This window comes from Tauraco erythrolophus, chromosome 5 (genome assembly GCF_009769465.1).
Source record: "Tauraco erythrolophus isolate bTauEry1 chromosome 5, bTauEry1.pri, whole genome shotgun sequence".
Lineage (NCBI taxonomy): Eukaryota > Metazoa > Chordata > Aves > Musophagiformes > Musophagidae > Tauraco > Tauraco erythrolophus.
The window spans coordinates 1954264-2202597 of record NC_141469.1 but is presented as its reverse complement, the minus strand read 5'-3'; the positions used below and the strand labels follow the sequence as shown (position 1 = coordinate 2202597).

Here is a 248334-nt window from a genome sequence, read left to right as displayed (position 1 = left end):
AGAGAACCACATTGTTTCTCCCTATAGATTTTCTAGATGCTCAGTGTGAATTGTTTTCTTTTTTGGCAAATTATTTTACCTTTGGAAATCGAGAAACTGCTTACTAGCAATGATACATTTAAAACACACCCCTGAAGAGTGACTCCACCTCTGGAGTGCAGCATGGGAATGCAGTGGGTGCACTGCTGGCTCGAGGCACAATACTGTGTCATAATTACAAATCTGGGAAACAAGCAGAGGCATTATCTTCCCGTTCCAAAATCACGACGATACGACAAGAGGAAAAGGCAGATAATGCCTGTGTTCAGAATGATTTAAGAAGCCTTTTTACAAAACTAACCCATGGATCAAATAGTCCTGTGCCAAGCACTGGGAAAATCTTAAAGAAATAGAAAAAGCCATTACGTACTGAAGTTGTCAACACGGCTTCTTCAGTTTGTGTAACACCAGTTACTTGGCTCCTTGGGGTCTGTATAAGGAAGGAAAAGGCTCGTCAAGGAAGGAATCAGGAAATCATACAGCCCAGTATCAGCCTAATGAGAACAGATCCCAGAAATCCTTAATCCTACCCCTGCGACTTAGCAACTGTTAAACCTTTCTTTACTGAATGGTTTAAGTTGGCCACAATAGAGGGGTGGAAACAGCAGATAGGAGGGCTGCGATATTTTTTGCTGTCTTTTTGTGTGCATCCGTGTCACTTCATGGAGCTCTAGTCTTTGCCACCCCAGAAAGGAGTCGTGCTTGTCCTTACTGCAGACTTTGGTGCCATAATTGTCTGTCACTGTTGATAGACCTGTTCACGCCAGGTCTAACTGGATCCAAATCTTGCACTGCTTCCTTTGGCAGCTGTGACCTGAAGGCACTGAGAGACATGAAACAGCCTTTCCAGAACCAAGTGTAGATTCATCTCAACAGTGAGAATGCAATTGTAACTATAAAAGTGTTGTACTTAAATGCTCTACCAGTTTCTGTCTTATCTAAAATTTTGGTAGACTTGTCCACTTATCTCCTGCTGCATGATGTTCCCAGTGTGCTTTCATCTATGTATCTGTGGTGCTCTGTTTACTTCCATCTCCGTCACCCTGTTTCTGAACCCTACCTGTATTTTCCTCTGGGTTATACAACAGGAGAGTAAATATTACAGACTTCTTGTTATTAAGAACGGTGCTTTTATGAAGGTGGGGCATCTCTCTTTTGCATACTGTCAGGAATTTAACCCCCTAGCTGCCATTTAGCTCATCCCAGCTCACAGACAGATGAGAACTTGCAGGTCCGTAACATTTGGAGTTTCCTGACAGCTCACCACAAACAGCCTCTGCTGGCTGGATGATGGCCAAGGAGGACAGCAGAAGCAGCTTTACATGCAGCACACTCCCAGTCTTAGACCAGCAGCTCTTGGGAAACACCCAAGCACACCAGTAATACACGAGGAAAACGTTCTCAGAGACTTTGCTCTTCTGCCTTTCACGCGCAGCCAATACACATACTTGCCATCAATGGATTTACACATGCTACGTACGTGTCCAGTGCTGTATGCATAATTAATAAAATAATCTAATTACAAGATACTGATTTCAGCTGAGAGTTGAGAAAGTTCTGAAAGCCTTGCAAGTCAGCAGCCATCGAATTTCACTGTACTCAAGCTTTAGTTTATTCAGCCCACACACACAGTACGGATGAACTGCTGGCAGTGGTGAACACAGTTCACCACGGAGCAGAGCTACGCCACAATTCCGAGGTGGAACAGCGACCTCGGAAAGGTCTGCCAACCACGTTGCTGCTTGTGCAACAGCAGCCTGTGCTCTCTGTTTAGCTGCCTAGGGATGCACGCCGAGTCAGTGCATCGGCCCGGCCAGGCTGGGATGCAGAGCGCTGTTTGGCTTCTAGATTTTGGATGGTGACTTTTGAATAAGAGAGGAGAGATTTGTCTGCAGCACTTGTTTATGCTCCTGAGGAAATTAATACTTTTAACTGTTACAACAGCAGCAAAACTGTTCTGTCTGCTGGACTCTCGTGGTTTTGGCACTCGCCAGCAGAATAACCCCAGTCCTCCTGAATTGCAGCAACACGTACCTCTACACGCACGTGATAACTGAGATATGGCTCATGCACTACGTTTTAAAATTACACATCCACAACCATATTCCTGATAATCTGAGCTATACCAAAATTAGCAAGTACAGCCACTCACACCCATCAGCTACTTCTGGTTTGGTTTGCTGCTTCCCTGACTCATCAGCTGCTTCTGCACAGGGAGCCTCGTGAGGCAGAGGTGGCAAACTGTGCCACCTGGGTAGGAGGACAGGGCATTGCTTCATCACTTCAGGCCGTCTTTTCCTCCCTGTTCTTTTCACCCAGATTTTTCTCCTCACTCAGCTCTGCTCTCTTCCAAACTTCAGCTTGAACCTAACCAGCCCCCATCCTCTTCTCCCCACCGCACCAAACCACGCTATGTCCTCTTTACTCAGTTGCACATCCCGTTTTCACCACTGCCACAGAGTGATGCCAGAGCCCTCACTGCTGAGCTACGGCACTCTCAAGCTGAAGATGGCCAAGGAACCATGCTAGGGGATGGAGGAAATAGGTTATAGAATCATGGAAACACAGAATGGTTTGGGTTGGAAGGGACCTCCAAGAGCATCTCATTCCAACCCCCCTGCCAGGGGCAGGGACACCCTCCACTACACCAGGTTGCCCAAAGCCTCATCCAACCTCTGGCCTTGAAGACTTCCAGGGATGGGGCAGCCACAACTTCCCTGGGCAACCTGTTCCAGTGCCTCACCACTCTTAATGTAAAAAATTTCTCCCTTAGATGCAATCGAAATCTCCCCTCTTTCAGTTTAAAGCCATCACCCCTTGTCCTGTCACTACATGCCCTTGTCAAAAGCCCCTCTCCAGATTTCTTGTAGCCCCTTCAGGGTGGGACAATGTCACCAGTGGCTGTGTAAGACAGGCTACAAATTGCATGAAGCTGTGAAGCAGAGATCTTGCTAGGAAAGGAAGGAGAGGAAGCTGCAGGGCACGCACTGGATTGTGTGGGAGACTTTAGCATGTGGCACTGTCTGGATAACCTAAACAGCATAACAAGGTTGCTGAGGACTTGGCTTGCAGTGCCGAGTCCAGATAACCAGTAAATCTCCCCCTGTCCCAGTTTTACTACCTTAAATCAAGTTACAGCTGCCAGACTGCATATTCCTCCAATGCAGATTGCAACAGTCAACAACCAAGTGCTTGATCTTACATCCTTGCGCATTCAGCTCTGCTCTCCACCTGCTTTCTTCCCAGAGGACACCTCAGGTCATGGAAGGAGCTATTATGGGTTAGACAGCCAGAGCCCAGCTGACAGAACCTCTCCAAGCCCTCAGTTTTCCATACAGTCCTGAAGCAGCTGCAGGACCAACCGGGTTTGCTTGTTCTGTTGCTGATGAGCACTGCAAAGAGCCCTAGACTCCTGGGAAGACCCTCTGCCTGCCAAGAGACAAGCAACAGTGCAGCAGCACCCACAGAGGAGCCAGGGGCACAGACGAGATGTGCCCAGAGCCTCAGAACAACAGAGAGCCTGGCTGTGCTGACACAGTAAGAGGCTAGCCATAATTCAGCTCAGCTTTCTTATCAGCAACAGGAGTGAAGGCGACATGGCACCTGGTGGGGCTCCTGGTGAGCATGGGGACAGGCAAGAGGAGCGTGTGGGGCACATGTCCCAGGGACAGGGCAGACAAAACAGAGAGAGCCTGGGGATGCATTACATGACCAAGAGCCTTGCTTGTTCCTGCAGGAGGTTCTGGACACAGTGTCCTGGCAACACAGAGTCCACAAGCTCTGCCCTTCTGTGCCAGGCAGCCAGGGCCTTGTGGAGGGGAGCTGTCAGGATGAGTGCAGCCCTATGGTGAGCAGCAGCAAGAGACACAGGCAGGTCCTTGCACTGGTGAGGTCCTTGCACTCGCTCCTTCATCTGCCTCTCCTGGTGTTTCCACTGTTCCCTCCTAAAGCTCCAGCTGGAATAGACTCACACCCATCAGAATTAGCAGGGTTTGGACCAGAGTTATTCCCTCTTAAATGTGTTCCTGGGAAAACAGGCAAAACAAGCAAATTATTTTTCTCAGCCCCTGGCTTCTGAATGTCAGCATCTAACACAGCTCCTTTCTCTCACCACAAGTCCTCGGTGTTGCTCACCAGCCTGGGCTGCAGCCCCAAGGATGCTGTTGCATCTTCCACAGCCAGGAGGAAATGGCCTGCCTTTTGTAAGCAGGGTCTAAACCTTAGTTAATTAGTTAATTATATTCAATACATGCCAGCTGAGTAATAATAATAGGATGCCATAATTCCCCCTTTTTGTTTTATAGTTTTTAGTTTTCAAAGGTGTTTTCAAGAAGGCCTTGCAGTGAGCAGAGAGCCAGTCCATTCATTCCAACTCCAGCACACTTCCCTCCCACAAATATCACATTGGGGCTTGGAGCTTTACCTTCTTCAACAAAGGATTCTTGTTCCAGCTCTGGCTTTTTTGGCTCTGGCAAGGGAGTTGGGGTCCTCAGGGTCTCTTCAGATGTATCACACCAGGGTCACCAGTTGTCACTCACCAGCCTGGGCTGCAGGACCAAAGACACTATGACATGTTCCACAACCAGGAGGAAATGGCCTGCCTTTTGTAGGCAGGGTCTATACCTTAAGTTAATTAGTTAATTACATTCAGTTTCTTCAATTCATGCCAGCTGGGTAATAATAATAGGATGCCATACTCGCAGCCTGAGGGGTCCTGTGTGTTTGCTCCTCACCTTTGCAACCAGCAAACGTCCCTGCTGCGTGCCAGTTTCACACAGGGCAAACAGTGCAGCTAAACTGGCACGACACAGGCCAGATGCCGTGAGCCTTTTACTTCTGCGTTCTTAATACGAGCCAAGTAAGTCTTAAACCACACTGATTTATAAAGCCAGTAATTCCTGCACGAACTAGAGGGGTTTGGTTTCAGGTACAAGGAAAAGCTGTCACCAAGATGCTTGCCAGCATGCAGCAAAAAACAGATGTTCTCAGATTTGCTTAATGGCCGGTGCTGGTGACTCTTAAAAAGCAGTCTGGATGATTTCAGAAATGCCTTCCCTCCTCCATGTGATAACATCATCACCCGTAGCCCAAAGGGGCTTTCCCCCATCCTGCTACAGAGTAGATCCCACCTGGCTCAACAAAAGGCACCGAAAACAACTGCTAAACCCAACTGCAGGCTTAGGTCAAAGCAGGAAGCCAGGAAGGATTTCACGAAGCAGATGGACCACTAGCACCCTCAGCTACTTCACTTTCACTTGAAAGACAGCATCTTTCCAGAGGTAAAGACAATACAGTTGTTGCTATTCTTCGTTGAAGTGAGCATCCATCCAGCACTTGAAATGCAAAACCAGTCCAGGATTGTGTTCCCTCCTGCCTTATAAACCCCCTGCTCCTCCTTATTACTTACAATCGGTGAGCCAACAAAGCCTGAATCACCATAAAAATATATCTCTGATCTCATAATAGGGAAGGCTGTAAGGAGCTGGCAGGTTTCCGAGATACCTTGCTCACATGGGCACACAGGTCAGGTACTGAACCAGTGCCACACTTGCCCATCAATATGAGACAATGGAGAGTAGAGGCTTTGCCCTCCAGCCTTGAAAGCATCTGGTGATAACCCTGAGCATGCCAGAAATAGTAAAGAATCTCTCATTCAAACAGAATAAATGGTGATCATATGCTTTTTCTTATACTGAGACACATATGCCTCCTAAAAAAGTGAGGATTACAGTCTGCAACTGTCAGTGGGACTTCAGGGCCCAAATCCCACAGCAGTGGATGAAAAGTCCTGCTCCTGACCCAAGCTCTCTGCTTTGACAGGAGCTTTGTACGGAGAGTGCCAAAGTACAGAGCGAATCACGAATCAGTTTATTCTGTACTGCTGCCAAGTGCATCTGTTTACTTGGGCACTTGCTGGCGTGAAGGGGGGTACAGAGAGAGGGACCTGTTAGGTTTATTTGTCTCATTTTGACTGAGCACTGTTTCAACCATCCCTACCTAGTTTTAAGTGAACTGTACTACAGAGGGCACATTTAAAAGCAGCAAAGCAATGGCACACGTTTCCCTGACCTGCGAGTCCTACTCCACATGCATGCCGCTCCGGCATTGCAAAGGTGAAGGATGCTCCACTGGAATACCATAGGACAGACTCTGTGGAAGCACATTTCAAATGTGGTGTTGCTACATCCACGCTCAGCGCTCCACATCATTCTCCTTTTGAGGTCAAAGACAAACTCTCTATATCCTTCCCAGGGACCAGGTGGCTCGGTACTTTGGAAAATCCCACTGCCATACTCTAGGAGTCTTTTTTTTTCTTTTCTTAGCCTATGCTCAACTTCTCACTGACCCGAAAGAGTTCACGAGCAGATTCTGGAGCTTAAAATGTATGCTGCTGTATTAAAACCAAGATGCACACTACCTCCACGTCCTACTGCATTGTGGAAAAGCGAAGGTCTTGCATAGCAAGGAAGGGATTTTTACAGTCTCTGCTACCTGCAGTTGACTGTGCCTGTGCATTTGAGCGAGACTGCAGAACGACAATCAGTGTCTGCTTTGTTTTGAGCCTGTCATATGTCACAGGCTGGGATCCTCCCTTGCTCCCGAAATAAACATGGGTATTGAAGGCTGCAATCAGATGATTTTGCAGCAAAGCTGAGCGCTCTGGAGTCTTACCATGCACAAATCCTGCCGTCTCAGTCCTTAAGTGCACCAAACTTATTGGCACAGATGAGGGAAGAGACCAAAACGGCTCATGTTGGGAGTCTCTTCCCGATTCCCGATGTCTACTGCACTTAAATGCACACTTGGCAGGCCCAGAAATAAGGCCAGAATGAGGCATTCGTGTTCCTTAGCCTTACTCCTGGCTAGTCAGCGGCAGCTGTTGGCAAACAAAACGCTTTGTGTGTCAGCCTTGATACAAACAGCTCGTGTCTACCAGCTCGTACAAGGAGGCTGTGTGTGCCACGGCCCTCGGCTCGTCCCGGGACAGGGCAACACTAGCTAAAGGCATGACAGGCACGAGCTTCCCTGGAAATGTGCCAGGCAGCGGAGGTCTTAAGTGACCAGCGTAGGAGAAGGGTGGAGGAAATGATGTTCAAAGAACCCAGACCAGGGAGATAAAGAAACAATAAGTTCCTAAAGGCCTAATCCTGGTAGGAAGCCTATGGCATCTCCCTCCTTAGGGTCTGTGCACATCCACAGATCTGGAATGAACCGTTCCCTTCAGCGGATGTAGTCCATCTCCTGGCCCCACCTGAGACGTGTTGCGGAAGGTTGCAATGCTGCCTTCAGTTATTTGTACCGTTTTTTCACCATGAAAATGGTACCGAGAAAAAAACATTGAAGGGCAAAAAAATGCTGCCCAAGAACCTACTGCACTGCCTGTCCACCTCCCCCTTCCTCAGGAAGGCAAACAACCCAGCACACTTTTGCTATTTCTAGGCCCGTGCATCTCACAGCATCTAGCTCACCTGTCCCCACTCCTTGTCAGACCCTGGGCACTTTGTTGTGCCTGCCAGCCTCAATTTTGAGTATTTGGTATCTGGTGGCCAAAAGCACTGCTGGTCCCTAGGATGGGAACCATGAAGCTAGACCTTCAGCGCAGTCTGCGACACCTTGTATAGGTTAGCTGCGTCCCTTGACACTCCACTCAGGGCAAAGCAGGGAAAACTTTGGGGAAGCAAAAAAAAATCACACCCCTGGTTGGTTCTAGCATGTGACCTGAGTCTCAGGATGGAGTCACTGCATCAAGTGCTGGCTTACTAAGCACAAATTACTGCCTCATGCCTTGCCTTTTCCTCTGACATAACTGGGTGGGAAAGGGTTTTATGCTTTCTCCTATCACCAGACCAAAGCAGCACATGATTAAGTGACCAATGACATCCTCCTTCAAACATTTAACTCAAGAAAGAGGAACTTGTGGGAGCAGTTTCAGAATAGGGCGTGCAGATTTGACGTCGGCAAAACTGTATTTCGAGGCACATGAAAAATTCATGTTGCTGCCTTATTTATATCTCTGGCTTCTGATTTTGAGAAGGAGAAATAGTCAAGGAAGATACTTCCATGAAACCCTGTGATATCAGATCTGCAGTCAACCTTATTTGGGTCGTGAAGATAAACTACCACCAGAGCTCATAGACCATTTGGGAGAATCCTGTCCCAAGTTGTAAAGAGTCCTCGTACAGTAAGCAGCCAGGCAACACAGACAAAAAAAAGGCAAATTCAGAGAACTGAGAGCTTCATTCTGAATCCTATCGTGTCAGACTGTTATGCCTGGCACTGAATCCAAGGGAATATTTACGATTGTGTAAAAGCTGTATTTCTGTAAGCCTGGTGATGACACTGGTGACATGGCTCTACAGCCCCTTTCGATTATGACAAAAAGCTTCACTTCACAGTAAATAAACATCACAGCTAGGCTGAGAGAACACACGTGGGATGCTCCAGCTGGAAAAGGACAGTTGCCTGGAAAGCTTGCCGACACGGCTAACGTGCTGTAAGAAAGAATGTAAAATGATACCACACTCGACAGCAGCTCCCCACCGAGTCTCCTCTCAGAAGCTGTTCTTTCCCAGGAGCTAAAAAACACATTTCTGGTATTTTCTCAGAATTAAGTGTTTTCTCTCTTCTAGCCTAGAAGATTATACCTGTCAGCTACAAACACAGATGTCTTTTTTTTTTTTTTTTTTTTATCACAACACTCAAGCTTGTATTTGTTTTCTCAGTGCTCTTCAGACTTTGGACTTTGATAAATTTCTGTGTTAAAAGTTGTTTGAAAATAAATATTTGGATGTCTTTTAAGCTGCATTTTTCTATGGGCCTGACAACGTAAAGAATCTACATGGAAGTCAAAGCATAAAGTCTCTAGGATGTTAGACAACCATGAGAGTCTATCAGCAAGAATTTGCTGGCACGTTTTATTTATGAGTCAGTTTCTAAGAGCTACTGGGTACCACAACTTCAGTGAACCTGGAGATGAGCTTGAGACACTTAACATTTCACAGAATTTAGCCAAGTATGTTATACTATGTTGAAGTCTTTGAGGTCTCTGCTGCTCCTAGTCACTGGCAAAATAACGTACTACAGCAGAATAATGTCTTATTATTGTTTCAGTCTGTTCCTGTACCGTATACTGACCCTGCCACTCTGCTACATGCAGAGCTTCCACTGAAGAGCAAAGGATTTTTTTGGACATATCTCATTATGTCGCTAAAGAGCGCAGAGATTAAAATATTGTGCACAGGGAAATACTTATTTGAGCAATATCTATAGATCTGCAGCTTTGATCCCTTCCTACTGGGCTCCCAGAGGAAATGTTTCATTTTCTCTGCCTTGCAGTGTCCTGTATTTTCTCCCTCCTCCTTCATCGGTGCATCAGGCACCGATCATGAAATGCAACTGTGCCAGCTAGGGAAAAGGAGAATGACAAACAGAAAGCATGACTTGCAAAGAGAGGACTAATAAATGGAAAAAGCTGGCGTATAATGGCTGTTGGCAAACAAATCTATGAGGAAAAGGGATTTAGGGAAAGCTGTCATTCCTTGATACTACTGGCACAGCACACAAGTTCAGAGAAAGCACTGGAAAGGCAGTGAGAGACTGGTGTGGGCAATCAGTAAGCTCTACTGCAAACTCAAGAAGGAATTCCAAGTCAGATTACTATGGCTAAGTAGGAAAGAACGGTATTAGATCTGTTAGATGTTTTGAGTCTGCTAAGCGAGGATGAAATGCAGTATAATATTGAAAAATAATAGAACAAACTCAGAATCACAAGCTGTTTCCTTGAAAATTCATGCTAAAAAAAGCTATTCAGTTTGCAGATGAAAGCCAGTTATAAAACACTACGAAGATGTTGGAGGGTGTGAAACGGATTCAAAATGATCCCGACATGTTGGACAAAACCTGGAAAAGAAGGGAGTGCAAAACCAGGGCCGAGTGACTTTTCCCAAGCAGAACTCCTCAGCTGCACAAAAACTGAATAAGGAACAACTGGCTAGGCTGGAGTTCAGCAAGGGAAGGACGCAGGGATTGTGGTAGGTTGTGAATGTCAGCAGCGTCCTGGTTGTTCCAAAAAAAAAAAAAGGAAGCATCCTATTGTGAGAACAAAGATGAACATGAGACAAGCCTGGGTAAGACCACCTCTGGGGTGAGGTCCGTGCCCAGGTTGGGTTACTGCTCTTTAAGAAAGATGTAAAGAAATTCAACAGAAAAAGGGGAGAGCTCCAGGAATGATTACACACCTATGGCCAACATGCCAAGTTGGGAAAACTGAGTTTCTAATACAGGTAAGAGATAACTGAGGACATGCATAAGAAGCTCCAATTAAGTACAAGGATGATAAAAAGAAACTGGAGATACTTTGCTTCCCATGTTTCTTTGGGATAGGGTAAGTGAGCTCACAGGGAGTGGCCAGATTTAGGTTAAAAAGCAGCAACAGTTCTCTAACAGAAATGACAGTTAAATAATGAAATACCTCATCCTGAAGGTTCTGGTTCATCCCTCTTTCAAGATCAGCTTACATACCAGCAGGTTGATGTTGTCTCACGGCAGAAGGGTAAAACAGACCAGCAATTCTTGATTGTTAAGATAAAAAGTTTTTCTGAAGAGAATCCACCGACCCTCCTGTATTTTACAATTATTTTGGTGGCCATGAAGAACAAAGCCCTTAAGATACAGCTGCACTTTACTGTCTTACAACACTTTGATTTTACTACTGGAATTATTAACATTCGAAGCTGTAACTGGCAGTAGTTGGGAACCTGGGCCTGCTGACAGGCAGAAACATATTTGCCATCCATGTGTGTGTTGGAGGGTGGGAGGTTAAAAATAAATACACTCATGGACAACCTCCAGGCCACCAGCAGCCTGCAGACACCAGCCCTGAACTGGATTCCTGAGGTTCCTTCCAGCCTATTGCCTTTGATCCTTGGGACACAAGGAAAGGCTCTGATGGTGCCTGGCTTTCCTTCTCCGTGATTGTAAGCCACGTAGACACACATGCTGATTCAGTAAGAGAAACAGCTTTTTCCCCCTCTTCACTGGCTGCCTCCCAGATTTTACCAGCTGATGAAGTAAAGCAGGTATGGATCTGGGGTATCCTCATTACTATCCACTCTGAAGGCCAGTTCTGAGGATGGCACTCCCATCAGTTCTAATCCATGAGCTTCTCTGCTCTCCCTACATTCTTCAGTGTTTTACTGCAGAAAGCGTCTTCTTCAAGCTGGAGAGGGACTTTTTACAAGGGTGTGTAGTGACAGGACAAGGGGCAATGGCTTTAAACTGAAAGAGGGGAGATTTAGATTAGATATAAGGAAGAAATTTTTCACTCTGAGGGTGGTGAGGCACTGGAACAGGTTGCCCAGAGAAGATGTAGATGCCCCATCCCTGGAGGTGTTCAAGGCCAGGTTCGTTGAGGCTTTGGGCAACCTGGTGTAGTGGAGGATGTCCCTGCCCATGGCAGAGGAGTTGGAACTGGATGATCTTGGAGGTTCCTTCCAACCCAAACCGTTCTGTGATTCCATGATTCTTGGTCAGCCATCTAGGACAGAAGGTACGGAAAATATTGCTCTTCAAAAGCTAAGAGCAACCAAGAGAAACCGCCTCTTCACTATTTGGAAACGAAGAGCTCTTACTGCCAGACATACTCCTGAAGTGCCACCTGCTGACTGCTGTGAAATGTTGCACAGAGGAGAGCGTCCAGCGTTCCTGGCTGAGAGACTCGCGATTAATCCGGGAAAACGCCGGTACAGAAAGACAGTCAGGGTTACCTGACTTCCCGGACTGGGATGCACGTCCACAGTATATGAATACTTTGCCCTTCCCGTTTTTCTACCTGGTTAGGTGAGGACCCAACGCAGAAAGTGTCAAGAGGACTGCCAAGAAAACCTCCATGGCAGTAAAGTCTTGAATTTTAGATTTTAACCTGGCTTCTAGGGAAAGCTACTTTAGACTAATCTTTGTGAGCTATGGTTAAGATATCTGTGAGATGATGTTGTTCCTTTTCCCATCTCCTTTTAGCTCTGCCTTTGGGCACACCTTCTCACTGGGGACAGGAAAAAGAGATGAGCAAAATACCTTACTTCTGTACTTGCTTCCACAGCTCCAGCTGTGCTTCTCCCTTCTCACTATATCCCCTACTTGCCTTCCTCCACTCTATTGTGCATTCTCTTTTACTACAGAAGTATATTCCCAAGTGAATCTGACCATTTCCAGATAAACTGGATGTAGAAAGCTGCTACCTGCTTCCAACCTCCCCTCAAACCTGTTCTCCTTTGTCCCCTCAACAGAGCTTCCTAAAAGCACCACCGGCTTTTCTACGCACGCTGTCCTTATGCTCAGCAAGTGCTTTCTGCAAACCTCCCTCAAGCTTCCCCTGCCAAACTCTCATTCTCAAGTGGTCTGTAGACCACGTGGATGCCCCAATAGTGCAGCCAGAGGGAATAATTTGTATTTCTTTTGTACTTGTTCATGTTTCCATTTTGTTCTATTATAAAAGTAAAACTGGAAGAAGCACTGTACACACACAAGGCTTGTTTAAGAGGAGTGCTCTCCAACATCCTTAATACAGCAGCTGTGGATATCACGGGATCAGATGCTGGCCGGGATGAAAAGGGCTCCCTAAATAGCATCTCCCCTGTGCCACCGTCAGAGCTGGAATAGCGGGACGGATGCACCGCAGGTCCGATTCAGCAGGGCATGTCTCACTCGCTCTTAAGCTCCAGCTGAGATTTCCTGTCACCACACTAGATGGCACAGCTTGCAGAATAAAATTCAGAAAGTTCGTTTGAGACGCTTGCAGGTGGGCCAGGACTTCCACAGCTATGGCTGCAGAGGTGTTAACAGAACTGTAACAGTAAATATCCACCCATCTGTTTTGGTTTTGAAATGTGAAAAGGCGGCAGGTTTGGGGCCAGTCAGCTGGCTGGTAATCCTGCACAGTCACATGTAGCTTTTCAAAATACTGTCCAGCAACTGTTATCACATTTACTGAATAAACAATGGTGCAATGAAGCCTCAGCGTTCACAGAACACCAGCCTCCAAACTAATGCCACATCAGAAATGATTGCATGAACAAATTAAAATCTTGAATTAATTAGAAACAGAACTGGCAGTGTCCCTGACACTTCGAGAAATTGCTTCCTTGCTCCTTTATTGTCCTGTCGCTTTGTTTGGTTCCAACGAAAGCTTTAAGAAAATGCAAGATACATATTGGCTCATTGCTGTTCATCTGCTTTTGAAATTCTCACAGGCAGCAGGGCCTCCCATGATCTATGGGATGTGAGCATTTCAAGAATTGCTAGTGAGGAAAGGCCACCAAAAACCAGGGGTAAGTTACCGTCTGCGACGATCCGTGCACGTGCTTCCGAGCAGGAACCTCAGCCCTCAGCGTTCCGTGAGCTCCTGGGCCGTGACTCTTCCCACGTCTCGTCTGTCCAGCATCGCTGCTACTAACAGTAAGTGACCAGTGACTCGAGAATTTCAGCCTCAGTATTTGCCAAGAAGCCTGTTTTAAAAACCAGGAAATAGAAAATGAACTATAGACATCCTAAGAGGAGTTCCAAAGCACAAATTTGCTGCCACCTGGACAGAGTATCATTGTTACAGCCATGACCGAACCACTTAAAACTAGTTCTACCCAGCATAAATCCACATCCCTCTGAAAGGGAAAGGTCTGCCTTTCCTTTAGCCACCCATTCTTGTTTTCTCACCTCTGTGGGCATGTTTGTGTGAATGAAAAGACACATTTTTTTTAAATTTTCTGCGTTTGTTTTCAGTTAGATTAACTAACCTAATCTGACTCACTTCAGTGGTCATAGGAAAGCAAAGGCTTAGACAAAACAGGCAGTGAGGACAGGGGAGCAGAAGGGTCAGACAACTTTTCTGCAACAGTGCGGACCTATGCTGGGCTAAAGTGCAATCCCACCAGCAGGTTTGCAAATTATGAAGCCTTTTCAGGTCCAGCCACCGCAAGCAAGTGACCATCAATAAACTTGAACCCCTTGCTCACCAAAACCTCCCTCACCTCTGAGCTGTGGCTGTTCCACAGCAGATGACAAGGACAGCCTTGGTCTAGGAGCCCACAGCACTCCAAGTGCATTTGCATCAGTGGATGCTGATGGCACTGGGTAAAAATAGCAGCTGCCCTCTGGAGACTACGTAGGACTTGCACGGGAATTCGGGATCTGGGCTACTGAACTGTCCTTCCCTGCCTGGCTGTGTGGCAAGCTTGTCTCTGGTGGCACCTGGGTCCTTTGTGACTCCCTCTTTTTGTAATCACTCAAATGCCTTACCAGCAACAATTACTCTCTGAGCACTCAAAGCAATCTGTGTGCTTTGCCTTAGTTTCTTCTTCAGACAGTGGATGAAAAGGAGTCTGGCAACAGAAGAGACTTGTAGGAGCATGGAAGGTGAACAGAACCGGAGGAGACCTTTGCTCTTTTCTTTCTCATTAAAGCAGCACCCTGCCTTTCATCACGTGCGTTTTTGTGTCTTCAACATAAACCGTTCCTTAAGGTAGTGGAGGGTGTCCCTGCCCATGGCAGGAGGGATGGAACGAGATGATCTTTGAGGTCCCTTCCAACCCAAACCACTCTGTGATTCTGTGATTCTATGATTTCTGTAATAGTCACTTCTAAGCTGTGTTAGTTTGGTGTCACTTCCTTCCTAAGCTGTTTTATCAAATGTATTTAAGAAAAGAAACACTGGGGCTAGCAGCTCCAAACACTGCCTCCTCATCCGTGTTGACGGCTGGCAGCAAATGATACAATAATTAATGATTTTTGCCTGCTCTGCTTCAGGGAGATGACTAGGAATTTTAAATTGCAGTGCACACGTACTACCAGTAGTATGTAGGTGCCCTAACTGATAATGCCAGCTGAGCGAGGTGGTGTACAAATACAGAGCATGGCACTGTCTCTGTTTTGAAGGCTAGAAAAAAGGAATTTAAGCAAACTATGAAAACATCATCTACTACAGAAAGAGTTTCGATAGTGAGCACAACTCAGTACAGTCAAGGGTCCGTTTAAGTAGCAAGGCTAAGCTGCACCTGGAAGCATCAGCTGTGGTAAAAGAGAGTGCAACCAAAACCTCATTCACTGAGAAAGTGCCCCGGCAGGTCCTGGCTTCTCAGCTCTTTTCTTTCCCTGTGTTATTGAGCAGAAGATCTGAGCAGTGCATGTTTAGCACATGCCTGAACACATCCCACACATCCCAGTACCAAAATAGCTATTTTCACCGAAGCACGAGCTCAGCACTTTGGTGGAGGAGGGCTTCGGAGAAGGTGCCTCAGCTACTGCGGTGAGCAAAGAAAGGAAAAATATTTAGATCATGAATTCTGTCTATTCACACAGGCTGCCACACACCATATCAGCCAGGGAACTTCGCCACGAAGGCTGCACACTTGTGCTTCTATAAATTCGAATGACATTTACTGTCCTGTTAAGCTGAGGTAGCAGTGCTGCTCCAAATGACACTGAAAGATTAAGAAGTTCGCACACTGGAAATAGACTTATTGGGACATCCACTTAGCCATTCTCTTTTCTAATGAGATAGCGGAGAAAATCTCATCAGTGGGCTTTGGAAATCAGGTAACGACAACACCTTTGTTCAGATAAAGAGAATGGATTTAAAAAAAGACAGCAGTCAGAACTGAACGGAACCGCCTCCCCTAACTCCTTCTCTGGTGTTAACCTTTGATGTTCATAGTCTACAATGACAAACATTTTTACAGTTTGTCACTCTAGAATGACCAATTCAAAATACAAAGTCCTAAGTTGCATTTACTACATTTCTTGGGTCCCTAAGTAAGATTTAGCTGTATAACCTTTTTAATTTTGAAATAAAATTTGACATCATCACCTCAAGAGGAAAATTTGGTAGTAAAATGAAGGAAAATTGAAAAAAATATCAAATATCCTCTGCACTAATGGACTCTGAAATCCTGGTAGTCCAAAAAGGCTTCCTGAGCGTAACACGGAAGACAAGAAAGCGGGACAATGTGAAGAAATCCAATTGTAGTCATTCGAGTACGAGGCAGAAGTTACAAAATTAGTGGTGACCTCACTTCTCAGGGATAAATTTTCATCAGTCCAAGCGTTGAAAGTACAAAGCAAATCATTCACCCTCAGCACACCGCTGTTAGAGCATAAAAATTCAAGCCCACCGGTACTGCTAGAACTAAGATAAACTTCTGCAGTTGCCGCAGCTCCAACGCTTGCTTCCACGCCAAACTAGGAGAGAAACTCGAGCGTTCTGCCCTCAGCTTTTGCGTGTCGCCTCCCTTCGCTTTTGCGCTTTTGCGGTTTCAAACGCTCGCAGCGGGGACAGGACGAGGAAAGAGATGGGAATCAAAGGGAGAGGCGGCAGAAAAGGGGCGCGGGCGAGACAAAGCCATCCTTTCAACTTCTTCCCACCTCTTTTAGTCCCACTCGCCTTTCCCCTCCCTTCACTAGCCCCCCGGCGCCTGGCGGGGCCGTCGGGCCGCCCTATGGGCGGCCCGACGGCCCCGCCAGGCGCCGGGGGGAGTCACCTCCCGCTCCGGGGGCGGCTCCTCCGGGGTCCCCGGCTTAAAGCGGCGCCGGCGGCCCCGCTGCCAGCGCCCGGCCATGGCCCGCGACGGCGGCCCGCCCGTGCTGCGGCAACCGGCCGCCGCGCCGCGCTTCCCCCCCCCCGCCGCCGCCGCCGCCGCCTTCCCCGCCGAGGCCCGCGGCTGGGGCTGGCTGGGAGCGGGGCTGTGGCCGGCGCTGCTGGTGGGGCTACTGGCCGCCCTCGTCGCCTGGCTCTGGTACGGCAGCGGGGACGGGCCGGGCGAGGAGGGCGGCGAGCGGAGCCCGCGGGCGAGGGGCGAGGCGGCGGCCGCAGGTACCGGGGCTGGGGTGCGGCGGGGAGCGGGGCGGGGGGCAGCCGGCGGTCCGCGGGTCTCGGTGTGCCCGGGTTTGCCGCTGCTGGGCTTAACCGCGTCGCTTAACCCGTTCGTGTTTTCATGGAATGTCGTTTTTAGAGGATATTCTGGCGAGCGGTGAGCGAGTGCTGCTGGAGGCCAAGACTGCTGCCCTGACCAGCCCTCAGAAGCCAGGAGAGGATCTGGCAGCTCTGTCAAAGAGCGAGCTTAACCACGTTCAGAGTGATGGAATTGCAAGGGAACCTCTGGAGGTGGAGCAGCTGCTCCCCAAACAGGGTGCCACTGACTCCAGGGAGCATCCAGCCGATACGCCGGGCAGCCAGGCAGGTGATTTGAGACCCCAGGTGGGACAGGCAAGTGATGGATGGTGCGTGATGAACTTGGCAGGAGCTTCTGATGATGTTTGTAAGGATGGAAGCAAGGAGCAGCCAGGTCCGCCAGCTGAGAGTAGGGACTTAGACCATGAAGAGTGGGAAGTCGTTTCTGAGCACCTGGCCTGGGGGGAGGCTGGCAAGAATGGCAGCGCGGAAGACTCGGACAGCAAGGAATGGGAACAAGGAGACTGCCCTGATGGGGACTCAAAAGCCAAGAGAGTTGCAGCCGTTCCCCCAATGTTCCAGAATATCCATGTGACTTTCCGCGTGCACTACATCACGCACTCCGAGGCTCAGCTGATTGGTGTTACTGGTGACCACGAGTGTCTCGGCGAGTGGCACAGCTATGTTCCCCTCAAGCACGACAAGGATGGCTTCTGGTCCGAATCCGTTATTCTGCCAGTAGACACCAAAGTAGAGTGGAAGTTTATCTTGGTGGAGAATGGGAAGGTCAGACGCTGGGAAGAATGCGGTAACAGGACCCTAGTGACTGAACACGAAGATCAAACTGTTCATCAGTGGTGGGGATACCATTAATGGGATTTTGGAAGCTCCTTTTTGAATGGCAAACCTGCATAGATTACTCACAGAGCCCCTCAACTTCACCCCTTCTCCAGAAGAAGACCTCAAGCGCAGAGCTCTGTAAATCCCCTGTCAAACCTGGTTCGACTGCGTGAGCCGCCGATCTCTGCCATCCCCCTTAGGAGATCGTTTGGCACCCTGAAAAATCCACTTCGAACGCGTTCGCGAGATGTGCAAGGTAGGCTATGAAGGCATGAGCAGCATTCCCAACAGCTGCCTGTCCAGGTAAATCTGGACCCTGGACTTGAGTTTGTGCTGCTTTAGGCAGGGTTATGGGATGCATCTTTGTACCGACTGCTTAGGGCTTTTGATGCGTACTAGGAAGTGTGGTTACCTATGCTGTAGTAGTAACTTAAGTGTTTTAACTTATGTAATGTATTGAGTAAGAAATAAACACTTTCAGACTGACAGTCCTTTACAACTTGACCAGTGAACTGACTCTCAATACTTTGATGGAAGCGAGTTACTTGGCCTGAAATCTTAGCGCGGAAGGATGAGCGCTGGGAAGTGGCTGGTACTCATAGGAGTACCAAAGGCTTAACCCCCAAGTGCTTCGTTCCGTACTCCCCGCTGCCCAGGAAGCACCTCGGTGCAAACGAAGGCTTGGCAGGTGCGTGACTTTTCGTCAGATCATCCTGCTGAGAGAGGAGCAAAGGTCAGAAAGGACTGTCTGGGCTTAATGAATTACTTGGTCAGGGTGGAAGCGGGCTTTAAAACCTGGACTGCTGTGATGGCAAGGGAATAGGATTCTTCCTGAAATAGTTCGGTGGCACATCCTGCCTACCCGGAAGCAATACCACACTATTGTTAGCAGCTACTTAGCTTAAGCTCGTATGTTTTTTTTCCCCCAAGACTGGGCTTTTCAACACAAATTTGTGTAAAGTTGTGGCCTTCTGGTAAGCCAGATAAAGTAGAATACTTGCAGCTTCAACCAGTTGACGTTTTTTCTATGACAGAAGCGGAAAGCTGCTCTGCTTGCCTGCTTTTTGTATTTTTGATTGCAAATACACGATGCCACTTGAGCAAGCTCTTCTTTCCATAATGAGGAACCTCGCTCTAGCTTGCAAATATCACTTCCCTAGAGTGAACTTGGTCTGAAGAGCATCGTTTTTGTAGGGGATCTGGAAGCGCATAAATTAGCACTTTGGTTTGGAACATTTACTTCAAAAGCACATTGCTGATCTAATTGCCTCTGCTAATTCTTTCCTGCTTTGCATTGTGGAGCAGTCTGAATAGGTGAAATGGACTGGGGTTTGGTGACAGACTGGAACATGAGCTTCAGAGTCATACCTCTTTCATCTAACCCAGGTGGTGGGACAAAATACTAGAGCTGCTGTGAGGAACAAGTGTCTGAAAGGTTGTTACTGGGACTTCCCTACCAGCTGTTTTCAGGAAACAAATCCATTGAGAGTGGCCTGGGCTTCCTACTCATGCAGGCATAGCCACAAACACGCTAAAGAAAATTCGGGGCCGGGGGGTGTTGAGAGGAGAGAGAAGAGAGAGAGAGACTAAGGCAAATGAACAACTGCTTCGGCAAGTTGGAGTTGATGTGTTCTGGTGTAAAACAAGCCCCTCCCAGCTGTTGCTACATGACAGAGCAACTTGTTCTGTGGGTCGGTTACTTCTGCACATTCTGACTTTGCTCTCTGGTTGTCTCGAGCAACCTAAAGATTCAGGTGAATAAATTTCATTTCCTTCAAGAGACCTTTTATAGAAGAGAACAAGGTAGGAAACGTGGGTGGGAGCTAAACCCAAGACAGTAAGCTTTTTTGTTAACTGCTTGTCCAGGATAAAAGGCATCCCTGGAACTACTGCTGTGTGAGAAGCACAGCAGGCCTGGAAAGAATGAGGTATGGGTTCTGACAACTGACCCAAAATGGAGAAGGCTGGCCTGACAGTTCAGCAGGTGGCTGATGCTGCTTCAGTGGTCTTCAAACACAACTGCAAGTGCACACACTCGTCCTCAACCCTCTCAACAGGAAACTAATACGGGACTTAAGTTACTTAATATATGAACTTAAAAGAAAAATGGCACCTAGTTAGCAGCCCCTGGGTTGAAAAATAAATGCTAACACGAGGCTTATTTCATTTTAGGGGCTACTACTTGACCGTAACAAGTATTTCTACTGCTTAATTATGACTATGCTTTCTGTGTATCAACTGTAAGCTCTTAGGTTCTGTCCACATGCACCACCACTGAGCACACAACATTTGTGTGGGTTTCAGTCAGTAACTTACAGCTTAAACTGAATAGCTAGAATTGTGCTGGAGCTAATGATTTGGGACCTTAATTGCATTTGTTGCACTTTTCTAACAATAAATGTGAGCGAACAATACACTTAATACACAGAGGTATGCATGAAAGAGAAGCTGATCTTCAGAAATGGCTGAAGTCGAAGCGAAACATGCTGTTCAAGCTGTGTACAATCCTTTTTCCCATTAATGCAAGCTCTTCCAAGAGTGAGATACTGTCAACTTAAAAAGCACCTGTCCAACAGCCACTGCTGTTTGAGAGTATTTATACATACCTTGGACACTTGTCTGAGAAGATTAACCGTGGTATTAGACTCAGATATTCACTAGAAAGCCACTTAAGCTACACTAGAATAGATTCTCTAATGCCAGGAACACTTCTCAAAGAGACTAAAACCCTGCCAAGTCTCTCAAATTAAGAACAATTTTTTTTTTTAATTAAACACCCTGCACTTTGATCCCACAGACAATGCATATAGTCCTCATGATTGCATCATCTTGCTGAATGATCTGGCAAGGTTTCTATAACGAGCTGGCCTGCACTTTTGCTATAACCTCAAAATGAGTGTGCCATTCACATCACTGCTTGCCCAGCAGGGCCTATGCTATGTGAATTAAATGTTATTTGTATGGTGAGAAAGAACTCTGGATTTCAGTATTACTGGAGGACCTGACTAATGTTTTCTCCCAGTTTACAGAGGTGATTTCTCTTCCTTGAACAACCTATTCACTCAAGCGTGGAGGTAGATTTAAACAAAGTTGCCTTGCTGCATAAAAACCATTATGCTGAAATGGGCTGATGTCTGTCTAATACAGTGTCCCAGCTGTGAGACTAGTGGAGCTCCACCTGAGAAACAAGTTCTTGTTGACATTCCTCTGTGGATGTAAGAGCCTAGCAGCCAGCAGCTAAGGATATCTAAAAGCAAATAATAAACTGTCTCCCTCAAAGCTTGGCAAAGCCAGAAAGACTGCAACCACAGAGCTACCCTTTAAGTCCACTTGCTCATACTGCTGACAAGAAACTTAGGACAAATTAGACAATTTGATTACTTTTGGGTAAAATGCAATTTACTCCTATTTGTGAACTAGTTTGGTGTACAAATGCTGATTGCTGCACCGGGATGGTAAGCTGAGCCTAAGACTGGAACGGGCAGTGGGCATAAACCAGTTTAAAGTCACACACAGAAACCTGCATCGCAACTGGTTTGCTTCCTTTTGACTTCACAGGTGCCTTTGCAAAAACCGTGCCCATCCCACATGCTCTCTGGGAGTTAAACTTACTGTTTGGAGTCTCTCCACAAGATCCATTCAAAAAATATTAGACTGGTATTAGGCTTTCTCTCTAGGGACTCGGTTGCCATCTGGGGTGTCCTGCTGTGGTCAAGATGTGCCTAACGGTCCTCCTGTCATCCACCTGTGTGACATGGAATAACAAAGTGCTGACTGTGCTGCCAAGTCCAGGATGTACACAGCTGTTCTAGGGCCCACGAGCCTACGGCCCTTTCGCCTCCCCAGGCCAATTCTTTGCCTGCTGGCGGCAGGGAGGAAGCCCAGACCTGTTCCCAACTCTGCTGGATTCCAGCACAGGGATGTGAAGCCACGTTTTTGCCTGGCAAATCTCCCTGCTCTCTATTTGTCCCTCTCCACCTGCTCCCTTCCATTCTCACAGGGCTGCAGTCTTTTGAAACTCTTTGTATCTTGGCTCCTTGAACACAACTGAGAGCGTGAAATTTTAAGTAAGAAATTTTATTATTAATCTTTAAAAACAGAATGTATTTTAAACACAATGTACATACGTGACAGCATTCACTAATGTATACAGTGTCTCCGCTTTGACAGCTTTTTCTTCTTTTCCTTCGCTTTCTCTGTCTTCGTGTCCTGAGCTCTGATCATTGACGACGTGGCTGAAAATAGCAGCAAGAATGGATTATCTCAACACCACCGTACGTGAAAATGATCGAGGCCTCAGGTGCAGACACCTGAAGCTTTGTAATATCCTCTCTCTCGTGACGCTGTACTTATCAAGCCCTTACAAACACAACTTCAGTTTGCAGTTCTTTACATGCATGGCCTTAACAGAAAAGATAAACCTCGTTGTGATAGTTTGATGTGTGGGGGGGTGTTCTGGTGGCAGGGGAGGGGATTTGCTCCCTGTGCCACCAGATCTGAGTCCCATCCCCCCCGGGGGAGGTTGAGCCAAGGCGGCGCCTCTGCGAATTGCCCTATTTAAGTTGAGACAAAGGGGCGGGAAGGGCCTTTTTACTCAGGAGCGAGGAGAGAACCGGAGGGCTCTGCCCTCGCTCCCGGCTCCCGGCCGAGCGGCCGCTCGGGCCCGGGCCGGCGCCATGTGCTCAAGATGGCGCCGGGGGAGCCACATGGGGGACTCGGTAAGCGCCCCACTCCCGGGGTGCCCGCCGGGCCGAGCTCCCCCAGAGAGGATTAATATCTAAGAGAAGACAACCACAACGACCGGGTCAGCAAAGATGGAGCAGGAGGAGGTGTGCTGGAGCTGAGGCTTCCCTTGCAAATCGGTGTGAGATGGCAGGCGGCCCCCCTGCAGCCAGGGTGTACTCGGCGGAGCAGCGACCCACTCGCGGCCTGTGGAGAAACCCACGTCGGGAAGGAGATGCCTGAGCCCAGGAGAGGTCGTGGAGCAGGGGATGCGCGACCAGGTACTGTTGATAATGGGGCATGGAATGCACGACGAGGTCGTGGAGGCATCTGGAGACCGTGGGACGACCCACGCCGACGCGAGTGGCAGCAGCTCCCTAAGAGGCCGAGACTGGTAAAGCCCGAACTGGTGCGATCCATGGGGAGGATTGCAATCCTGCGGGCAGGACTTACTTTGGAAAAGTTTGGGGACTTTTTCTTTGTGAGTAGGGGATCCACCGAAGCAAGGGAAAAATGGTGTAAAGACTCCTCCTCCTTTAAGAAAGGAGCGGCAGTGAACAACATGGATGAACTGACCTCTACTCCCCCATTCCCTGTCTCCCTGCGCCGCTGGGGGGAAGACAGAGCCAGGAACGAAAGGAAAAATAGGGGGTGGGGAGGTGTTGTTTTAAGATCTGGCCTTGTTTTCTCTTTTTTCTCCTCTCAAGTAACCGGTTTCGTTCCCCTATGTCCCTTGTTTAGTAACTGTTAATAAATTGTTTTGTTTTTTTTAAGAAGATAAGCCTGAGTCATGTTTTGCCCGAGACCATGGTTGGTGGGTGCTCCCTTTTCGGTTCTTGTCTCGACCCTCAGTCCAAAAAAAAACCACGACACTCGTCATAAACAGGCACCACCTCATCTGCTTTGTGAAGCCAAAGGGCCAAATGCTGGAGAGTGTCCTTTTCAGAATCTCTCTCATGGGATGGTGTAAAATTCATATCCTGTCCAATGCTCATGGAGATGGGTTTACTCAGTGTGTACATAAAAGGCTTCCCCCTCCCTCCTTTTATATAGTAACTCTTGATGCATTACAAATATAAATATATATGTGGATATAGAAAACAGGCAAACTGAAGATGCTAATGGATGGCAAAGAAAAAAAGTTGAGAGCACTGATCTTATACTTTATGTAAACAATTTGATTAGTTTTACCTAAATCAAGTCACTTGTATGTCCCTGACACGTGTCCACTGTATGGACATAATATAATAATGTAATATATTCTATTATATTATGGACATAATATAATAATTTTCCACTGTATGGAAATAATCATTTCCCAAATCTATGCAGCGAGACTTAAAGGGGCAAAGGGGAATCAACTGGAATGTGCAGTAAGAAAAAGTGCAGAGAAAAGAAATTCCACCTCACTTGGCATCCTGCCAGCACAGGAGTTCATGAGCATTTTACCAGTGACTTTGAAGGCAACAAGAGGAGAACCTGAGAAGTTCTCCATCGTCATTGCGGTCATCTCAGATTTTAAAAAATGTTGAGGAGGAAAGGATGTGCTTCTGAGGCCACTGCTGTGAAACGGGGTTTTTGGAGTCTACTGCTGTCAGAGTATCTTTCAGTTTCAATGAAAGAGTCATCAGCTGGTTAAAAATTTCATTTAATTGGACACGACAGCACACGAGGGCAGCCCTGACCAGCTGCCATGTTTGAAAGGTTAAAGATCTTGAAGCTTATTAGAGTTAAGGGGCTGAGCAACAGTGCGCTGTGGACTTAATCTAATTACTCTCCTAGGAGCAGGATAATGTGGAAGTGGGTACTGCTCGTAAAGCAGGCACATCTAAACTGACCTCATGCAAAAACCACAGGTAGTGCTTTGGCAGGTAACAAGAACTGTTTCTGGAGAGTGTGTGTATTTTAAGTGAAAAAGGAATATTCTTGGTAAATTCTGGCACCTTGGTTTTTTGTCTGTAATGATTCCGCCAGGTTCTGCAGGCTTTCCATCTTGTTCAGAAGCCTCCTAGACGTATTCCTACTGGTTTCCATGAGCTGAGAAGCTAGTGAGAAAATTATTAATCAATATGTTATTATAGCTTTTTATAAAAAAAAAAGTCATTTTTAAACATTCCATCTGAAGTAAAGTTCTTAGAAAATACATTTTCAAACAATAAAACTTCCAGTAGTGAAGAAAATGAGTAAGAAGACAAGGTTATTAAGAAAAATTTATACTTAGCGGTATTTCTGTTTAAGTGAAAATACAACCACATTTCTATTTTGCCTATAATTTTCCCCAGTTGGGGAATGGAGAAAAAGTGCTTTATGTAACTAAAACAGTATTTATGCCCATGACTTCTAAGTCCCTCTTTGCCAGTAAAACTGTAAGGGTCGTACAAAGGAAAGCAGTACTGTCAGTTGCATTTTACAGGTGGAAAACTAAGGTACAGAAAGATGTAACTTTAGACTAAAGCCCGGAATAAACCCAGAAATTCAAAGTCTTTGAAGGTCCAGACCAGTGCAGAATGAGCAATGACTGAAGGTTAGTGTGACCTGCTAGATCTCCTGCTCTCTACATGGAAACAATCTGGGGTTTACATCCAATTACAGAGACATCCACGCCACAAAGCCTGCGTGTTTCCTAAAACAGGTGCAATCCAGACCCGAGGCTCGTGGTAGGGACGGCTGTGTTGCTCTACAGGTACAGAAATGTGCATGTCCTCACCCACACAGCCAACTTAGCGCTTGGATGGGGGAAATGCCAGGAATGTTTGCACTCTGCTTACAAATAGGCATTTCTTAACTGTTAAACATGCATTAAAAATACAGATTAGCTGACAAATACGCACTTCATCTCTGCACAGCCAGACAGCTGGGGGAAGCAAAGGTCAATGAGCAACGATGTTTAGGTTCTAAGACTGCTCAGTTGTGAGGACCGCGCAGCCCAGCTGCTTTAGATCCCATTCTGCATAAAGAGAAGATCCTGAAGTTTCTAAAATGCAAAAGATAAAATGACTGAGGAGAACTCTGCGTTAATAAAATAACTACCCAATACGGACGTGCTAAAATTAGGTGGAAACTACAAAAAAAATCCCACCTGAGAAGGAGGAAACATTAGTTCTCTTGAGCTCCTTGGAGTTATGGTTAGAGTTGTGCCTGTTAGCTTAGAGCTACGTGTGCAGCTCTGTATCAAACTCCTACCTGCAGTGCTTAAGGCCCTCTAAGAGAAAGGATATTTTCAGACCTTGCACAAGAGAGAAATGTCATGTTTAAAAATGGTATTCGGTAAGTATTATTGGAAAATTCCATTGCTTAACTGTTTCTCCTATTGTACCTACTCATTTTGGAATCTTTCTGCCACTTAAAGGTAATAAAGCAGTCCTGACAGCCTGGCTCGCTAGCAAGTAATTAACAGACTACCTTGAAAATGTTCATCATCCTCACACCTATTTTGTGACGCAGAAAAGCTTATTTTTATCACGTGAGAGCTACAGAGACACAGCAGTACATGAGTGTTTTCAGTAAACTTCAGAACTTTTCTAAATATGTTACATTAACCACAACAACTATTAGAAATATTAACATTAGGCAATTATGTTGCCCGTTACTGCAAATATTTATGTGAAGCATCCCTACTGTGTATTAGCATGAAAAAAGCAATTCACCAGCTCTTAAATTTAGTGGTGTATGGAATTTATCTCCTGTCATCTTTGTGTAATACAGCAACTAGCTGCTACATTTTACTCACAATTCATTCATCACAGAAAAAACCTTCTACTTCAACAGAACTGTGATGGGGCGAAGGCAGCCTAATGGAAGCAAGAACAGGTCACACTCAGGTAAGTGGGCCAGAACCACTTGAGCAGTGCTTTAAAATGAAGCATCAGGAAATTACATTTCAATAAATTTGCATACTCTAATTGCACTTGCTGAAACCATAAATGGAAGAGCAATCCTGTGTCATCCCTGGACGTTTGAGAAGAACCAGTGTACAGGTACCACAATCACAGACTGTCACAGAGCGTGCCAGTGAACGATGGTGAGACTCCACTGGTTTCTACAGAATGGCTGAATTTAACCTACAGTTTGTCACTTACTCACTGTACTGGCTGGGAAGAGACTCAGCCAAGCTCTGTGGATCAGTAAATGGGACTGGACTTACTTATCTGGGGGACTGTGGGTGCACCCTTTGGAGAGCCAGCCTTCCTTGTGGATGATCTGTGCTCTGGTGAGGCACTGGGACCAGCTGCCAGGTCAGCGGGTCGAGCAGTTAACAGCGAGTGTACTGGAGACCTTTCTCTGTTTCTGTCCTCCTGAGAGACCTTCTTGCGGGAGGATGTATAACGAGGAGCTGCTGAGAAGATGGATGTACCTCCTAGGAGATATCCAAGCAAAGAGCAGTGAGCACACACCTGACCCATACAAGCTTTGACATTATCTCTGTAAAAGTTACTGGTTCCCTTTGTTGCACTCTTTCATCCTTTCCTTTCCTTACCAGTAGCCAAGGCAGCAGGAGACTCTAGGCTCTTTGCAAAACATGCTTATTTCTGTTCAAGTGATTGTCCTGTGCTGAATGGCCAGTAAACCTGCCCAGGAAAAACTAGGGCCTGTTTTTTTCTGCTGGCTACTCTACTCACTTCATGTTTGCCTCCGGAACAGCCTGATGGCAGTATCACAGGTGCTAACAATGCACATCGTACTCCCGACTCAGATCTCAATACTTAGGTGTAAGAAGCAGAAAAAACAGTGTTGCTTACACAGGTCTGCCATTTCCCTCCTTTCCCATAACTGACTGACATGCTTTGAATTCCTGGCAGAAAGAGAGTCATAAGGAAAAGAGACAAGATACATATAGAAATACACAATCAACAGATGATGTAACATATTTTCCTATGTATGGCACACAGTGTGTGTGTGTGTAAGCAAAAAAAAGGTTGCATGCAACTAATGAGGGGAAGACTTACTGCAATTCTTCTCTTATTCTTCCCATAGTCTGTATCCTTACTCATAACACCCCTCCTGGGACCTGCTGAAAACAACTTGGGGGATTTCTAACAAACCCTCCTTGTTCAACTACTTCTTGAGTCTTCTATGTAAAAAACACTACTTGCAGCTATTTTGGAAACCAGGAAAAACCCCTGGATGTTGCAGAAGGTTTGCTACAAGGCTGACGTTAACTGCCCAGGAGATTTTCTTTAATACTCAGAAATATAAAAAGAGGACCCACAGTAGTTGCTCCTCAGGACAAAGAGGGGAGTTCTAGCCTATCTCTGAAGCACAGTGGCTTAAATACTAACAGAGAGCAATTAAATATATCAGCATCTGCAGGCAATTTTCACAGAAAATTCACAGAAGGGATAATCTATGGGTGAGAAAATAGAAGGAGGCTAGGACTGTAGCGGAGAGGGACTTTTACAAGGGCATGTAGTGATAGGACAAGGGGCAATGGCTTTAAATTGAAAGAGGGCAGATTTAGATTGGATATAAGGAAGAAATTTTTCACTCTGAGGGTGGTGAGGCACTGGCACAGGTTGCCCAGAGAAGTTGTAGATGCCCCATCCCTGGAAATGTTCAAGGCCAGGTTGGATGAGGCTTTGTGCAACCTGGTGTAGTGGAGGGTGTCCCTGCCCATGGCAGGGGGGTTGGAACTAGATGATCTTTGAGGTCCCTTCCAACCCAAACCGTTCTGTGATTCTGTGATTCTGTCTTCAAACCCTGATGCTCAAAGCCATATCCTTACACTTCTCTTTACAGTACTGAAATCATGTCACCACATTTCAAAAGGTACTGACCACCCAGTACTTGGAAGGAAATCAACAGAATTTGCAATGATCTGATTGCTCTCAAAAGTACATCCCTATTTAGATACCTGAATACAGAATTCAAGAGCCTAAATTCAGGCACGAAAAAACTGACAATATTATCCATGCTAATTACACAAGACTATCGCTATCCATGAATAATGACCACGGAAAAGATCCATTTTAGGCATGCTGGTATGAGAATCCGTGGAGCTGGTTTGAAACAAGATACAAATTTTGCAGTAGGTGCAATAGAGACTTTGTAATAGCACCTGCCAATAGGCACTTCAGTAAATGACTGAAGAAAACCTACTGGTTTTGGACTATATTTTTGTAACATTCTGTAATATTCCAGTTTGACACTGATATGGCACATCCATCCTCAAATGTGGCTGGTGAAAACTTACCAAGGGATGTAAAGGGCAGAGTCATGTCTTGGGACTGAAGATCTGCAGTATGCAAGAATGAAGGATCCCTGCAAGCAAAACGATGGCAAAAGTTGTGTTCTGGAAGTATTATGCCCAGTTTTGGTAATGCTAGCTAGCCTCCACAGGGAGAATGTGAAACTCTCACGTGTAATCTCCAGATCTTACACATGTAAATTGAAAGCAAACGATTTAAGTAAGTTGCAGAGCCCTTTCTTAGAGGGATTAAAGTAACATCACAGCTTTGTTTTGTAATTCCCAGGAAGCTTTTAGCATTATGAATAAAACAATACAAACAAGCTCAGGACTGATGCTATATTAAAAAAGCCTTAGACACCGAATCTCAAATGAGTACTTTAAGAAGCAGGTTACTCAGCTAAGGGAAAGCACTTCTCACCGTCCCAAAGTATGCTTTTCCACGGTGCTCCCAGCAGCAGAGTCTCTAGCTGCAGTCTCCCTGCACGGAAAAACAAACACATAGTTGCCAAAATCACAGCCAAGGCCGTGCCAGGAGGATCACTGCATTTCACATTTTCACAAGATAAGCTGCTTCTTTAAGCAGAGTGCAATGTGAAGAAAATACTGAAGAAAAGTCAGAATACATAGGATATTGGGACTGATGTGATTTTGTTCCATCAGTACGTATTATGGGAGAAGCGTCATGGTTTAAATAAATTTGATCCTAATCAAAGTCCATGAATTATATTTTCCTTTATGAAGTATCCTTATGTTCTCATTAGAAACGCCAGAATTTGTGCTGTATTGATTTTTCAACTTCAGGTACCGCTATCATTATCATTTGTTTGGTAAAAAAATAATTGCCTGCTTCAACAACGAGAGAAGAGATATTTACATAAGGCAGAGAAAGAAGAATGGAATTCTAAATGAAAATAAAAGCAAAAAGCCAGCAACCAAAGCAAATGGTGTAGTCACCTTCTGTTTCCCTACCAATTATTGAGGAACCTGGTAAACAACAGAAGATTTGGAAGCTTTCACTTTATCTCAAGCTTACTCATAAACCCAACTTCCTGGCAAAAAGGCATCCTGTACTGCACCTGAAGCACACTGAATGGCCAGATCCAAGTTTTAGAAGGCAATACAAGTACACGGCACACAAGAGAAATAACATTATGTTACTCTTACACTGAATTCTTTGTGGTTGCTGAAGGCCATTTTCTCCCACCATTGCTGTCATCCTTGCCAAGATCCACAGTGGGAACGTCGTTGTCTGAGCTTGTTAATTCTTGAAGAATCCTCTTCAGATCCTGCAGTGGTTCCTCCTTCAAAATGCCTGGCTTGAAAGGCATCAGAAATAAAATAATTCCGTTACAAAGTATTTATAAAGGCACTCTCTTTTTCAATTCTTACCTATACTCGTAAAAAGCCACAGGTTTTTCCTCTCTCTACTCTTGTCTTACCAGTTGGAAGCAGGGCGGATTTTTTGTCATTTTAGTTAAGAAGTGGTTGAGGCTAAATCATGCTAACTGGCTGTTCAGCCCGGAGAAGAGAAGGCTCTGGGGTGATCTTATTGCAGCTTTCCAGTACCTAAAGGGGCTACAGGAAAGCTGGAGAGGGGCTTTTTACAAGAGCGTGTAGTGACAGGACACGGGGCAATGGCTTTAAACTGAAAGAGGGGAGATTTAGATTGGATCTAAGGAAGAAATTTTTCACTCTGAGGGTGGTGAGGCACTGGCCCAGGTTGCCCAGAGAAGCTGTGGCTGCCCCATCCCTGGCAGTGTTCCAGGCCAGGTTGGATGGGGCTTTGGGCAACCTGGTGTAGTGGAGGGTGTCCCTGCCCATGGCAGGGGGGTTGGAACGAGATGATTTTTGAGGTCCCTTCCAACTCAAACCATTCCATGGTTCTATGATTCTATGATACTCTCTTAACGTCACTGCACTCTAATCTGGAAATCTGACAGAAATGCATAAAGCAACTAAATTGAGGGAGAACAGGGCTAACACCTGCGCTCCGACTAAATGTTGTAAAAAGGTTATGACTACTGCTTCAAGGTGAAAATATTAAAGTAAGCCTTTAATCACGAAAGCTTCCTCCCACTCAATACAACCATTACCTTTCTCAGCACTCAGAACCAATAATCTTTGCTTATGTGACAACTCTGTTCTCTCCTTTTTAGCCTGGGATCCCAGGTATTACAGTGCAGCACACAGACACAGCTCTGAAGGCAGAAATACCGGTGTATCGGCGTGTTTTCTACGCGCTCATTTCTGTAACAGCTGAGCTGTTTGTAAATACAAACCACTCGATTGTCACAGCTGTACTCTGAGATGAAGTGCAGTATTATTCTCATTTTACTGATCGAGACTTGAGGCAAAGGCCAGGTTGAAAGAATCATTCTTTCTGTGAAGAACGGGATTTTTCAGATTACTCACGCTGCTCACACTGACTTACACCTCGTCTGTGGATGGAACTGGCCAGAAACATTTTTCTAACATGTTCTCATTGAAAAAAAAGGTCATTTCCAATGGGAACACAGTAGTTTGAGCAGAGCTTATATGAAGAAAAATCTTCAGCTTCATAACAGGTCATTGCAATACTGAGTCAGACCAAATCCTTCTATCCCACATTCCGGCTAAGAAACCAGGCTGTTGACTAGGTAGGGTGTCCATCTCGAGTGTTGGAGCTGCTTCATTTCTTACAGTAACTGATCATGCAGGAACCAAGAAGATTCAAACAGACCTTGAATCAAGTTCTCCTACAACCTGTTAGGTCATCACCATGGTATTACATTAAAAATCGGTCCTTTTTCCTTCTTTATTCTCAGAAGTATAAATTGATTAACTCAAAGAAAAGAGAATGGGAGTGCCTGGTGCTGCAGGGATTTAATAGAATTAACTATCCTTTGTTCCTTGATGTAAATGTTTGTCACCACATCAGAAAGTAAACCAGAAAATATTATTAAAGAATATCTGCACTAACTTGCCGTCTACAGATCTTGAGGTAAAAATTAATGAAAAGACCTCTACCAAGTTCTGCAGGAGATACATCAGGCCCCTTTTGGAGAAGCACACAAAATCTATACAGAAAATACAAAAAAATTTTTTTTTTTTTGGGAGGAGAGATTTGAGTTGATGTTTTCTGTAATGAAAAATTAAAACAACACTAGCATCTAATTGAAATTTGAATGTAGATGTACAAAAGCAAAAGGAAGGAAGGGCAACAATGTTTCTTTTAGGACAGACTTGGTGAAAATCAGTGAAGTCCAGCTTGGAGAAAAGATTTAAATACTAAAAGCTACTACAGGTCATTCAGATGATGAAATCTGCCAGCAACTATGCCCAAGTCTATTTTCACTGCCAAATGTAAGTGATCTACAGCAAGTAAAGTACTAGCAAAAAAAAAAAAGTGAAAAGCAAACTGCCTACAGATCAATACCTTCAATTTTAATAGTTTATAAATGTTATTGGTGATAGAGGTAACATAAACTCTGATTACAATCTCTAGAATTTTTCATTGTCCAATTGATTTTTACGTATATTTTGTGAAAAGAAAAGGAGAAAATCTGAAAGGCCTTAATGTACAAGGAGCTATAGAAAATGACTTCACCTTTGGTGGTAAGAATTCACTCTTGGATACTCCCAAATGACATGCTCTCCCATTTAGAAATTCCAGGTTATTTTTAGTTTTTGGAATATCCCCGTTTACCGTGCAGTTTCCCAGTGTGAGGTGGGTACTCCCACGAGGGGCACGGCCGGCCAAGTTCGGAGAAGGAGGCAGGACAGCAGAGTGCAGGTGGGCAAGAGGCACCATGTGCTGCAGCTTGCCTGAAGCAGAAGCTGACGAGTAGCCAGGGCCCTGCAGCTCCTGCAGAAAAACATGAGCCAAGCTGAATAAGCACGGATAGCCAAGTGGAATAAAGGGGTATAGACAGCATGCCCTCTCTAAAAGGACATCTCTTTTAGTCAAATCCTTTATAACATGCAGCACTCAGTTCTCAAAACACTCTGTAGTATTTATTAGGTGTGCTCAGACATAACCCTTCTAGTGACTGAACTGGGTGCAAGAGCGGTGGTTTCATTTATTTTCAGAATTTTAACATATGCTCTGGAACCATTCAAGTGGAGGACATCTCAGGGCTACCACAAAATTAACCTGTCCCACAGTTCTTGTACCTTTTTTTCCCCACTTGGGTGAGAATTTCTTTCACTGGAATACAAAATTCCCCACCTTGACCGTTGTTCATGAGAAGTACTTTTTGTATTGCTTACGTAGATTTGTGTTTTGGAGAGAATATTTCATTTCTCACTCAAAATCACAACTGGGATGTGTGATCAAAAGGAATGATAATTTCTTACGACAACTACTGTTCCAAGTGTATCATTCATTTATAGCAGTAGTTTCATTGCAGCCTTGATGATCTATTTTCCCACACCTCATCTATCACTAATGCTATATAGCTCCACAGATGCCAATGACATGTCTGCCTTTTTCTGTCCCAGATACCTCAGTTCCTTTCCTCTTACTAACATCTCTCTTAGTTTCTTAAAAATGAAAGAAGAAAGAATTTTTTGTTCTGCCTAACCAACTAAATAATCAAATTAAACTCAGAGCCCTTGTTTCCAGCCTGTGTGTAGCTCTAAGGTGCTGGTTTTCTTTCAGACCTGAAGAAGGACGTGGGTGCCCCAAGCTTGTTGGTGCTTTCTGTAATAGTTAAACCTTGTCTCTCTAATTCATTTTTCGTAATAATGCCAGGAACATTTCTAGCTTTTATTTGCCTACAGCCACAAGAAAATGTTGGAGTGTCACTGAAACCAAAGCTTAGCAGCTGAAGCATATGATCCAATATTCCTGTAGCGATTTTTCTGTTGCCCTTGCTGTAATTAGCACTGCAAAGTAACTGAAATTATGGACATGACCCATGCAGCAATGAGGTATTCCATGTAAAGAAGAGTTTCAGAACACATTTAGAGTATTTGCAATAAATAGGGTTAAACCTGAAGTGAGGACACAAAGTAATTTCATCTATACTTGTGCTTCTCAGTAACGTACTTACTTTTACATCTAAAGTGTGCTGCAGCCTGAAGCGCATCGCTTTTTGTTCCTGACACTGGATTATGCACTGACATTCTGCAAATTGCACGGATGCCTGGAAGAGAGGATAGAAGAAGCAGAAATTAATTTTGCTCATTTTCTGTGGATTACGCTCTTTTGTGTTTTCTTTCTGATAAAGACCCAAGGTACACACGGATGCTGTATTTATCTACCGCTGTCAGTACAGAAATACTGCAAGATGACCAGGTGCCTTTCTTGATAGGCTTACACAAGCAAGTGACTGGTTATATGATCCTAGGAGTGATCCATAATACACTGTAAGATCACAGAAGGGAGCTAATCCTGTCAGGGACAGTCCTAACCCTACTGAACACCGCCAGGACTACGAAATTCAACTGTGCTAATGAGGCAAAACTACACTTAAGGTTTTCAAATGGATGGCTGATAATTTTGGTGACCTGTCTTTGGTAAGCTGTTATATACTTCTTCTTCTTTAAAAAGTTTATCTGAAAATGTGTAAGAAGATGTAATAACGTAGCTGTTTTTCACTGAGAACTTATCAGGATAGCAAAAAGAACGAAGGAAGCCCTAAGCCAAACTGCAAAAAGAGAGAGATCAATCTTTCTGAACCAGACTGCTTTTATAACTCCCTCTTCAGTTTTAAAATAAAGCCTGGCTCTTTCTGTCCTGCTTTACGAGGCACGGGCAGGCTCCTTGAGGCACTGTGGACGTATGGTTACAAGCAGCAGCTGTTTGAACACTTAACTCTGAATCACCAACCACGAGCAAGACAGCCAGTTACACTTTACGATGTTTATACATTGGGTGCTCTGCAATGGTATGTACTGGCATCCTGTGAGGCGACCCAGTACAACCTTTACTAATTTGTAAGAACTGTTATTCAGTGTACGGTGCGTGCTAGTTTTCAGAAAGCACCTGCCTCCACTGTGTCTCACCTTCTCTGTCAGTGGCTAGTACTGTGCACGATGATAGATATTGCAGATTATGTCTTTAATATTATATATTATACATAATATATAGTATTCTATATTATATAAGAAATATTCTATAATTATATATAATATTAAAGAAATATTATATATTTCTTTAATATAATATATTAAAGAAAGTTAAGTTTCCAGCACCAAGCATTTAAATTAAGAAATGCCACACTTGGGACGAGGTATCGCAATTACTTTTATTATCTTTTTAAGATAACAAAGCAATTTGAGAACGACACCTTAAATGGAAGTTTACATCCTGAAAAGCTGGAATTCCGAGCAGCTGAAAAAGACTCTTCCTTCTGGAAGAGCAGCAGCTTACCTGTAGGGCACCTGGGATTTATCTGCGAGTCACCAAAATGTAGAACCTAGCCTTAAGAGTCACGTGTGTCAGCATCAGAAACCTCAACTGAAAAATGCAAATGAAACAACAGGATGTCCTTAATTTCCCTCACGCTGAGGGATCCAGAGCTGGCTAACTAAGGTCTCAGGAGGAGCTGACCATGGACAAGTGTGCTGAGTCAGTGTGTGCTCACGTTCAGCTCCAGTCGAGCCCCTGTTTTTGGTGAATAATAGTCTCTCTTGCCAGGGAGAGGAGCTATGCCAAGAGTCAGTGGAAGGTCTGGAAGATCAATCTGCTTTAAATTCCCTGCAGTTTTTAATTCCCTGAGCTAGTAAGGAGTAAATCAAGAATTCTCTTAATGAACACATAAGTCTTTTACCAGTAAAAAACCAGAAGACAGTCTTAACTACAGACATCTCTTCAGTCGAGTATCTTACAGTACATGTGAGTAGGACACACTAAACACAGCCTAGGCAAGAAGTCAGACGTTTTCTCTTCCCAAGTGACTGCAGAGGAAAGCACCCAGCAGTCTCTCTGCACGGAAAGCTACCTAAAATTACCTTATCAAGGGCTGTCTCCATCTTGGATATTTTTTCTTTCAGACGTTTGTCTTGCGATCTCAGGATTTCCAGTTCCCCAGCGATCTTGATATTTTCTGCTGTAATATAGCTCAATTCTTGACTTAGTTTACTATTTTCTTCTCTGAGATAATGCTTCTCCTGAATTTAAGACAAGGACAACAAAGTATGAGGCAAGAATTTGTAACTACCTACATTATACATACTTGTTTTTGGCATTTTTTATTTCTCTTTGACAGACCTGAATTGACCTTTTCAGAAGCTTAGCTGTTGCACCTTGCAGAAAGATGAGGCTTTTCAATGAGAAAATAGGTCTTATAAAGAAAAGTACAATCAGACAAGTCCTGATGTAGCATCTCATATTGTAGATGCACTTTGAAACTGGAATTTTAAGCTCCAGGATCCGCAAGATCCAAAGTCAGTGAAAGAGGACAGGTTACAGTGAACAAATATAAATTATCATTCGGTAAACACCAGCTATTGGTAACACAATGGTTTGTCACAGAAAATGCTAGAAAGACCTCAATATTCTAGACAGACCTTGACATACAGAGGTTACAACCAGAACTGCAAAGAACTGCCTCAGAAAACAAAGAGGGGAAGCACAGTGGGCCAAATTCAGAAGGATACAGAGTGCATTAGTTGACATTTTTACAAAGAACTGATATGTAAGAGCTTGATTCTCATTGAAACTACTACTGTTCTTTCATGAAGAACAAATGTAAAACTAATTTATGTGGTGGAGATATTCCCTAATATATGCCATCAGAAGGACGGGGAAGGTGCCCATTACATCAAGTAAGATTCTCTTTGGTCCTTCTTGGGCCAACGGTGCTTTTGGCCATGGATTTCTCCACAGAAAAATTTCTCTAGACACAGTTATATACTTTCTCATGGAGCTCTTGTGACCTTAGCTGCATTTGTCATTGCCTCTTCCAAGAATTTAATCTTGCTCTGCAATGCATCTATCTGTCCTCTCTTGGCTGTGATCTTCTTCTGCATTCCCACTGCAACTTTTATAGCTGGAAAAGAAAAGGTTAATTCTTAATGATAAAAGAAAAGGTTAAGTGTCAATGATCAACATTGATTATGCGTTCTGAGTCTTGACGAAAGACGCTGGAAGTCAGTTATCAGCAATACGTTAGAATAAATAAGTTAAACCAGGATCCTGTAGTCACTCGTGTGCAAACCACCCGTTAGAACCAGCTGGAGTTCTGTCCAAGGTAGAAGCATCAGACCTAACACACACACAAGGCAAGAAGACAGCGTTTCCTGGAACTTTGCGTAAAGATCACCTGAGAACACTCAACTCATGGTTCAAGTTTTACAGAATGTAGCAAATGGTAAAATAAAAGTATGCTCTCATCTGCAATATTGTTTATTTATTTCACAAAATAGCTGGAATATTAACACAACATCTATTGAGAGATCAATACTTAGAAAAAGACAAATGTGTGTGAGTTTTGGGAAGTTCAATCCATAATTACCGTGGCCATCAGATCCCTCCATAGTCTTTAGAGCAGTCCTGGTCTGTTCCAGTTCAGCTCGGGCAGATTTCAACTGCATTTTCAGTCTATTTGCAGTGTTTTCCATTTCCTCGATTTTATCCTGGTAATCCCTCTTCAAATCTTCAAATCCCTCTGGTGAGAGAAACGTTGACATTATAGTGACAAAAATTAGGATTCTTCTGGATTAAGATTACTGATCTGTCACCTGCTGTCTTTAAAGGAGTATTAGATATGCAGATGGCTAAGGCATCAAGCAAATAACATCCACTGCTAACAAATGCACTAGTAGTTCACTGTCTTGCACGTCAGCAAAAGCTTCTGTTTCACCAGGAACAAACCTAAGGCAGATCTTCACGTAAAACCACAAAAGTATCTGTTTAATTCTTTAAAAACTTAATGAGTCTACAAGTAGAGCTGAGTTGTGAAGAAAGAAATGTTACCAATGGGTATTTTATGGGAGTACAGGGGTGTGTAGAGAGCATATCAGCTGTCTGGCTGGCTGCAGCACACATTTAACAGAGGATCTCCCTGAATTTTGGTGGGTCCAGCCTCTAATTATTTTACTGTTTTTTAAATATGATCTCAGCCAGCTTCCCCACACATTAGAGGTGAAAACAGTGGAGTTGGAACATAAACTTTTAAAATAATGTTTTAGCAACACTACAACAAAACAGGAACAAAGTTCCACTGTAATTTGACTACAGATGGTTAATGGGCTCCACTAGTGCTCTTAAATAACGCTCGGGCAAAAGCAGTCAAGTTTCTATCCCATGATCTACGAGATCTGCATCTCTGGTCTCCGGAGACAGGTGGTTTAAGCATTTTTCCTCAGGGTTGTGAAAGACTGCCACAAAGTCTGTATTCCCATCATCCTGTGCCAGAATCCCGAACCACCACACAGCTCTCTGAAGCAATCGGACCATCCCGTGCTGGCAGGGAACCTTCTGCTGTACCAGCAGCCGTATTTGGATTCAGTAAGGAAGCTGCTCTTTTATTTTTAACATCAGCCCAGTTTAGCAGCTATCAGAGCTGAGCTAAGTTGAGGCTGCCTACCTGCGAGGCCAGCTAGCTCACTCCGACCGGCTTGGAGTTCATTCATTAGCTGGTCTTTTTCCAGTTTCATATCATTAAGTGCATGGAGCCTCTCACTGCATGTATTCACCAGTCTGATCTTCTCCAGTTCCAGCTCACTCAGTCTGGCCTCCATTTCACGTATTCGGGCTTCTTTCTCATCCTCTGTAATCTACTTACATAAAAACCAATAGTAATTATGTGTAATATACATAATTATATGAAATAACCACAAAGATGTGCAGACATCATCATTACTTTAAATCTCAGTTGTCAGAGAACAGTTTGGGGCAAGAAAGAAAAAGAGAGTAAAACAGACAAATTACTTTTGTGAAAATTGCTAATCCAGGCAAAAAGGGTACAACAGAATCTGATGTGATGGCTTCACAACATGTTTAACCTTAGCAGGTACATATGAAAATTATTTCCATCCTCTTGTAGCACTACCTCCGTATTCACTTCTAATGCTCAACTGCCTTCTGACAGAAGAGGATGAAATTCCCTATCTGGGGTACATTTTTTCTGATGATGCTGACCTGTCTAAGACTACCATATCCTGTAATTCTCGTCTGAGAAATAACTAGTTGTAAACAGTGTCCTCAGTTTGGAATTCTGAGTGCTCACTGTCTGTTATTTCTCAGTAACGCTTTGTATTTCTGGTTCTGTTACTGGTGTGGACAATTGTTATATTCCAACTTTCACAAATCTTTTGGCAACTGCTTTGCACCACTGAATTATTCATTTTTGCTGGTAATGTGATAATATTATTCTTCTCTGCCCACTAGCTCTTCTAGCACTGTTAGGATTCAAGGTGCATTGTCCAACCTGCTTTAAACCCACAGTATTAGCACATTAAGGTACAGATTTAAAACCAGAAGACATTTACTGTCTTACAGAGACATAAATTCAGCATCATTTGCACACCTTAAGCTCTTCTACTTCAAGTTTCCAGTCATTTATTTCTTTAATAAGCTGAGATTTCTCAACTTCCATTGCTCCAGCAGTTCGACTGTGCTGGCCCACGATCCGGGTCATGTTAGCAATTTGCTCCTGGAAGATCTCAATAACCCTTTCCTTCTCTAACAGCTGCAGTTTCAGCATTTCACACTCTGACTGCACGGTGAGTGAACAGTCCTCTTCATTATTTACATGCTGGAGCTCCTGCATCCTACTGTCGAGTTGTGAATGCAGATTCTTCATTTCCTTATTGGTAACCTCAAGGGCTCTCTCCTTCTCCTGCAGATGGGCCGTAAGGTTTGACGTGCTCTTCTCAGCAGTCTCCAAATCTATCTGTTTGGCTGTAAGATCTTCTGCAACTTTACAGAGTGTTTCCTTGGTTGACTCCACCTGGACAATCAAAAAGGAGATTCTTTCAGTGCTTTCATTTTCTTCCTGAATTGCAGCCATCTGAATAATAGCAATACAAGGATTGACCAAGAGAAACGTTTATTTCTACCTTTAGAATTTCCTGTCACTTCTCGTTTTCCATAGTTCATCTTAAATATCTTAGTTTTACAGGAAAATTAGGTCAGCATGGTCTGGTCTACAATGACTATGTGATTTTTCTGGTTTTCTCTCCTCTTTCTCCATTTTAATAAATAAAGTATGGCTTAGAATACAGGGTTTTTTAATCATAGAAAATGAAAAATGTTAAACCGATGTAAAAAAATTGAATAAACCAACAACGTTAGTATAAAATTTAGAGTAGTTGGGTCTAAAGAACTGTAAGTGCTGAAACTCAACTGACTGCACTGTAAGTTGGGAAAAAAATGTATGTACATGAACAATTTATTACTGATTTTATTCCTGCAGGCAGCAACGTGCACCACTTAAAGCACAAAGTACTGTGACTCAGGAACTGCTAATAGTACAACATAGATAAACAAGAAAGGCATCAGCTTCCTGGTGGGAGAATTTTGAAGGAAAAAATAATGGATTAAGAAAATGTAGAACGATGCATGAGGTAGCACAAGCCTGTAGTTGGTAGAAAATAAAGGAATTAACTTGATCTTTACTCATAATGCAAAGTGGGTTACCTAAGTACAGCTCATTTTTGAGGGGCTGAGTATTGAAAAAAGGAGAATTAACTACAAGTCAGTGCCTAGGCATCTACTTTGTCAGAAGTAATTCTTCTGACATAGCACTGCATTCAGCTTAGAGTTATAAATACAAACTTAATTATGTTTTCATTAAGCACTACATCAAGTAAGGCATTACGAAGGCCTTCAATTTGCTAATTATGCCTCACTACCGAAAATACTACCTTCGTTATGTCTGGCAGCATGAAACTTTCCAGAAACTTACAAATTGTTGTTTTGGAGGTTTACAGTCAAAATCAAACACACTATCAGCAGAACATTAATTTTCTCTTACTTTCTCATCAGTAAAGAGAAATGAAGGCTGGAGAGGTGAGAGTAATAGCAAAAAAATAACACGAATTCTGACTGCCATAGATCTACATCTTTGGAAGGAAAATTTTGGCACATGAGCTCCAAGAGGCCTCCCAACCATGGCAAGCAGAGTCACAGTGTTTCTATCTAAGTACAGCCTCCAGCACCAGTGCAGGTTCTGTCCTGAAGGCTCTCCTGCTTCAGTTGCTCACCAACCTGGCGCTCCATCTGTCTGTGACGTCCAGTCCTCCTTTCCTGCACGGTGTTTTCCATGCGCTGCAGTTGCATGTTTTTGTCTAGTTCTCTCCTCAGATGGTCAATGGTGATGCTGCTCTCTGTCTTCCCACCCCAAAATCGCTTGTTCTGCTCTTTTTCTAGACTTAGTTCTCTCTCTTTTTTATGAAGTTGAGCCTACAAGAAATCAAAGTCATCTCTCTCTTTGAATCACATTTAGGTTGGTTTTTTTTTTTTTGTTCTTTCTCTTAACATCAGCAACATTCCATTACAGGGTTACAAATCTGATAGTGACTACTGCATGGATTTACACTCAGCAGAAGACAGGAATATTGGCTAAACTGGTCTGACACCTCCCAAATGTTTTCTTCCAACAAAGCAGTAACTTTCGACTTCATATATTGTTGCTGTAATTATTTTGAAGCACGTAACACCTCAACGCTGTAGTCTTTCACGTCATTTATATCTGTCCCAAAATTAACATAAGCTACAAAATGAGAAAAGATTATACTATGTCAACACCAAATGAAAAATAATGAAGCACAACGTTACACGCCAAGGAAGGTTGCTCTTGATAAATGCCCATCTTTACTACTAATAAAAACTGTTCATTGCTTGTTTCATTTCATGCAGTAATTTGTCACATGTTCTCCAGAGCTAAAATCTTTTCCACCTCAGAAGTAAGCCTAACAGCACATAATTAAAACTAGAAATGATAATTTAAAACATAAATACTATTAAAAACTCTGACATATACATTTCAGAGCTACTCATTTCAAAAATATGAATTTAAAACGTGCCCAAACTGAATGATCAATAAGCATTTCTGCTAATCATAACTTTCGCTATTGTTAAATATCTGCTTATTGTTAAAGCTGAAGTGGAGAACTAAGTAGGAAGCTCAGAGAATGTGAGTTAAAGACACAGAAGCAAAAGGAATCCTAAAATTAGATTCCTCATCATCGATTATGCAATATTCTGACTCCAGTCTTCTCTATAGCTATGTACAACCCATGGGAAAAGACTGACACTAACATATTCTTGAATAGGAGATCTTCACATGGAATGAAGTAGTTTCAACATCTCCTTCAGAAGTACTGTGACACTAACTGTGCAAACAAACCTAATGAAACCACACAAACTAATATCCCAAAATTCAGTCACTAGGGAATAATCTTATATAAGAGGAAAAGCAAGGCTAATTATAGTATATGAAGCCAGTTGTGATGAAATCAACCCTATGTGGTAGAACATTTTTATATTGTGTGTTCAATTTGTGAATGTTCTCCAAGAGTGAAAAAGAAATGTTTAGTGCTGTTAGGAAAATCCCAGATATGTCTTGCAAAATAAGTGTTAAGGGACCAAGGTTCCTTAACAGAGGGATCTAAACCGTGAGGTTAAAGTGCAGGTGGCTCAGCATCTTTAATATGATTTGCATAGGATTCAAGGATTTTGAATTTGTGACAAAGTTAATCTTAATTCTAAATGTCCTGTATTGCTAATGGTAAAGGCCTTGGGGCAACTTTCTTCACAGCTAATTCAAATTTCTAGTATAAAACAATCCTCAAACTTCATTATAAGGGTTCTGCTGCACTTTGGAAAGAAGCAGTGTGCAAATCTGAACACCAGCAGTAAGGAGCTTTTAGAAAGTATGATTTTTTTCAACACTATCACTTGTTTTACCAACAATTGATGAATCTGATCATTCAGGTTTCCAGTTTCTTTGCTACGTCGATCCTGTTCTGTCTGACCTTCTGCTCTCTCAGAATGAGCTCGGTGCAACAGCTTCTCAAGGTCTTTGACCTAGAATAAAGACAAATTCATTAAGAATTATCTTCATGTTTTCTATTGTAAAGAGCACATCGGATTTATTCTAGTTTTCTTACAGTTTCTACTCAAAAGAAGTCCAAATGTCATCTCTGAAGAGTTATTCCCTAGGTTTCTATCCAAACAGAACATTTAACTATTTACATTTATATCCACTCGGTTAAACACCAGATTTTTTAACTGCTGAAATTACCTGGTATCAACAACTTACACTGGCTTTAATTTTCACCAACTCCCTTGAAAATCCTAGTTGCTAAGGGGTTTTCCTACCAGAGAAGCTGCAGAGAAACGCTTGTTGTAAAAGCGAGGCGTACAGTTGTAAAAGCTTTATTTAGATTCTCTCACACCTTCCCAGGAATGACTCGACATAACAGCCTGAGATCAAACGATCTCCAGCTACCAACTTGCCTCTCACTGAAGTCTACCGTAGCAATTTAGTGTGTTACACTTCCTATTCAAAAGCAATTTTTAATGGACCAAGTAGTATATTCCTCTATACATAGCACAAACCAAACATTTTCTGGAGTTGGTAGCCAGAGAAAAATAGCCTTAATTGATTCCCAGTTTCCAATTTTACATCTGTTATGAGGTAAACATTATGAAAGGGAACATGCCTAAGGAATATACTCTACAGTTCTAGCTACAGATGTGATATGACCTTATGCTGTGCATTGCATGATTTAAGTAAAAAGAACTCAGGTAAACAGACCTAACATGAAAAAAAGAGTCACTTTTGCAACTGACTAGTGTGAGTTTTGATACATGTGAATCAATGGAATGGATAAAAGTGGAAACCTACAGAAATGATAAAACACAATGTTCTTCCTGCTCCACTTTCTAGTGCAAGTACACGTACGCCATGGCTCCACAGGCTTGAGCTGCACATCGCTGCCATTCCATTCGCAGACCTTTTTGGATCAGAGGCTACTAGCTCTGCCAAACCTCACAGCACTCCTGTGATCTGAACTTTCCCTTTCAATAGTGTGTAGGAGAAAGATGCCTAAATCCTCATGACTTGTAACTTAAGCTGGATTTGGATCCATCAAGCATTTCTGCATGGGTCGGCTCCACTGATTTTTAAAGGGAGTGGAAAGCAACTGTTTTCAGGTCATTTCCTAAGGAAAACATTAATTACCTTTCACCAAAACCATGAAAAAACTTGAAAGATGTTCTAATTGGAACCTGGAATCCAAAGCAGTGAAGTGAGTGAAAGACACAGCAGATGTGATATGGAAAGGGGATATAAAATGCTGCAGTTAGTGACATGGCACAGATTCTGTGGTGGGACTCTAAGGTTCTCTCCAGTTGACTGCAGTAATTCCCTGCTGTACTACCTGGAACAAAGTTGCTCTTTGTGAAGAAGCACGATTAAAAAAAGTTTGTCAAGACTAATGTTTTCTAATGGGATTAAGGAACCGTTTGAATACACAGGTGCTGGCCAGCCTGTCTTTTTTGCCTATATTACATCCTGCTGGTAAGAAGCCTTTGGATTTCAATGACTGTTAAAAGATTCCTGACTCCCAATGGGGCATCGCTGGGCACCTGAATGCTTCTCGAGCACTGCTGGAACCTCTGTGTTCTCCCATCCTTGCACTTCACAAGATAAAGCTACCGAAGAATTCCTCTGGGCAGTACGACTTTAGCAGCTATTTTTACCACGTGGTTTTTGCTGATATATTCTCTAGTGGAACCATGCTCTTGTCCTGCATGTGCAAGTGATGTTTGTAGTGCGGAACCATTTTGTGTGTTTCCAGAAGGCATCGTTCATGGTATGCTCTCAATACATTTGGCAAAACTATTTTGTGTTCGCTAAGTTTTGCAAAGCTATTTTGTGTTACAGAAAGACAACTCATTCTTAAAAATAATACAAACAAATCGAGTTCAGGATAATGTAATCTATCTTACAGTCCACACAGTTTTTCCGAAGCCATCCCTCATCAAAAGACTTTCCTTACGTATCCAGAACGTTTCAGATAGCCACATATCCAGTTTCATTGGCACTAATGCTCACCTACAAATCCATACACACCTTGTCTTCATACATCTTCTTAGCTTCTTGTAATTCAGAATGCAGCTGAGAAACTTCAGATTCCAGGTGACTAACTTCATGTGAAGGTGCTGGATTTTCGTTTCCTGTTTGTTCTCTAAGAAAAGTTTTAGGTGGAGAAATTAGAAACTCTAAGAACTGTGTGAAACATTTGTGGTTGTTTTCACTGCCATCAGTACGACCACTGAAACTTGCTCCTTTGAAGTATGATTATCATTCACAGTGGCATCACATATAATTTACACCTTCTTACTGGTTAGATCTGCTCTCTGATTTCCAGCTCACGTAAAATTACACAAATTGACATCTTGATGCTTTTTATGCCTGATGATAACTCAGTTATTCTCAAGGAAGTTCTATAAATGCCAAGTCTGCTTTCAAGTGCACCCCAACTATTCTACAAGCTGAAGTGAGAAGCATTGTGCTATCAGCTACTCAGTCACTATGCAAGTCAGATCTTAATGCCTGCTGATATTTAAATCTCATCTTAAGTTTGCAACACTGCACGGCATGTCCTCATTTTTTTTAACTGATACATTGAGCGCTGATTTCTGAGTCATCAAGCGGCCAGCGGGAATTAGTGTCTTTTTATTTTCACTCAACTGTTATGAATTTCAACAGTATCAACACAGCTATGGATCCCAAATGAAAATTACCCTTTCTTTAAAATTATCGTTCATTAGTGTTTGCACACGTAGGCAAACAAGCCAACTGTTTACCCATTCTTGTCAGTGACTCAGCAGATAATGCTGCTGGAAATCAATTTTGTATCCAAATCCATAGAACATTCAGAAGGCAAAGGTCACGGTGCAATGCAGCCACCCAAAACTGCACTGAGCCACAGCTCTGAGCTTACAAACCCCTTCATCCCTCAACTCTAGCCAGGCACTCAGCAGAAACTGTTGACAATTCAGATAACAGGAATTCATCATTCCAAAAGCTGGTGGCATGAAGAGAACTGACAGCTCAAGCCAGTTTGAACTTCCACTGACTTTGCTGGCCTGACTCCTCTTCCTCAGCCTGAGGAGAGAACCAGCCCAAGTCTCCTGATTCTCTGAGCCTGACTAATGCATGGCTGTTCTGCCTCTCCTCTACATAGCATGATTTCATGTTTTTTTTTTGTTTTTACCCTTTTTTGTTTCACTCTATTATTTATGCAAGGACTGTTTAACTCTTTAAACAAAGACACCAAGAAACCACAAGCGTAGGGCAGAGAGTAGAGTATACCAGCAGCACTGGCTTTCTCTCAAATTAAGGTTACTCTTAACGTTTTCTACACTAGAAACAAAAAACCTACTGAATGGTCTCCCCCTGGCTTTGGATACTGTTTGCACAGCTGTGAGCAATGTCAGCTTTGTCAGCTACTGCTGCCACCTCCTGTTCACACTCACTTCCTGGCTGCTCGATCCTGTTTTCTTTAGAAAACACTGGTTATAATTTTAGTCTTGGCAAACAGGAACTTCTCCACTGAAGAGGTAATGGTATTTTTCAGTAGCCAGAAATGTAATTATTTTTATGTTCTATTGTGAACGAAATATCATGTATCCAGTTATCAACCCTTTTATTTTGAACAGGTTACTGTATATTAGGGTGGATAGCTGGGGAAATTAGGACTTCTTGAACAATGAAGGACAAAGCTCTTAGTGAAATTAGTAAGAAAAAGTTCATGCAACCACCAAAATCTTTCCTGTTATCAGGGGAACTAGTCTTGCAACACATTCCAGATGTCCACCTCAATGACCAATCACACCTAAGTAAGGTGTTCAGATCCTTCGAAAATCATCTTTTTTTGAGGCAGTGAATAAAACACGAAATTGTCAGCACAGAAAGCAGTAGAAAGTCAAGAGCAAATAAACATCTGGAATAGAACCTTTTTTAAGTCCTCAAAAACATCGTTTGCTGCCTCCAGCCACTCCCCTCCTCCCAATAACATCAGAAAAGAATTATCCGTGGAAGCTGAAAAAACGTCTATTTATGTTTTATGAGTAAATAAAAGGAGAACAAGTACCTATTTTGATGCTGCTGAAGCAGAAGCTGGTTTTGGGTCTGTGAATCTTTTTTCAATGACTCAAGTTCTTCTTCCACCTATGGTAAACAGATAACAATGCTAACTCCTAAAGAAAAGAGGGTCTAAACAGTAGTTTTCACAGTGTAATTTCCCTCCCTTTGCTTCCACCTTGAACTGTGAAAACGTGCACAACACAGGGTAAATGCCAGCAATAAACCCAATCTCAAGTTGGGGACAGTCTAAAAGGCTGACGTATCAGCACCTGCCATCTTAACTGCAAAGCAGCATTTGCACCTCTTGATGCCATAACCATTTCCTTAGGCCAGTTCAGATGGGAGCTCTTGGAGTTTTAAAAAATATTTTCTGAGAAACAGAACACGGTGTTGGAAGAAAAAGTAGCGTTTTCTTCACATACCAGGACAACCTTTTCTTTGAGGTATGACACCTCTGAGTCTAACTCTCGCAGGACGTCAGCAAACGTCGTGCTCAGGTTGTGGATGTGCAGGCTTGCAATATTCCCATGTTCACAGAGTTTCTTGCCTGTGCTGTCTTTGTAGTCCATCAGGATGCCATGTAGTTCCAGAAGTACTTCCTCGTGGCTCTGTATCATCTTTTCCAGGTGCTCAGTTTGGCTGTCAGCCTCCCTCAGCGTCTCCTCCTGCAGCTGGTTGGCAGCTTCCAGCTCTTCAACAGTACTTTTCAGCTGCGTTTTTACATTCTCTTGGCTCTGGGATTCCTTTTGTCTGAATTTGGAAACCAAAGAAATAATTTAAAAAACAGGATTCACAACATGGATTGCTATCCTGACTAATAGGTGTGATACTGTCATGGTTTGATGTGGAGGGGGGGGTGGTTCTGGTGGCAGGAGAGGGATTTTGCTCCCTGCGACCTCCCCAGTTTTGGAACCGGGTTAGGCTGAGTTCTGGCCACCAGATCAGACTGCCATCCCCCTCGGGGTTGAGCCAATAGGGCGCCTCTGCGAATTGCCCTATTTAAGTCAGGACAAGGGAACCGGAAAAGGTGCTTCGCCCAGGATCGACCAGAGAAGGGAGGAGGGCACTGCCCCCGCTCCCTGGCTCCCGGCCGGGCAGCTGCCTGCGTCAGGCCGGCGCCGCCCACGGAGAATGGCGGCGGCGGAGCCAGCTGGGGAACTCGGGGGCACCCCACTCCCGGGGTGCCCACTGGGCTGAGTTCACCTGGAGAGGACTGAGATCTGAGAGAAACAGCCGCATCGACAGCAGGTCAGTGAGGATGGAGCGGGAGGAGGTGCCGGAGCCGAGTTTCCCCTGCGGCTGATGGTGAGATGGCAGGCGGCCCCCTGCAACCAGGACGGCCTCGGTGGAGCAGCGACCCACTCGCAGCCCGTGGGGAGAAGATGCCTGAGCCTGAGCATGGTCGTGTTGGGGTGCACGACAAGGCAGAGAGGCATCTGGAGTCTGCGTGACGACCCACGCCGGAGCGAGTGGCTACAGCTCCCTAAGTACCCGAGACTGTGGTAAAGCCCACACCGGAGCAATCTGTGGGGAGGATTGTTTCCAGTGGGCTGGACTCACGTTGGAGAAGTTTGTGGATTTTTCCTCGTGGGTAGGGGATCCATTGGAGCAGGGGAAAAGGGTGTAAGGACTCCTTCTCCTTTAAGAAAGAGGCAGCAGTAACAGCACAGAATGAACTGACCTGCACTCCCCCAGTCCCTGCCCCCTGTGCCGCTGGGGGGAGGAGGTAGAGCCGGGAGGAAAAGGAAGGGGGGGGGGGGGGGGGGGGGGGAAGGTGTCGGTTTTAAGATCTGGTTTTGTTTCTTTCTGTCCTCTCAAGTAATCGGTTTTTGTTTCCCTTTGTCCTTCTAAGTAATCATTAATAAACTGTTTTGCTTTGAGAAAAGCTCTGCCTGTTTTGCCCAGGACCATGGTTGGTGGGTGCTCCCTCTGTTCTTGTCTCAACCCTCAGTCCCTTTGGGTTTTTTTTTTCTCTCCTCTCTACTTTACTGGAGAAGGAGAGACTGTGTGAGTTTTAGTTGCTGGATCAGCCTAAAACCATGACAGATACTTACATTGATTAACTGTTGTTTTTTACAACGACATAATAAGCTGTTTTCTAAACCAAGGTGCCAGCATCCTTGTTTTCATTCCTGAGGGCAGGTTTCTCAATTTTGAGATCTGGTGTGCCTTTCAAAGCCCATATATACACTACCCATAATACATCTTGTCTTGGCCTTCATACCTGGTATCCTGAAGCGCATCTCTTTCCAACTGCACTTCCATCACTTTGGTCTGCAAATCAGCAACGATCAATCTTAAATTGCTTTTCTGTTGCTCATATAGCTCAGTTGTCTAAAGGAGATAAAAAACAAAACCAAGCTAACCCAACCAAAATACTGGATACACAACCTGAAAAAATGAGACTGAGAGCAGCACGGGTATGGGAATTAAGAGGCTATTTTTGTTTCTTTTTTTTTTTTTTTTTACTCAGTTAGCTGGCTAGTCACACTGTGCTGCAGTGGACTGACTACGCATGGAACACCACTACAGGGACCGTGCCAACAACATTACCCACTGCCTATTTCTGTCTGTCAAATGACATGTGGCAATCATGACGGCCAAGTACGATTTACAGCAGCCAAGAGGCTGCTCAAAATAGTGCTGGCAAAACGGTCCGAAGACTCAGCAACGACAAAAACAACAAAAGCTCATCTATAGTTAAGAAACTGCCCCAAATTTGAAACTCACTTCATTCAGCCTCTTCTGCACATCTCTACCTTCCCGTGAGTATTCTTCCCGAGTGTTTTCCACATGCTCTTTGCCGGCACCACTCATGATGTTTTTCTCAGAAACAGTATGTACTTCACACTTGGAACAGAAGACACTATTGGGTGGACTGGCACCCATACTGGAGGAGGCTGAGTTTTCCATCACTGTGATGTGCATGGAAGGTAAAACACTCTGGTTGCTGAGGAATGGGCTAGCACCTGAAAGGCAGATAAATTTAATTGCTGAAACAAGAGTCATTACACGAGAATAAAATCAGCTATACAAACTGGGCTTTAGTGCCTCTGAGTGCCTAGGAATTGTCTTTTCTAAGGACAACAAACCCAGCCAATTCTAGGGTGGCACACCGGGTGGGAAAAGCCACAGTGTTCAGAGGAGAACACCTCAAAACTGCTCTGCCTTTGCCTCAGGCTTGTGTCAGTAAGAGCTGTTCAAGACACAGGGCCTAAAGAGGATTCCACCTGAAACACGAAACGTGAACTTATGAGCACCTTTCTAAATCACATAACAGCTTGCAATGTTTATAGTGATTTACTCCAAATCTCGTTCTGAAAGCTGTTTAATTCTCGCCCACGCTGGGCATGTTGCCACTTGGTAAAGCTTCCTCATGACTCAAAGAACGCATCATTGATTCCACCAGGAATTTGGTGGCTTCTCTGTGGAGTTTCAGAGCCTGTTTTGTTTGTCTTTCCAGTGCCTCCCTGCAGAACAGCACACGGAAACATCTGCTGAAAAGGCAGGACTGAATGTAGAAGAGTATCCAAATGCACTGCATCACAAATACAACTTGAAATGAGTAACTGAAAAGAGAAGTGAAACTAAAGAATTTATTTGTTAATGCTGTTGTATTTTCCTGGTTTGCACTTACATTTGGCAACACAGTGTCCCATCTTCAACTGCTGCAGCTCCACTGTAGTCAACTGAACTGTCATGTCTTGCCACTGGCAGGCATAACGTATGAAAGTCCAAGCAAGTAAAATAACACTTCATAAACAAACTTCTGAGAAGGGATTTCCTTTTATTTCCACATTTTTCCTCCTAGCTGGCCAGTAAAATGCTACTTTCCTGACACAAAACTGTAACTGTGTAGTCAATCAAACCCACAGAAATCTGCCAAATACTTCATTTGCAGACATAATAAGAAACGTCTCAGAAAATGTGTTGAATCAGAGAGGTGTTTGGTTATATAAAACCTTGAGCACTGAAGAAAGGAAACCTGTGCAGACTGACACCATCTTATTTTATTGGAATTGATCAGGCAGCAGATCATTTCCTACGTTCCTCGGGGAGGGGGGGGCGGGCAAGGAATGTGTATGAGCAAAGAAAGCAGACAGATAAGGGGGGAAAAAAAAAGGCAAAAGGAATTTTTCTGACCAAAAGAGAAGAAATTCAGTCTAAGCGAGAGTAATAGCCAAGTTTTGGTAGTTCACCTATAAGCTGCAAACAGAAGAAAAAATAGAAAAATATTTTAAGTGGCAAGTCTAGAGGTGAGGGAGGAACATGAGATCTGCAAGGAGAGCAGCGCCCTGCCATTTAGTGTCGGTGCTGGACCGTGACATCCACAAACCACCCAGTTAAAACACGCACAGTCGATTCCAGTCCACACAGCACTTCTTTTTCACAGTGCAACAAGTCCCTTTGTCTGTGCACTGCAGTTCTTACGCTGCCTCTCTGCATTTGTATTAATGCATCCTGATCAACCTGGATTTTCATTCTGTGACATTATTGACAAAAGCATGGGGAAAACCATCCTGAGCAGTCTGTTGCCCTGAAAATGGGAAGAAGGGGCATCAGCTGCAGGCAAGGGTGGAGGTTCTATCAATACTGCCCTGTTATGGTGGAGTATAACCTAAATGCACAAACATGTTAAAAGAATGACTAGACAAATCCCCAGGACTAATAAATTTGTCCCTTGGGATAGAGATTCAGATTCACTAAGTCTTTACATTCTAATTCCCTGGACACTAAGATACTGAGGTATACTAAGCAAAAAATATCACTTTCTCCTGACCATTTTTCCATGCATCTGCCAGTACATAACTGTTGTGATAAGCATAGTGGTGAGCTGACACTTTGGGTTGATCCATCAGAGTCCGAGTGAATCAGTAAATCAAAGCTTTAGAAAGAAAAATACCATCCCCATTCTTCTCAGTTGGCCTTTAGTTTTCAAGCTCATTAGTGATCCTTCTTTGAGAAAAACTTTCAAATATTAAATCCACCACCTTCTGGGAAAAAAAAAAAAAAAAACAAAACCAAAAACCACAACAAACCACTCAAAATAGTAAAATCTCTGGAATTTACAAGTATCACTTTTCCAATGTCAAATAATTCTGAATCTAACAGGCAGAATCCTGGACCCCTGCAAATTCATTATCAAAGGGCAGTACTACATCCTGCCATTTGTGCAGAAATGCCACTGCCAGCAGGAAGAACTCATTCCACTGTGGAGAGAAATGAAGCTATTATCCTGGCACACAAATGACAATGAACAGTGTAATTCATCCTTCACTGCAGAGTGCCTTGGGCACCCATCTCCTTAAATTTTGTGTTTGCGTCTTTCCCATGACATTAGTATAACAGACTACACCTTAGGAATCGGTTGGCTTCCATTTTCAGTGAGTGTGCTGTTTACTGTAACGACAGGTAGCAGGAACAGGAATTTTTCTAGTAACAAGATCTGTGTGCTACCTTAATTCCTGGATATTCTCCCTTATCGTAAGAGCGTTTGTGAAGAAAAGGATCTGTCCCTACTTTCTAATACACTAAGATTCAACTTCATGTAATAAAAAATGAATTTTGCCCATCTAATTTGAACACTGCAGGAGGAATTAAAGGATCTTGAGGGAGATAGTTTCTCTCCTTGTTTCAAGTCTCATGCTTTGTTTTGTCAGGACGAACATGGATGCAGGCTTTCCTAAGTACTTGTTACCATTGCCTGTTAAGTTTTGCAACAACAACGACGTGGCAAATCATAGACACTACTACCACTTTCCTACGATGCTCCCAGACACGGAATTTTTCCACGAGAAACACTGAAGACAACATTTCTATAAACGTCTCCCTTGATCTCATCTCCAAACGCTGTCTATTCCCATCTGCTTGATTAAAGCCAAACAGACATTTTCCTCACACAAGTGTTTTGGGAGGGATGCCCGAAAGAAATGGAAAACTGAAGCCTGGGGGGGGAGCCCAAGGTGGGCAAGTCTGGAATGGTACGTCTTGAGTTTTGGGAGCGCGATGCTGCCAACAGCCCTTTGGGGTTGGGGACACGTCTGTGAACCTTTCCTCAGAGCAAAGGAAGAACAAAAAGAAAAAAAAGATGAAAATTTATTACTCCGAAGTAGCTTTGAGACAGATGGTATTTGATGGGGTTTTTATTTGCATGATTTGGATTTTCCTGAGTGAGCGGTTCTCCGGAAGACACGGGGCTGCACCGTGGAGCCAAGAGGCAGCTGCAGCAGCAATTCCAACACCATGGATAACTTGACACCTTCCATACACCCATTTGACTGAAAAAGACTACCGGGGGTGCCTCCTAAGGGCACGGAAGGGAGACAAGTGGACCCTTTTACCCCAGACCCCAATTCCGAGCACCAAAACCGCTTCCTTAAGATGAAAATTGCCTCCATCACTCACCTAGCAGCCCCTTGAAGTTAAGCGTGCCGCGGGGACAGGGCCATTTTAACCAAACTGGGACGGACCCTGCCGCGGAGGGCGAGGCCGGCGGCCGCGGGGGGCGGCGGAACTCCGCGGCTGCAGCCGGAGGTCACCGGCCCTTCCGCCGCGGGAAACGCAGGAGCCCCGGAGCGCCCCGACCGGCCTCTCCCGCCTCCGCAGGTCTGTGCCGAAATCCCTCTGCAAACCCTCCATGCCGAGGGGCTTTTTACCTCAGCGGGGCGCGCACCCGCTCTTCCCGCCCTAGAGAGGCCGCTCCCTCGCGGTGAGGAGATCCGCCTCTCCTCGTCTCTCGACCTCCTCTCCGGGAAGGGGCCGTGCCGGGGCTGCGACCCCATCCTCCGGGAGCCGCCCGCTTCACCTCAGCGCGACCTCGGGGCGCTGCTGCCCCTTTCCCGCTGCCGTCCAGCGCCGGCGCGCAGCCCCTCGGCCCCAAAATGGCCGCTGGCGCGGGCCCCCGCAGGCTGTGGGCACAGGAGGGGTCTGGCTTGTGATAGCCATGGCTTAATGGTGCCGTGCGTGAGACTGGAGATACCAATTGCCTCATACAGGGTTAGGGGAGAGTCTGGGGTCACCTTTCTCATGGCATTCGGCTGGCAAAGGCAGCACGTTTTGGGGGGGTGACCGTGAGCTGACCGAAGGCCGAAGTTGGGGCCTTGAGGCTTCCTCCTGCCAGAGAAAAGGCCACAGGGCCGAAAGCATCTTCCCAGAAATCCAGTGCAGAAATCAAAATGGAAATATTTCGATTTTTACACCAGTCTCTTCAGAGACGGAATGTTTTTGAATTCCCAAAGGCGATTGCCTGACTGGTATTTTCGATTCTCAGTGAGAGAGCGGGTGCAGAGTCAAGAGGCAGTCGCTTTGCTTCAGCAAAGAAAATGACGTGGCCGACTATCCCATTTTGGATCTTGATTTCAAGGGTGGACATGCAGACGTCAAGAGGCTGTCCCTCTTTTCGAGTTATTCAAAATGACAGCCAGCAGCTTATACCAGACACGCCGTGTTACGAGCTTCCAGGAGCAGGTGTATGAACTGGGCCCAAAACTAAATCATCAGAGAGCTGGAGAACTTAAATGGGAGCAAACTCCGGAGATAGACATAATGTTTATATACTTAAATACCCGACTAAGAAGTAAAACACAAAACCATTCCTCCACGGAGAACACACCATTTTAATTTACAAAAAAAGAAAACCATTCACTTAGCGCTAAAAGACAAACCTGAAGACAAAGGAGAAAAAGTGGTTTAATGTGGACTACTTCAGACTGAGTGAAGAAAATTAAGGATTAACCTCTGGTCTCCATTCTAGCTGCACCGTGCTCCAGAGTTACCAGTGCATCAGCAGCAGAAAACACACGCAGAGGATGGAAAACAGATGGAGGAAAGGAGGACTTTTCTGTTGCACCATCCAGAAAAAGAGGCAGCACCGAAAAGACGTATTTTCCTTCTATCCACAGAGAACAGTGGCGAAGGACTTGACAGGTAAATATGCTATATAATATCCCGAAGCCAGATTTCAATGCTTAAACAGTCTCAGGTGTTAACAAAGCAGGAAAACGCATCTGGGAGGCGGCCCGCACCTACCTCTGGCAGACACTGGTGAGGTTTGTTTCTCCTGTATTTTGGGCGGTGCACTAAGGTTTTGTTTCTTGCTGTGGGGCTGGGAAAGGAGGGGGGCACTGATCATCTCGCATTCACTCCTGCTTTTGCTGTGCATCCAGCTCCCAAACCTCCTCCGGAGCCGTTGGGAGCCACCTGCCCCTTACCTCAGCCCCTTTGCCCGACTCGGTAGCCTTAGGAACAAACTCCTCCTCTGGAGCTGATCATGTGCACCAGGGAGAGCCAATAAACGCCGCATCCAGGGCTAGATTTCTCCGCAGGGTGTCATTCAAAGTCCCGCTTCAGCGGGAAACTTGATAGCTTTTCCCCATCAGGGTGGTGGCAGGGTGCTTTCTACCGAGCACTGCTTCTCCTGGCAGCAGGTGCCTTCTTTGTCTGGTGTTTTGTGGGAGTCCAGGTCCTGAGCACCCCAGCCTCTTTGCTGCTTCACCCTGCCACTCCTGAAACACCAGTTACACCCTACGAACAGAAAAACTCTTTTAGGATGTAATTCCTCAATAATTTTTCTCCTGTTTTAGGAATATATCTGGGAAGAAAAATCTAAGAATCAACACAGGTTTGACAGCCAGATGAAAATATGAGCTTCTTGTGTTTAAAATAATTAATTTCTCCCACAGAGAAATGACTATGAGCTGTGCAGGGAGGATATAGCTTCAGAGGAAAGTAACCAAGTAATTTATGCCAGCAGAGACTCTACTTCTAAAGTACCTGGTCCATACCCACCAGCCATTTCAGATTTGGTTAAAGGCATTAATAATAGCTATAAGTGTTAAACACTAATCTTATTGTGTAGGGGGAAAAAAAAAACACAAACAGGAAATTAATCTGTCGGAACCTCCTGTGTTTCTTCGTATGCCACGTATCAAACACAAACATGTACAGAATTTGACCTGCTCTTTACAGGATGAGCTCAGACACGAGGCTGCACCAGCACAGCTTGCTCCTGTGTCTGGCTTTACAATAGGAGCATCTGGCCATGGTGCCTCAGGTGACTTTAGCTGTAATCCATCCTGCAAGAAACGATGGCAAGAAATAGCTCAGCAGAGAAACCTCAGATCTCAGTAGATGGGTATATCTAAAAGCTCTCCAATCGTGTACACATCTTGCTAGGATAGAGATAAATGCCACATTTTTCAACTAGATTCCATTAAGTTCAATTAAATGATGTGATGGCTGCCCCGAGCATTTTGTGCTTCCCTCGCTTTTTAAAGTGTGTAACTGAGTCCCAGCTCCTTTAGCTATTGCATAATAACACTGAATAATTCAGGGTAATCATGGAGTCTTTTATTAATTTAGTGTTCGAATGAGGACTTATCTTTGATGTCCCTGCTTTTGTGCATCTTGTCAAGTTATTCCACTTGGAGTGCAAAATGGCTGTTTCTCTGGAAGGGCTTATGGTAATATATAGAAAATCAAGGATTGTTATGGCTGAAGTGGCCTCAATGTTGTCACAGTTATAATGCTTGTAAAACAACAACCTAGATGTTGTAAGGCTTTGGTATTGTACTGTGATGACTCTTTTATGATTCCTGGTTCTGCATTCAGACTCTCGTTTCCGCAGATTGATTCTCTGTGCGTTACGTCAGATACGTGAAAATTCAGACGCAGAGAGAAGATCTGCAATTCTGCATTCAGACACTGTGAATTCAGCTCCTGCAGTTGTGGCAGCACTTGTGGTCTCCTCAGAGAGATGGATCTATTCCTCACCTTGGCTTGTTGCTTTTCAGTTTGCTTTAAGTAACTGAGGGACTCGGAGCTGTTTTGTGCAGAGGCACTATTAAAGGGAGAGAGTTTTTTATGTTCATCAAATAAAATTCTTTCTTTTCAGATTTTAAAAACAAGTGCCTTTTCCAACACAAAAAGGATGCAGATTCGTGGATTTTGCAGCTGACTTCTGTTTCTCAGCTTTATCCTTGCCTTTCGCTATCAGATCTCTGTCTGTGCCTTTCTGTGTTTGATTTTTCATCTTATACCTCAGGCCTGTCCAGCAAAGCAGGCTTATTCTGTGGCCTGGAGGGAAGAAGAACTCAAATCCAACCTGGAATCTGAGCAGAGCTTCCCCTTGTAGACCTAGGACTGTCTCTCTAGAAACGAATTTTGAGCATTGGTAGTTGATTGCAATCCCTTTGAGACCATGCAGAGTCTTAACACGTGTTCCTTCCTGTAATTTCTTCTTTTAGGTGCAAGACTGACATTTGACAGAGTTGAATGGATGGATATGTTACAGTCAGCTCAAGCTGATTGGAGGTAAGTATAGAAAAGCCATATTTTCTATTTACTTGTTTCTGTTTTTTTTTATATAATAAACCTTCAGAGGAATTGTTACCCCAAGAAGGACGATTCACTTCTTAAGGCATCCTGGGCTGATTCAGGAGGGTTGTGTCTTTTGACATTTGTGTTTTGTTCCATCCTACTGCACATCTAGCTCATTGGATTCAGGACTCAGGGGGAGAGGAAGAAGCTGAGATGGCCACTGGTGCTTGAAGGTCGTCTATAATTTAAAACTCCTGAAGCTCTTCATCTTCTACAGAGCACTGTCTGAAAGACGAAGAGAAGTTGTACTGTGATTAAACCCATGAGCTAGGAAAAAGCAGCATTTCTTTCATTTTTCAGCCTTGAGCAAGTCACCTGTTCCCTCTGTTTGTATCTGTGAAAGGTACAAAGACCCACATTTCTATCCTCTTTTTTCCACTTTGCCAATTTAAAATAGAAATTCTTTCGAACAGGCCTGTTGCAAGCCTTTTCCTCACTCAGGCAGTTTGTGCACAACCAGAAATACAAAAGACTGCAAAGCAGGAGCGAATGTGAGATGATCAGTGCCCCCCTCCTCATCCTGAACTTTTTGTCGACCTGCTTGTAATGACAGTTTTCTGCCAAACACGACATTTTGGGTAATCAGTTACGCTTCTGCTCTTCTGATGTCCAACTCAGGACCATGTTGGCATGTTACTCCTCCTCAGAAGTCCCTTCAGTACAGATGAGGGCTGCTTTATTTTATAAAATTTCTCTTTAGAGATAAGTTGTGAAATTGCTTCCCCTGAACTTACAGGATATATCCAAAGAGCAGGTAGATTTGAACTAAGTGTAATCTTTAATTCCCCAACCAAAAAGGCAGCAACGGATGTGTACAAAATTTAGGAGCTGAATTTCCTTTCTTTGTTTCTAGGTTTACCTTTAACCTGGCCTAATGACTTGCCAACTCAGGGTCCCAGGTAAGATCAATAACACCACTTTTTGTGCTCAGTAAAGGTTCTGCTTCCTTTCTGAAAGGGAAAAGCGTAGCAAATGCCTATTAAGTATTAAGAAATGCCTATTTTGCATTTAAATCAATCAACTTCAACTGTGACAACTGATACTGCCAGCAGACGGGGGCAGTGTGGCTCTGAGGAACTAAATTTGCGAAAGAAACTTGGAATATTTGAAGGAATTTAGGAAAAGTCAGAGCAGCCGCGAGCAAGGAGGCAGTGCCTTTATTGATGGTAATTGTAGGGTTTGATTGTGAACTCTGAAGAGTGAAATCAATGGGGATGTCTCCTGCTTTAGCACGGTAGTACTTGACAGTTGAGCAAAAGGGTTCTGACATGAGTCTGTTCCAAATTTATTTTCTCTTATAGTAACAACATGCAAAGTTTTATTTAAAATATATTACTCCGTGTGGTTAGCACTTTTCTGAACCCAGGGCTCTTGTGTTGCGCCCCAGCAGAGAGTATCTCAGCTCTGCCCTGAGAGGAACTCCTCGTAGAAGAATTCCTTTCTTGCAGCAAATAGTGCTAAGAGACTTGTGCTATTTGAGGTTCTTGCCAGAGACAAGATGAGAAAAAAAAGTTTATGTTTAATACATTGAAATGTTTGTGTGTGGGTGAATGGCGAATATTGCTTTAATTGTATTCAGCACTGAAATCTATTTCAGAAAGAATTAGTTTTCACCTGAAGCACAGCAATGCTCCTTTGCATGTTGCTAATCCCACTTTCTTCATCTACAGTGGCTGTATGTTATTAAGATATCTTACACTGGCTTTGTTTGCATTGCATCTGGCAGGAAGTTAAATCCCACGTGTGTGGGCTGGAGTTGCTGCTCTCTCTAGTGTTCCAAAAACGCTTTGGTTTCTCCGGACATCTCCGAGAGGTTAGCGTTGTGAGCGTGGCCCAGGGATTTTCTTCATGTGAAACATGTGAGTAACACACATGGGAACTAGGTGCTGTGAGCACCTGACGGATTTTTAACTCCTGTGTGGAGTAAGAGCCCACTGGGAAGGCAGCACGGTATCTGGCAGCCCTTTTTGGATGATTGATCAAACCTTTTTCCTTAGCTGGTCTTGGGTCTCTGATGTGTGCAAGCACCTGTATATGATCTTTTTAGAGCTGGAATAACAGCAGAAAGGACTAGAAAATCTGGAGGTAGCAGGGGGAGAAAACTGTGCTTACAACTGTGACAAATTTGATGGAGTTATTGGCAAGAATGCTGTTGGATTGAGCACCTGGAAGGAATTGCAGTGCTGGAGTAGAAGAAAAACTGTACCTCAGAAATTATGTAGATAACTCTTACTCACCAGCCACTGTAGGCGCCGTGAGAATTATAGCTCTTATTGAAATCCTGGTGTCTGCAGACGTTAGGTGTAGCGACCAGCGTTTTGTATGGGAAATGGATATGATCCAAAGAAGTACCTTTGGCTTGTTAACAGACTGGCATGTTCTTACACAGTCTTAAATAGTCCTGAGGGCTCTGGATAGGAGGGTGTATGACCCCAAGAGACGGCTCCCGTAGCCTCAGCCTGTCTCCAGACGGCCTGTGGAGGGACAGAAATGAATTGCTCTTTGTGGTGACTTGAAATGAGGGTTTTTACAGTGAAACACAAGGAGCATAAAATGCAGAAATCTGATTTGAGTCAGGCTAAAGGGTGAGTTCTGGATAAAAGCAATCTGTGAGCCTGACCAGGATGCGAAGCTAATGAAAACTCAGCCCCTGGGAGGGAAGCAGAGGGGACAAAGCTCAATCTAAGCAGGGATTGAGGATCATCTACCATGAAAAATAAAGGGAGGGGCCTCTTTTCTGCATTCCTCTTCATGGCTATTGGGAATGAGAGCTGTGGGACACATGGGGCAAATAGGAGGCTCTGGGGAAACTGTAACATCTTAAAGGGGGCGGGAATGTGGTGGCATGAAGGGCATGAACAAATGCAAAGATTTCTGGTTTTAGAGTCGCAGCTCCAGAGCTTTTCCTGTGCAGTTCATTATGGGTTTGCTAACACAAGATCTTCAGAACTTGCAAAGCCTGAAGGAGTAATAACGCACATCCTGGGCACTATAAGATCAAAAATGCGGGCGCCTTAGAGGCAGAGGCACTACTACTTGTTTACTCAGCCATGCCAGCAGGAGAGGGAGCGGTCTGTGGGCTGCATTCTCTATCATTCTGTTCAAGAGTCGATAAAAAACAGAGTTTTTTTTAACACCTTCAGTGATACATGCTGTCGACACCTGTTTAAGCAGCGAGTCGAATGTGAGGCACCCACATGAGTAAGTTCTACATAGTCACTGGGCACTGCCTACATTAATAAAAGCATCCAAAGTTCTTAGTGTTATTTCTTCTTCCACACATTGCGAAAGCGTTGACCTTTCTTGACAATGTAAACAGGGAAAAGAAATATATCCAGGGAAGTTGGTGGGCTCCGTGGGGAGGAAGAGCATTTTATGAGAGCGAAATTGTTAGCGGTGCTCCACTGTGCCGATTTGGAACAGGTCCATTGTGTTTTCAGCAACTGGCAGTTTGGATTGTTACAATTCCTTGGCAAGTACAATAGAAAGATGGTGGTTTCCGGGGGCATAATAAAAGGGTGAGCCCCAGCTTTTGCACACTGCATTTTCTAATTGCGTGCTCGATGTGAACAATTGGGCAGCACTGCCTGACTTGCCTTAATCCATCTCTCTCTCCCACTCTCTCACTTCCTCACCCTCCCTCATAGCAGCAGTAGCTGCTGCAGCTTTGGCAGATCCTCGGGGAGAGCACAGCACATGAAAAGAGCTCAGCTATCGTCCTAACATTTTTCCCAAAGGATTAATTTCACCTGCCTCTCCAGTTTTCCCGATAGACTTTTTTTCACTTTTTAATCCAATAAGTATGGAATTCTTTCGCATTTTCAACTCCTGTAAATAGTTTTAGGAATGGACTTTCTCTTTCCTCCTCCCCCAGCCTTTTTTTTTTTTTTTTTTGACAAGTCAGAAAATTGTGAAGTAAGCGGATAGAGTAACTGAGAGCGCGAGAGGGAGAAGACGCTTCCATTCTTTTCGTGCAGTGGGCTGAGGCAAAAAGGCCATTGTAATGGTAAATCGCATGCAGAAAGGAAGAAAAGACTGATAATCAATCACAAATGAAGCATTCCTTTGGATTTTGGCAATCTGCTGGCCAGGGGCTTTTAAATCTATAAAGTGGTTTTTTTTTTTTCCTTTTTTTGCCCACATCTTTAAAAGCACAAGTTTGGTATACCGAAGACAGGAAGAGAAATCTTTACAAAGTTATCATGCCCAGAATACCTGGGAATGAGAAGAGCAGAGTGCTGAAACACCAGTAAAACCTCGCAATTCTGAAGGAGAAACAGCACGCTGAAATGTTGATGGGAAACGTTTTTAACCCATCAACGTGGACTCCAGCTCTGAAGAAAAATTTTCCATCTGAAACTCTTCTTTCATGTATTCAGGGATGACTTGTGGTGGGCTTCTGGGGAGTTCGATTTCCAACTCTGTTGCTCTGTGATTGCCTGAGTGGGTTTTGTATCTGACTGAGTATGTGGTAGGACAGATGAGGATGTTAGACAATATTAACACCAGCATATCATCTTCAGAGTCCAGCGTTACCCATAAAGGAAGATACATCTACCTGGAGGCACTGCTTCAAGGAGGGGCTCCATGGGGATTCACACTGAAAGGCGGACTGGAGCACGGGGAGCCGTTAATCATCTCAAAGGTATTTTTCTTATTTTAAATGAAACATGAACAAGTTAGGAGTGGTGCCCGATTTAAAGGGCGAGAGTTGTAAAATAACACTGAAAAGTTATGTTTGACACTGTGTTTGGCTTGGGCTTGAAAACCGTTGAGCATCTATTCCAGTCAGTAGGTTTGCTAAGGAGCTACGGATTTGAGAAACGCGTGAGAGCTCTCGGCACTGTTTAACTCTCCAAGTGCAGTTTTGGTCCCGCAGGAAGTATCTCAGCTTGCAGAAATTGGCTCTGTGTATTTCACTGCTATTAATGGCCCTGAGCAGGGAACTCTCACGAGGTGATCTTGTGTCACGATTTCACAGCGTGTCTGAGCACGTTCAGTAATCCATCACCTCCTCTCCTGAAGAGAAAAGAAAGTAAGTGCTTCAAGTCACATCATGTGATGTTGGCTCATTAAAAGTGCGTGGAAACAGAATAATAAATACTTGTACCTATTTGGTATGTGTATCTATCAAGCTATGTTAGCAGTTTTCTCACCCTGCATACTCTCTACTTATTAAACATCTATTAAGTATGGTACACTTTCAAGATTTTTATTATTTAATTATTCACGATTGAGTATTTTCAACAGGCAACTAGTAGCATAGCTCGCAAGGATATTTTGAGGGGAAAAAAATGGGAGAAAGAGTTCCTCATTCTCATCAGAGCTGGGGCATTAAAAGAACTCGAGTACCTCAAGATACACATGCTGAAGACAACGGATTTTCCCAAGCCTCGAATTGAATCTGTGAATATCTGAAATACGTTTGACCTATGGCCCTAAAACTGTTTTGAAAATAGTATTTAGGTAGTTAAGAAATTTTATCTGTAGTGGCTCTTAACCATATTTCTCTTTCGTGTCACCTGTCTGGTGCTTTCTGCTTGTTCACAGCGCGAGCTGCTAGGTGTATATGTGTACTTGTGTCTAATCTTACTCCCTCCTGTAAACTGGGATGTATGTGGGGAATTCAAAGGGTTGGAACCGACGTCGGCTAAAAGTGCTGACACTCAGAATCAATGTTATTCGAATCCTGCAACTCACTGTGCAAGCGTTCACACGAAGACTCAGTCACTTGAATAGTTGGCCCGAAGTAGAATACTTGTGATTAGCACATCTGTATGTTGAAAGTAAAAAAGGGGGACTTCTGTAGAAGTTCTTTCATCCTAAAGGGATTTTAGAGATTTCCCATAACCATCTTTCTTGCAGGACCTTCTTGGAGATAGTTTAGCGTAGCCACAGAAAGCAAAACTAGCCCCACCGAAATGGTGTTATATTTTTTCATTTTATAAACATGAGGGACTCACGCTTTGGCCAAGTTGCTCACTTTTATTGGTAGTGTTCTCCATTTGAGAGGAAAACATTTCTTTTTGCTTTGACACTCTTCTGTGATGTAAAAAGCGCCACCCTTTTTTTTTTTTTTAATTGGGGGCAGGGAGGCAGAGAGGAAGAGAGATGGCTCTGGCTGCTGAACATTAATTAATCTATGGGATTTGGTTTCCACAGCAACGAGGCCCCTTAATGTCAAACATGCCTGGAGTGTGCGTAGTGCCACTGGGAGCTGTGTGACTTGTGCCTGCCTTCTATGAAACAACACTGCAAAAATATGGAGGTTTATATTAAGTTGTGTTGTAGTTTTTTTATTTTTAAAAAAAAACTTGTAGCTACTGCTTGGTTTGTGCTACCAGTGTTAGCATTTCGTCGTTTTGCTGATGCATTGGTGATGCGGAGCTGGAGAATGGTTTGCATTGTGAAAGCTGTGCTTTCTGGAATTCGTGCAGCAACTTATAGCTGTCTCCTGGTTTCCAGTTTCAGCTGAGAAATTCCTCTTGTGTTTGAATTCATTATGTGCTCTTCAGAATCGATTGCATGTTGGTCATTTAGCTAATTCAGTATTCTTCTGATTGTACTGTGAAGTAATGAGGAACTGTGGAGAAATGATAAATTGAATCATGTTACAGGTTAAATTCTGTACTTGCACAAGAATGCTTATAGAAACATAGAGTAGTTTGGGTGGGAAGGGACCATAATAGATCTCACTACTCATGCAGGTATGCACTAGGAATGATCTAATAACAGTTCTGGATAATATTACCTATAAATATAAAGGAAAAGTGGTTGACAGTTTTTCATTTATGATTATTCATAATTAAGGTCATAGTTTTATTTACGTTTTGACTCCCTATTCTGTTTTGGCAAATACACAATATTTATGTCATCTTAACTCTCTGTTTGTGTTGACAGAGTGGCGTTAAATGGCCTCAGTGTAAACAAAAATGTAGATTTCAGCAAATATTTAAGCTGGTACCCATGAAAGCTTGCAACATGACTTAAAACAATCAAAGTAACATCGATGCGTTGTTATAGAATACTAGACAGATAGCAAATCTGTTTCAGTGCAGTTCTTTCTAGTCATCAGGAACTGACACTCATTTGGGACCCACAAGTATTGACCTGTCTCAGCTCGAGACCAAAAACTCTGACAGAAGTTAAAACCCAAGATGAGTGAATCTACAAAAAGCCCAGGTATGTGAAAACTGATTCTTGCAGTTCATTGGGAATACAGATTTTTCCACCAATGATATGCCAAGAAATTACCCAGAAACAATGAGGGCAACAGTTGGGAGTGTAAGTTGCAAAAACCAAACCTGTATTCTCAGCTGGTAGAAGGTGCTGTTTGAAAGATCTGATTGCCCTAGTTTTAGTATGGCCTTCAGAATGAAAACAAGTTATCTACCACCTTTCAGCAAGTCCCTTTGCTTTACAGATGTTTTGCTGTGCTTCTATGCGACCAGACAGGCCGATGTCTCGGGGGGTGTGTGGTTGAGTGCACAGAGAGGAAAACTTAGAGTTAAACACACTAGTAAATGCTTTGCTGAATCAGCCGTGGTGCTCAGCGCATCACGCAACCAAGTCTAAATCAACTTGTCAGAAATGTTGGCTGAGCAGCTAACATGAATTTAGGTAGTTAGAACAGATGACCTTTTTTATGCTAACGCTGTTCTTTTTTGTCCTGTGGAAAGACAAACCTATACTGAAGCAGTTTCGTGACAGCTAATTCAGAGTCCTCAACACAGGTCTCTTCGTAATGTGTTTTGCTGGAGTTGAGGGCAGACCACAAACAAATTTAATCCATTCAATTGACATTTGCTGCTCTCTACATGGAAAGCTGCTTTGATGTTCCCTCTAGTCGACTTGTTTCTGGACTGGCTATATGCAACTCATCCCATGAGGGTTGTAGGAGTGTGATATATTATGATTCTGGCTGTATAGGACATGTAAAAGAACATAATGCTTTTTGGTGAAAAGAAACTGAGAAATGCTAAGTGTGTCAGCAGAATGGAAACTCAGGGTGTTGGCTGCCCTGGAGCAGCACTTTCCCATCTTGGGAACATAAGGAAGTTCTTCTCTTTGTCTTCTGGAGCTGCCTGTTGGGCCGCGGCTCTTTAGGGTTGTGCATGGTATTCCTGATCTGCCACCTAAGCACAAGCTTGTGAGGGAGCCTCGGAAGCAGGTTTTGTGGAGTCTTGCCAACGTTAATTTTTGTTGTGCCAGAAGGAAAGGAACGGAAGAATGGGCAAAAAATCAGTTGCACGTTCCTTTTCTGCTGCACCTCAAGGGAACGTCCAAAAATCAGTAGCTAAATTAGCACCAGTATGTTGCAGTGCCCTACTGTGGACGGCCCAGAGTCATGAACATACACCAATATGGTTAAAAGATCATGCTCCGTTTATTACAAACAGCACACAGGTTATATAGCGGAATGTGGCGTGACACGACTACATACTACAATTGGCTTGCTTAGCATAAACACACTCTCGTGGGCTATAGTGATAGGACAGCGCTGGCAGACCACAGGTAATAAGCTCATCCCTTCAGTCTCCTCATTGCGGTCATCGGAGAGGCATCCAGGAGGCGTGCATCTTGGCAGGCTATCAGTCTACGTTTCCTTTTAAGGCCATTGTTTTAACTTGAAGGACAAAAGTAATCTAGTTGGTAACCTTGTGCTCTGGGGCCCAAGCAGGGATTGTCCATACCCGAGAGAATGTTATGGCCAGTCTCGGAAAGGAATTCCTCCACACTTCCCCCTTTTTGTTTTTGGACAATCCATAGCTCTGGCATTGCTTTAAGGAGAACCCGAGAGGCACACTTCAGGACACACCCTGCTAAGAGAATCATAAACAGCAATGCAACTAATATCGTTATGCCTTGTATGATTAATCCTTTTATCCAACCTGGTATGTTCCAACTACCAAACCAGTTTGAGAACCGGTCATCTCGTGTCGTGATATGATGCATGTTACTTTGAAGGTTTGCAAGTTGCTTATGAATGCTTTGAGAGTGGTCAGGTAGGTCCATACAGCACATGCCTTCAAAGTCAGTACAATCATGGCCTTGAGCTAACAATAAAAATCAATAGCAGTGCAATTTTGCAATACAGCATGCTGGATATCATCTACATCAAGCAATAGAGAGGTGAGAATATCAGAGGTAAGATTAAATTGTTTCAATGCCCAACAAGCAAGCTTAGCCAACTGACTATTAGCAATGCCGTCAGAGGCTCCTAGAAGGAAGACAGATAGTGCTGCTATTTCAGCTGGATTCAGCAGCTGCACGTTGTCATTACAAGTGCCGTCAAATTCTTTTAGGCTCCTCTTACCCCGACTTGTTCGGGTTGTTCGTTCAGCTTGAAAATCATGAATGCTAGGGGCAAAGAGAGTTAGGCGACCCAAATAGCCAGGACCACCGATAGGTCCTTGTGGAATTCCGGTCCAGGCACGATCTTCACAGATCAGAAAAATTCCGGGGGGCAGGAGCGTATCGTGTGTAAATACTTTCCCAATGAGCGCTCCAGTTTTTACATTTCCCCACATCGATGTGCCGGACACATTGAAACGCGGTTTACCTTGAAAGAAAAAACTGCGTCCTAATTTTGCCTGATAGGCTTGCTTCAGCGTTTGGAACCAAACCACTCCGGAGCCGTTTACAAGTTGCATAGGAGGGCGAATGATTTTACATTTCGTGCTGTGACTCATAGACTGGTTCCATAAACCAGAAACATTTTTCCATGTCCCTGGTAACAAGCTACCTAAAAGATCAAGTTCCTGCAGTCCTGCAGGGATGGTGACATTGAGTGATCTAATCAAGGCGGCTTGGACTTCCGATCCCACATCGAAAGGCCAATCCCACCCACTGCAGATCCGTCTCATGCCACTGGGTTGTTGGTATGAGAGGGCAGAGGCATTGACGAATCTTTGAAACTCTGTAATGTTAGTGCTATTATTTGGCCAAAAGTATTGGCACACCAATAAGGCACATGCGAAATGGGTCAGAGGCACTTTGCATAGATAAACAGAATTGCGAGACGTTGGTTTTGTTAGCCCAAGTGACCCAACTTATTCAGTGTAGTTAACGTCTGTGCCACTTCAACTCCTGGTGCAAATATTGAAGCTGCAATGATTTTAGCTGGTTTCCCAAATTCTGCTCTGGAATTGCACTAGCTATCATAAGCGTGCGTGCTTTGCCTATTCCGGGTGTGTCTATGACTTAGGATCATGGTGGTATGAGGTAAATACATTCCTAAAGTTCCTATAGTACATAGATCTCCCCTTATATGCGAAGGAATACCCTAAGCTCTACTATAGCCCTACAGAAGCAGTTACTAGTGTTTTGTTTTGGTACAGCCTTGCAGAAGCAGTTACTAGCATATTGTTTCCCTTTCTGGGAGCCTTACTATTTCGACTATGCCCAAGATTCCGCTGAGCAGGAGGGTAACAATCAGCAGGGTCATCACAGAGAAGAGAGGCAGGCACAGCACCTTCAGGGCGTCCCCTGTTTATCCACACAGTGTGCTCTGCAGCCTCCCTCAGCTCCGCTCTGAGCCATCTCTTTTCACCCTCAACAGAGTCTATGACAAAGGTACTGACACGGCGTTGCCGCACGCGTGGCCAGTGCGTGCAACAAGGCTGCCCAGTATGTGCTCTGCCGGCTAACAGCGGTTTTTGCGAATCACAACATGTTTTTTAATAACAATCCTCCTAGCTTCCTTTTTCAAAGTTACGCGCTCACAACTAAGTCCAGTCAGTAATTCTTTGTCATTAATTTGGTACCAGTTAATTCTTTTCCTTCCAGTAGCTACGGGTGGAATCCATACACCTTCCGATCGGAGAAAACACACAAAGCATATATACAAGCAACTTTCACACACATACTATACCTAACAATGAGAAACATAAGAACAGTTGATATATTAACATGAAATCTTCTATTACGAGTCTGTCCATTTGAACCATTCTCCTCATTCGGTGTTTCTGTGATCTCTGCTTGCTCTGCTAATTCTTGGATCTTCCTTTCTCTATTTGTAGTTTCAAAAGTCCTGGCTGGCTTTACGTTTCTTGCTGGCAACCAGTATGGACCTGTGGGAAGAACACAAACATACCCTCTTCCCCATGTAAGCAGAGGCGCAGGGCCACCCCATGAGTTGAGTCCAGCTTCTTATAACATGCTGTTAATTTTTCTGCAAAAATGGCACTGGGTTTAAAATTGTGATCCATAGCCATAGTATGTTGCCTAGAAGCAGACAAATTAAGAAAATTTAAAACATATGTGGCTTTGTCCAAGGATTCTTGCGGGGAAATATACGGAAGACTGCCCCTTTTTGTTTATCAAACATTAGTTTTAACGGTAAATGAGTTTGTTCAATAACAGCTTGTCCCATAGGTGAATGAGGGATGCTGGTAGTGTGAGTCACTCTCCAATCCTGTAAAAAGGCACCATACTGGATCACTGTTTGTCCCAATTTTCTTTGGTACTCCCATGGTTTTCTTCAGTGTGAGCAGTAGCAACAATAAGGGCAGAAAACATATCAACAGTTACATGCACATATTTAGATCAATTAGACAATTGAATATAAGTAATATCAGTTTGCCATAATTCATTGGCACATAAACCTGTTGGATTTACTCCTGCTGGATTATTTGAAGGCACAATACGCTGACGGTCAGGGCAGGCGTGTACAATCTGTTGAGCTTGATCTACTGTCTGACCTGATGGGAAGTATCATCAACCAGCAATTGACAAACTGTAGGACTAATCATCATTCCTTGAGGCAGTACAATCCAATGATATTGTTGCATGGGTTGTTCATCGTTAAGTACTGGAACTGAAAAGGCAAATCTAGGACAATCGTTAGGGTGTAAATAAATAAAAAAGTAAAAAAGGTAGAAAAACCCTGTCTTTTAAATCAATCACCATCAAATGCTAACATTCTGGAATCATAGTAGGATTTGATATACCCGGTTGTAATGCACCCATTGGTGAAATGATTGCATTAATAACTCTTAAAACTTTTAACGTAAATCTCCATTTTCCTGATTTCTTTGGGTTAGCAAATATTGGAGTAATCCATAGGGTAGTGGAGGGAATTATATGTCCTAATTTGAGCTGTTCATCGCCTAATTTTTGAGCCCACATTCTGACACCCTTTATTAAATCTGCAATTGTTTTTGCCCGATTTCTGATAGGATCAGGAGCTTGCCTGTGCAAAAAGTATTCATTTGATTCATGTCAATATGGGACAATGGATGTGCAAATAGATTGCGAGGAGTAGGGTGTGCTATTCAAGATAAGTGATTGTCTTAGTTTAAGATCTCTGTGAAATGCAAAAACATAAACCTGCGAAATGCCTCATGATGCTGCCAACCACCAGTGATACACAGAATGCTCTGTCACTACAGAGCAGAGAACTCTGGTGACAGTTCATCATGATGCAAAACGAAATAAAACGAAATTGTAAAAAGGTAGAAAAGGATGGAGAGCATAGATGCTGGAAAGCACTCTTTAGATGGTCACCTTCCGCTTCAGGATTTTTCAGCCATTTAAAACATCCTGTTATAACACTGCCAATAGCTACAGCTGCCCCAATATTGTCACCAACACTGCTGTATACATGGGCTTGGCACGTGCTTAAGAGGATATCTTCAATTACTAACTGGAATAGCAAGACATCTGCAGCAGCTGGATTTTCTGTTTGTCTCTGAACTGCTGCTTGCAGCCGATCAAGGAAATGTTCATAAGGTTCCTGTGCTCCCTGCCGAATGGAAGCAAAGGAAGCCTCCCCTGTCCCAAAAAATCAGGGACACATCTTAATGCTCTCATAGCCAATTCAGTCAGTTGTTGGAAAGCCACTTGCTGTAACCCTGCCTGTGCCTGATTTTGACATGAGTGACATTTTATTCATCCCAAAATGTTTAGCTCTCGATTTAAGAAATTTAACACCTATAACACTTTAGCTATTGTTTCTTTGGGAGATTTCCCTGTCATTCCCCCTTTTTGTTTTAAAGGCATATTCTCCAAAGTACCATGTGCATGTTCTATGATCGGTTGCTCAGTAGGATTGTACGGAATACCAGTAACATGCTCAATACCTCATGATGACAAAAATACATACGTCTGATAAGAAGTGTATGCCAAAGTTCCTGCAAGCGTAAACCACGAGGATTAACACCATTTATTGGTGGCATGATCATATTTTAACAGCTAGTACACAATTGTACGATTGAGCGGGCTTGTTGTCGTGTTAAACCAAAATGTCACCTAATAGCATTAGCATTCTGATGGTAGCAGTCATGCAAGATTTTGCCTGCATTAACGAGTTTGGTACCAGAGCTGCACTCGTGAGAGGCTCAGCTCGCCTGTTCCCTTCTGCTATAGGCCCTGGCAGCGCGGTGTGCGCTCGCAGATGTACCATGGAATATGCATGTTTACGGTTTTGCAATACTGATATTAACTGTTCAAATTGCTGGAACAAAGGAGGATTAGTTATTTCCCGCGATGTCGATCGAGACGATCTAAGTTAAAATGTGCTGTCTCGTGGTAAAACTCGGGCCACGGGCAGCGGCGAGACGGCCGCTCTCCAGGCTCGGCCTGCGGCGGGGGCGGGGGGGGGGGGGGGAAGCGGCGGCGGCGGGGTCCAGCCCTGCCTCGCCTCAGCCGGGCGGGGGAGCGGGGGAGCGGGGTGGGGACGACGACCCAGCCGCCCTGTGCCGGCCGCCCCGCTTGTTGTTGCTGTTGCTGTCGTTGTTGTCGTTGTTGTCGTTGTCGCGGCTCCGGCCGCTTGCGCTCCGTAACTGCTGCCGACCCCTCCCGCCGAGGACCATCAGCTGCAAAAGAATTGGCACGCCAGAGGAGGGCAAAGCAGGGTTAAGTTTTGGGTGGCAGGACGGTCTTCCTTGGCCCGACGACAGCGATGACAAAGCCGTACAGTCACCACCCCCCGAGTTCCCTTGGGCTGGCACTTCCGCTTTGTGCCCAGTTGGCGCTGGAGGGGCGGCGGGCACTTCCTCTGCTGTCCCTGAGCAGGCTGGGGGCCCCGTAGGCTCTTTAGACTCAGTTTTTTGTTCTGACACAGTTTCTCCCAGCCCCTCGGCTTGTTTCCACACCTCAGTGTTAGTAGAACAGGTGGGAGCTCGCATGCCTTTTGTTGGGTGTAAATGTCCGACCCCAAAGAACTGCGCAATACGGGAGGGCGGCGGCGGCTCGTGCAGCTCGCCAGAGGTGTTATCCGGCTGCAGGGCTTCTATGGCCGCAGCAGCAACTTTTCGCTCAGCTTTGATCTCCCGTAAGGTGTTAATTACGACACGCCACGTCTGTCCCACTTCTTTTGCTGTTTTTTCCTCTTTTCCTCCCGCTAAGGTGGTCTCCCAGAGATGTTCCCCCACTTCACGCCATTCGTCAACATTAAAGAGTAGCGGACAGGTTTTACAATGTCCATTTGCTTTCGCCCACTTAATGAGGCTTTCTATATCCTTAGAGTTAACCGTTTCTCCTCTCTTAGAGAGTATACTGGTTAACAGCTTGACTGCCGCCTCCGTTTCCATCGCGGTCTTACCTTGCAGGGGTTCGCTCGGCCGCTGCGAAACTTTCCAGGCTCCGGCGATTCTCTTCGTCCCGTGCCCTTCCCTGCTGCACGTCCACAGGCTCCCAATACCGTATTCACGAAGCTACGGAGACTTCCGCATTTAAGCAATTTTTCCGCATTTAAGCGACTTTTTCCGCATTTAAGCGATTCCAGGGTCCCTGCTCATGCGCCACTTGTTGCAGTGCCCTACTGTGGACGGCCCAGAGTCATGAACATACACCAATATGGTTAAAAGATCATGCTCCGTTTATTACAAACAGCACACAGGTTATATAGCGGAATGTGGCGTGACACGACTACATACTACAATTGGCTTGCTTAGCATAAACACACTCTCGTGGGCTATAGTGATAGGACAGCGCTGGCAGACCACAGGTAATAAGCTCATCCCTTCAGTCTCCTCATTGCGGTCATCGGAGAGGCATCCAGGAGGCGTGCATCTTGGCAGGCTATCAGTCTACGTTTCCTTTTAAGGCCATTGTTTTAACTTGAAGGACAAAAGTAATCTAGTTGGTAACCTTGTGCTCTGGGGCCCAAGCAGGGATTGTCCATACCCGAGAGAATGTTATGGCCAGTCTCGGAAAGGAATTCCTCCACACCAGTATGTCACTGGTTAGCAATGGGGCAGTGTCCAAAAAGATGTATCGCAGGCTGCAAATTAACAAGATGTATTTTCCCTTTTGCATTGATTCTTTGGTATAAAACTCTTTGTCAATGAAGAGCGTAGGTGAGAGTTGGAAAGGGAGCTCTAGCCCTAACATTCTTCTTGGGGAAGAATTTCTCATTTATACGAGCTTACGGAATAGCTGTCAATCACATTCTTTACTTGGAACTGTTCACAGTTTCTCCCCATGTTTTCAAATAACTAAAAGTTTTCCAGAGGTGAAGAAGAAAAAGACGTTGGTGACAGGAGTAAAGTGGCTCTTTAGAGCTAGCCTGTTATGCACTTTTTTTCCAAGCTGAGAGACCTTTGCCAGTTTGTAGACCTCAAAGAATCCAGCCTGCATCTCCAGAAATGTGCTTCTCAGGGTTATCAAATACTCCTTTGGCAAGAAGGTTCTCAAGTTGGTAATTCCTTTCCTTTTTTCAAACGTCACAGTTTTCTTCTGTCTGTTAGTGTTTAAAACATAACTTCGTATCATAAATGTGTCACTGATACTTCACAGCAGAAGTGAAATCCCCTGTAGTGACCTCTGCTTCTCTGCTTTCGGATCTTGGTTTATATAGTTCAGCTTCCATTTTTTGTTACAGTTCAGTAGTTCAGAACCATGTCATTTCGTCCTAGATTTGAGGAGATTTGCTCACAGTAGAAATCTCAGTAAACACATGGTTTCTTCACCTGGAACTAGAAATTTCATCAGAAATGCGAAGGTGATTGCTGGTGATACTGAATGTTTAATTACAACCTGATTTCCTTTGGCCTCAAAACCATGACAATATCCAGAAGTGAAGCCAGATTTCCATTTGCATATTACTTTTTTGGCTCATCTAGGCAGTGAAGGTGAACTGTTAAGAGAAGTGTTCATTCCCTCTTGATTTCTTGCAAGAATTTTTAATTTAAGGTAACTAACATTATTCAGACTCAAACATTTTGGAGCCAGGTGAACTATAACTGCAAGCTGTTTCTCACAAACCTTTGGAATAGTTTCAGCTGTTGTAGGCCTCTGAAATGCCCTTTTGTTTTGAGCTCCATGTTGATGATACTAACAAAAGAGTTGTTTCTCTTGCCTAGGAATTAAAGCATCTTTCCCAGATAGCGGCTATGTGGGAACACTTTCCACATACTGTGCTGTAGTTCATCGGTTCCCCTAACTCAAAAGGGCAGGTCGTTTACAGGGACCTCATGCCAGAAGCATGACACAAACACAGAGGTTTACCTCTCAGCAGGGATGTAGGAAGCAATAAAAGTTTAATAATAATAGGAATAGCTTGGGACAGCCTGAGAAATAATCCTGAATTCTTGTAAGGTTTTTAAACCTTGTTAGGAGCCTGATCCAACTTCTAATGAAATGAAGTGAAAAAACTAATGAAGGGTTAGAGAGCTTGTCCTATGAGGAGCGGCTGAGGGAGCTGGGACTGGTCATTCTGGAGAAGAGGAGGCTCAGGGGGCACCTTATCGCTCTCTACAATTACCTGAAAGGGAGTTGTAGGGAGATGGGGGTCGGTCTCTTCTCCCACGTTATGAATGACAGGACAAGAGGGAATGGCCTCAAGTTACACCAGGGGAAATTTAGATTAGATATCAGGAAAAATTTCTTTACAGAGAGGGTTGTTAAGTATTGGAACAGGCTGCCCAGGGAGGTGGTGGAGTCCCCATCCCTGGAGGTATTTAAAAACTGTGTGGATTTGGTGTTGAGGAACATGGTTTAGGGACCCTGACAGTGCCGGGTGAATGGTTGGACTCGATGATCTTGAGGGTCTCTTCCAACCAGATGATTCTATGAATCTATGATTCTATGAATAGCTCTCTAGCAATTGGTGTTTACAGGAGCTGGATCAAGCTGTCTTCCATGAGGCTCCCATGCCTGTGCAGCTTCTCTTTTTGGTGATGATGCCTTGTTCACCTAACTCGAGTGAACTCATAGAGCAGTTAGTGACATGTAATGAGAATCGTTCCACTGTTCTTGACCGAATAAACCCCAGCTGGCCCACAGACGCTTATCCCTGTCTCTGAGAAACACTCTGAGACAGTGTTCTCCCGTTAGGTCGGTACCAGGAGCCCATGGCTTTCCCCACTCAAATGCTTAGAGTCCCCGGAAGTGAAATTAGAGTAGCAATTTAGAAACTGTTAACCTTTTTGTGGGGCTGCAAGCACAAAAAAGATGGCCAACGCTTTAGAGAGGCTTGTCTGAAGTTGCTGGAGTCACGATAGATTTATTCGCCTGGGCATGAGGACATGAAGCTGAGCCAGAGCTATGGTGACTTGTTCTTTGATTATTTTTATTTTTAATTATTTTTTCTTTGAAAGTTTCCGCACTTGTTCTTGTCTGGTTAGATATGGGCTTTATTTTTCTCCTTGCTGCTGAAGAATAGCTTGGGGCAGGTGAAAAGGTGCTCCTCTGACTAAAAAGAAGTAGACACCTGCACTGACCAGCGCCTTGTCTGGGTTGCAGTAAAAAGATCAAGGATTAAACCAGGCTGGTCAACAGAAATGATTTCTTCCCAATTTCCCTCTCCCTGCCCCCCAGTACTTCTTTTAGATTTGGTGCTGGAGAAAGGTGTGCTCTGTCTGCTGGTGAGCTCATTGCACAAAATCATCTGCCTGCACACCTGATTCTTGTTGCTAGACTGCGGCAGCACACGAGGCAGGTGCCTGATCCCACACAACAAGGAAATCTGGATGACGTGGACCTTTGCTTTCGGAGAAGCGGAAGGGAGCTGCTGCTGTAGTTGTTTCGGAAAGCGGAGGGGCCATTTCTCACCGCTCTTCCTTGCTTCTCAGGGCTCAGATGAGGGCCTCAGGAAAGACTGCTGATGCCAGCATGAGGGACAGGATTGTCTACCTTTTCTTATAGCTAGGCAGTTGCCTGATGAAAAGGCTTCTGTTGTCAGCCCCTTCCATTACGCTGCCGATCCTTCCCTAGCACAAAAAGACTTCTGTTCGTTTCCCCAGCACTGAATTAGCAATTGCAGACAAACTGACTGACTGACGTGTGCAGTGGCTTGCTGGGCATTGCTGCTGCACCAGCAGAGTCAGCAGGAGCTTGTCAGACTGCAGATGGGCTGTCTGTAGGGGCAGTGCCCGTTGGTCCGTGATGCATCTCAATGAGCCCATCTACTGGGAATACCTTGGTTGTCCTTATCAACTAAGATCAGCACAGATGGATCCCAAGGTGCAAAGACAACTCAGTGATGTGACTTTTAAGAACATATATGTGGAAGGAAGCTTCTCTTAAAAAAAGTTGTACCTCCATGCTGACAAGGGCTGGGGGCTACGACTGACAGAGGTGTCTGTCTCCAGTTGACCAGTCGTGCTTTAGAATTACCTCCTTACCAGAGATAAACCCAATCTGTGAAGTTTTGGTCCGAATCCACAGAGATAGCTGGCCTTTAAGATCAGGTCTCCACTACTGCATTGCAACCACATGAGGTGCAGAGGACCATATGCAGTGTGATGTCAGGATGTAATAGAAGAAATATTTTCTTCTCAGGTTCTTGGACAGAGAGGAATCGTGATTAAATAGTGAGAGAACTGGGTTTATTCAGCCTTGAGAAAAGAAAGCTTAGGGGAGACCTTATCACCATGTTCCAGTATTTAAAGGGTGGCTACAGAGAAGATGGAGACTCTCTTTTCACAAGGAGTCGCATGGAAAAGGTGAGGGGTGTTGGATACAAGTTACACCTGGGGAGATTCCGATTGGACACAAGGGGAAAATTTTTCATAATAAGAACAATCAGCCACTGGAATAATCTCCCCAGGGAAATGGTGGATTGCCCAATGATGGGCACTTTTAAGATTCAGCTGGACAGGATGCTTGGCCATCTTGTGTAGACCGTGCTTTTGCCAATAAAGCTTGGACCAGGTGATCCTTGAGGTCCTTTCCAGCCTGGTATTCTATGATTCTATGATTGATTCTATGGAATCCTTAGGATAAATAGATAAATAAATTGAGCCTTTGTAAATCCTGGCCTAGATTTAGCTTACACGAAAGAAATTAGACAGAAAAATGCCATGTATCCTTGTTCACTTGGCTGTAGCAGATATAACTAGAGTTATATCTGCTGATACATATATCAGTTTACACTGATCCTACAATGAGAACCAGGGAATACATTCTTTAAATCAGTGTTTGTGCAGAGCAGATGATTGCTTGTGAACACTCTACTACATTCAGCCTTTCCCACGCTTCTTGGGAGCCCAAGGCAGAGAAAGAAAAACCATCATCGATAACAGAGCTGGAGCTGAGCTAATCTCATCTCAAATTTCATCAGTGTTTGCCTTCAGGATCTTTTGATGAAGCTCAAAACTGTGGAGCATGAATCCAGCACGAATCTCTGGTGCATGAACTACTCTGACTTTGGGAGGGATCTTTCAAAGTGAAAATGAGATGTATTGTAGTTTGCCTTCCAACAAACATTGGTAGTCAAAGAAAAAATGTCCAGAGGCCTTTGCAAATAGCCTGTTAAACCACAGAAGCTTTTGTCAGTTGTGTATTTCCAAAGCCTCGAGCGGATCACCATCTGGTGGCAGCAGAGAGCATCCCAGACCAGCTTCTGAAAACCCCGAATGTGATGGTATCCACCAGCCCAGGAGGCAAATCTCTGCCCCGCATGAGAGCTGAGACAGGAGACTTTGGAGAGGGACTTTTTACAAGGGTGTGTAGTGACAGGACAAGTGGCAATGGCTTTAAACTGGAAGAGGGGAGATTTCGATTAGATATAAGGAAGAAATTTTTCACTCTGAGGGTGGTGAGGCACTGGAACAGGTTGCCCAGAGAAGCTGTGGCTGCCCCATCCCTGGCAGTGTTCAAGGCCAGGTTGGATGAGGCTTTGAGCAACCTGGTGTAGTGGAGGGTGTCCCTGCCCATGGCAGGGGGGTTGGAACTGGATGATCTTGGAGGTCCCTTCCAAGCCAAACCGTTCCATGATTCTATGATTCTATGACTTTGCCTCTGAGCATAACAGCAGAGACTGATGGGTGTTCTGCCATCGTTCTGCTGTCCTCAGGCTGCATTTCGGATCCTGCCTAAGAGAGGCTTTCTTTCCTCTCTGACAAACCTGCCCTTGTGCTTGGAACAGGGAATATCCAGTTAATTGTAGAAAAATACACTTCAGCATCAGGACTGGCTTGTCTGCAGCAAGATTTGGCATCCTCTATCTGCCCAGCACCCACCACATCAACCTCACGTCTTGGGTTTCTTTTTGTGAAGTCAACAGGGGTCTGCATTATGAACGCCTGCCAGCGTGGGTGCTGGACAGGACCAAGCCTGCTTAGTACAAGTGAGATTTGGAAATTGGACCTTGGGCAGCCCTGACCACCACACCCCAGTGATGGAGCAAGGATTAGTAGATATTTGCAGGTCCCCTGAAAACTTCCCTTGGCTGGAGCAGGATATTGGTCATTGCTGTGCGTCAGACAATTATGATTTAGGAAGTGTAGATTTTAAGTGCACTAAATACGTTTCTCCTTTTGCTTATAATCTCATCTTACATACACTGCCATATCTGTGTTTCTGGCTCACCCAAAGGGTTCCTGCCTTCTTTGTAGGTCCGCTTAAAACCCTCAGCCTTAGCTCACTTACTAGATCCTTGTTTCTGAAGGAGATACGGATTGTATACTTCAGATGGGCTTGCCAGAACCCTAATTCTTTAAAGAGACTCGGGTCAGAAGTTGTTAAATGCCGCAAAGCATCTTTCCCCTGTGGAAATACAGTCTGTGTCTGTGTATCACACTTAGCACTCTGAGTGAAAAGAACATCTTCCTAAGTGTTGTAAGTTTAAGTAAGAGAGGGCTTGTGTAGGTTCATTCACGTGGCTGAGCTGGAAATAGAGTTCTGGTCTTGACCATTTCCAGCCAGACCCTGCCTGAATCTATTTCCACAACTCTGGTTACTCTGTGATGAACTGAAGAGAAGCCGAACAAATAAATGATTCCAGGTTTCTTGGTCAAATGAAATTAAGGAAAGGACAAGGGGAACAGACAAGACCAGCTTATCCAGGACACAGCTTGTTAACATCCTAACCGATATTCAAGCATAATATTAATTTTTCACACTTGCATTAAAACATCCCACCAAAAAAAATTTCAAACCCCAGTGAAGAATGATTCCTGCTGATAAGAAAATCACTGTGCTTAAATTCATTAATAGCATAGGCTGTGGGATACGTTTCAAAGCATGGGGTGAGAAACAAGCTCCCAAATCCCATTAAGAAATAACAGGATTTATGTGCATTCCTCCCATATATTAACTTTCTCCTCTGGAAACGTCTTGTGCTGAGTTGGTGCCATTTTTCAGGCAGGTGCAGTGTTTTGCAGTTCCCACAGACCCCTCCAGATAATCTGCCAGCCTGAAAGCCGTTCCCTATTCTCACTCAAGAATGGGGATTTTCCGATGCACGGATGAATGACGAGTTTGGCTGACAAATGTCCTTGCTCCATGTTCTACTGGGATTCAGTCACACATTCTGCAGTGATGCTGTAAGCAGTTTTGTCCTGTCCATATCAGCAGTTATAATGTTTTAAACACCAGCCAACTAGGATAGAAGAGATACTGGTTTTTAACAACCATTGGCAGTGGTGGGTCATTTTCTGAACATGACTTAACAGATAAAGGTACAATCTGTGATGCCAAAGTCTTCAGGGAGTTGGTTCGTATTGTCAGCAGGTTCGATTTTTATTAATGCTGTTAGAGGTTTTTCGTCACTTAATTGAAAGCAAGTTTTGGAAAATATGCCAAATCTCCACATTTGCCATTATTTCTAAGACTTGTAATGATTTTCTTCCTTTCAAAGACATGGATAAATGTAAAACGTGAATTCACATAAAAATGGAGATACAAGTATTACGGAAATATTTGCCAAAGAAATGGCAAACAGATCCATTTCAAAATATACAAAGCAGAAACAGTTTCCTGAGGTGGAAGGAGGCCAGAAGGTGGCAAGAGGTGTTTATTTCAGAATTGAAAGAGCTTACAGCCCACTACATGTTCCATAAAATTTCCTGACGGCTGTAAAGGCGTCCTTTCCAGGTCTTTGCAGATAAAGAGTGTTAACTATGGTCACACGGAAGTGTTTCTCTTGGTTTTCGGTTCGCCTTGAAATTAGTATGTTTTTTTTCTATCGTGGTAGTGCCAGCACGTCACAGTTGAAAACCACGACCCCCTTTGTGCTGCTTATGAGTGTAATTAAAAAAATCTGCTTCTGAGGATTCAGAATTGGTAGTTGTGGTACAATCACAAGATGTAAATATAAAAAAACAAAGGTGGCAATGATGAAGAGTGGATGAAGCAATAGTGAGTTTGCAAATGCACCGGTGCACTTACTGCCTCATATATTAATTATCTTGCTTGGAGTTTATACGTTATTTTATGTTGGATTTTAAGATGTTTACAATGGCACATAATAGCTGGAATGATTGTATCCTTGAAAACGTGCAGTAGTGCTGAATCCATTATGGTTTGTTGTTTGTTTTTCTGTAAAAAGATGCATTATTTAAATGAATGCTTCATGTAGGAAAGTGGATTGGTCTCTGGTGTCAGATCTCATGTTTTTATACATTGATTGATGACCAATCTTGCCAGCAGACTGAGATCCACATTTCTCAAATGCATTCTCATAGAAACTGGGAAATGAGCTGATGGAATTCAGACCAAAGATCTGGCTGTTTTCCAGGAGTAAATACATGGCAAGACACGTTTCCACTTCCAAGAGAGAGGCTTGAAATGGAGAAAGAAATGCGAAACATTTGGATGGAAAGGGGTGGGGTTGTCGGGGGGATCTTCATTTTATCAATGATCCCACTCCTCTCCCTCCTGCCCTGCTTCGTTCCGTGTTTGCTGAAAAGCAGTTGCCAGTGTTTGTTGAATAGTGTCAGCACGGAAGGGATGCAGCCACTGACCTGACTATAAGGCAGCAGCAAAAGGTTAGTAGAATTAGTCTTGTACTGCAGACTTGTATTAATAGTTGTATTGTGGTGGTGTTGGCACCAGCTCTGCAATTAAATAAGTTGTTGGCACTCTTCCCTAGGTTAAATTGCTACCACTGCTCCCCCTGCTCGCAAGTCAATGAATACAACGCTTTTGGGGAGGCAAGTTCAAACATTCTTGTTCTTTTGGGATTCTGCACTTTTCTGATTTCAAGCTAAGAGGTTTCTGCTGGCTTTCCAAGTAGACCTCTGTTGTTGTTGTTCTGTCTCTGCAAGCAGCCCGTGCAAACTAATGCTGGAATAACCAAGCAGGGAAGGAGGTGGGTGAGGGGGAAAGATCCAACAAAAGACTGATGTAGAAACAAATGCCCTTAGAAGGGGTCCTCGCTTTCTCTCATGCCTGGACCCACAGATGTTTCTTAGCACTGGGCTGTTGTTGTAGAGGATTAGGTTTCCATCACAGCTTCATCAGGGGCAACTTACCCTTGTTAGCAGCCCAGAAAGACAGCCACAGACAAGGGGGGTGTATCCCTGCCTATCCTTGCCCAAAAGTGCAAAGCAGCCACTTTTTCCAGTCCAAGGCCCTCTTCCTGCTCCTGCTTTAGTCAGTGATGACTGGGTTTGGCCCAGGGACCCACGCGTCCCTCCGTGCTGTTCTGCAGGGGCCACTCACAGCAATACACCTCCCCAGTCCTTCTTGCCACGTGACTTCATATTTCCAGTTTATTAGCCATTCTTCTGCTTTGGGAAAAGGAGTCCTTGTGCTTCTTCCCAAGTCTGTCTCTAATTTAGCAACAGATGTTGGCCTACCAGGCAGCACCTATGCCTTCACCTGGTCACTAAGGGGTGGATGTAAGAACCGCTCTTCCCTGGCGTGTCATAACTTTGTTTTCCTCCGGTGATTGCAGTAAAAAGTAAAGTCAGCTGCAGCCTGACTTCTTTTCGTGACTTACACTGAGACGAAGACTGACATGCAGTCTGGTCCTCTGGGAAGTGCTTCAGTCTCTCTTTCTCTGTGGCCGGTGTTGAAATGCAGCGAGACTGTGGAGGGGCTGTGCTACTTGCTGTATGAGTTAAGAAACTTGGACATAGAATGGTTTGCTAAGAACCTGGTGGTCTACAGAAAAATGTGTAGGGAGAACCTTCATCTGTGCTTTCCTTAAGACTGGCTGTTGTTTAATTGATCGTCAGGTGTCAATAATGAACTGCATTTAGAAGTTTCCCTGTCTACCAGTGACGTGATCTTTCTACGGCTTGTATCAGCGTTTAATGGAGATTGATAGAGAGGGAGCCACCAGCACATCAATGGACGTTGGAGGTTAGGAGAAAGGAGTAAGCAGGAACAAAAGTAAGGGCGCTTGAGTGACTCTGTGTCGCTGCGACTTCTTGTGTATCTCATCGGCTGTTAAAACAAAAGGTTCCTCTGCTGATTGGAGCTGGAGAGAGGCTGAGCATCTATTGTTCTCTGTGTTTTATTCTCGGGCTGTGATCTTGTCAGCTCTCATTAGCTTAACAGGTTGGACTGTGTCACTCCTTGGATGGGGGACTTTGAAACGCAATGAGAAATGACACAAAGTGGTTCAGTCTGCAGCCCTGCTCCCTCTGAGTCAGTGCTGAATCACTGACCCATCAGAATTTGGGGTGGAGAGGGTGTGATAGCACTGCTTTATGAGACATTCTGGCTTCGGTGATGAGATATGATAGAAGGTCAGTTGGTGGCATAGTTTACTAGGAAAAAGATGTGATCCCATGAGCCAAATTCTGTTTGGGATAAATTGCGTACCGACGTCAGCACCATCAGCTTATTTTTTTCTTGTTTTAGAGCAGCTGAGGGTTGTGGGTAGCTGTTGTGAGATGCTTTTGTAGGAGATGGCAGTGCCTGCAGTGAAATGGTTGTGATTTTACACACACATGCTGAGTCAGAATATATGCTGGAATATAGAACTGAAAGGTAAAACATAGCTGGATTTGGGGGTTCCCTGCACACCAGTTGCAGCCTCTTCTCTTGGCTTAAATCAGTGTTCTATAGACAGACAGAACTAGCCGTTAGCACAGAAAATAGAGATGTGAGAGTTAGGAGAAAAGGAGTAAATACAAAAATTTGATGCTTGGATAATACACTAATGACATTTGGGTGGTGACAACATACAACTGGTGCTAGTTAAGAGATCTGATCTATGCATTCTGTCATGTCAGTTTTAATCCCTCTTTATAATTCACTAGAGGTTGTAGTCATGGTGACCAGTTGTGGACCAAGCAGAATACTCAGTCAAATGGCTTTGGTTAGGTGCTGATTCTTCAGCTCTCGAGGGTGAGTGTGCTTTTCTTTAGGGTAATTTGGAAATGGTGATAGTAACCTGCCATTTTCAATAAAAGCATTATGTTCTGTCATGCCCGTGGCCGTGGCATTCACAAATGACCTGAAGGGCACAAATGACTCCAGTGGCATTTAAATGTGAGTGCCGGTGTTGTGAGGCTCCCTACAGCTGTGGGAAATCATTGGCCATCTTCAGGAGATTTCAGGAGACTTCAGTATGACTCTTGCCATACCGAGAAATCTGTAAGGCAAGTTTCTTGTGCCAGAGTAGGGGTTTAAAGTGTTTCCTAACCAAGTAGTTCAAGGTACGAATGAAAAAAGTCGGTAACTGGAAGCTAGGTAAGGATGCCAAAGTTAGAAAGACACCTCTCTGCATGTGAGAGGCTGTGGCTTTCCAAACTCTACATACATCTCTGCAAAGTGCCTATGCAAAAAAACCTCCCCAACAAACAACAAAAAAACAGGCAAGAAAGAAAAAGAAGATGGACAAAAAGAAAAAGTGGTTGTCTCATAGCTGCTCAACAGGCAGCTCTGAGATCCTTCTGACCAGATCAACTGAAGCTGAATTTGTCATTGTTTGGCTTGTGTCACCCAGCTGGCCGGGTCAGAGAGCTTCTCTGACCTGAGTCCACAGTGATGGACAGGTCTGTAGAGGGCATTATCACAAGATAATCACATGGAATGAAAGGAAAACCATGTGTGCCTTTCTTAACGTCCCCCCCCCCGTTCTCCAATCTTTAGGATAATACATCTTTTCTTATTTTGCTCTGAATCTGTCAATGCTTCTGTTATGTAATAAGGTTTTCGCAGCAAAAAATGGCCTGGAGAGTAGTAAACGGAGCTCTTCCAAGGATCTGCAAAGATTGGATTGCACTGCTAAAGGAAGCATTAATCATGGGCAGAAATATTTCCTTCTGGGTTGTAGCGTGCTCTCTAGGTTCCTCTGTCCCTCAGGTACTAGTGGAAATTCCAACTGACTAGGAATTGGTTTTGTTTTTTTTTTTCTGCTGGTTTAAGGTAGTGTTGTGGTTTAAATCAGTTTTGGAATAGAACAGAGTCTGTAAGTCCTTAGTGGTGTTACTGCTCTTGCCAAACCCGACAGCATCAAGGAAGAAAAACACCGGAAACCTAAAAACCCTGGTCAGGAGGAGACCAGAGGAAGAATTCTATTGGCCTGGGGACTTTGAAATTCCTTTTATCTTTTTGTATATTTGTGTCTGTGTGTGTTGCTGGGTTCGGGGGAGTGTAGGAGGAACATTTGGAGCAGGTGGTGTCAGGAGTTTGGTTATTCACTTGAATTTAGGAGTTTTATTTAGTCTCAGCACATTGACCACGGCGTGAAAACTAATTTTTATTATATGGAAAGTTTAAAGAACATAGAACTATGAAATATTCTTGGTTTGATGGCCTGTATAAAGAGACTAGTTTGTGTGGAGTTTTGTGAAAAGTTTTGTTCGACCCTGTAAAATAAATGCAGGCGAGCTCTGAAATGAAAATATTAACCGAAACAAACTCAAAATATTCTAATTTAAAAATGTCAAAGTTCAAAGTTTCAGTCCTTTTTAGTTATTCCTTCTTCCCTGCCTTTCAGGGATCAACACCATTTACTGTGTTTAACCTGCGTGTGGAAGCAGCCTTGTTCTTGCCACTCGGAATCACGCTGTAGCTTAATAAGGATGCCCCACTCTTGTCAAAATACGTCTTTCGAAATAAACCTCTGCTTGAACGTGGAGCAACTCAGACTTCATACAACCTCTGACTGACACTCTTTATTATCTTTGTGGCTTATTTTGACCTTTTGTCTTCCAGTGAAATAGAGCTGAAACTTCCCAGAATCCTCCTTTAAGACCTTTTCTTAATAGTACAAGGGATATATTAAGCTCTGAGGAAAATTTAAGTGTTGAGGTAGAATTTTCATGAAGGAATGGCTGTGGTAATATCCCTGGATATTATTCCTATGCATTTCCTATTTCTAATGGGATTGTGATGCTTCAAAAGACATCTTTTATAGGAATATGCAATGATATCCACTGATGTGTGCTGTTACTCCTTTTCCTCTTGTGTATAGGAGCAGTAAGGATGGATCGGAATCACCCCGTGCCGCATAATCTGAGCAATAGTTGCCGAGATAGGAACTAGAGGAGGCGTGTCTCAAATCAGCAATTCCCAAATGTGTTCATGAAAGCATCAAGAGCTGGCACAGTGCATCAGCACGGGACGGTGTTCTGTTCCTCTGAACAGCTCTCCGTGTCTCCTCCAGCCATGGCATCACAGTGAGGCTATAATGAGCACTCAGATACTGGCTGAGGAGGAGATGCAGAGCCTGTGGCTGCAGGCTGTGAAAAATTAATAATAGGAGAGGGAACGGCAGTCAGGAGAAGCAATACTGGATGACAAACGTAGGCTTGGTTTTGTTACACGGCATTGCTAGCGTTATTGCTGCTGTGTCCTGGGCTGCATCCAGAGCAGCGTGGCCAGCAGGTCAAGGGAGGGGATTCTGCCCCTCTACTCTGCTCTTGTGAGACCCCACCTGGAATACTGCGTTTAGGTCTGGGGTCCCCAACACAAGAAGGACATGGAGCTGCTGGAGTGGGTCCAGAGGAGGCCACAAAGATGATCCGAGGGCTGGAGCACCTCTGCTATGGAGACAGGCTGAGAGAGTTGGGGCTGTTCAGCCTGGAGAAGAGAAGACTCCAGGGTGATCTTATCGCAGCCTTTCAGTAGTTAAAGGGGGCCTACAGGAAAGCTGGAGAGGGACTTTTTACAAGGGCATGTAGTGACAGGACAAGGGGCAATGGCTTTAAACTGAAAGAGGGGAGATTTAGATTGGATATAAGGAAGAAATTTTTCATTCTGAGGGTGGTGAGGCACTGGATCAGGTTGTCCAGAGAAGTTGTGGCTGTCCCATCCCTGGAAGTGTTCAAGGCCAGATTTTATGAGGCTTTGAGCAACCTGGTGTAGTGGAGGGTGTCCCAGCCCATGGCAGGGGAGTTGGAACTGGGTGATCTTTGAGGTCCCTTCCAAGCCAAACCGTTCTGTGATTCTTTGATTCTATGATTCCAGTTATTCTGTGTCAGCAGAAGAATCCCAAAACACAGAGTCACTCAGAACTGCAGGTTACTTTCATACAAAGAGTTTTCATACAAAGAGCTATTTTTTTTCTCTAAGAGCTTCATATTTCTGTTTGCAAGAAATACTGATCCATTTCATCTTTGGCTTCCAACACACTTTTACAATGGATAACAGAAAATGTTTTTATGGGCCCCTTGATCCACTGCAACCCATGGAGTAATGTGAATCTAGCAAGGGTTGGTCAGCAGGTTGGGGTTGCAGGTGAATGAATTATTTGTTATTCTTGCACTTGTGAGGTTGAGGTAACACTCACGTGAAGGAGAAACTAACTTTTAACATTTTTCAATTACCAGTGACTCTGAAAAAGGCAGTCAGAGCTCTTCTGCGTGGCGCGTTACGTGAAACAAAAAGCATCTCCACATGAGTATTGGCCTCATGATCAGATGTTACCGATAAATAATAATATTCACAGGATTAATATTTATTCATTTACTTTTGGGCTGTATGTACTGGGTGCTGCTTAGAAAAACATTCTGCACTGGTAGCTCTTATCCTCTCTGCTTGATGTACACGTTGCAAACCAAGGACTGGAAATAGCCTGTTTGGTGTCCACCAGTCACTGTCACCTTCTCTAATCCTTAGACAAGTTTGCAATACCTGCTAGCAGAGATCCATGCACCAAACCCCTGTTTAGAGACTCAGCACTTAATGCAGGAGATGCTTATTTTTGTCCTTTACCAAGCACCGGTGGCTTGCAATTTTCCCTTCAAGTGTTCCCAGGATAACATCTCTGAAAATAACCCTGAGCAATAGCACAAATGATTAAATGCATTTTTGGGAACTATGGAAATCTCTGACAGAGAGGAGCGTGATAGGTAGAGGGATGTGCAAAATGATGTTATGCATCCCAGCAGCACATTGTCACTCAAATACAGGATCAATGTGCTTTCAGTCTTTGTATTTTGGGTATTTTGGGCTGCTTGGTGAGTTAATAGAGTTGATGTTACTGTATAATCTCTTTTTCTGATCCAAACTGATGCATCTTGTCAACTTTCTCTGGGATTTCTGATGCTTCTTATCACCATAGTACCTCTTGTGTGGAGTCTTAGATGAACCACAGGTGTGGAAAATGTCAAATTGCTTGTGAAAATATTTTTTCCATGTTCACTCATCTGTTTGAAGTCGACAGAGATTCTGTTGCTGCATGGGTAAAAGAGTGCTAGCAAAGGCCTACAGTCTTCATCCCTTAGTGTGGTCATACCTAAAGGTGGTTGCTTTTTACATTTCTCACTCCCCAGAGTGCATCTTCTGGGCACGTACTGGAACAAAGATATGTGCATCCTGATCTCTTTTCTTTTTTTTGAGTATTCTGAGTATATTCTGAGTAAGGAAAATAAACATACACTGTCTTATACCCAACCATCTCTGTCTTTTGGCTGTAAACAGTGTGGCATTGTCAAGGCATACTTGGGAAAGATTACACAAACACAAGACTGTGTAAAAAGCCTGTGCTCTTATTCTACTTCCTTGTGTATGAAAGGCATTTTTAGCAACCTTTCTCTGCCTGATGCACATCCCTGAAATTATTTCTGTAGCATAGTCATCTGAGGCTCTTTTTGGCTGTCTGTAAAATGCTGGCCAGTTGTGACACCTATCCTGTCCGTCTATTGCATTGTCAGTAAACAGCACTGCCAAAAATCTGCATGGAAGGTAGAAAGATATTTCCCTTTCTTGATCATTATTGTTAACTGGAGCTGAGTGAGAAATGGATTTTCAGGACACTGGATGTTAAAAAAAATACTTGCACTTGGTCCGGCTGGTTTGTTTCAATAAGAGTTTTAATTTTGACAGTTCCCAAATCAAAGCGAATAACGAAATTTTAATTTAAACTGAAAAAATGAAACTTTTCATTTTAAAAATAGTGAGATTCAGACTGTTTTCTTTTGAATGAATATCTTCTCATAACCAGTATGTGTTTGGAAAGAGTTCCCAATTCTAACATGTCACCAGTTGGACTTACCCATCTAAGTCACACGGGCATGAGAAAAGTCGGTGCACAGTCTTTCAGGCAAAGCAGATGAGAACTGGATTTGCAGGAACGCTTAGTGTCCAAGGAGGTTTCCCTGGTCCTTAGCTGTAGGACTGAGTACTCTTAAAAAAAACTGACTTTCTGACTCACTTTCACTGTTGGCTGCTGCTCTTATTTATTAATTAATACTCGGAAGCTCTCACCCATGGTGTCTTTCCACCCACAGGGGATACTGTGGCCCTGTGCCCATGGAGGTTGCAGTGGAGAGAGACAGGCAAAAAGAATACTGTGGGGTTACTCTGCTATGGTGACCGTGATCTCCAGGATTGGTGAGGGTGCCGCTATGGGAGAACAGAAGTTCCCACTGCCGGAGCTAAAAAGCCCAGCTCTGAGTAGAAGGTTGTGAAGAACTGGGTAAGGCCGAGAAGGAGACACTATGTGCTCAACATTAGTGCTTAACCTCCTCCCACAGCCCCAGCTGCCAGAACCTTGTTATTTCAACTATTCCAAATAACTTGTGAGATTTGTCTCTAAACCTAGGGGTAGCACTAATCCAGGGAAAGAGGTTTTGGTAGGGTAAGGCCTTGCCAGTAGAGCAGCTTGTGAGAGTGAAGCAGCTTTTCTCAAAGCTGGCGTCTGTACACCAGTGTGGCACTTCTGAACCAGTGTGAACTGAAAGAGGGGAGATTTAGACTAGATGTAAGGAAGAAGTTTTTCACTCAGAGGATGCTGAGGCACTGGAACAGGTCGCCCAGAGAAGTTATAGATGCCCCATCCCTGCAAGTGTTGAAGGCCAGGTTGGATGGGGCTTTGAGCAACCTGGTGTAGTGGAGGGTGTCCCTGCCCATGGCAGGGGGGTTGGAACTGGATGATCTTGGTGGTCCCTTCCAACCCAAACCCTTCTGTGATTCTGTGATTCTATGACTTTGCACTAGATTCACCCACGCGGGCTCCGTTTGCATCGCTGCCGTATGCTGTGTTCGAACGACGCAGACAAATATTAACCAGGACACTGTAATTCCCAGCACGAGTTACACCCTCGAGGGACACCCAACTCCCAGGGCTTGCCTTGGCTGAGGAGTCACAGCATTTCAGTGACTTGGCCAGCTCTGAGGTTAACTGAGGACAGCTGTTGTACGCAGGGTGCTGGCTTGCTCCGTGCCAGCCTCATGCGTCTCCTCCCCATGTGAAACACGGGAACAGGCAGAACAGTGTTGGCGAGGAGGATGGGAGCGCGAGCGAGACCTCTCTGGGATCTCTGCGTGTGTGTGCTAATGAGGCCCAGAGGTGATGCCAGCCAGCTCTCTCAAAATGTCGTTTGCACATGAGTGCACCAAGAATGCACCAGCTATTCAACGATAATAAGTTTTTATAAGCACACGTTTCTGACCATGTCAAATTTTGTACCCATTCAGCTGCTAAAATCCATGGAATTTGACACTGGGGAAACAATCACATTTGAGAAGAGCTTGTACAGACGAGAACTCACATTGCTTCCCAGCTAGAGCCTGAGCAGTTGATTGGCTTTTCTAACACAATATCACACATTTATTCCTTAAGCAAGATTAAAACTTTAGGAGAAGAAAGATTAGTCAGCAAGATTAGAATAGAAAACATTCTTAGAGAGTTATATTAACCATAGAGAACCAACTGCTCTCCACAACTGCAGAAGCAAAAGGAAGATTTTTCTTCTACAGTTTTTGGATGGTAAGAGTTCTACAAACACACAAATGGGGCCTGGTCTGCCCTCAGCTCAGAAATCCCGTTATTTTCTCTAACATTACCTATGTGAATAAAGTAAAACGTGCTTAAGGGTGTGAAAAAGATGAGCAAACAGAAAATAATCATGTTCCTAGAGATCTTGGTGCCCAGTATCCAGACAACACCAGAAGATGCTGATGTGCCCAAGGGGCGTGCTCACAGTGAAATGAGGGGAATGTGGTATCTTCTCCATTAGAAAAAAATGCTGGAATCTAAATCATTGCTGTTTTAGAAAATCACTGGTGAGAGAGATTCAGTAAGTATCAAGGAGGGACAATAGAAAGAAATGGGGCGTGGGAATGAAGAACAATAGGGATCAGGATGATGCTAAAAAAGAAGATAAAGCAGAAAGCACAAGTGCTCAGACTTCCATCCCACTCAGGTGGGATGAACAGGCTGTGTCGCGTTTGAGCTGGTGTAAATCAGTATAATTTCACTGACGTCAGGGGGCTCACCCTCATGTGCATCACCTCGTAATTTTTAGGACCATCTTACAACTCACATTGCCTCTCAGTACTGTCCATTCCTTAGTTCACACAGAAATGCTGCTGTGGTTAAGCAGTTCCCTGATTTTGGGGACGTCATCACTGCTCTAGCGACAAGGTGTCATCCTTCTTAAAGAGAAAAAAGCTCCTAGATTGACTCTTTTTTGTCCACATTGCCTTCCTGAATGAAGTAGTGGAGGACAGGAGATGAATGCACTGAAATCTCATTTCCCACACTGCTAGTCTGGTATCAGTTTACCACAATAACCGCTCTCCGGAAAAACAAACATTAGCTCAGAAGAAGGCAAACTACAAAATACAAAGAGATGAAATATTAAGGAAGTTGTGAGCAGTCACTTGAGCTTGTACAGTAGCACTTAACTTTCTCACCCCGAGGGCTCAAGTGAGGTGAAGGGAGTTGCTGAAACTCATTAACCATGAATCCATTGTTCGTTTTAAGCTTTTTCCGTGGGGTGATCGATACTTCAAAAACTGCGTGGGAACTGAAGGGAGATTAGGAACCTTTCCACTATGGTTTTGTGCAGTTTAATTCCTGGGCAGTGAGGGAAGCAGTACGGTTCCAGAGAAGGGACCCTGCAGGAGGACCAGGGAGCTTCTACGTACAGTCTGGTTCCACCTCTGGTCCCCACTTACGCCATCGTTTGTCTCACCTTTGTTTTGGCACCAGAAGTGACTCAGCGAGCTGCTGAGGGCGAAATAAAATCTTCAGCTCTGCCATGACAAACTTTCTGTCTTTAACAATGTCTTTGTACAGCGTCCGCAGCAGTAAGGTGTGTTTTTTCAATAAGTTGTGTTTTGTAGAGTCATTTCTTGTGATGCTGCTTGAACCCTCCCCAAATATTACACCGCCAGAGCAACCTGCTGCGTGGGACAGCACAGTTTTCGGGCTGAGAATTTGGATCAGCAACATGTATATTACCAGTTCAGGACAAAAATGCAGTAGGAAAATACTGATGCTTGATCTCTACCCAGTGACACACGGCAGATGCATGGCAAGAGCAGACACTTTCAGTGGTAGCCGGTGACAAGGGAATAGCTGTAGGTGATGGGCCATGAGACTAAAATGGACACAGAGGGCTTTTTGAAGTGTTGCACAACAAGGCTTTAAAAGTAAGGCTGCCGAGTGCGTCTGTGAGGGGCATGAAGAACCCTCAGGATGGAAATTCACTCTTGAAATTGTCCTGTGGTAAACCAAACCTGGAAAGAGTCAGTGAAACGTCAGTAGTATTTCTTCTGACGTAACTGAAGCAGAATTTGGTTCCAGCTATTTAAGCGTGATGGATGAGCGTTATTTTCTGCCTGGAGAAACTGAGAGATGATGGCAAAGTCATCCCAGGACAGCCTTTGGGAGTTGGCCAATATCCCAAATCCGCGCTCTGGCATCAAAAGACAGCATTTTTTCATCTGAGCTGCTTTTCTCCCAGCAGCAATGGGAATAACCTCTTTCCTGTCTGCTACACCTTTGCTTCGTGCCTCCTCTGTCTTTTCCAGGCCACAACTGGACTTTGGATTAGCTGTTGATGGGAGAAAAAGAAGTGGGAGCTGTGCCTGAGCTGTGAAGAAGGGACCTTTCATAGGATAGGGAGGCCAGACCTTGCGAAAAGTTCCATCTCACTCTGGGATGGGATTTACATGATCCTACTCTCTTCTTGAGTTAAAAGGAAACGGTTTGAGCTTAATTCCACGTGCTGAGACGTCTCTTTTCCCAGGCAAAGAAAATGACTGAGCCCCAAATAGGCAGATGGGAACTTGCGCAAAGCGATTAGGGCTGGAAACAGAAAATTCTGGAGTACTGCTGTCAGCTGGGCAGGGCTGGATCACAGCCAGTGAAAGGGCACGCTCACAGGATCACGCCGTCTGGGGAAAAATGGAAAAAGAGGGAGAAACTGTGTGAATAAAGTAGAACTCGTTACTGCTACAGAAATAAAATATGATAGCCTTTTGCTTTGAGTTCTGAAGAAATACATGTATGATGCCGAATGAATCTTTTCCTTAGACCCTGGCGCAATTTCGCCTCCTCCATGATTCCCACAAAAGCTACCTGATTCATCAAATTCATCAAATATAGTGCCTGTAGGAATGATTTCCAGAGGCCAGTGCTCTAGCTGATATCAATCAGCACATTGATCTTACTGGAACGACACCAGGTCGGCCGAGAAACTGGCTTGTGTTTTTCTTTCACCCTTTCTTTCGCTGGAGTGAAAAATGCATCCCTAAGGTACAAAACTATCGCTCTCTCACAAAGGAAAGACTCAGGAATTCAGGTAGGCTGTGTTAGGCATGGAGCTCAGGCACAACTTTCAGCAAAATGTTGAGAGAAAATAATTTTCCAGCTGTCTTTGAGGCTAGGTCTTTTGGAAAATTCACTTGCAAGAGTTGCAGTGGGATTTTCCTGCCTTGCCCTGCTCCTTGAGGAAGGATGCCAGCAAGACCAGAGTAGGGTGCCCTGTTGGGTTTCTTCTTAGAAAGCTGGCTTTTGGGATAGAAATTCAGCAGAAAGAAAGCAAGAGTAGACGTGACACTGTCTCGTAACAGAATTTCAGGTACTGCTTCAGCAGTACGTTCAGCCTCCAAACTGGCATTTCAAAGCGGAGGAGACAGGAAAAAAATGCAGGGAGACTTAATAAATGCATGAGGTCGTTCAGTCGAGCGAGTTCCTTTGCTGCTCGAATAAAGAGCCACACTGGTTTTGGTCAGAGAAGAGTCTTTCCTTCGAAAAGGTTGATTTGGCAAGGAGCACTTCTCATTGTCGTCCCAAGTGAGAAAGAAGAAGGATCTGTTGGCTGACATTTGCTCACAGATCATCCACTTCCACGTTTGCTTGCGAGATCAAAAGGGATCACAAAAGAATTAGGTTAAGCAACAGTGTGGGCACTTCCAACGTTGGAAAAATGATTCCAAAACTGCAAGTTTTGTAGACTGTGCTGTGGATGGAGTGTCTGTACGACACAAAAAGCCTCTGTAGTGAATGGTATTAGACAAGAATATTTTGTAAGATCCAGTGCTGCCGAATGGGCTGAGCTTCTGGTGCTTATGATGAAATGTGACAATTAAGCTAAAATCAGTGTTTATGCTTTTCAGCTCTTGCTGTTTCATGTGCTTTTTATTCTTGGCATTGAGGGTAGAAACCAGTAGGTTATATATTTGAACTCTGTCCTCTCCTCCATTGTATTGATCCTCAATGCCTAGGTAATTTATAGGGACTCTCAGGCTCTCACTTCTGCTTGCATATGATTTATTCTTAACAAAGGACAATTTGACCAGATAAACCTCACATTTGTGTATGCTTACGTGTCCTAAGTCATTTTTCTCAGGGTTTGTGTATATGTAAACTTGCAGGATGCTCGGTAGAGTATTTTGAAACCTGATTGTAATAACTCCTCGTGGTCTGCTTTATTAGCAGACAGAATTCCTCTATGATTCTTTCTCCTCCTTGTGAGAAGGTGAACAAGCGTTGTCAAGTATCAGTGTTAACATCTCAGCCTGACACTTCCGACAAAAAGATGGAATTGCCAAATGCATCAGCCTTCTCCCGAGGCCTTTGAGCGCTGGAAGGACAGCTGGTGGAGACGTGCAGAGAGTGCATAGTCAGGGATGAGGGTGAGTGTAGGGGTGAACCAGCCGTTGTGGGATGTTCCTTAGTACTTCATCTTTGTCCTTGAGCATTTGTGAAAGCTACTGAGTCAGTATCGTGCGGGAGGAGCAGAATCCAGGCTCCACAAAAGGTGTTTATAAGTCGTGATCTCATGGCACTCGGGGAATAACAGTGGGAGAACGAAGCCAGCGGGAGCTTGTGCTTTCTGAGGAGAGGAGGAGGTGGTGTGCTGGGTAACTAAGATCACTGGAACTGGCAAGTTCTCTTTGGGTTCTTCGCCTTGCACCAACTTGGCTGGTGTTGGATTTCTTCTTTGCTGATTGCAAGCCACCAAGGGTGTCAAATGCTGCTGCGACGTTCGCTCTTCTGGCATAGTCGTCGGTGTCTGTGGGCATGGGAAAACCTAATCTGCTGAAAGTACTTGTGGTTTCTTTTTATGCATGAGGTTCAAACGTGGCCAGGAAAAGGAGCTGCGTGGTCATATACACCTAAATTTCTGGCCTAAGGGAACCAGAATAACTCCAATGCCTTTGAAGTCCAGTTAACATGACATAAGGAGCTTGACTCTATATGCTACATGGGTTTAATTCCCTGAACCCAATGAATACAGTGAATCCTATGACCAACTTCTAAATCTTCTGCTGAGGTAGTGAAGCTAGACAATGCAAGAACCACTGGATTTTAAAACGTAGTCTGTGTTTTTTGGCTGATAAGGAAAATGTTGTGTTAACTGGTTTTAATGCGTTTTCCTATCACGTTAGGTGATGTGGGTGCATTTATTTCTTCCTTGTCAATCAGATAGTCAAATTCTGATTTTAGAAATGTGTTCTATTCTCTTTGTACTTTAAAATCTGCAAGGAATTATATATCCATGTAGTGTTTTGATGCCGAACTGCGTGCATTTGGAGACCTGGGCCTCTAAACTGCTCTGCGTTGATTTCTTCTCTGTGCTTCCTGAATGAAAGAAGCATTTATGACACTATGAGAATAGGAGATGCCAAAATATCTCAAAAGGCAGCAGACACCTAAACATACTGTGAACATTTGGGCAAAAGCCATTTTTTTAAACAATAGTTTTTAAACCAGAGCAGTAGGGTTGCAGCTTTGCCAGAGTCTTAATTTTTTATTGGGCCAGGGAAAAGCCACATTGGAAGTTGTAATAAACCTGCAGGTTATCTGGCTGTATTTCAGTCTGCCTTATCAGTCAAGCTGGCATTTGTCTTCCAGTTCCAGAAATGTTATTGTGATGAGGATGTGTGAGATGGAAACAAGACAATTAGCATTTCAGACATGCCAAGCTGGCACTCGAGCCAACTTGCTCTAACTCAAAGGGAACAAACCTGACATGGAGACCATTCAGTGTAAATAGCAGCCACAAAAGAGCAGTATGCCTATATTTCCTGATCACAGTAGGTTAACAACTGCTTGTTAGTCCCAAGGTGTTCTCTCCTTTCCCAAGTCCATTTCTTTGGAAGAGAAATGTGTTTTGCCCTTATTACTCAAGAGTTTTGGTCATGAATCTCAGTTAGTGATGAAGCATCTATTATGAGCTATTACAACTTTATTGGCAAATGTCACAGCAAAATTGTTTAGGGACTGTGAGCACGGGAATGCATAAGTGACTTTTCATTTATTAATCACTTCAGTTCACCTCTGAAACTCAGCCAGCTGAAAAAAAATCAGCTCTGGAGAATGGGCACGTAGAGCAGAACACGGTCAGCTCGTAGCTTGGTCGCGACATCTGCATTTTGCTACTTGTACTTTAGGAGGATATGCCAGGTTTAATGACTCAGGACAATGCTGAGAAAATGTTCATTATATGTGCAAGTTTATTAGATTAACTGACGAGGAGACATTTTGTGGCAAACTTCAGGGAGACACTGCCAATCCTGATACTTCCCATTTTAAATTGCAGATAAAGTATCTTCAGTTTAACTGCAGAAAATACATCAGCAGTGGTTGAATGCTGAAGCTAAAAATTACAAATCTAATTAGAATAGAAATAGAAAATTAAATAGAAAATTAATTAGAAACAAGGGGTAGCTTTTTATTTGTGAAGGGCCATTTATCAGTGGAACAATTTACCAAGCATTGACCACAACAGCTTCTTAGTCCTTGGAAATTTTAAACTGAAGGTGGGATTATTTTTTTTTTCCCCTAAAAATTGCTATAGATTGGTTTTGTCAGGAATTAATCATGAACCTGTGTTACTATGCTGAATGTTCACAATCGCTTTTTCTGGCAGTATAATTTAGAAATTTATCTCGTGGGGTTTATGGGGTTTACAAACTTGAATAACAAACTGCAGGAAATTTGTGTGAGTCATTTACATCCTTGCAGAAGTTGTTACAAGCTCACAAAGCAAACGAGATAAGCCTATAACTACTTTCTCAGGGTCACAGATCTTAAAATCTTAGAGAGGCGATACCTCAGAGACTTTCCGTGGACAAATTTTCAAGTGATTTGCGCTCGCAAGTGATTTGTGCTTGTAAGATTTTCTAAGAGCTGCTCAGCACCCACCTTACTAGTGCTTCTGGGCAGGAAGGTGATTAGTTGAGAGTTCAGCACCAGTATTCAGTGTTGACCACTGCCAAGTACAGTTGGACTTTTTCTGACAAAGCCCATTGTAAAGTATTTGATCACAGAAACAGAGTTAAGATTCTTTTTTGGCTTCCTGCCATCCCTCTAGCTATCTTGGGATTGGTGATGGCTGCTCTCAGTATCTTGCAGAAAAGGGAAGGTAAGATCAGGAATCAAACTGTTAATCTGTTTGAAAGGTGAAATCAGAAACATTTTTAAAAATTCTTATTGCAGACTCGCCTTTAATTTATAGAGCTATCGATGCAGTGTCCAGGTGGCTGTAGTTAATGCTATGACTGTCTTAGTGCTAAGACAGCCTTTGCTCTCAGGAGAGCAGACAGGAGCATGATTTGCTACCAGGAGCATCATGCTCTAGGCGTAACCAAAGCACGCAGCAAGGGGCAATCCTGATCACAAAGAATATATCACAAGCAGCCACAGGAAGTCGTGCTGTCTCGTTTGTAACAGAGCTCATGTGGTACCAATGCCATAGCATTAGCCTCTAGATGATGCAGTTTCTTACAAAAGGTGTGTGTATTCAGGGGTCTGGGCTGGACAAAGCTGCTGAAGGTTTTGACAGCTGGACTATGCTCTTGGTTTGCTGATATCTGAGACTTAATTATTTGTTTGAGGGCCAACAGAAGTAGCTATTTGCTTTGAACACATATTCAGCTGTCAGAGCCTCTCTGAGTTCTAGAAGAAGTCTTCAAGACTTAAATCCCCTGTAGCCCATGGAGAGCGTGAGCACTGTATAAGAAACTTAATTCCTGGTCCCCAGAGCTGCTGGTTAAGCAAGCCTGACTTGAGTGCAACAAGGCTATTAAAATGCATCTCTTTGTCGTATAGATTTGGGGAGGAATTCTAGTAAGGAAGACAGGAGGGCAGCTTTGCTATATCTGGCTTCTGATTCACCAAGTCTGGGCTTCCCGAGCGAATTTCTAAGGCCAAGGAAAGACAAGCAAAAGGGCAACCTGCGAGCTAAGCATCCGGCCAAGAGTGAGGAATGTCTTGGTTCAGTTTTGGGGTGGGTTGCAGGCCGTTCCATGCTGTCAGCACACCCCTCAATTTGCCCACACTTGCACCTGTGAAACAGATAGCATGGTGCTCCACCCCTGCCTGTGCTTCGCGAGTTCTTTAGCTCTGTGAAGACATACACGAGCACACTGTTGCAGCTGTAATTTTGGTAGAGATCTTCAGGATCCACTATTGTGCCAGCAGTAACGACCAAGAGGCCACCACCATCACTGTGCTGTTTTCATACGTAGTGAGAAACTGTGTATTTGGCTATCCATGTGATTAAAGCATTAATCCTTGCCCCAGGAAGGGCCAAAATCCAATAGAGAATCAAACTGCGAAGCCTCTGTTAAAATCTGGGGTCTGTCTCTCAGCAAAAGGGAGACTGGACAACAAGAGGGTCAGCTGGCTCTGATCCTAGTTCAGCTTGAGGAACAGACGCTGGGATTTCTACTGTAACTGTTGCCCTGTGCAGCTTTTCAAAGGGCCAGCTTGTACATTTTTAATTATTATCTTGGCAAAGGTAAAAAGAAATGGCAGCATCTCAATATTAGCGTTCACAAAAGTCTCTGCTGGGACAGCTCTAAAGTCAGATCTGCAGCCCTAAAGTATGTGTCCCATTTCCCTGTGGTTTTGCTCTTCTCCTGCCAAGCCCTTTGAACGTGATCTGAAGTCTTGAAAACTCATCCAAGCTTTCCACATGTTCGACACGGTCTGCTTCAACACAGACTGGACAGTGCTTGTTTTTAACTGACTAGGTTAAAGACACTCTCTCTGAGGGAGAGGATATCTTCAAAAATTATCTATCTCTTCCATGAGATACCCTACCGTCAACCTAGTGGATGGGGGTCCAGGGTCACGGTACAGGCCTCGCTGCTCTCACTCTGCCAATACCTTGCTCTCTGCGTAGTGCTGGTGGAGGAACCACTGAAGGGCTGTGGTGGTGCCTGGTGTCGGGGAAGCTGGAGAAAATCTCGCCCCAAAATTTCGATCGTAATTTAGGTTTTTAACCCATAGGGTCAGGGGCACAGCTGACAGCAGCAGAGTTAGTCCTGTGAATCGCTGCTTCTTGGGTTAAACCAGGCTTGGATCAAACAGGGTTTGCTGCCTGAGGTAGCGGATCCTGGCATTCTAGAGAGAAGGCTGCAAATGTCAGGGTTCAAGGCGAGGGTTTGCTTTGGATTTGGAAGCCTTGAGGAAGGGTTGCTGCTGGCTGTCTGTAGTCATAGCAGAGTGAAATACCCATTCCAAGCCCTCTTACAGTGGGAGGACTTTTTCCCTTAAAAATACTTCTGTGTAAGCTTCATCCAAACGCTATTAAATGGAAAAGACATATACTGGTTTTAGCAATGCTTGGTCAAGTCCCCAGAAGGGTATTTAAACTAATTCCAAACAGCCCGAGCAGTGTCTGCCACAATATTTCTGCCTTGAGGTTCTGCATGTACTTCTTGTTCTTTCCTTTTAGAACTTTTATGCAATCTGAAAGTTTTCTGCAGCTTGTTTGACTCAGAGCTGTTGTTGCAAATTTGTTTGCCAGAAGGGACATTTTCATCATTCACAGGACCTATTTTTAAATCCCACAAAGATTCCTGAAGTGAGAATGATATCCCGGAGAACTGTACAGGGTGCTGCGGGTATGGCAGCTGATCTCAGGGATGCTGCGGAGCGACTTGGAGCCGAAACAATTGACGATATTCATTGAAGTGGCAGGGGGACCATAGGGAAACAGAGTGTAGTTACCTTCACCGGAATTTGGCCAGCGTCCCAGCTGCCACTAATGCCTCTGCTCTTACAGGAATGTCCTGAGATTTTCATTAGTGTATGATTCAGCTTATAAAAACATGTGCCTGCTGCCTTAACCCCTGGAGCTATGGCAATTACAGAAATGCTGTTTAGCCAATGTGTAATGACTGGCTTTAGCAGGCGCATTCCCTTCCTTTCCAGTTCTTTCTGCTCCCCATCCCTTCTTTCTCCTCCCCGTGCCCAAGATGCACGACTAAAGTTCCCAGTGCCCTGTGTAAACAGCAGTGAGCCCCCGTGCCCTGTGCAGGCAGCGTTCTGAGCGTACAGTCTTCATGCAGCTGCACGGTCACAAAAGCGTGCTCTGTAAAAGCGATGTGGCAATGGGGAACCACCTCGGAGAAGGCCTGATCCTGGCTGTCCGACTGACTGACCCTCTGCCAGGGAATGAGGGCCCAATGGATGCTCTTGACTGCTCCCATCGCCCCTGAAGCAGGAATATGATTTTCTGGTGCTTAAGTCTGAAGCTAAGAAAATGGAAAAGGTTGTGCAGGATATAAAGTGCTGCCTGTAGCTGGTCCAGCTAAGCCCATATGCATCCATACATCAGCTTGTGTCTCTAATGCCAATACCTCCTGCGAGCAAGGAGAGAGGAGACCAGTAAGTCAACTGGGCCTTCTCGTGGTGCAGGAGTTAGGTCACTTTTTGTGTGCTGCCCTAGTTTAGCTATAAAACTGGAGTAAGCCTAGCAGTAGTCATGGAAAACATGCCTTTGTAATCCAATTCTTTCCTGCCATCAAGGACCTTTGGCTGTTGATGGCCAAGCAGGTCATTTCACATCGCCCTTGTTAGTGGGAATCTCGTAGTTGTTTGGCCTATCAGTTTATTTTCAGTGACGTTTTTGGAAACAGAAAAGCAGCAAAAAAATGGAGAGAACTGTGAGAAACCAGGAAATGGTACCAAGTGGAGGAGAAGGCAGGAAGAGAATGCTTGTTTTCAGTTTGTATTTGAGATGCTGCGGTGGACTTTTCCCTGGGATGCATGGCAGAATAAGAATTTGAAACCCTTACTCTACAAGGGCCTTTCCATGTCACACTGGTGGGTGTAAGCCCTGCATTTTAGATGCAGGCCAAGGTGTAAATTTAAGCTTCCACAAAGTTAGCAGCCATCTGGACTGAATATTGAGGTTTGTCTTCACACAGAAAACAGTTTCAAAAGACAAACTTAAGAGCCAGAGCTCTCTGGCATGCAGGGAAGAGGAAGGCTGGGCAATGTGCCTGATGTTTATACAGGTATGTTTACTCATCCATCTCCTCGCACCTACAGCAGCACTGGCTCTGAAAACCTGGACTTGCCTCAACCTGAGCTGCAGCTAAATTCATTTATGCGTCTACTGCAGCTAAAAATAGTTTTGCCAAAAAGCGTTTGGCTTGATAAATGAATAAGCTTGGAAACGCAGCTATAAATCCTCTTAAAAGAAGTGCTTGATAAGACAGTTCCAAGGAAGATGTGGCTACTTCAGAGGATTTAAACAAAGAGACGGATAGGTGCTGTGCACATACCTTAATGGACTTCAGTGCTCCTAGTACAGCTGGGACAGGACAAAATAGACCAGAGTCTTGCTGCCTGAGCTGTTAACTTGATTTTCTGGGGCATGTTGTGGAATCTGAGCTGCACGCTCAGCTCTGCTGCTGGTGATCCCGAACTAGCTAGGTTCAGAGACACCCCTGCACATCCCTAGGAGCTGTAGCAGTTTGGGAAGCCTGTCTCTGCTGAGAGAACTGTTGAACTGGAGGAAAAACTGCCGCCCTCTTGGGAGGATAAAAGCTGGACCTTAGGAAAGCAGACATGGTGCTTTATAAGGACTAGGAGCTCTTCCCATGCGTCATCTGTCAGGATACCTGTGCAAGAAACCCAGAGAGCAGGCACTAGCATCTTTGCTCTTACTGTTGGGAGAGAGGCTTGAGGGAATACCTTTCCCCGTCACCCACATCTCAAGGGATTTTTTTTGAAGTAGAAGAGAACAAAAGTGCTTCCTCGCGTACCCTAGCAGTTTTTGCATCATTAGTGTCCACATCTGCAGTGTAAAATTAACAAGGAAGTCCAGGGATTGCTATGAAATGCCTTGCTAATCACTAGCTAAGCCTGCTCTTCGAATCATAGATTCACAGAATGGTTTGGGTTGGAAGGGACCTCAAAGATCATCTTGTTCCAACCCCCCTGCCATGGGCAGGGAAACCCTCCACTACACCAGGTTGCCCAAAGCCTCATCCAACCCGGCCTTGAACACTTCCAGGGATGGGGCAGCCACAGCTTCTTTGGGCAACCTGTTCCAGTGCCTCACCACCCTCTGAGTGAAAAATTTCTTCCCTATATTCAATCTAAATCTTCCCTCTTTCAGTTTAAAGCCATTGCCCCTTGTCCTATCACTACATGCCCTTGTAAAAAGTCCCTCTCCAGCTTTCCTGTAGGCCCCCTTTAGGTACTGGAAGGCTGCTATAAGATCACCTCGGAGCCTTCTCTTCTCCAGGCTGAACAGCCCCAACTCTCTCAGCCTGTCTCCATAGCAGAGGGGCTCCAGCCCTCGGATCATCTTTGTGGCCTCCTCTGGACCCGCTCCAGCAGCTCCATGTCCTTCTTGTGTTGGGGACCCCAGAGCTGAACACAGTATGCCAGGTGGGGTCTCACGAGAGCAGAGTAGAGGGGCAGAGTCACCTCCCTCGACCTGCTGGCCACGCTGCTTTTGATGCAGCCCAAGATACGGGTGGCTCTCTGGGCTGCCAGCGCACGGTGCCGGCTCATGTTGAGCTTCTCACCCACCAGCACTGCCAAGTCCTTTTCCTCAGGGCTGCTCTCAATCCATTCTCCGCCCAGCCTGTACCTCTTATCGTCTTCCTTTCAGAATTGCTCCAGTGTTTTCCCAAGCTGGCGAAAACCCGTCCCTGCGCAGGTAGATGACATTCTGGCTGACGTATGAGCAGGGGATTCAGGGGTGCATTTGGCATGTTGGGCACTAGTTAAAGAATTGAAACGGAGCAGAAACAAAATTAATTCAGTGCTTATTAACATGAATGTTATCCGACGTTTTGTAGCCTCAGGTGCTTTCAGGACAAACTGATAGGGAACATGCTCTGAACCACACGGTTAGGGGTACAATTGGCAAACATGTTAGAGAGCTGCAGAGCAAAGAGACCGCAGAGATCGTGGCTGGTGGAGTGGGAAGGATTGAAAGTATCAGCCAGACAGGCTGAAGAGGTCGGGACCCCTTTTCTCTCATTTTGTAGTTAGACAGGGGACTGCAGCATTCCCTGGTGGGTCTGACGGGGTTTTCAATATCTAAAGTAAGAAATAAGGGAAATGCCACTCTTTAACAGCTTATTCTTGCTTTTCCACATCATAAAATTTATTCATGCATCTACCTTTGAACTTTGAAGATATTCACTCTGGCTTAAGTGCTCTATTTTCACAACAACAGCAATAACTAACGACCTTTGAGATTCATTTCGCACTCGTGCATAACTCATGTTACTGAAAAGAGAACTACCAATAGGTTTGAAGGGTGAAATTCGGTCTTAGGATTTTGCTGACAGGGTTTCTTTCTTCTTATTATTAACACTACATGAGCTGCTTTTTTAGCCTGTCATTAGAACAGCATCCCTCACGGCTGAGTCCCACCAGCTACAAACGAGACAGTAGCGCAGAGAAAAGCAGTTGTCTCTTGAATTTCGAAGTGCCGGAGGGTGGCAGCAGGGGACAAGGATAGTGGCTGCAGGATGACGGATTTGAACAGACCAAAGCTGTTTATCTCCCTCGCAGAATTAATTGCTCCATCTCCCTGCCGCTCCCAGTAAGATCACAAAGCCCTGCAAGACATCCACAAGGCCTGAGTAAGAACAAGCTTTTCAGTTCCCATGCTCTTTTCCATTTGGATAGCCTGGTAGGACCCTGTTTAGGAAAATGTTTGTGCACAGCTAAGACTGAACACTTTCGCATGGGTTCCTGGTGACTTGGTTTTCAAATGCCCAGCCAGCCTGTTCTGGCACAAAGTCGTGGGATCACACGCGTGTGCAAGTAGGTGTGCACAGCAGTAGGTACGTGGACACTTTGATCTTTAAGATATTAGTTCTTCCTGGATGAAATTGAAACTGATTACTTCACTCCCTCCTATGCTTTTGATCATTTCCGAGTATTTGATTGTGATTCTTTACTATTTGGGGGTTACGGTAGTGTCACAGAAAAGGCTGCCAGGGAATTCTTTTCACAGGTCGATTTGGGGCGAGCAGACTCTCACAGATGGTGCCATGAAGTGCTCTTCGTATGGGCACCAGTCCTGCAGAAAGCCGTGCCTTTGTACCATGTGCTCCCACACCCCAGTGCACGGGGGACCAGAAGCAATACATTCCGCTGCATAAATGCCAGTTTTTTTTTAAAAATATCTGCTGCACTTGGGTCTGTGGGGCTGAGTATCTCAAGCAGCAGCACTGAGGATATCAGAGAAATAGTCTTCCTTCTGTCTCCAAGAGACTCTTCAAGAAAGCACTACAACACACTGAAGGTGCAGCAGGGAGAAGGGAGCAGGGCGGAAGGGTGACGAGCCGATCTGGACGCAAGAAAAATGCATCTCCAGGGCTGTGAGCTTGGCATCTTTCATGGGCACTAAATTCACTTGAGAAGACTTTTTAATAATTATAGAAGGCTGGGAGAATAAAGAAAGGGTTTGCCAAGTGTGATGTGATGACAATGGCTTGGACCGTAAAATTCCTCTTTTGTCCTGGCACCGTCACTCTAAGCCGCGCGCTGTTGCCATTATCTGGTCCGAGGGGAGTTCTCGCTGCGTTCTTGTGGAGTGTGTGTGACCTGGCAGCGAGTCAAATGCAGCGAGCCGCCGTGCTGCGGTGAACCGGCCCAGCTACTCCTGGAGAGTCCGTTAGCATTTCCTTCTCCTTACCTAGGGATGCCAGCCGTACCCTCTTGCCCTAAAGGACACGTCTCTTGATGTTGAGCTGTGTTCTAATTGCTGTTGGCTGCTCTGAGTCTCTGTCTTCAGAGTCCCCAAAAATTGTGATGTCTGATTCTCATTAAAATGAGCGAGAAGTGAATACCTAAATCCCTTAGGCAGCTTTAGAATGCCAGGCAGGAGCTCCAGTGGGTTCATCAAGCTGCATCATCTGGTTCTTTTCCTCTCAGATGTAGACCATTTAGTGGTTATTATTTTGTATTAGTAGGCTCAGGGAGGAAGGAGGAGCATGATGAAGGAGGGAATACAGGGCAAAAGAAAGGAAGGGAGATGATAGCACCGTGAGAGAGAGGACAGCCACAGCGAACAGAGCAGAATGAAAACTGTGGAGACAAGTGAGGAAGCAGAAATGTAGATGGAAGGACACTCAAGAGCAGTTTCTCTTGGTTGCAGAAAAAGGAAAATTGCTGTGAGAGAAAATGCCTCAATGGTGGGGACATGGTAGAAGTATTACAGGTGGGGGAGTCTCATTTGGCATCAGTCCAGCGTGACCTGACAGTCAGAGTAGAGAGTGCAACTCCAGCTCCAATGTGTGATTCTTTCTGGGACCCTGGAAAAGTTACATACACATAACTTCTGGTTTTATTCCTCTCTAATTTAGGAACAATACTTCCTGCTGTCTTCCCATGGTGTTGAAAGGTCAAATCAGCTAATGGAAGGAAAGTTCTTGAGGATCATTACTACTCTTGTCATTACTATTATTATTGCTATTGATAACAGGTATAATGGAAGTGTTAATGTTGGGGAAGGGGATTAAGGGAAAGAGAGGTGGCAAGCATCAGAAGCAGTGACTGACCATGCTGAGGCCAAGGATCTGTCTCCAGGAGAGATAATTACTACCTGTTCAAGTAGCCAGAAAGCCCCATAGTTTTAGGTTTACCTGATGTATGGAATTACCTGATTGCAGGGCAGATTTTCTTGACATTTTTGTTTTGAATTCATGTGAGCACTATGCCAAGGCAGGAAGTTCACTGTCTAATCACATGGTGAAAAAAAAAAACATCAAAAACTGTACTTGGAGAGCTTGCTGGTTGTCTTCTTTCTTCCCTGAACCTATCACAGGTGCGTACGTCTAAGCCGTATTTTCTTACATGGAAATATTTCGCAGTTACCCCAAAAAGACACAATCCAAAGAAAGTCTCGTGGCAGTTGGTCACCCTGTCAAGCTACAACCTCTAGGGGTTATGGCAATACAGGTCGTAACAGCAAGTATGGAAAAGGAATACAAAAGTCTGGGAAGAAAAATAAACCATCCTGTGAAAGAGGGCACAAGGCAGTGCTGTGTAAGAAGGATTGAAAGGCAAGTTCCAAATGTTGTCATGTGCTCCGCGTTTTTAGAACACGCAGGAGGGAGATGAAAGAAACGACTAGGGTTCCTACTATGGCAGTGCCTGTGATGCCAGATTTGGCTTTCCCCGGGCTTGGAAGAGTTTCCTTGGAGTAGGTAACAAATATAATTTTGCAGACACGTCTCTGATGGGTTTCTTTTCCTAGATGGCAGGGACACCCTCCACTACACCAGGTCGCTCAAAGCCTCATCCAGCCTGGCCTGGAACACTTAGATAGCCCCTTGCCTGGACTCTAACGGGCTCACTGTCTAAATGTCCTAGAAACCGGGTTTTTAATTATTGACACCTTGTGAGAAATGTGAGAAAGGGCTGTGAAGCTGGGAGCAGGACGGCAAAGCAGAGTTTAAAAAGGAGTCTGGAGTGCGGAAACCTTGGGTGTGTTTGGGGCAGAGCAGAAGACCTTTCCAGCAGACTCTTTGACAAACAGCTATTTTTAACTCCCGCATTGCACAGCAAATATTAACTCTCAGGCACACGCAGTCACTGGCTTTGTGTGCTCTGAAGAGGGGCAATCTGTATGAGATACAACAGGGTAACAGGGAACGAGTTCCTGTAGCCCCTTGAGCTGATACCACCCTGATAATTGCTGCAGACCAAACAGGATGAAGTTAACGTGCTCTAAGCCCCAGTATTTGTGTCACCTTGTAATATACCCTCTGTGGCATGCATGGAATGGGCTGTTTGCAAAAACCACACGGCGAACAAAGAAGTAAGGCTCTCTGCTTCCCCCGTGCACTGGTGGGGTGTGTTCTGCTGGCAAGACTCTTGGGGCTGTTCAGCCTGGAGAAGAGGAGGCTCCGGGGTGACCTTATAGCGGTCTTCCAGTACCTCAAGGGGGCCTACAAGAAAGATGGGGAGAGGCTGTTCAGGAGGGCCTGTTGTGATAGGACAAGGGGTAATGGTTTTAAAATAGAGGGAGGTAGATTCAGGTTGGATATTAGGAAAAAATTTTTTACCATGAGAGTTGTAGAACACTGGAACAGGTTGCCCAGAGAGGTGGTGGCTGCTCCATCCCTGGAGACGTTCAAGGCCAGGTTGGACGAGGCCCTGAGCAACCTGATCTAGTTGGAGATATCCCTGTTCCTTGCAGGGAGGTTGGACTAGATGACCTTTGAAGGTCCCTTCCAGCCCTAACCGTTCTATGATTCTGTGAAGGCTGGCCTCATGCAGGAGATGGAGAGAGAGCAGGAGAAAGCGATCCCTCGAGTTTTAACACCGCAGAAGGGCGAGTGTTGCTCTGTACCTGCACAGGGGTCACTTTTTCGGAGTCACTCTGTCTGTGACTCAGGTGCACATCCGTGCTGCTTTTCCTCGCCTTGCCCGGTTGCTGTGTGCCGTGAGCAACAGGAGGGGAAGGTGGGAAGAAGCGTTAATGACATGTGAGATATGGGCTCCCTGGACACCCTCACACAGCGCAGCAGGCAGCCGAGTGCTGGGAGAGCCAGGAAGGAAGCCATCTCCCGTCCTCTAGCCACCTTTCTCCTGTCTCTCGGGGCTAGCAGGAGAAGGACTGTTTGCTGCCACCACAAATCGTATCAGAACATGGTTTTGCAGCAGTGCCTGGGCACGTCGCAGCTGGCTTTGTGCTGGCTGAGAACAAGCTGATTTTTCCCATCCTGCAGGTGCTCTCGCTTCTCCTCGCCTCTGGGTTCAGTCCATACGTTGCCAATGGCACCGTGCAGCTGAGAGCGGGCTTTGCTGCTGTCCTTCTGCTTGCTGTTGTCACAGCTTCTCCACATCTCTGCTTTCTGTCCTTCTGTTTGTCTAACTCCTTCTGTTTGTCTAACCTGTCCGTTTATACTGTAAGGCCTGGGCAGGAGCTGTCTGTGATCATGTGTTTGTGCCGTGCCTCCAAAAGAGGGACCTGATAAGGCTCTAGGTGTTACCGTAGAGCAAACACAGATTAGTCCCTTGTCTTGTCTGTACGGAGAGGGGTGGAGAAAATGTATTGTTAGTTTTTCCTCTTGTTGCAGAAAAAATCCTGGAGTCTTCTTGAAGGCCTGAATCAAAGCTGTAGCGTAGGTCCGTCTTTCATTGTGCACTATTTGAAAGAAGAACTTGGTTTTCCCTGCCCTTTCCACTTTTAAATGTAAAAATCTCTGTGAGACCCTAACAGTTCTGCGCCTAAGAAGGTGGAAAATTATCTTAAGAGCTAAGCCTCCTTTCCTCTGCTGGCTTAGGAATTTCGAGTCACCAAGAGGAGTCAGACGCAAACTCATCCAAGCATGTCTTCTTATCTCCTGTAGCTGAAACCAGCAATCTGTTTTCCATTCACTTCTTGCCACTTTTTGCCGAGGAGCTGACTGCTGAGATTAACCTTGCTCCCAGGACAGGAAACAATCACGCAGGAAATGGAAAGGTGTGGAAGTGTTGGAGCCTGCAGCACAGTGCTAGGAATGACCTTGAATCCTCACCACTTGTCAGTAACTTGCATCCACCCTGCGTGGATCACAGTGGCATTTCTGCAGCTGGATTGCTGCTTTGGTGACTGCCCTCGGTCAATGATACTGGAAAAGATCTTGGTCATTCCGGGAGCCTCTGTCTGCACTGGCACAGGGGCGCTCCAGTATATTGCCTGCACTGCTGGTTTCCAGATTATCCAGGTTTATATGGGAAAGTCGTCTGGTTACTGCTTTGCTCCTGGGCTGGGGACATCCGGTGTGCAGCCAGGCGCCATGAACAGCACAGGGTCAGTGATGCTCCGTGCTGTCCTGGGGTGGGGAGAGAAGAGGCTGTAGAGAAGGGGTGGTGCTCAGTCATCAAGGGGTAGCAGGTTTCCATCTGAATCTGTAGCATTTGGTGGAGAGCGGGCAACACTTTGCTGCCGCTGCATGTGCTTCATTTTGGCTTTGGGGAATACCTGTGAAAGGTGAGGTCCTTGCGTGTATCAGACGCTCTGTACCATTTTCACTCATCATCCTGGACAGGTTCCAGTTTGGGCAAATACAACTCACTTGCCTGAAATCCCTTCTCTGAAAAAACACAAGCAGTTCCTGCTCATTTCAGCGTTCGTCAGGTCCAGCCTTAGGCACTGACAAAATAAGGATTGTCTCAGGCAGCAGAGCAGGGGAACAGGGGAGGAGTAAAGCCAGAGGAACTAGGAGTGATTTCTCCAGATAGGTCTTGAAGGAGGCTCCTCTGCCCCAGTGAGGGATGGACGGCCGTTCTCTCTGAGCAGTGCCTACCTTTGGCCACCTGGAAGTGGGAAAGCAGCTTTGACAGCAGAAGTGCACCACAGCAGTGGAGGGGGGAGAGGAAGGAGGCTGGGTGCTGGCTGTGCTCCTTGGTAGCCCACTTTCCTCAGGGCTGGCTGCACCACTTTAGCTGAAGCCCAGTGCGTCTGGTGCTGGCCAAAGCAGAGAGAGGATGCCGAGCTCTTGCTGTCTTGGTCTCCTCAACTACCTGGAGAGGGCACAGCACTGCAGGAAGCACTCTGCCACGGCCTTGACATTGACTTTGGCCACTTCTGAGAATCGAGGCAGCGTATTATGCACATCCTTAGAGCATGAGCTGATGAATTCAGTGGAGAGGCAGGTGAGCTGATTTTGTCCTGACAGGTAGGAAATAAATGAATCTGTGTTCCCAGAGACACATACACACACACACGCTGCTGAGTTTCTCTGTTATCGGCCACAATGCTAAAATCAGAGCTGGGGACTGTCACTGCCAGCATGGTGAGTAGATGTCCCTCTAGATTTACCGTGATGCCTCTCTGGAAAATAAGCCTGGGGATGCCAGGAGTGTTAGAGCTGTGAATGGTAGGGGCTGGAGTTCTTCTTGCTAGATATCTTGCTCCAAGCCAAGGAAGTATATTCATTAACATGTTTCAGGCTGAGGATGGAAGAAAATAGGTTGTTTTGCCTGTGTTGAATAACAGATTGATTTTTTTTAAGTTTCAGAAAGATTTCATAGCACTGCTAACCGTTCAAAAACATGTAGTTTAACTTCTTCTACTGAATAAAGTTCCACCTTTCAAGGTGAATTCATTCTATGCGAACCTTGTGTGACTACCTGAAATAACTTAGTCTCTCCACTACTATGCTTTGGACTCGGGAGCAGAAATGTTACTGTGGAACAATCCAGAGCACTATGAGAAAAAATCCCTTCCTTGCTTCCCTGTAGAATAAAACAATAACTAATTTGGGAACACTTTCTTTGGCATGGAATACATATCAATAGCTAAATTCTCTCGAGATGCATGTCTGCATCAAGGATGGGGAAATCCAGCAGAGACACGGCTCCAGGGAGAGACCTTTGACTTAACTATTTATTGATTGAATTGTCTCAACTGCTCCGTCACGCTGACACAGAGGTTGGGGACAATGAGGAAGAATTTCTGTCTGCTGCATGGGAAACACTGGCTGCCCCCAAGTCGTGACATGGCGTTAAGTCTGAACGAGGGGAGCAGCGTTTTCTCTAGAGTCATTCAGCAGCTCTGCAACTTTGTTTTTAGGTTTGAGAACCATCTCTGAACTCCACAGGCGCTTAAAAATCTCTGTCTCCAACACGAAGCCTCCATCAATCAGCTGCTCCATGAGCAGCCAAATTTGGGTGCAACTGGTCTGATGTGGCTGTATTACGCCTCAGAGTGGGCAGGTAAACAAAAGACCCCCTTCTTACCTGGTTGGTGTTCCAGTCTGGGCACTGAGAAGTGAGTAAAACCTGGGCTGTTGAATTTGGAAATGGATGCAGTCAGTTTTCCTGTGCTTTCTCTCAAACGCACAGCTAGTTTAACCCTTTCCCCCAAGTTGCACCAGTGCTAATGACCTCGTAAGGGACAAGGAATAGGCAAACCCCAGTTTCGCTGGAAATGCGTCGTTCCACTGGAAAGAATGAAAATGTTTCCAGTAGAATATTTGAAAACAAGAGGTCTAAAGCAGAGAACATTTTTCTGTAATGTTCCTCCTAGGCGAGTCACGGACTCCTTGCAGCAGAGGAAGCCGCCTCTCTCGATTCTTTCGTGCAGCAAAATTTCTTCCTCTCTCACCCTGTCGGTTCCTATAAAATCTTTTTCAGCAGGTCAGGAATTCTGGACAGCCATCTCCAGCAGTTCATTTGTGATGCTTCCCTTCCCACCATTATAATATCTGACATGAAAGGGGCAGTAGTTTGTCATTCCAATTGCTGTTGTTTCTGTCAACACCCAGTTAATGCTGGCTTGCTGTTTTTTCCAGGGCATCTCCTGGTGTCACTCAGCAGTTGTACTAACCTTCTTCATACAGTGTGCATACATTTTTGCTTGCTTTTTTTTTTTTTTTTTTTATTGAGAAACTTCAGCAAGTAAGTTTACAGTTTAGGAATCCCATGCACTATTCATAATATAAAGGACACAAAGATGGAATAATCCATCTTAAAAGCTACAGAGAATTTGTTGTTACAAAAGCTCCTTAAAGAAAGGGAAGAGAAAAGAGGAATAAATAAAGAAAACTTCTTTAAAATAATCAAGAAAGGATCTCAGTTAGACAGCATTCTCTGAACCTACAGTAACCATAGCGAAGCAAACAAAAGACAGTAGTAATAAGTCTTAAGTATCCTTGGTGATCTGCTTAAGCAACTTCTTGCTTTTACAGTAAGCCAAAAAGGGGAGAACAGACGGGTTCAAAGTCTGCTGCAGGATCTATTGAATGACAAGAAGCCTCCTCTAATGCAAGAAAATGGACTGGAGTGTTAATGCAAAGCAGGACCAGGGGTGGCCTTTGGGACATGGAAGGTTTTACTGCAGTAAAGACAACTGAAGGGACTTGTTTCCATCAGCCTGAGGAGACCATTGAGGCATTTCGGAGTGGGTGTATTTCAGGAGAGGCCAGCTTGGCAGGGAAGATCTCGTTCTCTCCTCTGAAAGAATTGGCTAGATATGTTTGTGGAAAATGGAAGAAAGAAAGAGGTGTGCGGGAGATGCCAAAATCGCAGAAGTTTGATGGGATTTCACAGGAAGTGGGAACCATATTGCAGATGGTTGGTGGAACACCCTCTGGAAGGGGATGCTTTCCTGTTGCACGGGTCTAATAGGCATGGAGTCTCCCCAGGGTCAGGGCCTATGAGCTAGGGATTCGCAGAGACAGCGCCTGGCACGAAAGCCAAGGTTTGGATCGTCGCCACCCACTGAGAGCTCACGCGTTAGACGCACAGGCCAGACAAACGTAGTAACAATTGTGACTGTTTTACAGGTGGGAAAGTGAGGCATGGAAACCAAGAGTGTTTATGCTCTTGACGAATGTTTTGCTGTACAGATGCTCCTGATGATTTCAAGGAGAGGAGTTCTTCCCACGTGGCAGTGCCTGGGCAGCTGCCTCTACTCACAGCACCTATGAGTAGACCAGTAAGACGAGCCGTTGAATCCAGACCCTTAAGGTTTAGCCCAGCACACCAAGTTCAGAACCAGCCTGGATTTTAGGTATTCCTCCCCCTGTGCTCATCAGAGTCACCTCTCATAACTCGTCCTGGCACAGCGGTTGGCTCAACCAGCCAAAAGGAAAAAAACTTCAGTCCCTGGCCGGCTCCCACTGGCTCCTCCTGCCCCTGATGGATGAACAACAATTGAAAGCCAACCATGTCCTGGGCTGCATCCAAAGCAGTGTGGCCAGCAGGTCGAGGGAGGGGATTCTGCCCCTCTACTCTGCTCTCGTGAGACCCGACCTGGAATACTGCATTCAGCTCTGGGGTCCCCAACACAAGAAGGACATGGAGCTGCTGGAGCAAGTCCAGAGGAGGCCACGAAGATGATCCGAGGGCTGGAGCACCTCTGCTATGGAGACAGGCTGAGAGAGTTGGGGCTGTTCAGCCTGGAGAAGAGAAGGCTCCGAGGTGATCTTATTGCAGCCTTCCAGTACTTAAAGGGGGCCTACAGGAAAGCTGGAGAGGGACTTTTTACAAGGGCATGTAGTGATAGGACAAGGGGCAATGGCTTTAAACTGAAAGAGGGGAGATTTAGATTGGATGTAAGAAAAAAAAATTTTACTCAGAGGGTGGTGAGGCACTGGAACAGGTTGCCCAAAGAAGCTGAGGCTGCCCCATCCCTGGAAGTGTTCAAGGCCAGGCTGGATGAGGCTTTGGGCGACCTGGTGTAGTGGAGGGTGTCCCTGCCCATGGCAGGGGAGTTGGAACTGGATGATCTTTGAGGTCCCTTCCAACCCAAACCATTCCATGATTCTATGATAACTTGCATGCTTGAACCAACAGACTCTATTGCTGGCTCTGCCCTTGCTGACTGACAGCACTTAGAACCACTTGGGATTTAGGGAACAGTTGAAGACTTGCCTTCTCATTTCCTCTCACTTGGGACCTGGTCCTCAGGGTGAGACAGGATGTTCAGAGAAGGTAACCACATGCAGAAGTGGCCTCGCCTGTGTATTATTTGTCTGCTGTGGCACACACATCTCTGCCACACACATCTCCCATCCTTAACTGCTCAGTGCATCAGAGACCCAGCAGTCCCATCCTTGACTTTGCTCAGCCCTGTCCAGTGGAGCAGGTGTTACATGTACACTGAGGTTTGTTTGCTTTGTTGATAATTGTACACTGGGTAGAGATAGAGCTTTGTGTTTGTAGAGCAGCTTGTTCTGTTTGAATCATTCAGTCCTTTCCTTGAAATATCACCACTCCTTAAACACAAATATTTCCAGAGGCGTTCAGAGAGAAGAAATGAATGTGGAGCATCTGAGCCTTGCTTTGGGAGACAGTGCTTTGCCTCTGGACTTTTGCTGGAAACTTCAGAGTCTTTTCGCCTCTTTTGACTCTCTGAGCGTAGTGCCAGGTCACAGGCCTGTCGTAAATGTTTTCCTCCAGGAACTCTGAGGAATTGGCATCCAGGGAATTCCAGCCGAACAGATGGCACAACTGTACCTAAGCAATAGACAGATTAGAAGGCTAACGGATTATTAATAGATAACTATGGAAACAACACAAGATCAATCCATATCTCCGTTTATATCCTCTCTAGGTACATAAGTAATATGGTTTCAATGCTGCCATCAAAAGCGGCCAATCACAAAAAATGGGTCTTGTTATAGGTTTTGCTCGTGGATAGTTTAAGTACACAGGAGCAATGCAGATCATTCTCAGCCTCTGGAATTACTTGCAGATGACTCTATACTCGTGCTAGCAAATTTTCCTTAAAGGCATTATTTACTACGGTACTGTGGCTGGCTACGTGGTCTTGGAAGCTGCTGTCTAGGAGCCCTTGGCATAGGCATAAGCTGGAATGCATCAGGGTTTGAAGAGAGGTTTGTTTCAGAGCTGTTTGTAATGTTAGCAATCTTCTCGGAAGTATTGTGGGGTTTAGTCTTTCCTTAAAGTCTTTGATTTCACATTATTGATAAAGGTGATTATGGAGGAATCCAGATTTCCATTCTCACTAAAAAAGAGGAGAAAAAGAAATGTCAAGCCCATGTGGTTGCAAAGAGAACCTTAAAAAAATGATCCTGTGGAGTGAAAAAACCTAGAATGTATCAATTCCATTTGGATTATTGGAGGATAAAGCACAGATCACAATTTTAGGGATTTTTTAAGGTCAGGGTTCACCAAGGCAGAAGTTAAATGCTTCTGATGAGGATCTCAGCCTTTGAAGTGTTTGTTACAGGAGACATTTTTCCAAGAATGCTTTTTCTCCATTATATGAGATCTAACAAAACCAACCCAACCCAATCCCTTCTGTTGACTAGATCACGAGTTAATCTAACCTGCAGTATCGCACTCTGTTGTGTTTCATTGGAACGATACCCACCTGTTTGCCTTTACAGCAGCAACAAACTGGAGCAATACTGCTTTTTCAGTTTGTTATTTATTTATGCTGGCAGCAAGGTCTGATGTTTCATCGCTCACCCTTCCTGGTAATTGTGATACAAGGCTCTTTATATGAAAGTCTCATTCCTGTGGTTTTATCCATTCGTAAGAAGAAAAGAAAAAACTCATTCATCAGTGGAATTTCTTCCTGGTAGGATGAATGACAATGATTTTTACCTACCTTTGTAGGGGGTTCAGCGATTTTGTTAGCTAATGTTTGTGGAAGTCAGATTTTAAGTGGTAGAAGACACATGAGCTGGAATCCTATTGTTCAGAAGAGCAGACCGGCTTCCCTCGTGAGAAATCACCATTCAACAATGAAACTAATGTTCTGGTAAAAATCTAGGTAGTATGTCTACACGTGCTGAGTTACATGTCTGGGTTATGGTTCAATTACACTTTGCCTGGCATGACTTGAAATAAAAGTAACTTCCAGAAGTATGCGTGCAATTTTGCTGCTCAGAAAATGGTACCCCTGGAAATAGCAGCCCTTCCGCTGCCTGGATCAGAGTTGAATCCAGTTCAGACACATCTCTTTGTCTCAACAAGACGTCTGGGAAGGTGAAGGCCTGAAGGAAGAGATTATGCTTCTAATGTGCCATGAGATGTTCTACTTGAGTGTGCGTTGCTAACGCAGGTCACAGCTTCTGTGGAACAGGGACTGCCAGGTGCTTTGAAGATCAGATTTTGTGGTGGCAAGTTTTGTAACAAAAGCTATTTCAGTTGCACTCCTGAGTCTCCAGAAACTCACGCTTGGCAGTCCATTAACCCCTGTACCACCCTGCCCTCTGCAACGCCGGCGTGCCTTTGCAGAGAGGTAGTGCCTTCGTGCACGAGACTGAGGTTCAGAGATTCGGGGCCAAATTTTCCTGTCCTCTGCCTTGTCGCTTACTTCTTTGCAGATTTGGTGTATTTCTGCTGGCACACCAGTGGAGAATCGGTGTGCATGAAGGACTACACAATGTACGTGATGGACCATACAAACCAGAGCAAGGTGCCCTAGGATTCTCCTTCTAGCTTTGCCACTACACAGCCTTGAGCAGGCTGCTTGCTTTCTCATAAAATGAAGATAATTGACTGGTGTCTTTAAATCCTGAGCTGAAAAACCCTACGGCGGTGCTGCGTGTCACTAACTACCTAGACCTGTGTGCATCTGCATTGTCGCTGGCCAGTAAGCAAGAAGCTGTTGTTAATCAGCCAGCAAGATCATGAAGAGGAGCTTGAACAAAAAAAAAATCACATGCAAACTCCTCTAATCCCGGCTTTACCCTTGGGCTTGTACCTGGTTGCTCTTACCAGGAGGCGTTCCATGGCCGTTGCTGGCGTTTACTGCTTCCAAATACCAAAGACTTTTCAGGCTTATTCAATAAAATGCTTCTTGGCAGAATTAATTTGGCTGCTGATCCCCATCTATATGAAATTATCTAGGTCTGGCAAGCACAGACCTTTGAGGAAGCTGGCTGGCAAAGGGAGACAACGTTTCTTAGCCAGAGAGCTGCGTTCGGGGCTGGTAGACATAATTCCTTGACCAGAAACGCATGCTCAGCTCTGCGTGTGATAACCAAACTGTTGCAGGTGTGTCTCACCGTTTCTTTCTCCTCTCTTTGCTTTGCAGATCGAGGAGGGAGGTAAAGCGGACTCCCTGCCCTCCAAGCTGCAGGCTGGTGACGAAGTGGTGAACATCAACGAGGTGGAACTGAGCAGCTCCAGGAGAGAGGCCATCTCCCTGGTGAAAGGGTCCTACAAGAAACTGAAGCTAGTTGTCCGCAGGTAGGCGATATTCCATACTTCTTCCCTCCCTCCCTTCTGCCCTGCAGGGTGTCACAGCCATTCCCCTCACATCTCCAGCTGAGAGCCCATGACTTGGCCTGATCTTGGCAAAAGCCTTATTTTAAGCACACAGGCAAGAGCCCAAGGGCAAGTGTTTGTTCTTTGCAGCCCACTTTTCTACCACTCCTTTGTCACTCCTACCTCCAAGCATGTGAAATACTTATCCCTATCTCTTCCACTGCTCCCCTGCCACACGACAATCCAGGATTCCTGTTCAGTGGTCTACAAGCAGTCCCATCTTCCTTCAAAGTGCTTGGGGCTCCCTGTGAAAGGGTGACAGTTCTGTACATAGCTCTTGCCTCACCTGCTGCGTGTTATCACTGTTGCTGTGACAGCAGAAAGATTTCCACTGGCCTCAGCAAGATTTGGGGCTGTTGCATGTTCTGCAGGTGAGTGATAGAGTTGCTGTGCTGACCAAGAGCAGTCTGACCTCTGTTGTGCTCAGGATGTGATCTAGGGGCAAGAGCAGCCACTTCACCTGCATCTTGGGAGCAACTGTGAACAGTTGTGAACATCAATGAGGTGGTACTGAGTGATCTCTCACATGTTCTATGTCGATGTTTCCCTACCTGTCAAAGGCCTTGGAAGTGGTAATAAGGAGCGATGCCAGCGTGCCGGGTTTGACGTGGTGTGCCGAGTGTAACTCAGCTAAGCAAATTGTGCTGATGCTCTTTGGTGACATGAATAATAAATATGTTTGTCTTAGGGTCAGGACACAGGGCTTGAATCTTGATGCGCATCTTGGCCTGGAATTTGTTTGGTTTTTTTTTTTAAGACCTTAACAGAAATGTTTCCCATATGTTTTTTACTGTGGGCATGTCCGAACAATTTTTTCTGTGCCAGTTAGGTGATAGCTGGTATCACTTTATGAGGTGCTCTGTCCTGAATTTCCACACTTGGCCAGAAGGGAATCTGCGTCAAGATCAGCATAGCTGAGGAGCTGTCATTAGCCAAACAAAAAGTGTCAATTTGGGTGGCTAAGTTGAAACAATTGACTAAAATCATTAGTCAAAGCACCTTTAGGTACTGAGAATGACCTTATGACAAATCCTGGATATTCATATACAGAACTGTTAGATGGTTCGTGTAGCCATCAGGAGGATATTTGCAAAAGTAGCTCATTGCAATTTGAGCATTTTCCAAAAATGGATGGCTTTTATTTAAGGCCCATGTAGATTGTAGGCCAACTGTACTGGCTGAAAAAAATGTTTAATTCAAGCTAATTTAGCAAAATTGTGAAAATAGAACCCTTTTGTCACATTTTAATTTCGTTTTGCTGAGTTGAACTAGTAAAAGAACTGGTTCTGCTTGCTGTAAAGTGGGAATTGTTTCTGGCGTTTGACCTGTCCACCTAAGAGGTAAAAAGAAAAGGAACAAGAAAAGGATAGACAAGCAAAGCCTGGAGTCCCATCGCAGTTGTTTCATCCCAGACTTCTTCCTCTCCATTTCACTCAGGTATCTTCATTAGCAGCATTTCTCAGGTGGAGACTAAAACCTACCTGTGTTGTGAAAAGCCCTTTTGCAACCTACAAACTGGAAAAAGTACACTGGGAAGATCAGATCCTGTATGTCTCAAGCTGGACCCCAGGAGTGAATAAGCACTCTCTCTCTGCCTGGATACGTATGCACACACACATATAAGGGCACACATGCACATATATGTATGTATGTATGCATGTATGTCTTTATGTGCAGAGAAGTGATATATTCAAGGTCAGCAGCGTCATAGCCAGGCCAAAATTCAGCAGTTCCTAATATTTCCTTGGGAAATCATGGAACCACCTCTCTTAGAAAGCTTTGAGGCCTCTTTCTTCAAGCTAAAAGAGAAAACGAACAACTTTTTACTTTCCTTGACTAGTTTTTCACATGCAGCAGGAATTGTGAGGGGCAGAGCAGTTCCAGTGGGCATTGATCACATGGTTCTCATTAAGCTTGATGAGTTATTGGAAGGGGAGGTGATCCACCTCTGAAAAAATTAACGTTTAGACAGCAGTGTTTTATGTTCCAAAATCACACTTCACAGTGTAACGTAATAGTTTCTCTCTCCATTAGTTTTAAGTTCCCAAGAGGGAAAGAGGATCTTGGAGGAGAATGGTGAGAAGGAGGAAAGGAGCAAGAGGAAAGTGAGTTTCTAAAGAAATCTAAAAGATTAAAGAAAATCTTCCAGCAATATCAAATGAGGCAAGATGAAAAAGGAACAAAACTAAGGAAAGCAGCTCAGTACAGAACCTGAGCCACATGGAGCCTTCATCTCAGATAGGGGGATGCTGCTGGGCAAGTAGCTTATCTGCGTGGTGAACTGGGGGCAAACAGGTTTGCAAGCCAGACCAGAGGTGCAGCTACAGCACCGAGAATGTGCAGGTTATCTTTTCCCCAGACATAACCAGTTTAGCCATTAAGACTGGTAAAGGAGGCACTAGTGTTATTCCCACTTGGGACTGTTTTTTGTTGCGTGGACAAAAAGATGGTGTTTTGCAGTAGTGCATCATCTGAAAAGAGATTATTTCTGAAGTGCTCGAGATGCTGATTTTTGTAAATTGACCGTAACGATTTAAGTGAAGTGGATTATGGTTGCTTGCTGCAAATACCAGCAGTCTGAAAACTCACTGACCAGTCATTTATGACTCAAATTTTTAGTCTGTGATTTCAGTATTCCTGAGGGCTCTTGCTTGGGAGTGCCACAAGTTCACACTGACATGGACTTTACCCCTTAAAAGTCATATGCAAACAATAGCAAAGTCTGCTTGGTGTGTGTGGTTTTGGCTATTTCCGAAACAGATTCAAGGTGAGCCTGTTTTTGAGGGTTTGATTGTTTGTTTTTGAAATTAAAAACTGAGGAGCTCTCTATAGCAGTGTGATGGTGACACCAGACATCGCAGTGGACAGAAAGCGCAGATTTTTTTTTTTATTTAAACGTATTGTAGTGACACCATCAAACAGAGGACCAACAGAATACATTTGACCCACTCGATACATGTGTAGCCCATGCAGCCTACTCAAATTGCTATTTATTCTTTTTTATTTTAGGACAAAGGTACATTTTTAGTACCAGTGGCAGCAGAGTGAGCCTCTAGTTGTTTTACTAACCAAAAATCGATGTTCCAACACCTCGCTAGGTCCGTAGCCAGGCTGATGCAACGATATGTTATTTCCCTTGGAATGCCACGTGCAAAGCTCAGTACTGATGCATCATTGTCAGTCTTCATCAGTCTGTTATCGATCAGTTTAATGAAGGAAGAGAGTGGGAATAGTTTCAATGAAGGGAATGTGAAGGGAAAATCAGAGAAAATTCAGTATGAGAGGAAAGACTAAAATAAATAGAGATAAGACAAATGACCTATCTCACAAGGATATTTAATATTAATACGTAAGAATGGTTAGAAATAAGTAACCAGTACCAGAGTAGTTAGTACATGAGGACCATAGTCTGCCTTTCACTCCTGTGCAAACGTCCTGCCGACATCAGGGAGGAAGTTGCAGTAGGAGAGACAAGTAAAGTTGTGAATTTGTATGCCTTCTGGTTCCGTGCTCTTGGACTTAGAGTGGGGTAGAGAGAGAGAATCAGAGAATCAGAGAATCGTGGAATGGTTTGGGTTGGAAGGGACCTCAAAGGTCATCTCGTTCCAACCCCCCTGCCATGGGCAGGGACACCTTCCACTACACCAGGTTGCCCAAAGCCTCATCCAACCTGGCCTTGAACACTTGCAGGGATGGGGCAGCCACAACTTCTCTGGCCAACCTGTGTCAGTGCCAGAATGACCAAATGAGCCCTAGTATTAAGCAAACACTGTGCCCATTCCCTAAGATTATCCTTATTTGGGAGATAACGGTTCAATGATTGTTTATGGAATCTTCTCTAGCCTCATTTTGTTTGTCTCATCCTCAGCTCAGTAGCCCTCAATGACAGTTTTCAAATGTTCAGCTTTCTCTGCTTCTTGAACAGGGCTGCTTATATCTAACTTGTTTCAAAGGCTGTTCTTAAAGCCACTTTCTTTCTTTCTGCCCATTTCTTGCTACCTCTCTGTACTTGTTTTGCCCATTCATTTCCAGCACAATAGACTCAGACATGTAGGTATTTGTTCATTCCTGTAGACCTCGGGTGTGCAGCTGGTGTGCTATGAGGAAGCTTGGTGATACTTCACACTTTGTTGTGCTGAAGCCAAAATAAGCCAGAGCAAGAGCCACTCTGCATCTCAGGGAATTGCAAAGCCTTATTGAGTGTACCTTAGGTGTACTTCCCGGTCCCTGCTAAGCTGAGTTACGATTTCCTGCCTCACATACCCTGCTGCTGGGATCTTTGGCGTGCTTGCTTCTCGCCAGGTGGATTTAGTCCTTTTTCTGCCATCTGATTCTTAAGACGTTAAGAATCACACAACAGAATTCCATGTTTTCTCCTTCCTCGCTTTTAGTAAAGGGCTTCTCAGAACACTTTCCTCTGCTGGCCCAGAAGAAAGCACCTTCATTTAATTCTGACACATTTCATACCTGAGCAATGAGGCAAAAAGCACACCGCTGCCGGAGTGCTCAGTCCTGCTAGCCAGACCAAATGGGGGCAGGTAAACAGAGTGAGTGAGGGGCACAGCCCTTAAAATCCTCACTTGGCAAAGAGACAAGATAGTGTTGCACTGCAGGAGAGAGCCAACGAGTGTCACTCCACTGGTGACAGACTGTGGGAGTGAGCCAGGAAGCCAGGTCCTCAGAAGAGGTGTCTCCACAAGTATTTCCAGTGATAGTCTTCGTTGTGTCCGTATTGCTGCTGGTGACAAACGTCTCTCACTGTGCCTAGGAGCAGAACCAGCTCCAATAAGCCTCAGGAATCCACAGGCCTATGCTGGGGAGATCTTTTTGCTGGTGGGTTGCCAAGTTGGGAACAGTAGGTGTGAATCACTATAACAAACTGGAGAGACCAGTTTGTTGCAATTTTTGTAGCGGGAGGCTTGCCTGCTGTCCTCAGCAGACTACCTTAGATAGTTTTTGATGCTCGGTTGATCTTTAACCAGCTGGAGGAGATTTGAGTGTTTGAAAGCTAAAGCTACAAGCCATGGAAATAAAGGGTTAGTTGTTTAGTTGTGAAAGATGGGTTATTTTTTCCAACTTGTTTTTTAGGTTGCTTCCTCTCCAACTTCAGTATCTAAGCGGAGTTGGGTGCAGTTAAAAAAGGACCCAGTCCTTTCAGTGGTATCAGATCGATCTAATTGTGTTGTGCATGCCTGTGTCAGCTGAAGATAAGGCTCAAAATGTGGGCATTGCCTTGTCTGCTTTGCAGCGACCGCAGTGGCCTACAGCAGTTGCCAAAAATAGACTTTTCTACAGGTCAGTAAGCAAGAATGCCTGTCAGAGCCTCACACTGTTTACACAGTTTCACATTCAACATGTTGGTAACAGCAGCAATTAGATCGCTGAGGCATGATGGCAAATGTAGCTGTTCTGCAAACCTCATGCTGGAGGCAACCACGGGCACGGGGACGGCAACTCGCAGACACCCTTTCTAACACAAACGCTGCTTGAACTGAGAAACCTCCTACAAACCATTCCTTGGAGCCACTGTGGCATTCGCTGTTGTTTGGTGCAGGGAGGGCAGAGGTGAAAACATGAGGTCATTCTTGTGGAGAGGACAGTATGTTGTGAAGGGAGCTTGCTATGGGCAGCTTGCTCCATGTTCTTGGCAGGTGTAAGGCAGCTCCGTTGGCTTGAATGGAGTTCAGATGAGTTACTTCAGGTCAGAATTTGGTCCTTTGATTCTTTAAACTTTTGGATCCAGCATCACTCTTGGTTAATGAATGCAAAGCTCTATTAAAATTTGCTAGTGCAACAGCAAGTAAAAATTTTCCGCGGAGAATTCCCAATGTTTTCGGCCGTTACTCTGTACACGCTGACGTGCAGGAGTCCTGCAGAGCTCTTCTGGGGTGTTGTTTGTAGGGCTCGGGCCAGCACATGGGTTCCGACTTGGGACGTGAGAGGTGCTGATGGTGACACTTGCGTTTGCAGAGCCACTGAGGTTGCGTGAAGTATGAATTTATATCCAGTCATACAGATAAGAGTGACCACAGGAAGCCTGTTTACTGCCTGGGGCAGTAAAAGCCACTCCTCAGCCTTGTTCTTCTCCAAAGCCGCCCGTGAACGAATCCTCTGCTCGTACAAATCTGTAGGAGCTTGAATGGGAATCTGATGGTTTGGACTTGGTGCTAGCCATCGCTATCGAGATGGGTGCTGCAATTAAAGTACAGGCTGCTGCTGCTCCTGATGCCCACCAACAGCTTTACTACAGCTTTCAGTGTCTCAAGGGTGGGCGTTTGCCTGGTTCTCATAGAATGTTTTATATGGACTGAAGGACCTTTGGCTGTATCATCTTTCACTTTCCTGGGAAGCTCTGTAGTGAGATGTAAGTGAACGAAGAGATACAAACATATCAAAGATCAGTATTCAAGGCAGATGATTTTCTATTTTCGCTGTCAGTGGTTGGTCGTTTGTGTCTGCCTCAAGCTTAGCAGTGCCTGCAATTCTTTTCCAGCTCAAAGAGCCTTAGGGTAAGAATGCAAGTCAAATAAAGGAGGAGTGGGGATGGAAAACATTATCTTCATTTTCTTGTTGTGCTAAAAACTGTACAAAAAAAAAAAAAGGATTAAGCTTATCCTTGGCTATAACTGTAATCTGCGCATCCATTTTCATGCTTCCCTACAGATTCCCTGCGTCACTTGGGTTATTTGGCTTATTCTCTTGGCACATCCCTGTCCCCAGGCCTCCTGGTCTGACCGATGAGACCTGGGGGAGATGCTGGGAGAAGTATGCCACAGCGCTGAGTCCAGGAGTGTCAGAGGGAAGCTGGTTGACTGAGGCACCGAGCGGAATGAGAATTACAGCTATGCCATAGCTGCAAAACCGTTCATCTTTTGGCAACAAATTGCTATAACTAAGGCTTTTTAAAAAAAATAAATAAAGTCTTCCACTCTACCTGATAAATGACTCTGTGGAAGTGTCAAAGTGTGGGAGGAAGATGTCTACACGACTGACATCTGAGGCTCAGGGCGATTGGAGCCCATGGAAATCGGGGAAGGATTCCCACAGACTCAAAAAGGCTTTGGCTCAGACCCTCACTGAGCAGTGGTTTCCCCATTTTCAGGAGAAAATGGGCTGTTCCTAGAGAGAGGGGAAGCTGCTGGCATTTTTACAAAAAGCCAAGTGCCAACACAATTCTTCAAAGAACTCTGTGGGCTAATCCTTTCCTCTTATGACACTAATGTAATTTTGTGTCGTATTTGACAGCGTGCCAAAAAATTGCATCGAATAAATCCGAGTTTTGTGAATGAAATTAATTAGGATAGGCATTGCCTCACACCCCGCTCGGTAGCAAGGCGGGAGCATGTTTCCAAAGAGCTGCTCTGCAGTGCAATTATTTTTTGTTCAGTGATGACGACTTGGGGGAAGGGGAGAAAGGAGGTTTTCATGCACATGGAATCTTTAAGACTGACAGCTTGAGAGACCAAAGCTGGCATTAACACTGGTAGAGGGCTGGCAGGGTGGTCTCGTGTTCGGTTTTGAACTCCTCCACAGCTTTCCAGTGTGCCCTTGGTCATGTCTCCTTGTTTCTCAGCTCCCCCTCTACCAGATGTCACTGATGCTCTGGTGTGGCAGATCTTGGGACAGGGAGGGGGGTCTTTTAAAGTGCATCTTTGTAACACTCTAAAAAAAATGAGCCTTCAATTGGGATCTTACATGAAGAGGCACCTCCTCAGCTGGTGCCAATGGGTGCAAGCAGCCAGAGCCCAGCAGGGTCCCGACCCAGTGTTTCCGAGGTCGGTACAGCCTATTCCTGGGTGAGTAAAGGCTTTAAAATTTGCTGGTGTGTTGGATCGAACTGTTAAGTCTGTAACTATCTCAAGCATCAGTATTTTCATTCGAGGAGTTTTCTGTGCATTCATCAAAACGTTTGCAGTTCCTGTCTCATTAGGAAGGGTCAGTGGGAAACACAGGGCACGCAGCTAAGAGGTGAACAGAACTGAATTCTGAAATCACTGGCAACAGGCTCACTGTCGAGGGTTTAATTAGCTACAGCTTAGGACTGCCAAGCTTTTAGGAAATTTCCCACAGGGAACAGTAAATGTGAAGAAGATCTAGATACAATTTTGGGAAAAAAAAAAAAGATTTAGGCCACTGATGGAGAGAATGGGAAAAAGCTTGGGAAAAAAATACCAGCCACTGCCATGTGTTATCCTGTACAGGACATTAAAGACTGACCCCTCGCCAGAAACTGCGTTGGAAACACGGCGATTTCGAGCCGCTGCCACTCCGCATTAGCTGCTTCTTTCACCCGGTGCCGTTGGATTAGTTTGCCTTCTGCAGGCCATAATCAAACTGGGGTTTGATTTTTCAGAAAGTGACACTGGAAAAGCTGGGAGATCTCTGCCAGTGCCGTGCAAAGTGCTTTTTAGGGTGTGAATCTCCTTCTTTTGGAATTTCCTGAGGATTAAGTTGGAGCTGGATCAGATCACGGTAGCATGAAAACTCGAACAAACAAGCGTGTGTTCTCCGGCAGATCCGTGCCTCGCTTCTCCATCTGCGGTTGTGTCTAAGCTGACCTTTCGTCGACAGGGCAAATACCTGGACTTGCACGGGGTTCTTGTTACCTGTACAGGTGCAAAGGACTGCAGGGTGACAGCTTCACAGGGCAGCCGCAGCGGGAGCACCCGGAATAACTGAGTTTCATCATCTTTCCTGTAAGAAGCTCCAGTTGCCTGGCTTTAATTTCAAGAGCTGACTATAAATATTGATTGATAAGGGGTTCAGAAGTTGTGTGGCGTTGATCTATGCTGATGTATACATATCCTTAGCTTGGTTAAATATTAATTTTGCTCAGCTACACTGGTTACCCAGGAATATCAAACCATTTCTCAAAAACTTTTCCGTGCTTTTCCCGCTTGATCCGAGGTTTCCTTTGAAAGGGAGGTGAGGTCAGGGAAGGCTAACGGATGCCAACGTAATCCTACTGATATAGAATCATAGAATCATAGAATCATAGAATGGTTAGGGCTGGAAGGGATCTTCAAAGGTCATCTAGTCCAACCCCCCTGCAAGGAACAGGGATATCTCCAACTAGATCAGGTTGCTCAGGGCCTTGTCCAACCTGGCCTTGAACGTCTCCAGGGATGGAGCATCCACCACCTCTCTGGGCAACCTGTTCCAGTGTTCTACCACTCTCATAGTAAAAAATTTTTTCCTAATATCCAACCTGAACCTACCTCCCTCTATTTTAAAACCATTACCCCTTGTCCTATCATAACTGGCCCTCCTGAACAGCCTCTCCCCATCTTTCCTGTAGGCCCCCTTGAGGTACTGGAAGACCGCTATAAGGTCACCCCGGAGCCTCCTCTTCTCCAGGCTGAACAGCCCCAACTCTTTCAGCCTGTCCTCATAGGAAAGGTGCTCCAGCCCTCTTATCATCTTCGTGGCCCTCCTCTGGACCCTCTCCAACTGGTCCATGTCCTTCTTATGTTGGGGACTCCAGAACTGGACGCAGTACTCCAAGTGAGGTCTCACGAGGGCAGAGTAGAGGGGGAGAATCACCTCCCTCGACCTGCTGGCCACGCTCCTCTTGATGCAGCCCAGGACGCGGTTGGCCTTCTGGGCCGCAAGAGCACATTGCCGGCTCATATAAGTGGAGCTTGCTTGGATTTCCTTCAGTAAAACAGATGTTAGGGTGAAGTGGTCACTGTAACTACATTTTTTCATGAATGGACTCGTATGGATCATCCAAATTCCGCAGTGTTACTTCTCCCCTGTGGCTGGATAAATGGAATACCTCAGTCAAAAGAATAATAAAAAGCAGAAACTGCACAGTCTTTTATATGCACGAATGTTCCTGTTTGTAGCAAAAGGCAGCCTAACTTGCTCGCACAAATGCAGGTGGACAAGGAGTATTCACGTGTGTGCACCTGGCCAAAACACTGGATACACCAACAGCTCTAGGATACACAGTCGTTGTTTCCAATACCCCTTTCTTCAGCTTTCTGCCCGCTTTGACTTTGGTGTTAGAAAGGAGACAGGGTCGGTCTTCAGTACATGGATGTAAAATATTTTCATGGAGGTTATACCATAACTTTTTTTTTTTTTAAAGAATGCCTCAGCTAATTAAAATCAGAAATATTAGTTAAAAAATGCATCTTGCAGATGCTGAAAGGAGCCAGTTAACTCAAAGTTACCTCTTAGTCTTCTGTGTTTACCAGGCTTTTAAAAATTACTGCTATCATGAGGTGGAATAGCAAGAGGAGAACGGAGGCAATAAGTGCCATCCTCGGTCTTCGGGAGACGTGAAGCTCCTCCAGTATGCTGGTGCTGGGCTTGGGGCGCTGGGTTGGGTTCCTCCTGCTGATTGATAGGTATTTTTACGTGGCATTACTCGTTATACTCACCTCCCTTGTAAAAGGGAGCTACAGCTCTCCTGCCTGTAGGGGGTCGGGAAGTTAACGCGGTGAAGAGGACGGTGTATTCAGACTCTGGAAGTAAAGGGGACACCGAAGTGGAGAAAGAATGGTAGAAAGTATGGGCGAGATTGTGAATAACGTATGCTTTGATCAAACAGCTGAACTGGGAAAAAAATATTTAGGGTGAAATGGAAGGGAAATTTTGTGTTCGTTCGGCCTGAAGTGAAGCATTTTGCTTCCTGTAGGAAAAGCAGGTTATTTTAATACATTTGACATATATTTAATGTATGTTGTCAGCGTTCCCTTGGATGCTACGGCAGCCTGGCTGGGTAGGGGGTAACTGAACCCACCTGGGTGCATGAGGCTGGCATCTTCTGGTTTGAGGGAGTTGGGGCTGTTTAGCCTGGAGAAGAGGAGGCTGAGGGGAGACCTGATTACAGCCTATAAATACTTGAGAAAAGATGGTGGGGAGGTAGGGGAAGGGCTCTTTACATTAGTGACGGGTGATAGAACAAGAGGAAATGGGCATAAGCTTAGTCAGGGGAGATTCAGGTTGGATGTTAGGAAGTATTTCTTCTCTGAAAGGGTTGTCAGCCACTGGAATAGGCTGCCCAGGGAGGTGGTTGAGTCCCCATCCCTGGATGTGTTTAAGAATAGGGTGGATGATCTACTTGAGGATATGGTTTAATGGGGATTAGGGATGGTTGGACTTGATGATCTCTAAGGTCTTTTCCAACCTAGAAATCTATGAATCTATGAATCTATGGGTCAGGATGGGTCCAGCGTGTCGAGGGCCACGTGCTTTTGTGTGATATTTCCATGGGGTTCGTACAGAGCCACGTGCCCACAGCCTTCTCCTCTGCCAGGGCTCTGGGCTGGTGCTTTGGCGCGGGAGAAGAGGCAGCGGGACCCGCAGAGCTGACCGTTGGCTCCCCCACTCTCACTTCCAATAACTTTTTTCAAATGAACTTCGGTGAATTTCAAGAGAAGCAAGAAATAATTCCTGGCTGGCTGAAAACACTTCTTTATTGAATTTAATCGTTTTTTTTTCCTCCTCTCTCCCCCAAAATCCCAGTGCTAATTATAAGAAGAGGCGAACCACCGATCTGCTGGGAGTCAGGACAGAGCTGACTGGCACTTTGGTTCAGCAAATTTCCCCTTTGCTCACGGTCTCTGCTCCTGTCTATCAGGCCTGCTGACGACTGCTTGGTAGGAGGGCAGTAATCTGAGCTGCCTCTGCTGAGCAAACCTCCTGCTTTTTACTGCGGGATTAGTCCCGAAGTGCCTCTGCGCGCAGCACCTGTATCTGCAACTTGTTATCTTCATCGCTGTGCTCCTGTTTCTCTGCTTTCCGAGGCGGTAGTACCGTTCCCTCCTCCGAGGACCGCGTTCTCCAAATGGCAGGCTGCCTCCCCCGCAAGGATGGGAATACCTGAGACTCACTCTTGTGTCTCAAAAGGTAAGCAGCCTCTCGACAGCGACTGCGAAGCCATCCGGGCACGGCTTTGTGCCTGCGGAGGCAGTCGGACCTGGCAGCAGGGCTTTGAGAGAGGGAGGGCAGGAGTCTTGGGGACCCTATTCGTCCTAAACATCAAGAGCATCGTAAACTTCAGAGTGAGTGTCCAGGCACGGGGGATTTTTCAGCTGCTGTTATAAGCGAGCTCACGGCCAACAGGGAGCCAGCGGCGCGACGCTGTGCAGGTTGTCGCACTGGTGAAGCTGTTGACTGGTGTAAGCAAATCTACTGGGCTTTAGGCTAGAAAAGTGCCAAAAGCTCGCGAGAGGTGGACCTCGGAGAGCCTCCGGAGTCAAACGGAATGTTTAAGGCCATTCCCTCCCTTGGCGTCAAAGGGTGCTAACAATAATGCCGTGCGCTCGAGTCTCACGAGCGGAGGAGCTGACTCATACACACACCATGATGTGCCAGGTGCGTTTTACCCTCTTAAAGTCTGGAAGAGTCTCTGCTCGAGTAAGTGGCACTCTTTTTGGCTTTCAGCTTGTATGAGAGTTGTTTGAAGTGGGTGTCACAGCAGGCCAACGCTCGGTGTCAAGGTTTGGTACAGATGGGCTAGCCGTACAGTCTGGGATATATTCTGGTCCGATTCGTACGGTAACGCTGCAGATAGCAGAAAGAGGGTGTGAAAGAGGCACTTGAGAGATGGCAATCACTGTAGCTCCAGTATGGGCCTGCCCAAATTTACATTCATTGAAGACCTGTGGTATATTCTACACACCTATATACCCTTTTAGATTGCTTGTGAATCATAAAACTAAGTTCACTGAACTTTGATTATTTCCTGAGACATTAACTCCTTTAGTAAAGCCATTAACTAGTCTTTAAACTCCTTACCTGCTTCATTGCTGTTAGGATGTCTTTAACTTCAGATTTGTTTGGGGGTCTTTTTTGTAAATATGGGCCAAAGCTTTAGCTGTGTGCCTCCGCTGAAATTGTTGCAACTATGTGTTTTTTCTACAATGTGGTGATACAATCCCTTTAGTGAAAGTTGGCAGTGCGGGTGAAAGCAAGTTCAAGTGCTGGTGGAATATTGGAGTTTGTGTCCTGGTCTATGTAAAATGGAGTGATTTTTTGCCACAGATTATCTGCTTAAGAAAATCAAGGTGAAACAGCCTGTTCTGAAGCACAGATGCCGCCGTGAGTTGTGAGTGCAGCACACGGCCTTGCTTAATGTGCAGTCATTATTCCAATATTTAAAGAGCAGGGAGATTTTGACAATAAAACTGGAGCTGGTTGCAGTAACAAATTTTGCCCCGAATTTCCTCCTTTTGCCTTGCCTGAGCCAGCTCTTTAAAACCACGTTCGCAGAAGCACCTGACCAGGGAAGGACTGTCCATGTGCTGTCAGCTTCAGTCCTTGGAGCTTCTCAAGCCAGCTGTCCTGTCTGAGGAAGACATAGGCACCGTGAGCACATGTATGTTCCTGCCTGCATACATTTGCCCGCGCTCAGGAGCACACGTTTGCTTAAGTACATGCCATCAAGGGCAAAACTAGTCAGCCTGGGAGTAGCCCTAGAGGTTCTTGAGGCAGTGGAGGTGACAGAGATCCACAGCATGTAGGAAGAGGCTGGTTTACAGCACAGATCCCATCACCCTGAGGCATGGCCTGATGCCTGCATGGGTGGGCATATCCCCAGCCTGCAGTAACGTGAGGAACCTCCTGTCCTTCGCTGGAGGACCCATGAACATACACCGTGAGGCTGCAGGGTGCTCTGCAAAGGACAGCATCAGCTCTTCCCCAGTTGTATCTCTCGTGTGCTGTCACTCTCCTGAGGGGGAGTGCAGGCCTGCAGTATTGCAAACGAAGCATTCAGCTATAAATTAGTGTGGACAATCAGGTGCAGGCAAGGGATTAGCTTAGGTGCTAATCCACTACCTGCTTGAGTGATTTGACATCTCTTGTGGTCTTCGTATCAGGTTGTAGATGAGCCAGGCATATATTTCTTCTCTGTTCCTGGGAACAATTTGAGCAAAGTGATTCAGTGTTCTGTAGTATATGTGAAGAAAGATGATGTACATGGTATCTGAAATTTGAAGAGATGCCTGAATTACAGAGATTTGGTGGTTGCCTCCCTCAAGTGAAGTGAAAAACTCATCTAGGGTTCATGTTACTGTTTTCTCTGGTCTGTTTTATACTCTTTTAAAGACAAGCCTTTCTGAAGCCTTCAAAGAGTTAGAGGCAACACCTCATAGAAACCCAAGTGGCTCAAGAAGTACCAGATATTTAACATTAACATTTACCTCAGTTGCCAAAGCCTGCACATTTCTTTCTGCATTTTAGAAATTACAGCCTGCAGGGACCATTTAACAATAAATCGTAGCAACTTGGCTGTTATAAGGCAACCCATGTGCATAGGCACTTAAGGGCTGTGCCAGCATCTCCTTTGTTCAATAAAAGTAACAGCAGGAATTTGATTAAAGACTGATAGAAAAGAGAGGGAGAGAGAGGGAGAAATATAGGAGAGATTAAAGAAAGAAAGAGCCACCTGGAAACTTCATTCCTCCTTTATTTCTAACTTAAGCTCATAAATACCAAATCTAAAGCATTGTGTGTGTGAGAGGGAGGGAAGATTTCCTGCATGCCTGTGCAGAAAAGACTGCACATGCAGTCACACAAACTGGCTTTTAGCAAAAGTCATACTCTTTTCTCCAACGTATCGCTTGCTCCTTGTCTGCATCAGAAGGAAAACGAACCAGAAAACAACTTTATCCCACCGTGCTTCGGAAGGATGATGTTTAGGAGGATCAGGCAAGTCCCAGCCATAAAGGAGAGCGGTGCAGGATTTTGGCTGACCCTGCTGAGGAGCAGCGAGCACGTTTCCCGGCCCTGCCGCTCCGCACAATGCCGATGGCCAGCTGCAGACAGCCAGCTCCGCTCTTCGCGCTCAGCCTGTGGCTGCTTTGTCTCCATCGTTGTGGTGACTCCCCCCAAAACAAAACAAAAAAAAGGAATTAAAAACAATGACTCCAGCAGCCAAATGCAAATAAGCCCCACAGAGCCCTCTTATGTGTGATCAGCAAGCGACAGGCAAATCACATTCAGACTCCTCACTGCAGAGCCAACAGGTCTGTTGTTTGGGTTTAGGAGACCAGAACGGTAGGATGAAGTGTCAAATGTGCGTGTGGAAGCGATGGCCGACTGACTTTTCTTCAGCCTGATTGTGCCCCGGGAGCCGGGAAGGCTTTGCCGTGCCGTCGGAGGCACGCTTGGTTCTCAGGCAGGACTTCACAGGGCGCAGAGAGGAAGGCTGAGACTATGAACTTCCCAGGAGCAGGGACTTCTCAACAAGGTTTTGCTTATTTTGGGGTCTCTTCCTGATAATCTTGCCCTACACTAGACTAGATGGAGCAGCAAGGCAGAATGCTGTACCTGGAATTCATTGATGCTGCTTCTGGTATCTCTGTTCTCTACACGTGGACAGAGGTGCAGAGACCTCGACACCAGCAGAGACCATAGAATCATAGAACGGTTAGGGCTGGAAGGGACCTTCAAAGGTCATCTAGTCCAACCCCCCTGCAAGGAACAGGGATATTTCCAACTAGATCAGGTTGCTCAGGGCCTCGTCCAACCTGGCCTTGAACATCTCCAGGGATGGAGCATCCACCACCTCTCTGGGCAACCTGTTCCAGTGTTCTACAACTCTCATGGTAAAAAAATTTTTCCTAATATCCAATCTGAATCTACCTCCCTCTATTTTAAAACCATTACCCCTTGTCCTATCACAGCAGGCCCTTCTGAACAGCCTCTCCCCATCTTTCTTGTAGGCCCCCTTGAGGTACTGGAAGACCGCTATAAGGTCACCCCGGAGCCTCCTCTTCTCCAGGCTGAACAGCCCCAACTCTGCTTACATCATGCTTTTCCCCACCTGGTACTTCTCTTACTCCACCTTTACATTGTTTTCCTTCTGCACACTTTCTCTCACACTTTTCAGCTGCTACCAACACCCGTTAGGCAGTGACCTTGGCTCTGAACTGTGCTCCTCTGAAGTGTTTTGGATGTGATCCTGCAGCAAAGAGGATGTCTGCTTCTGTCCAGCCTTCCTCACCTCAAGCTGTTATCCCGAAGGCTTCTCCCTCTTCCGTCCAGGGAGCAGGAAGGTGCACAGCCCTGGTCCGGATCGGTCCCTAAGGGGCTGTTTTCTTTCACCCTGATTCAGATCAGTGCAAGGATGCAGGAATCGGCAGTGTCCAGGACCGAGCCCCCGATTAACAAACTGCTTTCTCCCAGAGATTCAAACTCTCAAAAGATAAAGCATGGAAATTGTATTGAAACTCAGTTGTGGGAAAATTACAGGAAGGAGAGGGATGGCAAAAGGCAGAAGGGGCGGGAGGACTGAATGTCTGTCCACTGTTTGTCCCCCAGCCCCTGGGCTTGGCGCGGGCACCTGGAGGAGAGAGGTCGGTGGGGCATGGAGGGGGACCCGCCGCCCCGTGCCGAAGCCGGGGGACAGAGGAATGTGGGGAATGTGAATGGTATGCTTGAGTGGACAGCTTCAGAGCCAGGCGCAGGGATGGCTCTCGCTGCCATCTGTTGTGAGCCCCGCAGGCCCATAGCAACAGCGTCTCAGGAATGGGGCTGCTGCTTTTTTTTTTTCATAAAGAAATTCTTCCTCGCCCTCTTCCCCGCTCCTGCATGCACATACTCATGAATAAACGGGAAGGGGACTGGGATTCCTGCTACAGAGTGGTGTGCTAAAGGAGAAAAGGGTCTTTTAGACCTCAGCTTGTATTTGTTTTGAGGAGACCTTTTCCTTTCTGAGTCCTGACATCTAGGAACCAGAGCCCGTGGGTGTAATTTATTGTTAATTGCCAAAATCTTGTTCTCTTCCAATCAATAGCAGGTCTATATTTGCCATGAGATATATTCAGGAAAGTCTCCGGTGGATGTGTAGCCACCCGATTGTCCTCCTTGGTAAAACAGAGACCCCTTCTGCCTTATTGTACCAGATGCCAAGGTTATAAGATAACCCCAGTGTATTGATTTGTTGTAACTATCGTTTTCTTCAGGTCCCACAGCACTTCTGGTCTAGCTCCGGGCCTTGGCTGTGGAGTCAAGCAATGAGACTGGCTTCTCAGAGGTTGTAGATAGCTCAGCATCACTGGTGTTACTCAGAGATGCAAACTTTTACGCCACGGAAGATTTTGCCACAAAAGAACTCTGTCTCCTGAAGACAACAGCACTGGGACAGCATGCTGCCGGGAAGGGTTAATGCTGAAAGGGTGTTTATTCAGGCAGCAGGGGCAGGAGCTGTCTGTCTGTCTGAGTGAATACTTTAATTCTTTCTTTTCCCCTGGAAATTCACTTTGGAAATGCAGACTTCTTTTCTCCCCACCTTAACGTATTTTCCTGCTGTCAAGTAACTGTGGCCTCATTCCTGCAATTTGCTCGACCTCTTGCTATGACTCAGCAAAGTGGATTGTTTTTAAGCAAGTGTTTTAATTCCTTTAAGACAAGGCATTCTGGGTTGTAATTCTACATGGGAGTTTAAAGAGGTTTGAGGTGAGACATCCAGAAATTAGGGCTATTTAACTTTTCCAAACAGTTGCTTGATTTCTTTGATATTTCTATGCCTAACAGCCTGCAATAAATACAGAAACTTGCAGAGAAGCCCCCGTAGACAAGGTGGGGTCAGGGAACTGGCAAACCAAAAGAAATCTCTCAGGCATTTCGTGCCATTTGGGAAGAGATGTCATGCAAGAAGGGAGGGAAGGAAAACCAGCAGACCTCCCCTCCCAGTGCTCAAGGCTGTGTTTGAAGCTGGGCGCACAGCTATAGTGGCTTGATCACAGGGAGGAGGGTCTAATTTCAGTGAAAGCTGATAGGTACGTGGGGGGGATGAAACTCTCCCTGTTACGGGTATTTATTATCACTTGACAGCTGTCAGTTTGCAGTAAGTGATTTGCCTTCCTGTCAGCTCTCTGAGAACTAGGTGTATTTGCTGAAGGTTGTAGAGAAAGGTAAAAATCCTGCTTTCAAGTGCAGGTATCATTTAACCATGATAAGAAGGGCAGGTAAAGCTTTTCTTCTGCAAGACAGCTGTGGAGAACAGGGAAGTAAAGTCTTTCTGCTCCTACCAAGATAGAAAAAACAAGTCATTAAAATCTGATACCTACCTGCTTTTAATGAGAGAAACGTTGTTCCAAGAAATAATCTCAGCCCTATCACCACCGAACTGTTTTCAGGAGCCATTAGCCTTTCACCTCCTCATATATTTTTTTTTTTCTTTCACTTTTGATCTCATTCAGGGAAAATGGCAATGCCTCTGGAACAAGAGATGTGGGCTTGAGCTTTAATCAGGAGCTTCCTCAGTCATAACCGTGCTCTGGAGAAGAGCTAAGGGAGTAAGGAGTAGAAAACAATACTTGAAATCAAGCACTTGATGTCTTTAATCGTGCTCCCTTTGTCCGTAGCCTCTTCTTGCTCCCCAGAAACATTTTTTCAGTAGCTGGGGACTGTGCTCTCTTAGTTGTCAGCTTGAACTACCGTCATGAGGCTGTTAGTGTTTCTGGCCTAGCTGGAAAAAGCCAAGAACAAGAGCAAGCTACAAGTGGATGTGATAAGCTGCACTGAGTAGATACAAAGTCTGACTCAGTTTACCTGGACCTTAGTGTCAAGTTATACCTTTCGTTTCTTTGGTTTGCTGTATTCTCTACTTGAAAGCTGTTGTCATGTAGAATAAGATCCTTCATCCGTGCACGGACGCTCCCACAATCCCCAGCTGTAAGGAAAAGAAGCGAAGTTGGGTTGTTTTGGTTTTGGACAGTGGGATCAGTAAAGGCAGGTTGTAGGCGACTGAGCGCTATTCAGGTTTGACCTCGTTCTCTCTCTTCAGTACTTTACTTCTCCCTTTTGTACTTTGCACCAGTCTGAAGACCATTTTAAACTGAAACTAGAAATGCAGGCTTGATTCTTTGCTGGATAAAGTGCTATTGCCAGTTTGTGTGACGTCCAATACTTGCTTTAAAACTCCAGCTTCTGACCCAGGAGATTTGTGAAGCTATCTGCTTTTCAAGTTTCTAGCTCTCGTGATTCAAAAGGCTAGAAGACAGGTCAAAATTATGCATATACTAATTATGACAAGTAGATGATGCTTAACATGCTCATGTGATTTTGGGGGCCTCTTCATGCTTTTACACAGTTGGATCATGATGCGAGGGGCAGAGGCTTTTTGTGATATTCAGGTTTCTCCTCCCTGTAAAGATCACTCACTCCCATCACGGCTCCTGGCGCCACGTTACCCCTGAAAATCCAGCCCATGGCATCAAGAGAACATCCGTTCATCTCAGTTTTGTGTGAGGCTGCTCCAGCAGAAATCTGTCTGTGCAATAGTACAGCAACAATTAGCATTGCGTTATAATAACTTCTTTGGGGCTGGGGGAGGAAGAAAAATGGATCATTTCCTTTGGCATCAGTTCATTGCACTCTTCCACCCTGAAAAGCATCAGAGTTTCAGGAGTGGAGAGAAGAAATGCCTGCAGAAGAATAGTTGTCTAATGCAGCCCCTGCTGAAGGGGCTCGTTGTCAGTCTGTCTTTCTTCACACCACCAGGAGCTGGCCACAGAAGTTGTTAAACCTTGAGAAGATTGAAAGCCTCCTATCTGCTCAGTTCTAGGAACAGCTACTGATTGCTTCAAGGAAGAACCTATGGAAGTTGCCTATTCCTTGCATCGGACCTCCTCAGAAACGTTTCCCAACTTCTGGCTTCGTTAGGCATCATGTAATACTGGACCATCCTACTGATTCACCCAATTTGAGATCTTGCTTCAGCCAGTGGCCAGTAGAGGAGGTTTTAGAAAACAGCCCCTTAACACACCTACTTGGACAAAACCCTTGTGACAGGAAACATCCTGGTGATTCCACACGGAGGCTGGCTCCAGGCAGGAGAACTGCTGATCCAAACTTCCAGTTCTTTCCTAGCTGATGCAAATGGAAATGCCGGGCACCGTGACGATCACCAGATCTGTGTTAGTCTTCCTGTAGCAGCCTGGTCCCATCTCAGAGTTTACCCACCATCTGCACTGAGACGCAGACACTGTGCCTCTAGCTTGAGGTGAGAAGATGAGCTGTTTAGCTGCTCTCGTTGCTCTTCCTGCGCTGCAGATCTCCAGAATCCTTAGTGTTCTTGAGTATTTTCCACCTCAGCCCCGCTTTGAGCAACCTGGTCTAGTGGAAGGTGTCCCTGCCCATGGCAGGGAGGTTGGAACTAGATGATCTTTGAGGTCTCTTCCAACCCAAACCATTCTATGATTCTATGACATGTAGTGTTAGATGGTCTTGATGCTGATTTTTTTTCCCCTGCATTTGTTTAATTTGGACTGGGATCTGTTTTAATTCCAACTCAGTTTTATTTCAAAAGTTACCCATCATCAGTACATGAGGAAAGTCTCTTTGCTCCAGACAAACAAGTGAAAAAGAATGTGAATTATAAATGAGATAAAGTATATACATGTTTATTTCAGTGCTGCTTGTCCGTGTTTCTTCATTTCTTTTCCTTCCTTTTATTTGTGGGTATCAAAAAGCAGAAGAATGCCAAGAATGTCACATCCCATTGAAGTTATACTGACAGTACATTCAGAGCAATCCACGGCAACAGCTGTATTGCCCATCTGTCTTCAAGCAGAAAATTGTACATCATCTCGGACAATGCGTCGCACTACAGACCTACACAAGGGCCACATTGCAGTCACGGTGGGAACCGTCGCTCGAGTCCCCTGGCTTGTTTGTGGGCACAAGAGTCATGCTTATAATATTGCTGTAACATAGCACTTGGCATCTAATTTAAGCAATACTGGGGCTTTTGTTTGCCTTACGAGGTCTAACCTAGAGACAAAAGACATAGTCCAGCCTGAAGTTTATGAGACATTACCAGGCATTCATGTTCACACATACGCGCTCAGTCAGAGGAATTTATGGCCATTACGATGTTCTCTAATGAGTACAAAATGAGACCGTTACATATTCACTTAATTAGTTTGACAGATTTTCATTTAAATATAAAAAGACTTCTGGTCTTTAGAGAACAAAAGGAGAGCTCTGTTTCCAGTGCAGTTTTTGACTCTGCTTTGCTGGAGCCGTAGGTTGGGGGTGACAACTGAAGGGAGACGATTTAGTGTGAATAATTCTCATCTTTTGATTTCATGTTGCCGTTTCTTTGCTACTTTTCCAGTTCCCCTGGAGCACCTGGAGGAGAGCCCTTTGATGTGGCCCTTTCAGTTGCAGCCAGGAAAGCCTGAGTGAGAACTTGGCTTTTCCAAAGCGTGATGGATGCTTTGAGTTTCGAGGGGCTGGGGGGAGCTCTTAAGAATATAGGAGAGCTGCTGTGAGCCCCGAGTGAACTTTAATCTCCAAACCTATGAGCTCGCTCTGTCTCACTGTTGGTCCAGTTCCTTGGGCTGACTTATGTCCTGTAGTATCAACATGGGCGACTCGTGCTTTCATAGAAGTTGAGAAGTGGCGTGATAAGCTTGCTTGCAGTTTTATTATCCTCTTTGAACAGCTCCGTGCGTTACAAAGGGTTCCAGAGTACAGCATGAGCCTTCACACACAGCAGACAAGTAACGCTGGGACTCGATATTTGTAGGAGCCCATTCTTTTGTGCTCTTTGATTGAAAACGTTTTCTCCAATGTCTGCTTTTGAATCATAGAATCATAGAATCATAGACTCATAGAATGGTTTGGGTTGGAAGGGACCTCAAAGATCATCTAGTTCCAACCCCCCTGCCATGGGCAGGGAAATCCTCCACTACACCAGGTTGCCCATGAAGGTTGACCATGATTCCATGTCTCGCAGGATGAAGTGGGAGAGAGCCCCATACTCTGGTTTCTTTGTATCCTGGAGCGAGTGGTGTATTGGTGTGGACCCTGGAGCTCATAAGCTCTTTCCTCATCTTTGTAGTTGTCCCTTGAGAGCATAAAACCCAACAAGTTTGAAGTTGCTGTGGGCTCATAGCCATCACTCTATGCTAGCCTGGACTCTCCTCAAGCCTTTTCAAAAAACCTAGTGCTTGCCTGCCGTAAGCTTAGTGGCATGGAGTAGTCTCCGGTGTCTTTATCCATGAGTCTAGGGATCTCCTAGGCTGGGATGATGCACTGGTAAATAGATGCCACTGTCTGAAGGTGTGTTAGTGATACAAACTGTCCCACTTGCAGTTGTCCACATGCCATAGAGTAGGAAATGTTTAGAGAAAATGTGCTGCAAAACCAGCCGCTAGCCAGGTGGGAAAATGCTGCTATGTCAGCAGAAATCTCAGATTTATCCTGTTTTGGAAAGAGAGGGATGTTTTGCTCATGGTTCTCCCTAAGACGAGGGAGAGGCTAACAAGTGACATGTCTTCTTTCCCTCTCTGCTGGTCTTTTCTACTCCCTGCTACCATGTCTCTCCACATGGATGTTGTGCAGCCTGAGGCAGCACAGCCTCAGCGCACGGCAGCGTTGGATCTCTCCACCGATTTTTCCTGCTCTGGATTTAGCAAAGACAGTGTCTAATCCTTGCATTGGGGACTTGGCAGATTTCTCTTTTGTCTCTCACTTCCATGCTGGCATGATAGCATGAAAAGAGGCAGGTAGCTGCCCAGGCACACCCAGCTTTCTGCTTTTTATGGTCTTTCCTTAATAGGAGAGCTCTGGCAGTCCCAATTCTTCTGGGGGAGAAGGCCCCTTTGATCATATAACTCCACAGATTTCTCTAGGCTGAGTGAGCAGTTCTGGCCAGCAAAACCTGCTTGCAGAAACATCCATTCCGATTTCAGAGACACAGGAGCTGCACAGTAGTGCCTTTAAGCCTCCTTCCTAGCGGAATTGCACTCCATATGATATTTTTCCATAAGGGTCAGTAGGACCGTGTGGGGTAAGGAACACAGTGGGTTCCACCTTAGCAGGATGTCTCCTACACAGGTGGCGTGTTGGGACCAGAGAGAAAATAACGTGGTGCATACGTGCAAACGTGAGTGCAAGCGGCCTGAGAGAGGGCTGAAGCCACCAGTAACTTGCAAAAACTCTGGAAGCCTCATCTTTCCAACACGCCAAGGAAGATCTTAGCAGAAGAAGTTACTCTCACAACTCCAAGGAATCATTTGAGATTGATGTAGGCTAAGAGCAAATGGTCCCTTTTTTTTGTGCCACATTTCTACGTGGGGATGAATTTGTTTGTGGAATTACTTCATTAAAGATGTGAGCTTAGCCTCAGGAAGTTACCCGGCACGTTGCGTGTTATTAGCAAAAATATAAAGTGCAATTCTAGGTGCCATCTCTTCTTTGTCCGGAGGGGAGCTGAAGGAATGACGGCTCAAGCTGTCAGATGCTGCAGTGGCTGTTGATGGGAGTACAATGACATTGATCAGAGAATTTTTCAGCTTAAGAACTTTGATCAGCTGGAACGACATACATTTTCCCACTGAAGCCATGCAGTGTACGACCCCAGCTCTCCCCAGCACCAACCATACTCATGCTGGTCACAGGCTTCCCCTTGGTGTGCTCGCTGCTGGAAGGGGCATCCTAAGGTGTGTTCTGTGTTTGTATCAAACTAAGGTACAACTTAGGTTGTACTAAGGTAATAAACTAAGGTGTGTTCTGTGTTTGTACCAAACCCTGGTGAGGCCCCATCTGGAATATTGTGTCCAGTTCTGAGCCCCTCAGTTCAAGAAGGACAAGGAACTGCTTGAGAGAGTCCAGCGCAGGGCCACAAAGATGATGAAGGGAGTGGAGCATCTCCCTTATGAGGAAGGGCTGGGGGAGCTGAGTCTCTTTAGCTTGGAGAAGAGGAGACTGAGGGGGGACCTCATTAATGTTTATAAATATGGAAAGGGTGACTGCCATGAGGATGGAGCCAGGCTCTTCTCACTGGCATCCAACGATAGGACAAGGGGAAATGGATCTAAGCTGGAACAGAGGAGGTTCCGCTTAAACATGAGGAAGAACTTCTTCCCAGTAAGGGCACCAGAACACTGGGACAGGCTGCCCAGAGAGGTTGTGGAGTCTCCTTCTCTGGAGATGTTCCAAACCTGCCTGGACGTGTTCTTGTGTGATCTGATCTAGGTGGTCCTGCTCCGGCAGGGGAATTGGACTAGAGGATCCTTTGAGGTCCCTTCCAATCCCCAACATTCTGTGATTCTGTGATTCTGTGATTCTGTGATTCTGTCTTCACAGTAGAGCCCAGGTGATGAATAGCAGGTTTTGTGATACCTTGGATGCTGTCATGGGGCACTTTCAGATAACACTTTGTACCTCCTTCCCCGAGTCTCTTACTGGCTTTGTTTCTTCCCCACATAGCTACTAGTTAATCTTAAATGTCTTCACTGAATTTGCATAACAGAGACCTTCTAAAATCCAAACCATTTTGAAGATTAATGGTATTTTAGCAACATAGGAATGACCCTTTCTAAGATGGGTGGTTCTAACCTAGTGTTTTGTCCCTAGTGTCACGTAGCAAAGCGAGCTTGGGAATACATAGAATTGGCTCCTTTCAGTACTGCACCTGGCAAACAGTACATCCTGGAGACTAATTCTTTGAGTCTTATTTCAGTCTGGCATTTTTTAGGATTTTTTTCCCACTATCGTCCTGCAGCAGCAAGTTCTATTTCTCAGATACTTTGGGATCAGAGAAAAAGAGGTGGGTTTTAAATTTATTTTAGTTAAAGTGATTTCTCTTCGGAAAGGTTAGCAACAGCTGTACCAGCTTGCTCTGTACCTTTTTCCACGCCTTTTTCACATCTCTTCTATCTGCTGTCATTTATCCTTCAGTTTATTCATCTTTTTGTATTCCATATGTTCTTTTGTCATCACTTCAGCTGTGATTTTTGTCCCTACATTGGTTGGGATATGCAGCTTTTTCAGTAATTCATGCAGGAATACTTACTTAGTTTTGCTTCTATATTTTGGAGGCTCCATGTTGGCCTGGTCACCTCTGCATGATGAGAACTAAACATAAACATTTCTAAGGACATTTCTGTACTGACTAGCAGGAATTCTTAAAAGTCAACTTGAGGTGTCCCCCGAAGACCCGTTTGTGCATCCAATATGTCCAAACCAAAACTCCTCAGATTATGGTAGAGTTGGATTGCCTTAGGCTTGGATTACCCAACTCAGATCTGCCGTCTAGTACAGCAGGTCGGTGCCTTTAAACCATTTAAAGGGTTTCTTTGGTTCATAACATGCCACCTGTGGGGCCACTCAGCTTTGTGTAACCGGCCTGTGTCCTTATCAGAGCTGACAAAGTTTGTTCTTGCCCAGGGGTTACGTGCTGGGAGCCAGGACTCAGTGCACAGCTACTTCATTTCCATGTCCAAGTGCCTCTTGGGTGATGCTGGTAAATTCACTGGAGCTTGAGGTTCCCTGTGGCATTTTAAAAAATACCTTTCGTGCTGGAAAATCTTGTGCAAAATACATACTGTCTCAGCCGTCGGGACACTTCCCATGCCTCCCTTTAACCGTTTATGGCTCGTGGCCCAGTTGTCCTTTGGGGTACTATGAATGTCCCATCCCAGGACGTGCCTCCCGTATATCGTATGCAACTGAGAGTAGGAAAAATTTTATGGACAGGTCACGCGTGCCCACAATCCACTAAGAGAGCTGCCTGAGACGTCCCCCTGCCTCGTACTTCAGCCAGGTTGGCTGCTAATGACAGGTGAGAAGTGACTTTTTCCCCAACTGAATGCAAACACGGCACTTTCCATGTTTCACTTGGGATCCAGGTGCTTTTCTTTAACGTTGTTTTGCTCTGTCTCCTTTGCCTGGTGCAGGCTGTTGAAAATGATCTAACCAAAAGGCGCTTGGGCCTAACGATGAATTAGTGCTAGTGGAATTTGAACCGCTCTTGTTTTTTCAAGTTATTCTTATCAGAGAGGCTGTGCTTCTGGAAGAGGAACAGAGGCTGCTCCTTGTAGTAAAGCTGACAAAGCAGGAAATGATCCACCAGCCCTTGACAACATCATAACTGAACATTTACTTTGAGGCGTCGTGGGAGAGACACAGACTCATAAATTGTGCTCTCAGACACGAGTTTTTGGAACCTCCTAGGCATTTCTTTTTTCTGCTGCTGATAAGAAATCTCTCAAGGATTTAATTAAAGGACAGATTATCATTAAGGACAAGAGCAAGTGATGTTGCTCCAGGCCTGGAGTCAAGACAGTGAGTGACCTTACCCCTCTAAAAACAAATACCAGCAACTTCAGCTCTGTGTATTCATGATACATAAGCACAAATTGAAATGAGGTACCAGTTTATCAGGAAGGAGAGATGCTCGTGTCTGTGTGGAAGAGCTGGAATTCCCTGAATTGTTTTAAGAAGGTACATTAAAGGAATCAGATCCTCTCAGAGCTGAATAAGGGATTTGGGAACAAGCACATGCCTTGACTGAATGTGATCTTTCCTCCCTTCCCTTTAAGAACATCAGAGAAGATGCTGATGCTGCATAAAATTATCTCTTTTTCATAGGATCCTGATTGATACTCTCACCTAACCTTTTTCAGACCATGACTTTTTTCCAGGAACAATTAGCAGAGGTAGCAGTGTGCAGCGTACGTAGCCGGAGGTGTTGGCAGCGGTGTGTGTCCCAAGAGCTTAGCTTTGGTTGTGGTGGAGGACACAGCCTCTTAGATCTCCCAGTGCTGCTGCTTCAGCTTCTTGGAGAGACACGGGGAACATGGCTCTGTCCCGTTTGGCTTCCTGGATTACTAGCAAGGTGCGTGCAGAGATGTCGGGACAAGTGCCCCCTCTGCCAGGGGGCCTCTCCGTGACTCAGCTCTCCCTAGTGCTCCTTGTCCAGCCAGGAGCTCCGTGCTGCCTTTTATTACAGAGTCTGAAGGTCGAGCCTAGCCAGAGCGAGTGGCTGAGGGGAAGTGTCTGTCGTCTTTTTGAAGTTGGATTCTGCACCGTGGAGGACAGGAGGCGTTTTGGTGTGTCTGAAACTGAGCCCTTCAATAAGACCTGTGCGCAGTCTCATCTGCTGCTCTGCAAAGAGACAGCAAGCCCTCACGGGAATGTTTAGGGGCAAAGAAAAATATGAACCATCAGTACTTAGCATCCTTTAAATCTGGGAGTAAGGCAGCTGGTATTGTTCTTCACCGTTTACCCAGCTTTAATCTCCTTGGAAACTTAAGGAAAGAATAATTAACCAATATCTACTTTGAAAAAATCAGCAGTATACCTCTTTCCTCCCAGAAAACGTTAAGATCAAGGCTTGTAGTTCCACTGTATACAGTCTGATTACCAGGTGTACCATTACAGACTCTTGGTGGATTGCTGTGATGATGGGTAGCTGGTTGCTCTTGGGGCAATTTTGTGCACCTCTGTGTTCTGCTTTGCGCAGGCGTTGGCTGGCAGCAAAGAGATGGTGCCCAGGCAGCGTGGCAATGCAAAGGTGTGCCACTGGGCCAGTCCTCCTGTAGCAAACGGGATGGGAATCGTGTGACTTCGGTGAAGTGATGTCCATTAAACCTTGAGTAAAATGCTGGTCAGTGTTCTTCCTTTGTCCCACGTTTTCCATCAAAATAATGTAGGAGCTCAGCTCTCAGGGGGAGGACTAGCCTGTTGGTTTTTGTCAGGTTGTGTGAAACTGCCGAGGGAGAAGTATAAATGGTGGCTCCTCAAAAGAGAGGAAGTAAAAAATCCCATCACTCCTCAGTCAACTTCCGTTGCTCTGAGAAGGATCTCACTGCTCAGAGAAGCAATTACTTGATGCATAAACAGACCTTTGATGATAAACGGGCCCTGGAGTTGCAGAGAAACCTGTATCTTACTCAGTGAGCCAGCCAGCCTGCCTCTTTCTCCCCACGGAACAGGTCTTACCTCAGTCTGAATTTTTTTAGCAATGTGTTACTGACTCCTCTCTGTTTAGGCTGGAGCACTTGCAGAGCTGCAAGGACAGCCTGGTCTCTGTGCCCTCTGCTCTCAGCCTCTGTGCTTGCAGGGCTGGCTGGTAGGAGAGCAGCAGAATAGGAACCAGATTGTTGCTGCTGAGCAGAAAAGGATTTTCTTCTTTATCTGGAGGTGTCAGGGAGAGATGAGCTCAAATATTAGAGGGCCAGGATGCCTGGGTGTCATTTCTGCCTGTGCCACTTAGTCACCGTGAGATGAGAGGCAAGATATTTACTTTTGTGTATTTGTGTTTCTCTGCCCAGGCAGTGTGTGTGACAGTCCTACCCAAGGTGAGGGATGTTATGAGTCTTAATTACCATGTGCAAAGCACTTTGCAAAACACATTGCACTGCTGAAGGTATGAAATGGCAATTAAAAGGAAAAAAATATGGTCTTTCTCTCTAATTTTCAGAGGAATGTCTTTGTACTTTGACTTGGTTGCTGTAACCGCAGCCCAGGAGATTTTCCTGCTAAGTACATGTTGACAACTGCTTCTCAGCAAAAAAAAATACCACCTTCCTCAGCCTCAGCCACCCAAGAATGAGTCTTTTGAAGCTAAAAAAAGAAACAGATTCTTCCTCGTTCTCCCTCCCATGCAGCCTGTGGGAGCCCCTAGGGTCTTTTCAGCCCCACGTGCCCAGGAGCAGGAAGCCAGTTATGGGGAAGGGCACGCAGGACGTCGCTGGTGGTGGTGAGCAGCGTTGGAACTTCGTGTAGCTGGAAAGGTGCCGTGACTGCAGTGCCAGGCAGGTAGTTGTGATGTCTCAGCAGCACCTGGAAGATGGGAGCTCTGCTCACAGGGCCAGTGTGTGACCTTTGCCTTTCTGCTTCTCCTCTTTCCCATTGCCTAACTGGTCATTCTGTCTTTGCAGTGGGGCTGGCACCATGAGCGTTACAAACTTGGCTTGTACTTTCAACGCCTCTGAAAGTAGGTGTAATAAACAGGTACTTGTAGCTCTCCGTAAGCGTTAGAATGTGTAGGATTTCACAAGTAAAGCTGACACTCTGTGATCTGCTCCCTGCCATCACAGTAGGTCGTGATGTTGGCTGAAAGCCTTACCTCTTAACTCCGGAACTCTGCTGAAAATCACTTTTATGCTTATAATTCCGGCATTTCCCCACCCCTGAGGATTCTGCAGCGCTTCAGCTCGCACGGGGTTCACCAGAAATGAAGAACACGTAACAAGGCACTAGAGGAACCATAAAGCAGTTCTGCCACAGAGGAGAACCCAAGGAAACGCAGCTTCCTACCTTCCCTTCCTGTGTCTTTGTTTGGAGTTGAGACAAATTATAAGTCACGGGGCTGGAAGCCGTTTTCCAGCTCATGGTGTGGGAGTGGGTGTGTGCGGGTGTGGGCACGTTGCTTCGGAGTAAACCAAAAGTAAACCATGTTTATTTTTCACGCTTGTTTAAGAGAACTGTGCTGGGAAAGAAACGGTGAGGAGGAGCAACAGGGAGTTTGGTTTTGCTCTGCAAATTCTTCCTGTGTCTTTTGGGGTGTTTTGTTCGTTACGTGGTTTACGTGCCTGTAAGTGCAGCTGGTCACTAAAAGCAGGTTGCAGGTAAGACTTGTCCTTCGATGGAAGTAGTGAAGCAAGAGCCTCTTCTCCTACACATGCTGTTTGAAGGAGGCAGCAGTAAGTGCCCGACTGACCCGGGGAGATGTTGTGCAGACTCAGCAAAACCAAACAGCCTGAGCAGCTAAGGGATCTGTAACACTGAGCTGGAGCAGCTCTTGTAAACAGGTTTTCCTGGAATATATTTGTTACCTCCAGCCTCTCCTATGGGTGTTTCTATGTCTTTGCATCCCCCGCGTGCACCTGTGTGATGCAATGCCACGTGATGACGTTGCTACGCAGCACATCCAGCCTGCAACGTGTGTGGGCCACCAGGAAGCTGCCGGCAGCTCTTTCCAAGGTCTTTTGCCTCACTGACAAGGATAAATACTAGAGGAGAAGAAAGAGTGAAAACAAAGAGATGGACTGGGAAATGTGGAAAAGTCACAATGGACAAAGGGGCTGCAAAAATACCACCATGTATATCTGCACATTTTCCATTGCTAAGGCCTCTTCTCCTCCTTCTGCAGGTTTATGTGGGCACCCCTTCCCCTCGTGGCTGCAGTGGCACTAATCAGTTGTGATTACTCATGTGAGTCAAAGCTTGCAGGTCTGAACTGCCAAGTGTTGCCCACGCTCATGTTTGTTCTTCCCAGCATTGGCCGCACCCTGGGAGATGTGCAGAGGAGTATTTTCCAGGGCCCTGAACTTTTTAGCAGCAGTGACAAGGTTAATTTGAGCTGTCTTACGACCTTCTGACCCACGACATGCTCTGGGGTGAAAGGTGCTTTGTTCCTTGTCCCAGTTTTGTCTGAGACCCTGCGGAACGGACAGTCTGAGGAGCTAATGTGCTCTCCAGATAATGGAGAAAGGTCCAGCCATGTCAGCTTTACTTGGCGTTACTGACTGATGCTGTGTTTCTCTTGTAGCAGATGGTAGGATGGAGCAACCCCTTTGCAATGTCCTAGATCTGTTTTTTTAGAAATGACTTGGCCAGCTTCATGACCTGGTTCCTATCCAGTGGATGCTTTCAACCAGGTGTAGCCCTGCAATGCTTTCTTGAAAAGAGGTACCTGAAATGAGGGGATTAAGACAAAACATTTTCAAATAACTGAACAGTCCCCTGCATGTGAGCTGGAGGCAGTAAGGTGTGCTAAATGCACCAGTGGCCTTGGAGTCAGGACACTGGCTTCTAATTAGTTAGTTGTTATCTACATGGTTGTATCTCCTAGGAGCGCTGCTCGTGGGTTAGGAACCACCAATGCTTGCTGCCATAAAAGCAGAGCAGAAGGCAGAGTCAGGCCCTCGGGCAGCAGCAATCTCCAGGTGTGCCCCGTGGTATCAGGCAGTCCTCATCAGCCCAGAGGGCGTTCCGGCCATCATCATCATCATCATCATCATCATCATCATCATCATCATCATCATCATCATCATCATCATCATCGGCGTGGCACTGCAGCCTTCAGGGCTGGTTCAGCAGCTCACGAGTGTCTGTGACAGAAGTGTATCGCCTGGGAAGTCACAACGTGGAGTTACGTGGCCCAAAGACATTTTATTTTATTAGTGACATCTGGTGTGAAGTTTTTGTGTTTGAAAAGCACTGGGCAGCAGAGCAGCGGGGCTGGTCTGAGAGCTGCTTCGAAAGAGGCAAAGATTTGTCTGGTGAAGTGGATGGGCTTTACAAATGCTTTCTGTCCTCTGTAAGACTCTTCTTCTTGTTCCTCTTTCACGGTAAGAAGCAAACGTGGCGTTCGAATGTTTTTGTGATGGTAGCACTGTTGGTGTCGTTTCCAAAGAACTAATTCACACACGAATTCATAGATGCCATTTTAATAACGTCGTTAAGGAGGAATGCAGCTTTTTTCGAATGGACGGTGTCACTTGTGCCTGTTAGGCGTGTAAGGTCAGTTCTCAAAGCAGCCCTCTCTAGCAGAAGGTCATGTGGTTCATTTCTTATGCGTTTATGCACTGAGCTGCATTCTCGTAATCCCATCTGCATCAACAGACTGCTGTTATGGAAAACCAGTCATTTCTTTTGGGAAATCATTCCCAGCAGCAGGAGATGGAACAGCACTAGCTGTTACTGAGGACAGTTCTGAAAATTGAAATTTTGCCAAGGATGCTGTTTGGTGACAAACATCAGCAGCTACAGTTCTCTACTCGTCAGAGGTGGTGTAACTCATCTTTGCACCCTTCCTCTGCTCTACAGCAATTAATCATCTTTCCATGAGGTTCAGACACGTGAGAGTCCATTCCACTCCCAGCTTTGCCACTCATCTCCGGAGTGGCACTGGATTTGTGCTTTACCTTTTCCTAAAGAAAAGAGCTAAGCATTATTTTTTCATAGTTAAGGTGTACGTAAGAGGATCTCGCTTTTAATTTCAAAGTCATTAAAATATCTTCTGTCATGGAACTTAATGGGCAGACATCTTTCATCTGATTTACCCCTGGGGGGGGGGCGCTTATGAGAGTTTGGAACAAATGGCTTTTTAAAAGAATGAATAAGGGTTCGTAGTTACCATAAGCTGCCTAAGAATTCTGAAGGATCTTATCTTTTTAATGAAAATGACTCCAGTGTAAATCTTACGCCAGCTCTGAGTTCATGCTGTCACGTTTCAGGTTCCTTACCCACATTTGCTCTTAGGGGCGAGCATTAAAAGGTGAATTCACCAAGGATAAAATTTGCTTGATGAGAAAATGTTTATTTTTCAGTGTCACTGCCATTTCAGCTTCCCTCCAGGGAAACGAGGAGTACAGTGTAATAGCTGCTGTGATCGCTTGCTGGCCAAACAAAGCAACCGTGGTTCTTGCTGGAGGGAGGTGGTCCATCGCTGTGCTTCTGTAAGGCAGGAGTGAGTAAAGCTCCTAAGAGTGTTCCAGGAAAAGCATTCACTGACTGATTAGAAATGGCTTTAAACTGAAAGAGGGCAGATTTAGATTAGATATAAGGAAGAAATTTTTCACTCAGAGGGTGGTGAGGCACTGGAACAGGTTGCCCAGAGAAGCTGTGGATGCCCCATCCCTGGAAGTGTTCAAGGCCAGGCTGGATGAGGCTTTGGGCAACCTGGTGTAGTGGAGGGTGTCCCTGCCCATGGCAGGGGGTTTGGAACTAGATGATATTTGAGGTCCTTTCAAACCCAAACCATTCTATGATTCTATGATTCTATGATTTCACTGTGATGGGGCACAGCCATGGTGCCCTTACCAGTTCCTGAGCTCTGTCCCTGGCTCCAGCGACTCCTCCTTTAGGCAGATACCCAACGTCTTGCTAGTTCCTTCTGCTGGAGAGAGAGAGAGGAATGGGGTAGAAGCTGGAAAGAGGATCCTTGGGAATTGTCCTCGAATCTTACACCCATGCCTCAAAAAAACAACAAAAAAAGAGCAATTACTTGACTGCTAGCCTGTGTGTTTTAAGGTTAAGCCAAGCAGGATGCTTCAGGGCCTAATCTCTCAGAGCCAACATACTGAGCACCGACCTTTATCACCCGACAAGTTGGTAGGAGCTGAATGGGGTGGCGATATCTGTTCCCTAAAAGCAGGAGCAGGATTTGTTCCTGAGGTCAAGGGACCAGCCTGCCTCTTTGCCAGGTTGGAATCACAACCTTTCCAACCAGTTTGTCAGCTCAATTATTTAGCAACCAGCTTTGTTTATGCTATAAAACCTGGCTCCTGCATTGAATGTGGATTGCCAGAGGGCACGGGAACAACAGAGTGAGTTGCTTTATATCCTCTGCGTAAACCACATCAGGCCTTAGAGATGTAAAGAGGAGGTTTCTCTCTGGCTGATACATTTATTCTCATTCACATTCCTGTGGTCCCGGTGGAGGAAACAGTGTGAGCAAATGGGGCAGAGTACAGCTCATGTGATGTGGTTAGAACAGTGAGAGCTCCAGATCGAAGACCAAAACACATTCCACACCCATGGCAGGTTAAAATCAGGCTGACAGACAACAGGGGCTTTAACCCCTTGCAGGTGTTTCACCTGACGTGGTCTTCAAACCCATGTGGGCTCTAACAGAAACGGAGGTGACTTAGAGGGAGATTTTCTTTGAAACCTGAGCTGGAGAGTCTTGAAGATGTTAATGCTCACCTTGGGCTCAGACCTGCAACATGCCTTTCGTGGTGACTTCCCATAAGTTCAGCGAGCTGCTCCAGGCCTGGAGGTCGTGAGGTTTTCTTTACTCACAAGTACTGACATAGTTCAAAGCGAGCTAAAAATGCACGATTTAGACTTCAGTCTGGCTCCGACCTGTCCCAGAGTTTGGGAATTACACCACTCTTCGTTTCATTGCCTTTGTCACTCACTGGGGGTGTTTGTAGGGCTGCTCAAGCAGAAGGGCACGTCGCCTGCCATCAGGAGTCTCTAGTGCACCGCGAAGTGCTGGCGAATCCCTTCAGAAATGCCTTTTGCCTGCAGTGCTACCATGCAGGTGATGGGCAAACCGGACAGGAAGGCTCACCAAAATAAGCGGTTCCCGAGTGACTCCTTCCCGTGCACTGCCAAATATTCTGGTTTGATCCAGCAAAGCCTTTAAGATCATGACTAGCTTTAAGAATGTTCCACTGAAATGGTCTGGATTACCCCCGTGCTGGTGTAAGGACAGCACGTGCAGCCTTGCAGGATCAAGCCTTTGGATAGAGAGGCCATTGCTGGAATAAAGGAGAGAGGTGACTGCCAGCACTCCTGTCTCAGAGCGTAGCACCCTGGGATTTAGGGCAAAAGCACATTGGGCTTTTTTTGTTTACTGCTGGTCTGTCTGAAGTCCTCAAACTGTGCAAGCCCAGATCAACAAAGGAAGCGAAAACCTCTGACACCAGTTTCTCTTCTTTGCTGGCAGCAATGTCAGGCACAAAATCAAATTCTTTCTGGGTGTCAGGTAAGTCAAAGACTGTGGAGTGCCCCAGAAGGGGATTCTTGGGGATTTATGTTCCATCAACAAGACGAGTGATAATTAAAGCCTGAATATTTCTGCTAGGCTGGGAAACAAAAAAGAACCATCTTAATTCCTCAAATTCCTCATGCCAGGCTGTAAACGTATTCCATTCATGCCCGTGTCTTGCTGCTTGTTCTCTCTGTGTCTCTTTCTTTAGTATTCAGCCACCTGTTTGTAACCAGTGTCCTGCAGGTTCTCAGGGTGGCTTTCTTCTCTGCTCTCGCTGCCCTTGGTCTTGTTGCTTTGACACTGAGGCCTTGTTGTCTGAGAGAGACAGTACATCAGAGCTCCCTGGCTTGCCCGGCTCCCATAACTTCATTCTTGGAAAGTTTCTGAGTTTCCCGGGTGATAAAACATGAGCAACATTTGCTCTGACCTGAATCATTTCTGAAGGCATTCAGCCCTGTTTTGTTATGAAGGTTACTCAGGGTGGGTGGTGGGGCATGAGAATTCCCAGGGATGGCAATTCCTGAGAAGTGTCAGAAAGTCGCTGCCTGCACCTTTTATGCTGCGGGATCGTTTCGATTAGTTTTTTAGTGTACACTGAAAAATACATCTGACAAGATGGAGGGTGAGCGACACCAGCAGAACAAATGGGCACGTTTCAAGGTTGGCTGTCACTGTCTTCCCCCAGCTGTCACCAAAACAAATAAAATAAGAGGAAGAAAGGAAAAAAATGCGAGCTCCAGCTATGTATGTATAGCAGCGATCCAGCTGTCACAGATCACTGCTGTTATAGCTTGGGTTAGAATAATATAGTAGTGGAGTGTTTGCTAGACTTATGTTATGCATTAAAACTAGCAGGGTTTTAATGCCACATCAGTTATGAATGAATACTTGCAGAAGGAATCATGGTCCTGCTTTAAGCAAAGCTCTTGGGCATGCACTTCATGTTAATGTTAGTGTAAGTGCTTTCTTGTGTTGTGTCTTGGAAGTGGTGAATGCCAAGTTGCCCTCATTTTTCCCTGAACTTGCTTTAAACAGAAAAAAAACATGGCTGTGACAGGTAACTTAGAACCTTTTCCTGCAAAAATTTTGTCTATTGGAGATCTATCAGTATCACTGTTTTAAGCAAAGTACATCGTTCAGGCTGACAGTTCTGCAGGAGAAAGAAAGATTTATGTGAGATCTAGTGACTAAAGAAGACTCTGGGTTTGATCTTCGGAAGTAACAAGTTGCTTGCCACTGAGATGCCCTCCAAAGAGTTGGGATTTTACTGTGCCAGGAGGTGGAATGTTAGATGGGAACCTTTGTACCCTCTCAGCACACATTTCATTTTCTTCTAGAAGGAAAAATATCATTTTCCATCTGGTTATGATCTGCGAGCCTGCTGAAGCCAGTTTGCTGAGCGGATCCCTGTGCAAAGGCAGTGGGGTCGTGGTCCTGTTCAGAGGGACACCTCAGCCACCTCCGTTCAGAAAAGCACGTAAGCCTCTCCGAAAAGCCACGCCGAGCCCGTGTGAGTCTTACTCTGGTGGACTTCAGCTCATGCTGCAAATAAAGCATGTGCACAGGACGCAGGGACGTGCTCAACAGCCAGTGCTGGCTTCAAGCAGCCTCCTGAATTCGGGTTCAAAAGTAGAAGCTGATAGTTCTTTCCATGCTCAGGGTGACAGGGTGTTGGAGGAGGTTGATAAGAAAGATCATGCTCCTGTTTTGCATCGAAATTAGAAATGGGATTTATCTAAACAAGGATCCTGAGTGCTGGATGAGAGAAAACTACTTTGCTTGTAGGCTAGCTGAGTGAAAAGTTGTTATCAGTATGTCCTTTTTTCTTTAGAAATATGGACGTTCTCAATTACCACTAACGCATAATTCCAGTTTCCCTCAAAGTTCTCTGTTTATCAAGCTGTTGAGTCAGTATCTTTTGTGAAATCCTCCAAGAGAAGCTGTTTCTGCGGTGAGTCCTACAGAAAAGACAGAGTCCTGTGAAAAGACAGTGACCGAGGTGAAAGGTGTTTCTCAGGGACTTGCCCAGCTGGAAGGAGCTGGTCACCCAAGACCTGCTGGCTGTCAGTCTGCAGGTGCCCTGTATTCAGAATCCTCCTGCTTTAGGATTAGAAGTTGTGCCTTCTGTTTGGTCAGGGAACTGGAATGCCATCAGTATTTATAATAACCCGTGCTTCATCTGTTAAGCGGTAGAGGGGTTTCAGCTGGTGTAAAATACTGATGAAGGTGCTCACTGATACGTGTGCCTGAGTAGGATACACTTCTGAAAAAGAGATGTCACAGCATTTATAGTATTTTCTTACCATGAGAAGTGTCCGAATCAGAGCTTGACCATGTTTTCTGCAGGCAGAATAATTCAGATTAAGAAGCTAAATGCAGCTTTTATGTTGCAATAAAAGGAAGTTTACCTTGCCTTAAAATGTTCTGCTGCCCTCCCTGTGGTTGGAGTGCTTTTGCTTCAGTCATTGTTAACTGTCTTCATTTAATTCCTTGGAGTCACACGATGCATTTCCTTGTCACGTCATGTGTATCAAGATCCACAGTTTCTTTTCAGCATCATGGTTACCCTTGCAAGTGCTTCTTACTTGGTGTCAGAAGGGTTTCTCTACTGTAGTAGAAATGATGGCTCGATGACCTTTGAAGAACAGCATGTGCCCGATATTAGTATCACCCTACCCACTCACCTGAAATGAAGCCAGTGGCAGAAACAGATCCTGCTTTTCCTCCCCCTTTTTATGGCAGCTTGCAAATTTTGACCGTGGAGCAAGAATCAGAGGACATTTCATTTCTCTTTTAACTCCCACGGTGTTTGAGGAGAGCCCACCCAGCAAACCTTGTTGTGAAGTGTTAGCAAGGCCATGGCTGGCGTCCGCAGTGGTCTTTAGTCCAGGGTGTAGCTGCTGTCAGCATTAGCAGCTTCGGAGATGTATACAATGAGGAGGGAGGAACCATACTTGGATAATTTGATGGAGCAATTGGCTACCTGGCCATCTAAGTGACCAAACGTAATTAAAAACATTCCTGTCTCCAGCACAAGGCTTGTGAATCTGTCCTGGCTGGCTGTAATTAGAGATGTCGAGTGGATATATTGTGTTTGGAGTGAGGTTATTGGTACTTTCCTTGCTTCTAGTCCTCCTGTTTTATGGTGGCATGTTCTTCGGGGCGTCCGGAGAAGTTCAGTACCAGAAGGGATCAGGGAAGGAGCAGAGCAGGACGCGGTGTGAGCAGGCTGGAGATCAAAGGAGAGCACTGCCCGGCTGCTCGTGTACCCTTTAAAGAAAACATTTTGAATTTCAGCACGTCGTTAATGAAGCTCAAAGTTGACTGATCTCCTGTCACCGATTTAGTGAGAAGACACAGACCCCTTGCATGAGGACTGGAAAATAACCATAAATTTAGAAAATACACACTGTACCAGGACAGCAAGAGGCAGAGCTCACTTGGGAAGGTGAGCACGATCCCCCTGGAGCAAGGACAGTGGATTACAGTGAAGTGGTGGATCACAGCGAGCCCCCCGTGCTTGCGCCTTCGTTTTGCTCAGCCCTTTTTCCCATCCCACCCCTGACCTACAGGCCAAGCTTTCCATCAAAAAGGATCCTTATCTTTTTCCTTCTTTTCCAAAACTGTGTGAATGGTTGAGCAGGACTCTTTGAAGTCAGTGGGGTCTGCTAACTGCTCTGTGCTTTTGAAACTCAGGCCATGAGTTTAGGCACCTGCTTTTTAAAGATCTTTATCTATAAATCTAGCAGTGCTTCAGCTTCCCTATCTATGTGACAGGTCAACTAATTCCTGTTTTCTTCAGGATCTGATACAGGGGGAGTGGGGCAAAAACGCCCTTGTCTTAGAGAAAAATCTTATTTAACTTAATGTGGATGGGTACATGATGCACCTAACTGAGCCACTGTCTTTCAGTATATAATAAGGGATTAAATCCTTCTCATAAATGTTTTATAGTGCCCTCTGTGAGAAAGTTAATGATTTAATTAGATAGGATGGCACAAAATATGCGCAGAAAGGTTATCACGTGTGATTCTGTAAGGTGACTTTTTCTCATAAAGATTCCCTTGTCTGCTTTTCTCCGAGTTTCTGCGTGGTTTCTCTGTCATTTCTTTTGGGGTTCCCTTATTAATTTCGTCATACCACTCCCTGCCTTTTTAGTCTTTTTCTTTTCCCCTCTGGGGCAGGTGAGAAGCACGCAGCAGAGAAGGAGGAGAGGGACCTTTGTGACAACAGCTTTTCCCCAGTCATCAGCCCTGCAGTATCGCTCTGCATAGGGAAGCAAAGGACTTTCCCAGGGCTGGTTCTTGTTGCTGGAGGAGAAGAAGCAGGATCTGAGCCAAGAAAGATCAGGCTATTACCCAACCGTGGCCTTTAGTTCCCAACGTAAGGGCTGGGCTGAGAGCACCTATAGGTGTGGTTGTGAAACTGCCAGTAAAGTTTGTTTCCAGTCTCTCTTCCTGAGTATTAGAGATCACACATCACACAGGGCAGCTGATCAAAACCAGGAAAGATGTGAGAACTGCTGGTATTGCCTCCGTTTCTTTTTATTATCCTTTCCCAAGGAGATGTGTCTCCACTGTGAGACTGAATTAGGAACTTTTCTAGTTATTTGTAAGAACGTTTCAGGTTCTGAAGACGGTGTCAGTATGGGTCTGGGATCAATCAGCACTCCTTTGGGCAAGTCTGAGAGGCAGGCTGGTCCGTTTGAGCTTCGGCAGCTGGGAATCACTACAACACGAGGGCCTGCCGTCAGCTTCGTGGCGGATGGCACTGCTTTCCTAAGGGGTAGCAAACAAGTCGGCTTCTCCCTCCCGCATCCCTTCTGCTCTCCCCTGGTTTAGTCACCTCCCTCTCCTGTACCCTTGTCTCACCAGCTCAGTGCCTGCAGCAGCAGCAATTACTGCTACTAGCGAGCAGAGGTCTGTCATTAGTACTGGTTGCCTGTTAAAAGGATGAGCAAGGCTGGCTCCTTCTCCCTTCCTGCCCCTGGCCTGCCTTCCCATGCGCTGCCTCACCTTCCCCATCCCAGCCCGCAGCGCCGATGCTGAAGGTGCTTCACCCTCCTCGCTGACAACAGCCTGGTGGCAGAGCTCACGATGCAGGCAAATCTGCATGCCCTTGAGAAGAGCGTGGCCTTCTGGACCGCATCGCCACGGTGCGTACCCCAGCTCTGCGCGTCTGATGAGCTTGTGCAATTTTTACAGCCCATTAGGCATTTCACACCCCGCTCGGGCACACCGGATCTTTTGTGAAGAATTCCCTGGCAAGCCTTTTGCTGTGGCTTCCTCATCTATCGTGAAAACTTTTGCTCCCTTTGGTGACAGTTGAAGACGATTCGCTGCTAGTTGGTTTTGTTTGTCTTCTTTTGTGAGGATCAGAGACATGGTGAGCTGGAACGTTCAATTTTGCTGTCACCTCTCATTCTGTTTGGTGTTGTTTTCTTCTTCTTTTAAGGATGAACCTGTATAGGTCAACACAGTTGAATCTGTCATGCTGATGCCACCAGCTGCACATAGGAAATGGCGTTTTTCTGTGAAGCAGTTCCAGCCTACCCCAGGCCCACTAGCAGCAAGCTGTCAGTGGACCAAACCTGGTTTGGTTTCTTTGTTTGTCTCATCCTCAGTCCCTGTAGAGACTCTACAGGGTCTCCATATTGTGACACTGTGTCTTCCTGTAGTGGAATGTGCTGTTACAGGTGATGACAAGTTGATCAGACTAGCATCATGTCACACTGGGAGCTCAGGGGCAGGTAGGCATCGTGTCGTTCGGACAAGTCCTGTGTTCACTTGGTTTGCATGTTTGGTCAGCAGTCGTATGAAGTGCCTAATGTTTGCTCCTTCTCTGGTGGTTTGTTTATTCAGGGGCTGGGTATGAGGTTTAGGAGTTAGTTGAAGCACTAGAGACTGCAGAGAGATCTGTTTTCCAAACCCAACCCTGCTTTTGCAATCTTCCAGTTTCAATTATACAAAACAATCTGCTTTGCCTTTGCACAGATGCAGAACGGACCGTGGTGGCATCGAGTAATTTTGCCCAACGGGAGTTGGGGCCTCATGATACCAGGTGTGGAGCAGCCTTGCTTTATAGCAACGACGTAGCTTATAATTTAATCTTGACCTTATAAAATGACAGGACACCTTCCTTTCCTGCCAGGGCACTCTGCCTGCCAGTGTCACCATACTTAGTGCAAATGGCACGGAGGTATTTTGTGAGGTGGACTCTCTCTTTTTGAGAGTGGATTGAGGGCACGGGCTCGTTTTTGGTGGCTGCTGAGCAGCTATTAAATGGTCGCTCTTCCAGGGCTCTGTTGTCACGTAATCTTGAATTACTATGTGATTCCTGACGACGTCAACGTTCAAGTGATTACTTTTCTTGGAGTCCAAGTGTTTGGGAGTTAAAATATAACTGGCTCGGCTTTTCAGAAATGCTTATGACAATCTCAAGGAAATCAACAGGAGTTGCAGCTTAGACATGCTTAAATCTAGCCATTTTTATTTAGATGTCTAAGATTTTTGGTGTTTTACTGGACTCTAGGTTAAGTAATTCTCTACCACTTAGAAATTGAAGTGTTTCTTTTTTGTTATTGACTTGAAGTGCTAATTGTGAATTCCACTGCCTGGTCTCTTCTAGTGTAAATAAACCACAATTTCTTCTAGTGATGGAAGGCAACAAGAGTTTAATTATAACAGCACAGGGTGACTGGCATTGTGGTATCACAGCGTCCATGTTGCAATGCTGAGCAGCCCTCTGGGCCTTTTCCTCTGTCAAGCCTATTTTTTTTTTTTTTTCAGCGTGTTAGCCACATCCTTATTATTTTCCTTTGGCAGTTCAGAGCTCACATCTCTCACCTGTGGATGAAGCAGCCCAGGAAGGATGATTGCTCAGTGGCAACCATGTAATGTGAACACCAGCATGGTGCTCAGAGCATGGGGCCAGCTCTTCCATGGGATGCCTGGGAAGAACAGGAGGAGCTTGTTTCCAGCTGTGCTTTCTTGTACCACCTGGGACAGCATTGGTGGAAGAAAGCATGCAAGCCAGGCTTCACTAATTAATGGTGACCTAATTAGGAGCAGAAATAAACCCTTATATATACATGTTGCAAGTGATATTTGTCACTTGCCAAATTCTCCATCCCTCAGTCTGGAGAAATAGCTGAAGAAATTCTTTTCTCCATAGTTTCAGCAATAGTGTGTACCCACAAGATTTAAATGTGATATTATATTCATAAACACAGGGGAAGGATTTTAGCCCTGTTGACTTGCAGACAGCGACGTGATTCCTACAGGGGAAGCAAAACTTTATCCGACTGTAAAAGGGAACGTAGGGACTTAAAATTTTAGTCTGGAGGTTTTGAATGTTAAAAAAATAAAGGTTAATTTAAGTATGCCTTTACACATATGGTAAGTGTAGTTCTCACTTCAGGACGTAAGATGTCTCATAGAGGACTAATAACAGGGTAGAGCAGACAGAGTCATCATCCTGTGACATAGCTCCGTGTCCTCCGAGTGGGCATGAGCAGTAACCACCAGCAGTGCACGACACAGTCTTTACCACAGGCTTGTTCCTGGTTATTACAAATAGGCAACCCACACGATTCCTGTTCTTGGGACAGACTTAAATGGGCTCAGCCTGTTCTGAGACAGAGCAAGAAGACTTTCCTGAGGGATCTCAGAGGATAACAAACGAATTAATTTCATCTGCAACTTGCAAATGGCTCAGACCAAGTTCGTTGCTGGAGAGTGGAGCAAAACGTGTTTCAGTGGTTCTGTGCAGTCGGCCAGTGGCACGTCACATCTCTTCTAAAAACACACTTGGCCTACAAACCTGGCGATGATAACTTGCAGGTGTGAAGCCACCTTTGCTAGCTTGGAGGTTTTCACTCGGCAGCTCGTAGCTGCGCTGTTCTCCCATTGCTAAACTACTTGCAGTTGAGGTTCCCTGTTTGGTTTGTTGGTTTGCAGAGTGGTCACTTGTGAAACAGCAGGTGAAAGAAATGGAATCATTCTTCTTACCAAGACTTTGAGGGATCCCAACTGTGTTTTGGCATCCAGACCTATTAAATTCAGGCAAGCCCCAGGCACTTGTCTTTCCCTATTGATTGAATAATATTCTTCCTCTCAGGAAACAAATTCCAGTTGACTTGAGCCCTTGTCACAGAGGTAGGGTCGGTGTCTATATGAAGCAACAAAGATCTCAGCTCCCACACTTTGACAGTGTGGATCTGGATCAGAAGCTTCACACTCCTGATACCTTTCGAAGCCTTTTTCTTTTGTTTTCTCTCACACCATTCAAACTTCTGTCTCAGTTTTTGCATGGCTTCATGGAGACCCCGTGAGCCTGGTGCTGGGATCCTGCCAAAAGCTAGAGAAGGGGTGAGGACCTCATCATCATGAGCTTACATAGAGTTGTACAAGCTGTATTTAATTGCAGATTACTAGGTGATATGAGTCAGTGCTCCTTACTTGCTCTTAAATTAGATTACACACCTCTTAGTGAGTTTGATGGAGAGGGCGGGAGGGATGGCAGCAACAAAGACTTATAAAGTAGAACAACTTTTAGGCAGAGGAAACCAAGAGGGCATGTTACATGTGGAACACGACACGGTGTGTATAATAAATATGAAACTGAGCCCACAGAGGTTGTGGTGCAGTTGGGCAGATGGCTGTTTTAGACAGGTTAAAGTTTCAGAAGGTTTCATCAGCAGGACACAGGCTGCGGGCTCTCAGAGGGTTTATCAGAGGCAGCTTTGCTTGTGAGGAGCTCCCTCTGTGACTGCCCCAAACAAGCAGCTGGGACTTAAACCAGTTGGAGGCCGGGGACTGTGTTTGCTGGGGCTGTTCACAGACTTGTAGCTTTCCTCGCCTTGAAGATGCTGTAAGGGCAAATGTGTAAGGACGGGACATATTTTATGTGCTCTGGTGGCTCTGCCTTTCTCTACTGGTTTCCCTGAGCTTTGTCAGTAATTCCATGTGAATTACTCCTCATTGAAACAGTCAGAGTCAACTGGAAGCAGCCTCTCATTAAACGTGGGTACTGACTTGCACGTAAAAATGCAAGCAAAAACTCCAGGTGTTTCTTAAACTTTTACAAAGCCGTTAAAGTAGAAGTGACCACTGACCTAGAAATATGGCAACTGTATCTCTGGCAACCCCTAAAACAGCCTCTTGGTGACCTATTTTCTCCTAGCAGTGAGCATCATGCTGCACAAGCAGGAGTCCTTCATGGTAAACTAAGCAACAAATTCCTCTTGCCGCTGAGGTTTTGGAGAGGTTGCAAATGAAGTGGTAAAACGGGAGGAACTGTGAGGCTTACAACTGCTTGGAAAAATCTGGCTTTGGATAAGCCTCAAAGGCAAGAATCGTTCGGTCGTGAGTGCAGTTTTTAAATTCACATTCGAAGGACCAAGTCCCAGTTTTCAGACACTGCCCAAGTTACACAGGACCCGTTAAACGCCCCATTTGCTGGATGTTTTGGGAAGCGTGACCTTGTGTCTGTTGTTTAATCCCAGAGCTGCTGAGCAGCTTGCTCTTCCAACCGCAGAAATATTACAAGAGAGTGGGTACTGTGGGCAAAATCCGAATGAACAACTACCCTGATTTTCAGCCTTTCAGACAATTTCTCAGTGTTTCCTCTCACCTAGGCTGCAGTTTGCAGAAGTGATGGAGTGTGGAGTAGAGCAGGAGTTGATGGCCTGCCTGCTATGCAAGCCCCTTCTGTCTGTACGTGGATGTGTGTCTTCTGTTCTGCGTCTTTGTCAGCTTTGGTAATACCTTCCTTTTTTACACACAGCTAGTAGCCTGACCTTATCTCTGTAGTTAACAATTTGACTCCTTAGACATGCAGTTATGGAGCTCCTGAAGAAGCTGTCCAATGTAAGCCCTTGAGAACTCTCCCCTATAAGCTTATTTTATTTTAATTCACTTTTTTTGCTTTCCCATTTTGGTTTATGCAGAGCAACAGTGACATCCATTGGCCTATTGAGCTAATCAAAAGTACTGTACACACAACATCTGTTTACTCAAGGTGGAGGGCTGTACCGGAAGCCTCCAGCCCTGCAGTTTCTCATTTAAATAGCACCTACTTGCTCTACAAAAAACCAGCCTCTCTCCTCCTGTAGCAACCTGTTTGCATCCTCATTTCAGATACTGATTCTTCATTCCTGCTAGGGTGCTTAAAGCATGTTTTTGAAGATGTAGCTTAAAGCTAGGATTCCCTTTTCACAAGAGATACCGAGGCACGTAAAGGCAAAGCCACGGTTCTCCTGGAAGCAGAATTGTGGCAGCTCAGAGCTGGTGTGGTGACCTTTCTGCGTGTGCCTTGCACACGAGAGATCATAAACTACTGAATTCTTTGAAAAATTTTCAGCGCTGCTGAACCAGCCCAGGTAGGAAAAAGTTAAGGCAATTTTGCTTCAGTTTATTCGCCAGTGATAATATGTTAAGTTTCGATTCCAAAAACAAAAATCTGTTTCATTTTAAAAGCTGCATCCTTTCTTGAAGACAAGAGGGTTTAGAAGGACCACAGAAAAGAGAATTGGGAGAGACTGGGACATGTGGTGAAGGAACTGACAGCTGGAGAGTTGTGAAAAAAAAAAGTGAATGAAAGACTGGAAGTCTGAAATAGAGGATTCAGTGACAAAATTAAACAAAATAAATTATTCATCTAGGAGGGAGACCTGGAGGACTCTGATTTCATTCCAAAAAAAACCTGAAAACAGTTCAATTTATCTATAACCTTGGAAGCAAACCAGTAGATGTTTCCTGCAGACATTTCAGTGAACAGAACTGGTGTCTGTTGTCAATTTGTGACCGGCTATGGTTACGATCTCATGCCAAGGTCGAACAACCCGTGTCCGAAAGGGAGTCTGAGAAGTAGGACTGAGCCCTTCCCGCGTGACTGGGACAACTGGAAGTTTACCCAGCAAGGTCAGCACAGGGATTTTCCCTTCCAGCATCACCGGAGATAGAGGAGAAAAGTTATGCTGATTCACGTGGTCCGATTTGGACTTTCATTCATAGCTCTTAATTAGAAAGGAGATTGTTAGTGCTGTGAATCCTTCTTTGGAGCAATCACAACCGAGGGGAGCTAGAGGTGCTCGGCATAAGGTCTTCCATTCATTTCAGCAGCTTTGGATCAGGCATCCTGTCCCCAGCACCTGAGAAGAGGGATCTTCCCTTTATTTAGATGATAATTTCCAGCTGGAGAGCCCAGGAAACGTTTCCAGGTGATGCTCAGTGTGTTGGAGAATTTCAGACTGCACTTCGTGGATGTGTGCAGAGTGAGCAGGAGGGGAACTCGTGAAAAAAAAAAACCTTTGCCTCCTGTCATAGAATCATGGAATCATAGAATCATCTGGTTGGAAGAGACCCTCAAGATCATCGAGTCCAACCATTCACCCTGCACTGTCAGCGTCCCTAAACCATGCTCCTCATCATCAAATCCACACGGTTTTTAAACACCTCCAGGGATGGGGACTCCACCACCTCCCTGGGCAGCCTGTTCCAATACTTCACAACCCTCTCTGTAAAGAAATTTTTCCTGATATCCAACCTAAATTTCCCCTGGTGTAACTTGAGGCCATTCCCTCTTGCCCTGTCATTCCTAACGTGGGAGAAGAGACGGACCCCCATCTCCCTACAACTCCCTTTCAGGTAATTGTAGAGAGCGATAAGGTCCCCCCCTGAGCCTCCTCTTCTCCAGACTAAACAGTCCCAGCTCCCTTCGCTGCTCCTCACAGGACAAGTTCTCTAAACCCTTCACTAATTTTGTTGCCCTTCTCTGAACCCACTCCAGCACCTCAACGTCCTTCTTGAAGTGAGGGGCCCAAAACTGGCCACAGTACTCCAGGTGTGGCCTCACCAGTGCTGAGTACCAGGGGACAATCACTTCCCTGCTCCTGCTGGCCACACTGTTTCTGATCCATGCCGGATTCCCTGTGAACCTGCAACCTGCTGGAAATGCATTCGTCCAGTTGATGTGATTTTAGCCTTTAGAGTGTCTTTCCTTCACCTGCACGTCTCTTGCATTGCCGCTTTGGACGGTCTCACAGCTCGCAAACCTTTCTGCTGGATATTTTAGATACTGCCACCTCCTACAGCTCAATCCAGACAGTCTGTTCCCTTTTGATACCCTGACTTCTCCCTGCCCAACTTTGAACACTTCTCTGCGGAGATTCGCTGATGCTTTCCTTGCTTTCCCACCTCCCTCTGAAGTGCTTTCGTGCCTCTCCATGGCAGCATGCCTGGCTAATGCCAGTGCACTACTGCTGCGCTTTCACGGACTGGAAAGAGAGCACGGAATTTCTTTTTTTGGCTCCCTTACTCATTCTCTGGCTGATTTCTCTCCCTCACACACACACACAGCTGCTTCATACAGCGTTTGGGTTTGCAGGGGCTGATCTTCCCGAGCCGTTACCAAACACTGGAATTTCCCTGGGTGTTGACTTTTTGATGCCTGTTGAGTTCCTTCTCTCATTCCTGCGGTGTGTGGTTTCACAGGGAGTGGCTGTCCGTCGGCTCAAGTTTCTTTGCTATACTTTGCATACATTTTCCGTGATCAGGGATCAAGACCGACCACGGATAAAATCCTGCTGTTTGCGGATAACAACGGATAACATTGTTGTGCTAACAGACATTTGCATAAGAGATGTGAAAACCCTTCTGTGATGGTGCTGAGTCTCACAGCTGCTTTGAAATTTGAGGTGGGCTGTTGCTCGATGGCGTAAGGCAGCTGGCATTGCCACAGCTTTCCGCAGGTGCACTGGATTTATCTGTCCTGGGTCAGCCTGCCAACAGTGGGAGGAAAAGGACAGCGTTCCTGCCACTGTGCAAAGCTCCCAGCATCCTAGGGGAAACTGTAGACTGCTTATGGGTGTCTTGTCTACAGACTTCAAAAGATGGAAGGGAAAATACCGTATTTGTGCTCTAGAGCAGGCTTAGCCCCGTTCTTACCCATAAAGTAAGGATGGTTTAGCAAAAAAAAAAAAAAAAAAATCCAAACACATTTGGTGATGAACAAGCCAAAAGGTGGCCTTCTTTCCTGAGAAAATATTGACATTTCACTGAAAACCAGCATACCCCAGGAGTGCAGTTGCTCATACAGCACCAGACGTGGCAAAGAGTGCACCAACCAGTAGTTGCACCTGTGAGACCGGTGTTTGTTCAGCCTTTCCGGAGAAGCCAAACAGGGTTTTCATCCTCGAGTGTGCTTGTAGCCCACAAGGAAAGGGAGCCTTTCTTTCCCATTGCCAAGAGGAACCGGAGTTGATGCTCTCCTATCACGTAGGGACCTTGTTCTTTCTGTTTGCCCCTAATTAATAACATCCTGTGCTGATTACTGGTGTCACACAGCAGCCTCCAGTACTTCCCACTCAGGTACTTCATTTTCCTTGTGCTGCTACAGCAGTCTGGCAAAACGCAGTAGACTGGAGGCAGCAGGGAAGCTTGGATTTAGAAAATGATCTCTTACATGGGATTTTGCTAGGAGCTACTCTAAGGCTTGCACGGGTGTCTGAGGTGACGTGATGTGGCCCGTTTCTCTGCCCTGCCCAGGATGCTGCCATGATTCCAGTAGGGATGAGTCGCTGCCGTGGGCTCTCATGGCTCTGCTGTAGCAAAGGGCAACTGGACATTTTCTCTTTTGCTGAGCTCCCAGTGCTTCTGTGCTCTCACACACTCGCATGTTTTCAGCAAATAATGCTTTATTACAGTCTTGGTGAAAGGAGGAAGGCAAAATTTGAAAAAAAAACCACAACAAAACCAAACAGAGAGAGAGAACATCTTGTGAACCTGCTGTTCTCAGATCTCTCCGATAAGGACAGTTCCAAGTGCGTGAGAAGTTTCCTACTCCGAGATTTATTTACTTCTGAAAGAAAAGCCACCTTCATCTCATTATTTTATTTTCAATACAGGTTTTAATTTGGTGAGAAAATATCTTCCCCATAAAGAACCTATTCTGCCTCATTAACTCCTATAAAAAGCATCCCCCCCCAAGCTCGAAATGTTAAAAGAAGCATAAATTAAGGCTAAGTTTGTTGTTTGCCGCTTTAATCAACAAACATCCTTAAAAGGGACCCACAAAAGGTTCTGTAAACTAAATTTATTAGTGAGCAGGAAAACAGGCCTTCAGCTGCAGCTTCCTCCCCTTCCCAGCGCCCTGATTTTGGAGGGGGGTGGGTTTTCGGAGTGACTGGTTTTGTTTCTCAGGCAGGTTGCCGTGGCCCCACAGATCTCTGTCAGACTTTTGTGATGCAGCTGAACTGAAGTGACTCGGGACGGAGTCTGTTAATTAAGTCTTCAAAGCCTCCTCCTTTTTTTCTGCGCTGTACAAATGTCCTTTTCTCCTCTCCTTTTCCCTAAGTCTGCTTGTCAGTAGCTCAGAAGGAAAGAGGAGGTTTTCCACAGCAAGAGAAAGCTGCCATTCTGTCTGCCTTCCTTTTACTTCTCCGGGATGCTACAGGAAAAGTAGATGCCCTTCTATTTTCTGCCCTTTTCCTCTTCCTGGTATGTTCAAGAAGCCTTCCTCTGTTTCCTTTTAATGCTATATCATCATTATCATCCTTTGTATCTTGGGGATACCTGCGCTCCCAAAGCGGTACCCACAGTGCCTGCGGTGCCAAGAACAGGGGGAAAGCTTAGGGACATCATCTAGAAAGTTTCAGTGCAGAGGACTGGATAGTTGAATAAAAAGATTAAGAATTAACTTTCCTGAGCTGGCACATGTGAATATGTAATTTCTTTCGGAATTCCCCTTGACAGAACAGCGAACCTCCTTAGAAACCTCTTCCATTCAATTTCATTTCAATCTTAAACTGATTTTTCACTGGTTTTTTGGGGGGAGAAGTCTCCGTGGGAAAATTTAATAATGGATTTTGTTCATTGCTGCAGGTTTGGACTTCCTCACTTCTCAATTTTTTCCACAGCTATCTTAAGTTCAGTCTGAGATACCCAGTGTAAGACAGTTCCAGGAAAAATCACTTTTCTTCACTGGAAAAAACGGCCTTGACCCATTAGAGAGCGGTTTCTGATATTTATCTGAACACCTCCTCACCTTCCAGGACGTAACTGGAATTGGAGATGAGCCAAAATGGGGAGTTTCTCTAAACTTCCCCAAGCTTTATGGGCTTGGATTCAAACGGTCCTGGCTCTGAACAACTTGTGGTTCAGGTTTGCAAAATCGAAAGGCGACTGGGCACGTTTTGCAAAACCTGAACCTCCCCTGGAGTTTTGCTCTCCTCTGATGGATAGCCCTGGCTCCAGCCCCTCCTCGCTCCCGCTCTTCACGGTCTGTGGGCAGGTCAGCGCTGCAAACAGCTCATCAAAGGAAATCATCCTTCTTCCATGCAGCCCATGTCTTATTTCAAAAACTCATTTCCTCCGTCCATCCCACGCCTTCTCTTGCTCCACCAGCAAACGTGACACAGGTCTCGCGTTTCACACCGGCTGCCTGAGCGAATGCACAAGCCGGTCCAAATTTACTGTAGCCTGGCATCTGCCTTGGCCAGCAAGCCAGGGACATAAATTACAGCACCAGACAGTTTCCTTTTGGGGCCTCTAACGTGGTCCTTTCATCCTTCAATAAGATCTTTTTTCCATTCCTGTGAGGCAGCTGTAGCCCAGCTCAGTGTCCAGCAGCTCGTGTTGCAAGAAACAAGAGGACAGGGAGGCAAGGGAGCGCGAGATGAGGGGGGGCACAGGGATGCAGGCCTCCGTGCCGTTCCAACGCCGTGCCGCTCTGCCGGTGCCATCGCCGGGGCGTGCGGGCGTGAGATGCGCCCCTGCCACGCAGGAGACATCACAGCTTTATTTAAACAGGAAGAAGGAAGTTTTCTCGGTTATCCAGTGCCCTGGGAGCACGCTGTTCATTGAGCAAGGCGATACCTGGCATCCAGGTGCCAGGGAGCCTGGGGCCGGGGAGGTGGAGAGCAGGAGCACTGGCTTACACTGATCCTGCGCTGTTGTGCGTCGCCCGGGTGCATCAGGGTGAATCCAGCCTCCTAAAAATGCACTTGGTGTTCACATTCTCAGGGATACCTGGGCTTTCTCACCGGGCCATTAGCCTACGTCTTTCTCTAATTTGCTGTTGGTTTTCTGATGGGTCTCTTAATATATATATTTTCCTTTAGATTTTTCGCTGTTCATTTGGGGGTTTAGAGGGTTTTTTTCATCACAACTAGAAAAAAACGAAAGAGGAGAAACTCCTAGATGAATGCCTGAGTCCTTTGTTTCCCCACAGCGCAGTTATTCCTGTCGTCTCTGGTGAAATACGTGGAGAAGGGGAGGTGTGTGGAGTTATTCATGGCATCAGGTTGAAAAATGTGCTTGAGTGCTTTGCAGGTCTAGGGCAGTTGTACCCACTTACCATGTACGTGCGTTGTTCCTGCTAATGCGCAGTGGCCTCAGCTGGAGGAAACATGCTGTGTTTATTCTTCTGTCTCCGTGACCAAGTCCATCAGTGACATGAACTGAAGCAGGCAGTAGCTTGAAAGCCCTCATGACCCCCAGAAACGCCCCTGGTCTGTGTTTGCCAAGGGGTGCAGCTCGTGTTGTGTATTCCGCTGACCAGAATGCTAGAATTTGTTTCGAAGTGGCCTCTGACAGTGAACTAATTTATGGCACACAAAGTGAGCTGCTGTAGCCTGACCCTCAAAACATCACAGCCATGGGTCAACTCTCCCCTTACCACCCAGAGGTCCAGTTTTGGCCGCTCCTGTAACTGGTTTCCAACAGTTATTTGCAAGAATGGTGCAAACATAGCCCTAGGGCGTCTTCATCTACTCCCAAAGGCAAACACAGTGAATGCACAAGGTGGTGTGCACACAAGTTTGTCTTAGGCTGTCCCCCCTGCACCAGATCCAGCTGGCAGGCTCCAGGGCTGACGACAGCAGACCATACGTGGGAGCTAAAAGGAAATCGCCTACCTGCTTCCGATCTGACTCCCACCATTGCCGGGTGGGAAGGGGCAGTGAGATGGGCAAGGTCTTCACCACACCCATGGAACTTACTCATATCCACCTTGGCCATATTTCACTCAGCTTCTCATGCAACTTGCAACAGTTGGGAGAAACGTGTCGGGAAACCATCCGAGCGCTGGAGAGTCCAGCTCTGGTTTGTTTTTCTTTTAAGTCAAAGGACATAGATTTCCAAAGGCAGTGAAAACTCCAGCAGGACTGAGGAAAATCTGCTCTATCGATGGTTGCAGTTTGTTGAGGGAGACTGTGTGACCTCTACTCTTGTGCTTAAATAGGATTAAACCGCGATCGGAAGCAAACACCGAGCAAGAAACCAAAATCCTGCAAAAAATGTTAAAAACAACCTTCGGAGTCCTCCCCCTGATTCTTACTCCTTGCAGGATATATCATTTGATACTGGTGTCACAGGAGTCACCTGGTGGAGAAATGATGCTTTGTTACATAGATTCTTTCATTTGTTTGCATGGAAGGGCTTTTCTTTCCAGAATAAGCACTGAAGGGCTTGGTGTTTAGCCTGATCTCTGCTGGAAAAAGTTACGGAGGTAGTTCAGTAGGAGCTGAGCTGTGCCACACAGGTGGCCCTGCTCTGTGTGCTGTCCTGCACATGCTGCCCTGTGACTGCCCAGCTGCTTAAGCACGGACAGGCCAGCACGCCGTCCAGGGCTGTTCCAACCCAACAGGGAAAAATCCCTTTGCTGGTGAAGGAGGATCAGGGGAGAAGTGCACAAAGGCAAAAGTGCAAATTCCCAAGCTGGCCCTTGGCAGCATGACCAGGCACCACCCTGGAAGACGTGAAGACGGCTTTAGGTGTGAGCAGAACGGGTTTAGCTGTGTAAGGAGCCAGTGGGGCATCCTAGCTAGGACACCGCGCCACCGCTCAGCAGGGCACTGGTCCGGCGATGGCACAGGGGGTCAGCACATTCCCCTACAGCCTGGCTGTATCCTACAGGAGAATGATCCGTGCAGGTTAGAAAGATATTGCCATCTAACCCGAAATAGAAGTGGTGTTGCTGATGCAGGAGAGACACACGGTGAGCTGTGGATGCCGAGCACCTCCTGGATGTGGCTGTCCATCGGCCAGAGCTGCCTGCAGCACCTCAACTCCCCAGCACGGATGTTTGCCTGACCCACCCCTGTTCAGCCTAGAAGGGAAGCTGTGGTGTTGCTCCAGGGCGTTACGGCTGGAAGTTGTGCTGAGGCTCTCCTTTTGTCAGCAGTATGTGCTTGTTAGGATCCGTCGTAGATAATTCCCACTTGGACTGGCTGCCTGTCGTCTGCCTCAGGGTGAGTACCTCTGCTATCATAAGTACATAATGGTTAAATAAATACTCCAAGGTTACGGGGAGCCTCAGGTTTATGCTATGGGTGGTAATTTTTTTGTTGTGGTTGTTTTTATCACGGGCCAAATGTTCATGAGCTCTTATGATTACATCCCCAAAAAGGACTTTGTTTCATTGCTTGGTAACTTCTGGGAAACTGTTTACCACTCAGTATCTCTCCGAGTTGCTGGCCAAGATGCAAAGTACACTTAAAGCCTTTAAAATCTCAATAAAACCATCAGGAATCATTTTATGAAGCGAATTATCGTGGGTCCATCTGGCTCACAATAGAATGATCCTGAACAGGTGACGTACACTCCGTACGCTGGTGTGGCAAAATACAGCCTTCCACGTAGCTTTCCAGCCGGAGGGAGAAATCACGCTCGGAAGAGGGGATAGCAAAAGCTGTGCCTTGAGCTGAAGGACGGTTGGAAGCAGGAGCTCGGCTGGCAGCAGGGAGTCATGCCAGCTTGTGGATAAAGCAGTTGGTTTTTCGGCTGGGCGATGGCTGTGTTTGGTTCGGATTGGAAAGGGAGCCTTGCCCAGAAAGGGATCCGGGGGGCAGGCGTCACCCAAGTCATCTTTCCTCACCATTATTACTGGGTTGTTTAAGTCTGTTTCCAAAACCTGACCTTGCATGGCGTAAGACAGCGACCTAGAGCTGCTGAAATTATTAACCCGTTCCGACGGCGCGTCCCCTTAGGCACGTGCGTGGGAGCAGTGCGGCGTTGTCCCCCGACGGAAGGCTGAGCGTGGTGGGCGCGCTCACTGCGGCTGTAGCCAGGTGTGTGATAGCACACCAGATTTTAGACACAAGTGTTTTTCACTAGGAAGCACAAGTGGAAAAAATATGGGAAATGGTTCTTACTCTGCTGTGGGAGGTGCCGCTTCGTGATGGGTTTCCTAATTAAGACTCAGAGCTAACGCTTCCTGCTTCGTAACGTCACCTCAGGTGTTTCTTCAGCATCTCACGTTCCGGTTTATCCCAGGCTCTGGGATTTGTGTGACTTGTTAAACATGAAGCGTTTTAGGCTGGTGATTCCGAGGTGGCAGATAGAGATGTGGGCATGAGAAGCAGCACTGGCTGAGTGTCATTTAACCTCGTATGAGATGCACCTGTGCAAAGGGCCAATAAGCCGCTTTTAGTATTTTGGGGGAGTGGAATATTTTAGTTGAAGTAAGGCCGACAGGAACTGCTTTAACCTAAGACAGAATAAGTTATTTATGAACTGAAATAAAACTATCCATGGAACTTTTTATGATAGCGTAACAGGGAGAGAATAAACAGCTTCAGAGAAGCCAGCGCCTCTTTCTTCTGAAGAGCTCACCGGGCATTGGGATCCTTTCCCACTCCAGTTAAGGGCACATCCCTTTTCCTCCCTCTAAAGAATGATAATTTCTGCCTCTATAAAATAGAGATCCTTTTGGATGGCCCTTGGATATTCCTGGATAAAAGAACCAGTATGGGCCAGGGACTTAAGTTGTGAAGAGCAGCTTTTCCAGCATCTTCTCAGTCACCTCTTTGGGATGAAAAGGTATTTCCTTTTCTTCAGTGAACACACATCACGTTCCCCCAAGGACTTGCCATCTCCCTTCTGCACGGCACTGGGTGTTAAAGGCCGTAGTGTCCGGAGCAGGTGCCGTATTCGCATCCGTGTGCAAAACCAAAGAACGAGGGTGAACGTGGAGCAACCTCTTGGGAGGAAACAGCTACCGGTCAAAAAAAAGAGGAATCCTAAAGGAGGATACAGGGCAGAAAGGGAGAGGAAGGTGTTTGGCATCAAAAGGGCAGGGAGGTGGCTGGCAAGCGGCAGCGAGGGAAAGCAGAAACCAATTTAATTTCACCTGCAAAATCTGCCATCCCTGGGAAGGGGCAAGTGAAATGCTGCAGTCTTCAGCCAGGAAGGCTTCCACGGCATGAAGTCTGGCCGCTGGAATTTCTAGGCATAAGCCAGCTCTGCTCAGTAATAGCACTGTGCTCGTGTTATACCAGCCAAGAACAGGGCATCAGCAGTACCAGTTCCTGCTTTCCACTTTAACTCCATCCCCTGTGTGTGACACAAATCATTCCACAGCTTGAAAGGTGCGTTTTTCAGTTATTCACAGCAAATATGAGGAGTGAGAAGAGTTTATTTATCTTCTCTCTGCTTTTCAGCTTCCTCCGGAAGCATCCGCAGTGCAGCCCAGTGGCCTCTGATGTATTGGATGGTGGGGCTGGAGTTTGACCAGGACCGGTCAGAGAAAGGATGGCAGTGCTTTGGACAGATCCCAGTTCTCTGGGCGTTACGGGAGCTCGAGCCGGTGGTGCAGCCCCAGAGGAGCTGTGCGGGGAGGGAGAGCTCGGTGCCCAGCCAAGTTTGGCTGTTTTCGTGCCCAGGCTGGCTTCCTCGCCCCGGCACCCCGCGCTGGGTGCTGAGCGGACGCGGGACGCGCTGCGAGGGGTTCCCCGCACCAACAGCTTGCAGGGGGCTTCAGGCTGCAGCTTTCCCGCGGCCCCCCCTCGCCAGGCCGCTTCTCCCGAGGCAGCCCCGGGCCGGCGGGGCGGTGCTGGGGGCGGGCCGGCCGTCGCGGCACCTGCCGGGGGCGGCCGCGGGCTCCGGCGCCCTCGCCCGGGGCTGCGAGCGCGTCGCCGCCGCCGGGAGCTGCCGGCGCCCCCGGGGCACGGTGAGTCGCGGCCGCTGCCGGCGGGGGAACCGGGCTGCGGGGACGCGGGGCTGGCGGCGGGGGATGCGCGGGGAACGGAGGCCGGGGGGGGCCGGCGGCCGGGATGCGCGGGGAGCGGCGTGCGGGGGGCCGGGATGCGCGGGGTGCGGGGGATGTGCGGCGGCCGGGATGCGCGGGGAACGGGGGACGTGCGGCGGCCGGGATGCGCGGGGAACGGGGTGCTGCGGGCGGCGCGGTGGACGGAGAGCGGGCTGGACCGCGGCCGGCGTGCGGAGGGGGCCCGGTGTCCCGCTCCAAGGGCTGGGGCGCCGGGGGCGGGCAGGGCAGGGCGGGCTAACAAAGAGCCGCGGCCCCGGAGCCCGGCTGGCACCGGCGGAGCCTCCCGGGGGAGGGCGGTTGGGGGCGGCCACCCCCTCCCGTTCCACGTGCCACCTTCCTGTTCAGTGTTTTTGGAGCCTCTGGATGCAGGAGAGCGGGCAGTGTGTAGGGTCAGACCGTGCCGTGCTGTGCTCCCTTCTGTCCACACGTGAAAGCTCCTTACTCGCAGGGATTCTCCAGGTGCCATTTAGGACCCGTCTTTTGCTCGGATAGCACGCACACCTGGAGGACCACGTCGTTCAGCTGTCCTGTCTGTCCGTGCTGCAGCTGGGCCGGGCCGGTGGCCCAGGGGTCCCTTTACAGCACGTTCTCCAGCAGGAATTGCTGGGCTTCTGAACAGCAGGAGGTTTCTTGTCGGCGCGCGTGTGGCCGTTGCATGTTTTAGTAAGCCGTGTAGTGTTCTGGGAGGCCATTCTGCTGGCAGGCACCTTGCAACGAGATGCTGGGGCAGAAGCTGAGAAATTGTAGCACCCGGTTGGAGTGACCCACAGACTCCTTAAAATGGCTAACAGGGTTATATTCAAACGTAACGCTATCAGCCAGCATCTTTCTTTGGAAGTTTGGGAGGAATGTGACCTGCAGACCTCACTTGCCCATTTGCATTCACTCCAGTTTTCTCCTCAGCTTCGACCCAGAAGGGCCAGGGGTCCTGGTTTTCTCCTTTGCTGCCATAATGCCTTTTAAAGACTGACTTCTGCATGATCTTCTGCCTGTACCCAGCCTTAAATTTCCTCTCCGTTCGGTGCTCCCTGGCCGTTAGGTGACACCAGCAGCACCCTTGGAAGCGTGTGCATTTTTCATCCCAAACCTCCGTCATGTTTTGCCCTCTTTTGCCCAGCAACAGTGGGGTGAATCTCAGCAGCCCAGGGTGTCTTCTCAGCAGTGGAGGCCTGACTCAGGTCCTGCTAGGTGCTTGTCAAGACTTGTCTCGAGTCCTGTAGGAGCAATGTTAGGGAAAAAACAATGCCCTAAAACTCCTTTGACTGAGTCAAGGTTAAGTCCAGACCAGCCTACACTTGGGAGAGAGAGGGGTGCTCCTGCAGATCCATAATATGAGGATTTAGAGGATTGAGAGCTTGTTGGCCGGTATGGAATGGTGCTTGACACCTGTGGTTCTTAAATCGAAGAGAGAAGTTCAGTTTGACTGAAATAAAGATTACTGTGATTTTTATGGGAAAGTTCAGGCTGTTATTTAATAATCACAGAGGCTTTTCTTCCAGAGAGCAGCAGGCCAGGAGCTTAGGTATAGAACACTGCTGAGAAGCCAACGCCAGCATAGTCAGCTCCAGCCTCCTTGGCATGGCTCTGCAGGAGGGCACTACCGCAGCAGGTGGGAGTCCTGCCTCTGGGAGACAGGCAAGCTGTGACTGCGCAGCAGCCAACAGCCTCAGCAGACATCCCTGTGTTCAGGAGGTGGCCAACAAGCAGTGCCCGGATTTTTTATGAGGAGAAAAGCGATGTGATGGAAAGCCCTTCTCCCTCTGTGTAGTGGCCCAGCTCTTGGCAGCAACGGGAGCAAAGCTGTGCTCCTTGCGGTAGGATGCAGTCGGCATCGATGAGCAGATGGACTCGAGAAGGGTGCTGAGGGAAAATGGTGACAGAGAAAACGTCCATCCTGCGTTTGTGTAGTTAGGGAGGACCCTGCTTTAATGGTAAGCCCTCTAGGTGAGCTATCATCCTTCACCGCCGTGTTTGCAGAGCATCTGGTACAGTGGAGCCTGTTCCATTCCTGGGCTTCCTCACCTCAGTGGCCGTGTAAGTAAATAAATAAGCAGGATATGCTGTAGAACAGGGGTTGATAACGCCACTCTTCCCTCGCTCTGCGAGATTCCCACCAGAATTTCTAGCTTGGCTGACATTTGTTTAGACAAAGAGTTATTGTGGCCGGCGCTGGGTGGTTGGCAACCATGGCTCAGTGTCTGGCCTTTGGACATCCAGGTGAAGATGGCAGTACCTCTGCTTCTGGAATGGCGTTACGGGTGTAGGAGAAGGGGTGAAGGCCGAAATCCGGTTTTGAGGGCCCCGATTCAACACACACTCAACTTCAAACCCGGGGTAGGCTGACTTGACGCTTAGCTTGGGTTTCAGCAGAACTACTGTGGTGAGTTCTTGGTGCTCGCAGTGGCAAGCTGGCTGACTTGAATGGATGTGGGAGTAGAGAACGGCTTACGGTCAGCAGGATCAGGCCCGCTGTAGCCACACTGTGTATAGTATCAGCGTTTCAGATGCTCAAGTCGCTGGGAAGGAAAACCTGTTATCGACATGGAAACGGAATGAAGCTGGTTTTTGCTAGCTGCAGACCTAGCCCCAAATCTGTGACAGGTCAGACAGTTGAAATTAAGTACTAATTGCCTGTTACAAATGCTTATTCATGAATGTCCCCAAGTGGAAGCTTATTTGTGCTCTGGATTCCTGTAAGAGGGCAGTTGGGAGTCTTTGAGTATCGCCACACAAAGGCCACCTTTATATCACCGGGCATGCAAGCGAGCTGCACGGTGGGGATAAAGCATATTGCCTTGAGTGAACAGTACCTAGAGCCCGGCTCAACTCCTGTAAACCAGAGGAGAGACAAGGGCAGTGTTTCCCAAATTCCTGTACCACTTCTAGACAAGCCCTGACTCCACTCCAAAACCAGGATTTCACAGCCTCCCGCCGTCTCAGCCGTCCCGTCTGACAGCCTCCGGGATGGCACCGTCCCTCGTTTTGACGGTGGCAATGAAGCAGAGGGTGGGTCGCCCTTCTGCCGTCACCGTGGCTGCCTCTCTTTTGTGGATGCCACAGGGATGTTCCCTGAGGGTCATCCGTCCTGTGGCGGAGACCGAGAAGGACGCAAGCTGTGATTTACACGCTCGTCTTCGCAAGCGTTTCCCTTTTCTTGGCAAGTGCTGTGCTGAAAATAGATGATTCACGCCCAAGAACCCAAAGTTGCAAGAGGGTGTAAATATCTAAATGTATTCTCTCATCCTTTACGTTCTAGTTGCACCAGTGCTTTAATTAGCGTCACTGTCCTTTGGGTTCAAAGACGCTTGAAGAATTTCGGTCAGCATTCTTGATGGAAGACGGTTTGGCATTTTTTCTGATGTAGCAGAGACTGCTCTATCGGCTCCAGTGGTAGGGAAAAGGATCAGAAGGGTGAATTTGTGCCTTTGAAAGAGGAATCTGATGAAAAGGAAACCAGCCCACTTCACCCTGATGAGATTTCATCAAGTTGTGACTCCGAAATGCCTTCAGCATCCTGGCAACAGGGGCAAAGATTTGAGAAACATCCAAAAGCTGAAGGGACGCAGTTCCTATGGGTTATCAGTGGATCCATTTTTCAAAAAAATCTCATCTTTACTCTCCTTTCAACAACTTAAAGCGAGCGTCGGAGAAGAGTATTCAGCCAGACAATAAAAATAGCCGGGCCAAGTGCTCTCCAGCAGTGACCTGATCCCGTCTCGTGTGTTACGGAGGGCACAGATTCCTTTGCAGTTACAAACAGGCTCCAGGCTGGAGACAGACTCCATTTCAGACTAATTTAAGTAAAGTACGTGATGATAACTGGTGGCCAGTGCACAGGACAGTTGTAGTGGGAACAGGGCCCCCCGTGCAAGACGGCTGCATCCTAATCGTGCTGTGGCAGCTTAAGTTTCCCTGGATAGATGGGAGCAAACTGGTGCTGTCAGGCATAGCTCTGAACACTAAACTACAACCCTGATGGGAAAATCAAGCCTGGAGTGTGTTTGTCTTCATATTGTGTTTTCCCAACTAGGCAGGGAGAAGGAAACCATATTGTTACACAGCTCAGAAGTTCTTTTTAAGCGCATTTCCCAACGTTTTGTCTTGTAAGGGTACGTATTGGTCCTGGCTCTTCTAGGGAGATTATTAGATCCCAGGGGCAGAGGACCAGGTGTAGGGTAGGAAGCATTAAGAGAAACAAGAAAGGGCCTAGCAACAGCGTATAAATGAAACCAAAATTTTGAGTGTGTCTGAAGCAAGGGGCAAATACAAATCCAGATATCCTCACTGAGCTGCGTTAGTCGGAAGACCTGGCACCATCATTGTGTTTCGCCCGATGTGAACTCCTTTTCGTGACGAGACGCAGAGGAGAACTGGGTCTGTTTCCGCGCACTGGCACAAGCATCTTCAGAGTCATCTGACAGAAGTTAGGCTGGGGAAGTTGTCATTTTATTTGTTTGTCTTCCTGCGCAGACACCTTTGGCCTGGGAGCTCTCCTACTCCGTCCTAGTTGGAGTGCTTGATGCACTGCAGTCCACGCCTCGGCACGGCGCTGCTCTGCGTGCGGGAGGAAAGCAGTTAAAGCAGCAAAGCCTCTCTGCACCAGAGAGATGTGTGCTGAGAGGGGAATTGAAAGGAAGAGATTTTATGGGGCCCGGTGGCTTTGTTGTGAAGGATGCCAAACCTTCAGGCTGGAAACTGTGGGCTATCGCTGTGCAAAGCGAAAAAGGAGCTTAGTTTCTAAGTGGCTAATGAGTTTACTACCTTGTTTCTGTCAAGGGTTTTGCAGGGGTGCTGCTGATTAATGCCATGTCCATTCCCCAAAGCTATCGCCTTCCTCTTCCATCTCACCAGGCTCAGGCTGACATTGTTTATTAGGCTACTTTCCCTGATTTGTGAGACATAAATATTGACACTGATGGCTGCTTAATAGGATTTGGGTTTGCTGCTCGCTCTGTGAAAGAGTTGGACACTTCTGACTCGAATGACAACTTGTGTTTAGGACTGGCCCCACCAAGACTTAGTTTTGGAGGGTTGGGTTTTTTTCATGAGGATGGTCACAGCGTGTCCTGTGTATGAGGAGAGGCTGAGATTTGGGGATATGCATTGCTCCCCTTTTTCCTATTGACATGCAGAGTAGAGATGTCCAGCCTGTGGCTACAGATGACTGCGTGTCCCGAGCAAAGACGCGGCTTCCGTTGAGATGGTGTTCACACTGGGGAATAATAATCTGTCACGGGAGCTGTCTTTCATTAACTCGTAAATGGCTGCCTTCTGCTTAGCTGTGGAAGACCTCAAGTCAGACTGCCAGTTGGCACTGCAGCGGGTGGTCATCTCCTCCGTGCTTTCTTGATGTGCTTGGAGCTGCCCGAAGGAAAAGCGGTTCGTCCTGTTTCAAACAGAGTGGGTTTGGGTGGGGTTTTAAGATGTGTCTTCAGGGACTTGTGAGGAAAGTCCCATTAAAAGCCGATAAGCATTTAAGCTAGGTGAGGTTTTCTAAGTTTCCCAAGAGTCGTGAAAGGTTCTTTATCTACAAACTAGCACCATCGTGTTCCTGGGAATCCAGCAGGATTTGAGACACTTCCCTGGAAATCAAAGCCATATGCTGATCTGCAGTGTAATTTCTCCTAACTGTTCCAGGAGGTGCTTTCCTCCCTTGGTACTCAAGAGCAGCATCACCAGGGAAGACGCTGAGCTCATCCAGCTGAGCTTGTGAGGTTCCCTCAGCCTCCGCAGGTGCCACTCCAGCCCTGCAGTGCATGCAGGAGAGCATCCCAAGTCCCAGCTCCACATCTTGCTTTGAGCCAAAGGAATGATTTGGGTCTGGACTCAGGATCGTCAGACCGAAACCCAGTAGACAAGGTGACAGGGAAGAGTTTTCCTTTTGGTGGGGTGCACAGAAGAGCTCCCACACATAGCGCTGTGCACAGGAAAGGTGTCTTTTCAGCAGGAGGAAGGCAGAGGTCCATTTATGTGGTGTAACAACAGAGCTTAGTCCTAAATGGCCTGGAATTTCTGCATTCCCCAGTCCTGTGGTTGAAAGAAAAATGTTTATGACTTCTTTACTCTTAGCAATTATTCGTGATGATGTTACTGAGCTGTGTAAGACTTCATGATGTAGACAGGGACAAGTTAACTCTTTACTTAGCTGTGCCATGCAGACAGCCAGCGTCCCACCGCGGGCTGAGACTCGGCTGCTGGCAACTGCCACGAGTTTTGTGGCTCCGGTGTTAGTTTCTCATCCAACTCTGTTCGGTGCTAATCCTGAGACTCAAGCCCACTTGTCCTTTCCACCCTCACAATGCTTCCCCAGCCTGCTGAAACTGGAATAATTGCTTTATTGTCGCTTTCAGTCCTCCCTATCCTTTACCTCCCTCCCGCTCCTTTTTTTTGTAAAATCAGCTGCGTTGTGCCCGTTCCCCGAGCGTGCCCCTCACCCCTGGCAGCAGGGCTGTGGAAAACAAAATGCTCAGAGGGCAGAGCCATAGCTTGGGCACACTGTTTTAACTCGAATGGCTTCACTTCCGTGGGCTTTGCTGCCCGCCTTGGTTTATAGCTGCTTGATGGCTGAAGTTCTGAAAAAGCTGTGGTACCCCTGCGGCAGGGGCACAGTACCCACAGCAAACTCCTTGTGCTCTTTAAAAAGAAAAATGCGAGGAGGTGATTAGCCGGATTGCAGCTCTGCAGCGTTCAGCAGGCTTTTGTTTGCTCTGTGCTTGCACCACGCGCTGTGGGCTCGGTGTGTACCTGAACAGCTCAAGTCGTTCTGCTATTGCCAGGCTATTTTTCTGCCCTCGCTGGACCAGTTCTTTGGTTTCCCACTGGACCTGTCCAGTTAACGTGGTGCAGAGGAGGTATGATGAGCCAGGGATAGCGTTTCTTGTCTCTGGGATGGATGGACCACTAACAGGCGTAGCTGGGTTGTGTAGTAACCATATTTTACTTTTTGCTTTTCTGTACTACAGTCCCTGAGAGCTACAGGGCTCTCAACTCTGTGCAAAACGATGCTGCAGTTGCTGCACAGATTGGGTTTTGTAAAGCAGCTGGCCAAATCCTTATCTCTGTACCCAATCTGTACTCATTTCTCACTTCAGCAAATCTCCTGCTGACGTCCTGAGGAAGTAAATGGATGCAGTGTTGAGTAAGGGATTCAGGAATTCGTCCAGGAAGAAGTGGGTGAGCGGGGTGGAGAAGCAGCTCATAAGAAGTAGCTCATCTTCTGGGGATTAGGCGTTGCTACGCCCATGGAGGTGATTTAGGCCTGTAAAATGCATCCTCAAGTTACTGCAATTAAAATCTGGCATACCAGGAAACGCTGTGAGATAGTCAGGTTGGAGAGCAGAGAGACAACTCGGCTGCAGACTTGGGTCGGTTCTTGATGCTGCATGTCCACCATGCCTGCGACAAATGTGAATTTGGCTTTCTTCTCCCCCCTCTGACTAGCCGCTCCGATTGTCACTCTCTCAGTACCAACCACTGAGACCAGTTTTTCAAAAAAAAAGCTGAGCTGCTGCTCCAGCACTTCAGTAACATCCGTATTTTCAAAGGAGGGCTGCTAGGCTAACATTTCAGGACGTGTTCCTTAAAGTGCACTGCGTTTGCAAGCCAGGAAGAGAGATCCAGCTGTGCTGGCAGAAGAGATTAATGCCCTCGCTTGCTCATCGGTGCCCGAGAGCTCATCCATCTGCCACTGGAACAGTTCATGTAAGCACTCCCTTAATCTTTAGCTTTAAACCTTTTAAACTGTTGGTCTGAACTGACCCAGTTTAGTTTGCCTTTAACATATTAGGAAGTGCTCACGCAAACCACTGCACCAGCAGCTCGAGCCCGGCCCCAGCTCCTACGTGCTGTTGGAAAAGGTTCCCGGTGAGGGCTAGTCTTGCCTTGCAGGTCTGCACCCAGTGGCCAGGTCCCAGGTGGGACACATCTTGCCTGACAATCAGACCCCTCCTTAGGATGGCCCTTTCGTATCTGGAAAACGTCACTGTTCTGAAGGGTGAGTGTAAAGAGAGTAATTCTGGGAAAATATCTTCTGTTCATTGAATCTCTCTTGGTGAGTGTAACTATTTTTTCAGCATGAAAGGCTTGTAGTCTTTTCCCATGGAGTCGTTTTATTTCTTTAATCCTAAGAAGGAAACCAGCCCTTATTTTGTATGAGTATGGCTCCTGCTTCTTTCTTATGGCTGCCTGCCTTTGTAGGAGCTGCAATTACTTTTTTTTTTCATTTACACTTGTCTTTTAGAGCTGGCTTGTGCTTTGTTTTGTGCTGTGTAAGAAAAGTTAAATGTTTTAATTTACACAGAAAGACTTTTGATCAGCACGATTGAGCGTTGGGATACCCCAGAACCTGTGAAGATAATGTTATTGTTGTACCTGTGTGCAGTAGGTATGGTCCTTAAAGGAAGAGAAGTGTTAATCATCCTTCTGCTTCCGTGAGCTCTGCGGTACGTCGTCTTCATTTCGGGCACCTCTGACTAACAGATCTGAGAACTTGTACACCTCAGAGAGAGCTGATCCCAATCTTTTATGGCCAGGTCTGAAAGATTGTTCCTAGGGGCCTCCTGGTCCTGAGCAGCCCGTGCAGAGAAGTGACGCTCTGATTCCCCAGGAAAATCCCACAGTGTCTCCAAAGGCTGGTGTGACTTGATGTCTCTGAAAAAACTCAAGAGCTTTTCAGTAAGAGTCAAGAGCAAATCTACAGATAGTCCTGTTAGTCCTGGGGTGGAACAGAATGAAGATGTAATTTCTGTGCATTTTGACTTTTGTTTTGACACAGTAAGTAGGTAGACCTGTTTTCTGAGGAAGTTAAAACTCTCTGATTACAAGGTGCAGGAAAGCATTTCGCTTACAAGTAGAGTCAGGGTGCAGACTGCACTCCACTTTTTCTGTGGTGCTACCATGTGACAGACCAAGACAGTTGCAACTCTCAAATCTCACCTTCTGAGAAGGTGAGATCTCCCCTGAGCAGGCAGAGTGCTGCTCCCGTCGCTACTGATTTACACCAGCTGAGCATGAGATTCCTTTACTCCCATTGAACTACATCCCACATTACTTTCCGGAATTAAGCCACCGTCCTAGAAAGATTTGGGCCAGAGCTGCGCAGAGCTCTGTTCACCCATGTAGGAACCACTAAAGGCTCCTGAGCTTGATGGGTAGAGCAAAATCATGGCCAGCAACATAAATCCACCTTGTGCACAGCACAGAGTTGGTGCTGCAGCACTGAGCGTTTGGAATTATTCTAGGCATTATTATAGGAATTATTGTTCCTATAAGAAAAGGAATGACCTTTTATTAGATATCAGTGTGTACAAGCCAGGAACGGTGGGCTCCAGTGCCTGAACAGGCAGGCTCCCTGGGTGGTACTGTGGCACAAACAGTAAGCTATAATTGAGTATAACCATAAACTTCTGTTACAAAAAGCCAGGAACTGACTAGGGATAAAAGCTAATTTCTCAGCCCTACAGGTTCTTACTTCCAGCTAGGGTCTGGGTCTTTTCGGCAGGGCCACGCAGGGAACCGTGCACCCCGACGGCCGGCTTGGCAGCACAAGAAAAGGCTTTGGTCTTCGGGGCTGCGTGCCCGGCTGCCTGCCCGCACGCTGAATTCACACGTGCTGTCTGAGGGAGAGCTCCTCGTGCAAAGCAGGAGAAGGCCCACAATTCAGACAGATTTAGGGTGTCTGTAAACGGGTGGCACTGAGGTTGAGGTCTGGGTGCAGTGGAATGCCTATTGTCAAACCTAAAGACCAAAGTGAACGCTACGTATTGTGGACCCGAAAGCAGCTGGCACAAACCAAAAATGTGCATGTGAGTGCCTTTCTAAGTACCCGGTAATCCTCTGGGGCAAAACGAGGATTAGGTCTCTCTGGAAGACAAAGAGGGAGTTCATTTTCTCAAAGATCCCTTGGCCAAGACCAAGTGGAGTGAGGAACCCGAATGAATGCGAATGCTCCTTTCGGATCTCTGCTTGCAAACAGGTTCCGCGCCGCAGCAGCGTGTTTGTGCGTTGGCGTGGGTCCGTGCAAACACGGCGCAGCCAGGTTGTGGGATTGAGGTCAGGTCAAATAAAACCCATCCCATCTCAGATGAAAGGGAAAGCCAGAAAACCACCGGGCAAGCAGGACTAGAAGGTATTGTGCAGTCAATTTGTGGTGTCCTTTCTCCAGATTTTTTCTCAGTGGACCTGAAGGTCAGTGCTCATTGAAGTTGTTTAAGTTGGAGTTGCTGAAGTGAAGAGCCCTCCTAGAAGGAAAGCTGTGAGTCTGAATTAATTCCAAGAGATTTCTTGGCCTCTGTTTCTTTGCCCTGAAATACCACGTGCTCGGCATGACCGTGTAGGAGCCATGAGACTGAAAGTGATGGGTGCTTGAATGTGAGAGGTATCCATCTGAAATCTGCCGTCCCAAGACAGCTGTGTGATTTCTTAGCCCTTTAATTTGCCTTCAAGCAATGGCCTGTGCATGTAGAAAAGCACGAGCCACCTCTGCAGTGTTCCTGGAAAATTTCTTCTTTTCCCTTTTGGCTTATGGCACGAAGATCAGCTCTAATAATCCTGCCTTAATGGGTATCAGCATGGATGTGCCAGTGATGCACACAAAACCATTTATATTAAATACTCCTGTTTCGTAGAAGCAGGAGCCAGCAGCACTCTGAATGGTTTGGGGTTTTGTGTTTTTTTTCCCCTGAGCTTTACTGACCCATCTGAATCCAAGACGTGGATGTTACTGTTTCTACTTGAGACTTGGATCGTGCCGCAGAACTCTGGGAAGAATACCTAATTCGGTCCCAAGATTCATGTGCTCAATGAGCCTTATTGTGATTTCAAAACCTGGCTTGCTCTGCACTAGGATGAAAAAGTCCTTCCAGGGGTTTTCACAGGTGGAACCTGTTGTGTTTTGAGGTGTCCTTGAATTCCTTATCTGCCTCAGTAGGCTGTGGACTTGAACCTGTATTTTCGCTGTCTTAGATGAGCGTCCCAGGTGGCAGGCTGGAGGTTTTACCCAGGAACTAAGAGACTTTTCCCAGCAAAACCTTTAGTCCAAGCTGCATGCCCTCCAAGGAGAAGTTTCAGTTCAATATACAAGAGTTTCTCTGATAAAAAAATTGTTTTGTCCACATATTTCCAGTTGGTCGTGGCTCTTTGTCAGGCTCGGGGGTCCCATGAGCATGGTCTACGTTGCCAGTACCAGCTAAGACCCACGTGTGCTCCGTCCAGGAGAGGACCTGGGCCTTTGTGCTCTGACACACAGGGCACTTCCACTTCAGCTAAAGGAGATTCTGTGAGCGTGACAGAGATGTGGATTACGGGCTATTTCTGGACCAGCCACAGGAGGTAACAAAATAAGAAACACATAAGCAATCCAGTCTTTTCGCTTCAGGCGGAGCGGGAGGATCTGCAAAGCAGCGTGCCCGCTGGCGAGCGCCAGGCCGGTGCCCGGGGTGAGTGTGGTCCCTCTCCCCTTCTGCAGCCCTGCCTGGAGGATCTCGCTCCTTAAGAGCCTGGAGGAGGCAGGAAGGCTTGCTGTTTGCCAGGAGACAGGGGACTGGCGCGGAGGCGGCGTTTTCGTTCACAAGGAGACGTAACTCCAGCTCATCAGCTGCCGAGAGCATCCCTGCAACCTGCAGGATGAGGAGAGCCGGAGGTGAAGCTGCTGGACTCTCCTGATGTCACTTGGCTGAGCTGGGGATCTCAGGACATCCTGGGACATTGTGTAACTGGGGTGCTGGGAGGATAAACCAAGCAGCCTCAGCTCCTTCCTCTCCCTCCTTGCAGGGCTGTCGGAGCCGAGTTGTGCTTTGTCGCTGCTTCTCTTTGGTTTTGTGGCCGTGCTGTGCGCTGTTTGTGTAGTTGGCTCTTACGTTCTCATTTAAGACAAAGGGGAAAAATATCAGGAATTGCCTACAAAGCACTGTAGAACTTGCAAGAGAAGTTCCTTCCTTTAATCTCAAATTCAGAAGTGTCAGAGTGTGAGCAGTTATTTTTCTAGGAAAGCTTGTAATTCTCATAGGGGTTATAAACAGTCCTGTTGATCCCAAATGGTTTAAAAATCAGAATTTAAGCTCCATCCTCTCTACTAGGAATAGCGGTGGGCTTAGAAATAATAAGACATTAAAAATTACTAAACCTATTAACATTTAGGGGTTTGATCCTCTGGGACTTAGGTCTTCTATTACTGTGGCAGCAAACCTGATGTTAGTTTAAAATAATTAATCATGACTCCAAGAGGTGGAACCATTAGAAAAACACTGATTTTAAAAAATTTAAAAACCCCACAACCTTTAATCATTTTTAAACAACATTTTTAACTCTCTAGGCTTGATTTAGGAAACCACACCGTACTGGAGTGTGTAGATTATAAATAAGGGTAAGGGAGACTGAAGAAAAGGAGAAGGAAGAGCTGAGAGCCCAAAAGGTCAAGATGAACGATACGAAATGTTTCAAGTATGCAGGTGACGGGAGGTCAGGGCAGGAGGCAGATAAGGCAACCAGAGGAGGGTGGAGATGTCCGTGGTCAGAAGCGATGGATCTCCCTAGAAGAGCGAATGAGTTGTGCAGGGATTGTGGCGGCTTGGGAAGGACACGAGACGTCGGATGGCAGCGACAGGCAAACTGGTGTTGTAGGGAGTGGGTTAATATGAAAGAAGGCCACCCGTGCTTTCTTGCAGAGCTCTGAAGAGGGTGGTAAAAACCAGGGAAACGTTTCGCAGGTGTCTGGCAGCGCTGGATGTGCAGGGCAGATATTGCCGCGTGGGTCGAGAGGTGCCGCCTCTTTCTTCTGGCGGCTGGTGCTCTCTGCACAAGGCAACCAAGCTGTGGGTCAATGAAACTTCTGAGGAGCAGGCTTTTCTTAAAACACCACTTAAATCTGTAGTTCTGTGTTCTTTCACTGTTGTCGAGCAAGCATCAAGCAAAAAATCCGAACATGGCGTATTTTTAGAAGAGGGAAGAGCTGAGCAGAGTGTCTTTGCACAGCTACTTGTTAATGTGTGTGGCATTAAATACCAAAGGCACCCTGGGAGCAGCAAGTATAAATAACAATTCATAATTAACCACGAACTTTGCAGAAAAGGAAAGATTTCAGAGGCAGCTGCCAGGCTCAGGTGGGAGGTAAAGGAGTTTTATATAGACTGCGCTAGGTTTCCTGTCTCCCACTTGGAAGCTTTAGGAAGAAGATGATAACAAAAAGCACAACTGCAGGCCACTCCTTGCCAGGGATACTTTTTAGCTGTGCAGTTGTGAGGCACTTTGCAACATCCCGAAATAAAATGCAACCCCGACCTTAAAGAGCGTCCCAGTGGGCTGGGTGCTGTTGCAGAGAGCCATCAGGCCGTGCCGTCCCGGGGACAGCTCCAGCTTTAGGAGGACGCTGGCTCCAAGGAGAAGGCATGAGTGGTGATGGTCAAGAGCCAAGGTAGGCCCTCAGTGTCTTGCACTGGGGTGGCTGATTCCATGTTACAGTTGAAGAAGTGTCTTTATAGAGATGAGCACACTGAGCTGCCTTAGCAAATGATTTAGGAATGTCTTGGAAAATCTCCTGGGATAAGCAGTCAGGTCGCTTGGCTGAGCGTAAGGCAGAAAGCTGCAAGGGGAGGGAAGGTGTTGGATTTATGGGTCGGGCTTGGGGGAGGTCTCCACCTCTGCAACTGCAGCCCTGGTGCTGACCTTGGGTGTTCTCCCCGCTCAGCCAGCTGTGCTCCCGCTGGAGGCACCCCTGCCTGGGTGTCCTCCTCTCCGGCGACGCAGCCGGCGGTGACCGCCGCTGTGCTCCGTCCCTGATGTGTGTGTGCTTCACCGGTGGAAGGATCCTCATCCCGCGCGTTCCCCACTGGGCTTGGTTCATGGTGTTATTTATAGACTACTGGCTGATTAGTTTTCAATGTCTTATTGAGCTCGCCGTTCCACACAGAGCTCAGTAATTACAGGGTTTTTAAGAGGCTCGGGAAAACCTCCGTTGCGTTTCCTTCTTACCCCGAATAACAACCCCGGAGCCCATGCAGACACTAATTAACGTTTCTTTGTCTCGGAGAGGTAAAGCCCCAAGTTATGCATGCTGGCCAGCACTGGTTTCTTGCTGTGCAAGGGGGAACACCCAAGCTGCTTACCCACCGCTGCTTCTGGCTGCCGGCTGCGAGGGTCAGGTCCGCACAGATCCATATGGGAACCCTTGGAAGTGACTTAATCAGAAAGCTCCGCTCGCAGCAGAGTTCAGAGTCTGTGTTGTCTCTTGCTTTCTCCGTGTGTTTTGAAATTAAAAAAAAATAAAGGAGCAAGTGCTGAAAGATGAGCAGGAAGCTGTAGGCACTTACTCTGTTATATCAGTTTCTCAGGCTGCTGACTTCTCTTTTAATGTATTTGGCACAGGGGCAATTTCCCAGTCCTGAATATTGTTACTGGTTGCTTCAGCGAGGACCTGAGCGGCTTTACTCACTGCAGGAGTACTGGTGTAGCCTGGGAGAGCCCAAGTCTGCTATTTAGGAAGCAAACAGGGACGTTACAACCGAGCGCTGCTGGAAACGTGTTAGGAAAGTTCATTGCTGATCCGAGGCGTCTCCTGTGAACACGGCAGAGATCTTCTGCTGTCTCAGTATCTGCTTTCAGACAGGTTGAAACCGCGCTCCGAGAATCCTATCGAAGGGATTGCCGTGACTTTTTAAGTGTTTCGGTGTTGTGAGGAGGGTTACGGTGCCGTGGCAGTTGGTGGCACTCTGGGACATCCAGATGCCTTTTTCACGGCCCCGGTAGCGAACCAGGGGAGGGTATAAGGGATGGTAGTAATTCCCTGTGTGGGAAATGAATCGGGAGGTCAGGATTTACCCCGGAGTTAAGACAAGTGCCTCTGCGGAGATCCTTTCCCCTCTGATGGGATCCTGCCACGGCGCTGTCAGCAAGACACCTTGAGAGGCTTCAGCACGATGTGCAGCAGCCTCACCTCGAATTTGGGCTGTCCTTAAATGCTCCCAGGGGCTTGGTGGGGTCCCTGGTCACAGAAGGTGTTGTAGGGGCAGAAGTGCAGTTCTTAGTGGCTGGGACCACCTCTCCGGTGTTTCCATACAAAGCCTTAAATAGAGGACTTTGTCCTCTAAACACTGCAGCTGTAAATATATTTTGCTTATGAAATTGTGTACTTATTTCTATATGTACATTTTTTATGTACAGTCTTTTAAACCCTCGTCTGTTAGCAGGTCTTCTGTCCTTTCTCCATCCTGCAGTGAAATCTCCTCTAAAAATCAGCGATTATTCGTGGTGAACTTGGTAAGCAAAGAGAATTGGAGCCGTTAACGGTGTTGGCACTCGACAGGGCTGCAGCGGAGGAGGTTGTGCTCCTGGTGTATGACAAGGCTGGTACCGGAGCGGGGAGGGGGATCCTTCTACTCTGATGAAAAGCTTGACATCATCTCGGAGGAGAGGGGTAGCAGAGCCAAAGCAGAACGGGATTTTGTGCACGGAAAGCAAAGGCAGCTAAGGCAGGCAGCGTTTGGGGTAAAATTTGGATAAAGACAAGCAGAGCGAGCGAAAAGGCCGTTCCGGATCGTTCGCTCTCCCTAATCTAGGTGAAAGTGCTGCTGCGCTTCCCTGCTATATCTCATCCGCAATGTGAGGCTTAACATTCCTGCCCGGCACGTGGGGGCTTGGGGAGGGAGCGCGGGGGGGAGGACGGAGCCGGACACAAAGACGGCTGGCCTCTCACCGGAATGGCATCCAAGCCATCCCAGCTATCCAAAGCCCCAGATGCCGGCGTGTGCGCCCGGAATTACAGCCGTGCCCGAGGGAGTAAGGAGGGGGTCCTTTCAGACACACTTCTGTTCAGTGGGGGGGTTCCTCGAGCGAGCAGGAATTTCAAATCTCTGCCGCGTTTCAGTGCAAAAAATGGGAGCAAGTGGGAATACTGGATCGTTTCAGGCTCTGCTGTGCCTGCGGGTGGGAAGGAGCTGAAGGGATGGTCACACGATGTTTGTGTGGCTTCTGCACGCCTGTGACCAAGCCGGGTACATATTTGTTGGCAAACTTTTTTGGAAATGTCAGTAGAGGGGGGGGATAGGCTTCTCTTTCTTGCTCTGACTCCGTGGACCTTTCTCTTAACTTTCCTGTTGTGCTTTCAGAGCGTTCCCTGGGCTCTCGTAAGGCCGTTACCTATGGAAAGCCAATGTCCCACAGTGCAACCCCTGAACTCCACACTTAGGGATTGAGAGTCCCAAAGCGCAGATGTAGGATAATGAGTTCTGTGCCGCGGATGCTGCAGCTGATCCCTCTCCTGCGTGCCAAGAAGCAGTGCTGCAGTGTTGTGCAGCTCCTCCAAAACAGTGGTGAGGGGCACTGGCAGGGGCTGAGCGCTGCCCAGCTATCAAGGGGAGCAAAATCTCACTTTCGTAGCCTGCCTGGGCAGCGACATGGAGAAGAAAAGGGATACGTGTGGCTTTCCGTGACGTTTTCTTTCCCCTTTTTATTGCCCCCTGAGGCTGCGTGTTGCCTTCTTTCCTAAAATCTTTTATTAAATGTAGGATATAAAGGCTGGGTTTTGTGTGACCACATTTTCATGGCCTTGGTTTCTTTTGGCAGGGACACACATGCAGCGAAGGGATGCACCGACCTGTCTCCCACCCCGCTCAGTCCTGAGTGCATGACCGCCGACTTTCAGCCCAGCAAAGCCACGTGGTCGGGAGGAGTTAAATTACGGCTGAAGACCAGGTGAGAACGCGTGTGTGTGTGTGTGTGTGTGTGTCCCTGTCTGCTGTGTGTGTTTCGTGGCCACCGTTCTTGGGGAGCACCTGGCAAACTCCACTTCCCTTTGGAGAGCAGCTGGCAAACTCCACTTCCCTTTTGTGGGAGCGTGGGCAGCAGTACTGCTGGAGTGGAGCAGCGTGAATCCTCAGCGTCGGCGGCATCGGGCAGTGGAAGAGGTCCAGGACAGTATCTTAACATCACACCCACCTTTTCCCAAGGCTTCCTTGGCCTCAGCACGGTGCCAGGGAAATAAATTCACCTTCTGGGCCTTGAGTCAAGCATCAACGTTGCTGGATGTCGGTAACATTTACATAGGGCTGCGTGTAAAATAGTTACTGCTTTGGCTGCCAGTGTGCCTGAGGGTGACTCATTGAGAAGGAGTCCTGGAAGACGTCTCCTTTCTCCTCAGAAACTTTGTCAGTGGTGGTAAAGGTCATCAGAGATGCTGGACAAAACTATCTGTACAGAAGTGATGCAAGCCTGCTGTGGCTCCCCAGCAGTAAGTGCCTGGCTTTCCAAAACCACCTGGCTTCTTCCCAGTTTGTGAGTTTCAGCGGGAGTTTGGCATTCACGACACTCCTGCTGAGTTCCTATCTGCATTTTCAAAGGATTAAATGTCTGCAGAAGTCAGATTCCTGAATTGCTCTGCATCAGCCAGCGTTGGGGTAGAGCCTGACTTCCTTCCTTTCTCCAGGCAGTTTAGGACCGAATCCTACAGCATTTACTCAGGCAAAGGTTTTGCTGGCATCAGAAGAGCCTCTGACATCAGTCAGGTGGTAATCTGGATGACCTCATAGATTTCTGTGTCTCGTGCTTCTGAGATTTGTGCCATAAAGTCAAAGCAGTGACTTTTACTGGCAGCATTGCGCTCAGGCCAGACCTTGACTTAGATAAAGTCAAGAAGCCGCGCTGATTTCCTACAGCTGGAGGAAACGTGGCCCAGTGGCTGTTACTGGGTGGCTGAGAAGGGAACGCAACACACACAGTCACGTTCTGATCTTATCAGCAAGGATGTGCTCCTGGAGCAAACTCACTGACCTGGGTGGAGGTGCTCCAGCTTTTAGTCACTGCAGACAGTTACGGAGCTGCCAAAGGAGGAGAAAGAGCTCAGCTCTTCCGCCAGCGTTCGTGTGTCCAACCTCACTAGGTTTGTATTGCTTTCCTCCAGATGAGGGTTTGCACCTGAAATTATCTCTCTCGGATGAAACCAATTTTAGAGGCTGAAATCTCTCCTCAAGCTAGTTTTATCAGGGAGAGCTTTATCTCTGACTGGGGTGTGGGACTCTGCAGTTCCTCAGGTATGTGACTCACGGCGAATTTGGGAAAGAAGCTCCCATACATCCACCACCTTCCGACAGCGATGAGTTATTCACCGTACGATCTGTAAATCCCACTTGCCTGTCGGTCTAGTAGCAGATCTTTGCAGAAGCTCCAAAGTTTAGCGTTTCACTTGGATTAATTTATCTTTGGATACAGACCTGACGTTTTGCTTTACTTTCCCAGCAGCGTGGGAGGCTGTGTCTGCGTATCTCAGTTTAACTCGGGCTGAAGCTTTGGGTACAAACAGGAAGTTGCTTTAATGTGTAAGAGTTTGGGCATCGGAGGGTATTTCAGACCCAGTGGCCTTTGCTTTGGTGGTAGCACCAGCTTCAGTTCCCCTGCTTGTTACTTTCTGCAGACTCACCCAAGGCGGTGAAGGCAACGGGCCGTCAGCTCTCCCGATCCGTTTCTGAAATTTGGGGTGATGAATGAATATCCTCAGTCTAAAGGGAAACCCAGAGCTCGGGACCGGTTTCTCTAAGTGTTGCAGTTGAGCATCTATGGAAAGATGCCTCCCTGGTGTAAGTCCTAGTGAGATAAGTCCTAGTGAGATACTCAAGGATGGCCACCTATCCCACCCGCTCCCTGCAGGAAGAGCAGGAAGGTGAATTCCCAGCTAGGATTAAATCATGAGTTCACCTGAGTAGCTAGAAGTTCGAACTCCCCGTGGTACCCTTCACCTTTTATTTTCTTGCAGTAGCTCAGCACGCAGTCTGTGGGTGAGCAGACCCCTCACACACACACACACGTGCGTGAATGCACGGACATACGTTCAGCACCTAAAGGACCTTCTTCTCTCCCGTTTACCCTTGCTACATTAGCACCTTGGTGTTGAGTTTATTAGCCTTGCCTGTGATGATCCGAGGGCTGGAGCACCTCTGCTATGGAGACAGGCCGAGAGAGTTGGGGCTGTTCAGCCTGGAGAAGAGAAGGCTCCAGGGTGATAATATTGCAGCCTTCCAGTACTTAAAGGGGCTACAGGAAAGCTGGAGAGGGACTTTTTACAAGGGCGTGTAGTGATAGGACAAGGGGCAATGGCTTTAAACTGAAAGAGGAGAGATTTAGATTGGATATAAGGAAGAAATTTTTCCCTCAGAGGATGGTGAGGCACTGACGCAGGTTGCCCAGAGAAGCTGTGGCTGCCCCATCCCTGGCAGTGTTCCAGGCCAGGTTGGATGAGGCTTTGGGCAACCTGGTGTAGTGGAAAGTGTCCCTGCCCATGGCAGGGGGGTTGGAACTAGGTGATCTTTGAGGTCCCTTTCAACCCAAACCATTCTATGATTCTATGATTTGTAGCCTTGTAGCTCAGAGGAGAAGCCAGCTACTGGCTGAAAGGCTTGCCCTGAAAATCCCCTTGGTTACCTGCCGTGACTCATTGTCCACGTTACGTTTGGATAATCGGGCTCAGAGGGCAGCGTTTCTGCTGCCAGCCACCGAGTTCCTCCTGAGCACTGAACGAGACTGGGAAAACACATTCTTGCCATTGTTTCTAAGTCTCTCCTGTTGCAAGTTGCTGTGTGTTTGATATCGGGGTGCAAAAGAATCTAAGCTATGCCTGTTTTTCTGTCTTTTTAACTAATTTACTGACTGGAGAAGAATGAGGAAAAAATATTTGAATTAAGCCCGTTGGGCCAATTCATCAGTAGAGATAAATTAATGCAGCTTTGTGACTTCTGCAAAGCGGTGGGCAGGGTAAGCCACTGGAGGGTCTGGCTGCTGAGATTTTCTGCCCGTGCTCTGAGAGATGATGCGAATGCCTGGAGAAGTCAGGAAATAATAGGGTCCTTCTCAAAGACTGTAAGTTAGTCAGCTGTCTCCTTTCCATGTCTGTTCTTTCTTCCTCTTTTTCCAGCGAAGGAAACAGTAGAATCGTAGCAAGAAGAGGAAAGTTGAAGAGGGTCTTTAACCCAGTGCTCACCAGCTCATCATTCTAGCCTACACGTGCTCTCCGTACCTGGCAGGAGGCTGTCTTGCCTTCCACATGCCTAAGCCACGGTCCTGCGTGAACAGCATAGAGGGACTATCCTGGCAGCAAGTACTTTCTCAAAATAGAGATCTGAAATAGTCTTTATTTTGCAATTTAAATCATACTTATCGTGTCGCTGGGTAATGCTTTCTTTAAAAAAGCAAGCTGTCAGAGGATCCCAGTAGGACAAAGCCCTTGAATCCAGTCATCAACATGACTGAAGCTTGTAAACATCACTTCTCACATTAATACCCGAAGCCCTGCTGTTACTATTCGAGGCTGCTGTCTGGATAGCATCAGGGAATATCAGTGGGATCCTTTCTTTGTGTAGGGCCAAGTCCTCGATCTAAATATTCCCCGTCAGCCGGACGCTGGGGCGAAGGGAGGAGGAGGCAGCAGCGCCCGGCTCCGTTCCTGGCGCTGCGCCCTGCGGCGGGCCCACCGGCTGCTGATTCTGGGGAAGGCACTTCACCTCTCAAGGCCTTTGTTTCTTTTTCTGGAAAATGGATAGATGCCCCTTTCTTGGATAAGGCAGCCTAGGGGTTACCAAAGGAAGGTGATAACACAGAGGTGTGATGTGCCAGACCAATAATCATTAATTACAATGTTTGACTGTTCCTGAGTTCAACTAAGGAGCGACCGTTGCTCACAGCTGCCATCACCTCTGACCGATCCCAGCACTTCCTCTGGCAGCCTGGGGTGCAGAGCTTTTCTTTCAAGAAAAGCCATCTTTGGTCTCCTGCAAACTCTGGCAAGTTTTGCTGCAGCCCTCGACGCTCTCGTGTACCCTCCGCCATCCACGCCTTGGCCCTTACCAGAGGCAGCGTGATGAACATCGTCCCATCCACAAAATAATCTTCCTGCATCGCTTTTCTCTGCCTGGTTTTGGTGCTAGGGAGAGAAGAGGAGGAGGAGAGACTGGTGGTTTCCTGCCTGTGGGGTTGAAAAGAACGGTAGAAAAAACCTCTATGTACGTGATTGTCATCTCTGCTTTCACCCAGGGCTTCTCTTTCCAGCGGTATGGTGGGGAGTTTTTCCCAAAGAGTTGACGGTGGTAGTGGTAGGAAATCTGAGCAGAAGCCTCTGATTCTCTGCTTCCTCGCCTCAGAGAGACTTCAGGAGGCTTGGGAGGTGTCTCCCAGGTCTGATGTGGCACTCAGGGCCTGGTCTGGTGCAACCCAGACATGCCAAGATGCCAAGCGATGCTGGTCAAAGGGAAAAAACAAACAGTGCCTGACATGTCACCTGAGAGCAACATCTGCCTGTGCCCCTGGGAAAGGGGCTGGAGAGAGACATGAGGCCAGGCTGGTCTGGGATAGAGCCCTGAACTCGGCTGGGGTATTTTTCTACATTTTTTTTTCTTTTTTTTTTTTTTTTTAAGACTCAGACTGCTAAAAACTGTGATACTCTGAAGGGATTCCCTGGTGCGAAGTTGTCCTCTAGAAGTTGCAGAGATTGACGTACTGTGGAAAAGAAGCTTGTGTGCTGGTATGAGAAGATTCACACATTTCACCCAAGTGTTCCGAAGTGAAGGGTTTTTCTGTGTGTTTTTTACTTAGGGAAAGTTTTAATCTGAGCATAAAGAGGGGTCGGGGGTGCAATTCTCCCTGTGCTTTGTAGGTGAGGCGATACTCTTGCCCAAGATCCATGACATGAAATATCATTTCATGTACTTCAGGACTTTCTAACGAGTTCTTCTTTTTAGTCAAAATTGTGAAGGGACTGAGCTCGCTCCAGATCTCTCCTGTCCTGGAATTTATCTCTGTGAGCCTAAAAAAAATGGATTCAATGAAAGACACATCAAGCTGACCCCACCGTGGTCCCACTTCTTTCTAATTGGCCTCGTCTGTTAGGCTTATTTTTAGAACCACGACTGAACCTTAATTAAGAGTGACATTGCTTTGAGTAGATTGTGGCCTGGCTCTGTCGAAATCCTAATAGGCTTCTGAGTGCTTTAGTTTTTCCTTCATCTCCTGCTTAATAGCCAGGCATAGGGACTGCAGCAGCACGTTGGGATGGCTGTAGAACGTGTCCTTGTTAAGCCAGCGCTCCTTTTAGATGTGGCCGTCCTGGAGACAGGTCCACAGCAGTGAAAAGTCAGATTATTGTTTATGCTTTGTGTTTATGCAGGTACACAGTCGCCCTAGGAGGGTACACACAGATCGCTATGATCGGAGTCTCTCCGTATGGGAAGAGCCTACTGCACCGTGCAGTGAGGTACGGCTCAGGACGTACTGGTCACATACTTTTTGCTGGTTTAGCAATATCACCAGCTTGAGGATGGCGTGGTAAGGATGGGCAGCTGCCTTCATGGCTTTCTCTCCTGTGACTCAGTGCCTGGGGTTAGATCTGAGAGGCACAAGCGTTGCACTTGCATCCAAATCTTTATTCTCTTCTACAGGAGGAGGATCTCCACTGCCGATCCCCCGTCCCTTCCCACCTTTCCAGATGAACAGGCCGGGCCATGGCTACCCCTTCCAGCTCCAGCAACCTCCCACACAGCCACCTGGGCCACATGGTTGCTGGGAGAAAGCACATCCACAGGGATTGCGGTTGTCTGTGATGGCACAGAGTGACCCTCTTGGCCTTAGGTCTCTTCTGTATTTCTTCCCATCTTTCTTGAGCACGTTAACAACAGCAGCTGGTCAAAACCATCCCTGCAGGTCATGGAGAATGTGTCCCAGTGACTGCTGCTCCTTCCTGGATCAGCAGATGGATTCTGCTGATGCTTTTCTTGAAAGGTTTTGCTGCCTTTATCTTCAGCTTTTTCCCTCTCTGCTGAGGAGGATTTTGAAGCTTGCTGCGACAGAGAAGACACAAGCACAAGGTCAGTGGTAGAAGAAGAACTGTTCACAGATGGTCTCTATGCAGCTATCTCAGACGATGTGTTTGCCAGACAGCAGACTGACAAAAACTTAACTCCCCACAAGCTCTGTGGGTGCGTTGCAGTAGAAATAGATCAGTTTATTTGGGGCGTTGATGACTCCGAGTTGCTAATTGGTCAGCCACAACATCCCCTCCCAGGCGTTCGCTTATTAGCTTCCTAAAAGGCTGAGTTACATCCTGTTATTGTCTGCAAGGATAAAATTCAGTCTGTGTTTCCTAAGAGAAGGTGCTTTCCTTGTGAAATCCTTCTCTTGTAGCTTCAGCAGCTTGCTTTGATACTCTCATGCTGCGTCTAATCTGCACAGCAAGTACCTCCCATGATGTGCCCCAGCATCCCGATCCATAATGGACCAGGATATGGCATGTGAGAGGAGGCAACTGCTTCCTTCCTGCTTCTCATCCCAAGGTCCCATAAATTTGGCCTAAGGATCCACCTGCAGTTCTTGTTGTCGTGGCCGCAGTGGCTGGTATTGCTGTGGTCCTTGACCTCAGCCCAAACGTGCTGCTGGCAACCTGGAGGCTGCTGTCAGAAACCTGGAGCAGAAGAGTCTTCCTTACTTCCAAAACTGCTCTACTTGGAGGTTTAGGAAAAGGGAAACTTCTCTAGACAGATGCAGAACAAATGAAAATGGCAATTTGAAGGAACTAGGTTGTTTGCTTTGGCTAAAGATGAGCCTTTTCACCCAGAAGTATCCGTGCGCTCTCGGAGGAGCGGGCTGGAGCACGTTTGAATTGCAGAGCGCTGAGGTCCCGCGTCCTCTGGCATCGGTAAGGAGCGGTGTGTAAAGACGGAAATCGGACTGAAAACATCGTTCTGGATGGTTTTAGTTCGTAACCTTGGGAAAAAGGTAAATCAGCCTTTCGGTTATGCTGCAGAGAAAGCTTCAGATGGCTGCTCCCTAGATGCTGACTCACTCCTAGAGTTAGTGCCAAGGTGTCTTTAGGAAGTTCCATTACTGTTTTGCATACAAAGCATAAAAATAATCTGCAGAGATTACAGAGAAGAGCCCTTCCTAATAAGAGAGAGCTACAGAGTGATTAATGGTGAAGGGCCTCGGAAATGTCAGCGTAGCCCTCGCAGCCCAGACTGCATCGAGCCTTCGTCAGGCTGCTGATGTGCTGGTCACGTTCCTGTCTAGAAATGCTGTGACCAGTGGAGCAGCAAGGAGAACCCAGGTAACAGCGGCTGGACAAGATGAAAGACTATTCTTTTCCCTTTGGTTTCCCAGTTTACGGCGTGGATTTGGCAGCATCTGGTATGTAATCACCGTTCCGGCTGCCGTGCAGCCTGTGTAGGTGCCTGCATTGCAGCGAGGTCCGCTGACTTCTCCGGGCATCTTCGCTCCGAGGCGTTTGTCCTGATGCCAGCCTGACCTGGATGCCCGAGTTATCTGATCGCTGGAGGTGTCTGTGAGGAACCGGGAGTCTCTTTTCCAGCCTTGGCATTTACAACAGAGGGATCACTTTCTCCATTATCTGAAGTGGAGAATTTTTTAGTAAGAAGATTGTCCAGACGCTTTCGCAAGTATGGCACAGGTGCAGCCCTTGAGGAACTAATGTAAAGGATAAGGGGATAAGGTCATTTTGTTATTGTTGCTGATGTTCTTCTTATTATTACAGTCCTGTATTTTGAAATCCTACAACCTCCTGGAACAAAGTGCCAGTTGTTGCTCCTGATTTTGTTCAAGGCAACTGAGCTACGCCAAATTTATTCCAGTTCAAGATCTAATGATTTATTTGTCTTCACTCAAGTCAGGAATTAGCTGCTGCATTTGCAAATTTTTATCACTCGGCCAGCTTGTCTGGGATGAATCAGGATCTGACGTTGTGGGCTTTACAAAAACAGTTCCGCCCCACTTGCCAAGAAGGGTTTAATCTTGCACGGGTTTTTATTGCTTCCTCCAAGTGGTGCTCTGCACTCAAGCAAGCGTAACTAAAAGCTGTTGCAAAATGGGCAGGTTAACCCCGTTTAGCTCCCCCTCCATGTGTAATGGGAGACAGCTGTTCTCCTGTAGACACTGGTGCTCACTGCCGTGTTGCGCTCCCGTTCCGGTCCTTTTCCCTAGTTAGGCAGAAATAATTATAAACTAAGCTTAAGGAAGTAGGGTGAAGCAAGGTGCTATTTTCAGGTGTTACGGAAGGCTGAAGCTAGGAACTCCTTGTCATTCCCTCAACACCCACACACAGGCACTGGCAGCATCAGCTGTGCCTTTCTTTTACGACCTCCGAGCTCTGTCTCAAGCAAAGCCTTTGGTTGATTCAGTGGGAAGGGGATCGAGCCCTCTGTTCTCTGCCTTTCGGCGCACGCGTGTGCGCAGGGACCCTCCGTGCTTCCGTCCCGCCGCCTTCTCGGAGATCACCGTGTGAGTCTGCAACATGAGCTGGAGATGGTGTGTTCCGCCGCGCTTCCTCTCTTGGCTCCAGCTCCGCTAAGATTCCGTTACCCTTAATCCACCTTTCCAGGATCAGGTAGGTGTGGAAACAACGCCAGGTTATCCCGCGCTGGTACGGCATGTCTTCTGACTTAAATTCACAGCTTCGCTGTCCACGTCTTGTGTTATTACCAGGATGTGGACCAAGAGGGATTAAAATACCTGGAGCTTGGGAGGGCGGCCGCGCAGCCCCCTCGCAGCTCTTTACTGATCAAGTCAAGGGATAACGTGCTTTGCTCGTGATCATTCAGTGTGCTTTCCCAAGCCAAAAAAATAATGCTGGGGGCTCGTACTCCTTGAAAGTACAAAAAGAGTCTTGAAATCTCTGCAACGGAGAAGGCAGGAATGCAGATTATTCTTAGTAAGCAGTTTTGTCAGCTTCCCATCCGGCAGTGTTCGGCTTCCTTGTTTCTCTGGGCAAGAGCTTAGCAGAAGAGCTCTGTTTTCAACACACCCACACGTGTCCTGGGACAATGGTGCTCGGTTCAGCTCGCCCTCTGTAGACCTCCACTTCAGCTTTCCTTAAGAGGACCCTGTCACAGCAAATGTTACAAGCAAAAGAATGTCCCTTTCTCTTTCTTCTTTTGGCTGCTGCTGAGAGAAGGACCTGTGCTTCTGAAATGTGTATGGAAAGCCTACCAGTGAAACGGTTCTACCTCTCGCTTTCTGCCAGTGCTTTTCCATGTTGGAGAGCATCAGCCAGTGCCAGTGTTAACTTGTGCCAGTAAAGGATCCGACCCTAACAATCATTTTTTACTTTGTGCATTTTCCTGTATCGTTTCCTTTCACAATCTCAGGCAGTACTAAGGGGGTCCTCTTTCGGTGTCTGCTTTACCTCTGCAGAGGGCATTTTAATCTGTTGAGTGACTTCTTTAGGACATGCTGTGCTGAGAAATTTTCAGTGAGACGAAGACTTTGAAGATGCCTCATATCCTCCTTTTGCATTCCTGCTTTTTGGGTAGCCGAGGTTGTCCCGTAGGCTGTCGCATTTGGAACTTTGGTGGAACACAGGTCCACTACTGCTCCTCGTTCTCACGGGAAGAGTTAGAAATTGCGGAGATGAGTGCTGGAGCAGGCAGAGAGATCTCTCATGGCAAGCAGAGGGAGGATTAAGGACAATCCCAAAGGCTGGGGCAAAGGATAGTCTGTGCAGCAGTGATGGCTAATCCCCTGCTTTGACTTTCCATTATGTGCTTTCAATAAGGTTGTCGGTGGTTTTTTTTCTCCTGAGGGCTGATGGAGGACTTCCTTAGCGTTGGTGACCGAAGCCACGGAAGGCCTTTTGAGAAAAGTGCTCCTTCAGCATCCGTAAGCACCACCTGCAGCCGCCCTGCTTGGTGCATCGTGTGGGAGTCCACACGCAGCCCAGCCTGTAAACTGAGCCCTGTGAACGAGCCGCCAGGCTCGTCCCCGAGGGGACAGGCTTCTGGTCGGGGGGTAGAGAGGAAGACCTTCCTGATGACTTACTTTGCATTCATCTTCCATGGAAGAGCGTGCCTGTTGCTGATGTGCAAAATCCTTCTGCTTGTACCTAGGTGGAGTGAAACTCCAGGCCGACCTCACTCCTGGCATTCAACCAAACTTGCGGAGAACCAACCCGATCCCAGCATGATGCAAATATCTCAGGGTACGCTTGGCACCCCTTGGCATCAGTCCTACCACTCCAGGTAAGCACTGCACAGCTGTGGTCCTGTGCTGCGTAGGCAGAGATGTAAAGCAGTGTGCATTTTTAATTTAGGATCATTTGCTCTGTTTCCACGTGTCTCCCACGAGTGCAGAAATGAGGCTCCCAAACTAGGATGCCTGTAAACTAGTCCCCCAGTCCTACGTCCTCCTTGTTGCCAGTGTCATGCTGGTTTCAGGGAGGCTCTGCCTCATGCCCAAGGATGTGTCTTGATGGTACTGACTGCAAGATCAGGGACTAAATCTGGAGCACAGGATTAAAGGAAGGGGACAAAAGACGTGGTGGAAAAATGTTACCAGTCACTTCCATACAGCCGAACAGGTTTACAAATAGCCAGGGTTAGGATTAGAGTTAGGAAGGCTGCGATTCCTGTTTGGTTACCCAGATAAAATGGCCATGTTTTCTTCCTTTCAGTGCTCTGTGAGGTGATTAACGGCTAGGAAATTAATTACTTTAAAAATCCCCCTTCCTACCAAGATGGGAGCCCACTGTCAGAACATTAGTGCAGCTTTCTGTGGATCCAGATACAGGAACTGGAGTCCTGCTCTACATCCTATGGGCTGCCCCCCTGTAGAAAGGCAGGATGGTTGTTTCCCTAGCAAAGGAAAAGAAATCTCAAGTCAAAATTAGTCTATTAAAAAAAAAGGAAGGAAATGGTGGCAGCTGTGCCCGTCAGCATGACTGAGCCGCTCTCAGGAGCAGCTGACAGTAGAGCATCGCTGACCGTAGTCCCAGGGCGAGAAGTTCAGCAAGAGATTTCCTGGTTTTGGCACTGGCTTTCTGCAGGGCTCAGCTTTACCATAACTGTATGTGCATGGCTGTTTCTCTGAGAAGTTAGTGCAGTGGTTTATCAGACCCAAAAGACTAAACTAGTAGTCTTAGAGCTGCTAAAGGAAGGTGGCATGGGCCGCCTCTGGTTTTGACCAGGGACGGTGGCCGAGGGGAACTGGAAGCAGTGGTACGATCCCGGGGAGCTGGGGCTGATTCTGTGAGACTGTGCGATGTGGTAAGTACACAGAGGAGACATGCCCACAGCAGATCTACCCCTCAGCTACCCTGAGCAGTCCCAAAAGGTACTTGGTGGTAAGCCCTGGCTCACCTTGAGGGGGCACAAGTTTAAATTCTGCCCTTGGAGGATTTTCCCTGGAAAGGCAGAAGGGTTTCAGGAGCAGGAAACTCTCCTTATAGGCACTGAGATTTAAACATCATTTCTTCTACAGGCGAGACTGAGCCTTGGCAGAGGGGAGGAAAAAGAAAACAGAGCATTAAAAAAAGTGAGGAGGTGGTTGCAGAAAAAGTGTGTGTTTGTCTCTGGCCCTCAGCACACATCACGCTGCAGCATATTCATTTCCCACCGAGGGGCTCTGCTTCCCAGCCACAGCTCCTGGCAGAGCCCTTGGCAGCGCGGCTCTGTCTCCTGGGTGCTTGCAGAGGAGCACGGGGAACATCTAGTGGCCAGCTGGCCAGGGCTGCGCTGGGCATTGCCAGGGAGATACTTACTTTAAACTAAAATAGAGTGGTGCATTTAAATGAGTAAACCAGCTTTATCCTGAGATTTACCATATCTCTTTCTGCCTGTTTCTGAGTTCCTCTGCAGAGCTGCTACTTTTTGCCCTCGCGGGCAGGCTTCCTTCTGCCTTCCCTCATCCTTAGCAGCCTTCTCCCCTCAGGTCTGTCCTTTGGGCTTGTAGGGGTTAATCCAGCAAGGTGGAAGTGCCTGCGGCTGGGATGTGGTCTGAAGCAAGTTTTGGGCTCTTCGGCAGATGCTTGTTAGGGAGGGGGCTGTTACCAAACATACCTGCTGCCTCCTTGATTCCCAACCCCCAGCTCCCCTGCTGCCTGGAGCAGCTTTGGGTTTGTTATCCCAGTGGAGCAAAGCATGCAGAAATGGAGCTTGCCTTTTGCTGTGCCAGCTGAGACTGCAGCTTGCACCCTGGCAAACTCAGGCTCTTCTCCGTCCCTGCTTCCAGCTCCGAGCCTTGCCCTGCCACCCTTCCCGTGGGACAGGAGGCTTTCCTTCCCTGCTGCTTTCCCGTGGCTCTGCCAGGACAGCACACATAGTTGCACAGGGAATTAAAGAAAGTGATATCTAAGGGAGGAGAGCTGGGAACAGAGGGAAGAAAAGCGAAATCCTCAGGCTACACTCCCCAGTGCTCAGCATGTTTGCTTGAATATGGGAGGAGAAATCCGCCAGGGGAAACTCCACATGAATTTGTTGTATCCCCTTGTGAGGTGGCCGGCACGAGGAGCTCCCTTCCTGCTGGTAGAAAGATCTCTGAATATCCTTCTTTTTGAACACATCTCTGGTGGCCACGAGCCCTCTTTCAACCCACGTGTACCTCGGAGCAGGCGCCAAGGGGTACCTGCACCCGCTGAGCCACGTGAGGAGGCGGCTGTCGAGACTCCCTGGGGCGTCCTCAAACTGTTCCTGTCGTTGCACCCCCGCTTGCCTCCGCACACAAACACAGGCATCTCTTCTCTGTCTTGTCAGTTTAGTTTTCTCGCAGCAAACAAACTATCCTTTGGACAGCTGAATTTCCAGGAAGCCTGCCAGGGCATAGCCTTCATCTCCATAAAAAGAAATGAAATGGGAAAAAAAGAAAGAGATGAGATTCCCCCCAGAACGCCTCTCGTGCTCCTCTCCTCCTTCTCAGTGGCGTCGGCGCTCATTCAGCTTTCCAAGTGCTTTGGATAGGTTTGATGGGTGGGGATGATCCTCTCTGGCTCCAGAGCTGCACTGTCTGTCTGCATTTCCCTCCCACCCTTCTGTGGTAAATAAGAGCCATGTGTTGCAATGTCAAGCAGTTCCTCCTCGTGAACTGGGATGACAGCAAACAGGGGATGGAGTAAGGCCCAAATATGGGTTTTCATCTGCGCTTCTCAAAACTAAACATCTTGCTTCTGAGCTCACTTATAAGTTGTTGTGCCTCTCCTCTGCTGACAGTGGGTTTATACTCTTCTCTCGCTCTTCCCCAGCTCCTCAACCAGCGATCTCTCTGGCTATGAGCATGGCTATCTGAGGAGAAGTCCTGACCAGTACAGTTCCCGGGGCAGCATGGAGAGCTTGGACCACTCCTCCCCTAGCTACCACCCCTGTCACCTCTCCCCAGCCAAATCCACCAACAGCATCGACCAGCTCTCCCACCTCCACAGCAAGAGAGACTCTGCCTACAGCTCCTTCTCCACCAACTCGAGCATCCCCGAGTATCCCGCTCCTCCCTTCAGCAAGGACCACTCCTGCTCCACGGACAGCGTGCACTGCCGAGGCGGCCTGCAGGAGGGGATGAGGCAAGCTGACATCAGGTACGTCAAGACAGTCTACGACGCCCAGCGAGGCATCTCTGAGGAGTATGAGGTGAAGTCCTCTGCTGTGCTTCCCAGCTGCGAGGCCCGGGCATCGCTGGACGGTCGCGGCCACGGCAGGCTCCACGGCTTCAGCCGGCACAACGCGGCTCCCTGCTGGGCACGGCAAGGCCAGGGCTCCCCAGACAGCAAGAGCCAGCCCCCCAAGGGCCCTCCCTTGCCTCCCACTCGCAGCGACAGCTACGCAGCCATCAGGCATCACGAGAGGCCCAGCTCGTACGCTGGCCTTGATCTGAACAAGCCTGGTCGAAGCCAGCCGAAAGGGACCTGGCCTCCGCTTCTCAGCGCCCTATGCCAGGGGCCGCTGCTGAAAACCCCCTTTGGAGAAGGGCATCTGCACACCGTGGTGGAGAAGAGCCCCGAGAGCAGCCCCACCGTGAAGCCCAAGCAGAGCTATTCCCAGCCAGCCCAGCCGGGGCAGCCCCTGCTGCCCACTGGTGTCTACCCAGTACCTTCCCCAGAGCCGCACTACGCCCAGGTGCCCCAGCCTTCTGCAAGCAATAATGGCACGCTTTATCCAGCTCTGGCCAAAGAAAGTGGGTATTCTCCACCTCTTCCAGTCTCTTACGACAAGGCTGTAGCCAGCAGCACCCTGGGCTTTGATGAGAATGGAAACCAAAGCACTACAAACAGGTCAGCCGTCTTCTACCAGCCCCCAGCAGCTGAGAGAAAGCACGATGCTGCAGCGAAACTTCTCCAGCAAAAGCCTCCTAGCACGGCAGGCCTGGAAATCTGCCTGACCACGTCAAGAAGGGACTCTTACAAGGTAGCACATGGCAAGCAAGAGACCACGAGTACTGCAGAGGCTTCCAAACACAGTTTTCAAGCTCCGCAGCCCCAGCCGAGGGATGCTAGCGAGAGAAAAACCCATTACCAGCCCAAAGAGGACTGGACGGCTGAATCCCCAGAGGACAAACACGGCAACGCACAGATAAACGAGAGAGACGCCGCTGCTCACCACCAGTGGGGTCCCAGCAAGGCCAAGCAATATGGCTTCTCCTCCTTGCAGAACATCCCAGAGAGCTCCAGGAGACAAAGCAGCTCCGAGCCCAAAGAGACGCAAGCAGGCGAGGGTTATTCCAACACCAAACTGTCCTTCTTGAGCAGCAGCATCCAAGAGGAGAAGGATCACAGGGGACAGGGGCACAAACAGCGGAGTGACGCGGACCCACAGGCCTGTGGGAGGCAGGAGGAGGAGGAGGAGGGCACGAGCGTGACTCCGTTCCATGCCGCCGAGCCAAAGTGCGAAGAGCCCCCTTCTCCGCAGCACCCAAAGACCTCCGATTTCGGGAGGAGCCGGCTCAGCTCTAGCAGCACCCAAAGCTTTCCCTACGGCAAAGCAGACTCCAGCAAGCTGCGCTGCTCCGTGCTGGAGAAGGTCAGCAGGTTTGAGCAGCGGGAGCAAAGCACCCACCGCCCCCAGAGCGCTGCCCTTCCCACCTTCGGCCAGCACTACGGGCCGAGCAGGACGAGCCAGCCCTCCGGTGCAAGGTGCTCTCTCCACAGCCTGGAGGACATGAGGAGCAAGCTCCGTGAGCCCGGACAGCTGCCCAGTGAGCCAGGCAGGGTCTCCAGTCCCTCCGTCAGGAACGGAAAGCTGGAAGAGGCTGACTGGCACCCCGTAGAGCTGCAGATGGTGGCTTCGGCGAAGCAGGCAAGACCCAGCGAATACTACAGCCTCTGTCCTGACAATGAGGTGCAAATAAGGGCGGCTCAGCTACCGAGGAGTAAAAGCACGTTCCAGGTGGGAGGTGAGCCTGACAAGGAGATCCTCTGGAAGGATAACGTCCAGGACGCCCACGGGTCGCAGCTGGACACACCGTTTAACAGGGCTTACAGGAACAGCATCAAAGATGCTCAGTCCAGGGTGCTGAGGGCCACATCCTTCCGTCGCATCAGCCCCCCGTTCGGGAGCGCGCCCAAGAGGACAGCCCAGAGGCCTGCCTCGGCCCACGTGAGCGTGAGGAGCACAGCAGCGTCTCCCCACACCCCGAAGGAGAGGCACAGCGTCACGCCGACGGAAGGCAGCCTCTCCGCCCTGGACTACGCCAAGACGCAGCACATCTTGCGCGTCGGGGGCCGAAGGCGGCTGACTGCGGAGCAGAAGAAGCGGTCTTACTCGGAGCCGGAGAAGATGAACGAGGTGGGCATCTCTGATGGGGAGCCGTCACCTTTCTCCTTCCAGAAGAAAAGCATCCAGTTTGTCTTCCCAGAGAATACGGTGGCTGACCGGCGTAAGATCTTCGAAAGGGACGGCAAAGCTTCTTCCGCAGCCAGCCTCTCCAAGCCCGAGCTCAAGCAGCTCCAGCAGAACGCCCTCGCCGACTACATCGAGCGCAAAACGGGCAGACGGCCCTCCTCGCAAGACGTCGGAGTGCTGAGGGAGCGCTCCCACAGCTCCTACCTCCAGGCAGGTGGCCCAGACAGCCAGAGCCTTTCCTCCGCCTCCAGCATGAATTCCCTCCAGGACCAGAACCTTTACCGCCGGAGGGAGTCTGTAGAGCGGATATCAAGGACGGGGCGGATATCTTCTACTCTTCCTCCCGGGCTGATGGGCTGCTTTGACATGAGTGGAGATGAGAAGAAAGGGCGCCAGGACAGCTTGGTCACGAGCCGGCCGAAAACAGAGAGGTGCTGGGATTACAGAGCCAAAACAGAGCTCGCCAGAGGCACGCAGACGGACCCTCTGGGTGGGCAGGGCCACCCTTGCTACGGGAAGCAGGAGCAGGTCTTTGAAACGCCCTCCTCCGCCAGGAAATCTGGGAAATCGGTGTCTGTGGAAGACTTGCTCGATAGGTATGACAATCAGACAGTCCCTGTGCATATACGTTCCCGATCGTCTCCCACGGCGGATAAGAAACACCAGGTATGTGGAAACCGGATCGGGTGTGCGGGCAAGCGGGGCTCTCCAGGGCAAGAGGGGGGATGTCGGAGGACAAGCGGTTTTTCCGTCGTTGCAATTACTTTATTGGTTAGAGAGAGGTTAAACACATAAAAGCATAGAATCATGGAATGGTTTGGGTTGGAAAGGACCTCAAAGATCATCCAGTTCCAACCCCCCTGCCATGGGCAGGGACACCCTGCACTACACCAGGTTGCCCAAAGCCTCATCCAACCTGGCCTTGAACACTTCCAGGGATGGGGCAGCCACAGCTTCTCTGGGCATCCTGGTCCCGTGCCTCACCACCCTCAGAGTGAAAAATTTCTTCCTTAGATCCAATCTAAATCTCCCCTCTTCCAGTTTAAAGCCATTGTCCCTCGTGCTGTCACTACACACCCTTGGAAAAAGTCCCTCTCCAGCTTTCCTGTAGGCCCCTCCTATAGGCATGTTGAGACAGAGACCATTTATTGTGCTTAAATTACCGGGGTGCTGGTTTAAACGCCTGCCACTGGGGCACTGCTTCTGCTCAGCTTTCCCACTGCTGGGGCTACTTCAGGGATTTCAGAGATGCTGAGATCTCTGGTAGCGTGCCTCTGTTCTTGCTGCTCCTGCCATCCCATCCGAGGTGTCCTGTTCTTACTGCCAGCGTCACCGGAGAAGCACTCAGCGCCTTTCCGGTGGGGTCTGCCGTTACGGTGGTGATACGCCGTTGCTGCTCTTCTGCCTTAGCCTGGTGAAAAATAGAGAAAATATTTTTCTCCTGGTGAAAAATAGAGAAAATTAAAGGCTGTTTGAAATTGCCCTGGCTCCCGCTGTGCCTGACAGTGCTGGGAAGTGCTCGGCGGAGGCACTGCCAAGTAACCATTATGTTTTGCCTCCAGCCCTGGAGGGAAACATTGCAGGGAAAACTTTGCGGAGACCCTGGCCGCTTTTTCCATGTCCTCTGCTTGGTGGTTGGGAACACTGCACTGATGTCAGAAACGGGGAATTCGACTGATTCTGATGATGGGAAAGAGCAGAAGCAGGCTAACATCTTAAGGAACAGCTGCCCAGGCCAGCTTTTCAGCTGGCTGAAATCTCTTTGGACCTATTTAGGTCACTGCAACTGGTCGAGCCGCACGGATTTACAGCAGTGGTAGACCTGCTGCCTTATCCCCGTTTCCACGCCAGGCTCCATTCATCACCAGGAGAGGGAGGAAACAATAAAAACGTGTGGACAGGCTCCTCGCTCCACATACTGTGAGTGTTTGGACAGTCTTGCGTATTTATGGGGAAGCTGAGATCCAGGACATCTCCTTCTCCTCTTGCACTTGCTACTGGCCCAGAATGGATAGTCTAGGTGCAACGAGGTGGTGCTGAGTGCAGGAATGTGAAGGAGGCTCTGGGCAGGGTCTCGGAAACAGGCGGGGGAAGGAGCCATCCTCCCAAACTCCTGTGCTTTATTCTAAATGTCCTCCCTCGACAGACCTCACATCCCACGCTATGTTTTTAAATAGAGAGAATTAAAAGAGCAGCTCGTGAATATCAAGTGACTGGAATGCCTTTCCATGACCACTGCTGTCTCATCCCATCGGCAGTATTTTTCCGCACCAGCCAGGCATCAGGCTCATCTGCGCAGAATTGTCACACGTGCCAGTCGTGACACCTTGCGTTCAGTAAGAGGACAATCCTTAAGAAAGTCAGGGTGAAGCTGCAACGCTCTCTGCCTCCCAGCACAGTCAGAGCAGCAACAAAAACAGGCATCAGGAAAGAGAAAAATCACTGAAATTCCGGGGTGACCTTATAGTGGTCTTCCAGTACCTCAAGGGGGCCTACAAGAAAGATGGGGAGAGGCTGTTCAAGAAAGCCTGTTGTGATAGGACAAGGGGTAATGGTTTTAAAATAGAGGGAGGTAGATTCAGGTTGGATATTAGGAAAAAATTTGTTACCATGAGAGTTGTAGAACACTGGAACAGGTTGCCCAGAGAGGTGGTGGCTGCTCCATCCCTGGAGACGTTCAAGGCCAGGTTGGACGAGGCCCTGAGCAACCTGATCTAGTTGGAGATATCCCTGTTCCTTGCAGGGGGGTTGGACTAGATGACCTTTGAAGGTCCCTTCCAGCCCTAACCATTCTATGATTCTATGAAATGTACTTTTAAATGTCAGGCCAGGTGGTGAGCAACCCTAGTTCATTTTTCCTCAGCCCTCTCTCTTGGGCGGGGGACATACAGGGTAGTTCTTCAGATCTTTATTTCCCCATTGTTGGCTCGTTTTTCATCTTGCATACATTCAGCAGCCCAAGCAGTCTCTGCCTGGTGGAAGCTGACTTGAGGAAGATGATGAACAGCAGTGCTCACAGGGTCTTAGTTCAAGTGTAGAAGAGAGGAGAGCCTTTACTGCTGTCTCCCAGAGGGATTGAGCTGTATCCACTTCTGGAATGAGGATTTAGTCCTGTAGAGAGCAAGGCACTTGTGAAAATCCTGTTCTTAAATCCTAATTGAAGAAAGCACGTTTGACTTCAGATATATACACCGATCCGTAAGTGTCCGTTCCAAAGGGAATTAAATGTTTAAGTGCTCTCTTAATCAGGTTTGTTTCTCATCTGCCTCCAATACAAAACCACAGCTATAAAAACAGGGGACAAATACAAAGCAACAGGGTGATTTTTTTTTAAATTATTTTTTTGGCCTTTTCAGATATTTTATGGGAAATGTTTATTTCCAGTTTAGCAGCAGACTTCTCTGCCTCACTGTATGTTTTTCAGGGCCTTGTGGACGGTGTCTGATGTTCCTTTCAGGCTACATATAAATCACATGGCAATGTCACAGTAGGAATTTGTTTAAAGATACAAGGAAATTGATAGCCATATGGAATTATGGGCTCTCAGTCTTCAGAACACATTCTCAGCCTGCCTTCCTCTCTGCTTTTTCAGTCTGGCTCAGCCCGCATATCTGCCAGCTCCCGGACTCCTAAATCAAGATCTGCACTTACCCTCCCTCTGCAGCAACGCTGCCCAAAAAAGCAAATGGCTAAGGGTGTGGGGAAGGGGGGCACTGAGATGCTCTCTGCTGGAAAGATCGTACGGGAGAAAATATTATCCTCTTCCAAAGCAGGCTTAGCGTTTGCTTTCATGTCTCATAATAGTCTGCTGTCCTGTGGTGGGAGCTCTCGGGCACGGGGAGTCAGAGTCACAACGGAATTTCAGCTGCATTTCAGCTGCATTTCAGCCCATTTCATCTCTGGGTTTAGATGGCATAAATACTTAAAGAGGAGGCAGTTCCTGCGCCTTGGTTTTTCCAAAGAACCGAGTGCCAGGCTCTGCGGTGGTTTTCAGCGCCTCCGCCTGTGGCTGGAATTTCCAACCTCTGTGGCCTTCAGCATCTCTGCAGCGTTTCGGTTCTGCTTTGGCACTGGGCTTGGGCACACGTTGTTCACACTTCCCCAGTTAAGGCTGCTTGGGTGATGTCTCAGCTTCTTGCTTGCACGTGAAACACAGGCGAACGACCAGGTCCCGCTGGCACCATTAAGGACGTTTTTAGAAGAGGCAAGGACTTGCTGAGAGGTTTTAGAAAAGCATTTCTTTGAATAAGTCTACCTGTTGGTCCACAGTCCAACCAGAAAAAGGCAGACAGGTCCTCTAAGCAGGACCAGGGTGCTGGAGAGTGGTACGCCACGCTGGAGTTTTCCTCCCATCATGGCACATGGGGTGCTCTCTTCTTACTAGGAAGCATGGGTGGTTTGTTGTTTTGCTGGGCTTTCTGCTTGCTGCTGACGCTGTCTTTGCACTCTAGGACCTGCTGAGAAGGGAAAGCAGTGAATTTGGCCCCATGGTGAGAGATCCTTTCTACGTGGTCAGCGCAGGAGCCAGGTAGGTGTCTGTTAATGTCCCCCTTGTCACTGCGGCGTCAGCTCTTGCCATCCCACTGCCAGCAGCGCTTGTCAGGTGTTGTCCATGTCAACGGATGGATCGTGACAAACTAGAGGAAACATCTGCACCGACACGGGTCCGGGCGTGCTGTGCCCAGCAGAGTTAGGAGGAGTAAGTCGCTGTGAGCTTTTTTTTTTAAACTACAAACATTAGTTCACTATCAAGTCCTCCTCATGTCATCTTGGAGCACGTTTCTGGAGGAAATTTTCAGTTACCTATCTTCCAAAATGTGTTTAATCTGCTGTTAGGACTCATGTCCAGGTGCTATCGTCACTGAAGGGTTCTCAAGCAAAAAATACCTTGGTGTCCCACTCTGTCTGGTTTTCTCCAGGCCAGGGTGCTGCCTCCCCAAAAGCAAGTGAACGTTTGTGTGGACTAAAACCGGGAGATTTTGTTTATCTTGCTGAACTGGGAGCTTGCTTTCAGGCTGCTTTCCTTTGTGTAGGCAGGATATTTTGCTCAGCAACAAGGGAGAGAGAAATGTTTTTAAAAATACAAAACTGTAATCATAAAATTCATAATATTAAGACTTATGCAACTGTCCACTTAGCAGTGGATTGCTTTAAAGTTAACTAGAACTGAAGTCGATCTTGCTGTATTTACATTTAAATGATAACTAGATGCTTGCCCTAAGCTCTGAGTGCCCAAACAGCTAGCCCTTATTCCAGTAAAAACCATCACGAGCGACTAACAGAATTATTCCCGAAGGAGCTCTGTTTCTCACAAACTTGCAGCAAATGTCCCCCCCACTCTGTTGCCACAGTGGGAGTTAACACTGCTGTCTCCAAAGGCTTCACCGTGCAGCTCTGGGTCAGGGAGCGACAGCTGGAAGCAGAGGAAGGCTCCTAGTCTAGCTGGATCTTGCTTCCGACTGGCTGGCCATTTTTCCCCCTAAGAAGCCATAAGTGTTGGTTTAGAGGGACTCAATCTGCCTTCAGGCACAGCCTTTTATGATTATTTAAAACACACCTGTTTACTTTCATCTGGAATAACTTTTTCCATTTTTTTTTTCCTGAGAGAACAATACAGCTGGCTTAGTCCATCCTGCCTCTCCATTTCTTCTAGAGATGGCATTTCAACATTCTTCTTGATAACTACTTGCTGCTTCCTTTTTTTTTTTTTCCCCCAACCTATTTTCCAAGAAAGGGGATCAAACACCCAGGCTGCAAACAAGTTTCCTGGGCCATGAAATGTAGGTTTCTCATTTTTTGTGCTTCACTGCACAAAGATTATTGGTATTAACAGTTTTATGATGCTTATGCTGCGTAGGCATCCTGCAAGCACATTTCTTCTGGGAGGTGCACGGTTGCTTTTCCTTCTGGATCAGAATTGGATTTCCCAAAAGATTGAACAAAAGGATGGGAGTAGACAGGAAAAAGCCCTTGGTTCTGATGACATAGGGTCCCACCCCAGAGGCTGCAGATCACTCCCTACGAGCCTCAGCTGCTGAGTGATTTTTTTTTTCTTATATTACTGCACCTGAAATGCCCTGAAAGAGGATGGGCACGAGTTTTGGAAGCCAGAGCGCTCTGATCGTGCGCTGCAGAAGCCGGTAGAAGTTTTACATTTAACTCTCAGTGGGAACAGGATCTGAATCCTCTGCAGACTGAAAGGGACAGGCAGACCCCGGGACCTTACCTGTGTGTCAATGATTCCCAGAAGGAGTTCCACGATTAGGATACTGTTGAATGTTCCCCTGCCCCAGTGCGAGTGAGTATTTCACAGTCTGGTTTGTATGGGATTATTGTAGCACCTTTGGTCCATCCCTTAAGAGATGCAGTCTGTGTCTGTCCCGTGATCATCAGCCTGAAATAACTGGATTTTGAGCCAGTCCTCTCACATCTGGCCATCACCATCCCATCGCTGTCTGCAGCGTACTCCGTGCACAGGCCCTTCAGGGAAGGCGATAGCAGGCAGTAGGAATTACACTTCTAGGTTTCCTTGGGACACAGCTGCTTAAGGTGCTGGAGAGGAGATGGGACCATCCCTACCACTTCTCTTGCTCAGGGAGGAAAACTGCACAATGGTGAAGTTAGGGAAACCGTGTTCCACAATCTCTGGGCCCGGTCACACGTGTTCCGTGACTTACACGCCGTGCTTTTACGCCGCTTCCCAGGTGTCATACAATAGCTGTCTGGTAAGCACTGCTGGGAACAGTTGTTGCTCCACCAGTTTTAGAATCCACAGTTGCTTCCACAGTAGGAGAGATCTTTCAATTAGAGAATTACCATCTGGCGTTTCTGACAAGCACTGAGCATCCGAAAAGAATACACATTGCTACTGTCCAGGAACCACAGACAATACCAAGAGCAGTCTGTCTGGGAAGTTTCCCCACCCCCAGGCAAAGGCGGCCAAATTCTATTCTCAGTTACACCAGAATAAAGCCGGAACGACCCGTGTCTTTGACAGAGTTATTCTTAATTTGCACCAGCACGTCTGCGAGCAAATTTGAGGCCCAAGTCTCAAACATCACAGAGTGACAGCGTTGGATCATTTGAACAATGCATCTCAAGAACAAAAAATACATTGGCAGTAGAGCTTTCTTGTGTTTTGTTGTTTTATGGCATGGCCTCGTGTTTTTAGGCCATCCTCCCTTGCGTCTGCTAGTGCTGTTACTACTGCTCGTTTTGTTTTCCAGCTCAGTAGCCATAGGGGCCAGTAGGTTTGGCTATGTGTTCTGAGCAGGATCCTCACTTCCAAGGCCAGACGCTGTTTCTCAGACTCGCACGAGGACGTCTTAGAAGACCCAGAAGGAATAATTCAATCTGCTGGCTTTGCAGCCTCGACATCCGTTTGCAGTTGAAGCGTTTTGGCTTTGGTTTTTGTGACACCTGCCTATCTGAGCAGAGCTCTTTTTCCTAAGAGGATTCCAAAGTTGTAAGAGCTTTTTTTGCTTCTTCTCCACAGTCAAAATTGCGTTTTTTGGCCTTGCTTTGTTCTCGGAGACAGCCGAATCATTTTAATGGCACCTTTCCAAAAGGAGAGGATAACGTTATGGGAATTTTTGGCCCATAAAGCTGAAATTCTTCAAGTTATCAGCAATCGAGAAGGGGCTTGATGGTAGATATCTTAGAGCAGCTGCTGCTAGCCCCATCTGTAACAAACCAAGTTCAAAGCGAGGCTGGAAAGGAAGCCAGGCACTTAGGTTTTCCTAATATTTTTTCTATGAAGTTATTGCTGTGATGCTTGCTACGTGTGTGCACGTGTGTGTGTGATCTGGCACACACGGAAAATGATGGGAGATGGTGAGTGGGAACGGATCTGGCTCTGTGTCCCGAGCATTTTGCTGGATTTTACTGCCAGTCTCAAAGCACAACTGCACCTCACCTAGAACAGCAGGCGCTGACCCAGGCCTCTGATATGGTTGCATAATGTGCTCATTAAGGAGATGCACAATGGCTTTTCTTGCTCATTGATTAATTATTAATCTTATCATGTCTCTTGTTTTTTTAGGTCTTTCAGCAAGAAGGAAAGAAGCCACTCAGAGAAAATGGCATTCCCAAGTTATTATCCCCATCCTCACCACAGCAGCGAGGTTGTCACCGGGTCCGCCACACTGACCGAGAACCACAAGCTCTCAGAACGTTCCAGGCCAGATAGCAGGACTTCTGCATTTGTCCCATCCCCAACAGAGGCAAGGAGTCACTATCCTGAGCAAAAGCAAGGCTTTAAACCCTTGTTCCTTAACCTTACTCCTTCTGGATCTGGCCAGTCCTCCCCTAATATGTCCACCCAGACTCCCTCAGACTTCCAGAGTGCAGGTGATGACCAGGGTCTGAGACAGCACCATGCCAAACGAGATGCTGTTCCCCCTGAGGGCAGCAGTAGTACTCAGGCACAGTCTCTGGATGCTGTCCAGGATAGATCCCCCGAGACTCCCACAGAAGAACTGATGTGGAGAAGGAAAGCCGGGCTGCTTCACAGATCCCACCCACCCAAAGTGGTGTGGGCTCATTCGGTCAAAGACAACAGCTACCCAAGGGCTAATGTGTCTCCTCCAGCAGCCGGGCCAAAGTCCTCCCAGAGATGGCAGTCCCTGCCGACCCAGAGCAGCACTTCTTCCGACCCTGAGACTCCTTCTCCCCAGTGGACAACCCATCTCCGGATCTCGGAGTCGGGCCTGCAGCTCACGCCCCCACCATTGCTGCAGGACGACGAAGACGACGAGGTGTTTGTCATGCCTTCCCAGCCCGGCGTCGTCGCTCCACCCTTCTCCTCCCCACGGCCATCCCGTCCTCTTCCTGAGCTGAGCTCTTGCACTTCTGCAAACGGCACGGAGGAATTCCCACCTCCTCCCCCACCGGCGGTGCTCGAGGGGAATGGGGCAGCTGGAGACAAATCCACCAGGCTCACAGAGGAGGACAAAGTGAGGTAAGGGAGGGCTGTAACGCAGCGTCTCGGGCGTTGTAGGGCCATATACAGTAAGATATGCAAAGCTCCAGACAAATATGACCGACCTCCGCAGCTCCGCGCGCTGCGACAACCCACCCACAGCTGCTAGCTGAGCGAGAAGCTTGCAGAGGAGTGGACATGTTAGAAGGGAAGAGGGACAGACAGACAGACTCGCTGCCACTAGGCTTTGCTGGCTGCCAAAAACGTTGTCACACGATGCAGGGCACAAAGCAAAGAGGCAAAAGGCTTTGTGACCCATGGGCAGCTGCGCCGACAGGTGCTTAGCAAGCAAGGCCAGGGGGTTAGTGGTGAGGAACCATCCTGGTCTCCTTCCCTCCGCAGTTACTGTCTGGATTTCGGCAGAGTTGCTTTGTACTCACTCCGGCATGAAGAGTTGAAATGGCTGTCGAGTCCTCCTAGTTACTGGTTTTTGAGAGAGAACTATGAAAATCCATGACAGTTTTTCCAAACAGTTAGAGTTTCCCAGAATACATTTTAGACCTGGCACAAAATAATGCTGTTATAAAACAGTGACCATCTGCCAAGAAGTGACAACACAAATATGTCGCAGTAACGCTGCGTAGTGAATTTTTCCTGAAGGCTAGGACTTTGGGCTAGGTGCCCAGCTGGTTTTAACTCGGCACAGCTTCCCTCACCCCCAAGGAGCTGGTCTGATTTCCATCTGGTTAGAATATGGCCGGGGCTGTGGTAGCAATTGGCTATAGGCGGTTCAGGAGGGTCCTCGCGGGTGGTGAGACTCAATGGCCCCAGCCTGTGAGCAGAAAACAACCTGACTTGTCACTCACTGTGTCACTCGCCCGTTCCTCGTGTTGGAATGACACAACACCAGTGTCTGGGTTGAGGGGACAATAGGCTTCTGGTGCCAGTCGCTTCATACTGTGGGCATTTCCGTGTTGAAGTGAGAAGTAAGAGGCAAAAGTAAGGGAGAGAGAAGGAAGGATCGCTTGTCTTAGGCCTTCACCACGTGCTCGCAATGGTCCTGGGTGGTAAGTTTATCTTCATCTCACAGAATTTTTCTGTCCGTAGCAGCTTCAAAAGCTTTCCCAAAGCCCCGGCCGAGAGGGAGATAACGGGGTTGGGCACCAGTATCGGTGACAATAATTGGCCCCTCTCACCACCTGTGTCCAAGAGGACTAGCTCTCCTTCTGCTGTGGATAAGCAGCACCAGTTACCTGCTTCTTCTGAAGGGCCTCAAAGTGCTGATAAACAGCCCATAACTCAACCAGAAGGAAACCACAGAGAGCCAGCAGTCATCACCGGAGAGTCAGAAAATGGCAGCCTGGACTCTGGGGTAGTCAGCGCAGCACCTCCAGTGAAGACAAAGAAAAAGAGCCCAGAGGATATTAAGTCAGAGGCTCTAGCTAAAGAAATTGTCCATAAAGACAAGTCTCTGGCTGATATCCTGGATCCAGATTCCAAAATGAAGACAACCATGGACTTAATGGAAGGGCTTTTCCCCAGTGGAACCAGCTTGCTGAAGGAGACCAAGATGAAAAGGAAGATGACCCAGAAGCAAGCTAGCAGGACAGCAGTCGAAGATGACACGTAAGCACTGGTCGGTCGGGTTGCGGGCTAATGTCGCAGCAGAACTCGCAGCTTGCTTGCTTTTAACGGCGAGCCCGTGCTCCATTTTTTTGCACCCATGTAGGTGGGTGCTGGCAGAGAGTGAGGACTGGCAGGGAGTTTCTGAGTGCCCTTTCTCGTGAGCTCGGCTGTACGTGTGGCCTTCAAAGTTACACCTCTGGGCTGTGGAGGAAACGATGCTGAGCTCGGGAACAGGGCAGGAAGGGAACCAGCTCTGGAGATGTGATTCCATTTTGCTATCTTAACCTTTGTAATCTGAAGCAACGCAGTCCAAAGCACGGTCACAGAGATACGAGAGTGAAATCAGCACCAAAACCGTGGCAGGCAGAAAGATAAGGGGAGGCCGAATTTTGGAAGGAGGGATGGAGGGGTACCTGCTTGTTACAGGGGGATGCAAAGAGCAGCCCAAGTCCTCCAGTGTGGTTTTTTAACGATAGAGACTCCCAGGTGACAGCTGGAGAACCATATAGAAATCGTGCCAGGTAAGATGGTCAGTGTAGCCATCACCAGCTGAGCTGTGCTGATTTACTGGGTCCTGTACGGAGTTGTTAACCGATTGCCAACATTTAAACAGAGCAGCTGCGCTGTTCTGCGTGGAGGAGAGGTAGGAAAGCAGCTGACATGCACCCTCTGATGGCAGGAATCGGCCATTTCCTTTGTGGCTAATCACGTTGGGAAGGTACCAAGCAGGAACTGCTGGAAAACCATGGATCTGGGCACAGGAAAAATTCGGGCTCAGACTGAACTCCTCCTTTTTCTTCACTGTGGTGTAGGAGAGAAGAAAAGGAAGCTCCTGTGACCCTGGTTGCCTGTCCTGCTTATTACAACGTTTCAGCACCCAAAGCAGAACTGCTGAATAAAATCAAGGACTTGCCAGAAGAAGTAGGTGAGGAAGAGGAGCTGCTGGACATCAATGAGAAGAAGGTAAGTTCAACACACACCACCATTTTCTGGTGACATTCCTGAAATAATAATAAGTTCTAAAGCCAAGTGCATTTCTATTCAATGTCAGCTTTTGGCAGTCCTGAGGTTGCGTGGGGACCAGGAAGGATCACAGAATCACAGAACGTGAGGGACTGGAAGGGACCTCAGAGGATCATCTAGTCCAATCCCCCTGCCGGAGCAGGACCACCTAGATCAGATCACACAAGAACGCGTCCAGGCGGGTTTGGAACATCTCCAGAGAAGGAGACTCCACAAATTGTCTGGGCAGCCCGTTCCAGTGTTCTGGTACCCTTACTGGGAAGAAGTTCTTCCTCATGTTTAAGTGGAACCTCCTGTGTTCCAGCTTATATCCATTTCCCCTTGTCCTATCATTGGATGCCAGTGAGAAGAGCCTGGCTCCATCCTCATGAACGATTGGCTACTCTTTTTCCCCCACACTTCATTGTTTCACCGACCTGCCGGAAGCCACGTGCATCTCCAGCAGCTCAATCAGTGCAACCTCTGTGTGATGATTTGGGTGGGAGGAGAGCAGGGCAGGAGAGGAGGAAACATTTTCCCCTCTTATTGCAGCTACACGGCACTGAGGAATGGCCCCTGCAGTTCTTGCTGCAGGCTTGGGTGCTCTGTCTCCCAGGGTTTTTGCAGGGCCTTCTAATTTGTCCCTGTGGTTGTCTCACGTTGGTTACCTGCTAATTACAGACATCTTGCGAAGCTGACAAATCCCCAGGAGCCACAAGCAGATATTTGTGGCTGTGCCTCCCTTCACACACCCACTGCCCTCGTGTCAAAAGCAGCTGTGCCTGCCTGTACATTTAAAACATCCCACATGGCACTGGGTAGAGTAGCACAGCCAAATTTCGTGCTGTTTGTACAACAGCAGAGTTTAAACATGTTGAAGGATACAAATATTTGTGCAAGTCCCGTATGCTGGAAACACAGTACTCGATTCGTCCTGCACTGAAATCAGGCATGGATTTAAAGAAGGGCTGCCAAGCTCAGCCGTTCTAAGCGCAGAGAATTCCTGGTCTCTAGCACAACTCCACGTTTTCTCTCTGGGTCCTCATTCCCATGCCAAGTGTAAAAAAGCAGAGAGAAGATACGAGGCTGCGTAGTGTTTGTGTTTGCAAGTGTGCAGTTTGTCCTGCTGCCCTCACTTGGAGAGCTCACCTCTCTTTTTCATACTGCCTTATCTGTTCTCAGCTTTTCTCTGCTGAGCACAATCCAAAATCTGCTCCCTACCAGGCTTTAATGCAACGGCAGCTAGAATGGAACCTCCATCAAAGTGCCCTGTAACACAGATTGAGTCCTAGGTGAGTGGAGTAGCCTCATTTTGTGGAGCATCTGAGGTGCAGGTTGACCCCGTCAGGTCTTTAGGAGCTGTCGTACCATGCCACTGGCATGGGTCAGAGACACGTGCCGTGCCTGCCATCTCTCGTTTCTGTGGTCCTACCCGGATTCTGGGTAGCAAGTCTACATAGATAGGTCATGCGTGTGTTGCTAATCAAAAGCATTTGCCTAAGGCCTTTGTCTGCTGCTTTAATTATCTGGCCCAAGCCACAGAGCACCCAGCTTCCAAGGTAATGGCAGCCTCTGCCATGTCTACGGCACTCGATCGATTCTTGGGGTGCTGTTCTCTTCAAAGCTGGCTGCCTGCTTATACCAACGCGAAAGGTAGGGAGTGATTAAACAAGGCGAGGGTGCTGCTCCAAGGAGTCGGTGGACATGCTGCAAGCATCTGACAGGCTTCCAAGTAGATGTGTCCTGCTGTGGAGGACAAGTCCCAGGCCTCAAAGGTTACATTTGCATGGAAAACAGAAAGAGATGGGAGTGATTAGGCCCAGACGGCAGGATCTGCCTGGCATGTTTGTTCATGGTCTGTGCGAAATAACATTTGCACAGGCATTATCTGAGAGGCAGCTGCTCCGAGAGGTCATTTGGATAAACCAAGCTCGTTTCCATTGTAAGTATGCAAAGGAGCAATATTGGTTGGCATTTGGGATCGCAGGAGACTCGCTGATTAATGAACGCAGAGCAAGTATTTCGCAGTCCTTGTCCAGCTCCCATGCCTTCAGAACAAAGGTACGTCACTCCCAGCAGTCCCGTAGCCTCCTGCTATGCTTGGAGGGCAGGTCTGCACCTTGAGCAACGCTCCCAGAACAAGGAGGAACAACTGCCCGTTCTGAGCATCTGGGCCCTCCTGAAAACCTGTCGATGTTAATGCCAGACTTTGAGTCCTGCTGCCCCTGGCATCATAATCATTGAAAATGGATCCCTTCTTTTGATCCTCAGGATTTGGTCCAAGAATGAACTGGTACGGACCTCAGATCTTTGTTTGGAAGGTGGCATTGGCATCCTAGGCATAGAGGAGGGCAAGTGTTGGTTCTTGTCTGTGGGTGCTACCTGTCCTACTGAGGGAAGAATCCCAAGTAAAGGAGTTTCGGTTGTCCCTTCTCCTAGCAGGTGGGATTTGGTACCACCCCTGCTCTCCCGGCCCCCTGATCTACGCCGCTACCAAACGGCGTGCCTTAGCAGTCATTGCAGCATAAGCCTGGTAGCTGACCTTTGTTTTAAGAGAATGTTACTCTCATTTTACTCAGGCTTTGCATATATGTTGAAGCTGACGGCAACCGTAGCGCAGACACGAAACCCTGTGCTCCAGAGGACGCATGCTCAGTGTTCCATCTAGTGGTGTCTGGATAAACAGGGCCGTTAATTCCCAGCTGCAAAACCACCTTTTAAACTCCCCTCTGACCGGCCATCCCTGGGATAAGGGCCAATTCAGAGCAACTTCCAGCCTGACCTGGGTTTGGAGATCCTTTCTCCTTTGCAGAACCTTTCCTACTTGAAATTTCTGACAGTTTTCCTGGAAAGAAGACTGTGTGGGTAAACTCTGAGAGAATGTTTTCAGGCAACCTTGTGATTTACTTCCATTTCATCCTGCAGTGTGTGTACACAGAGTAGATCAACATCCGTATAATGATGCCTCTTTAGTGCATAAACTGAAGAGACTGAAAACACGCAACCCTTGTGTGAAGAGCTTTTCTTGCTCTCTGAGTAAATGGAAGCAAAAATTGCAGGCCCCAGGCCACAGACTTCTGCTTTTGCATATGTCTTTCCCCTAAATCCTAACAGAAATTAGGATCTCCAGCACATGTGCAGCACTGCTGTTTCTGGAGTAACTCAACCCTGGGGGCCTCCTTTTCCTTCAGCAGTGAAACGGTTGCCAGCATTTTCTCCAAATGGGTGCGTGCTCTCCGTGTCTTTGCTCAGTCACTTAGTAAATTCAGAGCATCTTTGGTGTATGTCCTCGCTTGATGCCCCTCTGTGTGAGGCAGTGCCTGCACAGACAGGGAGTTTTGGTCACGGTTGAGTTTGAGGCTTGCACCCCAACGCTGCGGCGGCCGAGTAAGGAGCGGTCAGTAGTTTCAGGGTCCTATAGGAGAGGGAAATAGAAGCGATTCCTTCTTTCTTCTTCAGCCATATGTAACTAGTAAGTGTCAGCTCAGCCTCCTGTCATGTTGTTAATTCAGCGTGAATTCATTTTTCTGCCAGTTGCTTTCTACGGTTCTGGGTCATCAAAAATACAACATCCAAACAAGAAATGTCAAGCTGGGCCAGGGAGTGGGGGATACGCAGGAGATGTGGCTGCAGCTCTTTTCACTCGGAGACTTTAAAGGACCTACATCTTTCAGAGAGATTTGCTATCAGAATACAGTACACCAAATCAGATGTCTCTTTTATAAATGTTCCTTGATGGTAGAAGAAACGTATCCTCATGCAATCCGCTCAAGTATTCAGATTATCATCTAGATGCACAATTCAGAATCATAGAATCATAGAATGGTTTGGGTTGGAAGGGACCTCCAAGATCATCTAGTTCCAACCCCCCTGCCATGGGCAGGGAAATCCTCCACTACACCAGGTTGCCCAAAGCCTCATCCAACCTGGCCTTGAATTTCAGAGTTTTCTCTGTTTCCTCCTTAATGTCTTCTTTGTCAGCTGTTGCTGACTTGACCCTGCTCCTCAGGAACTGTAGCCATGTCCTCTTCTCGTTGTCGTCCATATGACCAGGCCGATCATGGTACTGATCGATGTGGCAATTGTGTTTCCCTTCCGACAGGCTGAGCTCATCGGGAGCTTGACTCACAAACTGGAAGTCCTGAAGGAAGCCAAGGAAGGCCTGCTTGCAGACATTAAGATGAATAACGCTCTTGGAGAGGAGGTGGAGCTGTTGATCAGCAAGCTATGCAAACCTAACGAGTTCGACAAGTACAAGATGTTCATTGGCGATTTGGATAAGGTGGTGAACCTCTTGCTCTCCCTCTCGGGGCGCCTGGCCCGCGTAGAGAACGTTCTGAGCAGTCTAGGGGAAAACGCCAACAGCGAAGAGCGGGTACGTATCTGCACAACCGTAGCGTCTCGGCCTTTTCCGAGATTCAGGGTAGCAGCAGTCACAAGAATGTGCTTGTCTGAGCTAGGACCTCCCAAGTCTCCCAGGAAGGCCTGTCCTAGTGTGGATGTATAAGCAGTAGCAAACGCTGTTCTGTCCCCAGGGATCTTGGTCCCCGTTTGTATAAATGTCTCAGATCCTGCAGCTTTTGTCTCCGAACAGATCAGCCGTGTTCGGGACAGGGTGTCTGTGACCCACGGCTGGAGGAAAGGCCGTTGTGTGGTGGTGTGCGTTGTGGAACAACCTCACTGCCTTTTGCCTCAATTAGAGCTGCTTTTTAACATTCTTTGGGTGGTTGTGAGAGACAAAGCCAGATATTCCTGGTGGTTGTTGCTTTCAAGTCAGTTTTACTGACTTTGTTGGAGCACTTTCTGCCGCACGTTGACTAGAACTTTCGGAGTGGGATTCATGTTCAGTCCGCAACGAGGAGTTCATCCTCCTCTCCGAGGCTTTTGACTGTGTGTCTGGGAGCTTAGCAGCCATCCCGCCTGCCCCAGAGGTGGCAGCCATGGTGTTTGGGGGGAAGGAGAAAGGGGGAATCCGTGAGTTCGGTGCTGCCGATACTGAAGCACTCTCTCTGGTGTGTGCAGAGTTCACTCAACGAGAAGAGGAAACTGCTGGCTGGCCAGCACGAAGATGCCCGGGAACTGAAGGAAAACCTCGACCGTCGAGAACGGGTGGTTTTGGACATCCTGGGCAACTACCTCTCCGAGGAACAGCTCCAGGACTACCAGCACTTTGTAAAGATGAAGTCCGCGCTCCTCATAGAGCAGCGAGAGCTAGACGATAAAATCAAACTGGGTCAGGAACAGCTCAAGTGCCTGATGGAGAGCCTCCCCACAGACTTCACACCCAGGGATGCAACAGCAGCAGCTGCCCTAGCTGCAGCACTTGCTACCTCTGCCGGGGTCGGTGGTAAAACACCTCCAGCAGTCTCCTCCTCGCTCTAACCTTTCCCAGGTGGACCTGTGATACAGTCCTCCCACCCGAGTCTATTTAATCCAAGTACTTGGCAGATGGTTCTCTACAAAGACCATGAACAGAGACAGGTTTAAACAAGATTTTAATGAAGGAAAAAAAAATAGCAATAATAAAGGTTTTATTTTCCTTTCCTTCCACTTCTGCTTCCTGGAAACTTAAATCAATATGGAGGGAAATGTGCCAGAGATGAGGAAGAGTCTCACGAGATTTAAACACATTACCTTCAATGAAAAACATGACCTCCTCTCTTCCCTCCCTTTTCTGCTTAAGTGGCACCTCATTAAGTAATGAAGGATCTAAAAGAATCAAGCCTTAAAAATAAAACCAACCTGTTCTACTGAACATTATTGATATTTATATTTTTTAAAGAGCAAGAGAGAACATGTAAGTTTTTGTACATACTCTAATCAGTTACTTGATTCTACTTTGTTCTGTATGTAGAAAAGACATTTAATTTTGTATTTTGTGAAAAGCTTAACAAAAAGAGGGAACCCCAAAGATAGTCATGCATTAGCTTGGAACATCTCTTCGTGGTTTTGTTGCTGTTGTCGTCGTTGTTTTTTAGTATAATAAAGGGCTACCAGAAGAAGGTTTTTCAACCCGTTTCAACACATGCTAAATATACCATTAAGTGGCCTTGTGAAGGAGATTTTGACCAGGAAAATACAATCTTTCCTCTTTGGGATCTTGTGATCCTCCAGTTCTGGGGTTTAAACATGCTTTAAGGAGAACCCACATCTGGGGAGTCCAAATTAGCAGGAGATAACCTGCTCGGGTCTGGACCCGCTGCGGGAGCGCGGGGGGTCTGTCTGTGTTTTGAATACTCTGGAGTCATGATCTGTGTGACTGTTCCAGCCTCGGTGCGTTTCTCGAGGGGGATCTGTGATGACATTATTTATAGGCCTGTTTCGGTGAGGGGGTGACGTACACTGGGACTTTTTTCATACAGCGATACCTCGTTTGTCTGAACCCACTTCATCAGAAATTATTTAACAAGCTAGAAAAGGCATTAACGTGAAATCTGATATTCTCTTCCTACCCAGTGAAATCGTGCGCGTGGAACGATCGTGCTGTGCACCCTGGTTGGATAGACAAGAGCCTACCGTAAAAATTTATTGGATTATTTCCTAGTTGGGGCAACCTGGAGTAACGAAATTTGCCTGACTGACCTTACCAAGTGCTCGAGGATTGCTGCCAGTTTGCAGTCAGGGAAGCAGATTGGGCCAGGCTCTCTTTTTCTGTACAGAACGTGCTTTCCTCTCTGACGAGCCGCATCACCGTTCAAACGAAATGGCTAGAAGCTGCGTGAGCAGGTTGCCACCCTGGCTGATGGGCCAGATTCAGGTCGCCTCTCTTCTAACCTTACAGAGGTTTCCTGCTGCAGCAGCAGTTCAAGCTTCTCTTTTCTCCAGGGTGTTGCATTGTTCATGCCATCCTATCTTGCCACCAGGACCAGGGCAGAGATTTTAGTCATGTAGTTTTTAAGTCCATTTGTTTTGATTTTTAACTCTAGCATGTGACTGAAAATTACAGCATTCATTGCTTTCAGTGCTGGTTTTAAAGCCCCTTTTTTCTTTTAATAGCTCACATCCTAGCTCTTCCACAGGCAGCTGGGCAGACTAAAGAAAATGCCAATGCCCTTCTGTCATATGAAGCATCAATTCTCCAATATGGAAAAGAAAATCTGCCTGGTTTGGTACTGGTTTTAGAAGCAGCAAGGCAATTACCCGTGATGACAGCAAACGTAGCCTTTTCATTACTTGTGATCTTGAACGCTGTTCAGGCTCATCTTACAGCATTTCGTGACAGCCCTAAGCAGGGGAGCTGATTTTTGTGCATTGATAGCTAAATCAAAAACAAAATCGGAGGGAAAAGTATTTTTGGAGTCACTCAAGAATAATTGTTTGTTTGAGAGGAGTTTCAGGAAAAGAGGGAGAGGGGGAGCTGTTTCAAGCCAATGAAAACATTTCCTTTGTCCTAAAAAAATAAATCCTAAATAATACTTTAGTTTCTTATATTTAAAAGTTGTTTTTGTTTAGATATTTTTTGCAGGCACTCTTCCATCCTACGCTTACCAAAACACATCAAAAAGACTTGGCAAATCCGGCAGGTCTTTGTGAACAGCCTGAGACTGGCCAACAGGGCATTTTCCACTTAGTAAGTTCCTCCCTGAGAAAGCAAGTCCTGCAGTCTACCCTCAGGCCAGGAAGAGCCTGCCATCCAAGCAGGGGTCTGCCTGTTTGCTCCAGGAACCAGCGCTGACTTCAGGGGGAGCACCTTGGGCCGTGCCCGCTGCGAGGTCCGGCCGCCTTCGCCCGCACGGGATGCAGGATTGACGGCAACCGTCCGTCTGCGTGCCGGCGTTACGCTGCGAGTCAGCGTTCCCAAGGGGTGGGCAGCCAGCCAGCCTTGTGCTGGTGGTGTGTAAGGTTTTACTAAATGACGTGTGAAAGAGTTTCTTTTGTCAGGTTTCCAGCTGAAATGTTTGAGGCTCAAGGGTTCGTGGTGGTTTACAGGGAATTCAGATGTTTGGCGTGGCTCTGCGGTCCGACAAGTTTGAGGGCTGATGGTGGAACTTCTACGTGTGCTCCCACTGGATACACAAGGATCAGCTAATGAGGCAAGTGATAGTTACTTAGGTTTTTAGAACAGCTTCGTTCTTCAGCTGAAAATGAGTTAAAGCCCATATTTCTGTTGTAAGCACTGCTAAGTTTATCACGAGGGAAACAGCCTTTGCACGACAGTTGTTCCTCTAACTGCAAGTTTTGCTACGTTGGGTAGAAGCACATCTTGATGTGTACTTAAAGGTTACTAAACATTGGCCAAGCCAGTAGATTTACTTCTTTTTGATTTACTTCAAAGTGCCATTGCCTAAAAGGGGAATCTGTTCGTCGCTCCTTATCCCACCTTGCTTTTCTCTTGCATTTTCAGATCTAGAGTATTGTGGAAACTCATTTCCCAGAGCGGTGACACGATTTCATGGGACAGGGATACCATGGATGGAATTTTACACTTACTTTCTAGTCCTTGTACACTTACTGAAACAAATCTGAATTTGGGGTCTGCCTACATGAGATTTTTAGATCTGAACCTGTAGTTACGTGGCTACAGTGAAGAAAACCAGTAAGCTAGATTGAGCATGATTTGTATTGCTACCTCCTCCCCAAAATCCAGTGTCTTGTGCTTCCCAGGGCTGGGGTATTGCCCCTTGCAACTGCAGCAGGGAGTAAAAATTACAGCATGGTAAAATCCAATGATTCAAAACACATCTTGCAACAAACAGTGGTTCTCAACAGGCGGGCATTTTTGCTAAAATCGAGCATTATTTTTATAATTGAAACATCTGTTGGGGATACTGGAATGGAATACCCTACCTCCCACCCTGCTGCCTCTGTAGGTGACAGTGGATGAGACCCCTCCCCGAGTCAATTCAGAGTACCTGAGTCAAGCACCTTTCCCAAAAGGGTCTCCAGAGAAGTCCGTCCACTGCGGAAGGATCCCGCGACAGCTCCCTGGCTGTGGTCGAAGCGCGCGGTCTCACTTCACTAGCTTGAGGAAAACTCCTAGTAAGGACAAAGCAGTTACACTTTTGACATACATTGCTAATTCCAAGTAAAAGCTGGTTGTACAAAAGCAACAAGAGTGCCTCATAGCCTGTTACGTTACGTTGTGTTTGCACGTTACAGTTAGGAACGTGGCATTTTTTCCCGAGTCAGCATTCCTTAAACGATTATCTTCAGTTTCCAGCCAGTTTCTGAGGGACCTCTCAGGAAAAAGGTAGGTCTAAGTCATCGTTCCACAGCCTCCTGCTCAGGCCGGACCTGTCACAGCACCTGGACCCCGCATGGGGGAACGGAAAAAGATGGAACATGTACTTGCACTGGGATGCTGTCTATCGCGCAGGATATCGCAGCAGGTCTTTTAAACCCAGCTCTCAGTAAGTCCTCACATGCTTTTAGCCGCATGCTGCGCCGACAGTCTGCTCTGCCGTGCTGTGCCCCGTGATAGAAACGCCGTGAAAATCCAGTCATTCGACTTAGAAGTTGGGTTTTTTTTTTTGTCAGAGCCCTCGGGCGACTGATGGTCCCAAGGAACTCACATAGATTCATAGATTCATAGATTTCTAGGTTGGAAAAGACCTTAGAGATCATCGAGTCCAACCGTCCCTAATCCCCATTAAACCATATCGCTAAGTAGATCATCCACCCTATTCTTAAACACATCCAGGGATGGGGACTCAACCACCTCCCTGGGCAGCCTATTCCATCTATGAATCTATGAATCTATGTGAGTTCCTTGGGACCATCAGTCGCCTGAGGGCTCTGACAACAAAAAAAAAAAACAAACTCAGATGCTTTCCACAAGACTAAACCTAGTACAGAGCATTTACACGCTGGGGTCTGTTGGTTCGAAGTTTATACGTAAGATCTTTTGTAAAGGTGACCTCTAAAGTTGGTCAAACACAGAGCACGACCCTTTCCTTCCTACTTTGGCCAGACTCTGCTGTCCTCCTTCCATCCAACCTGCAGGAAGAGGCTGGATTCAGGATGTCGGGCAGCACGGAGGTCGCTCGCCAGGCGCTCATGCCGTTGCTTGTGTGCACACCGTGACACGACCGCAGCAGCTGTAGCTCTGACTTGCGTGCAACGTGCTGCACGTCAGTGCCGAAAATCCTTGCAAAAATCTGCTTTTGCCCCTTGCAAGATGGCTCGGCACCCTCGGCCGGGCTTGCGTGGGGCGTCACTGCGCCTCTGCTTGGATTGGGATGTGGATTTAGGAAAAAGGGCTCATTTTCTGCTACGCCGGAAAGAAAACACGGTCCGTGTGAGCCGGGTGGTTTTTGCCTTTGTGTTCGCAACTTGAGACCGTGTCTTTCTGCTGGGGTTGCTCTGTGAGTGGAGAAACTAGCAGTATTGCTTTGTTTTAGCACTAAATGACTTTTTAGGACTGAAATGCAAAAGGAAACCCCAACACACAATTTCAGCTGGCGCAAGCGTGCCCCAATCCTGAGGAAGCAGCTCACGAGGGCCCCGCTGTTGCCCAGCTCGTTGTGCCGCAGGTGTTTTGCTGAGCCAAACCAAAATTGTGATTAAAAAAGGGCTCTGGGCAAGCTTAGAAGGGACAGGGCTTGGGAATGGGAAGCTGTTGCAGGGAGTTTTGGGGGAGAAAGCGCCTTTCTGCACGAGTTCCTTGGGGCTCCCCCAGCACGTTTGCAGCGGCGCCATTTTACCTCACGGAGGGGTCGCTCAAACTGGACACAGGGACACCCCCAGCACCCGTCCCTCTCCAAAATGTCCAGAAATGCCAGCAGACCTCACCCCCCCCCCCCCTCCAGGTGCATTTTTATCATTAGCACCTGTGGGTAATTAGGGCTAACGAGGCACAGCGGGGCTGGGGGGCAGCCAGGAGCCCACACGTGAGGCCCTGCAGGAGGGTACGCACCTCAGCCTGAAGCCTGCTGAGAAAAGGTGAGTAAAAATCTATTTTTATCCGTTTTTTTCCCCCAAGTGGGAAGCGTTTGCAGCCTGTGCCTGCTTGTATGTGGTGTGCAACAGTCAGGCTGGGGCTGAGGGTGAGAAACATGCCGGTGCTTTGGGAACAGGTGCCTTGGGGGGTTTGGTTTCCAGAGGGCTGTCTGCAAGGGGAGAGAAAGCTGCTGGTTTGTTGGGAACAGGCACCTTAGGGATTTGGTTTCCAAAGGGCTGTCTGCAGAGGGAGAGCCCCAGCATGCAGGGCCATGGTGGTGCACGCTTCCCGAGGTCTCCGCAGGCATGCAGTACCACTGTGTGCCCCTGTTGCACTGCAGGGCTTGTCCTCATCCTGTGGTCCCATCTGCAGGCACCTCTCTGGGACTGGTATGCCATGCCAGCAGCTTCCAGCCTCATGCTCAGAGCCCGGTCCCGCTGCAGGAACTGGGAATTGTGTGGGTACGGCTTCCTCTGCTCTGCACGGGGATGGGGGGCTGCTTAGCAAGTGATGCAATTTATGGTTTGAGGCTGAATTTCTGCAAGTCAAGTAAGAGAAGTTCCTTTTGGTTTGTACGTGCTGAACCTGGGGCCAAGGGAGCAGGAGTAGAGGAGAAAAAGAAACAATATGACCATCAGCACACTGCAAAGCTGGCTGGTGGTCACCTTTCCTTTTTGTACAACTGTTGATGGTTAATTTTCCATGGCTGTTGTTGGGAAGAAGTTGTCTTGCCCCTTGTCTGCTTGTCAGTTGCACTGGAGCATCCTGCAACTGCTTTCTGAGGCTGTGCTGAACAGTGTCACATGCTGGTGTAGCTCCAGAGTGACTGGGATGGCCTATTTCTGTCACTGGAAGTTAATGTGAGCTGCTCAGGGAGAAGCTGGCTTTTGAGAAAGCCAAGCTGCGGCTCTGTCTTACATATCATTCCGCTTTTAGGTCCTGCATGAGATTTTAATTCCTGTCACATCAACTATTTGCAAACTAATTTTATTTTCTGCAATTGGGTGTTTGCTTTCCTCTTACTAGACAGGAGATGATAACACACTTGACTTAACTCATGTTCATAGAGTCATATAGGTTGGAAAAGACCCTTAAGGATCATCAGGTCCAACTGTTCACCTAACACCACTAAACTATATTGCTAAGCACTGTGTCTACATGTCTTTTAAATACCTTCAAGGATGGTGACACAACCACTTTCAGGGTGGCCTGTTCCAGTGCTTCTCAACCCTCAAGAAGGTTTTCCTAATATCCCATCTAAATCTCCATGTTGTAACACAAAGCCTCACAGCTGTTTTGCAAGGTTTTCACTGTGCCCTTTTCCCTCACCATCAAGCTGTAAGGAAATAAGGTGGGGCAGCTTTGATTCCTGGTGAATAGCCGAGTACAGATTGGCAAAGTTGGGAGGATTTAGCAAAGGCATCCCTGTGCACAGGGATCAGTGTTGTTTCCTTTCTCCCTCAGCTTCAATGTTAAGACAACCGAGGGACAGATTCTTCCTGTGGGCTCTTAGCTCCTGTCGAGGTGTGGTGCTGGACTGCAAGACAATGCACACAACGCAGGATTTAAAACACACACAAAAAAAAAGCAAACCCACACCCTGAGGCCATGCTGTGGTGCTTTCTGCTCCTCCCCAGAGCAAGTAGGGCTCAGGGTCCTCCACAGACACTGGCTAGCTGAGTTCACCATGGACTTGCAGGAGAGCATACTTGGCATGGACAAGCCCTGCTTTGGCATTCACTGTGACCCTCTGCCTGCAGCAGGGTGTAGCCTTCTTGCTTTCCTGATCACTCTAGCAGAAAAAAAGTCTGATCATCACTGTAGGAGCCAGCCTGAGCACTCCACATTTACTGTGCCTGTTGACCAGTGTCACTTACAGGACCAGGAGTATTTATAGCACTGGGACATGGGAAAACAGAACTCAAGAGGCAGGAAGTGCTGGCAAAGGCCTGCTCGCTTCCTTCCTACCCTTTCTCCTGTTTTGTGGTCTCCTTAGTAGTAGCTGCCAGTGTTAGAAAGCAGGATAAACCTCATTAACTGTTGTGGAAAGTGCAAGAGGAGGATAGCACTGTTTGTACCCTGAGCAGAGCAGGCAGGACCATTTGTGGCTAACCTACCTGGAAATCAGGACTGCCAGCTTCACAGGCAAAAATGAGATCAGCTTTTCTCTTGTCAGCTCCTACAGACACATACTTCATCTCTAATCAGGGCAGCCAGGAACAGAGGCAGCCCAAGGATCAGCTGCAAGCTCCCCTGTGCCTCTACAGCTGAAGGGCCTTGTGCTTTTTAAGTCCTTGTCCACTTGACCATTTAAGTTCTCTTCAGTCAGATAACTTGAACACAGGATAGAAGGGCAAAATAGACAAAAGCCATCTTCTTCTCCCCAACCCAAGTACAACTAGCCTTCCAAAAACACCTCAAGACTAATTTGACAAGGCAAATCATCAGCAAGACTTGTCTCATCCTCTGCCTAGTAAACACATCTTGTCCTGTAAATAACCCAGTACATGCAGGGCAGGAATTATAGGCACCACTAACTGTCCCTGTCCTTGTCAAACGATGTAGTCCTGCAGCACAGCCAGGCTCCTGGCACACAGCGTGTGTGCTGTCGCTGTCCTACTCCTGCGCAGGGGATGGGTTACAGCAACCCCCTCCCCACCCTCCCAGCAGGTGCATAATGGAATCTTTTGCTGAGCTTTTGACACTCCAGCAGAGCCCTTCAGAGTTTCCCATGCACCCCATACCTCCCCAGAGGGACAGGTGCCCAGAAAGCCTCCTGCTTATTTGCTCACCAAGTCCCTTACTATCATCAGCTCTGGAGAACAAAGAGGAGGAGCCCTGTCTACCCACAGCCAACATGTCTGTGCCCACAGGGCTAGCGGCAAGACACAGCTCTAAGTCACACCCTTCTGGCAGAGCTGCCAGGCAGCCTCCATAACAAGGGTTATCAGACAGCAGAGAGAAAAGGACACCACTAAGGCAGGAGTGTCCACCCTCCAAAGCAAATCTCATCTTTCAGGGGGATGCCCAGCTCTGGGACAGCAGCTGCAGCAGTCCAGATCTGGGCAGCATTACATACCACACAGCAGTTGTGCTGACCAGAAGGCAACAGGCTTGCAGCCTGTCAGCCACTCCGTAAAAAGCCTTCCAATGGCCAAAATGCACTGCAGAGTGGTATTGCCCCTACCCAAGCAGCTGGCCCAACCTCTCAGCTATACAAAGGAGCAACAAATGCAGCCCTGGTCTGGAACAGCCCTGCTGAAAGGCATTAGCTAACAGGAGTCAAATTCCACCACTTGAGCAGCATTTGGCTAAGGAAAACCTCACCAGTACAGTCAGTTACCAGCTGAGCTGCAGTGGGGCAGCACTGTTACAGTTTGAGCAGTCACAGAGCCAGTCCCCAAAGGTGGGCAGCCTGCCCAGGCTCCCAGCTCTCCACAGCAGGTAGGACTTGTTCACCTTTCATCAGGTCCTCCAGAGCTGCAGCAGTCCCAACTCAAGCCCTGTCTCGGGTAGGCATGGTTAGCAGGCAGCTGGGGAACAGCAGTAGCAGACACTCCAAAGCATTGCACAAGCAGAGCAGAGTGGTTTTAAGTAGAAAAGACATTTTACTAAACTTTTTCCTTTTTTTGGTCTGCCTAACTGCAACTACTTGTGCTTGGTGCAGTCAGGATTTAATATCTCTAATAATCCTGTTAGATAGAACTCTCAAGCCGCATCTGGAGCTTTGCAGCCAAGTGGTACAGACACTGACCCACAGGCTGGGACATGGTTTGTCACCCTTACCTGCCATGTTGCTAAGCCACTGACTTCTTGGTACAAGATAATAGGTGGTGACAGTGCCAGGACCTTGGGTCATGAGGCAGCACAGACATCATGGATCCTCTCAAGACCTCACTCCGAAGTTGTCCATCAGGTTCACCTTACATGCCATGTCTTTCACCCTGGCAAGTGCAGTTTGCCTGACTTGCCTGCTCTCCTCAACTCCCTAAGTACACTTGTGCCAGCCTGCAATGCACCCAGCCACTCAGCATGGTCTTGGAAAGCAAAGCTATTAGCAAGAGCATAAGCCACACCTTGTTGCCTCTCAATCCTCCATCCCCAGCAAGGAGATGGGAGCACCACTTCTTGGTCCAAGATGGCACAAGACACCCAGCATACACTTGTGTGAGCTTCCCTGGCTGGGACTAGTCCCAGAGTTGAGAAACTCACTGCAGCCAAGGGAGCAACTACTGCTATGCTAGCTTGGTTCACAGTAAATCAATCTTTGCCTGGCACCTCAGCTAACTCTACACCAGCTGCAAGGCCACAGTGTGAGTAGGCACACATGGATATATCATAGCCTTACCCTGTAGTGCACAGGAGCAAGCAGATTAGAGCAGAAAACAGCAGAGGAAGCAGCCATTGCAAATTGGGTTTATTTCACTAGGCAGGGGGAGAGAAAACAAAACCAACCAAGCTATAGCTGTTCACTGAACTTGATGGCTTTGACTTTGAAGTCCCCCTCCACAGCCAGGTATTCGATTTTCTCCATGCCCAGCCGATTAGGAAACTGGAACTCCACCTCAGGCAGCTTCACTGTCGCCTCTGTTTCATTAAAGGAGATGCAAATCTGTAGAGAGGCAGAAGAAGGAAGGCTAACACATCACAACTCACAAGCCTTGCTCCCCACTCCCTCCAGTCAGGTTCTGGACAGATAAGGTGGCCACTGGTGTCAAGGCCATGCTCCCTATCTCCGCCTCCTCCCTGCCTGGCAGAGGCATGGAAGGGAGGAAGCTTGTTTGCTCTGCCCCAAGGTCAGCTCCACACTTCTGCAACGAAGGGATGAGACAGCTCCAGTCTGTTTCAGTTGCACTTACTGGTGTGGCTTGCAAAGGGAGGCCAGAGCCCAGCACTTAATACACCAAAGGTGTTGGGCATTGACTTGGGCAGCACAGGTATCCAGAGCAAGCTGCCTTCAGCTGCAGGTTCCTTCCCCTGTTCCTTAGTCCCCTTTCCACACCTGCTCGTTCTCCATCCGAGGTGCAAGGCAGCATTAAAAAATAACTCCGCCTTTGGCCTCTTACTGATCTGTTCCAGGGCCTCACCTCAATCTTGTCACCTTGCTGGAAGGGAAAGTCAGCCTTCCTGTCTTCCTCACCCCACACGCCGTCCTCCTTAGAATTGCACACGATGGTGTTGATGTCCCCATGGCAGTCGAAGCGAGGGTTGAAATGCAGCAGGAGGGTGCTGCTGTCCTTCCCCACGTTCACAGCAAACCTGGGCAAACAGAGAGGCAGTGCCGAGGAGGTCCCTGTGCAGCAGCTCCAGCTACCCAGTGCTGACAAGCTGAACACAGCAGGAGCTCAGTGACACATGAACCCATTCACCATCTCCTCCTCACTCACCCTTTAGCATCAGACAGGATCTTGCCTTTCACCTTGACGCACTCTCCAGGCTGGATGTCCAGCTGAGTAACCACCAGTCCCTGCAGGGCCAAACCACAGCAGTTAGTCTGTCCCAAGGAAACCCTACAGCACTGCTTGGGCCAAGGGATAAACCACTTCCAGCAAACCCCATCCCATTTGCCATTTTGTGCTGGAAAAAGGGGTGTGCCAGGCCAGCTGCCTGTCTCAGCCCTCTGCAAGGGAATCCTCTGCCACAGCCACCACCCCATTGGGGTCTCCCACCCCCCTAAGCAAGCTAAGCTGACAAAGAGCTGATTGAAGCCAGTGTAACAAGAGTAGGGCACAGGCACTGATTTACCAGCTGCTACAGAACAAACTCTTGCAAACAAGCTTGCACCTTCCAGTCAGCAGTGCCCACATTAATGGTAGGAAGGCAGCTTTTCTAGCTCTAGGCCTGTCCCCCTTCCCTATATGGGTCTCCAAGTGACAGGAGCCACCAAAAAAGTTTATCAGTGGAGCCCACTTTTGGCTGCAGCCTCATAAAGCAGTGCAAATATCTTCCTGGGAAGCTCTCTCCGTAGGGAAGAAGATTTCATCCTTTCTTCATAGCCAGGTTATTCACTCCCCTAGCTTTATACCCCCAAAACAACATTAAGCATTAAAACCTAAGAGGAAGATGCTGTTAGATGAGGTCAGGCATATCTCAAGCCATGCTTCGCTGCCCGTGTTCCAGGTCCAAGAGCAACAATCCTGAGCTCCACTTCACCAAAAGCCAGATAAAACAGGAAAACTCATTTCAAATCAGGTATATCATTTACTTGGGCTAGTTCTCCTTGCCCAGCTTATACCAGCCTATGCCCAGCAGCTGCTGGCTGCTCTGCAGCCGAGCACTCCTTGAGGACAACCACCCAGCTCCGAGAGTGCTGCTCCTCGTGCCTACTCCCTGCTCTGCCCACAGCACAGACTGGTAAGGTCGGACTTCCCCCAGTCACTAAACTGCTTATCCTCCCAGCACTAACACTGCTTTCTGGCTCTGTTTCTAGTAGAGTGCTGGAGCACAGTCTGAAATACAGCCCCAGGGGGCTTCCTTGGAAAGGGAAGTTATGGGGGCAGGGATAGGTCACAAAACACCACCCTCCTGTTGCATTAAGTCAGCCCAGTCCTCTACCCAAAAGGCATTTTTCCAGAAAAAAACCACAAAGTTTAAGGCAAAAAATGTGTAAAGGATATTCAAACTGTAGAGCTGCAAACGGTCCCAAACTTTTGGAGTCCTCACAGATATAAACATGCATTAAAAAACTTCCCCACTTAAATAACCTGCTAGAGAAAAGAAGGAGAAAAAAAACAGCTGGTCGGCCCTAACCATTCCTCCCTCAGCCATCTATCCGCCCTGCATTTCCTCCCAGCTAATCCTTTCCTCCTCCTCCTACCTCTGGCCCCAAGCCCAAAACCCACAGGCAGCCAAACCTCCGTCCTGCTGGGCAGACCCGTCCAGCCTCAGAGCGGGCACTCACTTGCTCCATGCCGCAGACACCAGTCCCACCAGTCAGGACACCCCCAAGCCCCTGCTCCGCAATCCAGCATGACTCAGTGCTGAGCTCCCGGAGCTTAAATCCCTTGGGCAGGACCATCACATGATGGAGGGGGGGGAAGAAGGGAATCAGTTGCAGCTGTTTGGGGCTGGAGCTTTCCCAGCCATTTAAAGTGGGCAGCGGGAGATCTCTATGGATATTGTTCTTCGCAGGCGGGATGTGTATCATTTTAAAAGCGAGGGATTGTTTATTTCGGCGTGATCCTAGAAATCTTTACTGTAAGCTCTTCTAGCTGGTAGCAGAGCGTGTTGGCTCTCATCCCGGGAGCCGGAGCGTGGCTCTGTGCCTGCAGTGAGGTGGCTGCTTTTTGTTAAGCCATCCCTGTCCGAGATCAGGGTGGGAGCCCTCGTGTTGCTGCTGCAAAGTGGCTGCCTCTGAGAATACGTGTGTACGCATCCTCCCAGCACGACCTCGTGCCTACGTGGAGCCTGGAGGAGCCCCTGGGCACAGATCATCACTACTTGCAGTTAAATGAACACCAAGGGTTGTTTTTTTTAAAAAAAAAAAGCGCCTGAAAGTCAAGGTTCTTTGCGCGGGGCACTACTAGATGTGAGAATTCAGGCTGCAGCTTTTGTAAAGCAGTGTGATCTCACTGGTTCCATTCCGGTTGCAGAAGACTCCAGAGGGAAAAGAGAAATGCTTTGTTAGCAGAGGAAGAGGCCGGGCAGGGCTGAGTGCAGCCAGCGAGACAGGAGGCTGCTTCCCAGCCAGTCCCTAACGCCCGCTTTTTCCCTTTGCTATCTGTTTAAAAGCACATGGCAATGACTGCCCCGAGGGTCTTTGCAGAGTAGGGCGGTGAAGGTGGGAGTAGGGTCTGTGTGACTGGATCAGCTGGATGCTTTGGATTGACTTTAGTAGGCTCCTCAGGCCTCCGTGCCTCAGTTTCCCCCCTACATGAAGTGCCATTAGTGACCTGTGGCTTCACACTCACGCTTGTGAAACTTCAGTCAGAGCTGCTGTGTAAATGCAGCGTGCTGCTTGTTGGTGAAGCCACAAATAACCCAGGAGATACCAGTTTGCAGATAACTTTAGGAAGGGCTGCAGCTTACGAAACCGCCGGGAATTTATGGCTAGGTGGCAGGAGGAAACGTGCTGCCTCACAGAAGGCTGCTGGCACTTCACTAGAGCGTGCTTGCTGTTAGATGGACAGCATCCTGGCTCCTGAAACCATCCTCTGCCCCGGCTGTGCCCCGCACCCATTTCTGAACATTCCCGTGGCATTTCAGCGTTCCGTATGACTCCGGGTGAATCGAAGCCAAACTGCGTTTGAACTAGAAAGTCACAAGCCTGAATCGGAGCCCTGTGACTGGGCTGTACAAAAGAGGGCAAAACGCTGACCGAAAGTACTGCAGGGAAAATCCCACACATGTCTGGCCTCCGACGGATTCCCTGGCCGGGCTCCGTGCCCGCAGGAGCCACGCTGAAGTCAGGAGTTAACTGCAGGGGCAGAGCCGGTGCGGGCAGCAGATGCCACCGAGAGCAGACCCCTCCACGGAGAGCTGGGAAAAAGCCCACGTAATTCCACCTTAAGTTTGCCCCAGTCTGTAGCAGGCTGTTAGCTGGGATTGTGTGCCCGAGTTACTGTGCTCCCTTGTTCGCTGCCACGTGTGAGGGGTTGAGCAAATTCTGTTTGGTCGGTCAGGATTTTCTATTTGCTTTCCCTCCAGCTCTGTGAAATCCCTGGAGACTTCTCTCCTTTCAGTGTTGCAGCGTTTCCTGAGAAGGAGCTGCTGGGGAGGGGAGTTGTGGTGCTGGGGCCGTGCGGTGCCGTGGCCACCCCGATTTCCTTTCCGAAATGCACATCCCGTGGGAGCTGTTTTTCTGCCCTGAACTCTCCTCCTGAACTTTCCCTTTCCTTCGGTCAGGAAAATCCCTTTAAATAACGTGTGGAGCCTGCACTGTTTGTTTTCCTTGAGTGCCCTGCACTGGCAGCCGAGTTGGTTTAGCAACAAACCCTTTGATGGTGCCCCTGATGTAAAGCACTGCCTGAAATCAGTAACGTGTTTGTTCTCAGACTGCGGTGCCGAGATCATAGAATGGTTTGGGTTGGAAGGGACCTCAAAGATCATCTCATTCCAACCCCCCTGCCACGGGCAGGGACACCCTCCACTACATCAGGTTGCACAAAGCCTCATCCAACCTGGCCCTGAGATGCCCAACTGCTCCATTTTTCCTAGGGATTAAAGCCAACGGTGAGGAAGCAGAAGAAAGAACATCTTCCCTTTGGCAGCCTCTAGTGGGAAGAAGTGGGAGACAAATCCCCAGTGGGTCTCCTTCCCTTTCAGAAAGTTTGTAGAAGGAGACAGGCTGCAAATCAAGGCCATGCTGCCCAGTCCCACCCCATCAAGGGTGTCCCCAGCCCCTCTGCACAACAGGAGGGACAGGACACCTTGCACTGCACGCAGAGAAGGGACTCAGCTTCCTCAGGGGGAAGTTCTGTGCCTAAGGAAAAGCATAAAAGCTCACAGCACAAAGGCAAAGGATTACGGAGCACTTTAAAGGCCTGGGGGAGAATCAAAGGGATGCTACCCCATGCAAACTGCTCTTGTACCCCGAGACCAGCAGATGATGTTCTGAGAAGAAACCTTGGGCAGAAGATAGTAAGCCCCATCAAGCTTTCTGGGTTGTGGCAAGGGATTACACTACGCACAAGCTCTGAAAGAGAGCAGTTGGGGAGCATACAACATGTGTTCCCATTTCCAGGAGTTACTGCTCTCTCACATGCTTTTGGGGAACAGCATGATACCCACCAGGCAGCTCTGACAGAGAGAGAGGAGTCATCTCCTGCTCATCCAGAAGGTGATGCCGAAAAGAATTTTCCCCTGTGGGGAAAACTAAGAGTGCCTTTCCAGCACCCAGCCTTGCAAGCTTGCTTGAAAGCTCAAGGCCCTGCCCAGTACCAGGTCCTCAGCACAACCTCTTAGAAATTCATCTCTTAATTTGCAGAGGCTGGAGCCGGACAACTGGCCCATCTTATTTTAACTCCCTCGAAGTGCCCCAGATTTGCTTTAGAATAAAGTAAAACCAGAGAGACATAGCACAAGGATTATTACTCTTTTTATTCTTCTGCAAGACAAAACACACTGTAGCCCTTGGCGAGGCAAATTTCTGGTTCATCACTCTTGGCATCAGAAATGGCTTAGCTGGGGGTTTGGACCATCTACCAACACCACTCTGCTCTTGCTGACTCAACGACTGTGGTGTCTTCTCTCGCTGGTGTGACACGGGGTGCAGATGGCTCTTCCATATCTGTGCCTCGTTTGTATCCTGTGGAACCCCCACACACGTAGTTGTTGATGCCACATGTGCCAAGTTACTCATTGCTGGAGCTGAGCAAGAGGCCCCGGTTGTTGCTCAAAGAGCAAACCGTAGCTTACCCCTCCTGTGGAGCTGGCATCTGGCCCCAGCTCCAGCCCAGCAGTACTGCTCGTGTGCCTCCTTGGGAGGGCACCACTGCTTCAACCATCACACCAGTGGGAGGACCCGCCGGAATCACTGAGGCTGGCCAGGGGTGGAAAAAAAAACCCTCCACTTCTTTCTCACTGGTGCAATGATTATATTGGTCAAATCGTGACAATAACAAAACCTTCACCCTTTTCTCTTGTGAGCTAAAGCTGACTCTTTGCTTCGTTAGGGTTTTTTTTTTTTTCCCCACTTACTTTGGGGAAGTTTTGCTCTTGTCTCCCAAGTTGATTGTCAGTTCATCGAGCAAAGGCAGCATCTTGCTCTTGCACTGTCCTTAGGGAATATTTGGGTCAATACTGTGTGGATGGGGTTCTGGTGTCAGCAATAGCCCCTGCTTTCTCTTGCCACCTAAATATTGTGCTGTTAGGGCATTATACATACACATTATAGATATATCAATATACACACTGCACATACAAAGCTCTCTTCTCCCTCTTAGACTGTCCAGGCCCTTTAACTTAAGCAATCCTCTACTCTTCAAGTGTCTGAATCTTCCTGTTTCTCCCCTGACATGTTACTTGGTCTCATCTGAGAAGTTCCTGCCTTTGTGTTTGAATAGTCACAACCTCCTGAAGAGTTGTTGCACACAGTTTGTCTTGATCCTTCTGCACCAAAGATCTTACACATGGCTGGCTAGACCAATGCTTTCACCACCATGGTAGCTTCCAGCCCTATGCTATCCAGAAGGAAAACTTCAGGGTTGGTCTGGAGACCACAGGGGAATAGATCTGGACTCTCAAGAAAAATCCTTGGTTTAAAGGACCTTTAAAGGTCTTTAAAGACAAAGGATGAGGTTGAGAGGCCCTCCCAAAACCTGCAGGCACTGAGGCGCCCAAAGCACTGCTTCACAGGGAAGGTTGTGCCAGGAAGAAGGGCTGAAGGTCCAGTCCACCCTGGATGCCAGCTGGGCTTGCGTGGCCACATGTCACTGCAGCATTTTTATCCCAGAGGGTTTCCTGGTTTCACCTTTCCCTACATTAAAAGGGAAGCACCTCTATTGCAGGTTAATTGTAAATTAAGTTAATTAGAAAGTACTTCTTGCACTATCTCAGAGTGATGAAAGAAGTTTGCTGATTCCTTCAGTGGGATTTAAAGTGTGTCTCATCATTTTATTTCCCTCATTAACACTGACCCAAGCTGACTATCCCTGCGTTTCTCTCATCTCCCAGTGGATTAGATTTAACTAGAGCAAATTGTTAACTAGCCAGGAGAACTGAGGCTTCATTATTTTGGGCTCATTTCACTTCAGCACCTCTCCCATAACCTTTCAAGTGAGCAGGTAGCAAACAGCTCTCCTGGGAGTTTGCCTCATCTCCAAGGAGCTATGAGCATTTGTTCTTCATCGGAGGTCCTTGCCACTGTCAACTGGTGAATCCAGGTACATCTTTTCGTCCTCTTTGTAGATCACCCGACAGCAGGAAGACAAATCTCTCCCCCCAAGTCATCATGCCTGCAAGAAAGCAGTGAAAAGCTGTGTGCTGCCCTGCTGCTGTACACTGCCAGGCATTCCTTCTCCATTTTCTTACCATACCGGAGCGTGAGACCCACATCACCTGGGACAGACCACCCCTTGTTCCCCTGTGGCACCGAGCCCCAAACAGCAAAATCTTGCCCTGGAGCTGGAGGCTATGGCACTTAGAGCAGTAGGGGTTCATAGCAGAGGTACTGACCCTTCAAGTGCATGTTTTCTAGAGCTCTGTCAACTCTGGCAGTTTAAGTATTTATTTTTTAAGAACCTTGTTGTTTATTTGACATCTACTACCACATCACAAATTTGTGCAACAAGGAGCAGACCCCACAACACTTGGCACTGGAATAATAGAACACTTAATAAGCTGTATGGGTTCCTGCTGTCTAGCTCCAGACAAGCTGGGTTTGATTTTTAAGTCATGATGACCTGCAAAGGGACTTGTAGGGAGAAGAGGTAGGGAAATACACCTTTCCCTGTCCTTAACCAGCTGAGTAAAATCTGTACAGCCCTTTAAGTTGTTTACATGGTGGCCAAGAGGTGAGCAAAGTTAGAAGGGCATGCATCTGCCTTGCCCTCCCCAAGGTACTCGGGCAGTAGGGCTGGTTAGCTGCGTCTGGACTCTGTGTGAGTAGAGCAAGAGGATCAACACATCAAGGAACACAGCTTGTTCTGGTTTAAAATAAAAGGAAGGGTGTCTGTGGAGAAGGATTATCACTGGAGCATGCTTTTTAAGTGGTTTTCATCTTCAGCTACCGTGACTGCACATCAGTTGGGGGTCTGGCCATCGTCTCTTTTCCTGTTCACAAATCAGCTTTCACCACTTAGTGCCATCCATTAAGTTAAAGCTCCTGGGTTTTGCCAAGAAACCTGGGATGCTCTTTTGAGAGGTAACTGTACCTTTGGCCCATTCCAGGCCAAAGGACTGGCTTGGTGTCATCCCAGTAGACACATCAGGAGGCATTACTTCCTCCATTATTACCTGACACAGGAGTGGCTTCAGCAGGGCTGGAAGGCAGAGGCAGCACTGCACTACTGAGGTTGAAATACCTCACTTAGTCCTGCTCAAGTCAGGAGAAAGGAGTGCAGCAGTCAAAAGGTGCCAGATGGGCTCCAGGGACTTCCAAGGCACCTGCAAACACAAAAGCCATCTTTGGAAGGAGTACACTCCTCAAGCTGCTTCCATGGTGCATGGTCATCTGCAGCAGAGGCCGGCATCACTCACCTGCTCCGCAAGAGCAAGATGTGCTGTGCTCAAAGCTCAAGAGCTGTCTGCTCTGCCCGTGTGGCTAACCACAGGCCCATTGATGGTACCCGTGGTATAGTGACACTGCCAGAACCGTGTGTCCTCAAGTTGTTGTGGGAGCTGCAAGGGAACTTGGGCAAGCACAACCTGTATTGTCCATAAGAACAGCAGTCAAGTCACCCTTTCCACCTTCTCCATGTATCAGGGATGCAGAGGGCACTGACTATGGGTTCCCGCCCTCCCAGGAGCCAACAGAAGTCATGTGTGTTTGTCTTTTTCTATTTTCTCCTTAGGACTTCTTGAAAGATTGCTTCTCCTGACGTCCCTCCACGCAAAACCTGTGAGGCAGGGGTCTCCTTTGTACTGAAGGACTATAAGGTAGTTTCTTGCTTTGGAGCTTTTCTCAAATCAATGAGGGAAAAAAACACTCACAGTAACTTAGAAGAGGGTGGGACCAAGTCTTCTGCATTGGCTCAGCACAGAACAAAAGCACTCCAGAAACCTTAAACTGGACCAATTTAGACAAGCTCTGCTCTAGCCTGATGTATAGCACATCCACTGTGCCAGGATGGTTTAGAAACTCAAGCCATCTGGAGTCCTTTCCCAAAAACATGTGTGTGCCAGAATTTGTCTCCTTTGAGGCACCCACAGTGAGAAAGGATTGTATTAAAGCTGGCTCAGATTTCTCAAATTCAATTTCAGGCCAAAGAACATGGTCAATATGTATTTGGAAAATGCATTAGAAAGAACAAGCTAATTAAAAACATAACAGCAAACTCGGAAGCATCATTATCACTGTCCATTTTGAACCCCAAGATACTGAAGGGCCTTCAACATGATGCTGCTCGGGGTGAAGTTCCTTCCTCTTCCTGCCACCTTATCCCTCAGTGTTTTATCAGCCAGGTTCAGGGTTTACCTGAAACATATCCTGGGTCACGAAGGCTCCTCCCTTGCTTCAGAAACAGGCTCTGATGTTTTCTGGCTGTTGTGCTATAAAGACACACTCAGGGTTAAGACTCACATTACTGGGTGCCTTTATTACAATAGCTGTTAATCAGTATCAAAGGCAGGCAGATCATTTGATCATCTCCCATTACTGACAAGAGGCTGTTTCTCAGATGAATGGAATGTGACATCTCAGCTGACAGCTAAAGAAGAGCCAGTTGGACATACACACACGTTGAGAAACAGACTTACAAGTGGCAGTTGGGTGAGTTCTGCTTGGAAGCAAGAGCATCCTTACCGAGCACCGCGGGCAGATCAAAAAGCCTTCTCCTAAAATCCCCTGAAGGCCACGGAGCTCTCCCTCGCAGCTCTTGGGTGGGTCCATAAAGATTCCATCCGCCGCGTGGTGAAACGCGGCAGCGGTGGGGAGCCCTGGGCACTGGAGGACGCAAGGGAAAAGGAGGGCGGACGGGATTTCTCACACTGACAAGCAGCAGGAAATTGTGATGGCGTGACTCATGCCAAAGGCCTCAGCTGTGACTCATGCCAGGGACTGTAGCAAGCCCTGGAGTCCCATGGGAGAGCACAAACCCAATTGGCTACCTTAACACCACCACCATGTCAGTCAGCAGAAGGTGCCCGTCTCCACCCAGGCATACTCTGAGGTGTAGCCCCACCACGGTCCATGAGGCTGCAGCACAGTGTGCCCAGCACCAGGGAGAAACAGCCAGCCCTCTGACACAGCCTGACTGCACCTAATCCCACAGCACCCTGGAAGGCTCAGCCCAAGGACAGACAAGCAGCACGCCTGCCCAAGTCTGCAAGACATCAAAATCCAAGCGAAGAGCCACCACATCTGTCCTCGCCTTGGGCCACTGCGAAGAACAGATTTCCGGATGCAATGTCTGCTGCATGGACGTACAGATCCACAACTGGCTGCTGCTCATCTCCAGCACAGACCACCCAGCAGGATCCAGCATTAAATCAACAGGCAAGCACTTGGAGGAGCAGCAACCCTGGGCTTGATGTGAGGCAGCAACAAGAAACCAAGGGGCGGGAAGAGTTGCAAGATGTTTGCTTATATCATCTATTCAGTACTCGCAAAGCAAAGAGGCACAAAATCCAAATCAGATGCAAATAACTCCTGAACCGAGAGATGTGTGTTTCCCTTGAGCATGCCATTCAGCAGATGACTAAAGCAGCTGGGTTGTTTATGCAAAGAAAAATGGGTGGCTTGACTTCACTATGCCCATCTGAACATCTTGACCTGGAGGCAAGACTGCTGGGCTTAGTGACCTCCTCCACGGGCTAGTTATTAAAGTCACTGGCCTGGAAGCTGCCCTGCCTGAGCAGAGCTTTTCCTCGCTTTCCCCCCCACACCCCAAAACTCTTGAGCTGCATGTACTCCATGAGATGTACAGCTTCATACAGTGCCATGCAGTGGCTCATCTTTTCCAGGAAAGAGATGCATTTTGACATATGCATACTTTATGTTAGGAAACAACGTTGCTCATGCCCCCTTCCAAGAAAAGAGGCTTTATATACAGGGATTTCTGCTGGGTTTTCTCAGCTTCTCGTGCTTGCTGTAAGCTGGTGTCTCCTAGTGCTGCAGTACATACCTTGGCCAATGAACTGGCTGCTACTCTGCTCTACTCCGCTCGCGTGAGACCCCACCTGGAATACTGTGTTCAGCTCTGGAGTCCCCAACACAAGAAGGACATAGAGCTGCTGGAGCGAGTCCAGAGGAGGGCCACAAAGATCAGCCGAGGGCTGGAGCCCCTCTGCTATGAAGACAGGCAGAGAGAATTGGGGCTGTTCAGCCTGGAGAAGAGCAGGCTCCAGGGTCATCTTATTGCAGCCTTCCAGTACTTACAGGGGCTACAGGAAAGCTGGAGAGGGGCTTTTTACAAGGGCGTGTAGTGGTAGGACACGGGGCAATGGCTTTAAACTTAACAAGAGCAGATTTAGATTAGATGCAAGGAGGCCATTTTTCACTCAGAGGGTGGTGAGGCACTGATACAGGTTGCCCAGAGAAGCTGTGGCTGCCCCATCCCTGGCAGTGTTCCAGGCCAGGCTGGATGAGGCTTTGGGCAACCTGGTGTAGTAGTGGAGAGTATCTCTGCCCATGGCAGGGGGGTTGGAACTGGATGATCTCTGAGGTCCCTTCCAACCCAAACCATTCCATGATTCTGTGACTGTAATGATCAGGACTTGGATGATAACAAATGCAACTTAACAGGCTTGCGGCTTATAAACCTCCAGAAACTAAAAATACGCTAAAACAAGGTTCAAGCTTGCTTTATCGTCTTTGTCACTCATCTTATGTCTCACAAGCAGAGCTGGAAAGTCAGCAGATGAAGTATGTTAATACAAGCAGCAATCTCAGAAGGAAAAGAGCAATATATTCCCTCAAACTGTCGCGCTGTTTTATACGTATTTTCTCCTATAACAGTTAATCCCTTCGCAGTACTTGCACGGATTCGCATTTTGCACTCTCCAGTAACATTCCATACTTGCCTAGCCAAGGTCTTCCTGCCTTCCAGATGACTCGATGCCACTTGGCACAAGCACAGACACCGGGTGAGGGACCTGACCTCGCTCAGACACAGGATGTAGTGCAGTTTTGGGGATCGAGTCAGAGTCACAGCACAGGGTCCCTCCTCGGCCACCCAGCCTGTGTACATGGATGTGTGTGGGCTGACCCAGAGGTGCTGGCATAGCCGGGCAGAGGGATATAAAAGCCACCCCTAGTGACAGCAGACTTCCCTTTGGGTAAAGTCACAGGGGCACCGAGGCTGCGAGGGAGGAAGCCAGCGATGGGACAGGGGAGGGACACTTGCTGCCCCAAGCCCTGCAGGCTCCAGGTGAGCAACAGCATTTGCTTTTCCCTTGGGCTTTGGCTGGGGAGCCCCTCTCTTTTCCCAGGCCACTAGCAGGCTTGCAAATCCCTGAGGGCACACCCTGCCCTCCTCCTTATCAGCTTCCCATTTTATTGCAGGGCCAGGAGGAGAGGCAGACCGCAGTACTGAGGGCTGGCTCCTGGTGGCCAAGGACAGGGTGCCCAAGCAGCAAGGGTGCTGTCAGCCCTTTAGACAAAGGCAGCAGCCCCATGTGCTCACTTACCTCTGATAAAAAAGCAGCTCAAATCCCTGCGATTTACATACCACCACCAGGCAGCGTGAAAAAACACTGGAGAGATAAAGAGAGCAAAGTGCTTGTTGTTGGAGAGAGCAGAGCTCTGTGTCCCTGTGGGAATAACCCTCCCCATTAAGGCTAAGAAGTATTTTTTTCCTCTCTATAAGCAAGACTCAAGACTTCCCATTTCCCCTAAACAATCCCTTGCGTTGACCGGTGGCATGCAACTCCCTTGCGGACTTTGGACAAGCAGTGGTAACGCCTGCTCTGTGCTTGGCTGTGTGGTCCCTGCTGAATTACCTCCAGGCTCCACAAACAAATTCCACTATTTCTCACTTTCACTAGAAGATTCTGGCCTACACAAAAGACCATAAAACACCTCTTTCCTTATCAGATTCATCAGACCCTTCCTCTACAGCTATATCACAGAGAAACTGGGAAAAAAAGACTTAAACCAGCAACTTGGACAGCAGCCAGGCAGGAGCTGCTGTGACACATGGTGAAGGATTTTGGTCATTGCTTCCCATGGCAGCTTAGAAATGCAAACTGAGGCCAGTCCCCTCAGACTGACTTGCTCTTGTGGAGAATCTTCTGGATAGTTTGGATGGGTGTTTCTTTCATCTTCCTGGGGCTCTTCAGCCTGGAGAAGAGAAAGCTCCAGGGTGATCTTATTGCAGCCTTCCAGTACTTTAAGGGGCCTACAAGAAAGCTGGAGAGGGACTTTGGACAAAGGCATGTAGTGACAGGACAAGGGGCAATGGCTTTAAACTGAAAGAGGGCAGATATAAATTAGACCTAAAGAAGAATTTTTTCACTCCAAGGTTAGTGAAGCACTGGAACAGGTTGCCCAGAGAAGTTGTAGATACCCCATCCCTGGAAGTGTTCCAGGCCAGGTTGGATGAGGCTTTGGGCAACCTGGTGTAGTGGAGGGCGTCCCTGCCCATGGCAGGGGGGGTTGGAACTGGATGATCTCTGAGGTCCCTTCCAACCACAACCATCTGATGATTCATAACAGAAACTGTAGCTACTTAAAAAAACTAGTTCTAAACAGCTCATGGCCTTTCACCACATAGAACCCATCTGGAAAACACTATGACAGAGAAACTAAAACATCAGACGTTTTTATCAGACCCATCTGCCACAAGCAGTTTTGTGCTTCCCTTCAGTGCCATCAGAAACAAGAAAACTAATAGCAGTATAAAGGTTTATTGCACATATACGACTTTGTGTTTACTTTAATGCAACCAATAGGCTGGAGAGAAGAGAAATTCTAATAAAAATTAGGAACTTCAGTGTATTAACTTACCCAAAATCCAATACAGTTCCCAAGTGCTTTGAGCCTCAGGTTTATTTAAACCATGCAGAAAGAAGTTGGCTGGGCCACATCAAATGAACTGACTTATTAAAGAAAGTGTAATGTATGTACTATAGCGCATATGTATCTTCACAGACAAGCTCTTGCACTGGAAGGTGCTGTGCTCAGTTAGGTGTTTCATACAACAGTTCCTCATATCCACAGCCCTCAGCACATCAACCAGTAACCCACAACAAGCTGCAACACTTGTCCCAGTGACAGCCAAAGCCAACCTTGAGATCACACCAGGAGCTACCCCACATTTTTCCCTGCTCACTGCTTTTCAAGAAAAACTCCACTTTTTTTCTTCTCCTTTTCTGTCCTTCGTAATAGCTTTCTTTATCCATTACTCTCCTAGCTTTTAAAGCCTTTTTCTCTTTGCAGTATTGTTTAAGACAACTAAACACCTAACAATACAATTTGACTACCTCCACATTCATCTCTTTTTAAGTTTCTCCTAACAAAAGAGTAAAAGTCACTTAAGTTTATTTTTTTCACAGTCAAAACAGCACCACCTCAACACAAACATTCTGATTCATCCACAAAACAACACCCAGAAAATTACCTAATTTTTCTTTTTCCGTTCTTCGCTCGCCTGCAAACCCCTGAGTTCTCCAGGTAAGCTGCAACAACAGCCCAACCTCAGAAGAAAACCACCATGCATGATAAGAGCAAAGCCCATCCCACCTTCCTTTTAAGCAGGCCTCACCCAGCACTGAGGCTATAAAAGGGGATACGTGGCATTATTTTTTTCAGGTGTGATGGTTATACCACTAAGTGAGCATGGGAACATGAAGAATTTTTTTGCGTGTTCTTAGAATTTTTTGAGCTTCAACTATTTTTGTTTTTTTATATTTAATTTTTTTTAAAAGCAGACAGTTTTGCAAATGTGTTTTTGTATATGTTGAAAAAGAGATATTTAGGTATTTTCCGTTGTTATTTTATTATTAAGTATTTTTACTGGAACAGTTTGTAATGAAGCAACTCTTTTTTGCTGAAGAACCTTTATATTGGGAATGAGGGTTATTAATTTAGTTCAACTGAGAATTCAACTTTAAGTATTATCCAGTGATTTGGTTTCTAAAGACAATATTTTTTCCATTGAAAGGCTAACAATTCTCATGTTAATGGAGAAATTGGTGAAAAAATATACAGTTGATTGTGGGTTTTTTTTTCTTGTAGAACCCACCCTGCTAATTTGTCATCTGGTACTATTAGTGGAAGAAATAGTCAAGAGAGATCCGAACTTTAACAAGTTTTACTAGCAATCAGGGTTGTCTCATTTTTTGCTAAAGTATGCAAGACTTTTTTTTCACTTTGTGAGTTGTATATAAACTATCTAAGTCAAATGCCATTTGTCACAATAGAAAAAAGGGTATGTTGCATGACAGACTCTTCTGAAAAGGTTTTTTTTTCATTCTCTATATTTTCTTCCTCATTGCTTGAGAAAGTGCTGTGATATAAAGTATGTCCTGGCTGTTAGCTTAATTTAGCAATGTTCAGCTGTATTCCTTATCAGGTTGGCCCAAGAACACTTTTTTAACTGTGTCAAAGCCTCTTGGGTTGTCTGAGGTGGGATCCCACCTTTGCTCTGACAGTAGATACTTGTCTGGAGGCTTGTAAAAAACCAGAACTGAAACAGGGCAGCTTATTACCAGCTTGCTGCCCTCAGAATGGGAAGGTTAGTGTGTGTCTGGTGTGTTTGTGGATGGGAAGCTCCTCGTAGATGTTAAGCTTGGACTAGCTGAGTGAGAGGAGCTTCATGTTTTCGAAAAGTAGCTCTGCCACAAAGTGGCACTCAAATTGGCACACTCGGCTTTCTGTGCTGGATTTACCCCTTTCAGCCTAAATGGTTGCTAGTTTAAGCACTACTCCTGGAAACTTCTGTGGTCTAAGAAGCCCTTCTCTCAGGCTTAAGTGACAAAGACCCTATAGGCAAAGGACAGTTGGTGACTAACAAAGAGACTTGGTTAGTAGCTGGGCAGTCACATCAGGCTGCCAGAGCACCTGTACAGCTTCTGTGAGCAGAGGCTGGAGTGTCACTCTAATCAGAGCCACAACTGAGGGGCGTAATTGAGACCTTAACAGAAGCTGCATGAATCAAGATGAACATCCAGCTCTGCCCTGCTGTCCCCTTTTGGCACTGTAACGAGTGGGTGCGAAAGCATGTGCCCCAGGACCAGGGAGGTGGCCAAAAAGTGGGACAGCACGTGCCCCAGGACCAGGGAGGTGGCCAAAAAGAGGAACGGCACGTGCCCCAGGACCAGGGAGGTGGCCAAAAGGAGGGTGCTGTGCTTTCAGGGTTACCTTTACTGGAACTTTGATAGGCTCGAAGTTCACAGCCTGGCGGTATGTGATGGGCAAAGGGTACTGAAAAAACACCCTGCTCTTCTGAGGGACGGGGCTTTCAGAGTACAAAGCAGTTAGAGATAAGTGTTGGAGAGCAGAGGGGTGGACTTTATCATGGTCAGGTGGGAGGTGTGTTTTCAACAGCAATGAGAGGGCAGAGTCCTGCTGTGCATTAATCTGTGACGTGTCCTGTGTTCCAGGGTGGTGCAAAATCAGATGCCTGGATTGGGTGTGAGGCCAAGAGCCACGTCCACCTGCAATGAGGAAACAGCAGCACACACGGGTGTGGAAGGGGCCAGGCAGGCTGACGAGTAAGTAGTAAGGAGGTCAGGGAGGGCTTTGAAACGGAGATGCTCAGGCTGTGTGTGTGTATCCAGTGGTGGATTATTCCTGGGAGAATACGGAACAGAGCTATGATGCCTGCATTGCCCTGCCTGCCTAGTGCTCTGGGGTAGCAGTGTGATTGCTCCAGGCATGGCTGATGGAAGATCTGGCCCTGCCTCCCACAATGGGCTGGAGGTGGGTTTCACCCTGTCCGTTGCTTATTTCACCAGCAGAAAACGTGGAGGATGAGGCTTTCTGTAAGTTGAGGGAGTGGTTATTCCCACAAGCAGTGCCTGACTGCTTTTTCCAAGCGTGGTGTAGGAGCTGTGTAATATTACCAATGTTAGCAGTCCAAGAACTCCTAAGTAATCCTAGGGTATAAACCAGAATGATTTCACACTGACTTCAGTAGGGAAGGTTTTTTTGGAGAATCAAACTTCCTAAGTGATGCTTTATAACTTAAAAATTGGCGAAAGCAGCTTGTCTCAACAGGCGACAAAATGATTTCACTATTTGTTGTTAGACTGCTGAGCTAAATGCTGCTAGGGAGAGAAAACTGCTCTGAAAAAGACGACAGACAAGGTCTGCAACAGCGTGCAGGAAAACAAGAGCTCCTTAGACTTGCGTCACGGAGGAAGGTCATGGGAAGGCTGTAAAATGAGAATCCCGAGGTAGCGCCGTACTTCTCAGTCTTTGTCTTAGCAACACTGGAGATGATAAGGAGAAAACCTTGTTCTCTGAAAGCTGCAGATGGCTGAGGAGCCCAAGCGGGCTCCCCACCAGACAGCTTTTGTTGGCTCACCAGCATCTTTCATTTGGGGTTTCTTCCCTGAAGCTCGCTGCACGCGAAGGCGTCGGTGGCATCCCTGATGCCGACTGCCAGCAGGTTGCTTTTAGGCGTTTCTAGCCATGGAAA

The 248334-nt window shown here is 46.9% G+C and overlaps 4 protein-coding genes across 5 annotated transcripts; 2 read left to right on the top strand and 2 right to left on the bottom strand.

Annotated features, from left to right (window-relative positions):
• Positions 1–16641: 16641 nt before the first annotated feature.
• STBD1 (starch binding domain 1) lies at positions 16642–17848 on the top strand. 2 transcript variants are annotated; one of them, XM_086612433.1, is made up of 2 exons: positions 16642–16897; positions 17037–17848. In XM_086612433.1, the coding sequence occupies exons 1-2, from the start codon at positions 16642–16644 to the stop codon at positions 17846–17848; spliced, it is 1068 nt and encodes a 355-aa protein (XP_086468559.1). The 2 variants fall into 2 exon arrangements, with proteins under 2 accessions (XP_086468559.1, XP_086468558.1); XM_086612432.1 differs by having other exon boundaries at positions 16642–16911; positions 17039–17848.
• A 6594-nt stretch (positions 17849–24442) lies between these two features.
• CCDC158 (coiled-coil domain containing 158) lies at positions 24443–50457 on the bottom strand. Its single transcript, XM_086611964.1, has 17 exons — positions 50394–50457; positions 49487–49725; positions 48981–49090; positions 47179–47506; positions 46764–46840; positions 46053–46163; positions 44738–44852; positions 42565–42684; positions 40864–41058; positions 39182–39664; positions 38240–38429; positions 37166–37318; positions 36588–36700; positions 35661–35819; positions 33758–33850; positions 32439–32568; positions 24443–24582 (listed from the first exon to the last, which is right to left on the bottom strand). Exons 1-17 carry the CDS (start codon positions 50455–50457, stop codon positions 24443–24445), a joined length of 2820 nt encoding a protein of 939 aa, XP_086468090.1.
• Positions 50458–61613: 11156 nt separating this feature from the next.
• Positions 61614–220656, top strand: SHROOM3 (shroom family member 3). Its single transcript, XM_086611732.1, has 11 exons — positions 61614–61778; positions 115669–115823; positions 187711–187839; positions 198015–198146; positions 201140–204392; positions 208178–208254; positions 211768–212685; positions 213754–214272; positions 215085–215235; positions 219377–219649; positions 220297–220656. Exons 1-11 carry the CDS (start codon positions 61614–61616, stop codon positions 220654–220656), a joined length of 6132 nt encoding a protein of 2043 aa, XP_086467858.1.
• Positions 220657–230612: 9956 nt separating this feature from the next.
• Positions 230613–239509, bottom strand: LOC104380663 (16 kDa beta-galactoside-binding lectin). The gene is made up of 4 exons (XM_086612126.1): positions 239501–239509; positions 231541–231620; positions 231241–231412; positions 230613–230765 (listed from the first exon to the last, which is right to left on the bottom strand). Exons 1-4 carry the CDS (start codon positions 239507–239509, stop codon positions 230613–230615), a joined length of 414 nt encoding a protein of 137 aa, XP_086468252.1.
• Between the last annotated feature and the right edge of the window lie 8825 nt (positions 239510–248334).

Bases quoted from the DNA above. Each gene is read 5' to 3' on its own strand.
- STBD1 (XM_086612432.1), top strand. From the start codon at position 16,642: ATGGCCCGCGACGGCGGCCCGCCCGTGCTGCGGCAACCGGCCGCCGCG. The intron at 16,912-17,038 runs GTGCGGCGGGGA...TCGTTTTTAGAG, and splicing joins CCGCAGGTACCGGGGCTGGG to GATATTCTGGCGAGCGGTGA.
- CCDC158 (XM_086611964.1), bottom strand. From the start codon at position 50,457: ATGACAGTTCAGTTGACTACAGTGGAGCTGCAGCAGTTGAAGATGGGA. The intron at 46,841-47,178 runs GTATGTGAAGAA...TGTTTACCATAG, and splicing joins TCAAAGAAAAGGTTGTCCTG to GTGGAAGAAGAACTTGAGTC. The intron at 24,583-32,438 runs GTACCCACCTCA...TTTTCTCACTAG, and splicing joins CGGCCGTGCCCCTCGTGGGA to CTTCTCAGCTCATGGAAACC.
- SHROOM3 (XM_086611732.1), top strand. From the start codon at position 61,614: ATGAGGATGTTAGACAATATTAACACCAGCATATCATCTTCAGAGTCC. The intron at 208,255-211,767 runs GTAGGTGTCTGT...TTGTTTTTTTAG, and splicing joins GTGGTCAGCGCAGGAGCCAG to GTCTTTCAGCAAGAAGGAAA. The intron at 212,686-213,753 runs GTAAGGGAGGGC...TTCTGTCCGTAG, and splicing joins ACAGAGGAGGACAAAGTGAG to CAGCTTCAAAAGCTTTCCCA.
- LOC104380663 (XM_086612126.1), bottom strand. The intron at 231,413-231,540 runs GTGAGTGAGGAG...CTGTTTGCCCAG, and splicing joins ATCCTGTCTGATGCTAAAGG to GTTTGCTGTGAACGTGGGGA. The intron at 230,766-231,240 runs GTGAGGCCCTGG...GCCTCTCTACAG, and splicing joins AGCAAGGTGACAAGATTGAG to ATTTGCATCTCCTTTAATGA.